Here is a 288,358-nt window from a genome sequence, read left to right on the forward strand (position 1 = left end):
ACGAAACGGAGCCGTTTGAGGCAAATGCAGAGACTGCTTGCTGAAAAATGTTCCCTGAAGGCAACACGCATCAGCTGTTTTGCATGAATTTACCTCTAAAACAACATTATTCTGTTATCATCATGGTGAATGTGCAGGTCACAACTTGTCCACCAGAGCATTTTGGAGTTGTTGGATTGTGTATTTGATGAGTTTAATGAGGGAAACCAAGAAATCCCATTAGCCTCCATAGTGTAACTCTGAGCAGCTCACGGCTCTGCTCCGCCGTTCTGAAAATAGCTTGCATCGACAATTAAAGGTAACGAACCTACTGCTATGACTATAGGGGTTATGGCAATGAGCCAACTTGCCAAAATGTTGAACTATCCCTTTAAAGAATATAGGATTCATTGGACAGCAGGATTCAGTTCTCATAGAGTATTATGTAATATGACTTCTGTGTCAGTATCGTAATGATCTGCTTAAGCTGTTTCACTCGATAACTGCTGCTGCCGCTAATGACAACGACGACGATGATGACCAACAAGCGGCTGTCACATCTGTCAACATCTGTTTGCAGCTCATCACTTTGTGCTGTCACTTCCTGTGAGAGATAGTTTGCAGTCAACGACGCTCAACAAAAACAAAAAACAGGTATTTTGATTCGAGTAACGACCAAACTAACATCTTGAAATCATTCATAACTGATATGAAATCACAGTGTGTCATCCAGTCACACACTCTCCGTGCTGCTGCAGCTGTATCTCTGCAGATGTGCGGCGCTGTCACTGAATAACAAGATGTTTTTGCTCCATTGATCTCGTGGCTGTGTACTTCCACTGTCAGACATGGCTGTGTTAAGCTCTGGCTGCAGTAATCCCCTGTATTTACAAAGTCTTTCTCATGTTGAGAGCTTTGCTCCGTTCAAGGCCACTGAGCTGTTGACTAAAGTCTGCTGTGTAATGTAAACCAACAAGAAACACTCTGAGATCAACATGTCAAAACAAATCGCGAGCTTCTACGAAAACTGGTCAATTATGAATTACATAACTTTACTTGCGAACAAAATGATGACACATAATTGGCCTCCGGGAGCTGTGGGAGGAAACAAAGCTGGGGGTCAGTGTATTTTATGTGGATCATGTCCATCACATTGAGAACAATAACCTTTTGTAACCTCACAAGAGATTTGAGCCCGAGAAGAAGAGGCTCATAATGAAAGATAGTAAACGGCCTTTTCTAGCAACTGCATTTTACGATTATTTCAAAAGCCTCTTTGTCTCAACTAGATATTAAAATATTCAAATTCAAAATCAAGCAGCTGAGAGATGAAGGGCGCAGCAGCTTTACATTCCAGTGAGGATTTCTCATTTCAAAAGGTCAAATTCAGACTTGAATTTCTGTTTAATTTCCCACAGGGAGAAATCTGAAGAACTGATACAGTTTCCTGAAGCGCATAAAAAACATGAACAAACTTCCCCGTCCGGCCGATGCGTTTGCTGTACTGTAGGTGCTTTTGATCCATGCACTTTTCATTAAATCCTTACTGCGGGTTTTTCTCTTTCTCTTTTTTAAAAGGACTAATGAGCAGGCTGAGAATAACCAGCTGGCTGACTCAGGTAGTGCATTTGCATGATTCTGTTTTGCACAACGGCAAAGTAAACTGTGTCTTGTTGTAGTGACACGTACCAGAGCAGCATCTGTAGACTCCTCAGCCTCACATCTGTACGGCCCATCTGGAGCAGAAAAGCCTGAACCGGCGCCGCTGAGGTTAGTTTCATAATGATGAACATGAACCTCATTGAACTTGTTTTCACTCACAACCTGCTTCCGTCTGAAGGGTAACACACAAAATGTTTGCGATGTAGAAGAGCCGGCTCTACAGAGGATCCGCTGCTCTGTAACTACAGAAAACTAACAAGTCAATTCATGGTGAAAATGTTGCTTTAGAGTCACAGTTATCCCACTGTGTGTGAATCACTTTGCGTTAATATTGCTCCTGGTAGGTAAAAGTGTCTTTACTGTAACCACTGTTCTCTAATTAAATATGGATGCATGACTCCTCATGTCTTATGCAGCTCCCACTGCAAAACACACATGCTGTAGCTGAGACTCCAAGTTGGTGATATCATTGTTATGTTCTTTTCCATTATATAAGAGCCTACTTTTCTCAGCCATGTGGGACTAAGCTGTTAAACCTCATTCACCCTCTGATATTTTCTCTTCCCCTTCCCACATCCCGCCCATTACATCCATTATCGCTATTTAAGTAAAATGTCACATGGTCAGATTCTCCTGTTATATCTCATCCCTCCAGCCGCAGAGAAGCTCCTTATTCTCAGCACTGAGTCACATTACATTTATTTCTTGGGGTGTCTGCAGACATGTGGCAGCAGATCTGAGAAATGTGATTTGACTCCTGCTGCAGGGGGGTGAGCAAAATAAGCAACAGAAAGCTCGATGCCAGCTGCTGTGTAAAAAAAAAGAGAGAGGGAGAGAAGAATGAGTGTGAGTGGAGAATCCAGTCACATCTCTCAGAGCAGCAGGACCACCACTGTAGGCCAACAAGCTTTGAATACAGTAGAAAATCTAATTTGAATATAATCAACATCGGTTTGAACATCTTTCTAGTAACTCATCTCTCTACCTCTCCCTCTCATGTGTCTTGTGCCAATAAACCAGGGGGTAACACTTTACTTGACGCCTTTCTCTATAACGCATTATAACCATACTTATAATGAGTTATAATGCAGTTATAGCACTGTATAACTATAGTTATAAACACTCATAATAATTATCAGAATGCTTTCTAACAATTATCATAACACACTATAAAGCATTTTATCATGACTTATAAGGTCAGGTATTATAATACATTATAATTATTAGTAACTGGCTGACAATGCCCACATCGATAATGCATTATAAATATAGTTATAATGTGTTATAATTGGCTTATATACATTATATACATTACATTACATTATTATATATCATTATAAATACTCATAAATTACCATAAGGCTTTATAACAATAAGCATAAGACATCATCATCATCATAGAGCATTTTATAATGGTTTATAAGGTCAAGTATTATAATAGAGTTATAATGCTCTGTAATATGTTAGGCTTATTGTTATAAAGCCTTAATTGTAAGTGTTTAAATTGATAGTTATATACGTTTATAAGCCAATTATAACTATATTTATAATGCATTATTGATGTGGGCATTGTCATCGAGTTAGGCTATAATGTATTATTATACCTGACTTTATAAGTCATGATAAAATGCTTATTGTTAGAAAGCATTATGATCATTCATGAGTGTCTATAACTATAGTTATACAGTGCTATAACTGCATTATAGCTCATTATAAGTTATAGAGCGTTATAGAGATTGGCGTCAAGTTAAGTGTTACCAAACAGGGCATCACCCTCATTCACAGTCTGCGGAATCAGTTTCTCTCAACTGAACAAGTGAGACAACCCGATGCATCTAAAATGTAGTCTAATTTTGAGCCGTAGACCACACATTAGTAGAAAAGTTGGGATTAGTTTCTTAAAGAGAGAAGTAGAAGATACAGGACTGGTGTAGAAAATAAATGAGGTTATGCAATTTGCTTTTAGTAGATTGGAAGAGCTGTGCTTCAGAGGAGTCTGTGCAAATTGAACTGCTCTCACCTTGTTGCCTTTAAGCTGGAATAAAGCCCCCACAGTGGATCAGACAGTATGTGCAAGTAAATTGGTGTGAGGTCTCAGTCAGATACAGCTGTTCATGGTAATGAATTTCTACATCAGACCAAAATAGTTCCTCAGGATGTTTTAGTAGCATTGACACTGGACTTGGTTTTCTGCCTTTAAAAGGACTGGTGTTCAGGCAGGAGGAGGAGGAAGAAGCAGTAGAGTGTGAATCCTTGTGCACATTCAACAGGGACACATTTGTTTTTTGACAATGTAAACCTGTTTCTTGTCAGCAGTTAAATGACAAGTGCTTCTACTGTCTAAAAAGACAGAGGCATGCTAACGCGCGTCGTCTCAGTGGAAGCGGTGTCTGAATCGGTTTAGCTCAGAGTGTCACTGCAGATGTTTGGGGATCGACATCCAGCTCATTATTTCTCTACTTCCTGAGTGATGGTGAAAAGGTAGTTATCGACTTTGTTGCTATGGAAAATAAAGGTAAATCTGAGCTTCACAGGCTTTATTTAAAGGTGTTGCACAAAAATAATAATGAAGGATTAATTTCTTAAGTAGAACACAATGAATATTTATTCGGTGACTGACACAATAGGCGTTTCTGAGAGCTGCGCAATCATACTGTGGAATAATCTTTTAACTTGATGGAAGAATCACAACAGATTAGAATCAATTCAGAGAGAAATGTTCTGGTTCAGTTCAACACGGGTAGGAAATCCTTAGCCTGAAATGTCACATTTGTGTTCTGAACATTTATCATTTTGTCGGTGAATTTATTTTAACTGTAATATGCTGCTTTTCAACAAATGGTGATTGAATTCCAGGTGTGATCCCTGTGTAGTCATGTCAAGGGAATGACGCTCTGCAGAATGACCTTTGACCTTAGAAAAGAAACAAGCCGGAGTCTCTGCAGCAGAAAGCTGAATTCCATCAGGTGCCTTCATTTCTTTCCAGCGGCCTTCGCTTCATTCGGGGTCTGCATAATGCAGGAACCGATTCATCACTATTTATACAGAGGAAAATACAGTGACCTTACGTGGAGGGGCATGACTGAACCACTGGACTTGGTGGTTTGATCAGTTTTATCACCATCATCATTGAAAGTACCTTTACCAACTAATAGTTCAATATGGGAGAAAAGAAAATACAGCGTTTAATCATCCAGTGGAGCTGATCCACATGCAGGAGGTACCTGAATATTTCCATAATGTCAGGTTTCGCTCACATCTCCCACTGAATCTTCCGGGCCCTGACTGACAGCTGAATGAGTAATAACCCAGAGTTTAGAACGGGAAGCTGGGGCGAACAGCTCCAGCGCTCCGCCGGGAGGAGAAGAGGAAATTATCCATAGCGTCGATAAAGACAGGATCACAGGTACAAGAGCAAAACATGAGATTAGGTGATGGTGGAATGGTGACGATGAAGAAGGAGGAAGGGGGGAGAAAAAAAGACAAACAGTGAGGGAGAGAGACGAGGATGACATTTTCTTCAGAGACAAGTTGTTAGAAGGAAAAGTCAGCGAGTGGTGTAGGCGCTGTGAGCAAACTCTGTAGGTGTGTGGTTGGCAGAGCCGTCACCTGTGTCACCCACACAGAATGAAACGGGGAAAAGTGACTTAAAAACAACACGAAGCAGCATGTGACTTCAGTCCTGGCAGGTGTCCCCCGTTCGACCAGCTCAAAAGCTGATAAATAGATTCTGCGGGGGACTTATTCCAATTACCAATCATATTTTTTCGTATTTTTAATTGATTATCAGAGCAATTACTGGCTCCCTCTCTGAGCACTTCGATTCAGTCATCATGATGAGACAGCGGTGCTGCAGTTTGAAGCCGATCAGTCGGAGCAGCCACATTGTAGCTGTTAGTCTCCATCACATGCAGCTGCACACAGAGACACACACAGACACAGACAGACAGAGGAGCTCGGCCTCTTGTAAAGTCACTGCGGTGTGAAACTCTGCTCTGACTCCATCTCTTCAGATGAGATGAAGCTGAACAGCGGCTCCTCCGCTTGCCTTTTCCTGTGAATCCGATGATGATAACCACCATCTGTGTGGTGTAGAGATTATGTATGTACATGTGCACAAACAGCTATTATAACCAAAAGTTAATGACGCATTTGCTGTGCACACTGCTTGTTGTTGGGGGAAATGCTAAACCCGGCTCTGCGATGGTTGTTTTTCGTGTTTTTTTTTCATTATTTTGCACTTGCACTGTAAATAGTCTGCAAAGTATTTCCTATCAAACAGGAACACATACATTACAGCTGTCAGACGTCTCAGGAAGGCTGTGCAACGATACGTCTTCTCATCGCATGAACATGATTCTATGACTTTTTTTTTTGGAGGGTGGAAGGACAGAAAAAGACAAATTATCAGATTAAACTGAAACAAGATTCGTAGCTATTTTTGGTCAGACGCTGTACATGCCAGCAAACTGCAACCAAAAACAGTGTAACTGAATGATGTAGGAAGCCTCTGGTGTCTGATGCTGAGAGTTGAGCTGTTGAGGAACGCACTGGCTCACGCTGAAGATGTATAATGAGGGTGATGATAAAAGCTGCATTATGTCATCTAAAGCTGATTTATTTACTGGCAGGTTGACAGATGAGTTTGATAATCCCAGGGTAACCTTTCCCTCACCCCCCGTGTACAGTGTCAGTACCTCAGTATTTCCCAGAAAGCCCCTTTAATACACTTTTTTTTTTAAGAAGCGGCTCTATCGTTTCAACTTCCCCACAGAACGAGCCAGACGCCCCCTCAGCTGGATCAAGGTGTGTCGCCTCCCTGTGTGTGTGTGTGTGTGTGTGTGTGAACTCCCCACTGTAGCAGGAGTGTGTTGCTCTGTGGGAGGTTCACAAAGCGAACACCATGTGAGAGAGAGAGACCGTGTGTGTGTGTGTGTTTGTGTGTCTGGGCAGACGTGGTGAGCGAGTGTGGTGAGATCAGTCCTTCAGGGAAAATGATGAATGGGATCAGCAGCAGTGTGGTGGTGTTGTTCTGCCTCACTGACACAGCGAGTCAACAGCTGCTTGTCTTGCTAAAAGCCTCTTATCGGGCTGACTGACCCCACGTATTCACACACGTGTGCACGCAAACGCACAAATCGAAGCTCCTCGCAGTCTGCCTGCAGGGGGGGGGGGGGGCAGCCTCTCTGCAGCGGAAGCTCTTGCTTCCTGCCTCACCCTTTGTGTTGTTACAACGGCGGATCCACTCACTTAAGTCTCATTACTGTTTCATATTTATCATAAAATATTCATTTGAAGTTCACAAGGCAGGACTGTGAGAGAGCTGATCTGTATGCCTGATCATGACAGTCGGTGTCGCAGTAATACTTAAGAGGCAATGACTTCATTGTCAGTCTCCACAGAACTGATCTCCTATATTAACCTGACAATCCACAGACTGAGTCAGAGACCTACAAATGTGTGTGTCATAAAATGACCGGTGATAAAAAAAACTAAAAAAAAACTCTGGGTTTATTCTCCAGTGAAGCAGCAACGCTCCAGAGGATGGAGGGGATTTGTTGAGTTTTACCTGATTTGAAAATTGTTTCCAGTTGTCTGCTAATGTTCAGTAGGCCTATAGGCTACCCATCCTTTATGGGGGAATTTGAAGGGATACGGCAGCATTTTTTTTTGTGTCTTGCCTCACTTCCGAGTCCATGACCAGCAGATAGACACCATCCTTTCGACTGTGCGTGCAGTAACAAGGGAGATACGGGCAGAGCTGGTGCACCGCTAATTAGCTTAGCTCAAACAATGGAAGTGTATAGGTAGTGTTAGCATGCCTCCTACCCGAGCCGAAGCTGATGTAATTGTAGCTCTAAACTCCGTAAATATATCACTTAATCAACATTTCAAACATTTTTAGGCGACAAAGTAGCCGTCTAGATCAGCAGTGTGTCGTTAATGTTTACAATTTTGCTCGGACGAATTTGGCGCTACTCAAGCTAGCCGTTGTGACCAACGCACTTCCGGTTACTTTCACAAAATAAAACACCCGTTGCCCTTGTATACAGAAAACCATGACGATATAATTTGTGCTTTTACTTTGAAATAGGAACTAACCTACCCTCAATGTAGCTAGCTTGAACCAAGATAAACCGTCTTTGCTTGAACTCTCTGTTTTGACCGATCTCGTCCCGTTACCGGCATTTGACCATTCAAGATGCCTTTCCGGAGAGTTTTGTCAGCTCTGAGACGAAGATCGGCCCGCCGGTTTCCGTTTAGAGTTGCTGAAGAGTTTCTCTGATGACTTTAGGTGGAGGCAGGCTAACAGTAGGGGAGAGCCGGGTCGATTGATACACTTTTCATTTAAACGTCTTTTTCAAAGATGACGTTATGTACACAAACATTTTTATCATGTGATCAACAACTCACATGTGTATTCTCTTAGTTACAAGTGTAATTTAACACATATGTTGGATGATCGCGCTGTTTTATAACTTTGAACGTAAGTTGACATTTGTCTCAAACGCCCCACCTATGCGGGTCGTTTGAGACACAGAGGAGGGACGGTTGAAACAGCATATTTTAAACAGAAACTACTGTCATTACTCTCGTTTTTATGCAGCATATCGGACAACATACTAGTGTACTCGTTATTGCCAAAATGTCACATAATTTCTCACAATATAAATAGGTCAAATAAATATGTTTGTCCCGTGCGCAATTGTCAAGATCCGCATTTCGATTAAACTCGCCTTTCTTCTTTTGTACGAGTTGTTGGACGACTGCATTTTCATTTCATTTACTTATTTCCCTGTCCTAAGACATGTTTATGGATACACAGTTGAACATATTGTCATTTTACCCTCGGCATTTTACCCTCACTTTGCTGAATATCTGTTGATTCATGTCATAAACACGAACATTAAAAATACGTGGTGTTTATTAAAAATAGCCTACATGTTGTTCATTCAAATCAGTTGTTGTTCATTGTAGAACAATAGGGTATTAATACGGTGATTTATATACAGATATTGATCGCGCAGTGTGACCACAATCACTACGCATGGAGGAGTGAGGGACATTTGAAACAGCTGTATCAATCGTCCCTGCAGGGACTACTGACACTTCAACCTGTTTTGCCTCTAAACTTCAAAACTATGACATTTCATAGTTTAGGACCTGTTTATGTACGAATTCATCTGTTGTTAGGTCATATTATTATTGCATGAAACACACAATACAACTTTTGATCACAAAAAAACTACCGCACGTAACATTTTACTTTCCGTAGTAAAAAACAGGTTCGCGCTAATAACTTTTGAATGGCGTGACGTAATTTCACGAGCTTTCCCAGGATTGGTCGGTGTTGAGTGCTGAACATAGTGGCAAAATCTGACGGCTCAAGCTTGTGTGGTTTTCGAGGAAATCGCTGTGTATCAATCGTCCCGTGTATCAGTCGACCCGGCGCTCCCCTACCTATACACTTCCAGCGTTTGAGCTAAGCTAATTAGCGGTGCGCCTACTCTGCCTTGTTACTGCACGCACAGTCGAAAGGATGGTGTCTATCTGCTTGTCAAAAAAAAATTTTTGTCGTATCCCTTTAAGTTGTGTGGAGCTACCTGACTGTCTTTCTGTCAGGACTAAGCGCCTCACTGACTCCAGCCTCACAAAACTAAAATATAAATAAGAAGGTCAGAACCCACACCACAAATCTGTCACAGCCAGTAAACTACACAAGTCAGTGTGTAGTTGAGTGTTCAGGGCGAAATGAACAGAAACCCAGAGTATAGTTCCTCTAGTCCCTCTAGTCCCTCTAGTCCACAGATCAATCAGTACATCACTCTGTATTTTATAGCCAACAGGTTAAACTATGGTGCTGCACCACACAGACACTTGTTTTCTACACAGATATCATGTTAGAGTCAGTGGAGGCAGGAGGGAGTTTAAAAGGTCTCATGAGGATTGTCTATATCCCACACTGCTGATGGAGCTCTCTCTCCTCCCCTCCCCTCTCCTCTCCTCTCCTCTCCTCTCCTCTCCTCTCCTCTCCTCTCCTCTCCTCTCCTCTACCCTCCTCCTCTCCTCTCCTCTCCTCTTGATGAAGACAAGCATGAAAATAAAAAAGTACAAACCTGATCGGCATCAGATTATCTTGGTATTAACTACTTTTTCTGCTTTTTTACTATCAAAAGATGGGGGGAAAAAATGCATATAGCCTACCCACCCACCCCCCACCCCCACCTCTCCTGCAGAGAAGTAGCGTTCGGGTGTGTGAAGGTTGTGCATGTGTCTGATAAGCAGCAGAGTGGAGTTTTGACACCCGTGCTGCAGCATATTTGACAAATTAACAGGCTGTTAAATCCAGTTATCAGATAAAGTGTGAAAGTACATGTTATCTTTCTCACTAAAGACAGTGGAGATAAGATGTTGGTTTTCGCTTCAGGCGGAATTTATTTTCAAAACATTTCAAACGCGCTCATACTTTTAATCATGTACCTTTTGCTTATACATCTGCTGTAAATCAGCTGTGATTATCTGTCAGGATACTAAATGAATCTTGTCCTGGACTGTGAGGACAAGGACCATGAATCACGTGTTACAGGTCAACAGAACAGCTGCTTATTAATGATATATTTCCAGTGACAGACTGATATTAAACGCATTTCTTCATCTTTTAATGAGCTGCAGAGTTTGTAGTCGAATTCACTGGTCGTGTCCCACATCACCGCTGCTCTTTACCCACAGGGATTATTTTCCTTCTCTTTTATCTGATAAGAAAAGAAGCAACAGTTGGTTTCGCTCCTCTCTTTTCTCATTATTTCGAATCTAAATCTCGCACAGTAATTATCCTGTCATCTGCACTTCCTGGTATATAATGCTTTTCAGCTCCACATAAAAATCACAACATCTTTCCGTCTTTAAATGAATGTAGCGCTCTTACTGTTCCTGCCTCGCAAATATTCTTTATTTTGCACGAGTGTGTGTCAGGCAGTGTTGAAATAGACCCATGGCACACACACCCCCCAAAAAAATGTACAATGTTAAAGGGATAGTTCAACATTTTGACAAATTGGCCCATTGCCATATTCCCTATAATAGTCAGAGCGGTAGGTTCGTTACCTTTAATTGTCGGTGCAAGCTGTTTTTAGAACAGCGGAGCAGAGCCATGAGCTGCTCAGAGCTACGCTACGGAGGCTCATGGAATTTCTTGGTTTCCCTCATCAAACTCATCAAATACACAATCCAACAACTTCAAAATGCTCTGGTGGACAAGTTGTGACCTGCACATTCACCACGCTAGATAATAACAGAATATTACTAGACAGAGTTGTTTTAGAGGCAAAATTCCATTATTATCTCATAGCGTGGTGAATGTGCAGGTCACAATTTGTCCACCAGAGCGTTTTGGAGTTGTTGGATTGTGTATTTGATGAGTTTGATGAGGGAAACCAAGAAATCCTATGAGCCTCCGTAGCGTGTAGCTCTGAGCAGCTCGCGGCTCTGCTCCACTGTTCTAAAAATAGCTTGCACCGACAATTAAAGGTAACAAACCTACTGCTATGACTATAGGGATTATGGCAATGGGCCAATTTGCCCAAATGTTGAACTATCCCTTTAAATAAAATATATTAAATGAGAAGATGCAGAAGCCAGGCAGATCTCACTGTGTTCACACACACAAAAGTAACCTGTGAAACCATCTGGAAACTTTATGTCACAAAACCACAACAAACTCAGCTGCAGAAATATCGTTGCGTGTTTCTGCCTGCTTGACTCTGACCTTTACTTAAAATGAAAACATACATATGTATGTATCTGCTCAGCTGTGAGTGTAATTTACAAAATGAAACGCATTAGCATATTCTCTCCTCACTGTTAAAGTGCTGATGCAAATCAGTTAAACACTCAGTGATTTCAGCTTTAACATATTCATGTTGTGATTTGTAAAAGCCCCACATGTGTTTGACGATCGGCTCGTACGAGTTCCTCTGCCACCGCCGCTGCGGTCCGGCCCACTCGAGACCCGGCGGCACTGGAAGTCAGTTGTTGTCGTGCAGAGGCTGAACTGGGGTCTCGTCTTTCTGTCTGAGCGAGGTGAAGAGGCTGCATGATGAGTGTTTGTCTCCTTGCTGCCTGCTGAAACATTTGTGAAGTGCCTGTTGCAATCCATTCAGCCCATAATAAGCCCTCTCACATTCACTAAAACCTCCACGAAGAACTCACAGCGGAGGACACACAGCTGAGTGAAACAAGCTTCAATCAACAAGAAATCCTGAAAGATAAAATGTTTCAAACCCACAAGCTTTTTGTGTGTGAGGGGAATTTTTAAAATCGTCCTCGTCTCAGGGTTCATGTGTAATGTCTAGACGGCAACATTCGCACACATTTACTGCATCGTATTGTGTTTGTATGTGTGTGTGTATGAGGTGCAAAAGTACTTTTCATCGCCTGGCTTTAACACTCTTTTCTGTCTGATGAATAATAACGAGCAGCCTCCATTAGCAGTGAATATTAGCACCCACACATAAGTCATCTCATCAAGCATATTAAATGGAAAAACCAGACCAATCATCACATAATTAGAACCTGAAATGTAAATGAACTTTGGGAACAGGTAGAAGGTGTTTTCGACTTCTCCCCTTCTCCCTCTTTGATCTCTCAGTCGTGTCGTGTTGTTTTTGTTTAAATATCAAATGTGACGACAGGGTTTAAATGGAACAGATGCTCTTTTACACACTTTGTGATTTTATCTTATGCAGATTGTCAGTTCCCATTAGAGATTACATTACATTTCTTAGTAAACAACCATTTTACACACAGCCTTGCGTGTTGCTTTCAAACCCTGCCGTGCTTGAGTGTCTAGAGCGAAGAGAAGGACGGTATTTGTGTGGTATTATTACAGTTTGAATGAACATGAGAAGGTAGAGCTCTTTGAGGGGAACCAAGGTCCTGGAGAATATTTGATATTTGGATATCGTCATGGCCCAGTGACCCGTGGAGAAGCTATAATCTAGTGAGAAATTGAAGGGGGAAATGGGCTTTCAGCAGATGTGCAAGTCTTCAAAATATTTCAACTGTAAAATATTAAAGAGAAAAAAGGACTATTAGCATCATTTATTCAAAGACTGCGGCTGTAATTATGCTGTATATGTGTAACTTAAATGGTGAGACAGTTCTGTTCTGCTGCTCTGATGCTGAAGATATAACTGGGAGTACAACACAATCCCCCTGTGGGTTTACACTAAGCTGAGCCTGAGCAGCAACGCCTGATGTGTAACTGCTTTAAAAGCTGCCACGGACTCGACGGAGTAAAACTAGCAGGCAGGAGGCCGGCGAGGCGGAAGGCAAAGCGTGTCTCGGCAGCCATGAGCAGCAGGAACAAGTGTAAAAGGTCATTTCAATAGACCGCCTTGTTATGAGGGTGGATTTTATTTGATGTGTGTAGTGATTGGTGTGTGATCTGGTGGCGCGTGCGACCCCCCCGAGTCCTGCTTGTACTAACACGCCTGTTCAGTCAGAAACACTCAGCGCTGAACCTCTGGCACAGAAGCTGAAAGCGGAGACGACCCGGTCTTAAATAGGATGCTGCAGTAGTACTGTAGCACCACTGGCACTATAGCAGAGAGATAAGAGGAAGTCATTCACTATTTCCTGGTGGGTTTTCTCTTTTATTACACTGAGAAGGAGCATCATAAAGGAAGAGGAGTGTTGGGTTTGTTTGGTTTAGCACACACAAGTGTGGAGATGTAACGCAACAGAACAGCACAGCAGTGACGGCTGGATCAATCACCAACGTTATCAGATACCTGGATCTGCACTCTGAGCTGAGGAGACACCAAGGCACTCTCTCTCTCCCAATTGTTTTCTATAAAGTATAAGAGCTCTCTGTATAATAACCGTTTGATGTACAGTACAACTCTCTATCTCTGCTCCTTACCATCAAGGGTTGTTTCTTTCTAAGGTTCTTACACTTTTTAGAGGAGGTTGAATACTCAACATTCAGAGCTTTAGATTCTCTCAGAATTTGTATCTTTTATTTTCTCTTTGTTAATCTCTGTGAGTCCCTCTCACCTTTCTGCCTTTTGTCCTCCCGCCGCATTCTCTCCTCTCCACCTCCTTAGCCATAACTCATTCACACGCCTCTCAAGTTGGCGTTCTCCTGAAAGAAGTGTGAGTGTGTGTATACTTTTCAGGCACATATTTCTGCCTCCATACAAAGGCTGCTTTTCTCTGCACAGTTTGACTTTCATTTGTCCAACTTCACTCACTCTTCTCCAGCTCTTTACACATTCAACATAATAGCAGTTGGACAATTTGTCCATCATGGCGTCGGCACAACGGTCCCTGACCTCTGAGCAGAGAGGCTGAGGACAAGTTTGACAGTAGGTTTCCTTCAGCATGCAAATCAAATCACTGCTAATACAAAAAGAGCAGAACAGTACGGCTCAGTGACACCACAGTATTGACCATGTACTAAAGGCTGGCACACATTACAGGATTATTCAAACCTTTACAGATTTGGAGATCACACACTTGATGATGACATCATCCGATGTCATAGTATCAGGTTCTTCACGCTCAATATTCCAAATCTCGCGTGGTCAAACGTGACTTCAGTGTAAACAAACATGGCGGACGAACAGGAAGATGTAATGGTGGATGTTTTTTAGGGGTGGGAATCTTTTACTATCTCACGATTAGATTTGATTCAGATTTTTGGGGCTACGATTCGATTCAAAATCGATTTTTAGATTCAAAACGATTTGATAATGATTTCTGCTTCAGTCTATCGGTGTGCAAAGGATCCTCATGATCTACTCCAGTCTGCTTTGCAAGACAGAATGACTCAAGTGTCTTTTTCACATTTATACATGTATCCATGCTTAGATGGAATTGTTGAAACTGTTGCATAAAATCAATATCACATATTGCTTAAGTAACAAAATTAAAAGTGCCTCTTTATTAAAAAAATAAATAAATAGTGCAGTTAAACACGCTGCCTTTTAAATTCTAAGGAAACGGAGGCCGACAGCCAGCAGATTTGTTTCATTTTTTGTATTTTTTAAAATCGATTTTGGGACATTTTATATCAATTCTGAATCGTATTAAATGAGAATTGCGATTCTTATGTGAATCGATTTTTTGGCACACCCCTCGTATGTAGACGCTGCACATTTATCTTTAAAAAATAGAATCTGTGTCAGAGCGGAAAAGATTAACTCTCAGTTTTAGTCCGTTTTGTCTGTTTTTACTTCTTCTTCCGTCAGTCAGCTGACTCAGCTCACGTCTTGATTGGCTGTTGGTCCGGTACACGTGACATTACACACTGTGCGTGCTCGGCTCCCCTCGGAACACTCCACACACTACATGATTTCTAGTCACATTAAACATTTACAATCTTCCGAGCAGATCGGACAGGACAAAATCACTCTTAACACACCTCACACCACTGGAAAACATCAGCCTTTGCTGGCTTTGACCTGAAGGGGGAGATCGGGACACAAATCGGCCCGATTATCCTGTAGTGTGTAGCTACCCCACATAAGGTAATGGATACAGAGGTTTCCTATGGTTTTACTGGTTCACCTCTATATGTAATGTCAACAACCTCTGGGTTCAGGGACTAAATGGTAAATGCACTTACATAGCACTGTTTTCTCGTCCTACTGACCACTTAAAGCTTTAACAATACTTGCCACATTCACCCATTTACTCACACACTCTACACTACACTAATGGAACATCCATTAGACAATTAGTAGATGAACCGCTCGACCTCCTTAGGCACAGACGCCCCCCGGCAAGAAAAGCTGAACACTGACCTGTTTGAACCCAAATCACTCAGAGGCCAAAGCTCTACAGTATGGCCACACATGGTCATGGCATCAAACAGGTTAATACAAATACTGCACTTATAGGTCTCCATATTGGTAGTGATCTAAGCTGGCCCACACGTACCGTAGTGTCTGTGTGAGAATCCATCAGCACCTCTACTTCCCTTGTTGATTTTCTATAGAGAAAATATATTTGTGTTAGGGTATTTGGAAACTTAACAGTCAGATCTCCAGTCGGGATGTCAGGGAAGATTATGGGAACGCCCTCAATCCCCTCACACCAGGATGTTTTTTAAGCAGTCCACCACTAGGCAAGGCAATATTATTTTATTCAACACATCTCATATTTTGAACTCTGAACATGAACTGATGAACACTGAGAAGAGGTAACAGAATCCTGCTGTGCAAACATCTCTCTGTTACTGAAACTCTTTAACAGAAAAGAAACAACTGTAGCTACCTGAGGTTATTTGGAATTTGCACAGTACAGTAGGCCTACAAGACACGAGCTAAACTGTGTTTTTTAATGTTTTTAATGGGTGTGGTTTGTGTGTTTTGTTGAGCCAGAAATCCCCTGTACTTAACAATTTTCTTTGAAATAGTAGCATTGGCCAAGTGAATGAGAGTCCCTGGGAGTGATACGTCAGCTCATTTCAATAAGTAAAGAATTGTTTGGCCTTAGACTTTTATTGCTATCACAGTCATAAGGTAGTTTGTCAGACGGAGACATAAACAGTAGCAGAGACAGTTGGACCACACAGGACAAGATGGTGCTGTGAAGTTTACGCTAAGTCTTTTAGTAATTCATGTTTATCTCAGTAGTGTATTTACAGTACTTTAAACAGACAGGTTTATTTGCACTGATTATGGTTGCAGGTAATTCTGTAATTCTTTCCAGCCTCCGTTTCCTCTGACACTCTGCATTATGGTTTTATGTGAAAGACAAGCTAAAGCATCAGGTTTTACGGCTTCACCATCGATTTAAAACACTTGAACAAGCTACAAAAACATAAGGAGATTTAAAGGACAATTCCGGGCAAATTCAACCTGGGGCTCTCGTTTCTGAACAAAAAAAAAAACATCCCACAAATGCGGTTTTGTGGGATGTGAACAGCCTAAACTGCGTAAGATCGGTCTGCTCCCATTATATGCTGCTGTGGCGATGCGGGGACAGGCAGAACTACTGCATAACAGGAGACAATAAGAGCAGTTTTCAAAATAATTATTTTAGACCTAAAATATTAGGAAACTAGAGCCCCAGATTGAATTTGCCCAGAATTGTCCTTTAAGAACATGTCTTTGAGGAACGTCCGTAATATTGAACAGTTTGGTAAGTGTATCATAGAAAAAAGTTGTTTTCAGACAAACTGCTGCACCAGATGTCGTGTGTTTCCAGTCTCTTATTCTTCACCAGCAGATATATTGATGTATCAGAAAGTCCTGGGTGTAATTAATAACATTAACCAAAGCTGTATCCTCTTCAGGTTCAGCCGTTCCAGGGCTCGGTTGATGTGTATGTTAGCTTACAAGACACTGCCGAGGGAAAAAAAAAAAAACATCCTTACTGCCTGTAATTACACCTGTGCCTTCTCTGCTATGACAAGTAGGCTAAAACTGTTTCTATGGTTACATCTGGAGAGTGGTTAAAGCAGTGCCAAACAAGTTGAGCTTTCTAACTAAAGCAGTTATTAGCTGAAAGCTGTGGAAATTGCTGCTCTGGATGCAAGCGTGTCGTCTGGAGTCGCTGCATGCGTTCAGGCCGACCGGGTTGTCCAGGGAACCGCTGGACGTCTGCAGTCACGGTCAGAAGAGGCAGAACAGACCATAATACACAGAAGCTTAGCAGTGTTTTTTAGTCTTTTTGTCTGACATCAGAGATCCATTCAATGCTGTTACACTGCAACAATACCTGGACTCATTTGTGTCGTGAGTTACAGTTTTTCCTCTGTTTCACCTTTTATTATTTAGTTCTCATTAATCCACATCCCCATGAAGGTTACGTTGTATATTTCAGCTGAGATAAAAGCTGTTTGTTTCATCACGGGGAAAAGACAGACAGAAAAAAAAAAAAAAACGTCTTGCGCTTGGTCAGTTCAGTTTAATGTGGATGTTTAGAGAAGTTTCCCGTTTGGTGTCACTGAGAAGTCGAAGTGTGGGAGGAGATGAGGTTGGCTTCTCATGCATTAGTGGTTTAATCTAATAGCTGAAATGTTTACTTGTTCTTTTTGCATTGCTGTTAAGCTGTCACAGTTTTAGTCCAGTTATGACACTGCATCTTATTTAAAATTAGTTTAGACAGTTTTAAATTAATGAGCGGTCAATTCAGTTGTTTTTTTTTGTTTTTTTTTCCTGAAGCTTTTGTTGTTCCAGACGACTGCACACTGACACAAACAGTATCTGGCTATTGATCATCTTCTCTCCTCCTCTCCCTCATTTATGAGGTGACACGGCAGCTGCTGGTTCACTCTCAGCAAAGACACATCACGCTGTTATTATGGGAAGGCGGTGGGAAAGAAGTGATTCCACTAATGCTCCTGTTTGTCAGGGATACCTGCCCTCATCTCATTAAGTCTGATAATCTAGTTGGTGGTCTGATGCTAACTCCTCACAATCAGCGGTGCCTTCACTTCTAATAGGGAAATTTAAACCTTCTACCCAAAACACTAATTCTCCACTTATCCAGTCTGTTCACATATGGTTAAGACCCAGTTAGGTAAATCATTAGAGCCTCTCAACGCTCTCTCCAAAGAGACACAGCATTGACTCCACTCTAATCAAGTTTGTTATCATTAGCAAACCTTAAAGGCAAATTCTTCATTTGGATCCCGGACAGAAAGAAATATTACGGGTGATAGTGAACCCCCATTCATTCAGAATACATCAATGGCCATAAGTCAAAGGCTGCATATAATTGATCTGCTTTTACACAGTTGGTGGTTTGTTCCAATAAACTTCACTGCTTCACACTATAAGGTGCTTCATTAGTAGGTGCTTCATTAGTGATGAAGTGCTGCATATGCACAGTGCCCAGTGCAATTACTGCTGTACTCTACTGTCTGAACTGCACTGAATCATCTCAGCACAGCATTTTTTTTTTAAGTCTTGAGAGCAAGTCAACTATGGAGCCCTGGAGTGATCATAGAGAGAAAAAGAATGTTAATAGTATATGATTTATATAGTGCCTTTCAGGAAACCCAAGGTCGCTTGACAACAATAACAGAGGACAAATGCAAGCAAGGCCAATATAAACACAATTAGCGGGCAAAGGCCTGCAGGAACAAGTGCCTCTTCAGCATATACAGTTTTAGAGTCCTGAGTGGGTGCTTCGCAAATTGTCAGTGGGAGCAAGTTCCACAGAGTGGGAGCTGCCCTGCACAGGCCTTGGACTGTTTGCCTGCTTGTGCGGGGAATGGGGACATGGTCCAGGTCAGCAGACAGCAGCTTCTGTGAGGGGCGGTCTGTCGAGTACTGAGGGGCAAGTGCATGAAGAGATTCATTTTATTATATTGACTGTTCAAAATGATGTTGTTAGATGTTGATGCTGCTGGTATCAATTTACCTATAGTTTGTCATCACCTGTGCTTTAAGCTGGTAATGATTATGTTGTTGTTGTTTTCGTTTTTTGTGTGTGTTCCAAACTGTCTCTTTGAAGAAGCTTGGTGTTGTGTTGTGAATATATGTGCATTGTGTTAGTCTGACCAAAGTTGGACTTTTAACATACATGTAAACATGTTAGTCTGTAATCATGCTAAATTGAATTTCTTAAAGGCTGGTTAACACACCCAGATAATGTGGCTGGAAGTCAAATTTCTCTCTTGTGTTTTCCTCAAACACACACAACACAGCCTAGGAGCTCTACACATGAGCCAGAGTTCCCGCCCAGGGCTTTAACATGGAAATTGAACCAAAAAGAAAAGAAGGCGGTAGTAAAAGCGTACATCATGCACAAAATGTACAGGGATGTAAATGTAGCCGATGTTATCTGGCCCTCTGTGTTGTGTTGCGTACAGACTGCCCCAGGTGGGTTTTGAATCCTGCTCTCCCGCACCGCGGGCGACGATGCAAACCGTTTTGCCAAGCGGTCATTGACCTCTTGGCAAAACGGTTTGCATCGTGTCTGGTTTGCACGTCCTTTAAGGGTGAGTGAGTGCACCACAGACCTTCCATTAGATAAAGTTATCAGTGTTTTCACCACTCCACATGCTACACTTTGCTGCCAGCTAACTTGTGTTGGATTGTTTGGGTCTGATGGTAAGCTCCAGTACTAACAAGCTGAAATGCAGCACATCACCACCTAACATAGGCAAGGCAGGGCAAGTTTATTTGTATAGCACATTTCCGCAACAAGACAACTCAAGGTGCTTTACATATTAGCAAAATGAGAACATAAAAAGCAAACATTATTTAAAAACAGAAAAAAGAAAGAATTAAAGCAGAAGTAAGCGATATTTTTGTGTTAATATAAGTCTTAAATAGTTATATCTTCCGACAGCAATCACTTACATAGAGTGTTTGGACCGAAACACGGGTCTCTCAGTCACTCTGCTCTGAGCCGAGGAGAAAACTTTCCTCGTATCCAACAAGTTTTATCCAATGAGGAGAGAGAACGGCATGAAGGGCTGTGTGTGCAGCCAAGGGATGCGCGTGAATGTGCACGTAGGGACGAGGACCAATAGATCCATGACGAGGGCGGGGGCTGCCAACTCCGTCGGCTGACAAGAAGTTATGGTGCGTTCAAGGCAGCCCGTAACTCGTGTTTTTCCGACCTGTGAAGTCGTACCAGTTCGATCTGGTACGAGTTCACGGATCGGAAGTTACGAGTGGCCGTTATAGTGACTTTCACAGGTAAAACAGGTGCAACAGGAAGGAAAAACACGAGTTACGGGTTGCCTGGAACGCTACAAAGTCGTAAGTCGTGACTTGAAGCTGTAACTTACGGTTTCAAAAGCCTGCCTGGAACGCAGCATTAGCCAAAATGACTGGATCGCTTACTTCTGCTTTAAAACAGGTATAAAAAGAAGTAAAACAGAAAGGTTGACAGACCAACTAAAGCATAGTAAAAAAAGATATAAAATAACAGAATAATGTTACAGTGCAGACAGTTAATGAAAGGTGTCAGCAAACATGAAAGTCTTCAATGTTGATTTAAAGGCACTGAGGGTTCTGGAGAGACCTGCAGGTTTCTGGGAGTTTGTTCCAGATAGTGGGTGCATAGAAACTAAATGCTGCCTCACCTTGTTTACCTATGACTCTAGGTATAGATAGAATAGATGATCTGAGAGGTCTGGACGGCTCATAGTTGAGTAGGAGGTCAGAGATGTATTTTGGCCCTAAACCATTTAATGCTTTGTAAACCATCAGCAGTATTTTTGAAATCTATTCTGTGAGAAACTGGAAGCCAGTGCAGAGATCTGAGGACTGGGGTGATATGGTCCACTTTCTTGGTGTTAGTGAGGACTCGAGCGGCAGCGTTTTGAATTAGCTGCAGCTGTCTAATGGACTTTTTAGTGAGACCTGTAAAGACACTGTTAGTCAAGCCTAGTAAAGATAAAAACATACTTCCCCTTTGGATGCCTCTTTATACTTGTATTGTGGGACAAGGACAGTTGTCTATAGACTTAGTTGAACCATAACCGTCCATGTAAACCTACTGACTGGTGTTGGTGCACTGTCGCTGTCCATGGTGCTGAAAATAAGCTCAGGCTCAACCGTCTGTCTGGAGTAGTATATTGATCCATAACAGTAGTTTGGTTGGTCAGTCACGGCAGAGAGGTCAGAGAGAGCAACAGGTTTCCTGGCTCACCCTTGTACTGGACGGCTTGTTAGCTGTAGCGATGCTTCACTCAGTGTGCAGCCTGTTCTACTCTCAGCTGTGGTTAGGTGTCACATGGGTGACATCGCCCCCTCACATTCATTACTTGAAGGCAGCAAGGTGCACGCGGCTCTACAAGTGTGAAATAGGCTTTTCCTCTTCGTAAATGCAATCATTTGCACCTCGTAGTCAACGTCTCCGTGAATCAGTCCCTCGGTGTTCAGAACCAGCAAATGCTTTCAGTCATTTGATACAGTTGAACTCTTCAGTCTTTCTGCTTTTCATTTCAAGTGTATCCTTTGCTCTGGTGCCTTTTCTTTGTCTATAAGTGCTCTTCACCCGCGGAGCATCATTGAAATCGCAAGGTGGCCGTTCCGCCTCCTCTGTCTTCCTCTAACAAGGCTGCTGCTTCATCACCACCGCCGTGTTCGGCACAGAGGCTTGATGAGACTCAACTAAGTGGAGCAGATTATTGAGAGAAACTTTCCTATTAAACATAAATCACTGTCACCATAAACAATGTCTCTCACTAAAAAAGAATACATATTTATATGAAGTAACAAATTAAGATGCCAGTTCTTCATGTAACATCTGGCTTTTATCTGAATCATCCTATGTGACTATCGATGATGTAATGATGTAACGTGGCGCCTGTTGAAATTACCCAGCTGGGCCGAAACCTTTAGCTGTTGCATATTTATCAGACCAGACTCTGGCTGGCAAAGTGTCTGCATACAAATTAGTGCCCATAGAGGAAAAGTAAAGTAGCAACAGTTCCCCTCAGAGATCAGCATCAGCTCCTTGGCAGTGAGGAGCTACAGTAAAGAAATTAGATAAATGTTTCGGCTTGTACATCCTTGGGTTGAGGATAGAGCGTATTTTTCACAGTTTTTCCTTTTGTTTCACTAGTAGTAATGTTAAAATGGTGAAGATTGTTCTGTAAGTCCTTAATCTGTCAGCCTCAGTAAGAAGAGTTATGTTCAATTCAGTGCGACATAACAAATCTCAGACCAACTGCTGAATATAAACTTGTGACTATAGGGTTGCAAAATTCCAGTAATTTTCAAAGTTGGAAACTTTCCATGGGAATTAATGGGAATATATGGGAATAAACGGGGAAAAAATACAAAATTTACAAAATTGAAGGTTGGCCCTCAACAGGGAACTTAAATATAGTTGGGGAATATTGTAGCATAATCTTGGTTAAAACAACCAGATTTAATCCAATATAGTAAGTAATATTTTACTCACCATTCATGTTTTTGTTGTTCAGTAAAATAATTGATTGTTCATACAAGAATTAAAACTTGATAAAGTTCTACTCACAAATAAATCTGTTGCAATGTCATGTTTTTTAATTGTATTATTTTGCATGGATGTCTGCTTATGACAAAACAAAATATTTACATTTATGTTTGCATATGATACAGTTTGTTTAAATTAGCCCCAATTTCCAGTTAATCCCCATAAATCCCCATAAATTCCCATAATTCCCATGGAAAGTTTCCAATTTGGAATATTTCCAAAATTCCGCAGTTTAATTTCCCCTGGAAAGTTTCTGGAAATTTACAGTAAATTTGCAACCCTTTGCAACCCTACTTGTGACTGACCAACAGAGTGACTCTATATTGTTTCTCTTCTCTTCTCTTTGCTTCTAGGTAAGACGGTGTGCGTTTGTGTGTGTGATGTGTGTCCATGTGTGCTTGTGTGTGTGTGTGGCCCTGTCAAGTCAACCCAGTTGGACAATAAAGACACAACCTCCTGCTCCATGCTGGTCTGCACAACTGACAGTAAGAACAACTCTGATATTTTCCTAGTGTCAAAATGTCAAACATGATGGTTCTGATCAGCAAATGTCGGCGTCTCTTCCGTCAGTCCTACCTGAGACCAGATGTTCCTACTTGTCCAGCTGTTCTCACAGTTTTCCACCAGACTCCATCACACCTACCTCTTAGTGTCGTCCAACTAGAGAGAGAAGCTGCAGAATTAGATTATGGCCCCCCTGATTGCTCTTTAATTGGACGGTTATGGCATCTTGATGCGATCCTCCCCCTGCTCTGGCTCAGTGTTTAATAGCAGAAACCTGTTTGGGGCAGAGCCGCTGTCTCTTCAGTCAGAGTTGGCTTTCATCTTGGTGGGTTTCCTGCTGTGCTCCATTTTGTTTGTGTCTGTGCCTCCAGTCCACCTCGCTGTCTGTTGCTGCCTCACATTTTCTGACACTGAGCTGAGGAACAGGCCAGGTCTGGCTGTTTGGTTTGATTGCAGAGATGACGGTTATGTGGACAGACACTGTTTATTCTTGCAGTGAACGTGAAGATGAAAGGAGCGTTGCTCGGCAGCAGCGCCGCTTGTATAACAAGCGTCAGGACTTCCTTCCAAATATCTCAATGGTGGATCATCTGCTGTGGGTTAGAGTCCACCTTCTCTGTGTATCCGTCCATCTGTCCATCCATCCAACCCAATCATCGGGATTAACATTCAGTTTACACAGAAACATTCAAATGTCCCTCGGAAACATCGGCTCTCTGGTGCTAATGCAGTTTTTAAATGTTGTTTTTGTCAGTGTGAATGACAATAATGTGAATGAGGCTGAACATCAAACACAATCATTTTGACACACACAACATTATATTTTCATTTTGTGTTCATGTGTTTATTTACTGTGATTATTCCTACATGTGTCTGCATTTGTAGAATTCTGTGTGTGTGTGTGTGTGTGTGTGTGTGTGTGTGTGTGTGTGTGTGTGTGTGTGTGTGTGTGTGTGTGTGTGTGTGTGTGTGTGTAATCCTTTGTTTGTATTGTGTCATGGATACACACAGGGTTCTGCTAATCTCTACTTTTGGTGCCAACTTGCCCTGAATTGTGTTTCCTTTGTTTGCATGGTGGCATGTTGCATGAGTGTGTGAGCGCACGTGTCAGAATTCTGTAGAATGTGATCTGTCATCATTCTAGAACCCGGTGTGACAGACTACAGTTAGTGAACACAAGCAGAGACACTTGAGTGAAGTGAAACAGTTGGAGAAGCAGTTGGACTGGACACGACTAGCAAACAGTGACTCAGGTTCTGCAGAATCGTTAACCAGGAGGGGCAGAGCATCTGTTGTGGCAACAGTAAGAACCTAATCCTGTTTGTAGTTGTAAGTAAATGTATTTAGTGGGATGATTTTCTTTCACTGGTACTTAAGGCCTGAAGGTTTGAGAGTATTTATCACATAGTCCATCAATAACTGGTCCTGAGTCTGTGAAAAACCTCTTTCTTTCTTTCTTTCTTTCTTTCTTTCTCTATCTATCTATCTAGTATCTATCTATCTGTCTGTCCGTCAGACGGCAATGGTTGTTTTGTTCCTCTATAAATCTATAAATGCTGAGTCATGCTAGAGACCCAGACACCAACCATTAGCCATCATTAGTAAATGTTTCACACTAAAAACAGTTGGGTTAAAAAATAACCCAATTTTAACCAATTAAATTCTAACCAATTTTGTACAACTATTGGGTTGTGTATAAGGCGCTTGCTCGATGTTGTAGTTAGCATAAAATGAATAGCCACAATAGCAAACAGTGACTCAGGTTCTGCAGAATCGTTAACCAGGAGGGGCAGAGCATCTGTTGTGGCAACAGTAAGAACCTAATCCTGTTTGTAGTTGTAAGTAAATGTATTTAGTGGGATGATTTTCTTTCACTGGTACTTAAAGCCTGAAGGTTTGAGAGTATTTATCACATCGTCCATCAATAACTGGTCCTGAGTCTGTGAAAAACCTCTTTCTTTCTTTCTTTCTTTCTTTCTTTCTTTCTTTCTTTCTTTCTTTCTTTCTTTCTTTCTTTCTTTCTTTCTTTCTCTATCTATCTAGTATCTAGTATCTATCTATCTGTCTGTCCGTCCAGCCGGATCACTGTTGTTGTGTTCCTCTTTAAATCTATAAATGCTGAGTCATGCTAGAGACCCAGACACCAACCATCAGCCATCATTAGTAAATGCTTCTTGGAAATAGGAGCTCTCATGAAGCACTGGACTTAAAGAGCAAAGAACATTTGCTGTCAGAAAGTCCATATTGTAACTCCTCCTCCTCCTCCTCCTCTCCTCCTCCTCCTCCTCCTCCTCCTCCTCTCCTCTTTGTGGAGGTCTCTGTCCTCTCATTAGCTTTCCCACCATGCACTGTGGATTAAATGGGCTCAGGAGCCAAGAGTCTACACACACAAACACACACTTCACACACATTGTTGTTGAAACATTTGACTGTAGCTGCTATAAAACACGTGTCAGAACCCTAACAAATGAATTTTCACATTTAGCTCTGCTTTGGATGGAAGATGATAGATCATTAAGATGCTGCTGAGCATCATGTTGTCTATTTAAACTAGCCAGGCCCCGTCTACTTGTTGCTACGCGTCGGGAGTCGGTGCATGTTGTGCACAACATGGTGGTTTGTTAATTGAATGTTGTCTTGTGCTCGGTTTTCTTGAGGTTTTTCACAATCTGTGATCTCTAATTCATCCATCCACAAAGCAGTTTGGATTTCTAATGAGATCACTGAGCAGCCACACTTTAATCTGTCATTAATTAGCTCCTAATTGGCCTGATGGCAGACTGTGACAAAATATTATGGGGAATGTTTTTGGTCTCTGGTGACATCAAACACATCGTCAGCAGCACACTTCACGCAGACGCTCTTCTTAGCTGCTGAAGCTCCTGTGGTGTTTCAGGGGAAAATGATTGCGTGTGTTAAAGATGAAGTCCAGCTCCTTCTCTGTTGTTCTTCCTGCTGCTCTGTGCTGTGTGATGGATGGAGCAATTACTCCATGAAATGGTTCAACATCACACACACACACACACACACACACACACACACACACACACACACACACACACACACACACACACACACACACACACACACACACACACACACACACACACACTCCACACACACACACTCCACACTCCACACACTCTGTCATGGTTCTTCAGTGACACATAGCTTTTTATGACTGTCGTTCTGCAACCCCACACTGATTGACTCATCAAACACACAATCAAACACAATGACTTTGTGTACATGTGGAGGTGTTTGGTAGAGGCACAGGTACTGACAGACGTCTGAGATGCCGATTTGATGACTTTATGATTTGTTCATTACTTCACCATTATATACAAACCTTCATTTTGCAGTGTTGATGATGTGTTTACTCAAAAAAACTGCCATCTGACTTTGATGACATACAAATATAGCTTCAAAATTCACCTCATGCGTGTGGATGTTAGGACGTGCAGGCATATGAATGCATATACCCACTGCACAAGGACATACATATACATTTCCCTCTCAGTCGAGCACAGCCTGGTGCTGGGGTGAGTTGTAGAACAGCACCCGTGGCGATCATGTGAGGCAGGAGCGTCTGGTCGTGTCACAGGCGTCAGGAAACAGCCGGGCTGTTTGCAGCGGAGCAGAGAGGGGAGGATGCTCTTTACTCCCTGCAGACTGACAGCTCCCACAGAGTCACACACACTTTGGCTTGGAGAGAGACTTCTGCAGGGAAGAGCAGCCTTTTTTTATTTTTTTTTTACTAAATATATTGAGGAGCACATGCAAAGAAGCAGATAGATAATCTGGCTGTGCTTGTGAATGTGAATGCTGCCATACTGCAGCCTCTTGGGATGGAGATATCTACAGAAATTACAGTAAACAATATTTTAATGTCTCAAGATCATGGGCGTGGTAGTGGGGGGAAAAGGGGACCTGACTACCCAGAAAATCCTGAAATTATTATTTTTTTATGTGATGTTTATATTTCGAATGAATTGGGCCCTCCAATTAATTGGTGTCGTAATTTATTTCAAATATATTGATAACAGAAAAGAACTCTGTGTCACAGTCCTCCCAACATATTGGACATTCTGGGGGCCCCCTCTTGGAGGCGCAAAATAGACAGCGGCCGGCGAAAAGTGTAACGTCAGTGAGCCCAGATTGAATGACCTGGAGGCTAGCTGTCATCAATGCAGCCCAAAAAACATAAATTGGGATATCAGAAAAAGGCAGAATTAGGAGAAGCAACTGTTAAAGGGATAGTTCAACATTTTGACAAATTGGCCCAATGCCATAATCCCTATCGTTTTAGGAGTAGGTTTGTTACCTTTAATTGTCGGTGCAAGCTATTTTTAGATCAGCAAGGCAGAGCCGCGAGCTGCTCAGAGCTACGCTACGGAGGCTCATGGGATTTCTTGGTTTCCCTCATCAAACTCATCAAATACACAATACAACAACTCCAAAACGCTGTTGTGGACAAGTTGTGACCTGCACATTCACCACGCTATGAGATAATAACAGAACGTTACCAGACAGAGTTGTTTTAGAGGCAAATGCAGAGCCATATAGTGCCGAAAAGAGACTGCTTGCCGAAAAACTGCTCCTGATGGGAACGCGCATCGGGAGCTTTGTATAAATCTACCTCGAAAACAACTTGGCATGGATAGGGGCCCACTGACATTAAAAGTGTACAGGGCCCAGAATTTTGTGCTACGCCCCTGCTCAAGATATTATATTTACTGGCTTTAGAAAATATCCTAACACCTTCACATATAGCACATTTTATTATTAGTACTCAGGGTGTGAAAACATTCTGAGGTCACTGCATGTGGGAAAAAAATATATTTGAGAAAAATACATTGAGGTTACCGTTCTTCACGTAAAGACTTAAATGTCATGGACTTTTGTCTTTCTTGGAGAGGACTTTAAATGAGTCACGCTTAATGCTTCATTTGGTTCTGAAGCCCTTTTAATCTTTTGGATTAATGTTAATTAGAGGGTGAATGAAGTGTGGCAGAGAGATTAGAGGAACCTCCTCCAGGTCTCACCACCTCCACAGAATCTCAGCAAATTCTGAGGTGAATATTCATTTGAATAATGCTATAGTCTGTTTCTTGCTCTTCATAATTATTATAATACCTCGTCAGGCTGTGTGTTGGATATTTATGTGTAAAGACCTCGGAATCAGCCGTGAGATAAGATGCTTTCTTTGCTTTTACCTAGTTAGCAGTGGATCTGTATACGTGGCAGACTTGTATTTTTTTTTTTTATTCAGGTAGACAGGATTATGTTTTAAGGGGAAAATCTTGAAGAGAGAATGGGAAATGACAGTAGTCAGTATGCTGCGGACAAAGGGTTGAGGGCTCAGCTCAGTCCACTTGACAGAGATTTATCTCTGTACTTCAGGGGGTCAAGTTCACAATTGATTTTCTTGACTCCATGTATCCAAAGAAACAAATCTCCGAAACACTAAATCATTTCCTCAAGTACAAGACACCACCGATGATCTAAGGCTGTGAGATCCTCTGCTTGCACCTGTGAACATTCTTATTTTTCTTATTGTTATGAGAAGAATCTCCCACAAGCTCCAGCTCATCTCTCATATGAGCTGCTGGGGGATTAAGTTAATCTTTTTCTCTCTCTCTCTCTCTCCTTCGTCAAAGATGAAATCTCAAATACAGTCCACTCATTTCAGAATTATAGGTGTATTTCACCATTTAAATGATACTGAATCGCTTTACTTTTAAATTTGGACCCCAAGAGTTTTAATTTAGATTTGTGTTAAGGGTCGGTGGATGAGTGATGTGTCATCAGTGAGTTAAAAATCATAATTCATTCACATTCATAAATCCTAATGACTGGGTTTGTTGACTGTTTTTGGAATGAGAATAATTATTTCCCTGATTAATTTCAAATTAACTCAAATGATCAGACATTCTCCAAATACTGCACGTTTAGATAAAAAAAAAAACATAAAAACTAATATATTTGTCGGCTTCAACCATTACCGTCTCTGTGTGAGCTGTTATTTTCAGGAATAAAAAAATACAAGGGTCAGTTCAGTTCTCTGTCACAGTTCAGCAGCTTTAACAGCCCCCTCCTCGCTGTCACATATCAGCTGGAATAGGTTCCATATATCTGCTGGAGGAAGCACTGCAGTGGATGAGACTGTGTGTTGGAGCAGGTCAGTGTGGCAGGGCAGATATAGCTGTCTGTGGAAATTATTTCCACATCAGAGTGTAATATTTCTTCAGGATGTTGTAATTCTTGGTTATAATTGTGTTAGCAGCTCTGACAGTGAGACTGATGCGAGGGGGCTGTTGGAGGCTAAAGCACTGTGTCCTGTTTCTCTCATGTTCTTTCAACAGCTACATTCACTCTGTCCAGCCGGCCGGCGGTGTAAAGGCTTGTTTCTGCAGCAGAAACGTCTTGTGACATGAAGGATGGTGTAGCTTACCTGTGTTTTTTACCTGCTGTCATCGTTTGCACAAAACAGGACGGTGTTGGGAGTAATTAAACTGCCGATCTGAGGAGACAATAGTAATTTACTTCGGGCTGCTTCAAGTGAAAGCCCTCATTAACTTCCTTCCTTTCATCAGTTCTGTGCTCATTATTTCTCACTGTTAGAATGCTGCTTGGTGTTTGTTGTTGTGTTGAAACAACGGTAAAGTTTTGTGTGTTGCTGCGATCTTCTTTATTAAATACGAGGATTATAACAGATAAACCAGAAGGCTTTGACAATTAGCAATGCTCATCTCTCAAATGGGAGATTATTACACTTTTCTGTTGCAGATGAATCATCCTCTGGAACATTTATGGTCATGACCTTTGACCTGCAGAGGCGGCAGCGTGGACAGACGGGATTTCATCACCACTTTGTGAAATCCAGGCATTTCTTTGGTCTTGGCTTTGCAGCCTGGTTAGGATCAGAAGGCCTTTCCTCAGGTTCTGTGAGTTCATCCTCCACACTGCTCCCTGCAGCTCCTACAGCCTCCCTGAGGTCTTCAGCAGGCAGCTGCGTGAACATGAAAGCAAAACTTCAAATCGCACAGCCAAGAACACTTCATAAACACATTCATAAAAAGACGACAAAGGAAAGAGTATTCCGCTCGTTTTACCACCAATTTCAATGTTCGAGCTGGGGTTTCTATTGGAGTGGCATCTTGAGGCAGCCCATAATTGTTCTAATCTGCTGATATTGAGCTGACACATGACTGCTCTTGTAAGTTTAACCAATAACTCTTGTGTTGTCATGAATTTATCACAAGATGGGAAACTTTTCATTCTGTTTCATCTCCATCAAATCCCAGACAACCAGCCACGACTGACAGACACATTAACACAGTCACTATATTTGTAGTGTAAATTCATGAGTATACTCTAATCTCTATATAATGTATAATCTGGGTGTGTAGTGTACATTTTTAGTCCATATTTGACCTGATTTTTGACTCATTTTAGCAGCCTTAAGTACAGTAGTCCATCGCACTTGGAGGAGTGAGGACCGTCTGGCAGTCGGATGGATTTCTAACATGTCAGAAATTCTGCTCGGCTGATGTCAGGCTCTTTGCACAGTTTAAGCAGAGCCACGAGCTGATTCCCCAATGTCAGTAGATTTTGTCTCACTCTGCCCGTGTGAAGTGGCAAAGAGAACATCTCGAAAATGCCACACGACACTGGAAGGAATATTCAGAGGCCAGGCTGGTCGACCTGTGGAAACGGCTGCTGCCTGTTTGATGTTTCCTCCTCCAACAGTCATAAGACTGATTTGATTGATGGACACAAGACTGCACAAAGGCTGCAGCTTCTTCTGCTTGTTACTGTAGCACTGTTGCTAAATAAAACAGCCTCAAACTTTCAAACAAATCTTTATTGACAATTGCTACTGGGCAAACTGTGCAGGGGCTGTTTTTACATGTGAAGTATATAAGCATTTAAGATGTGGCTGACGAGCGGGTTGTGTAGTATGAGGATCTAAAACGTGAGCTTTGGCTTTACAGTATATTGTCGACAATTTATTTTTACAGGGCTAGTTGGAATTGAATTCTAAAATTGTGCAGTGTTTGCTCATCTTAACCCTCCTGTTGTCCTTCTGGGTCAAATTGACCCAATCTCTTCCCTTCCTCCGTCTATCCGTCTTTCTTTCATCTCTCCCTTCCTTTTTTCCTCCCTTCTTTCCCTTCTTGCTTCCTCCTTCTTCCTTCCTTGAACAAATCTGTTCTCCACCTTTCTTTCCTTCCTTTTTCTTTTCCATCTTTCCACAGTAATTTTTCCCTCCCTCCCTTCCTTCCCTCTTCTCCCTTCCTTGAACAAATCTGTTCCCTCCCTCCATCTTTCTTTCCTTCCTTTTTCCCTTCCTTCTTTCCACAAGCCTTTTTTCCTTCCTTCCTTCCCTTCGTCTTTACTTCTTCCTTCCTTTTCAACCCAATTGACCCAATCTCTTCCTTCCCTCCTTCTAGCTTTCCTTCCTTTTTCCCTTCCTTCTTTCTTCCCATATTTCCCTTTGTCCTTCCTTCCTTCCTTCCTTCCTTCCTTCCTTCCTTCCTTCCTTCCTTCCTTCCTTCCTTCCTTCCTTCCTTCCTTCCTTCCTTCCTTCCTTCCTTCCTTCCTTCCTTCCTTCCTTCCTTTCTTTCTTTTTCCCTTCCTTCTTTCCACAAGCCTTTTTTCCTTCCTTCCTTAAATGAAGCTTGATAAGCAGTAGCGGTTATTTATATGGTAATTCTCCAAAGAAACACATCACATGCAGGATTCAGCAGAATGGAAATGAGATTTACTCTGTGACTCCAAGTGTGTGCGTGTGTGTGTGTGTGTGTGTGCCTCACCTATCGTCACATTACACTGATATCTTGGCCTCATTGGAGGATTTTAAGAAGTGCGACGATATCTCTCTGCGACACAGACTTGTCATGTAGCAGGAAATCAAATTTATGACCATAAAACATCAAAGATGAGGAAAGTGTTGAAATGGATTTGACTAAAGCTCTGCATCTGGAGACTTAATGTTCATCCTGAATAAACATGATGTGAAGAGACCGGAGGACGAGCGATCGGGGGGGATTGAACAGAACCTTGAATCGTGCCGTTAGCATTTTGACGGCGATTTTCAGGTTTTCATTTACACACCTGCAGGAATAATCACAAGGTTGTCACTGTAATAAATTAGCCCTTTCTTCTCACTCTTTATGCAAGGACAGCGCTAAATGGTTTTAATGTGACACCACTGGCTTCCAGAATCGTTCCTGTGATGGTGTTTGATACGGACAGGTGGATAAAGCTCAATGTTGAACCTGACATTTCAGACATCCTTCGTCTTGTCTTAGCTTTCTGCTACCATCTATCGGGTCAGTTTTGACCCGTGTTTTAAATCAGCTGTAAAATACACTAAAAACTTTTTTTTTCATCCAATCTGTTTTTCTTCTCTTGGTTACATTGTTAGGCTTCCTTATCCATGAAAATTTTGGTTTCAATATTTTTTGGTGTGGGTCCCTGGGCTTTTTTGTGAGTATACCCCTTGGCTTCAATTGAACCTTCCTATTGTCAGCTTTCTACTGCCATCTATGGTGTTGTGGTCAGTTTTGACCTGAGTCTTAAATCAGCTGTAAAACACACTAAAACAATTATTTATCATCCAATTTGTTTCTCATCTCTTGGTTACATTGTTAGGCTTCCTAAACCATGAAAAGGTTGGTTTTGCACTTATGATTTCAGTTTTAACTCTAATTATTGTTCTTATCGTTATAACCCCACAAACACCACAAATGTCATAATTTTAACCAGAGCTTTTTAGAATTTTGTGGAAAAAATGTGTTGGTTTTATTTTGTTGAAATAGAGGTTCCTGACAAAGTCAAAAATGATGCTACAGTATAAACAAATCTATGTGGTACTTTTATGCATTTAAAACCTGAAAACGGGTCACCAGTGACCCAAACACAAGAGAAGGGATATGTCTCATACTGATGGCAACAAGCTCTGTGCGTCCGACAGGTGACTCCTGTAAACCTCCATTTCTGTCAAGAGGATGTATGAACTGGATTCCTCCGTCCTGTGCTCCTTTTCTTTCCCCTTCACCTTCACGTAACTAGGACAACAAATAGGTCCCGTCACAACATTTCAAACACGCTTCGACAGTTGTTTCACATATAGTTTACCTCAGCACGGGATGTGAACAGGACCATTTTAGTCCTCCATTTCTTCCTCTGCTGCCTGGGAACTTGAACACAGCCTCTCTGTCACGGTATCTCCATGTTCACCAAATCCCTCATCACTCTGTGTGTGTGTGTGTATTGTAACTGTGCAGGAGGGAGCCTCTGTAGTGGTTGTAAAAAAGAAAGAAAAAAAGTGAGAGTAAAGAGCAGAGAGAAGGTACTTGTGATTCATGTTGTCATCTTTTCAAAGTGGAGCAGAGACTCTCAGCAGTCAGACCTTTAAGCGTCTTGTGTAGCAACCCCCCCCCCCCTTCTTCTCCTCTACCATCTCCCACTTTCCTTTTCACTATGGAGGACCTCTGACTATATTTTCTTTCTATTTCAACCTCACAACTCAAAAGGCCAGGTGCATATTCGACAGTTTAGATGGATGAGCTGTTCTAGCACTTATCCCTGAGATGCACAAACATCATTCTTCACGTTGGAGAGCGAGATAATTAAGGAGAGAGTGAGAGACTGACTGCTATGTGGATGATCCCAACAAATAAATAAGGATAGGAAAAAAAAACAACAACAAATAAGCAGTTTATTAGTAATGCAGAACCGACAGAGGCGGTGTCAGATGGGCTCGGTGAGAAGAGATCGTCCCTACAGGATGTGAATTGAATGGATGAACTTGACTGCACTGAATGAAAAGGTTCACTGAAGTTTGGTCCTTGTGTGGTCTGAGGTTTCCTCCTAATCCATATTCCATCACAGAGACGAACCGCTCACTACAGCCTCATTACTGTTTCATAACATCCACCATGAAATATTCACATTCAGAAGGTTTGGGAGGATCTCAAGGTAAAAAAAAAAACTGCTGGGAAATAATCAGTGTTCGCCATCATGACAGGAAAAATAAATACTGGCTTTTGTGTGATTTTTGCGGATTATCAGAGAATTAATTTCTTGATTTGAGAATAACTGGAAAATCCACAAAGGGGAACGTTCTCTAAACAGGATCAGCAACGCAGGTCCGGGCGTCCTCTGCACTGCGTTGCATCGATCTGGTTCCACATCTGTGACGTACAGCAGAGGCGCTTTATCCAACATGCCGTGTCTCCATGCGGTCAGTGGTCTCCATGCGCCGTGCAGCCTTGGTGTCAATCAATCTGCAGATTGTCTGCTCTGACCTGCCTCTCCTCAGTCTTCTCCCATCCCGCGGATTCAAAAGGGGGAAAAAAAAAAATCACTGAGATGGAGAAATTCACACATGATACAAACACAGTCTATAGCCTCGCACCTTGGGTGTGAAGAGTCAGAAGTCGTCTGCCGTGTCTGTGCATGCCTTAAAAAAACATCGACTCTCCCTGTGAACTGTTGCAGCCCAGCAGGCTGTGTTTGTGGAAGCGTGCATATGATGGAGATGTTTGTGTTGCTGAATCACACTTCATTTACACCTGATGTTGAAATGGCGCTCTTCATCTGCATATTCTCCTGCATTAGGACACAGCTGCTCATGCTTTTACAGTGACAGCCAGAATTTGCACCTCCCAATCAATTACATTACATTAATTACATCATATTTGTGTTTTTTTTTTAACAAGTCTGTTGTTGGAAAACAGTGACATGAGGTTTGATGAACTTAAAGCCCCAGTACTGTATGTAACTTATTTGGCTTTTTATTAGCAAAAATCAAACATGTCTTTCAGAAATACGTATTTCACTGAAGTCGAATCACACCCGCATACAAATGAAAGCTTTCTGGTACCTTAGAATAAGTTGTTACAAGTCGTTACAAATACATAAGTGGGCGATGCACCGAACCGAGGCGGCCATGTTGCATCGCCATTTTTTACGTTCAGTGGCAGTGTGACCGTAGGTAACCACGGAAACTCAACGGAGCTGTCGGCTCGGGGAGAAAGTTTTCCAGGTAGCGCCTGTTAAAACTGTCACCACTGTGTAGTGTGAGGAAGGACGGAGGCACTGATGTTGCATTCAGGTGCAGTCAGGCAGACGGCTGTCGGCAAAACAACCGGATGTCATTTTACTCGACGAGCGAAAGACGGTAAAACGTGGGTCAGGTAAACAATACGACATCACCATGACAACATTTGTCACGCCTGTATTGTTTTGCCTCGTGCTGGCGGACCACTTGTTTACATAGACGCTTGTTTATCCTGTTACATGCAGCGTCTGTTGTCTGTCTGACATCTGCCCGATTTCACGTGAATGCAACATCAAGAATACGTTCAGATATGCAACCGCACCGCTAGATGGAGGGAATTCCTACATATTATACCTTTCAATGATACACAAAATGTCCCAAGATGCACTGCAATAGAATGATATTAAGTGACATGTGTCATGTTAAAATCCAGTCCCGACTAGTCCTTGTATTTGCTTCCACTCTCTCTCTCACACACACACACAAACTCACACAAAAATCCAATTTAAATCTGGTTTGTTGACACGTGTGAGTCCAACAGCAACAACAGCCTCCTACACAGTTCAACACACTGACAAATGTGTCGCTCCACTGAGACACCAGATGAATGCTATTCGATTTCATGGTTCTGCAGATCTCAAGGTTATACCGACACACAGAGGGTGCGCGTGTAGGCTACAGCTTGATGTGTGTGTATGAGTTACTGCTTCTCAAAGTATTACCGAGTGAAATTCTCTGCTGCGACAGATTTCACTTTCGGAGCTGATGTGAAATAGACAGAAATATACCCAGGTGAGAAATTCATCTGTGGTTTCAGCCGCTGACTCTTCAGCTCAGAGATGAACAATTAGAATTTCACGTTGAGCTGAAACGCGGTCATGATGACTGTCTGTCTGCCCGCTGCTGCTCGAAACGACTGCATCCATCAGTCCACAATGGGCCCCACTGAAATCTCCAAATAGAAGTTTTTTTTTTCAGTCGCTTAACACACTGATTTTTTATGCATAATAATAACAAGCAGCCTCTACCAGCTGCTGTCAGTCTGTCAGTTGATATGCGTATCACTTTATGAGTCATATTGAACTGGAAAACAGCCAAATGGCTCAAAGAAAGAATCAATGAACAAGAAATGAAATGAGACAATCAGGGTTTTATTAGTCATAATCATTTTGTTTGCATCCTGAGAACAGATACAGTAGTAGAGAAACATGGAGACCAGATAAGTGCAGCATCGGTGCTTTGAAGGTCTCTAATATGTCTCTTTGCTGGTCACAGCTTCATTATGGATTTCACTAGGGTGTTTTCGCACTCTGATGATGAGGGTATTATGTGATTTCACCTGAACCTTATATTTTAACAGTCGGGTTCCTCAGTCAGACTGAGACTATAGTTTCATTGAGCCGGATTTCATCATCAGAGCCTCTGTACCGGTAGAGAAAAGAGAAAAAAAAAAAACTGGGGAGATCACATCCCTGAGAGGAAACCTTTTGAGATTGTATTTCCACTGTCTTCTATGCACATATTTCAGTTCCTCTGTGTGAATTATTCAAACTTAAAAAATCTGCTTCTAAGCTTCTTTCTCAGTGTTTTTTGTCCATGACAGCTGAAATGAGATTCACATTAGACTTCAAAGCTAACTAGCTGAGCCCTCACTTTGCAGGAGACATAAAACTTGAGGAGACAGAGACAGAGAGATCTCACACCCTGAGGATTTGACACCACAGGCACGGCGAGACTTAAGAGGATGAGGTTCACAAGCTGCCTGTGCGCTCGCGTCTCTCTGTGCAGGATGTTCGCGGGTGAAAATTAGTTGTTTAGTGTTGCGTCAGGTGAAGAAAAAAATGTTTGTTGTTGCACGTGCATGTGTCTACAACTGTCTGATCCTACAACATGTCAGCTGATTGATCACTCTTAATAGAAATGAGTTGGATGCTTACCTCTCTCCCTGGAATCTTGTACTGTATTTGCTGCGTTTATAAAGTTGTCCTATTCAAATGAGCTATATTAAAGGGATACGGCAACTTTTTTTTGTGTCTTGCCTCACTCCCGAGTCCATGACCAGCAGATAGACACCATCCTTTCGACTGTGCATGCAGTAACAAGGGTGATAGAGCCTGTATCGCCCGTAATTAGCTTAGCTCAAACACTGGATGTGTATAGGTAGTGTTAGCCTGCCTCCTACCCGAGCTGAAATCAGCAGTCAGAAGCTGATTTCATTTTAGCTCTAAACTCTGTAAATATATCACTTTATCGACATTTCAAACATTTTTAGGCGATAAAGTAGCCGTTTACATCAGCAGTGTTTCGTTAATTTGTCTAAATACCAGCTGTTCACAATTTTGTTCAGACGAATTTGGCGCTACTCAAGCTAGCCGTTGTGACCAACACACTTCCGGTTACTTCTGGTTACTTTCACAAAATAAAACACCCGTTGCCCTATACATACTGAAGTGCTTTTTCTTTGAAATAGGAAGCTAACCTACCCTTGATGTAGCTTGAACCAAAATAAACTGTCTTTGCTTGAACCCTCCGTTTTGACCGATCTCGTCCCGTTACCGGCATTTGACCGCTCAAGACGCCTTACCGGAGAGTTTTGTCAGCTCTGAGATGAAGATCAGCCCGCCGGTTTCCGTTTAGAGTTGCTGAAGAGTTTCTCTGATGACTTTAGGTGGAGGCAGGCTAACACTACCTATACACTTCCAGCGTTTGAGCTAAGCTAATTATGGGCGATATGGCTCTATCTCCCTTGTTACTGCACGCACAGTCGAAAGGATGGTGTCTATCTGCTGGTTATGGACTCGGGAGTGAGGCAAGACACGTAGAAAAAAATGTTGGTGTATCCCTTTTAATGCTGGTCAGGACCCTGCAGTTTCAATGAAGTCCACATCCTCATGTGAACCCGTGATGCTGTGAAGTCAGTGTTTGTTTCCTTCTTATTCCTCTCAATTTTCTTTCCTGAAGTAATTTCTAAGCACAAATCTAATTTACATGGAGACAGATCAATTGGGTAAAGTCTCATTTAAAAAACGGAATAATGCATTTTGATCAAAATCCTGCATCATTCATTAATTCATAATTGTTTTTTAAGTTCACTCAAGTTACTATTAGTAGTTAATTAGTGAAGTCACAACTGAATTCCTGATAAGGCAGAGATTATGTTTCGCACTAGTAGACCTCTGTTAATTAAAGTTTAGTAATTGTTCATCAACTCCTTTCCCAATCTTTTCTCCTTACACCTGCTACTCCAATTTTTCTTCTCCTTTTCTGAGTAAAAAGTGATAGCCGTGGTGTGAAGTGTAAATCACCGCGGTGTTGGTTTGACATGGAGAAAGTGTAGTAATGAGCTGATTAGAGGGAGCAAAGCCTCAGCAGGCTGCAGATTACAAGGCTGCTGCTTTCTTCTCCTTTTACCAGAGGAGATGTTAGGGAGGTAAAGTCCTGCATGGCTTCAAAATCTTAAACAAATATGTTCTTTTTGTTCTCTTTTTTTCATATTGTTCACTCTGATGTGCTCATTTCTTAAAGGTAACACGTTACTTGTGCTTGGTTTTTGTTTGATTTAATGATAATTATAAATTCACATGAATTTAATTTCTTGTACTAATGTGGCTGTTTGAGATAAATCGCCACCTTCAGGCAGATGTGGACAAAAGCTCCTGCAGCTAACAATAACAACAACAACAACAACTGGATGGCACATTTGTTTGACTTTGTTTTAAAGGCTCAACAGCTCCAAGTTATATTTCAAACTTTAGAGACTTTATAGTTCTGCTTTATCTTTTCCTTGCTCCTTGTTAAAAAGGTGACTGGATTTCTGCAGTCAGAGGACTTTACTTTGAAATGACCTGCCGGAGGAAATCATCCTTTAGTTCAATCCTTGTTTGATTATTTTCTTCTTTTATCACAGTTGGTTCATATTTTATTACCTTGTATAGAATTGTTTGGCTGTGGTGTTTCATCTGTGCTGTTTATTTTCTATGGACTTTCTTTAGTTTTATGCCGTGTTAACTTTACTTCCCCCCCCAAAAAAAGCTGAAGGACTGACTCAGTATTCAGTGACAGAGGATGTGTTTGATTCAGAGCCATCAGTCACTCACTTGCTCTGCTTCTCGTCACTGACGCTACGTGACCGCTGACTCTCCTCCTCTCAGTCAGTGTTCGCCACCAGCTCACACTTAAGATGCCTTCACACTTGCCAACTTATGCCTGGAGGTGACAGGCAGTCATAGCGGCACAGTCTGTATCACAGCTGTGATGGATGGTGACATATCGCTTCACAACCTGATCTGTACTTCAGTCCAAACCTCTTCCAGATTGTTGGCAGGGGCTGTTGATAAAACACAGACTGAGAAGGGTCTGAACTTCTGCAAATGTGGAGAGCTTTCAGTCTTAGCAGGTTTTCCTCTCCTCTCCTCTCCTTCCCTCTCCTCCACCCCCCCCCTGAGGAAAACCTAAATTGATTCATATTAAGCTCTCCCCCTGTTTATCAGCTCAGTTTTGATTTATTGTGGTTTTTATTACCACCAGCTCTTTAGAATATTACCAACATATCATCCTGCCTCTGGGAAATATATAAAAGGGTGAGGAGGCCAACCGAGCTTGTTAATAAGATGAGAGTGTGATCAGGTCTGAGATGTGAAAAAATACTAATGATTCCATTTTGTGGTCACATCTAATAGAGACTGGAAACCTAACAGGAATAATAAGCAGTGTAGGTTATTATAACAGGACTGTAATGTGTGTGTCTGTGTGTGTGCGCCACAAGACTACTTGTATTGTTGCCCTATTAGATTTGGCTCTAGCTTTGTCTGATCTCAGCAGTTAGCAGATGAATTTAAATGGTTTGACAGAAGTTAAAGGTTCTGTAAACCAGATAATGAAGGAACAAAAAAAATTATAATTTTTTGTAAAGAGCTATTGGGCTAATCGCATCCTGGCCAGAGAACAAAGTCACACCCCCTCTATGTGTGCTGTAATCTGAACTGCTTCTTTTTTTTTGTTGCAATGGCGGGTGGCACATGCATGTGAATCTGCTGCCACACGGGGACAGCGGCACGGCACAGTGCACCACATGTCGTCTGGCTGAAAGCAACCCTCCAGAAGTTCCTCCACTGAAGAAATTATGTTCCTGCCTTAAAAAAGGCTTCTGCCAAAGACAGAGATAAAACCAAGGACTGGCCGCAAGGACCACCGACGGAAATCCTTGTAGATTGATGGTCCGGTAAAACATCCAAAAAAGCTTTTTACTGGCTCCATCAGTGTCGTTCACACGGTTGGTCACAACAGATGAGTCCAAGGATGTATTCCTTTCCCAGTCCAAGTACTGGTCTGGCTTAAAGGGATAGTCCAGTATTTTTTCAATTGGGGTTGAATGAGGTACAAATGGCCACTAAGTATAATATCTGCAGTAGAAAGTAGATTATCTCTCATTCACAACAGTACTTGTGTCTCGGTTCTTAGTGTTATGCAGTATGGAGTCAGTGCATGGTATAGTTGTGTCTCAGTGTAACTTAAAGCTCAACTGGGGAGACTGCTAAGCATCTGCTCAAAGATTGTAGGCCAAACACTTTTAGAGCTTACCAATTTTTAGAGCTGCATAGACGAATGCTGTCTCTGGCAGACAATATTTTGTCCGACCGGGCACATGTTTTATTTGTAGAATATCAGTTGCTGCCATCCAACAGGAGATACAGTATAGACCCTTCTACTGCAGATATTATACTTAGTGGCCATTTATACCTTATACAACCCCACTTCACTATCCCTTTAAGAACCAGCTGCTGAAGGGCCCAATAGCTAACTTGATGGCTACATAATGTTACTAATGTTTGTTTGAGGAAAAGACAACTTAAATTGCAGTTAATCTGTGTACAGTAATTGTCAGTAATCCTGGTGGTCTGGTGCGATTTCTTATGGAACCTATCAGTGCTGGAGTGATGGGTACGTACTGTTCTGGCTCAATTATATAATCGTTTGATGGACACTGTCTCTTTGAATCTTTTTTAAAGCAGCACTAGACACTAGACTGCACAGCTGGTGTTTTTCTCATCGTGCTCATCTGACTTGACATCTGACTGTTCTGTCACCACCGAGAGGAGCGGAGATGTTTAAAGAAAATTATATACATAGGCATAAATACGAAGAGATCCAGCCCATCTGTTCCTTAATGAAACGATTCCTTCTTATGCATCTAATGCGTGTCATGCTTTAATTATGATGAGATGTAAAAATCCAAAATATACTGTATAGGGGTGCAACGGTACAGGTATAGCCCACGGTACGGTCTGTAGGCCTCCTGCTGTTTTCTGGCCATGGTTCTCGATATGTTTTAGATACAGTACGTGTGTTGTGCAGAGAACATTTTTTTCTCCCCAAAATAATTTTTATAATCGTATTTCCTTGTAGAGCTCTCCCTGCCTGTGGCCGCCACAGTCTCTCACAGAAAAAAACAAACAAAAAGAAGTTATTATGTTTTGTTTTTTTAACTGCCTTTAACCATCTCTCATCTCTGTCAGTCAGTCTGCCATTAGTCTTTGTTTAGGCTACTTTTTTCCACTTCTGTGTGTGAGCTGCACTTTCAACCGGCTCCACTTGCAACAGTGTGATACGTAGGAGGTTAGTCACATGAATGGGTGGAGGCACAACTCCGAATTTTGTCTGCATTCTGGTTCCTGTCTTCTAGCGGATACGGAAATCACTAAATTCACCAAAATAAAAGTGTTCACCAACATAAAAACTTATAAAATAGACATTAACTTGTAATACAATAAAAGCAAAAGGTTAACTCAATGGCTCGGGGACTTTCTTGTAAATTATATTCCTTAAATTAAAGAGTTTCACTGCATTTTATCAGCTTGGTGCTTTTATTTTGACGGAAAGGCCTGTCTCTCTCGCCCTGGATCCGGTTGCTTACCAAAACAGCGAGTTGCATCCATTCCCTATTGTACAGGCCAACTTTAGAGGTGTGAAAACAACACAACAACACAGCTGAAATAAATAACAATGTGTAGAGAAATACATTTACACTTTCTTTGACACTTGAGTCACAAAGTCAACACAGTTGAGGCTGTGTTATGAGAAACAATAAACCACTAAATCCTTCAACAACCTCACATCTGTTGTTTTGGAAGAAAAAAAAATCCCCCTCAGTGAAATAACATCTTTTTAATGAAAAACCATTTGGGGATAAAATCAAAGTGAAGTTCTGTGTCACACCCACCATCCTGTCTCCTCCATTATTGCATTTTAGCTCCCTTAAGGGGAGAAAACTTCAAAGTCCACCCGTCACATTAGACAACAGGAGTGAGGATGAAGCAGCGGCATATTGTTCAGTCAAACTCAGCGTCACTGTTATCTGTCGCTTTGCTGGTTTCTAGAAAACTCCGACTCTGTCAGTGTTTGTATCTCATTTATTAGACCAGGCAGTGTGAGGAATGGTGTCACTGTTTTTTTTTATTTCTTCTACAGGTGTGTGACATTATTCCCCATCATGCTTCATCTATTTTGTAGTTTTGGCAAATAGTTTCGTGATAAGTCCCGAATGCAGAAATGTGAACGCTGCAGTAATTTGAAGAAACATCTCTACACAGACATCAGAGCGGTCAGTCCTAACTCTGTATTTAGCTGTTTATGCACGAGATGTCAGATCACTAGGATCATTATCATCCAAAATGTAGTGGAAGGCCAGAAGCACTGTGGGCTGAAAATTAATTATGGATTAAAACACTCAGAGGTCAGAAGCTTTGAACCTGTTCGGTCTGAGACGAGTGGACTGGACCATGGAGGGTGAATTAAAATTCTGCTGCCTAAAAAGGGAGAATAATGAGTCAACTTTCTGCTTTTAGTTTGGGTAAAATAAAAAATAAAAAATCTCCTCTGGGGATGTTGATGATTTGTTTTTTTTCCAATACATTAAAGCTGCCATCTGCCCACAACAGAACTTCTCATTGTAAACAGTTGTCTGCAGACTTATGCAGTTTATTACAAGGAGCCGTGATTCAGAACAGACTGCTCCAACGCTATCTAAATGAATTAGATGTGTTTATGCTTTGACTCTTACTTACGCATGGCTGAGGGAATGTAAAAGTCTTTACAGAGAGTGTGTGATAATGTTAACGTGTTAAACTGAATGGCATGATCCCAGATGTACACAACATAATGAATAATGTATAGACACATGGAGTGTGTTTACTCTGCCTCCACTTGTCTTTGTGAAACAACAGCCTCAGACTGTGGCAGTGAACTTTATGTATATGGTGATTCCTCTGAAGCTTTGTGTTGTTTCTCTCTTTGTGCTGCTGCCGGCACATTTATAATGAGGACAGCACCCTCTCCTCTCGGTGTCGACACAAATGAACAGTTTGAAACAAGAGGAGAATGTGGTTAACACCCCGAACCCAGCCTCACCTGTGCCGTGGGGCGTCATGACGTGAAGCCCCCACAAACTGAGAGGAAAACAAATAATTGCGAACACAGAATATTATGGAAAATAAATGATCCACGCAAGCTGCTGTATCAAATTTAAAGCAGTGATTAACTGCTTTACCTACAGATGGTTTACAGCTTGTTTTAATGATTAACATCCCGTTTCCCTCTTTCCTGCTTACGAGTAAACATTCACCTCTGCCTCAGCATCAACACTGCTCTGCTTTCTTTTCACATAAAGCAGCTTCTCTTCGCTAATGAGCTGCTGCTCCAGTTGGCGGCCATAGTGGAGGAGAGAGAGAAGTTAGAGCTGATTAGTCGGTGTCAAGTCTACGGTCGAGTCGCCGCTGCAAAATCAGAGCGACACCAACAAGATGATGTTTGTCTATAGTTGGTGACACTGAGGAAATTACACAACTAATATAAACTGTCACCGCTGCACATATCAAGATGCTAACAAGAGCTGAGATATTTCTACATCCCAAGATAACCACACACTGACACACACACGCACTCTCTCTCTCTCTGTCTCACTCTTTAACACACACACTGCTCATTTCGTTCTTCCCGGAGAGATCTCTGTTCTTCCCCTCAAAGATGTTTCATCGTTGTGCCTGAGACAGACTGGATCCTTGGTTTGAGTCTTTCTGCTTTAATATTGACAGGTTCGGTACCAGCAGCTCACTTTCACACTTCCCATGTCAAAACCGGTTCTTCTCTTACTCATGGATCATTCATCACCTGTCAGAGAAGAAGGAAAAAAAAAGCATTAATGAATAGTTTTCAAAAAAAAAAAAAAGTTCTCCAGTCTGCACCCTTGTGTACTTTACAACTATACGACACATACGACGGATTTGATGATAGGTTTACTTTGTTTGAATGTTAGTTGTTGTTGCTTATCACTTTGTGTTTCATGTTGTTTCTTGTTGTTTTCATTAGATCTAGTTGTGAACATCCTTTTGTTTCCATTTGGAAACACGATAGGTGAAAGAAGGCTTTTAGTCAGGGTGAGTGTGATGGGACCATTCCCAAAAGAAGAAAAATCAACAGTTCAGTGCTTTCAAAAATGTATATACAGTATCTTACTTGTAATGATAAATATTTCAATATATCTTTACCATGATGTTATGTGCCTGCAAATTTCGGCCCCCATGCATTGTGCAGACTAACTATCTAGCTCGTCAAATAGTTGAATGCTAATGTTAGTTTCTAATTTTTGCCTATTGAAGTTACAGATTAGCTGACAAATGTATTTCCAATGGTGGCTCGACATTTCAATACCAGTGTAACATGTTGTATATTTTAGCAAACTAATTTTCATGGTAGTAAAACAGATCGTTTGGGCATCAATATCATGTTTATAGAGGGGGCCAGTACTAAAAATGGTGACTGACTGACTGACTGACTGACTGATCGTATTTCTACCATTGCTCAACCAAATGCCAATTGAGGGGAAATATTGTACTCACACTCAGGGCCGTTGTATAGGGGAGAAAGGTGATGATAATTCTAGGGGCACAAAAAACCCCAGTAGTCTAATCTTTAATTCTGCATAAGACCCTGACTAATACCAAGGGGGCAGTTGTCGGTCTGAGAAGTGAAGCTCACTTCTGCGTTCAAAAAGCTGCAATCCCCTCGGCTGTCGCTGGGGGCTGGCTCCAGAAGGGAGCAACTCCAATTGAGCCCCATGTTAAAATAGCCGATTTTACAGCTTAAAAAAACATATTTACAGCCTGGTACATTTTATTTTTTTGGTCTCAACCGATAGTTTCTACCCCCGCACACACTCTGAGGGGGGTGAATTTTTTTTAAACTCTACCGTTTTACTGTTATTAGGTTTAAAGTTCTGGCCAATTAGGGCCCAGAACCGTTGAGTGACAGGTCTGGGGACCGCTGCTTCGAGGCCAGTGGGCGGGCCCTCGGCCGGCCAACGGCCGCACCGCTCCAAATATGGCATGTAGAATCCAACATGGCGCGGCTCAAACCCCCGTAGTAGCGGCACAAAACAGACTCCCCCAAACCAATGGGTGTCGTCACGGTGCTACGTCCATTCTTTTTACAGTCTATGACTAATACTCATAGTAATGCTGCATTAGCATCAAAACAAAGTAGGCTGAATAAAAAATGATAATACTGAACATACGTAGTCTAAGAAAAAAAACTGGAAAAGTTAGTGGGTAGGGGCCCACTTTAGTATTCTTTAAGGGGGCCCAGAATTCCTAGCAACGGCCCTGCTCACACTCTCCTTGTAAACAAACAATGAACAGTTTCCACCACTTCTCTCCTCTCTTTTATCATTAAATGTCAGTGCTTAGTGATGATTGTCTGACTAAAGCAGAAGAGCGACATATCAGCTGTAGCTAAAGGTGAATTGGATGAAGAAATGAGTTTCGGAAAACCCCATCAGGTCTGCAGGGGCGAGAAAGTTGAATGCCTTTAAAATCAGACATTTAAAGGGATTTCTTTATGGATTGGGCCACGATGGTGCTCCCAACATATGAAACATGATTTTTAATATGGTGTGACACAGAGAGCAGAGAGGAAATGAAACAGAGCTGAGATATTAGGATTCCCATCACTGTGTGTGGTCATGTCCTTGTTCAATTACTTCACTTTTCCCTAACTTTCCACTCATTAGCTCACAGCCTGCTCCCACTCCTCTTTCTCTCTTTACTCTCATATCCTCGCTGCTTCCCTTTCCCTTTTGTATTTCAACTCTCTTATTCTCACTGTTTATGTTTGCTGGCTACAGTTCCAGCTTTCTCTTTTTATTTCATATCTTCTTACCTTGGAAATATTTTTGGCTGGAAAGCAACATAATAAAATGCAGAGCAGTGATTTAATGAGAAGCAGCGAGGTCAGCTCAGGTCGGCGGAGAGCAGACAGGAAAAGGAGACCTCTGTGTTTAGGTTAGTTTGACTGTTGAACTGACTTTAGAGTCATTTGATCCGACTCCTCACACTACATGGTGTAATTATTCCGACCCGTGAACAGCAGCTGACACCGAGAGGAGGCTTCTCTCTGTGCTGCGCCGCGGCTCCCCGAGCTGACTGAGGCTTGTAGTTTGGTATTTCACTGTTCACCAGGGGGAACATGGATTCTCTCTTCTAGAGGATTCATCCAATTAATTAAGACAAATTAAACTTTGTACTTTTTAATGAGTGATTTGTTTGCTTCTTGGGCTCACAGTGAGAGACACAGAGACAGGGAGACAGTGAGCTCTGTTTACGTTGGATTCTTAATCTCATCACATTTCCCTTAATGAATCTCACATTCCCAAAGCACTAATGAGATGATTTTACTTCTGTATTGGAAAGAAATCAGTTACTATCCTATTGTTTATATGATTTGGCCATAAGCTACCATCAAGTGAATATATACTCTGTACAGTACCTGCTCCCGAATCCAAATACGTCCTTGCTTATAGGCTAATGGAGTGTGTGCTGTTTAAAGCTGATACATTTGACACACTTAATAACAACTGTTGTTGTAGTATTATGATCAAACATGACTTAAACTGCTATTTGGCCTGTCTATTTGAAGGTATTCCAGCAGCGGTAGTTATTTGTAAGTTATGCTATTGCTTAGCCCGTCAGCATGAAAAGCTGGCAAGGCAGCTTTATTTATATAGCACATTTCATACCAAGGGGCAAGTCAATGTGCTTTACATAAAAACAAACCATTTAACAGTAAGAATTGGAAACGGAGGGGGGAAAAAAACATGTAATTAAAAAAAAAAATTAAATAAAACCCAAAACAGTAAAAATTGGAAACATTTAGCATTCAATTAAAAGCAAGAAAATAGAATAAAAGACTACGGGAAAACAAGAGAAAGAAGCAGCATGAAATTATGATTTTTATTAAAACAATTTAGAGGATTTACAGTGCAAATCCAAGATTAAGATTTAAAGTTCTTTAAAAGAACTCAGCCATCGAGTTTTGTTAATGCCATAGCAAGTGTTAGCTTTGAAAGCTGGCCAGTTGGCTGAATGAGCTATTTGTAGGTTTTGTAAATGCTACACAGCTGGTGTTAGCATTAACACCTGTTTACTTACCTGTAAGTTCTGCTAATGTTAAATAGCCAACATCAGCATTGGAAGCTGTTGACATACCAATTAAATTAGCTTTGTGTAAGTTCTGAAATGTAACTATTGCCAGATAGCCAGATAGCTATAGCCATAACAACTCAACATACCATACCAGTAACTGAAGGAGCAATTTTTAAGGGCGTATTCACACCAGGAAAGTCCGATAGTTCACTTGCTTTGGTGTGGACTACATTTTTTTTTACTTGGTGCGGTTTGTATTCACATTGCATTTTTTCACAAGCGGATCAACTTTGTAAACAAAAGCACGTGTGTCCCACAGTCGCTCAATCATTGGATAAAAATTATCAGAGTACTCAGACCAGGGTTTTTTCTGCATTATAAATTTTGAGGCGGCCGCCTGTCTGCGTTTGTACGGAGAGATCACGCTGATCCGCTGCTGTTTACTTTCTCTCTGAGCGTCCGCCTGCAGATGTTCAGATGAGGGAATACGCTCCTGGCGTCAGGAGCAAGTTGATAACCAGCTTCGTAGCACCGTGTTAACTCGGGCCAGGGCTTGAGGTTTTGTTAAGCTGGAACATGAACACAAAGCCTGGCTATGTTGAGCCTCCTTCTACAGGCCGGAGGAGTTGGTGTTTTTTTTTTCTTCCCCCGGCCTTTATTTTGAAAGGACAGCTGGAGAGAGACGGGTAGGCTACATGGAGATAAAGTGAGGGGGGATTGACACGCAGTCCATTATTATCTGAAGCTTTCAGGCAACGTTATCACCCCTAAAAATATAGCCTATATATTGGTGAGAAATGAACGTGGAGGAAGGGAAAAAAGACGTGTAAACGGCTATTGATTTTTCTAAACGGTTATGATTTGTTGTGTAGCTACCCGTTTACACGTATAGATGTTGACACCCCTAGTCTGGAGGATGGTGCGCTAAAAAGAAAAAAAGGACGGCACAGCAAAAAACATAATCATTCTCTCAGGATGCCGCGTGCAGATCGGCATTTAAGCCTAGTCACATTTATTTCTGTTAACGGTTATTAATCGGATAACGACTTTCTGTTAGGCTATCAGTTAAAAAAAATATTAAGAATGTGCATCCTTAACGGCGACGGGTGCGTCCGACTCCTCTCCAGCGTCTGATTATGAAGGAGGCAGCGTGTCTATCTGTGCTCCATGTTGACCCACGGCTCATTGTTGATAATTTCCACATTTTCTGACAACAACGGAAACCTGTTGAATCCAAAAAGGCGCTTGGATTTTGCATTTGGTTCGGGAAAGGTTCGGTTTGCATTCACACCGTACGCGAACCGCACCAGGGTTCGTTTGGGACTCTGGTCCGGACCAAACAAGTGAACCGAGTCCCAGCTGCAGAGGTGGTCTCGGTTCACTTGTTTGATCCGCACCAGAGTCCGCTGGTTTGTATTCACACCTCCCCAAAAAGTCCGCACCAGAGGAAAAGTCAGTTTTAAGCGGACCAAACGAGCCTGGTGTGAATACGCCCTAAGTTTCACTATTGACAGTACCAATGTTAGCTGTTTACTTGCCAGCCTTGAATCTGCCTTTGAGATTTAGCTCTGACGGAGCATTATAACCTCTTGCCTTGTAAAAGTAAAGATGGCTGAAGTGCTTGTCAATCACCACACACAATCACCACCACCCTCTCCTGGCAAGAAACCCAATTTGCCAGCAGTAAAAACTTACAAATAGCTCCTTGAAACATTCATTTTCTTTCCCTACTTATGCCACTGAAATCTACACATGCTGATTGCTTGTTTCTTTTTGAGAACATAACACACACAGAAGGAGTAGACACTAAAAAGCTGCATCTGTATCACTGCCCTCTAAATAAACACCGTCTTTCTGAAGCTTAGAATAATCAGCTTTTCTTTCACAGTGTAGACTTGCAAATTTGCTGCAGTTCGACTGCGTGGAGGAAATACTCATGTTTAACATCTCAGCCTCTTTTTAATGTAAATATACCAATCATGTTGAGTTAATAAGGATCAGTGTCACCATGTGATAAACATCAGACTCGCATATCAATATAGCCAACATAATGATGTGAAAACACTTGCACACACACAATTATTTCATTACAGATGTTATTAATTGTGTCTGATGACACCAGGAGATTGGGAGTAATCAGTCAATAATCAGTCATCTAATCAGGGCTGGTCACCCAAATGCATGCTGGGACATTACTCTGTTATCACAAATTACCTTGGTCATATGTGTATTGAATAACAAATATCTGGTGCATCAGGGCTCAGAGGAATCCAGCTGAGGCTCAGAGGAATTTGTTTCAATACTGCTCAACTAATGCATCAGTGGAATAACCAACAGCAGCTCTCATGTTGTACAGTAATATATACCTCACGGATGTTTTTCTTTGTACGTGCTCCAGGCACGACTGGCTGGTAGGAGACACTGAGGTGGAGCCAAGAGACTTCATCTCCCAGCTTCACCGGGAGAGTTTTCGCCGCACATCAGCTTTTAATTCCTCTTCATGTAAAACACTAAACTTACCCCTGCTGATTTAATGAGTTATACCAGTCGATTTCAATGTCATTTAAGATGCAGATTTTTTTTTTCCAACTTCACCTGCATAATTTACCTGCTCCAAGTTAAATCCCCTGCATATTTGCATGAATGTATTTACTTTTTTCAGTTTGATGATTATCAAAGTTTTTTGTGTCGAAGAAGGTCCCATGCTGCTGCCCTGCAGGCACAGCGCTGGGTGTTCATTGGTCGACCATGTAAATTGACTAGTGGGACTCTGGGTTAAATGAAGAAACAACACTGAATGTAGCTATGTGATCATTATCTCAATGCAAATCCACAGTCTACTGTATAATAAATGAATAATTTAATCTTCAGCAGGCCTTCAACACTTAAAGGGATAGTTCAACATTTTGGCAAATTGGCCCATTGCCATAATCCCTATAGTCATAGCAGTAGGTTCCTTACCTTTAATTGTCGGTGCAAGCTGTTTTTAGAACGGTGGAGCAGAGCCGCGAGCTGCTCAGAGCTACGCTACGGAGGCTAATGGGATTTGATTCCCTCATCAAATTCATCAAATACACAATCCAACAACTCCAAAACGCTTTGGTGGACAAGTTGTGACCTGCACATTCACCACGCTATGAGATAATAACAGAACGTTACCAGACAGAGTTGTTTTAGAGGCAAATTCATGCAAAACCGCTGAGTCTCTGCATTTTCCTTGGAAACAACTCTCTCGTAACGTTCTGTTATTATCTCATAGCGTGGTGAATGTGCAGGTCACAACTTGTCCACTAGAGCGTTTTGGAGTTGTTGGATTGTGTATTTGATGAGTTTGATGAGGGAAACCAAGAATTCCCATTAGCCTCCGTAGCGTAGCTCTGAGCAGCTCGCGGCTCTGCTCCGCCGTTCTAAAAATAGCTTGCACCAACAATTAAAAGTAACAAACCTACTTTTTTTATGACAATGGGCCAATTTGCCAAAATGTTTTTAACTATCCCTTTAATTTAAGGTCATCAGTATTTAAACCTTTTGCACAGATCATTACATCTCAGCTTCACTTCAAACATATCAGTCTCATCTCTTCTCAAAAATGGGTCATTTTTTAGTTTGTGAAATGTATTCATGTTTCTTTTCAATTGGCAAAGTTAATTAAAGTTTTTAAAAAAGTAGATTGAAACAGTAAATTAACATTATACCAACTAAAAAATTAAGATCAGAACCCAAGAGACTGAAGTTAAATCACTGTTATGGGCCGTCCTCTCATGCTTTATCTTAGTTATATTGTGTCTGAGTCACTTCAAGGTGATACAGTGTAATGGTAATGATACTGCAACTGTCTGGACTTATTCTTGTTGATGTGTGGAGAAGATTGAGGAGAGTTTGTTTTTGCTGTCACTGCCCCATGCTCACTGATCCAACATGAACTATCAGACTCCTAATATGTGTCTTATTTCCACCGGGAAATAACACGAGCTAAAAGTGTTAACAGTCTGGAAGTTATAACTCAAAGTGACATAGATCTTTCATAGACGTCACTTTCTCTTTCCTCAGTAGCCAGGACCTGTTCCTGCACAGTATACTACCCTGCCAGCTCTGCCACAGTACCTTCTCTCACTGGATGTTGAGAAATGTTCTTCCCCCATTGTTTACCCATACACAGCACAGCAGCATCACTGTCAGGAGCCAATTATTTTTTGGCATAATTAATTTTTAACGTTTGTCCTTCAAGGCTCAATAGACTCATTTTCATCCTGACAGGACTATTGTGAGGCCCTTTCTCCTCTTTGAAAAGCACCTGAAACAATGACAGACATTCATGTGTCACATATATAGAGAGCCAGAAAGAGATGTTACACTGCAGCGCTCCGTCTCTCTCATTGCTGTTCACCCCACTGACTAATTACCCAGAATGGCAGCCTAATGTTTCATGTTTTCTTTTACCTTTGCTCACAAAAGAAAGTGTGAATGCGGCGGAATTACTGTGACAAATGAGGCTCATCATTTGAGGGAGGGAGCGTCAGTAACACAGCCCCTCTGCACTGCAGTTCCTCTCACTGCTCACTTAACCGTCGGCCTCATTCAGTCTGCAGACAGTCATGTCCCTCGTGACCCCGAGGTCAGCAGCCCCATCTTTATACCTGCCATGAAAATGCACGAGCAACGAGCAGAGTCACCTCTTCACTGTACAGTAGGACTTCAGTGTTGTGGAGTTTTTAATAAGTGTCTTACTCATCTTAATTCTGCCTTTACTGTCAGCCAGTGATCCCTGCTCTTACGCCAGCTGTGAAGCAGATGTAATTTATTTACCCCACACTTTTAATAAGGTGACTGAACAGCCCCACTTAAATCTGGCAGTAATTACCTCCTAATTTTCCCGGATGACAGACTGTTTCAAAACATAATGTTGGGACTCCAGTGGCATCAATTCACACTTTCAGCTCACACAGGTTTCAGTACACACTTAAAACTGCTGGGTTAAAATTAAGTACATTTTGGCTTACTTTGGTAGTGTTGGATCAAAATGGGACTGAGCCTGGCTTTGGTTTATTTTAGATACTGGTTATACGGGAGATTTGATCCGTCATGTTGGGTTGTGTTCTTCACCCAAGATGGATAAAAATAACAATGCTGTTGAATTAAAGAAACCAAAAAGAAGGGAGAAAAAAAATTCCTGGGTTAGCACTGTCTCTAATAAAACAGGTATGAAGTGTCCCAGCCTTTCTTTATTGTTACAACTGTCACGATTGCTTGTTTTCACAATTAATCGCGGTATTAAACACCACAATTTATTAATCGCAAAGATTCCTAAATTCCCAAAAAAGATTATGTCGGAACCATATAGGTAGATGTGCGTCAAAATAAAGGTAAATTCTCAGATACTGGTCCATTTAACTAATGTAACATTGAATTGGTAGGAATTTAAATTTTAGTGTAAATTGTATTTTAAAAAAAAAAAGTCCTCGTCCCTACGTCACCACATTCACGGTGTCCCTTGGCTGCACACACAGCCCTGCATGCCGTTCTCTCTCCTCATTGGATAAAAACTGTAGGATACGAGAAATGTTTTCTCCTCGGCTCAGAGCAGAGCAGAGTGACTGACAGACCCGTGTTTCGGTCCAAACACTCTATGTAAGTGATTGCTGTCGGAAGATATAACTATTTAAGACTTATATTAACACAAATATATCACTTACTTCTGCTTTAATAATTGGTCATATATTAATAGATACTTGAAATATTTTGTGAAAACAATGAGTAATGTAATTATTTGTTGACTATTGATTTTACACATTTATAGTGTTGTGAAATTAATTAATGCATAATAATCGTGATAATGGTAACACCGTGATTATTTCTCTGACAATAATCGTACCAAGAAAATCTATAATTGTGACATCCCTAGTTACAACTAAAAAAAGTCAAGTTCCAATAGCTACATTTATTGAAAAATGTATTAAATAATTTTCAAAGTCATGTTTCTCACAGTTTTTTCCTTTGGTGGCCTAAGCTGCATAAATATGGCAGACTGTGAAAAATGATGCAGCCCACGATATTTGTCTTTTGGGCATCTTCAACATATCTTGCTGGGTCACTATGTAACCCAGTGGCAAGTTAAACTCACCCACTCAGCAGCCTCAACCCAGCATTTTTAGCGTGTAGAGCTCCTTAGGAAATGATGAAAGGCCTGTTTTGAACTTTTCTGAAAACCATCATCTTGAGCAGGCGGAGGTGTCAGGACACAACAGTTTGTGAGCCAGTGGAGGTTAATGTGAAAAGTGTGTCTGTGTGTATAGGCCCTGGAGTGTGCGTAGTGTTTGAAAGGTTAACAGTTGACCTTTGATTCGTCTTTAATATTGATAACAACAGCACAGCTGACATTAACTGAGACCAAATGACACTCCCTCTGTGATCTGACAGAGAAAGGTTCGCTATGACATCATCAGCTGGAGATTAAAGTTCACAAGTGTTTTACTGAATGATACATGGGAGGACGAGTAGACAGCAGTCAACACCAGAAGGTATCTTGTGGATTCAATCACGGCATTTGAAATTAAATGAACCACAGTACAGCAAAAACCATAAACCAGGTGAGAACAACCAGAAATTGCCTGACAATTATAATTATTGTCCCTAAAGACAGGCAATTATAAAGTAGATAATCAAGAGTGATACAAGAACAGGCTTGCAAAACTATATAATGAATCAGTAGCTAATGATTATTTGATAACTATAACTGAATCAACAAACTGAAAATCATAGGATGCCTCTGATAAAGTTACTATTGTGCACCCTCAGGCACAGTGATACAACAATGTGTTGTTGCTAAGTAGTCCCTCATCACCTTCAGTAAAACAAATGTTAGAGGTAAAAGCAATCAGAGAAAAACAGAAAGACAGAGTGAGAGCAGACAAAGTGAAAGTGATAAAGCAGAGGGAAACATTTGATTCAACTGATTCCCTCCTTTCCTGTCTCGGTCTGTAATTGAATGTCAGCAATAATGATGGTCCACAGACTGTAAGCAGCTCATCCCTCAAAGCTGCTGGTGATGGAGCGGTAACAAAGGAGCCACAGCGATCGATAAGCAGCCCCGTCGTGCTGTGATCAGGACACTTTTCACTGCAAATGTGACTCCTAAGGTCTGCAGTGAACAGTTTCATTGGCAAGAGGGCTTAAAGCCTCTCTTATCCAGTTTGGGGCCAAAAACAAACAATTGTTATGATGATCTACAAGAATATTGAATATATTGAGGAAGTTTGAGCACAGTGGAATTCATGGTCTTCATATGCTTTTCAGTAAACACATGGAAAGACTGTTGCTGTGTTGCCCTACTGTATGTATGTGTAACTTCACACTGTTTGATCATGTCATTGCTCAGTAGTTAGGTGCCAGGCGGATGTGAAGTGCTTCATAATGCGGGAGCTGATCTTTGTGAACAGCTGGTGTCACGCCAACAGTGATTTAACTGAGGACAATCTGTTCCCCTTATGTTTAACAGCAGAGGAGTGCACACACAACTGTAAATGCATTTTTGTGATAGTAGTTTTTACTTTTGGAGATGCTCACAGCTCTGTTTGGGTGAGGGTGAGGGGTGAGTCATCTGCTATCTGTTCCTATTTCCATACACATGTCAGTAGACAGAAAATATTCAGCCTTAAAACAAGGAGGTCAGCACAGAATGACTAGCAGTCTGTTATTCTGACTCACATTAACACCACAGCCCTGAAGGTAAAAGTTTTTTTTATTTTTAATGTCCTGTTTCGCCGTGAGCTGTTTAATTATGACTTTACCCACCAGACCTGCATGCAGATGTTGTGTGATGAGCTACATTATATAGCCTAAAGAAGATGATGCCATTCACAGAGCATTACCTCAGTCTTTTGTGAAATTGTAGGTATAATATTCCTTATGTTGTGTTTCCACCAAATGCAATGAACGCGATTTAATCGCACGAAAAACAAAAATGCATTGTTAGCATTTACATATCTTTACTAGTTAGAAGTTAGAACACCTATTTCTAAATTTCGTAATGTTATATACCTTATTTCATGTCCTTGTGGACTAGGTAAAACGACTAGACAAATAAGAACAAGGATTATTGAACACAAAAGTGCAATTAGGAGGACAGATGAGAAGTCCCCTATTGCTCGTCACTTTAAAGATGCTAACCATCCTATCTCCTCTCTCACCTTCTGTGTTATCCAGCAGATTAAAACACCTCGTAGGGGAGGTGACATGGAACGTCTTTTGTTACAGGCAGAGTGTAAATGGATATTTCATCTCCAATCTCTGCATCCAAAAGGTTTAAATTAAGAAATTATACTTAATTGCTTTATCTCTAGAGCCCCTGGACGTGTGTATGTGACCTGCCATGACCGGGGATGTGAAAAGTGTCTGGATACTGTATTTCTTGGAATGTTTCTCTGTATAGTCCTATATGTTTTCTCTTGTGTATTTCTTGTACTTGGTCTTGAATGTTTTGCATATCTAGTCGCTAAAAGTAACTAAATCAGGGTGTACCAGGTTTTATTATACTTTAATTGTTTCAATAGTCTCAGGTGTGGTACAAGATGTGGCCCTGGAACATGTATGACTGTTTGACTCTGTCTCAATCTACAAATAGAGAACAGGTGTGTGATTTGCCCCTTAAGACAGACTGAAGATGGCTGTGTTGGCCAAAACGTTTTTGTCTTAATTATTTTTGTTTCTTTATTTTGTTTTATCACCATGGTTGCACTTCTTTGTTGTTTGATGGACCATTAAATCTTTGTTGCATCCGTCAATCTCTGGTGGACATTGCCATTTTTGATCAGTGTGCGAGCCTTTTCCTCCTATTGCTCTCAAATGTTTGTTGGCCTACGCACCTGAAAAGAGGATTTTTTGGACAGTGAGCAAGAGCGCAAACACCTTTTCTCCTTTTTGTCGCTTTGCAAGTTGTGCTAATGCTACATTGCAAGCATTCACAATACCAGCTGTTTACTTACTAGTTCAGATTAAAACTTCCAGTCCAGCATAAAACTTGCATGCATACTAACCAGCTAGTCTTGTCACTTTCCTATAGCCACTTTGCGTAACCTCCAGTCTGCTCTGAATATGTAGCGCTTAGAGGTTGAATCTTAACATTTGGTCTTGTAAACACAACAGTAAGTGAAGCTCTGACTGTTTTAACTATGGAAATGTTGCTTGACTGTAGAAGGATGAAATTATATTATTGACATTTCATATTCTATATCAAAAATAAAGAAAATAGGCCTAACTGCAAATGAAAATCAATTAAACTGAAGCCTGCAAAGCTTTATCCCTCTTAATTCGACTTCCTCCTTTGGTTGGCTGGCAACTGTACAACTGTAGGTCTCTGAGCAGTCTGAACAGTCGATCACCTGTGTCCCATTCAGGATATTCCCTTTCATTTACAGTAACTAATGTGAGCAAATGACACAGCTCTAGTCCCAAAAATGGAGTTTCATCCAAGCTGTGTGGTTCACATGGTAATTACCCCAACAGCCATCACTTGCCTCTGAGGCCTCAGCTCAGCCCCAGTCTCTTTTGTGTGGATAATTCACCTGCTACTTATTTCACTCTTCATCATCTGCTCAGTGTCGTCGTAATCACACAGGTACAGTCATTTCCTGCTCCTCCCACTCTGTCATCATCTAACGAGGCCGGCTGAGGGGCTTTATGAAAGTCACCTCAGGGCAAATAAAAAGAAAATATTCTGCTCTTCAGGCAGCAAACATTATGGAGGCTTCAGTATCTCCACATTTCCAAGTTAATTGAAAAAAGATAAATGAAGAAGTCGTCTATTATTCTGCCTTGTGCTTCTGATACGTGAGTTTTCCTCCCTGCTTTTAAATCAGACTGAATTTATCTGCAGATGGTTTAATGGAGCCGTAATGAGGTTTGGGAAAAGGACACATCATCAGTCAGCTTCGCCTGTTTACTTAATGTTGAGGTGAGGGGATTGGAAATTGAACATAAGGTCCATTCACATGAGCCTGCCACATATTATGTTTTAATTACTTTATCTTTATGTGTTCGTTTGTGTAATTGGACAAATCTACATACAACCCAGGTGTTAAAAGCCTCTACATTATCTCTCGCCTTTGTTTCTGGATTTCATACTTTCAGCCTTCTTTCTCTGTTTACATTCACCTTGTAATGCAACCAGACAGCCATCTGCTCAGCTTTCTAGGAATAACCCAGCTGGGTTCAAACCTCTGATCTCTGTGATATGTTTCTGACTGTTGCATATTTCATAGGCCAGACTTGGACGACTAGAAATCGACACACACACACACACACACACACACACACACACACACACACACACACACACACACACACACACACACACACACACACACACACACATCCCAACACTGGAGGAAAGTGAAGTCACCTCGATGTCTCAGAGATCAGTGGATTTTAGCTGCTGAGATGAGGGGCACAGAGATATTTAGCTGGGATAAATGTGTCCTTGTCTGATTCTCCTGGCCTCAGCTTTAAATAGGTGAAGTGCTGTAAATGCTGTTAGTTTCACATGTTTTATCTGTCAATGATTCGGCCTCAGAAAATCTGCCCATGGTGTAAAAAAAACAGCCCCAGGTAATTACAACATCAGTCTCCTTGATGTTATGTGAGAATTTACTCTGCAGAGTTCAAGTGTTTAAAGGGATAGTAGCATTTTTTTTTTAAAGTGGGGTTGTATGATCTACAAATAGCCCCTAAGTACTTTAATTGCAGTAGAAGACTCTCTGCACTCCTCCCAGCAACGCCAGCCCATAGCCCTGCCCAGAGATTTACAACATACAGTGTTGTGAACCGACCCAAAGAAACGGCCTATTTTCGCGGCCTAAAATAGGTTTTACCTGGAAAAAAAAATACACAGTTTCATTGTTCGCTATAATATAATTTTTTCCAGCCCTTCAAAGTGCAGGAAAAACACAGTTTTTATTTGGACTTAAAATCTGTCCAGAGATCTCCTCAATCTCTGGGCAGGGCTATGGGCTGGCGTTGCTAACGGGAGGAGTACAGAGAGTCTTCTACTGCAATTAAAGTACTTAGGGGCTGTTTGTAGATCATACAACTCCACTTTTAAAAAATGCTACTATCCCTTTAATGTTATGATCACCGGGGGAAACAAGGGCTTCCCTTTCTGGAGGACTCATCCAATTAATGACAATTTTTTTTAAGTTTAAATGATTTTAAGTTTAGTGGAGAATAGGGATGATGAATAATCATAAGTGTGGATTCTTTGTGTTTTGGTTTCTTGTCATGAGTCACAGAGACTCCCAGAGTCACACCCAATGTTTTGACTGTTAGACAAGTAGGACATATTTCTTTAGATCTCCAGCCACTCTGAAGACAGAGACACTCACAAAGTGCAGAGGCTGACTTCATGGTTTTGTAACAGTTGTGTATTATGACAGAAGCAGACACAGAAACTCAGAACTCGTTTGAAAGATGTTTTTATAAGGAAAAATATTGCATGGCCGACTGCATAGGCTGTGTGGGCTGTGTTTCCACAGCTTGTCCTGTTGAAACTGTCTTCTGCCCCAAATCACATACCACATGGCTACAATACAGAGTGAAATTTTACTACTCTATGGACTAGGCATGTGCACGGTTACCCGGGTATAAGTACCCAAGTAGGCAATCTGCTAATCGGTTACAATTAGCCAGTTAACAATAGTAACAGTAACCATCACCATCCATGCTGATCCCTTTCTGGTTACCAACGTCAACCACTGTGCTCCTTCATGTACATGTACAGCTATTACAGCTACACAGCCTGCATCAATGTAGATGAAACAACAAATAACTACAGTATAACAAAATTAGACACAGAAAATGATTCCAAACAAGGTCGATACAACACAAAGTAATCACTACATTAAAGAGATAATTGGTTAACAAATGAACAAATAAAAGCAATAATAGCTGAATAAAATGCAAACAAATAAGAAGCACTGTTCTGTATTTACCCACAATAAAGACAACTTGCATCTCTCCACCATATAACCCATTACAGGAACCCTTTACATTTCTTTTTACGTATTTGCTCCACTTTGCTTCATATAGCTCCAATCTACCCAGTTGTTTGTATGACATTTTTTCAAATGCTGCAACTCGTGCCATCTCCATAGCCCACTGGTTAAACTAGGATTTAAAAAATGGCATGTTAGAGCACAGTCTAGCGTCGGATCAAACTACAGTACATACTGTAATCATGCCATGGTTTGGGTTTTTCGTTGTGTGAAACGGTTTTGGATCAAACAACATGTGTTTTCGCTGTGTAAAAGCATTTTTGGATCAAGCCTCAAACTTTCAAACCTTTTACAAGAATCTGTGGCGGTTCCCTTGGGGTAAGCCGTAGGGAGGGAGACAATAGGTATCATCAAGTCTGTTAGAAAACAGGCTTTCAGCCCACAAACATTCTGAAACTTTCCGAGTTATTTCCTCAGAAGATGTGAGGCAGAGGGGAGCATAGTTGCGTAGTGTGGACTAATAAATAAGCACCGCTGAAGACTGGGAAAAAAAGAGGCAGCAGAGCGCATTTATGCCCCCGGCATGTGCTCTGTCCATCAGCCATTTATGCCCCGCATTAAAGAGTCATTTTTCATTAAAGTAATCGGTTACTCGAGTAAGACCAGGTTAGGTTACACACACACTCACCTCCATTCACAATGGGCAATTTAGAGTGGCCAACCAACCGAGTGTGCATGTTTTTGGACTGTGGGAGGAAGCCGAAGTACCAAGGGAGAGCCCATGCAGCCAGCTCCGCCCCAGTTATGAACTTGTCTCCTGAAAATGTAAGAAGAATGTGTTGGGCAGTGCAAGTGCAAAAAAAGCTGCCTCAAGGTGCACAGCCCCCTGTTTCTGTCAAGTCATTGTGAAAAAAATTCTAATCGTCCTATTTCAAATTCTGCATCTAGAAAAATTTGAAAATGAAAAAATATATTCACAATGCTACAGTAAATTAATTTAACAGAGCATGCCCTCAATATCAGTAGCAATAACAGTTGATGCTGGCAGACATTTTGAAAAAATATTTTACCAAATATTGTGCCTTTATTACAAAGTGTACAATTCCTTCCACTGAGCAGCCAAGAGCGTTTCTACCACAATCTGGCAACGAGTGGGAGGAAGAGCCGACTACTTGAGCTGTGAGTGATGAGCTGATTGAGCATAGGTGTGGAGAGCTGTCAGAAGAAGCCAGGAGAGATTAGCCACACCCACTACACACACACACACACACACACACACACACACACACACACACACACACACACACACACACACACACACACACACACACACACACACACAAACAAACACATTCACACACACCATGCAGGGAGGCAGATGGAAAAAGAAAAACTGGCATGACCAGAACTGCGACAGGTCTCTGAATCTGCAAATGAGATTCCAGGAAGACCGACTGACAGCCAGCACGTTGTTTGGATTTTTTTAAATTTTAAATCAGCTCACCTTCATTAGCAGTTTATTGTGAGTGCAGCCCAACTTCCAAATATTCCCTCCCCCCACATTTCCCAGCTTCCTCTTGGGTTAGTCATTATTGTGTGGGATGAAGTTTCCCCGAAGTGTGAGTGTCACGGTGTCACTGTGAGCCTCCATATGCAAAGCAGGCTGGGTTAGAGCTGTACTAAACTATGCTGACTGTAACAGTGACTTGATACTTCCTATTGATACATTTACATACATTTAAAATTGACTCAGGGAAAACAGATGAAGCCAATAAACAACCCCCACCACCCCACCCCTTCCATATCTTTTTAAGTTTGTATTTCTGTCTTTCTTTTAATGAGGTGAAGCTCAAACAGGGGATGCAAATTTCCATCACTGATCAAAACTGGGACAATTAAAATTCTCACACAAAGGAAAAAAAACATCTAACGCCATCATCCGATCTCTGATGTGTCTAATGAGACTGGGTGTGTTTGTTTTCGTGTTTGGGTCAGATTTGGGTTCAAGGTTGCTGCAAATGGTGCCAGTTGTAGTCATGTATTATTCAAGAATTACTTGCCTTTTTTTTTCTTTCTTTTTTTTTAACTAAATACAGTGGGTACTAGTTTCATTTGGACGGTTTCACGCGAGATTCACGCGTGAGTCACGGGAGGCTCACGCGGATTTTTTGTGGAGGAGTAATTGTGTTTTCACCAGAAGCTGCAATGTGCCCAAACAACCACCAGGTGGCATCTGTGAGCAGCAGAGCGCCTCTATAAGAGAGCAGCACGGAGAAGTGAACACGAATGGGGAATGCAATATAATAATAACACAGTAGCCTATAGTTTTTCCATGAGAAAAATGTAACGACGGCAGCTATACGTCTCACTCTCTTTTATCGATCCTCTTGTCAGCTCCAAACACACCCATCTGCACCGCGATTACGGACCACAGCGTGGTTTTCTACACAGCAGTTAATTAACTCAGTGGGTGATGCTGCCGGTGTGTTTTTAAAATGAGCCAACTACTGTAGGCTACAGTAGTGTTCATTCCCCACCTTGTTTGACTGAGAGTGTAGCTGGATGATTTCTCATGAATGAACGGGCAATAGCCTACCGTAAAACACCAAATAAAGGCCCGGGCGTTTATTTGCTTAAATCGCTCAAATCAACAGGCGTTTATTAGGGACCTGCGTTTATTTGGGACCTGCGTTTATTAATTGTGTTCAACCTGGACCTCCTTCTGGGGAAAGAGGCTTCACTCTGTGGCGGCATGCGGCGGAATGATACGTGCGTTCCTCAAGGCATTACTACAGCCGGGGCGGACTTGTTCTCTGTCTCGCTGACCTCCGCGGTCCTGGCCCGCACAGGTATCAGGAGACTGAGACCCCCCGTCATGTCGGTCCTCCGCCCTTACTGATCCGCAAGTTGCAAAAACCCTGCGGACGCCCAGTCTCTCCACTCCTCTCCCCACTTCAGCAGCTGTGTTGGCTCGCTCCACCGTCCTTTTTTTTTTTGATTGAATGAAGTAGGCCTATAACTAATAATAATGCAACGTATAGCCTAACTAAATATGCGTATGAGTAATCAGAGAACAGTCAAAGTCATTTAAAACGAGGAGCGAGCCGAGCCGACACTGTGCAGCCCAGGACAGGTGCTGAAGTGAGGATGAGAGGAGTGTACAGACCGGGCAGGAGCAACCAGCCCAGAGGCGATCACTGATATAGCCTATATGTGCGGCTATATATACCGTATGTGTGTGTTTGTGTAATGCAGGGGTGCTTTAAAAAAACACAGTTGTCTGGACAGCAGGCATTTTTCTCACAACCAACCTCAAAAGCGAGGGCAGGTCCGCCGAAGCATCATTCCGCCCGTTGTCTTTGTTGTCACTTTGTTGTCGCTCCACAGAGCGCACATGGCTACTTAATTATGCACGTGCTGACCATATATGGTTGTGCTGATGCATTCTGGGGGTGGAATATGAGGTATGTTCATGTCCGCACCATTCTTGGGTCCGGTGTGATGTATCAATGGAATATTGCGGAGAGTTGTGCGTACGCACAGCTTGATCAGTGTTTCCCACAGAAAAAATAAATAAATAAATAAATGTGTCCACGGCACGTGTGTTTACGTGCGGGCACCGCACGCGAGAGAGACGGCAGGTTGAGAGGCTGACTGGCGGAGATGAGAGATGGTGCATGGTTATTAAAAAAAAAAACACCATCTCTGATCTCTGCCTGCACATAGACAGACACAGGTTCACATACAGACAGGGGCGCACGGCAAATGCAGCTGCAGCGCTACTAAACTAGAGCAACAGCAACTCTCATATTTAAATTGTGTTTTATATTGATTTCATATATTTCACTGATTGCAATTAGGCTATAGAATGCTAGTGTGTGTTTTATTGAAAGTGAGGCTATAGGTGAAAATCGCTACAGTGGGGTTTATATGCAGCGGTCTGTAGGACCATAGACACATCAGCGACACATTAGCACCTTCATTTATCTCTGATCAATAGGTGTGCTTGTGGATACTTCACTCAAGTAGGCTACAGCCCTGCCCCCCACAGAACTTCACACAGCTGTTCAGTCAGCTTAGAAAAACCGGTTCTTACAATAGCTACCTCTCCTCACACTTTTCATAAGCCGGAGGACAAAACTGTAGGCTTCATTGTTTCGTTTCATTTCGTTAAGTGAAAATCATCTCTGAATTATGGAACTAAAAATAAAATAGGCCTATCTTTAAAAAAAAAGATCCTATGATATTTAGCCTAATTGCATTATTTTTATTCAAATGTGACTGAGACCTTTATCTACCTAAACAGAGGGTAACATGAATAAATATCCTGTTTTGTATTTTTCTGGAAACTGTTACATTATGTAACGTGACCGCGGCACCCCCCCCCCCCTCTCCCTCCCGAATTGGGCATATTATGATAAATATAACTGTAGATGAAAACAATAATTGAAGAAAAAAATAAGCTATTGTCGGCCCGAGGTATAAATGCCCAGAAATCGAATGTTTCATTTGTGTAAGTTGTAGCTTCAGAAACCATCACACATGGAAAAGTCACGGACTGAGAGACCTGTAGTTTTAATGTAAACAAAGTCATTTACGTAAGAAAAACACAAACGTCTGTGTGAGACCATCTGGGTGGTTCTAGTGTTAACATTAGCCTAATGAAGAATGAAGAAAACACGTTACAAATGAACTATGACCGAATTGACAGCAGAAACAGTGTGCACTTATCTCAAGGAAATTTAAATCGAATGCAACTGTAACTTGTAATCCAAGATGCTTCAGCCTCTTGGATGAGAGGTGAAACCTAGACAAATAACCAAGTCCAGTTGCATTCGATTTAAATTTCCTTGAGATAACTATGACCGGGAGTCCGGGACAAATGAGAATATTCACAGGCTTAGTGCATGTGCACACGCCGGCCGGAGTCACTCGCAACAATGTAGCTTTCCCTCGATTAAAGTAGTTCTGTCATCTCCCACTTTGTACCGGATAAGAGACAGCACCCGACAGATATGCTAAATGTTTGGATGCAACAAAGTCACTGTTGACAAAATCAGCATCTAATCTGTCCCTTCAAGAGCAGCTGTTGACAGATGTGCATTATTGCTCCGCTCGTGAGTCCAGCAGCATCGGGTCCAGGCTGCTGGCACAGACGTAGCGCTCGTGGGCTATGAGTGGATTGTTACATTCACCAGAACTTGCAGAACTCAAACTACTCAAACTTGGAGCCCGACCAGGCTACAGGAGAGATCAAAAATATGCAGGGGACCCCCAAAAGGCTGAGAACCACTGATCCTGTTGAACGTAGGCTACTGTAACCACTGTGAAACAATAAAAAAACAACATTGATCTGATTGACCGGCGTAGCGGTCCCTCTCTCCATCCACTCTCTAGCTCTCTCGACCACAGCTGCAAATTAAGTACCTATGGCATATGAACAGCGCCACTCTCCATTGCAGCTACGTTGTGGTCAAACGTGGAATTACCCCCAAATCTTTTGAGCTGCATCTCAGTACGATGCTTCCACCTAGTGGCTACAGTGTGACCTACAATTTCACGCAACGCGTGAATCACGCTTTCCGTGAGGGAAACGTCCAAATGAAACTAGTACCCACTGTAAGACATAATTTTAGCCCCCTACCAAGCTTTTGGATCATATAATCTGCTTGATATCTATTTTATGTTTCTGTAAACTTTCTATTCCACAACTATTTCATACAGACCAGAAACAAGTGCTAAAATGCCATAAGTTACTTAAACAGTTACATTACTTAAACAGTGAGGTTGTTGATGGATATTTTGCTTTATACAATGCTCAAAGTACAGAAACGCGAACACATGGAGATGGTAGGTATAGATGTACTGCTGCTTCATCCCTCTGAATGCAGGTCGTAGCTAACTAATGCAGTCTAACATGTTTTAGAGAGGCATGATCATCTTTACTTTAAGACTATGTGAGTGAGCAGAGCAGAGGTTAGTGCGTCACTATCTGGCAACATGTGTACTCTCTGACTATTTATATTACTTTTCAAGTGTACTATTATGTTAATAAGAATGCATTTATTGTGAAGTAATATCACAATTTAAGCATTAAAAAGGTACTTCAATTGTAATATAATTCTACTATTATGTTACTATTATGTATGGTTTAGAAGTGTATTTGAAGTGCAATAGGTGTTGCTACTGTATGGTACTACACTGTGTTAGTGGTACAATGTCATCATGCACTTCAATCTACATAATTTCCAGTACCACTAGTACACTAAAAGTGTGCTACTCAGTTCTATGTAAGAAATCCACTTCCATTTATTGAAAAAAACAAAATCAAGTTTCATTATATTAAAACACAAAACCTCTCAACCGAGGTATCCAGGCAATTAAAGAATGCTGCACGAACATAACAGTTTGTAACAAAATAAAACAAAGAATGCAGTAAATTTACTGGAAAAACACACAGATTAACCTTGGCGTAGCCCTCATTATTGCACTTCCTTCGGAGCATAGCTCGGATCTCACTGACCTGGGAATTTTTCCATCACAGTGTCTGTGGAAAATGAAGCGGAGGAATTAATACTTGATTTAACATTAGGTGAAAAAATACTATAGGCTACTTGAATTATACTTTTGCAGACTAAGTACACATTTGGTATGCTGTATGCTTTTTTTGTCGCATTAATGTGTATTTAAGTGTGCTCAAATAGTCATTGAGTACTACTTGAGTACTACTTTAGCAAACTTTAAGTGTAAATATTATGTTAAATTGGAAGAACTTTTTACAAACTTTATGAGTACTAAAGTGCACCTGCACAAGTGGCATATAGAATGGGTGAAAATAAACTTTCTTCAGCAGCACTGCTTTCTAATTCAGTACATGTTTACACAGTGTTCAGAACTAATGATACTACTATTAGTTATTACTCACCAATCGATCGTAACCATGTGCAGTAGAATGGAGGCAGCAGTCCAGATGAAGTGGCAGCTGTGCAGGAAACCTCTGCTGCTCTGCTCTGCTACTCTCCTCGTCTTGTCTAACTAAAAGGAAGCTCTCTGTTATGCAGTACAGTATGTAGTAGGCTAAGTAGCGAGTGTGTTTTATAAAACTGTTACTATAGCTCATGTGCTAATGGAGGTTAGCTTTTCACGTTAACACTTGTTAATGAAACCATATACCTACCAGCTGAAATATCGTCCTCAGTCACCGGGGGTTAGAAGAAGAAGAAGGAAAAAAAAAAAAAACCCTCCATGTTAACGATTACCAACGGCGTTTCCAACCGAATCAGTCTCAAATTAAAGGAAATGTGAGAACATAGGGCGTAATTTTGAAAATAAATCTTAGAATGTGGGAACATAGAAATTAACCCAATTAGTATGTTTAATTTTAGTATATTGAAGATGAACCTAATCACATATTTTAAAATACACTTTAGTTGCTTTCTAAAAGTATATATTAAATATACTGCAAATTAAGCACAAAAAGTAAAAGTATATTGTTAATAACCTTTGTATGCTACAAATATATTTTTAATATAATTAAGCGTAATACTTTTTCAACAGTTCTTATTAAATGTGCCAGTATTAACCTGCAGACAAGAGTCAAACTTAGCTAAAGAGCTTGGAGTCAGGATTATTTGTGTAATCACAAACAGGGAGGTATACCGCTTATCAGTGCAGGCTGGAACCAATCCCAGCTGACAGGCTAAATCCTGGACAGGTCAGCGGTCCATCACGGGGCTGACACACAGAGACAAACAAGGCATTCCCAGGACAGGAGAAGAGGATGATGGGAGGAGAGCTGGTAAAAGCAACTGTGAACTTGTAAAGTTTTGTTTGCACGAGTTTCTAAAGTAAAAGTTTGGACTGTCATTAAAGCAGAAGTAAGCGGAATGTTTGTGTTAATATAAGTCTTAAATAGTTATATCTTCCGACAGCAATCACTTACATAGAGTGTTTGGTCTGAAACACGGGTCTGTCAGTCACTCTGCTCTGCTGTAAGCTGAGGAGAAAACTTTCCTTGTATCCTACAACCTTTATCCAATGAGGAGAGAGAACGGCATAAAGGGGCGGTCGGTCCTCTCTGTGTGTGCAGCCAAGGGATGCGCGTGAATGTGGTGACGTAGGGACGAGGGCGGGGACTGCTAACTCCATCGGCTGACAAGAAGTTAGCCAAAACCACCGGATTGCTTACTTCTGCTTTAAACTAAACTGTGCATAAACCCAGAGTGAAGACATTCACAGAGAAACAAGCTTTGGGAAAACCTCCCACTTCACAAGCTGCATCAAAAATCTAACTTTCATCCAGGGTGAAAACTTGTCCGGCTGTGACAAAGCGTCTGCTCTGAAAACAGTCCCACCCTGCTGAACGGGAAGCTGCGTTTTCCCCACGTCAGGACGATCAGGCGATAGGATCGAGTGCTGTAATTTCAGGTCAGGTGGACGAAAATGAACTTGATGTTTCTCAGTTTATATTTCAGGCAGTCAAGTTTAGTTTAATTCTCACACAATTCCCACTGGGAGAACTCTGCAAGACTCCAATATTTGTTACAAAAAGGATCAAATAAAATATGTTCATGTCCTTCGTGTCCCTGTTTAGGTGCAAAGCTGCATCTTATTAACATGTTTATAAAACACCCACAGTCCAACTGTGTTAATGAGCTTACGTACAGATGAGGATGGAGATTCCAGGTTTGATCATCATTACATTTTATTCATGCTGCGCTGAATTTTATCAAAGGAACATCTGTCAGCTCAGCAACAACACATCTGGAGAAGAACACAGCTGTGAGGAATGGGCTTGTTTTTGGGATCAGTGGCATGGACGTGAACTTGATTCAGACATGTAGGACCACTTGAGTCCATCTCAAGTATTTTCCATTCATATGTTGGCTGCGTATTCTGTCCGCCGTGATGTGCTCCGTCCTCCTCACTGTCAGTGTTTTTTTGACCTGTAGCAGGTCTCTTTATAGCTATGAATATCATTGAGATTGTCTCGCTGCTATGTGAAGTGACTACTGCTAAAATAGTGAAAAGAAAAATGTCAACAAGTCAACACTGTTGGGAGTTGACTGTCACGGATTAATGTGTATAAAAAAACACTGAACATTCCCAACGTGCTTCATCTTTCTTCACGTTTTGTCTGATTCTGCTCAAGGTTTCTGCCTCTTAAAGGGAATATTTCCCCTTGTTGTTGTTGCCGAGTGCTTGCTCTTGGTGAAAATACTTAGGTGTCTGTAAACACTATTATAAAGAGAAGGTCTAGACCGACTCCATCTCAGAGCACTTTTCAAATAATCATTTCTTTTGTGAATTGACCCTATACAAATTGACTTCCTATGTCCGTGCACTGCAACACAACAGACAGATGGATTATCTGCAGCGTTGGCAGGGAGGAACCAGACGTAGACGCACAGGACAGGAAGGTGCTGTGAAGAAACTAATGAAATAAAGTGAAGAAAACCAGGCTGATAAACAGACAGGCAGGCACAGGCGGTTGTACCAGTTACTACGCAGTTGTATCAGGCAACATACTGTAGGTAAATAGAGATAAGAGCAGGCAATCCAACAAGGAGCTGCTGTGATAGCGGATTTAAATATTGGCTGGTGTGTGATGAGTGGGCAGGGAGGCTCAAGTGATTGAAACAGATGAAGAGGTGGATGGAGACGGTGGGTGGAGAGGCCGGCTGAAATGAGAGAGAGCCAGAGAACAGAGTGGGGGGTGGAAGGTCCAGAGGGGGGAACAAGAGACATTATCCGAAATGATCAATACCGGTGTTTTCTGTGGGAATGTTTCTTTCTTCTTTCTTGTTCTCCTCTTGAGTTCCCTCCTCAAAGCTGCTCCCTTAAATATCTGCAGTTCGTGTTTTGCCCACTCCAAAGAAAGAAAGAAAGAAAGAAAGAGAGATGTTGTTTTTCACTTTTTCCTCGCTTAGGCCTTTCGGCGGGAGGCAGGAAATTGCTTGTCAGCTGCTCTCCTGGGAATTGGTTTCCCTCCATCTACAGGTGTTACTTTGTCCGTGACCGGCAACAGGCTCCGTCCTAATCACTTAATTTACTTCCACATTTAATGAGAACTTTGGAGCCAATCAATGAGCGTGCACTGTGAAACAGAGGGAGAACGGAAGACAAATACTGATGGAGAGAAAAGAGTAGAGTTCAACTTTTGTCTGCCTGGAGTTAAAAACACACAAAGCAGTCCTAGTTCACTGCTTTACGTTCATGTGTTACAGGGCATTTCTGTCACAAATCCGTGTCTGAACCACAAATAATTTGCATTTAAGTATATACAGTGCTTGTCTCAGGCTGCAAGGATAAAACTCTGACGCCATGTCCAACTATATAAATACAGTAAGCTATATGAAAGCATATCAGTTGCTGTAAGGAGTCATAAGGTGCTTCATGCCCCCTTAAAGATATAGTTCACCCAAAATTGAAATTTCTCAAATTATCTACTCACCCTCATGTGGACTAAGGGCTGGGAGAAGTTTCAGAGTCCTCCGTGGCTTCTCTGAGTTACAGGGGGTCTCGGCGTAGCAGTGCATGTCCATATAACGGTTGCAAATGGATACCAACTGTCTTCGTAACAAAAAGACACACCAAAAAACATCCAAATACCTCCATGCTGCTCGTATGTAATGTCCGTCTTGTATTGAAAATTAAATAGGTCTATATTTCAAGCTTGTTTTGTAGCGGAAGCTCCTCTTCCCGGTTCGTTCAAATAGGACAATTTTACATTGCGGGGCTTTAATACAAGACGGACATTACATACGAGCAGCATGGAGGTGTTTGGATGTTTTTTGGTGTGTCTTTTTGTTACGAAGACAATTAGTATCCATTTGCAACCGTTATATGGACATTCACTGCTATGCCGAGACCCCCTGTGATTTCAATTTTGGGTGAACTATCCCTTTAACAATCATTCTGTTTCATTCAGCCTCTCAGCTGACCTACAGTGTGTCAGTGTTTGTCCACAGTATCAACTGTGTTATTATTATTCCGGATGCAGCTGGTAACTTCCCGTGTCAGCGTAGAAGCTGCAGGAGTTTTCTGGCTGCAGATGGATGCAAATCCTGTCCCTGCAGCAAATAGTGGGGATTACATTGACATAGTATTATTTACATATCATCATATGCTAATCCACTGTTTCCACATATCCTCAAACACACACACACACAGTCTCTCTCTCTCACACACATACACGCAGAATCTGAATGAGACAGACATTTTTACTGGACATGTGTTAGAGTTGTTGCACAGAATGACAAGGAGACCAAAGGAATAGTTAAAATAAATAGACATGCTGCAGGCTGCAAACATTTCTGACCAATTACTGATGTCAACATCCATCAGATTGACCTGCACTGAGCAGCAGTCACATATTTCACGAGTTAGGAGTCAGACATTTCATTAAAAACAAGCAGTGGATTTCCATAATTGAAACCCACAGCAGTGAAAATCTGTCTTTCTGTCAAGAGTTTATAAATGAGAGACATGTGTATGGGCTGGAGGAGATTTTGAATGTTTGACATGAATGAATTTAACTCCAGTGTTTTACAGTGGTTTGGAGGAGGAGAAAAAAAAAAGTCCATTATGTAACACATGAGTCAACACAGCAGGACAAGTCCAAGTAAAGTCTCAGACTTTACATAAAAATCTGATGAATGACTGACTCTCTCATTCCTAGTCCAGTTCACTTCTTCATGATTGACATCATCTGACTGGCTGTCACTTCTCCATCCTCCAGCTGATCACAAACCAGTCTCATCCTGTCACTGAGTCTGGAGTGAGTGGTGTCTGTCGGTGTGATGTCTCGGAGCCAGCAGCACCGGACGCACGCTGCGCCCACTTTAACCCCGGTTCACCCCGTTACTAGAGCGATGTCCGTGTCTGCCGTTCAATAAGGTTTTAGCTGACAAGGAAACAGAGAGAAGAAAGTTAAACACCATTTATCGGCTTCACCGGCAACACTGGTCTGAGCCGCTCTGATAACTTCTCCACATGGACGGCGCAAAGACACTCGCACACTGACAGATAAACACACTATCTGCTGTTGAACACGAACAGAGGGAGTCCTTCATCACGGCCGTGTTGATTACAAGGACAACAGAAGCTGCTGAATGATATAGTACGTGCGATGTGAAAGACAGAAGGAGTCGGACGAGGCAGAGGAGAAAATGAGCAGTGATTCCACATATGTGGTGGAAGAGCAAAACGGTGGCAGGCTGCGCAAAGACGATCAATAAATGAGCTTTCTATGATTTATTCCTTATGTCTGCAGCTTTTTGCAAGGTTGTTAGTATCTCTGAGAGCAGAATATTAAATGAATGACTCCTACTTTGCATGTATGTTGTTGGGGCAAAAAGATCAATCTGAGATTTGAGCTCCGCAGTCTTTTTTTTTATTGAGGAATAATGAAAGATTATTTTCCTTCTGCAGTGGAATAGATTGAATATGGAGGCGCCATTGGACATAATAGCTGTTTATCAAAGCGCTGCTGGTGTCAATAATACGTTTAGATTATTCAAAACATTGGTTTAATAAGAATCCCTCAGCAAAGTGAAAACAGTTTAGTGGAAAGGGCTGAGTTACCTTGAAGCATTTGAATGCTTGGCAGCAGCAGCAGCAGCAGCAGGGCCAAAGCCTCTCTAATGATTTCTCACTTGTTTGATTTGACGAATAGTCAATCACAGTATTAATGATAGATCCAGCAATAATAAATAAACTATTTACACAGAAGTTAACTTTAGGAGGTTTCAGTGGTTCAAGTGCAAGTAAATGGTTAAATAGTTATTTAGATGTACATTTATGCTGCACTTGTAGATGCAATGGTTTAGACACATACTAATGGTTACTAAGTGTAATAGATGTTTCATAAACATGTATTCATACTACTTGTGAGTTAAATTCTGCATGAAACATCAGAGCTGGTATAATCCTTGCCCTGAATACTAACACTGTTATTAGAAATCATGTATTTAATTATACTCTGATACTCATAAAGTAAACAAAATGTACCCTGCTCTCTCTCTCTCATCCATTCAAGTCTTTTTTTTTTCATTTCATATTTGTTAGCAGTGTTACCAAAGCATTACATACTGTGTGATAATGATGTCAAGAAAAGGATGGATGCATTAACTCACAATCATCTAATGAGTGAAATAGAATGAATCAGAGAGAACAGTAAGTGCATGCTGTGTGTGTGTTTGTGTGTGTGTCTTGCCTCCCAGTGAAGTAATGATCTCTCTAGTGAGCGTCTCCAGGTCTGTAATGGTTTCATGAGTCTCTCATATTGAAGGGTCACTGCCCTCCACACTGACCCTTGACCTTCAACAAACAGCCGACCCTCCTCCTCCTCCTCTCATTTCTGCTCCTCCGTCCTGCCTCTCGCTTTATCTCCTCGGGAGCTGCTCAGGCTGCTGCTGCTGCCCCGGCTGTATACGGCCGTTCCCACTAACTGCTGCCGACCCTCTCGACTGCTAAATAAAGCTGTCTGACAGCTGATTTAAACACCATGTACTGTACAGTCCCAGCAGCTCTGAGCAGAGGGAGTGAATCAGTGTCCCCGACCCGGTGGTCAGGTAAATAGGAGCTTCACCTCTTTGTCTCTGTGTCGTCCGACGGCCAGAGGGGAAGTCTCTGTGAAAGATGGGAGTGAATGTGAATTGTCACAGACTACAATGCAAAGTGACTCACTCTAAATAAATGAGATTATTCAGCATCACACAATATCAAAACTGTGTCTTTTAGAGCAGCAGCCACGATTCATCTGACTGAACCAATGTCACCTAAATCAAATATGAAATTGATAACAATAACACTTCATAGTTACTACATAAGTAAGCATTATTAGTTATTTAATTTGTCATTTAATAAATGTAATTTATAAAAGTTTTTAATCTATATACAGTAGAACATCTATTAATGCACTCACAAACCATCATTTTTTGTAAAGATACCCGAATAAATGCACATATAAATAGTTTGTTAATCATTTACTTAACTTTACTCAACTTTATTTTAATGAATTACTGAAGAATAAGTAGCTGTTATGTGATTTATATGATACTTGATATATAAATGCTGAATCCATCATATATTAATGATAACAATACAATCATTAAACACATTATGGCGATGAGCTTAAGATTCTCAAGATTCTTTATTTGTCACATGCATAGTTAAAGTGTACACTTACAACAAGCAGTGAAATGAAATCCTGACTACACCCCCCAGACGGTGCTGTCCCTCGTATAAAAACATGTAGAAATTGTAAATATAAATAACATTAGATAACAACAACAAGATAAGGTTAGAAAATAATTTCATTAGTGCAGCAAGTAGGCATTTCAGTATAAAAACATCCAAGTTTAAAAAGCAGATCAAGTGCAAACCAAAGGGCATAAAGTGCAGAGGGCAAAAGGGTTAAAGAGATAGGGAGATGCTCATGGCATGTTCTGATTCAGGAGCCTAACAGTTGAGTCTGTTGCTATTATAAAGAATTACCATTACATCTTAAAGTCAATAAAACAAAAAAAAAACCTCCATACAACAGGATGTGTTGGTGATGGTGGGTGGTGTTATGACTGACTTTACATAAGCCATTTGTCTGTTTTCCTTTTCACTGCTTGAATTAATTAGATGAAAATCATCATCTCAAGGCTTTATTGATATATTATATGTCATGAAGTGTAAACAATGGCAACACTGATGCAGAGAAAATAAAAGTAGCGCTGAAAGCTTTCACTGAAGCCTTTTCCTGCAGCACTGATGGAGCTGCCTGTTCCCATTGTTGTTTCTTGCCTCTTTCCTGTCAGAGGTCCTGAATAATGCTCACACTTGAGTTGTACTGTAGTACTCTGCACTGAATGAAACTTTAATTAGACTCACACTGAGAACATAAACAACACCCACTCTCACTCTCCTTACTGTTCTCACACTCTCTCTCTCACACACACGCACACATACACACACACATACACCTACGTAATGCGCTGGCTGCTGTGGTGGCACAGATGTGGAGTCAGGAGAGGCTGCAGGAAGTGGATGTGACGCACTAAGAGGCAAAGAGAGTTGCAGCAGGCAGGAGGCCAGAGGAGGAAGTCAGAAGAACTTCCACTGCTCCAGATTCAACGAGACATTCCCCTCATTATGGAGTTGTATAAATGTGTTTTGTTAATGAGAGCTGCCTGAGAAAACGATGTAGATTGGCTCGTGATGAAAAGGATTCATACTCACAGCATGATATACACATGGCAGCACGAGGCAGTTCAGTAGGAGACGAAAAACCTAAAAATAATAGTTGTCGCGTTTGCCCAGTAACAGCTGTAATGGCTGTATTTATTTTGCCATTAAACCCATCAACTCCATGAGCAGCTAGAGGGATGAAACTTAATATTCTTTTATTTCCATGCGGCCGTTGACCTTTAAAGCTAAGTGAGATAAAATAGTGAAGACAGTTCTAAGGTTTGTGGCCTTTCCATCAGGACCAGTGTGCTCAGAGCGGGCGCTGTCCGTGGTGCTGAAGCTGTGTGAGCTCAGCAACAGGGAGGAAAACTCATGCTGCAGAGCCTCAAGTTACACATGTTGTGTAATAGCCAAGGTATTTTTTTCCCGACACAGTCTTTCCTGTTCAATATGAATGCTGATGACAGGTTGGAATCAACAGGCAGCCACTCACACAACCTGCCTTTATAGAGAGGGAAACCAATCTGCATAAACAACATGTCGCCTTGTCACTGAAACCATACACATCTCACAGTGTTGGTTACTCACTCTGGAACACGTTGGCCTGAGTCATTCAACTTCTTTCCAGGTCCATTGCTGATGTTTTTACATCAGCAACATTTTCCATTTAATAGTGGAGTTGAAATACCTGACTGGACCATGAATGATTGTTGTTATGAGTAAGATAACAGACATAGTAATTGGTATAGCTTTGCTGTCTGTGATTGTGCGCATGTTTATTTCCAGCTGCTGTTGTTATACTGTGTTATTTCTATCATCTGTTGAAGCATGTTTGAGACCAGACTGTGTTGTGTTCCCCTCTGTCTTTGAAGCTCAGGTCCTTGATGCCCATCTCCCACCATTTGTTTGGCAGCATTGTTGTAGCACAATGATTCTTCTGATTTTACTCAACACTCAAACGTTTCATCCCTAACTTTGAAGTCTGAAGGAGGAAAGATCAGATGTGTGATTTCTGTGGACACCTGAGTGTCCTAACTATCTTGCTCTTCTTCCCAAGTCTGTTGCTTGCTCTGTCTGTGGTTTGGTGTCATCTTGGCATCACCTTTATTGACACTAATGTGGGATTGATGCAGGTTTTCTCCTTTATTTGTTCACTGTTTGGCAACGGTCTGTTCAGTGTGCCACTGCCAAGGTTAGACACAGACAAAGCCACACACACAACCACACACACACACACACATACACACACACTGTGACGTTGCCAAAGGTTACTCTGCTTGGCTGGCATCAAGATTCCCCACCACTGTGGCAACTGACTATCATTAGCCATGGCAAAGGACAAGAGGCAGTCTGTCACAGCTGGAGAGGTCAGGATGGGAACAGTGGGAGAGCAGAGAGCCAGGGTCCGTCCCGAGAGAGAGAGACACAGAGAGAGAGACAGACAGAGAGAAAGAGAGAGAGAGGAGTGATCGTACACATCACCCCATGGCTGTTCTGCAACATTAATTTGGAGATGTTGTTTTGATATCACTTTGGTATCCTGCAAAGTGTTAGATCACATACAGCTCAACCTGTTGTGGAACTTTCACACACACACACACACACACACACACACACACACACACACACACACACACACACACACACACACACACACACACACACACTGCAAACCCGCTAGAAATAAATCCTCTCATCAAATACTGCCTCTGGAAAGTGGTTTTCAGTCACACTTAGGGCTTAGAAACACTAATTTGAGCCTGTTTACGTCTAAATCAAGCAGTGTTCATTTTCTTACATGCAGTAGTGTAAGTGCAGGTCTCTCAGTGGGAACAGTCGTTCCTTCCTTCAGCCTTTCAAGTGATAATTTTGACAAACAGACTGATTCATTGGCTACACGTGAATGATTTCTGTTTGGAAACAAACATCAGGGGAAAAGGGGGCTTCATTACAAAGAGCGGCGGCTACACTCGGTGTGTTTGGGAGGAACATAAAAACTGGGCATGGGAGGGAAATGTGTGATCCACTCAGAATTGAAGCCACACAGTCCCTTTCACTCATTACCATGGTGACAGCTGTGAAGGGAGATGTGCATGGGGACATCAATGAGGATTTGATCCACTTCAACAATTTCCCCCCTAATGTGATTATTATCATTATTCAATCCATTTTTATTCTGGGAGAGAATAATGACATTACATCTAATCAAATACTGGATGAAGTCACAGTGTGAGATTTTGTATAAAATCAGCAAGAAAATGAAACATTTTGTCAGAGAACATGAGAGGAGATTTCACAAAAGAAAAATAATGGAAACATTTATCTATGCTTCAGACAACTTAGAGTTTACCCATAATCCTGCTGGTACAGTGTCTGCACAGTGAACAGTCATTTTAAACGTTGTAATTTTAGGTGATATTGATTATTAAGCTCACCCACGCCCATCATAACCAACAGCCAGAGTCGGACGCAACAGCAACATTTTATTTCCAGAACCTCACTGGTACACTTTAACAGTGTTGCTCTCAGAAACTCGCAGCTGAATCCACCACTCTAACTGGCCAGAAGCAGAGAAGAGAGGAACAGGGAGGAAGGTCGGCGGTAAAATGTTGATTCATGCAGGTCATGACAGGGAACAGACATTTTCATTTTCATTCTGTCATTCTGACGATTCATCTTTCGCCTCCTGGAGCAAAACCAGTTTTTCACCAGAACTGTTGAAGCCTCAGGTGCAGTCAGACATTTTCAGCTCCTATAAATTAAAGTAATGTATTCACAGAAAATAACCTGATACCATTTCCCTCTCTTTCCATGTGTTTGTATTGATGTGGGGACCTTCAGTGCAAAGCCTTTTTTTTTTTTTGTGCAATCTGTCTGGACACAGGTTTTACTTCAGGAGGAACTTTGAGATTTTAACATGTTTGAATAAGGGCCGACAAAGTCAATGTTATGGTAACGCTCATATGCTTTCCTTATAATGCTGATATTTTTTCATGCATGATCAAGGCACACACTGTTGTACTGGCCTTTTTCTGGACATAAATCAGCTCCAGTCGCAAGCTAAACCATATCATGAAGAGTTACCCAAAGTGAAATGAAATACCACATTCCAAAATCATCCCTTCAAGACACATTTTGAAAAATAAAATATATGTAATTCAATATTTACGGAAGAGGATTAGGGCCGCTGTGGAAAAACAAAAAAGTGAGTTCTGACTGTTTTTTCAGAATTCCGACTTTAAACTCAGAATTCTGACTTTGATCTCAGAATTCTGAGAAAAAAGTCAGAATTCTTAGTTTAAAGTCAGAATACTGAGATTAAAGTCAGAATTCTTAGTTTAAAGTCAGAATTCTGAGTTTAAAGTCACAGTTCTGAGAATTTTTTTATCAACAACAAAAAAGTCAGAATTCTGGGAAAAAAACTCAGAACTCACTTTTTTTCCCCCACCCTAATCCTTTTCCGTAAATATTTTAGTCTATTCCAATCAATTGATATTAATCTGTTTGCAGGAACAACTCCCAAACACTGTACAAACTGTGCAAGTAAACATGAAACTGTTCATCATGACATCAAACATTTAAAACACAGTTCTCTAGTCAGCATTCACAGCATCACATAATGGAAATGAGATGAATTAGAAGACACTCAGAACTAATATGTAAATTAGATGGAGGGAATAGAATTATGTTTAATGGAATTTACTGCTAATGTGTCTTCAATCATCTCAACCTGCCTGAGATTACAGTATTAGTAACTCTGCTCTGTACAAATGTCCCACAGCCATGGTGCCTCCTCCGAGCTTTTCGGTAATGAATGCAGGCATCGGTGTTTCATTAAGTGTAGTCAGTTTTACGTGGACTCTTCATTCAGAGTGTGTTTTATCTCTAATGCTGCCACCCCAGGGCTCTGTAGGATTACATGTATTTACAGCCGCTCAATGAGCATTTACACTTCAGTTACACCAGGGAGGACGAGGCCTCCGGACTTCATCTCATATCCAATATTTAGACAGAGACTGAGAGACTCCCTGCATATTCATACAGTGGTGTATGAGTGGAAGTTTGTACAGGGTTTATTGATGTTAATGAGAGAAGGAGAGGCTCATGACTCTCAGCTATTTTACCTTGTGACTGTGTGTGTGTGTGTGCGCGTGTGTGTGTAAAAGTCTGTGTAACAGTAAAACTAAGTAGGAGGGAGGAGTGATTCGTGTATCGTATTATTGTCTTGAGGAGACTCAGTAGTCTGGCCACATAATAATCATCATCGCTTCTTTGTCTGCAATAAAACTGCTCTTCTGCCGGTTTTATTAACCATATTTTATTTGCAATCTGTGGAGGTTTGTTGACAGCGAAGGAGCTGTAAAAAAGGAGATCTGTGTTTTCCTGGAGCCAGCGAGGCTCCCTGAGGCCTCCAAGGAAAAAAAAAAAAAGACGATTTGATTGTTGGTCCAAAACTAAGCACCAGGCAGCTTGTCTGGCAACGACTGAGCACTGCCTGCATGGGGAATTGAACCTGCAACCATCTGAAGTCAGGATCCACTTGAACAAGCTGCCACTCCAATCTTCATCCCCCCCAGAGTAAGAATACATACAGTATTGTACTGTAGGCTCAATAATGCATTTTGTTTGCTCAGGCTGTCAAAGTGTTGTGATGGAGTATTTCTCGTGTGTTGCTACCATGCAGCTCTCCGATCCGCTTATATATATCAGCCTCTGTGTGACTTAAGAAATAACTTCCATCATTTGCTTGTTTGTTTACAAAGCGCTATATATCGGCTCCGCAACACCTCCGACACCCGCTCAGAGCTTATGAGCCCGACGGGTCTCTTGGGTCATCTCACACAGGTCTGTTTCAGGGATTAGAGTGAAGTGTTGGGAAGCTTCTTTTAGGTTTAGTGCTCCAGTCTGTGGAGCTGCAGCTTGCCAGATGACCTAAGATGTGCTCCAGCATGTACCTTGTTTAATAGAAAACGCTCAAAATGCAGCTTTTTCTCCTCGGCCTGTGGGCAGTTTCTTCTGTCCTATTTTATGCGTGTTGTTTGAGAAAGATTATATATATACTGTATCTGTGTATGCATGTGCGTGTGTGTGTGTGAGAGAGAGAGTGAGAGTTTTTCCAGGGTGAGTTAGGGATTGATGAACATTTAATGCTGGCTTGGTTTAATCCTCTTTGTTGTCTGCTGTTTTCATGTAAACCACACCGAGTCTGCCTCCGTGTACAATGCGAAAACAAGCAGAAGACATTTCCTCCGCCGCTTTCTCCAATCCTCCTCTTCCTCCAATCCTCCAATCCTCCTTTTCCTCGTCTTCGCTCTCTCGATCATGTAAAGGATGCTCTTGGCCAGACTGCAGCGTTGTGCAGCATAATCACCACAGTGATGACTGCACAGCAGAGAAGCGCAGGCCACCACTGGACTTATTCATGCATGGAGACATTATTTCCTCCTCCCTGCTGCGAGCGCCACAGTGCTGCTGGACACCTGGCGTGCCTCGCTGAATGCCAGCTCACTCCCTGTTGTGGGATTTGTTGTCAGTCTTGTATGCTTTCTAATTAGCAGTGTGTGTCCTGTTATGTAGATGAGGCTGCTGATGTGAACCATAGGCTGCGCAATTCTGGTAAATAATTATGCATGAAGGCTCTGGACTTCAAGCTTGTGAGAATAGATCACAGTGGATATTTATACAACCTCATTCCTCCTTTTTCTCTGTGTACACGGACAAGAATAACCACTGCATATTTATTCATATATATATTCATTCATATTCATATTTATGCTGCTGTTCTTTTTGTATCATGCCATGTTGTTGCTTAATGTGCAGCTGAAAGCCACAGATAATTCAAATTTTCCTGCATCATGGCTCGTTGTTGCCTAAAAGAGTATATGTGTGAATACAGTTGCACTTCACTGTTTGTATGCAGCTAACAGAGGAGTCTGTATTGTGCTGTGAGACAATGATGCAAATACAAGTAAGTTTACTTAATCATTTATTCATCTCGTGATAAGATTATTACTTTACATCCATCATTCCTGCTCTTCCTTGTGTGAATCTTCCTTCACTGCTTCATGCTTATTCAGAATCTTATAGATGTTAACTTATCCGACCAATTAGACTTAATCAAAAAGTCAACTGACGAAGGGAATCTGCCATTCATGATCTTCTTATTGTCAAAGAGGAATCAGTTTCCATCATCTCATGTCCTTAACATCCACAGGTTCTTTAATCCTGATTTATTTCATAAGCATTTGTTTTGTCAAGATGCTACTTCCTGGAGGAGTCTATGAGCAACTTTGTGTAACTCTCTGTGATTTACTAAGACCACTAAAGATAAACCTCTGGGTTCTAATTCGTCTCAAGGAGCGAGGGAAGGTAAGTAGTAAACACAAGTATATTTAGTCCCACAACATCAACATCAGTTGAGATCAATTGTGATTCAAAATCCCCAATGGTATGAAAATAATAAAAATAATAAACAAAAACAAAATAAATTGTCCTCTCAGCTCGTAGCTGATCTGATATCAAAGTTCAATGTGTTCAGTCAAAAGTCCGGATGAATCCGTATTCGTCTCAGTCCAAGTCTTTTAGTGTATGTGTGTGTATGCTACCCGGGTAGTATGTGTGTAATGAATGGTTACTGCGCTGCTCAGGCTCCAGGCGCATGCAACTCTCCAAGCAATGATGAAGATGGAGGATATGGCATCCCCTTCGACCTCGGCACGCCACGGACAGAAGACCCGGTTCACCGCAGATAACTCGACGCAGATCCAGCACTCAGCAACCAACAAAAAAAACCAATCTGCATAGACACAAAGTGACCAGCATCATGAATTTCTGTACAGAATTATATCTATCTTCTTCTTTTTACTCGAATGTACAGTGGGTACTAGTTTCATTTGGACGTTTCCCTCACGTAACGCGTGATTCACGCGTTGCGTGAAATTGTAGGTCACACTGTAGCCACTAGGTGGAAGCATCGTACTGAGATGCAGCTCAAAAGATTTTGGGATAATTCCACGTTTGACCACAACGTAGCTGCAATGGAGAGTGGCGCTGTTCATAGGCCATAGGTACTTCATTTGCAGCTGTGGTCGAGAGAGCTAGAGAGTGGATGGAGAGAGGGACCGCTACGCCGGTCAATCAGATCAATGTTGTTGTTTTATTGTTTCACAGTGGTTACAGTAGCCTACGTTCAACATGATCAGTGGTTCTCAGCCTTTTGGGGGTCCCCTGCATATTTTTGATCTCTCCCGTAGCCTGGCTGGGTGGCTCCAAGTTTGAGTAGTTTGAGTTAAGTTCTGGTGAATGTAACAATCCACTCACAGCCCACGATCGCTACGTCTGTGCCAGCGGCCTGGACCCGATGCTGCTGGACTCACGAGCGGAGCAATAATGCACATCTGTCAGCAGCTGCTCTTGAAGGGACAGATTAGATGCTGATTTTGTTAACAGTGACTTTGTTGCATCCAAACATTTAGCATATCTGTCGGGTGCTGTCTCTTATCCGGTAGGCTACAAAGTGGGAGATGACAGAACTACTTTAATCGAGGGAAAGCTACATTGTTGCGAATTGACTCCGACCGGCGTGTGTGAATATTCTCATTTGTCCCGGACTCCCGGTCATAGTTACCTCCTTTGAAATACTCAAGGAAATTTAAATCGAATGCAACTGGACTTGGTTATTCGTCTAGGAAGACGTTTCACCTCTTATCCAAGAGGCTGAAGCTCTTGGATTACAAGTTACAGTTGCATTCGATTTAAATTTCCTTGAGATAAGTGCACACTGTTTCTGCTGTCAATTCGGTCATAGTTCATTTGTAACGTGTTTTCTTCATTCTTCATTAGGCTAATGTTAACACTAGAACCACCCAGATGGTCTCACACAGACGTTTGTGTTTTTCTTACGTAAATGACTTTGTTTACATTAAAACTACAGGTCTCTCAGTCCGTGACTTTTCCATGTGTGATGGTTTCTGAAGCTTACAACTTACACAAATGAAACATTCGATTTCTGGGCATTTATACCTCGGGCCGTTATATTTATCATAATGTGCCCAATTCGGGAGGGAGAGAGGGGGGGGGGGGGGGGGGCTGGGGGGGAGTGCCGCGGTCACGTTACATAATGTAACAGTTTCCAGAAAAATACAAAACAGGATATTTATTCATGTTACCCTCTGTTTAGGTAGATAAAGGTCTCAGTCACATTTGAATAAAAATAATGCAACTGGGCTAAATATCATAGGATCTTTTTTTTAAAGATAGGCCTATTTTATTTTTAGTTCCATAATTCAGAGATGATTTTCACTTAACGAAATGAAACGAAACAATGAAGCCTACAGTTTTGTCCTCCGGCTTATGAAAAGTGTGAGGAGAGGTAGCTACTGTAAGAACCGGTTTTTCTGTTCAAAGCTGACTGAACAGCTGTGTGAAGTTCTGTGGGGGCAGGGCTGTAGCCTATAGTGAAGTATCCACAAGCACACCTATTGATCAGAGATGAAGGTGCTAATGTGTCGCTGATGTGTCTATAAGCTGGTCCTACAGACCGCTGCATATAAACCCCACTGTAGCGATTTTCACCTAGCCTCGCTTTCAATAAAACACACACTAGCATTCTATAGCCTAATTGCAATCAGTGAAATATATGAAATCAATATAAAACACAATTTAAATATGAGAGTTGCTGTTGCTCTAGTTTAATAGCGCTGCAGCTGCATTTGCCGTGCGCCCCTGTCTGTATGTGAACCTGTGTCTGTCTATGTGCAGGCAGAGATCAGAGATGGTGTTTTTTTAAAATCATGTTAGCGTTTCACCAGCTCTCATCTCCGCCAGTCAGCCTCTCAACCTGCCGCCTCTCTCGCGTGCGGGCGCACCGCACGTAAACACACGTGAGACGTGGACACATTTATTTATTTATTTTTTCTGTGGGAAACACTGCTGTGCGTGCGCACAACTCTCCGCAATATTCCATTGATAAATCACACCGGACCCAAGAATGGTGCGGACATGAACACACCTCATATTCCACCCCCAGAATGCATCAGCACAACCATATATGGTCAGCACGTGCATAATTAAGTAGCCATGTGCGCTCTGTGGAGCGGCAACAAAGACAACACCCGGAATGATGCTTCGGCGGACCTGGCCTGCCCTCGCTTTTGAGGTCGGTTGTGAGAAAATGCCTGCTGTCCAGACAACTGTGTTTTTTTTAAAGCACCCCTGCATTACACAAACACACACATACGGCACATACATACGGTACTGCACGTTGGCATCCCAGACTGAAATAAAATCTTTGCTTATAGTGAGAGCTGCTCTACTAACTATACCTTTCTTGCGTTACTAATGTTATTGTGTCTCGAGTGTTTCAGAGTCGGCCGGCTGTAAACCAGCTGACCCCGACTGACTTTTTTTTTTGCGGTCACATCAACACGGCTGCATCTTCGGTCGCGGCTGCTGTGGCATTTCTGGTTGTTTGTGTTGTCTGTCAAAACATGGATGAATGAAACCTATATCCACACATCTTGTAGCCTTCTATGGAGGGAAAGTTATTTCAGGATATCCTGTTTTATCGCCCAGCCCGAAAGTGACATATATTGCCCGTTCATTCATGAGAAATCATCCCGCTACACTCTCAGTCAAACAAGGTGGGGAATGAACACTACTGTACAGTAGTTGGCTCATTTTAAAAACACACCGGCAGCATCGCCCACTGAGTTAATTAACTGCTGTGTGGAAAACCACGCTGTGGTCCATAATCGCGGTGCAGATGGGTGTGTTTGGAGCTGACAAGAGGATCGATAAAAGAGAGTGAGACGTATAGCTGCCGTCTTTACATTTTTCTCATTGAAAAACTATACTGTATTGCATTCCCCATTCGTGTTCACTGCTCCGTGCTGCTGTCTTATAGAGGCGATCTGCTGCTCACAGATGCCACCTGGCGGTTGTTTGGGCACATTGCAGCTTCTGGTGAAAACACAATTACTCCTCCACAAAAAATCTGCGTGAGCCTCCCGTGACTCACGCGTGAATCTCGCGTGAAACCGTCCAAATGAAACTAGTACCCACTGTAACCAGCAATACTGTCCACAAAATAATAAGTAACTGTAGCATGAGATATTAAAACCTCGAGTCACCATTAGTGTGTATTTTTAACAGTACTGTATGAATCATGTTACACAAATAAATTCTAATCTCTTTTCAATCATGTTTCTCTTTTACATTACCAAAATACAGTTTTTATCATTTCAGAAATGAATTTAAACACTATTTACATTAGAAAAAATACAGCAAAAACCTGTGCGTGTAGATATCAGGCTGCGTTAGCACACACTGAACTCTTTTCTCACTCACTAACATTGAACATGGCGTCTGAGTGACGCAGGGAAAATTACCATTGCACTCGTAAATAAATGCACTTTTTCCCAACTCAAAACTTAGCTTGTGGACTCATTACAACATCTTAAAACATTTACAATCAACTCCGATTGGTTTTATGGCATTATCGTTTAACATTCTGCATTCATAAACAACTGAAAACTCACGTCTCCATTAGCTGTTAGCAACTTAGCATCGTAGCATATCACCATAACACAGTACAACAACTCACCGGTGTTCTTGGTTAGAAACACAAAACGAAGCGTCTGCTCCGGCTACAGTCGTGCGGGCACTCCCTCGGGATAACTCAAAAAGCTTAATAAAGTCGTACTGTGAAAATAAAACCGTATTCTTCCACAAAACATCCAACAATCTTGCTCGACAGTATCTCACGACAACATCCGTATCAAAGCAATTCTTGCCCGTCTTCTTCCCAGCATGCAACGCACGCATGACTAGACTTTTCCTCATTGAGCGTACCTAAAGCGCCCTCCTGTGGTCACATCAAGTAACTGCAACTATACTCTTTTCACAGATTTACACAAAAAATGAACTGTTTAACATTAATCCAACACAATTATATTTAGTAAACCCACTGTATTTTTATCAGGGTTACATTTGCATCTCAGAATCATAACAAATATTCTTCCACACCTTAAACTTGACGTGTCCAAGTTGTTCCTTTATCACCAGAACAATCACAGAGGCCCAAGCACAGCATTGATTATTATAAAGAGACATGTTCTGGTTGGTAGGAGAGTCCTGTTAGTTTAAATTAATCAGTAAATGTATCTTTTCCACAGCAGAGATTTCACATTCAAGTAGGAGAATCACAGGAATTCATACTTTTTGTTAAGGTGGTCATTTTTAATGAATGTGCAGGACCTGGCTGCAGTCATTATTAGTGTAACTTACTGATTCTTGCTCTAACATGGGGAAGGATTTTAAAAGCTGGAAATTGGTTCCTGCAAAAGTTCAGTTTTCAGGTGGCTCTGTGCCGTGGGTGTGTGAAACTTTTTAGTATCATACTGCCGTATCAACTACATGCTCATATTTTTTAGAGAAGCCTTCAGGTCGGGGGCTGGATGTTGTGTGTAGTCTGTTGTGCCTGTGTGATACACAGTGTTTACAGTGGAATAAAGTGCACAACTTAACAGCTTTCACATGTTATTGACTCACCAGTCAGTTTGTTGCCTTTGCCGTCTCTGCTCCTCATCTTTTCCTCAGTAATAATGAAGTAGCAGTGGAGTTCATCTCTAACGAGTGCTCATGCTGAGCTGGTGAATATTTCCAGCAGTAGAAGTCGAGCTAATTTGTATCTTCCAGCTCTTGCTGCTGTCAGCAGGGCAGATCTGCTGCTCCGAGTGCGAACTGGGGCCCAGTCTGCTGCGTGGTGACATCCTGTACTGCTGGGAGCTCCGTGAGGTTACAAGGTGCGTCTACAGCACTGTGTGACCCAGCGTGCAGCAGGACAGAACTGCAGAGACTGGTCAGAGTGAAGGAGTGCAAAGAGAGAAAGAAGAGGAGGAGGAGGAGAAGAAGAAGAAGAAGAAGAAGAAGAAGAAGAAGAAGAAGAAGAAGAAGAAGAAGAAGAAGAAGAAGAAGAAGAAGAAGAAGAAGAAGAAGAAGAAGGTTAAATTGTTTTAAAGGGATACGCCAACATTTTTTTTTCATGTCTTGCCTCACTCCTGAGTCCATGACAAGCAGATAGACACCATCCTTTCGACTGTGTGTGCAGTAACAAGGGAGATACGGACAGAGCTGGCGCACCGCTAATTTAGCTCAAACGCTGGAAGTGTATAGGAAGTGTTACTGCCTCCTACCCGAGCCGAAATCAGCAGTCAGAAGCAGATTTCATTTTAGCTCTAAACTCTGTCACTTTATCGACATTTCAAACATTTTTAGGTGAGAAAGTAGCCGTTTAGATCAGCAGTGTGTAGTTAATTTGTCTAAATACCAGCTGTTTACAATTTAGTTCGGACGAATCAATCAATCAATCAATCAATTTGTTTATTTCGGGCATGTCAATTTAAATCATCATCATCACACTTCATCTTAGTTCGAGTAATACAATACACATGGCCGAAAGGGAAAGCGGGAGAAGCAAAAGCTTATCTAGTCCCGCCCCCATTACCCACAGAATAAAATCTTTTTCATAATCAGATCATATCATAATCTTTTTCTTTTGTTTTTGCTTTTTTACATTTTGATATAACATTCTTTTACTTATGACATTTGACATAACATGTTACAGCAGTAGGTAGTGTGCAGATCATATCATAATATTTTCGTTTGTTTTTTCTTTTTTTACATTTTGATATAGCATTCTTTTACTTATGACATTTTGACATAACATGTACTCAAGCTAGCCGTTGTGACCAACGCACTTCCAGTTACTTTCACAAAATAAAACACCTGTTGCTCTTTACATACAGAAAACCATGACGATAGAATTTGTGCTTTTACTTTGAAATAGGAAGCTAACCTACCCTCGATGTAGCTAGCTTGAACCAAAATAAACCGTCTTTGCTTGAACCCTCCGTTTTGACCGTTCTCGTCCCGTTACCGACATTTGACCGCTCAAGATGCCTTACCGGAGAGTTTTGTCAGCTCTGAGACGAAGATCGCCCCATCAGTTTCCGTTTAGAGTTGCTGAAGAGTTTCTCTGATGACTTTAGGTGGAGGCAGGCTAACACTACCTACCTATACACTTCCAGTGTTTGAGCTAAGCTAATTAGTGGTGCGCCAGCTCTGCCCGTATCTCTTACTACACGCACAGTCGAAAGGATGGTGTCTATCTGCTGGTCATGGACTCGGGAGTGAGGCAAGACATAAAAAAAAAAAGTTGGTGTATCCCTTTAATGTTGGGAGTTGGTGCTGAGGTGAGCAGAGTTATCTGTGCTGGTATTATTTGCTGTCAATGAAGGCCCGGTGGGTCTAGTCTATAATTTTCAACCTGTAGCTGTGTCCCTGTCGGGCTTTTATCACAGGACATATGCTGACTGGTTGTAGCGGGGGAAAAAAATCACAGGTGGAACCCAAAACACTAACAGCAGCCATCATGTCTGTTGTTCATTCCAGCTGCTGTTTTTCCTGCTATGACCTCTCCCGTTTCAGAGGTTCCTCAATGTGTTACTAAAAATCGTCTCTCTGCAACAGAACTGGGAAAACAAAACAACATCTGCTGCAGCTCCCAATATCGCATACGCCGCTGTGTTCCTGTCATACGCGACCTGACAGTGATAGAGATGGGCAAGTTAACCATGTTTACAACTTGTGGATGTTCATGTTTTCAGACTATTCAGACGCAGTCGGTCGCAGTCACACACAGATTTATGTATTAATTACCGAGTAAGTGAATCCTTTCTGTAAATTTTAATTGCATTATTTCTCACTTAATTATAAAGCTGCCAGGGATATCTAAGTTATTAAAATTAATATGCATTATGAGCTTGATTCTTCCATATAAAATACTATATTCATACTATTTCACACCGGCTTGGCTCTGTGAGCAGACTTTATTGGCTCAGCCACTCATCCTGTCAGCTCAGCTCACTGCAATCTGCATAATGCTCAGCTACGACGAGCCCATTCAGCCATACAATACAGTGCTTTCCCTTGTAGGGTGTCAGGAGTAACACCACTTCTCCTCTGTGTGCGGGATGACTATACGTACAGCTGCGGATGGGCTCATCGCAACCTGAGTTAGCGGGGATGCTAAATGGCACACTCTCGAGAGCAAAAGAGAGTCACTCACTTCACCACTTCTTCAGGTTCGATTGGAGTAAAGTGACAATAGGCGGCTTGAGGAGATTCCCACCACCTGTTTAAAACGGGGATCATGTTACATAACCAACAATACAAGCACACACACATACACACGCACACAGACAAGGACCGATTCCAATCTGATTTTTATTTGTTACTCTAACATCTGTGACTCTACCAACAACAGCAACCTCCTACACATTTCAACACTTGATGTTCCACTGAGACGTCAGAGGGAGTTTCACAGTTCGATTTGTCACAGTGTGCAGAGGAGATCATTTCATGGTTTAGGTAACTGTGCGTGTGTGTGTGTGTGTGTGTGTGTGTGTGTGTGTGTGTGTGTGTGTGTGTGTGTGTGTAGATGAGACTTTGTACTGTCTTTGCCTGCAGTGATATGTGTATTCACTCTTATTCTGCTGCTGCAAACTGGGTAATATTCTCACCGTGGCTCCGATTCACCTTCAAAAAAAAAAAAAAAAAAGTCTCTAAAATGAGTCCACATCTCATCACCTGTCATCTCTGCTACTTTTACTGTTTGCTAATGAGAAACATTCATCTGGTTCTTCAGAGGTGTACCGAGGCTAAATTTGGCTGCACATCACAAAGTGATAAGAAGAGGCCTGATGATGATGAAGGTAGACATGACTGGGATGCAGGTGAATTTGTAGAAAATAAAATAAGTGAAACAAGCGTCATCGTTCCTGTTGCCCAGAGAGGATTGAACAATCAGAAACTGCTTCCTCACACCCCTCTTCACGCTGTTTGTCATAATGTGGACTGTTAACAGCTCTGGCCTCAGTAAATAGCTCTCTAACCTCCAACACTTTGCTATGAGGAGTTACTGACAGGCAGCTGAGAGGGAACAATCAGAGAGAAGTCGGTCTCTGCCTCCGCACTTCACACAGTCCTTATATGTCCACACAGCAGGCGGAGAATGTGACTATGTGTCCTTTCACGGATAAATCATTTCATAAAACAATTATACCGCTGTTATATTTGGAGGGATAAAGTGGCAGACACAGAGAGTTTGTCCAGTCTGCAGGAGGCTGTGAGTGTGTGTGTGTGTGTGTGCTTCTGTGTATAATATGTGCATGTGTTTGATTTCTAGAGCGTGTGGAGACGTGTTTTATCTTTAATGTGTATATCTTGGCTGAATGATGCATTTGCATCTGTAGTCTGTGTGTGTGTAGAGGAAGGCAGCATGAGAAATAAAGCTGAAGGAGAATGATGCAGGTGGAGAGTGAGAGCAAGAGAGAGAGAGAGAGAGAGAGAGAGAGAGACCTTGCAGGAAGCTGCACGTTAGTGTGGAAGGAGTGAGGCCACATACTGTAGATGGGGACAGATGAAAGGACGGGGACACTCAGGTGGGAGGAGAAGCTTGAAGTGGTGGATAACTGAATAATAAGTGTTTTGCCTCATATTTCATTATGTATAAATGTCCATCAGGACACGTGAATCCTGAAAGAGATTAGGCTACTGACAAAACATTTACTCTCAACTCAAGGTCCACTTATGTGTACCATTTACCATTTGGGAGTCGGTTACAAGCAAGGAAAGTGAACCTTTTCTTAGCCGATAACACAGTGGTTGCAGACCTTTTTTTGGCTCGTGACCCCACGTGACTCCACGAACATTACAGATTTGCTCTTGGATAACCAAACAATGCATTGAGTAATATAATTATCACTACTTATGAAAAGATAGATGTATGTATGTATGGTTGTATCTGCATGTGAATGTATAATATACATGTATGTGTGTAGGTGTACATATACGTAGGTATGTATATGCTCTTGTTTTGATTGATATGTAAGAAAAGGGGGGGCTATATATAAGCTGAGACTTCTGCCCCTTTGGTTGTGACCAGAGTTTATACTCTCTGAGTGACCAATAAATTTCGTTCATTCATTTATTTATTCATTCATTCATTCATTTATCTCTGAGTTTCCAAGTTTATTCTGACTTCAGGTATGTCTGGAAACACGGAAAATCCAACTTCCGAGTTGTAACGAAACACACCATTCACCAGAGGACAGATTTCACTTGTTTTTTATAGTGACAGATTTGTTAGCATCTTAGCTCAGCAGCTGTTTCAATTGCAGTTTTTTATCATCATCGAGTTCACGTGTTGTTTTCTATGATAAAGAAAGAACAACTTTTCTAAGACTTGAAAGTCAAGATGCATTTGTTTGTGTTGATGAAATCACAGCAGCAGGTGTCTGCATGTACCTGGAGCTCAGTTCCACTTCAGCTACGTTCGCTGGAACTGAGCTGTTTTTATCCTGCACGTGTCCACACCTGTCTGATCCCGTTAGATCACAACACGTCTGCTGAGCTGATCAACACCGTCGCATCCGCTAAGGATTGACTGACGACCGTTCATTACGAAGAAAATTAACATTTAATGACTTGTTAATGGAGATAAAATTGTTTTTTTTTACTTGTATCGAAGGAGCCTTATTCTGTGTTGTTTGGCGATGATTCAAAATTGGAACTGCTTCAGAACAATATAGCTTTCAGATGTCCTCTGTCTAGTCCTCAGTTTGAACGAGGACCACATGCTGTGCAGTCTGTGTTTGTTCTCCTGGTCTGCTGGAGGGAGGATCTGTGTCTCCCTCAGTGTGTCCAGTCCAGCTGATCCACAGCTGGACACCTGTCCTCCCTGCCAGTGTGTCTTGTGTGCAGAGCCGGAGGGCCGGAGCTGCTCTCTTGTGTCCTGTCAGTTTTTCTGTCCCTTGTCCAGCACACTCTGAGACAGCGCAGCGACACACAGACCGACCTCCATCTTCTGTCCTTCAAACCAGGACAAAGCTTCATGTCTCCTTCAGTCATTTGGTTATTAGTTTAGTTTAGTTACCTTTATTTAAACTCGTTAATACACTGAGGCCAGCCTCATTTACAGTGCAGACGAGAGTACAGAGCAAAACAAACAAAACAGAACAGATATACACAATAAAATACAGTAAAGGACAGTAGACATCAGAGGAAACAATTACAAACGGAAGACAGGGAATTATTAATTAATAATTTGAAGTGATTGAATGGGACAAATGAGTTTAACTTAAGAGTTAGTTGTAGATGATTCCAGATGTGTGGGGCATAAACTGAGAAGGCAGATTATTAAAGCAGAAGTAAGGGATCTGGTCGTTTTGGCTAACTTCCTGTCAGCCGATGAAGTTACTGTAGCAGTCCCCGCCCTCGTCCCTACTGTACGTCACCACATTCACGCGCATCCCTTGGCTGCACACACAGAGAGGACCGCCCCTTTATGCCGTTCTCTCTCCTCATTGGATAAAGGTTGTAGGATACAAGGAAAGTTTTCTCCTCGGCTTACAGCAGAGCAGAGTGACTGACAGACCCGTGTTTCAGACCAAACACTCTATATAAGTGATTGCTGTCAGAAGATATAACTATTAAAGACTTACAGTATATTAAAGCAGATATCAGCTTCACGGCCGTTTCGGCTAATGCTGCGTTCAAGGCAGGCTTTTGAAACCGTAAGTTACAGCTTCAAGTCACAACTACGACTTGGTAGCGTTCCAGGTAACCCGTAGCTCGTGTTTTTACCATCCTGTTGTCTGTGAAAGTTCCCTATAACGGCCACTCGTAACTTCCGAACTCGTACCAGATCGAACTGGTATGACTTCACAGGAAGGAAAAACACAAAGTACGAGTTTCTTTGAACGCACCATGAGTTAGCAGCCCCCGCCCTTGTCAGGCATCAATTGGTCCTCGTGCTACGTCACCACATTCACGCGCATCCCTTGGCTGCACACACAGCCCTTCATGCCGTTCTCTCTCCTCATTGGATAACACTTGTATCCCACAAGGAAAATTTTCTCCTCGGGTTACAGCAGAGCAGAGTGACGGAGAGACTCGTGTTTAGGCTGAAATACTTCATGTAAGTGATTGCTGACGGAAAATAGGACTATTTAGGACTTATATTAACAAAAACATTCCACTGATATCTGCTTTAACACAAATATTCCGCTTATGTCTGCTTTAAGCTGTTGTTGCTGCATTAGATGAACACAGATCTGTCTCAACTTTTTGTGATATTTTACCCAAACTATTCTGAGCCTTCATGGATTTGTTACATGTATTTAACGCCTCCAGATCATGTGATCATCTCTCTTCATCTTGAATCCGTTCATGCATTATTCATTTTATCTAGTTACTTTTCAAAAGTGTGTGCAGATGGGGTTTTGAGAGCAGACTAGCTGGTTTACATGTAGTATGTGCAGGATCTTTTCTTTGGCACTAACAGGCTTCCGTAGCAGGTAGAATAATTATCCATCTTTTCTCTCACCTTCCTCCGTTTCCTCCTCTTGTCTTCTCCCACCACCTGCTTCTTCTTTAGTCTTCCTAACCGGATATTATGCCACCAATCTGCAGCTGCTTGTGCAGGGAATGATGTTGTAATGAGTCTGATTATGCAGCAGGTATGAGTTCATTCAACAGAGACGTTTACTGGTTTGAATTCCATCAACAGGTCTTTTTTTTTTTACACTGGGTGTAGATTTCCTCCACACGGTGATTCAGCCATTGTTTGGTTACATGAAAGCAAATATGGGTTCATTTTCTACAGCTGCCATTTGTTTGTAGCCATGTAGAGAGTCACACACACATTTAATCTTTTTTCAAAAGCTTGTGGAAAAAATAACAATAGAAAAAAGCCCTTCACTGCTTGTTTTTAGTCTTTGAGTATCTCTACCATTGACATTTATTCCTTAGCGCCGCTGCAGCTGTTTGAGAACATGATGCTGCATTATATAAACCCAATCTGTCGGTTTTCCTCTTCCAGATCGTCCCACAGCAGGTCTGAGATCAGCTGTCCTCTCATTCAGCAAACACAATAACTTTAGGAGTTGGCTGGCGACCACTGAGCCACTGGCTGCAGAGAAGAAGAGACCCACTGCCAGTCAGGGGTTTGTGTTGTGTTTCAGATCAGACTTAAAGAGTAACTATGCAAGATGTGTACCTTAATTAAAAGGCTTCAGAGTAATTAAGATGCTTAAATGTTATGGAGGGAATGAAGGCTGCCTTCCAGTAGGGTCACTTGGCCGAAAACCAACCTTGCAAGATCAGCGCCTCCAACCCGGTGTCCCAGATCTCGTCTCACAAGAGGAATGCTTTACAATACTACAGTGTGTTGTAAAGTGGTAAGTTTTTGTGACAATGAGAATTTGCACTCTAAAACTGTTGGAGGAGCTTTGTAGAGAAAAACAAATGACCAAAAACCCTCCTCCCGGCCATGTGCATTTGTTTTCAACAAAGCTGGCGAGAAAGCAATCAATGGAGCGGTGGATAACTTAAGATGTGTATATTTGTGGCAGAAATAGGCAGAGAGCCTCCATTCTCCCTGTAACAAGTAATTTATTTAACCATCACTACTCCAAAGCTGTTTAAATAAATGTTTAATAAATTGTTGCAGAGTTAAGGTAAAAATCTTGCACAGTTCCCCTTTAAGTGGCCGTGTTGTTAATCACCTGAGCGTCGACCAAACTGACTGAAGAAGGAGGTTTGAACTAAGAAGCAACAGAGTGCATTAGAGTTATTGGAGATTTGATTGATTGTCCATCACTGTTTGATCACCCTGGGTTGACTGTGCATCGACTGTGTGACATTACAGATGTATTAACACACCGCAGCACTGGGTCTGCAGCAGAGCGGAGGTGTGCTGAGGCAGTGACATTACATTTCCTTCAGCCATTTTCTGAAGCTTTTATTTCTGACTGTGCTTGGCGCCGGTTCATTTCAATGACTTAATGGTGAAGTGTAGTTGTTTCAGATTTCACATTTCATATTTCAGTGACTTTTTTTCAGATGATTTGTCAAGCATCCAAAAAATGTCACTCAGTATTCAAACGTGATGAATGTGAGATGAAGAATCAGCTTTGCTTTCATGGTTTCTAGGTAGCGAGAAAGAGAAACCTCTTTCTTTGGCTGAACACTCAAGACAAGTATCTGGTCGTTTTCAGTAATCGTGATGAATTACTGTTGGATTGTGAAGTTTCTCTCCTGTGTTGCTCAATCTCAGCTCTGTCTCAGTGTTTTTCTCTGTCAGCGCTGAGTCACCAGTGTGATCAGGTTTGTAAGAGAATGTGCTCTTTTCTCTCCCCGTCCTCCCACTGTCTCTCCTCCCCTCGTTCTTTTCTTTGTCATTCAGAGATACTTTTATTTTTCCGTGTGAAGTGTTTCGTCTGCGTGTCTTCTTGAAGTGTCAGGTGATATTCAGCGTTTCTCCACCCACGCTCCTGTTGTTTCTCTCGCACTGGAGTCGCCTGGGAATAGGAGTGCGGTGTGGAGAGAGAGCCTCAGCCTTCAGCAGCAGGGATTGACTGGACGGCCTCTTGTCTCTTCACCCACATTTAACAGTGCTGCCGGATTTCTGACTTTTCTATCTATATTTGATATTGCTCCACTACCTGCTGTGAGAAATGATGCCCTTCATGTCTGCTGTTTGACTGTTTATCTCATGATTTCCTCCTCTGACTTCAGAGTGAAAGCAATTGAGGGATCATCATTCAGGGGGGGATGGATGGATTATTGACGATCAGAAAGTCCTCCAGGATGTGGATGAGACAGACAGGGGCGGGATCGGGGGGGAAGACGACTCCGTAGCTGCCTGAAGCAGTCCCGTTGCATGCTTCGATGCAGACGGAGCGATTGCTATACAGAGATAAATGCTCTGCTAGTTATGAGTCAGCAACATTAATTCAAAGGAAAGAAAGTGAAGCAATTAGTGCATACAAGTGTGAGAACAATTAGCCTGTAATTAACTTGGGCTGCTGCTCCTCCTTTACCTCCTCCTCTGCTGCCATAGTGGGGTGAGAAGGACCGTGAAGCTGCTGCACGTCACACTATAACAGCTGATCTATGTGCTGTGTGTTGCTCACGTGCTGCTTCTCGTCTCACCTTTACTAGCTCCGTATTCTAGTCTCCTTTTTAATTGTTTTTTCTTTTCTTTATGCATCTTTTATTATCTGTCTTCCTTCCCAGTGAGGGAAGACAGAGGTCACAATGAAGACTGTGCACAAAGGGCTCATTAAGAAACAATAGGGTCACTTATCGCCTTCATCTTGCTTGCTTTGTTAATTTGGTAATGTTTGCAGTGCAACACATGGATGCCTCTGTAGTGACCCGTTTCTATGGTAACAGTCCTGCCGCATGGAGCCCAGTGATGTTAGTGATGCACATGTGTGCGACTAAGTTATTTTACAAGCTGCTGGAAAACAGTCAAAGGGACATTGTGTAACTTCTCCTGTTATCTATTCACGAAAATGTATTATTTGGTTCAAAATTCAGTTTTTCATTAACCAGTAATCCCCCCATCAACAAAGTGAAGTGTTCCTTTCAGCTCTGAATTAGCCGTTCATATCATTCATATCTACATGGAGCGGGTAAGCTCGGTGCTGGCTGCCATGTCGTGTCTCCATGTTTTTACGTTCAGTGGCAGCGTGACGGTAGGAAACCACGGAAACTCAGCGGAGACACCGGAGCTGTCGGCTCAGGTCGAGGTGGCGTCTGTGAACAGTCACCGTGGTAACGCAGTGAGGAGGAATGGAGCGTTACACTGATGCTGCATTCACCTGCAGTCGGGCAGACGGCCGTCGGTAACAAACCAGGTGTCATTTTAGTCACAGAAGTCGAGAGAAAGCCGGTAAAACGTGGGTCAGGTCAACAATACGACATCGCCATGACAACATATTGCCACGTGTATTGTTTTGCCTCGTGCTGACGGACCACTTGTTTACATAGAGGCTTGTTTATGCCGTTACGTGCAGCGGCTGTCGTCCGTCTGCAGTCTGCCCAATTTCATGTGAATGCAGCATGGAAAATACAATTGAGTTGCTTGTGATCTACAACCGCAACGCTAGATGGGAGGAATTCCTACACAATGTACCTTTAAGCTTGTCATGCTGTTTTCATACATATTTGTATGCCACAATAACATAAAAGCTTCTGACTAATGTTATTCAAACCAAAGGAAAATAAAACATGCTATGAAAAAAAGAAAATAAAAGATTATATACCGTAGTTGCTATTGTTATTAATTGAGTTGATGTCAATGTTGTCAGAGTGAAATAAAGTAAAAAAACTACAAAAGTTACACATAAAAAAACAGATAGTCACACTCTTTCTTCACTACATCTACAGCTTTCTTCGAAGATAATGTCCGTGTTGTGCCCAAACTTGAGAAACTTCCTCCACCATTCAGTGTCAGATAGTCATGATGTCTCTTTGTCTGTATTTTGTGGTTTAGTGAGACTTTTCCTCCATTGTATTATGATAAAGCAATCTCAGTTTGTGATTTAAATGGAGAGCGAGAGAGAGAGAGAGAGAGAGAGAGAGAGAGAGAGAGAGAGAGAGAGAGAGAGACTATTGGGGAAGTCGACAGTGCAGTGATATTAATTTTGTCTCTTTTGATCACACAAATCAATGCGACTGACAGTTTTTATTGTAGCCACATTTCTTCCTAATTGCAGTTTTAGATTGATCATCCATCACCTCGGTGAATGTCTTTCATTCATTAGCTGTTGTTGTTGTTCCAGATGGCTGAACACTGACACCAGCGGTCCCCAAAAACGATCCAATTGTTCGGTTTGAACTGGCTGTCGATCATCTTTCCTTCCTTCCTTCCTCTGATTCCTCCATGAGCAGACATGGCAGCTGGTGGCTCTGTTCACAGCAGAGGAGCTGCTGCTGCAATAGAGAGGAAGTCAGGTGGAAAGAAGAATCTTCTTAATTGCCGTTTTGTGTCCATTCTTAATTAATTTTTAATAATTTTCATTTTATTTCCGTGGATCTCGGCTCTAGGCTGTCTCTGTTAACAATGAGATCGAGCTCCCTCTGCGGAATAAAGGCCCGGTGACACAGACCAACACACTTTTCATCTGCATCGGAGCCAGAAAGCGCTGCTCTGTTCTACAGTCATTTGACTCTGTCAGAGGCAACGTGTTGTTAAAACCAGGTCTTTAGAGAAGCTTTCACGGGTTCTGCGTGTCAGCGGAGAGCTGCAGCGCTGCAGCACAGGGCTGAAGAATAATAAGAGCAAAACAGTCATAAATCAATGCTCTCAGCACAGTCACAGGTAATCAGCTGGGGGTCTGCGGTGATGGAAACCACTGGGATGGAGTCACTAGAAATAGACAGAGGGAGCTGCTTTATTCAGGACAGAGACCAACAGCAGAGGAAACTAGAGCTCCAAGAGTCATTAGCATCGGAGAACAAGTATCACAGAGAGTCTGCAACTTTGCTGTAAATGATCCACTGCTGGAGGTCACAGCTCGGAGTGGAGGCAGAGCCGCGTAATGCGGTGTCATATTTAGACGTTCGGATCAATACACATCTTCTCTGAGCTGTATCCTGATACTTGATGGATGGGTGGGTGCCGCACTTTGAGACTTTCTTCTTGTTATAGTAACTGACAGGAGTCTGGGTCATCGCGATGCAAAAAAAGGAAGAATCTCTGTGACTTTGTTAACACGCTGACCTTCCCAACAGCAAATTTAATAATTCACTATGATGAAAAAAAAAATGCAGTGTGAATGTATTATACCTTCACTCTGAAGCCTCCCCCTCTGGCAGGTGGAGACAAGCAGCTGTTCTATAGCAAGGAGAAACACATCTGTCCACGCCCTGCGACAGTGGAGTCAGTGATGAGGAATGATGGATGAAAAAACCACAACTTTAAAAGATCGGTGTTGACCTCAACATCAGTGTGTGTAGATAGCAGTAGTTAGACAAGCCGCAGTTGTGTTCAAGGACCGTCTGTCAAACCCAATCCAGATTGACTCCTCACAATCTCAAAAGTTCTCACATCTTCTCCTCGCGGGCCCCCGAAATCACACCGACACCAGCCTGAGACGCCACTGACATCCAGAGGTTTACTGGAGGACAGAAGCACTGTGGGCTGCGTATTAATTATGAATCAAGACTCTCAGAGGTCAGGAGCTTTGAACTTTGTGTTCAGCAGAAGACACGAGTGGACTGCACTCTGTAACATGAATCAGAATTTTCTCTCTAATGAGGAAATGTAATGAGGAGGACGTGTGTTTAAAGTGGTGATTTCTCTGATTGCAGAAGTATGAAAGGCGGAGACAGGGTGAAATTATAGGCTGAAGTCACACATAGACACACACATGCAGCGTGCGAGCAGAAATCATTTACATTTCATCCACCTGCCCAGTGGCTTGCTGCTGTAGTTGGACTCCAACATGAAACAGATTTGACTTGTCTCTGGGAATCAGCGTCTCACTTCTCCAGCCTCCATCTCAAACTATATTTTCCATCAGATTGTTTTGATGGGATTCCATCTCACCTTTGCTTTGTTTCTCTTGCTGCTGCCATGTTATAATGAAAACAGTTTTCTCCTCCTCTGAGCCTAAAATACAAATGAGTGGTGTGATGGAAAACAGGTGGAGAATGTAAATAAACTCTGCAAACACGGTCCACCTGTGCCACAACTCGAGGTCTCGTGGGTGGAAGCCTCACAGATGGAAACAAAACTGACAACGTGAATAATGCAGAAAAAACACACACACACATATAATGATAGAGAACCAAACTCCAAGCAGCAGTGGCTTTGCACTGTGTGAGGGCAAAGATCCAAAAAACCCAAAGTTAAACCATCAGCGTGCAGGGATATTATGGAAACACCTGATGGATAAACATGTGCCCTTTTGTATCTGTCAAGTAGTTTGTACTTTCTGTTGCTTGAGTGAAAAGTTGCTATTCTGTTGATGCTCTCACTGGATATTCAAAAAAAAAAGAAATAAAACTAAAGCAGCAGCTCTGGCCGCTCTGAGAGAACTACATGTAATAAATCTGCTGTCAGGATTTCTCGGCTAAAACACCACACTTGTATGCACACAGATAACTGGCTCCCTCCAATGAGACCAACTAGACCGTCTTCACTTTGCACTCTGACATATATTGGTACACTACTGTACATATGGGACCAAGCAGCCCCTATAGTTACACTAGAAGCACTGTATACTCAGAAGACTTTCCTATTTTTTTTTTATGTTTAATTAGACGTCAGAGGGAGAGAGAAATATTCTTAACTTTTGCACATTTTTCCATATGAACTGTCATCTTCACCCTTTGTCCTCAATTTATGTTGTTATTCATTATAGAGAGAGCTACTTGAGTCTGGTTTGTTTTGTTTTCCTCCATGAATCACACATCATATAATAATATAATGTGGGAAAAAGTTGTTTCACTGCAAAACCGTGAAAAAGAAGAGGGACAAAGTGGCATCTCAGCAAATGCTTTTGTCTTGCTTGCTTCCCTCTCTCCTCCTCCTCCTCCTCCTCCTCCTCCTCCTCCTCCTCCTCCTCCTCCTCTTCACTCCTTTTACTGAGAGGCAGAAAAAGAGTCCGAGTCCGGATGAGACAATTTGTGGCTGTGGTGCTGAATGAAATGTGTTGGACTTTTTCACATGAGTCCTGCTGTCAGAGCTGAGGCGTGAGGACTGCTTTGGTAGAGACAAACACACACACACCAGAGAGAGAGAGAGAGAGGGAGAGAATGAGAGGGAGAGAGACTCGCACAGTCTCTTCCTCTGTGGATAACAGCGCCGCTAGGGGTCGCTGATGTCTGCGTGAACGCACCCAGAACAAGTAGCGACAGAGTCTCTCCACAGCTCTTGTGTTCACCAGCACCGTGCAGACTGGGATTTCTTCTCCTTCTTCCTCCGGCTCGGCTCCATCCATCTGCAGGCAGCGCTTTGCTTTTCTCTGCTGGAAATTAACCCGGAGACGGAGTTTCGTCGGGAAGAGAGCGCGGGGAGCTTTTGCACCTGGGTTAAAGGACACCATGCATTACTTCTGGATACACACCGTGTGGGTCCCCGGCGTCGCTTTGCTCTTTGGATTTCAAGGCAAGGGATCGTTTCCTATCCTTTTATTTTTATTTTTCATTTTTTATTTCATGTGCTGGCGTTTTTTCTTTTCTTTTTCTAGTAAATACCGGAGTTAAGAGGGATAAATTGCAGCTGCTGTGGGTGTTTATTGTGCATCTTGTTGTGAGTCGAGTTGTGAAGGTATGTGAAGTGAAGTGACGTCCCTCTTTCTGGATTCACCTGGCAGGACAGAGCCGCGCGCTGGTTCCTGTTCCAGCAGAGAGCAGCTCTGTTTGCTGCCACTGAAGTTACTCATGTGTGCGTGCGTGTATGCGTGCGTGTATGTGTGCGTGCTGAGCTGGCAGCAGTGTGCATGTACAGTAAGCAGCGTGTGACACGGAGCAGAGCAGCCGCAGAGTGTGATGGTGGTAAAGCTTGGAGCAAAGAGGAGTAGTAGAGTAGAGCAGGGGCATGTGGAGGCTGTTGGACTGTCAGCTGCTCTGGTGCAGTTATTTCAGCATGAAGTGTGTGTGTGTGTGTGTGTGTGTGTGTGTTTCACAGTATCACATGCAGAGATGGACAGAGTACTCAACCCCAGTACTTGAGTAAGAGTACAAATACTACTGGTCAAAATTGACTCTGTTACAAGTAAAAGTAGCTCAGTCGACATGTTACTCGAGTAAGAGTAAAAAAGTACTTGCTTTTAAAATTTAAGTATCTGAAAGTACATGCTTTTAAATTTACTTTAAGTAAAAGTAAGAGTAAGAGTACATTTCTTATTTTTCACATCAATGAATTACTAAAAAAAAATTCTAAATGAATTTAAGGACCTTTTAACTCTTGTTTCTGAGAATTAACTCTTTGAAACCACCTACACTGATGTGCTGCTTTTAGGGGTTAGGGTTTCCTTCTTTGACAAACACAGCTTGTGTTCAATAGTATTTTAGAAAAAAAAAAGAAAAAAAAAAGAGCAGACCTGAAAGTAACGAGTACTTTTCAGCTTTTTCGAGTAAAAGTAAAAATATTTGTCTTGGAAATGTATTCAAGAGTAATAAGTACCAAATAAATCTAATACTCAAGTAAAGTACAAATCCTCTGGATATGTACACTGTTAAGAATTTTCCTGTAAAATAACAGTAAAGAACTGGCAGCTGGGTTACCATTATGATACTGTAAAATTTACAGTTTTTTACTGTCATGGAAATTTACAGCTTTTTACTGTTAATGAAGAAAACAGTATGGGACTGTTTTTTTATCATAAAAACAGTAAACAACTGGCAGCTGGGTTACCATTATGCTACTGTAAAATTACATATTTGTTACTGTTACTAAAAACTACAGTTTTGTACTGTATTTGAAAATTACACTGTGTACTGTTTTTTAAGATTACTTTAACAATACTTTACAGTTAACTGATTTGTTTAAAAATACATTATCAGTCTTCACAAAATCTACAAACTACAACAAAATAGAAACAGAGCAGCATGTAATTGCAATGTGAAAAAAGCACAGCTTCTTAATACACTTTGACTTTTATTTCAACATGAATTTAGAATCTCCACATTCAGACCACATTCAGACACCTTCTTTAAAAAAAGACGTTACAGACAATTGAGCAAGTCATACATTTACAAAGCTCTCAGATGTGTCTGCCCTTTGTATCCTCTTGTAATCTGCTATTGTAATGTGGTCTATGAACATAAAAATCAAAGAAAAGCCACAAGTCCAGAAAAAAATATCCAAAGTCCTGACCTCAGACAGTCAAAAATATGCCAGAATGAAACATTCAAACAGTTGTATGTTCAGAAACAGACACAAATAACTTGGCAAGAATAACAGCAAGGGACTTTCAACTCTGTAAAGGAGAGAGAAAGAGGGTGAGATTGAGAGGGAGAAAGAATTAAAGCAATGAGACAAGATGGTCTGTGTGTGTTATGGGGTTGAATAATCTCACCTAAATGAAGTCCTGCTGAAATTCCATGAGTCTTTCAGCATGTGGATACAGTACATGTGGTTTGACTGCTGTCATCCTTTTGCTTGTGGTGCTGGTGCCCCATCCAGCCTTTGGTGCCTCTCAGGGTTTATGAAGCACCTGCAATTAATAGTGTCTCATCAGACAGTGGGAAAATCATTGCACATATTCATTAACAACACAATAAAAAGCAGCAAATGTTAATTTAGAATAGCATGCTATTGAAAAGATGAAAAAAACACATGTTATAGTGAAAATACCTGACGTTTGGGTGAATTCAAGGGCACAGGAGGCATCTTCCTGGTTGAAGATAGAAGGTGGAAAATAAGGTGGGTTGGATTCCCTCACATACGACATGGCCCTCGATGCTGACCATCCAGCGCTGAAGTTTCCTGTTGTTTACCTGAAACTTGACCAAGAATTGCCCTGGTAAATTAAGATGTGCTCACTGCTTTCACCTGCACATTTTTGCAATTTGCAATCAGGCAGACAACACTACAGGTCTAATATTGCTGTGACTTTTCATGTACCCCACATAGGCAACTGAGGTGCATATACCTGACAAAGAAAAGATTATTGCAAACTTGACCATGATTCAACAAACAGGAAGCACCGTGCAATATGAACAACAACTCACAAATACTTACTGTGATCAGTAGCGCAGCAGCAAATAGTCTTCAGTAGGCCTATGTGTAATGTCAAAGAAATATGTCAAAAACTGTACCGTAAATGACGCTCAAAGAACTCAGCAAACATCTTATGGATCATGAGCCCCCATAGATTCATTAATTAATGGCAAACATGGTAACAACAACAGCAACAACAGTGGTCTTATACTGACTAGAAAAAGTACTAAAGCACTAAATTTCTGAGCTAAAATTTAAAATCTGGAATACCTCAGAATGAACAGACCTCTTATGTTGTGGTGTGTTACACCATTAAGGCATTATATGAATGCTTCATGAATTCACTTCATCTATCATCTGTGAAAATTTAGCTAGCTACCGAATCATTCTGTCATGACATGCACATTTGCAATAGGCTGATGAAAACAAACTGAAAACACTGCCAATTTACTTTGTACCAATTTACAAATGAAATAAAACTGCTACTCACCAAATAATTTGCTAGATGGGGGTGGATGAAGGGTCGACAAAGAGAGGAACAGATCCGGCTTCACATGTGTAGTTTCGGTTAAATTTCCCACAATGCAAAAAATACAACATGATACCGTGACTTAGATGGTTTAGATGAAAGATTAGCGGTTAAGTGCTGTATATTAGGAAAACAGTATAGTTCCGTTAAAAGAACAGTAAATTACCTAAATTTAACAGTTTTTGTTTATTTTAACAGTAGAATGATGTATTTAAAAATAACAGGTTAATACTGTTGGAATTCTGCTGTAAATTCACAGCTTTTTCTTACAGTACTCAAGTAAATTTACTCCGTTGCTGTCCACCACTGATCACATGTCTTGGAACATTATACCAACTTGTCAACCACTTGAGTTCACTCTAATTCACCTGAAATATCTTCAGATCTTCACACACGTCTCTTCTGTCTTTAACCTTGGTGTTTGCATTGTAAGCTTGGATCAATCAGTCATGCCCTATTGGATTCTCTTTGGCACTGTCCTTATGCAGGTGATGAGTGTTGGATTAGTGTGTGTGTGTGTGTGTGGATGACAGAGGGCGTGTGTGTGATGATACAGGTGAAAGAAGCTGTTGTGTGGTGGGAAACTTAGGAGTTGTCAGCAGCAGTGAAAGAAAGAAAGGGAGGGATGGATGGATGGAGGAGGAGGAGGAGGAGGAGGAGGAGGAGGAGAGAGGATCGGTTTCCTCGTCTTCCCTCTTGTTTATTTTAGTAATTAAGTGTCAGCGGTAAGTAATGATGCTCTCCACACTGTATAAGTGCATCAGCTCTGAGAGGAAGTGTGAACGTTTGGTAATGGTGCGCTGACAGAGGCGACGTGGTGATGGATCGGCCGCTCGCTGTGGATTCAGGAGAGAGAGAAGCAGCTGAAGTGAGGAGAACACACAGCTGGGTCGTCATGCAGGGTCACCGATGGAAACGCAGAGGGTGAATCTGACAAAGTTGTGACACACATTTACACAAAGATGACACTTTTCTCTGAACACACAGACTTCATGATCTGCAGTGTGCCATCTCTACTTTTACTTTACCTTAGTAACCCGATGGGAAGTTGTGAAGTAGTAGTTTCTTCTTCAGATCCTGTGATTGTTGGCTGGCTCCACCCATCTGGTTACTATGCCGGTATGCAACCAGTTTTTGGCACATCTTTTGTATGGTAAATTGAAGCCCCTGTACAGACTTTTCATTTAGTGTTGATTTTGGCGGCCCCTGTGGATGAAAGTGGTGGTGTTTTGCCGGAATGAAGACTGCATTTCCCACTGTTGTGAAGACGTTTGTCTGGCCGGCACGTGTAGATTTGTTTTGGAAATGTCGGAAAGAAGACGGGACTTGCTTTGAAAACTTTTTTTTTTTTTTTACTCTAGCAGCTATCTGCAGCGTGCGTCGTAATGTATCTATTCGTATCGTTTCATCAGTGGTCCGACCCGACCATGCCTTCCAGAGGTATAGAATTAGACGACTTAGAAATAGCGTATCTTCACACTGATGGGCTCATTTGCTGTTGTAGGTAACAGAGACAAATCAGCAGAAACCAGAGACTTTTGCGTATCCAGTTAAAAGCTCCGTACCGTGGCTTTAACAATTAATTTGTTTTTAAAAAAATGTTAAAACTTCTGAGTTTTGAATATTTGTTGTTATGGTTCAGTGTAAACAAGCAAAGCCGGCATAATGAGGGGTCTTCCTTAACGGCAATATAGCGGTATGTCTTTTTAAAACGGACTTCAGAGTTTGCACTGAGAGGAGGGGCTGTTCACAAACAGAGTTTTCAATAAGCCTGAAAATAAAAACCCAACCTGTGTGTTCACGTCAGACACTCACACAGACACAAGGGTGTGTTCAGTTACCGAAATGTGGTACTGTTTGGTTTTATGTGAGTCAATACTTGGGATTACTGTAGGAATTTGGTCGGTAACAATAAAAGTACTACATTCTGTACTCATCCCGTGGGGAATCCCTTGAAAAATCCCCAATCACTTCTTTTACTGTCTTCACAACAGCTGTAAAAACTGACTCCTCCGTATCTCACTTTGTGTTTTGGGATTTTTTTCTTTTCTTTTTGGTACAAAATGATGATAGAAAACGGTTAGGCTGGTTACACACTGGACAATTTTCAAATCTTCACAATTTAAAAAATGTGGGAAATCACAGACATGAGGACAGTTTCATCTGATTGCCCACACTACACTAGATAATTGAGCCAGACCCCAAGACCACACACACCTGTCATTTGCGGTGACAATTTCACAGTGACAATTCCTCAGACACAAGATCTCACAGAAACTTATGAGATCCAACTTGACTAAAATGAAAAAAAGAAAAAAAATAAACTATATACCCGGCATTAGTGGTGACAGTTTGGTCTTACTGTCTATTTGTTTTATCAAACGGCCCATTTACATCATGACTGTTGTGGATAAATCAGACACTCTGTTTTAGCCGTTAGATTATAAACACACAGATCTCTGTTTGCTGATGAGCGCTTTCTTTGTTCGGTCTTTAAAAACACACTGTTGTGCTGTAGCTCTTGTGCTGTGGTGCTAAAACGCTGAAAGAACATCCAACTTTGTGGGAGATGTCGAGTCAGCTGCTGATTTGTTTTACTGGAAGAAGCTCCCACATTTTCCTTTTGATGGTGGCGTCCATGTTTGACGGTTTGCTTCAGAGGGAAGGTTTTCCTCACAGCAAAGTGAAAGCTGTTCAGCAACTGCATGTCACCACAGTAACTACACAGACATGGCCGTCAGTTGACAGGAATAGGTATGAGAATTTTTATTTTTTATTTTTTAATTAAAAGCTCAGGGACGCCATCAGTTGAACAGAGCTGAATTCCATATGCTGACTAAACTCCCTCGGCTGATTTTTGTGTATTTTTTCCTCACTCAGTACAAAATAAGAGTCTTTTATTCTCATCTGCTGGAAAAGTGAGTTGTTGGGGAGATAGGGAACACGAGACAGTTGAATAAACCATCTGTAGTTTAGATTCCCATCACTACTTCTCACACTTAATCTTTTGTGTGCGAGTTGTGAAAAGTCTTTTCACCTCCTCTAAGTTTCTTCTCATTAGTTCACACATACCCCTCCCTCTGCATCTCACACTGCTCCTCTCACTCTTTTACTAAGCGAAACTCCAGACTTTCCTCTTTTTTTCCCTTTTTCTTGAATCGCTTTACTTTCTTTACTTTGCCTCGCTTTTTTTTTTTTTAATCTACTGCATTGGACCCGTGTACGGCCCAAACTGCCTGCTCATGACAAATCTTTAAGCTGTGGCTGAACCATTGTTTCCTGTGAGGGGAGTGCTGATGGTCATCCCTCTGCAGAGCTACTTTAAACTTGTCGTCTGCTCAGACCGGAGTTGATCTGAATATTGACCGTGCTGCTGGCTTTTCAAACCGCAGCCAGTGGAGAGCATAGAGAGAAACAAAGTGGGCTGACCATACACAGACTGTGGGAAACACTGATTTGGCGTTGATTGTGAATATCTACCTTCTTCTTAAAGTCCATGATAAGCTCTGAAGCTTCTTTTTCATCTCACATGTTGATCACTGCTCCACCTTCTCTGTCCCTCTATCAGGAATAGCTGCTAAAGTCTGAGCCTTGGTTTACCATTAGAATCCAAATTAGAAATACTTTACTGATACCCGGGGAAAAAATATTTTGTTATAGAGCTCCCAATAGTTAAATGAAAATATGAAATGTCATGTACACAAGATGAAAAAACACTATCACATTTATTTTCCTCACTAAGTTGAGCAAGAAAATGAAAAGTAAACTTTCCTTGTGAAAAGTTTAAAACATTTAGTGTCTCCACGAACTGTAAACTAGTGGTGGATGAAATGATAAATGCACTCGATGTATTTCGGCTTCTTCCATGTGGGATGTAAACGACTACATCAAGAACATTAAATTGCAGTGTTTGGCTTTTCTTGCTCTCTCCTGTCGGCCTCTCACAGACAACACACTCCTACGCCCATCCAGAAAACTATTGTGTGTGTGTGTGTGGTGATGTAGGTGGAGTGTCTGTGTTTTTCTATGTGGGGTGAAGGGTTAGTACAGTAATTGAAGAAAGGGTAGAAAGATTGGTTCAGACAGGGACCGGCTCTGGCTTAAGGTTAAATATGTTTTCTTCTTCTTGATGAAGCACGTTTGTGTTGCTTTGGGTTCTGTCTTTTTTTGAAGGTCGTTTTTAACACGGTTGTGATTTTTTCCCCTTCTGTTTGCAGAGTTGCAATAGAAAACCATTAGAAGTCACAATGTTGCAGGGACAGAATGAATACAATGTATGATTTTTGAAGTGGTTAAATCAAACATTTTTAAAGGGACAATGAGGAGTTTCTCCGTCGGCAGAACGAAAAGTTCCGCGACAATAAAAAAGTCTCACGTTAATGTGGATGAATCTACGTGTTTACTGCATGATGTCTTTTCCGATTGTTCATGAGATTGGCAGCGTTGGTGCGCACTCCAAGGACTCCATGTTTATTTTTGTCTGTTTTATTTCTTTGTAAAGTTTCCGCAGCTTCCTCCCCTGGCTGCAAGTTTAAACACATCATTTGCTGTCAAAGTTTTGCTTCAGCGATTGTAATGCTTCAGCGATTTCAGCCTTGGCGAGGTGGAAATCCCCAACAATATAAACATGTAAAATAAGACTGTGTTAGTCAGGGTAAATAAAATCATCCATCATCTGTGCTTAAGAGGCTGTTTTCAAACACACACGTACAGTGTACGCTTATTCAGGTGTGGCAGTGAAGAATGAGACATCTGAGGGAATGTTTAGGCTTTGATGAATGTAATCATGTGTCTTTCCTGAAAGCCTCCATTTGTGCGTGGAGCAGCTATTATGACGCATTCCTCTGTGAAAGTGGATGTTTGAGTTGATTGTATGATGGAGATGCACATAGTCGTTCAAAACAATTTGAGCGTAATAATGAGATATTTTATTTAGCGTGTCTCTCGACTCCCACAAATTGCATAATTACAGGGCTGAGCCAGCTCATTAGGTGTTTTGTTTTCTTATTATTTAAAGGTGAACCTAAATGGAGACAGTTCACTGAGTCCAGGGGTCACACGCATCAGCTGACGGACAGACAGGAAGTAAGATGCAGACAGTCGATGCTAGGCCGCTGCTTGGTTTGATTTTTATTATTCTGACATCTTGATACCAAGGTTGCTCGAAGTTATTTTAGTTGTGCTCTTCATCCTGTGGTGTTTGTCCGCCCTGGTTCGTATTAAAGCTCTTTAAGAAGCAGCGACAGCAGCTGAAAGGCTCGTGCTGCCGGAGGTTTGTTTGGTGAAAGGATTTCACCCACTCTAGAGACATAAACATTGTCTGACTCGGGTTGAACAATGTCAATACGAAATTGACACAATAATCCTTACTGGTGTTGCTGCAGTGCATTTAACTTTACTTACTGACTGGCTGAGGATGAATACATGGATCATTTAAGACTCAGCTTACCAGAACAGCTGGAGTGTGTTTACATCTGGATGTGCTGAGGTTTTTATTGACACCTGCTTGTCAGTGCCCATCTGTACTCATTGATACTCCTTTTGTAGTACTTTAAAGGGATACGCCAACTTTTTTCTTTCGTGTCTTGCCTCACTCCCGAGTCCATGACCAGCAGATAGACACCATCCTTTCGACTGTGCGTGCAGTAACAAGGGAGAAAGAGCCTGTATCACCCGTAATTAGCTTAGCTCAAACACTGGAAGTGTATAGGTAGTGTTAGCCTGCCTCCTACCCGAGCCGAAATCAGCCGTCAGAAGCTGATTTCATTTTAGCTCTAAACTCTGTAAATATATCACTTGATCGACATTTCAAACATTTTTAGGTGAGAAAGTAGCCGTTCAGATCAGCAGTGTGCCGTTAAACCAGCACTAAGTAACTTTTCAACCTTCATAAAATATTTTCATAACTTTTGTGATGATACATCGACTTACAACAAGTTGAATGACACCTCTGTCGTGGTCTGAGGGGGTCTGTATCTCTTTCTCTGGCACTAAGCAGCTTTGAGGAGCATGGTAGGAACCCGGCTCTCACTTTACTTTCACTTTCACTTTTGCGAGTCACAACAAGGAGGGAACAGGCAAAACGGCACTTTAGCAATAGATTATGTTTGTGTTTTCACTTTGAAATGATCCACTGGAAACAGAAACTTAGTTTATGTCTTCTGTTAATTTTAATGCAGGATATTTACAGGGCTTCACGCTAGTGTTCATGGGAAATGGAGTCTTCCTTCAGGCAAAACACTACCGCTTTGGTCCACAGGCGCCGCCAAACTCAACCAAAGCTGAAAGTTCTTTAGTACTGCTTTAATTTGTCTAAATACCAGCTCTTTACAATTTTGTTCGGACGAATTCGGCGCTACTTAAGCTAGCCTTTGTGACCAACGCACTTCCGGTTACTTTCATAATATAAAACACCCGTTGCCCTTTACATACAGAAAACCATGACGATAGAATTTGTGCTTTTACTTTGAAATAGGAAGCTAACCTACCCTCGATGTAGCTAGCTTGAACCAAAATAAACCATCTTTGCTTGAACCCTCCGTTTTGACCGATCTCGTCCCGTTACCGGCATTTGACCGCTCAAGATGCCTTACCGGAGAGTTTTGTCAGCTCTGAGACGAAGATCGGCCCGCCGGTTTCCGTTTAGAGTTGCTGAAGAGTTTATCTGATGACTTTAGGTGGAGGCAGGCTAACACTACCTACATATAGCCTACACTTCCAGCATTTGAGCTAAGCTAATTACGGGCGATACGGGCTCTCCCTTGTTACTGCACGCACAGTCGAAAGGATGGTGTCTATCTGCTGGTCATGGACTCGGGAGTGAGGCATGACACATAAAAAAAAAAAAAATGTTGGCGTATCCCTTTAAATATAAGATGAGCATACTAAAGGAAATCCTGCTCAGTTAGGCTATTGATCAAATTTCGTGACATGTCATTTCATGTTTGGATTTTAAGTGTGTTTCCCTCACAGGAAACAGAAGCCATAATAACTGAGGCAGTAGCAGACTGTGCTGCAGTGGATGAATCGTGCTTCAGTCTGTACATGACAGTTAGACTGAGAGCAAGAGTGACGAGCTCCCTTCACATGTGATGTGTTCTCAGGTGTTTCTAACAACCACCTGCTGCCTGGAACAGACTCATGAAATGCTCCAGCAAAGAATAAATTTGCCGCTGCAGGAAAGTACAGTGTATCTACAGTATTGACATTATAACATCATCATGGTCTTTGTCAGCAAACAGTGGAGAGCTCAAAGTGTGAACCTCCCCGTAACAGTGAGCCAATAAATGACTGGATGTTTGTTTCTGTATTTAAGAGTCAATAAAAATCAGAGGTGAGGTTGTATTATAGGATTACAGGATTAAACCTATTTGCTTGGCTTAAGTGTTCACCCATTAAATACATTCACACATTCAGTTTCTATTAATCCTTCATTCAAACAGGTAATCCTGTTGAGGAAAACACCCTGATGCTCTGTCATGTTGGTGGGTTCCCAAATCAAAACTCTTTCTTTCTTTCTTTCTTTCTTTCTTTCTTTCTTTCTTTTTCTTTCTTTCTTTCTTTCTTTCTTTCTTTCTTTCTTTCTTTCTTTCGAGTGCGGGGCTTTGACAAGTAGAACTAACCTTCCGACAGGAGATGAAACAGCTCAGGAGTTGTCGTGGGAGAAATTGACAGAGCGGGGCGTCAATCCTCAAACATGCAAATTAAAAGAAAAATAAATAGATTAACCAAAAAAAAAAAAAATCTGAAATCTCAACACGATTATACTTGGTGATTTGCTTGTCTGCCTCTGCTCTGCAAGTGATCCCACTGTATAAACTGTGAATCTGTCAGAACAGCTCTGCAGTGTCTCTCAAGGTCAGTTAACAGTTAAATCCTGGTGTCAGAATATTTAAATCTTTAATTAAGGTGTCCACACTGTGCCAGCTGTGTGAAATGATACAGAGTAAGTGGAGCTAATTTACTGAAACCTGCAGGGTGCCTCTGCGTGTTGTTTTCATTTATTTATCTTTTTTTTAAACATTAATTTTGATCCTAGTTGTGCACACCTTCGGTTTTTACTGCCCAGCAGCAGCTCAGCATACGCAATTATATATTATATATTTTTTCTTGGACATCTGGTAAGGTCACGATTCTTACATTAACATGGACGACCAGGTTGGGTTAGGATTGATTTAAAGGTAATTGCAGGTAAGGGGTTGGTTCCACTGCTGAGCTTTACAGCATGTGAGTCAGCAAAGCCAGAAAAGTGCAGGAATCAAGAGAGAAGATGGAAAAATTCCTTTGCTTCTAAGCAAATTAAAACTATGACAAACATTCCAGTTATTTATTTAGTCCTACACATAGGGAGCACTCAGAGGAACTATGCAAGATTTGCATCTTAAAGGTACATTGTGTAGGAATTACTCCCATCTAGCGCTGCGGTTGTATATCGCTAGCAACTCAATCATATTTGTCATGCTGCATTCACGTGAAATTGGGCAGACGGCAGACGGACGACCGCCGCTGCACGTAACGGCATAAACAAGCCTCTATGTAAACAAGTGGTCCATCAGCACGAGGCAAACAATACACGTGACAATATGTTGTCATGGCGATGACGTATTGTTTTACGGTTTACCGGCTTTCTCTCGACTTCTGTGACTAAAATGACATCTGGTTTGTTAGCGACGGCCGTCTGCCTGACTGCAGGTGAATGCAGCATCAGTGTAACGCTCCATTCCTCCTCACTGCGTTACCGCGGTGACTTTTCACAGATGCCACCTTGACCTGAGCCGACAGCTCCGGTTTCTCCGCTGAGTTTCCGTGGTTTCCTACCGTCACGCTGCCACTGAACGTAAAAACATGGCGACACGACATGGCAGCCAGCACCGAGCTTACCCGCTCCATGTAGATATGAATGATATATACGGCAAATTCAGAGCTGAAAGGAACACTTCAGTTTGTTGATGGGGGGGATTACTGATTAATGAAAAACAGACTTTTGAACCAAATAATCGATTTTCGTGAATAGATAACAGGAGAAGTTACACAATGTCCCTTTAAACAGCTTCAGAATAATTGTGATGGTGAGAATGGAGTGAAAGTATGCACTATAGGGAGAGCTACATAGAGAATAAAAAGGCACCAAAACAGCAAAAAATCAAACGGCTTATGTCACAGAGAATATTTTTCACACATGATCTCATTTTCAAAAACCACTTAAGAGTTAACTTTGCTATATTATACATGAAAACAAACATGTGTTAAAGCAGTGATTTGCATACACCGCGTGCAGGAATGTGTTCATAAGCTGCACACACTCACTTTGATGCCTGATGTGACATAAACAAACAGAACACAGTGATGAAGTGGTTTGTCCCCCCTTTATTCAAACACTGAAATTTGAATCTGTGAATGCATTGAATCAGTTGCATGCTGGGCAACCCCAGGCAACTGTGCAATCGCACAATAAGAATTTGGCCTCATACGAATACTGATTATAGTCTAATGTTCAAAATAATTTTAATCAGGATTGACAAATCAATCATCAATTTTCAAAGAACTTGTGTTGTGAACGCTGTCCCGCGTTTGAAGAACAGGGCCATGGACATGAAACAGTCACGATGGTGAACAAGTCTGTGTGGAAAATTGCTACAAATTCATGTGGACAGTCTGTGCTCTCTGTGGTGAAGCCAAATGCAGTGATTAAGTTGAGGAGCAACGCTGCCAGTTTGCCTCTGCAGATGTGCCAGATTTGATCTTGTTTGGAGTCGGCTGCCGGCCGGATACGTGACGGGCAGACAGAGATGTTCCCTCAGCTCGCTCTGATTCTCGACGGCCAGAGTCGGAGCGGAGTTATAGACTCACACATTTGATGGGTTCTCTCTGGAGAACAGAGTCAGGTCTCAACCAATATATCAACAGAACTACCACAGACAGCTAATACTGTACTTTGTGGATGAGAGGGCGAAAAAAAAGGTGGAGTCGGGCTGTCTGTCAGCGGAGAGGAGGACAAGATGATGGGCTGAGTCACAGAGGAGTGTTTGTGTGTGTTTGTGTCTCTTTTTGTGGTGTGTGTGAGATAATAAATGTATTTTTTTTTAGCCCCTCATACATCCAGTGCGGGTGGCCTGGATCGATGCTGTCAGGCAGCTTCGTGTCGTTTTGGATCTCTCACACGCACACATGCACACAGTTGATTGTTTTAGCTTATTAGTTAATGTCTGAGTTCATATTTCTTTGTCTGCCACGGCTCACTTGTGTGATGATGTAATCAGTTCAGATATTGCTGGTTATGACTTGATGATGTTATTTGGGGAGATCAGGTGGCTGAGGCCCAAAATTCAAATTTCACTCATTATCTACTCACCCTCATGTCGACTAAGAGCTGGGAGAAGTTTCAGAGTCCTCCGTGCCTTCTCTGAGTTACGGGGGGGTCCGCGCAGCAGTATTTGTCCATATAATGGTTGTGAATGGGTACCACTTTTCTTCGTCCAAAAAGACACACCAAAAAACATCCAAATACCTCCATGCTGCTCGTCTGTAATGTCCCTCTTGTATTGAAGCCCCGACATGAGAAATTGTTCCGCCGGTCGTGATTTGCACTGACACAGGAAGAGCAGTGAACTGAGACACTGGGAGCTTCCGCTACAAACAAGCTTAAAATATAGACTTATTTAATTTTTTTCGGAACAATTTCTCATGTCGGGGCTTCAATACAAGAGGGTCATTACAGACGAGCACTATGGAGGTATTTGGATGTTTTTTGGCATGTCTTTTTGGACGAAGAAAGTTGGTATCCATTCACAACCATTATATGGACAAATACTGCTGCGCGGACCCCCCCCCGTAACTCTTAGTCGACATGAGGGTGAGTAGATAATGAGTGAAATTTGAATTTTGCAGTCTTCACTTGCTGTTGGTTCAGAGATCCTCTCTGACTAATTTGTGCGAAGTGAAGTGGGTTTGGGGGGAACAGCTCTCCTCTCATCTTCATCACAGCCAGTCTGAACGCAGCATCACATTTATTCTGTTATTCATTTAGCTTCTACCAGAGACCGAATCTGTGATCTTAAACATCTTCACACAGCGGCTCAGCTGGGGCGCCCGGCTTTATGAGATCTTTTCCCTCTCTACCCACAGAGCGAGTGGGAACAACGTCTTTTGTCTGAGCCAGAGAAGTCAGCAGGGCTTGTTGACTGGTCGGCTGGGGGGGTTTAACATCCCACATGTTTCTGAGGCAGAGGTGTGAAATAAAGGAGATTAGGGAGCGATGGACGGGAGTTTGACAGCAGACAGACACCCGGTTGTCTTCTCTTCTCATTTCCTCCCCCAAAAAATCCTGCAGCTGTAATGAAAGAGTGAAGCCTGGAGGCATCAACAAGCCTGTGTAGCCACACAGCCACAGGGAGGAGGACCTCCTCCTGCACACCTGTGCAGCTGTGCAGAGTCAAATACAGGTTTCGAGGATGTTTACTTCCTTTGCAGTCCAAACCTATCTCAACCATTATTGTTATCATCATTATTTATTTTTCTCCCCTTCAGGGTTATTGGTTTCCAAGATGGTGTTTGTCATGATCGCCTGCAGTTGCTTAGCTGCTGTTGACAGCTTTAATGAATGAATCATCTTCTACTATATAACAATTTCCACTGATATAGTTTGTAGCATCTTCTTTTCTAATTCTTTTATTACTGCAGTAAATCTCAGCTCAGTTCCATCATATTTTCAGTCGTATAGTAAATCAGTTTTACTTCTGCCTGACTTCTTTTGCTCTCCACTTGTAGATTTGTGTCTTGAGGTGAAGAGTTTAATGAGACTAATGCCTGCCAAGTTGAAGTCACACTCTCCACCTTAGGCTGTTAATCCCTGTGCGGATTGACTGTCAGCGATGCTGTAGATTATATTCACAGAAAGGTGCATTATGCAGTGAAAGATGGCACCCTAACATGGCAACAGTGTGACTGCTGCCTGCTTTATCTACAGAGCACATAAACAGTGACGTTGTTGTTTAATATTTCCCGGAATTGGTGGGATGTTTATTATTCGGAGGTGATAACTAATGAGGTACATCGCCGTGGTGATTCTTAATTTGTCTGTGGTGAGAGCACAATAGCTGCGTGTCACTTGACATGATGAGGTGATGGGATTGCGATGAACTCCATTTGGCCAAACGTTGATTATTTCCCGTCCTCCTGTCTTCTCTCATCAGGGGTTTTCTTGTTTATTAAAATGCATTATGGACCTTTCAGATCCCGTCACCTCTGTCCTTTAATGAGACACGTCTGGAGAATAAACCGCTGTGTCCTCACACCGCGAGAATAACACACGTTGATCATCGATCATCGTCACGGAGGTGGCAGATTGTTGTTGGTCAGAAACCTCATCAGCGGTCTTACATGATGTCTGCTGTGTGCTCTCGTGTGTGCACTGGTGGGTCCATAATAAGCTGTGTTTTAAAATGCATTCCCCTACAGATTAGTGATTACATGTCCTAAAATGTAATCTCTAATGTATCTGGATTACTCGAGTAAAGTAATGTAATCTGAATACTTTCTGGATTACTTTTAGATTACTTCAAAATTGCCTGCCTAGCGCCTTTAACTGGGACACTGAATTTGCTTTGAATGATCTTACACATAAACATAAAGGCTACTGTGGCTCCTTTAAAGACCCACTCCCGTGAAAATCGTGTTTTTTGAGCTTTTCACATGTTCCTGTGGCATTTTTCTTGTGTTAGAGCACATATCAGCAGAAAAGGAAGTGCAAAATTGCATTTCAGAGTTTTTCTGCCTTCAAACTGCTGTGAACCAATGGCAGACGCGAACTGGCAGTTTCAGGAAGACTGGAGTTGAGGGTGTCACAGCTCCAGGGGAGGGCACTAGTGCTACAAGCTCCCGCCCCGCTCTGCATCTGGCTCAGAGGTGAAAGGCTTCACAGCTCGGTGTAGCTGTCAAGGTATAGCTCACCTGGTAGAGCAGCTTGCACCATGAGCAAGGACTATGTTCCAGTCTGGGATCGAATCCCAGTGTGGAGTTTTACGCTAAACGCGCTGAATCTGTAATTGTACAATGTCCAGCTGTCAGCAAGCGGGGGGTTGGGGTGTGAGGAGGTGGCTGGGCGGGTGCAGAGCAGCGCAGTCTCCGCCCACCCCCCAGAGGTGCATTGCTAATGTGCATGGCTAATGAGCTGGTTTTAAAATGACCAAAAAGGGTCGCGGGAGTGGGACTTTAAACTAAAGCATTAATAAATATGTGTTTGAATTTGTCAAACCACATTTAAATTTGTTACTGATCATCCAGCCATTTTTTAATTATTTTTTATTAAATAGCCAATCACATTACATTAGTAGGCCTAGGCTATATTAAAACTGAGCAGCTTTCTCTGCTCTACAGTCCAGACTACAGCCCCTCAACCTCTCATACTTATGCAGAATACCTTCAAAAAAATACACCATTTAAAATAGGTTGTGTTTGTGAGTGTAGGGCAAGAAACATGATGATATTTTGAAAATAAAGTAATGATGACAGGAGCCACTGTAAAATCTGAAGGCTAACTAAAACCACTAAATCTGTACTTAAACTCACATCTCTGCTGAAGTCGTTTTGGAAACAGCGTGATGTTGCTGTTAAACCATGCTCATTATAAAATTTAAAAACGTGATCCTGTCGCAGTTCATTCATGTTGTTCACCAGAGACTGAACACGAGTTTAAAAAATTTTTTTTTTATGAAAGTAATTGTATTCAGATTACACCAATTTAAACTGTAACTATAACGGAATACAGTTACTCATATTTAGTATTTTAAATACGTAACACGATTACGTGTAATCCGTTACTCCCCAACCCTGATAATAAGTGATCTACCAGTACAGCGGCTGGTTTGAGCTCAGCTTTCCTGCTTCTTCTCCTCTCGTCCTCTTTAGATTTCCCCTGTGGCATTAAGGATGTACGGAGGCCTCTAAGGGTCAGCCGAGGAAAGAAAGAAAAAAAAGAGCCATGTGTAAATCTGTCCTCTTGGTTTGACCCAAGGGGGGGCTCTCCCTAAGGATGTGATAACGAGACCCAAAGTGAGCATGGTGGGAAGCAGAGAACCCAGAGAACTGCGCGTTCCGGCGAGGAGGAGTAACACTTGGCAGATTTTGCCTGAACGATCTCATTTGCTGAGGAAGATGTGAGCGCTGGATCGGCTCCTGCTTCTTTAGCCCAAACTGAGTTCTCCTCATTTTCATCTCTCCTGTGGTGTTTGCATCAGTAGCTTCTGTTCACGAGGACTCATCTGACAGTTCAGACACCCCTCACTGTGTTTGTGGCAGTAAATACATGTTGTCTTACTCTGCGCAGTCAGTGGCACTGTAAATTCAGGCAAGAGTCAAAAATACAATTGACTCCCCTGCAGAAGGCTGGCTGGCTGCGTTCTGTCGGGAGGAGCCTTCAGAGTTACACTGGTTACACTCGATGTATTAAGTGCTTGATGGTTTTATTGTACAATAATGACAATAAAAGTCTATCTATCTATCTATCTATCTATCTATCTATCTGTCTGTCTGTCTGTCTGTCTGTCTGTCTGTCTGTCTGTCTGTCTGTCTGTCTGTCTGTCTGTCTATCTATCTATCTATCTATCTATCTATCTATCTATCTATCTATCTATCTATCTATCTATCTATCTATCTATCTATCTATCTATCTATCTATCTATCTATCTATCTATCGCAGTAAACTAACTGCTTACTGCTGGATGTTTCCTGGATGTTCTGGCGCTACACTGATAAAACTCAACTGAATTGGTCTCAGGACTAAAAGGGACAGTGAGGCTTAACATCCAGCCAGTCACAGTGCAGCTCCATTGTGTGTGTCATCATTGTATACGGCAGCGTTGCCGTGTTAAAGACTGTTTTGTGTGCTGAGTCAAATCACCGAGGACTGACCTCCAGCATTTAAATCAGTCCAGAGATAAGTGTGTCACATGCAGCTCCATCATCTCTCAGTAGTTGTCAGAGCGCTTTGAATAGCTTTCTGTCGCAATGATATAATACACGCTGTTTTAAGAGGCAGACACCGGCGCCTCGCCTCAGCTGAAGTTCCTGAACATGCCGTTGTGTGCCTGAGTGATAAAATCCTAATTCCTGCTCTTCAGTCTTGAGCCAAACATTTTACATTTCTATTAGCGACACAGTGGCTGCCTCTCCCGAGCTGATCACACACACACACACACACACACGGATGGAGCCCTGAGGTTTAGAGTTTCTCCCTCTCACTGCATTTCCTCTCTCTTTCTCTTCCGTCATGGGTGTCCATCAGCCATCAACACAGCTCCCTCTTGATTTCAGTCCAATGAGAAACAGGCTTTAGAATTAGATCGGGGCTCCATTGATTGATCTGTAATTAGACAGTGAAGGGACTCTGATGTACGGAACTTGTTTGTCTGCTATGTCTCACATGGATTTCATCTTTGCTGTCTCATATTCCCCCGATGTGCTGTTGTTGCTTGTGCCTGACGTCCGGCTCTCTCTCTCTGTCCGCGTGCCGCTGCTTCACAGAGTGTAGCCTGGGCTTTCAGGGCTGAATGGTCGCATGGATGTGAGAGAACAGTCGGCTCCTAAATATACGACCTGCTGACATCACAGAGGTTCGGGGAGTGCAGGGTGGGTGAACCCCTTCACCTCGGAGTGTGCACACTCTCCGCAGTTTCCTTATCTGTTTTTCAAGTGAGTGCTGTCATAGCTGTCAATCATCGTGACAACAGAGAAAGTTCATCCAGCTGAGGTGAAGGAGGACAGAAGGAGTGGAGCTGTGACGTTGCCATGGTGATGAATTCATATGTCACCTCGGCCCACTATTCTTGTTTGTCATCTGGACGGTTTGGGGATTGGTATGCGTGCAGAACAGTTATGTGCTTTATTGTTGGTCATTAGCACGTTACATAATATAAACATGTTTTCTTCATCGATGGCCGCCATCGGGACAAGCTGTTAAAGCAAATGGACATCAATTAGGACGACACTGAAGTGGAAGCAGTGTCAGTCTGTACATCTGATTTCAGAACAGTGTTCTGTCCCATAATGGATCTGATTCTGGCCTTTTGCATTCATCAGTAACTGCCCTCCTGTGGTAACTATTGGTCCATGTCATTGGAAGCTAGCTCGACCACCAACTCTTCTATTAATAGTTTCTGTATTTTTTAAAGGGATAGTTCAACATTTTGGCAAATTGGCCCATTGCCATAATCCCTATAGTCATAACATTAGGTTCTTTACCTTTGTTTGTCGGTGCAAGCTATTTTTAGAATGGCGGAGCAGAGCTGCGAGCTGCTCAGAGCTACGCTACAGAGGCTCATGGGATTTCTTGGTTTCCCTCATCTAACTCATCAAATACACAATCTAACAACTTGAAAACGCTCTGGTGGACAAGTTGTGACCTGCACATTCACCACGCTATGAGATGATAACAGAACGTTACCAGACAGAGTTGTTTTCAAGGTAAATGCAGAGACTGCTTGATGAAAAACTGCCCTCGACAGGAACGCGCATCAGTGGTTTTGCATGAATTTACCTCGAAAACAACGTTCCGTCATTATCTCATACTGTAGCGTGGTGAATGTGCAGGTTACAACTTGTCCACCAGAGCATTTTGGAGTTGGAGTTGTTGGATTGTGTGTTTGATGAGTTTGATGAGGGAAACCAATAAATCCCATTAGCCCTCATAGCGTAGCTCTGAGCAGCTCACGGCTCTGCTCCAAATAGCTTGCACCGACAATTAAAGGTAACAAACCTACTGCTATGACTATAGGGATTAATGCAATGGGCCAATTTGCCAAAATGTTGAACTATCCCTTTAAGTTTATTAAATTTCATTTTACTTTATTTTAGAGGTTTGTGTGATAATTCTAGGATCTTTGATTATAATAGTAAACATGTGCTTGTCAAGCTAATCTAGTATGAAATTGTTAACCGTTAATAGCTCGCTTTGAACAACACCACAAAGACATTATGAATTGACCCTCAGCTGCTCTGTTTTGTTCCCAACACTGACATCATCCATGTAAAAACCTGTATCAGTGAACCGCTAGAATATTTCATGTTGCTCTTTCACAGCTGTTGTCTTCGAAACATGAAAAGCCAGAACAGGAGTGAACCTTGTTCAAGATGAAAATAGACGTTTGAGTCTTTGATCCCTCTTATTTTTGTAGCATTGCTCACATCAAACAGGCACAGTGTCGATGAAGAGGTGTGAAGTACTGCTCCCTGCCAGTCTTTTTTTTTCCAAATCAGAAGCAGTGTTTTAATCTGCATCTTTGATTTAGAAATATCGAATTCAAGAGGTAAAACTGTGCCATATTCCACCATTAGAATACCAATGTAAACATGACTTGAGCTTTATTATGAGCTAGTATTATGTGTGTGTGTGTGTGTGTGTGTGTGTGTGTGTGTGTGTGTGTGTGTGTGTGTGTGTGTGTGTGTGTGTGTGTGTGTGTGTGTGTGTGTGTGTGTGTGTGTGTGTGTGTGTGTGTGTGTGACACAGCAGTGCACATTGGCATGGATGCCATATCACCAAATCCCTACTGTTGCTGTTTATTGCTTTCTGTTACATTCTGCCCTTTCTGCTTATGATTTCTCTTTACCACACAATCCCCCTCAAATCATGGTTCATTATTGATTACACTTGCCGTAGCGCCTCTCGCTGTGCGCATTATGTTGATGTCACAGCTCAGTGATGTATGACTGGCCTGTTATGTTCTGTGGGGATGTGTTGCTCCCAGCAGAATCTGTAGCATGTTGCTCGGTTTAATTTAGAAACATTCACAGAGAGCAGAGCGTCATCAGTCAAACGGGACTCGGGAGCCCATCGCCGTCTCCGTTTATTTTCTGAACACAAACTGGAAATTCATTTTTATAGTAAATAATTGAATGTTTTAATGAACGGCAAATTCCGTCTGAATGCTGCGCAGCTGAATGACCGACAGAAACGACATTAATTAGATGCTGTTTAGCTCAATAACATAATGAATTAGTCCCTCACTGAGAGACAGAGAGAGAGAGAGAAGCCCAATATCCGGCCTTTTCTCTCACATGTGGACGATGAGAAAACAAACTAATAGGGGTCAGACGGTCCAGACAGTGGTGGGTTTGTTCTCTGAACTAAAGCACTGTGCTGATGCTGTTGTTAGCGATGACACACTCATCAGTTTATCTAATGTGTTGTGAAAGTCATCAGTGTAATATTAGAGCAGTGTCAGTGGCGGTCAGAGCGGCTATTTGCTAACATGATGTATCGCTGCTAACCGCAGTGATGCCGTTGTGTTGCACAGTAATGGATCCACTGTGCCATATAATGAACGGAGCGACTTCTCAATATCAGTTGAATGACGACGGCGTTTCTGCTTTTCACTGCAGCCGAGGATCTTTAATTGGTTTGGTCCGTGTTTTTTTTTTTTTTTTTGCTGCATTGGAAGGACTTTTGGTCTCTGTAGTCTCTTCTTAAACAGGTCGTCATATCAATTCCCAGCCAACAACCTGAGTCTCATCTGTCCGTTTCTGCAGCCTTCACGCTGTCAGCGCGCTCACACACACTTCCACCCATGAGGGCATTCAGCTGTCTAACACTTAGTGAATGAGTGACAGTTAGGAAATATACTGTAATCATAATATTAGCTGTCAGTCCGCTGACTGACTTACTGTTCAACCCCTGCACTGCACAACTGCTCTCTCCCTCTTCTCACCGATGAGCGGATTCGACTACCTCATTTACCCTGCATGAGAGGGACGGATTAGAAAGGCACAGTCATTATCACTTCTCCGGCAGAGGCCTGTTTTTATTGGAAATAAATGAATAAGAAATAAACACAACAATAGCAGGGGCAGCTCTTAACTGCACATCAGGTAAATTAGCTCTTACAGTTGATCTCCTCACACTTCACTTCCATAATGATACACTTGGTCCTCGTACCTGCGGCGTGTGCTCCTACACACTTCACACATCACACCTCCTCACTTGGGCTTTAGCTCTGGGAATACAGCAGCTAAATTAGTGCTATAAATTAATATCAAACGCAGCTTTTACCCAGCCTGCACGGCCTCACAGCTCCAGCGCTCTAACCAACTCGTCATTGTTAATGTGTCTCCTGCTAACAGCATTAGCACGGCTGACCACTGTGAGAACAACATGATTCATCTTAGAAGTGTTTTCTTCCCTAATTGAATGGGCTGTAGAGCAAAACAAAATAACACTGGTGGAGAGCTGCTGTTTGCCTTTTACTTTTAAAATGAGATTCTGTATCATGAAACACCATGCCCACTATGATGCGAGCAACCGGTTTCTATTAATTTCTTGTCATGGTTTACTTCTCGCTGCAAGTCAGTTCCTTATAAACAGATGGTTAACACCCACCGAGAGGATGGAAAACCCTCTGGAGGTTTAGCTGAGCTCCTCCACCCACATGAAGCCACTAAACTTTAGGCCAACAGCTGTTGAAAGTTTTTCCAAGCAGAGATCTGTCGCTGCTGTATTGACTACAGTTGTCTCATGCTGATGCACGATATTGCCATGTGACAGTGAGAACTGCGTCTCCTGCCCGGGAAGATCCGAAACACTTTTACAAAGCTTGAGTTACATTTTAGAAAACATTTTTACATATCATAAAACAAAATTACATTACCATAACACATTTACAAGTCCTGAAACAAATTTACATTTCAGAAAACAAATTAACAAGAAAAAAAAAACACTTTTCCAAACACAGAGACAAAATTACAATTTCCGGTACCGGCGGTCGCGTTGCAGATGTCATTGACCCCGGAAATGACCGCGGCGAAATCACATAGTCTACTGCGGGCGCTAATGCTACCGGCGGTCCCGTTGCCGCGGCCATTTCCGGTACCGGCGGTCCCCTTGCCAGTAATGACGGTTGTCCTGTTGCCGCCGTCATTGACGCGGAAATGACCGCGGCGAATTAACATGGTCTACTGCCGGCGATGGCACCGGTACCGGTAATGACCCCGGCAAATTCACATAGTCTACTGCCGGCGATGGCACTGATCGCTGTCCATCTTGGGTCACCATGAGCCCACACAACGACAACAACAACATTCCTAACCTGGTTGATGTTATTTGTACATTTGTTTTGGGACTTGTAATTTTGACTCTGTGTTTGTAAAAGTGTTTTTTTTTTTTTTTCTTGTTAATTTGTTTTCTGAAATTTAATTTGTTTCAAGACTTGTAAATGTGTTTAGGATTTTGTAATGTTGGTTTGCACCTCCAGGCCACCGTAGTACAGAGTCAGTGTTGAAAAAACAGGATATTAAATTGAGAATGAGACTTTAATGAGACTACATTTTCTATTAATGTCCTAATAGATTTCGATTAAAGCAGCATCTCACTAGGACTGGGCGATTAATCAATTTTATCAATTAATTTGAATTTGTAGTTTTGGTCGATTTGTTTTAATGAAAGTTGAGTTTATCTTCCACATCTGGCACTGACGCTCCCAGCTGGGCTCCCGTAGTTCAGAATGGGCTCATCCTCGGCTTGTGCCAATTGGCAATTGGCGATTGAGAGGATGATCGACAATGTTTGTTTGGTGTTATAATACACACACACACATGCCACTTTGCTACAGCTGTGCATAGTGTACAATGCCACACCCATTGTAATATTGTAATCAAGCTCCGATGGCGATCAAATCTTTAAATTTTGACCTCTGACAGCTCATCTGTGTGAGCTGCAGCTGACCACCATCCTCAGGTAAGTTTGTCATCTGACCGTCTTTCACGCAGACAACTCTTTTACAAAGTTTGCAAATCAGCTGCGTGGTATGCATAGTGCATTGCATTGTGTCACTGAAAAGTCCAGCCTTCCATCTCTTCTTTCTGGCTTGTTGTTTCTGATTGCATTCCCAGAAGGGAAAATCAAACAAAACAAAGTTAAAACTTGTTTTGAACAATTTCTTTGTCGTCTGCAGATTGATTTTAAGTAGTGTGAAAGAAAAATCAATTTAAATCGTAAATCGGATTTGTTGTGAAAAATCCATATTGTCCAGTCCTACATCTTACAATCTGGACCAAAGGACCAAAACCTGTTGTATAGATGAGGAGTTTGTCTTTCCGGAGACTTTGCTGTAAATACATGATGGGAAATGATTATTGCTGCTTTGAGGTTAATGGTCAGCTCCGTGATCCCTCTTTATGCCATTGATAGCAGTTTGTGTTATCTCAACACACACATTTCTCAGACCACAAAAAGGTCAAGTTCACAGTGAAAGCAGCCTGTTGTTAGTTCATGCAGGAAGCGTGCTGAACAATGAAAGAGCACACTTCAGGTCCTGCTCATTTTATTTATTTTTATTTATTTCAAGATGACAACACAGAAAAGTGCTTCTTTTTACTTGGAGGATTTTGACAACTCTGTACGTGTGGCATTTGTTGACCTTTCGCCTGTATGGAGAATAGCTGACGTGGTCAATAGGTTATTTGTGCGTATTTGTATTTCACTGGCAGAGAAGGCACTGACTTTCTACACAGAGACTGACGTCCACACAGTTGCCAGTGAATTGATGTTCTCCTTGGCCTCTGTGGATCATCCACTCCCAACCTGTCTGTTTCTGTGGAATAAACCAAGCGTTTCCCTGAAATAGTGACGAAAAGTCAACAAAGTCTTACAGTTAGGGATCAAATAGTGATTTAAATAAATAAGGGATATGGATTGTAATGACTTAACCATTGCAAAAATTGTAATTGTTGGTTGAGAATTAAAATTGTTGGACTAATTGACTGAATTTAAGCAAATGTTAAAGCAGAAGTAAGTGATATTTGTGTTAATAAAAGTCTTAAATAGTTATATCTTCCGACAGCAATCACTTACATAGAGTGTTTGGACCGAAACACGGGTCTCTCAGTCACTCTGCTCTGCTCTGAGCCCAGGAGAAAACATTTATCGTATCCTACAGTTTTTATCCAATGAGGAGAGAGAACGGCATGCAGGGCTGTGTGTGCAGCCAAGGGACGCCGTGAATGTGGTGACGTAGGGACGAGGACTGTTATGGTGCGTTCAAGGAAACTCGTATTTTTCCGACCGTGAAGTCGTACCAGTTCGATCTGGTACGAGTTCACCGGTCGGAAGTTACGAGTGGCCGTTATAGTGACTTTCACCGGTAAAACAGGTCGGAAAAACACGAGTGGGTTGCCTGGAACGCTACAAAGTCGTAAGTTGTGACTTGAAGCTGTAATTTGCGATTTCAAAAGCCTGCCTGGAACGCAGCATTAGCGAAAACGACCGGACCACTTACTTCTGCTTTAAGTTTCCTTCAAGACTGTGGATGTTGATATTTTATATATGGCGATAGACATCTGGAAAACACTGCATTTTAGTCACATACTGTACTAACACAACTTAAAACCAACAAGAGATAAGCTATCAATTGCAAAATTAATCCAACCAGATATCAGCATCTACTGCAACAATGTTGGTGTCCAGTGTCCACCAGTGAACCTGAAGGGACTGTGTGTCTCGGCTGTAGGGCTCTCACAGAAGCTTAAGGCACATTGATTGATAACTTAATAGTTTGCTGACATAGAAAGCTGATGCACTGTACAGTAAATCAACATGCTTTTATATACGGGGAGCTTCGAGGTCATTAAATACAGCATCATTCTGTGTCACATAAAGGAGTTTGTTCCTTGAGCGCTGTCGACTTTAGCTCTGAAGGTATTTTCTACTACAATCAGAAGCCCAGGTGTTGACTTCAATGTCTGTAATAAAGCGAATCTGGAGTAAATGATGTGTCTGATGTAACCCGGTTGGTCTGACATTTCTGCCCCGCTCATAACTGAGACCCTCCAAGCAGTCAGAGATTAATGAGCACATTAGCTGCATTTATTTTGAGAGCAGTCCCAGTAACCCACTCTGACATTTTAGATGTCAGTAAAGACTGAGTCCCTCTCAGTCTCCACACAAGACGGTGCGCTTGTAAGGGACATAATGAGAAGATGCTGCACCTGCTTGGTGTTATGCAGTACAGTGAAACGTTCAGCTCTCTCACTGGGAAGGCGATGATCAAAGAACGACTGAAAATGCAGAGGAATGATGCAAACCTGCCTGGAGAGGCTGAGAGGCAGGGGCAGAAGGGGGGATGCTGGGTAATTATGATGCTGGTCATCCATATAGCAACTGTGCCATAATCTTCCTTCTGGTTCCTCCACGGGGTTATTCACTTGTCTGTTGTCTTCAAACAGACAAGGTTCACAGCACACAGTGGGAAATCCACTTGAATTAGTAATCAGGGTTTCTCGCAGCCTCTCACCAGTCACCCCGCGCACAGTCACCTTGCTCTCCCACAGGCCGAGCGCTCTGGCTTGCATACGAAAAGCAGCAGGTGTGGTCGTTGTCGTGTCATTTCAGAGATGCTCAGGAAAGAAAACTCGGTGTTGCCGCTCTGCATTGCCCCTCTGAGGAAGCACAAACTATCACACCAGTGTAGACAGTGCTCTTTGTGCCCAGTATGTGGTGGGAGGGGCCGCTGCCCACTGTAACCCTAAACTATTAGTTTGACACTGTTTAGAGCAAAGCACAGTTTGACTCTTAAGATTATGAAATACTTGATGTATTAAATGTTAGGATTAATGGCAAGGCAAGGCAAGGTAATTTTATTTGTACAGCCCATTTTTACAAACAGTTTGTCTGAAAGGGCTTTACATCGCATCATAACAGCATCCCCTGACCTTAGACCCTCACATCGACTGATGGAGCATTCACCCTCAGAAAACTGGAGTGTTTGCCAGAGCAAAATCCTTCTAAATGTGCACTTCATGAAGAAGGGGAAATAATATTAGAATGTTGCATTATATTTCTCAACTGAACAACTATTGTGCTTTCTGATTCATTCAGCTGACCTCCATACAGTTCACTCCTTAGAAGCAGCACTTGTATGTAGGAATATGGTTCAGTGTAGTTCAGTGAATGAAGAAATGCAGTTCAAAAGAGAAGTACTTTTACTTACTTAGTACTTTTAGAGAGGAAAAACTGACAAACTGATTCTTCAGCGTACATCAAGATCGATATTGGATTGTTTCGATGGACATTTTTGAAAGTGTACACTTGAGCCACGTCAAAAAATCCAGACTATCCTGGGGTGATATGTCCTGTGCCAGTGCCTTAACTGCCGAATGTCATGACAACGTCTTAATCATTTTTGACCATCTCTACGTCTATCGATTTGTTCCACATGGGCTGTGCACATGGACTCTCGCGTCCAGATGCAGCGAGAGCAGCGATATCCTCGTCTGTGCTCTGATTGTGGAGAGGTTTTCAAATCTTACTACGTAAAGTGAAAAGTAAATACCTCTCCAACAGCTGCGAAGGTTACATTATTCAGCAAATGTTGCATTCACCACCAGAGAGGTGCACAGTGCACTTTTAAAGCTGCTGTAGTTAAATTTTAGAGTTATTAAACCACAGTTGCAACAGGCTTCATGCAATGAATGCTGTATTTACAGTTTAATAAAGCAAAATAAGCTGTCAGAATGACCTAACATGGTGGAACTAGATTGTTAGCACTATCAGATCAAGAGAGGTATAGGTCACAACAATGTATTATCGGATGAATAACGAGTTGTTTCGATAAATAAGGGAAAATAGTAACATAATGGAGCAGCACAATGCAAATAATTTGTCTAAAGATTTCCACTCAGTCTCAAAAAAAAACAAAACAGTGAAAGCAGAGGTCTCAGTGAAGCTCCCCACTGTGGTGGAAAGTGTTTACCACTGCAATTGCTCTCAAGCCACAGTGCTTGTGGCTTCTGGGGAGCTGTCAGTCAGAGGGCTAACTCAGTGTTCAGACTGGACTCGGAAGAAAAAAAAAAGAAAGTAGCAGTCAGAAAGACGCTGGGAGGGGAAGAGAGTGCAGACGGAGAGTGGTAGATATTGTATAGAGCTGTATATTTGATTTATCTGTGTAATGGGGGAAATTAAGTCTCTCTTTGTTCAATCAAAGCCACTTCATTACCTTCGGGAAGCTCTCTCGGTCAAGACCAGTAAATTAAAGCTGACTCTGAGATTCATTCTATAAAATAAAGGAGAGCTGGACTCAGTAATCCACTACTGCAATACAGGGCGTGCATGCAGACAATGCGAATGCTGACTTCTTCGAGAAACTTGGATGGAGGACACCGTGCTCAGTGTTAGTTTATTTATATGTCTGCACTGCTCTCCCACTTCCTCCATCTTTCCCTCCCTCCCTCCCCGCGGTGATCGATAGATGCATCAAGGCTTCATTACTTTCCCCGGTCGTGCCGCAGCTCTTTCTCGTTCGTCACACCCATATAATGCCTCGTTCAGATTGTCTTTTATAAGTAAACCTTAGTTAAAGCCAGAACAAAAGTGGGAGTCTGGTAATTTGTCCGGGGAGGAGAAAATTAAATAAAACATCAGAGTCAAGGAGAGAATAAGAAAAAAAAGAAAAGAAGAAAGGCCGGGCTATACTGTATGTTTCTTAGAATAAAATAAGATGAATTGTGCTGGATACCAGATGATGTAACGACATGTAATACACGTGTCTCTTTGAAAAACCCTTGTGAAGTCATTTGGTGTAAATATACAGTGTCCTCACGAACAGAGATTGATCGGGGGAACTGCTGGGCGTCTACTTCATAATTTCTTTCTTATTGTTGTTGCTGAACATTGCTTCATGAGGCCGTAAAAGTTTCTTATGTTTAAAATCACGTCGAAACACAATTTTTTATTGTTTGATATTGCTTGCGTCACACACTTACTGTAATGAGATCAGATCATTCAGCTCTTTTACATGTACCATTAAAAGACCCATGAGAACATTTTCTCTGTAGTTATAGTACAGTGGGAAGTGTAATTTTCACTTATGTTTCATACTGTTGTTATTCAGATATGTGAATGAGTTGGAATTGAAGGTTAAAACCATTTATGCAACAGACAGAACTGAATTCAACATCAAGGTTTTTGATGTTTTTTTTGTTTTTTTTACCTACCTGTTCTGTGAAAAAGAAAACTTACCATAGGATTTCAACATGTTCATTGTGTAAAAAAAAAGTAGTATTTTGATGATGGGGCAACAAATATTCCAAGCAAAAATGTCTTAAACAAACAGATGGATACAGGAAGCAGAGGCCATGCTCTAGCTTCTCCTCCATATCTGGTGAAACAGGAAGTTGTATTGTCTTCTGCTGAAGCCGTTGACTGTGCTGATGTGAGTTAAATCACTGATGTGAGTAAAAACTGCTTTGTCAGATATCAAGTAAATGTCTCCATTTAGATCTGAGAAGACGAAAATAGTCGGAGTCCAGAAGCGATTCTTCTGTGGGTTGTGACTGAGACTGTAGCCAGGCACATCTCATTGGGTTCGATCCCCTCACGTCACAAAGTGGTTGTGACAAATACTAAAGTATTGGTGCTTGATTGTAGCAGTCCACATGTTTCTGCCATCTTTGAGGAAATATGGTGCATTTAGGACACACCAGAGGTCGACCTATGTGCCTCAACCATCCTCCTCCTTTCATGGAAGATCAAGTCCAATGGGGAAAGACTCTCTGGCACACCAATCCCTCATGTCCTCTCTGCCTTTCCACTATGTCCTCAGATAATGGCAACACTACACAGGGATGCAGGAGAGCGACTACGGACTCCTGCTGGTTGGTTTATCCGTGGACATGGCTTCTGAAGCTCCACAGTGCCTGTTCAGGGGGGCAGTGCCTGCTCTTTTAACTGGAGGATGCATCTGGAACACATGCTAATACGGGTCTTGACCCACTCTCAGGGGCTCCAAACCATTATGGACTTGAGTACCCTCCACCAGGGCATAGGTGGGAGTGTCGTTCTTGAGTGATACAGGGCTAAAAAGAGGTTCCTGAGAATCCCTCTAGGCCGTTAATACCGTGCTGGAAAAGAAGCTCTCTGCTTTTGTTTCTTTTTTAGAGGAGCCCAGAGGCAAAACCTCCTACAGGTTGTCATGGTTTTCTCAAGGGACTTGGTGATGGAGATCCTTTGTCCTCCCAGAGTTCAGGCATCGTTCGGTCTGGGAGAAAATGGTTGTCGACAAAGGTTGCTATCCTTGTCACGATGGCATCAGCAATGTGTGTGAGTGACCTTATCAATTGTTATTGGGTGGAGCTTGCATTCATTGGAACTCAGGTGCTACAGATGTGGCCCTTTGTCCCTAACACACCATTTTTCTCACCCAGACCAGCCTTAATCATGTCTTACAGATCAGATCACCCCTTCATGAATTCTGGTCCAGAGGCGGTGTTTAAAACCTGCTTCTGGTGGTCATCCAGAATTCATAGACCTGCAAGTTAGCTATGCAACTCTCATTTTCATAACAGACATAAGACATTAAATAAACCAATCAAAATATTACACAAGGTTCTGAGGTCCTTCAAGTCCACAGATTAAGTGTTAATTAACGGAGCAAATGAAGTGTGGTGCAGAGATTAAAATGATCCTCCTCCAGGTTATGGCTGCTCCACCTCAGGCACACACACACACACACACACACACACACACACACACACACACACACACACACACACACACACACACACACACACACACACACACACACACACACACACACACACACTCACACTCTATCTGTTCATTCAACACTCGGCTGACGAACGGCATGTTGAATAATACACAGAGAAGTTGGAGTAGTTCTTCTATGTAGGAGTTTCAGTCTGGGAGTATGCAGGACTTTTTCCTTAGTAAATTCAATAAGTGAATGTTGAGTGTTGAACAGGAACAGACTGTGGGATGACGATGAAATAATGGTGACAGCTGGAAGGACAGTTGGTTGCTTAGAAAGACCAGACCAAGGGAAGACAGACCTGGCAAGTAGAGCCGATCTCTTACACAACTTCTTCCCACCATGGGTAAAGTTTGATGGATGGAGGGGTTACCTCTGGAGACACCTTACTGGGTGTAGGGGGGGATCGTCATCCTAACATAGCTCAAGGCTTTCTCTGAACAGAGCGGGGATGAATCTGTAGCATAAAGTTGTAGAAGAAAACAAGACCACAGACATTTGCTTGGTTATTTTCCAACAAGCTGTGTTGGTTATGAAAGATTTAACTAATGCAACCAAGATGGATCTTAAATGCCTAATTCCACTGTTGTTCTGGTGGAGCTCTTCTTTAAAAATCAAAAGTGTGCAGATGGAGCACTTGTACCTTAACTTTATCTTTCAGAGAGCTTAGAGATGATGCCATGTTTAAATTATTCTTAAATTATTGTCGTGATCACATCAAAATGCATTTTGGCAGTGCATCCCAATCTGTCTGCAGGTTGAAACATTAATAATCAAACTAGACCCAAAAAGTTAATATCCACAGAGGAGCAGTACCATTTTACTGACATACTTTCTCATACTCTGAATATTTCAGGTTATTTTAATGAATACATCATAAAGGTCGCAATATATTCGCTCCTGAAAATAATCTAGGTTAAGCCCACTGTGTTCCCAACACAACCATCGGCAGATCTGACTGCCATTGACTCCTACATGAGACATGTTCTGTTGCAAGAGATGATATTTACTGAAGCTTTACCATGCAAACATCAATATTTCTAACATCTTAGATTGCGCGATGACGATGCTGATGCTGATGATGCTGAAGATGATGATAATGATGGGAACCAGTACTCACCTTAAAGGTGACAAATGACAAATGGCCATTTGTCCTGTTTGTTGCGCCTCCTTCCACAAGTTTCCACGAGTAAGGAAAACAAATTTGATTGGTCGTTATCGAGCGGGCGGGATATTCAATGTTTGGGGCGAGACCGAGCTCGGTGTGTGTGCGATTGCGTTCAGCTAACGTAGCTAACTGTTAGCTAGCTTGTTACGTTATAGCTTGCTAACTTAGCTAGCTAGGCTAAGTGATGGACCGCAGGGATCTGGAGGAGGAGAGTGGAGTAGGGATGGAGAGAGTTTGTGTCGGTGGTGGTGGATGAGTCTCCTCATTTTTTTTCAGACGTTTGATTGATGGATGATGGATCCAATATCATTGGCTGATGAATTGTGAGCAACATGACGCATAATTTGTGCTCCTGCATTATCCAATGCGACAAAAAAACAAAAAACTACCCCTCTTTCACCCCAGATTTACTCAAAAATAGAATGTTGCACAAAGTATGGCCTACATCGTCTGATAGATGAGTTATTACACTAATGTTAAGACCCATAGTGGGCTCAAATTCAATTTTTTATTACTTACTTACTTATTACTTATTACCTTTATTACTGGAGGAAAAGGTGTTGGATGCAGAGTTAATAGGGGGATTTCAGTTTTTCCGCTAGGATTTTTTTAATGACCCCCCCCCACGATTGCAACATTATTGGGGTATGTCGTGTTAAACTTACAGTATATGGGCTACACTAATAATCATCAATGTTGTTTATTTATAAGCCCAGCGGCCTGAGACACTCAGTTTTTTTTTTTTTTTTTTGCTTTTCCAATAGGCCTAGCACTCGAGCGCGACGTCCAACGCGAGAATGAAACCCGCTAATTTTAAAAACACATCGGCAACAACGACCACTGATCTGTACTGAGACTGATGCTGCGGAAAACCACGCTGTGGTCCGTCATCGAGGTGCAAAGTAGTAGATCAGTAGATGACTGAGCAAGATAGTTATCTGTAGTTTACCTTAGTACTCACGAGTACCCGACCCAGTGCAGGACTCTCCTGTGAAGGTGGAGACATGCGGCGGTGGTGTATTTGAGAAAAGAAAAAAAAGAAATTTGAAGGAGTGGCGGCTAGGATTTAGGAATAGCAGCCAGCCACTCCTAAATGAATGTAGAGGAAACACTGGGATTTGGTGACGTGGCAGCATTTTGCCTGGAAGCAGGCTCAGGGTCTAAAATTATATGAAGTGTATCTCTGACATGCAGCACTTATCCATCAAGCTGCCATGTATGCATCAAAGCTGAATCATCCTGTTTACTCCTCAGCTGAACTGAGATTTATGTTTACAAATGTGGAACCATGAGAAAACATTCATGGTTAGGAGTCCTAATGAAAAGTGATCGGCCACAGAGAAAAACTTAATCTGCTGTGCTGAATTAGTGTCCCAGAGACACCAGACCTCACTGCCTCCACCTATAAATCAGGTACCAGGCGCTACACTAACAAATGCCTCATAAGGTCTGACAGTGTGTGGGGGGATGGCAGGATTTTCTCCTGTGTGTTGCCGTGTGTGAGAAGCTGCTTCTTGAGAAGTTGTGCCACTTCCACAACAACCACACTTTTCAAAGAACATGAAGCTCATTGTTGTTTTGCTTCATCGGCACTACTGTTGGAGTGTTTATTGGCAGCGAACAGCCAATGTTCGGTGTACTGGCTGACAGAGCACTACATGCGTGTGACACCTCCTACCGATTTAAAAGTGGAACGATCTCCTCTCGCTTTTGTCGCTGTGTGAGACGAGCAAAAGTCTCGACATCCTCTAATGCTTGGCTCAGGTTGAAGGTTTTTCAGCTTAAAACACACACACACACACAAAAAAAAAAAACAGCAAGTCGAAAACCCAGAGTTGTTGGCAGCTCTGATTCGTTTGAGCTCGGAGCAAAAGCCGCTGCCACTCGGCTCACACGCGCTCCTCAAGCGGCGCTAACAATCAGCTTCGGTGGCGTTCATCAGGAAATCACTTACAACCTTCATAGTGGCAGTTTCACCACCGACTCTTTGCTTTTTCTTTTTATTAGAAGGTGCTGACAGTTTGACCCTTTAGTGGCTCACAGCGGAAAACTTTGACATCCATAAACATTAGTTTTGCAGGAGGTCAAACAGTGTGCTCTCTGACTTGCTTCTTTTACTGAAGCTTCAAACCAAACATAGACTTTTAAACAGCTTAGTTAAGCCCTCTAATCACGACAGAGCCAATATACTGTCAGTGTGAGATTCTCCACAGCTTTGTTGAATAAATATTTCTTAATGGGCAAGGACGGGGGGTGAGGGTGGCGTGCTCTTGCGTTGAATTTAAATTAAATCACATCCAACCAAAGATACTGGGGGACACTTCGGGGTCTGAGAGCATGGAGACACGTCCGCCACAGGACTTCAGGTCCCATGTGATCGTCCCGCAGCCTCCCTCTGGTCATACTCTCTAATTATATTAATGCAGCTACTCTGAAAGAGAGTGCAGGAAAACAGAAGGTGGACTTTGACATGGAAAATGAGAAAGCGAATCACAGCGCTTCGGCAGATTACGTCTGTTTACCTTCAGTGTAACCAAGCCGAGGTCTGTCTAAGGATGCGTTCACTTGACGTGTTTGACAAGCAGAAAAGCTTTGAGAAGCACTGGCAACGCAAACCTGAAAAGAAACCTTCAGAGCTGAACAGAGAACCAAAGCACTCTTTCAACTCCCACTGCTTTACCGTGATTGGCTCATTTGTGAAAAGTGAAATTGACAAGCGAAGCACCCCCTCTGAGAGGTCGAGCTCATTTTCTTACGTATAGTGCGGCACTTGGAGGCATCTGCAGCTGTACTACAAAGAGAGAATAAAAAAAAAAAAGATACTTTGGTATTCATTCAGATCTGTACAGTACTTCTTCACAGTAAAGTGCACCAGGCCGCTGCACATTTGAATAAATAAATAAAGTGGTTCTGAAGTACTAATGTCCCTGTAATTATCCTGCACAGTCATATTTGGAAACGAAGACAGAGCTGTACAACATCCCAGAGGCTGTTTGTTTTATTCATCCCAGTAAAATGTTTCTGTGATGCTGACACAGCCTGCGACAACCATTTCCCTCAGAATATAAAACATTTAGTGTAATCATAGAGAGAGAGGTACACTAATTTTGTCTTCTTATTCTGAGTGGGTGGTTCAAAGAAGACTTGTCGTATGCTCTTGACCCTCTTTAATTTGGGGCATATCTTGCATTTGTGAGCTTTTTGTAGCCTTTACAACGGGTACTATAGTGTATATACATGTATCTCAAAGGTGTTTGCCTTTACTATGACATTAAAACCAGTTTCTGCCACAGATGGATAAGAGTCATAATGTTTGATACTTGATACTGCTGTTGACTTTGATCATGGTTCGAGTTTTGCATTTCACACGTGATGTTGTGGATACTCGTAATGAGATGAAGTTGGTAAATGAACAGCATCTGCTATGTGATGTTGGAAATCATTACTTTGTTGCTGTGCTGTGTCTAAAAAACTTGAACCGGTGAAGCTGCAGCAGTCAGTGGTTTAGACTTTATAAGTGTAGCCATAGAAAATCTACCGGACCGCGTTTCAGCGACTAAACTAATACTGTCGATTACGTCTGATCATTAAGCCGCTAAAGTGAATGGTGTGCTCCACTATTTCATTTGGGTTCAGTCGTTCAGGAGTGGCCCCATTGAACTGTCTGTATCCGGTCCTACTACTAAGAGCACCGACCTCCATTAGTGCAGGGACTGAAGCGCAAGAGGCTCATTTCACATGTTTAATCTACTGTTTTAGGTAAAAGTAGGGAAACTACTCCAAATTTTCAACTTACCAGGACTTATCGAAGCAGACGAGGCCTGGTTGGCTGGAAATGCAAAAAACAACATTTCAAATGGGCTCCACGGGAAAACACTTTAGCTGTGGCCTGTAATCTGTTGTGTTTCGGGAGCATTTAAACATCAATTTCCCGTGCGAATCAAACACATGCTTGTTACCAGCCATCGACATTCTCTCTGTCAGGATGCCCTTCAAGTGTTTTCACCGGGAGGGACGTCCACGCTCGCTTATCTTTACTGTCTGATGCTGACCCGTGTCGGTGCTGTCTGGCCCCGCCCCGAGCCCCGCTAAAGCCATTAGCTTCCTGCCATTTGATTAAATGTGACCATTGATTCCCACAGGAAATGAGTCAAGTAAAGCATCACCTGATCAGAGCTGCCAGCTCCCTAATGGGGAGAGAGAGAGAGAGAGAGACAGCAGGGGTGGAGAGGGGGATTGTGGGTGGTAGAAGTTCACATTAACAATAGAGGGATGAGAGGTGGGCGGAGATGAAACAGCTTATTGTGGAATACAAACACTCACACTGAGAAACATCCAGCACCCTATTGTTCCTGATTCATTGGCAGCTCCCGGCAGCCCGAGGGCTTCACATATTGTTACCAAAGCAATGAGGAGTGAAAATGTTCAAGCATAAAGGCCTCTGATTTTATGTCTGCCGTGACGATAAAGGTGCTGAAAATTCATAAACCGCAGCTTTTTTTCGGCTGTGTTTCATATACTGCATATGCAATCTGCTTCGTCTTTCCCTGTTTGAGATGCCACATTTACCAGCCGCCACCAGCCTGATGTGACAAAAGGTGTAGGGTATATACTGCCCGTCCAAAAAAAAGTCACCACTTGGATTTAACTAAGCTAATAGGTCAGAGCCTCCCATTGGATAATTACTGCATGGATGATGATGTTTCAGCTGGCAACAACTTATCTAACCCTAACTGATGCAGCCTCATTTCTTGAACAACCATGTTAGAAGACACATCCTGTGCTCGTGGAGAAGATGTTGATCTGTTTCAGAAGGGTTAAATTATTGGCATCAAGCAAATAAAACATCTAAGGAGATTACTGAGACTACTACAATTGTGTTAAGAACTGTCCAACACATTATTAAAGACTGGAAGGATAGTGGGGAACCATCATGCAGTCCAATGTGACCACAGAGTTTATATCTTAACCCCATTGAGAATCTTGAAAAATTAATTCAGAAGCTGATCGAAATGATGCCACAGCAAATGTGTGCCGTAATTAGGGATGCAAAATTCTGTGAATTTTCAAAGTTGGAAACTTTCCATGGGAATAAACGGGAATAAATCCAAAAATTACAAAATTGAAGGTAATATTTTACTCAACATTCATGTTTTTGTTGTTCAGTGAAATAATTAATAGTTCATACAACAATTAAAACTTATTGTTCTACTCAATAAATAAATCTGTTGAAATGTCATGTTTTTTGATTGTATTTTGCATGGATGTCTGCTTATGACAAAACTAAATATTTACATTTATGTTTGGATATGATACAGTTTGTTTAAATTACCAATTTCTTGTTAATTCCCATAAATTCCCATAATTCCCATGGAAAGTTTCCAGTTTGAAATATTCCCAAAATTCCCCATCTTAACTTCCCATGGGAAGTTTCTGGAAATTTATTGGAAATTTACTGGAAATGTTCCGCCCCTTTGCAACCCTAGCCATAATCAAAGCTAAAAGCAGTCCAACTAGTGTGTGTGACTGTATATGCATTTGGGAAAATGCACCTTTGTAGTCAGCTGCTGAGAACGAACAAACATCTGATGTGACACAGTGACAGGTCCGTGTGCACCACCCAACGCTTCACTTTCCACAGGTTGTCTGACATCAGGGTCTGTTGTTTTAATGTCATGAGTCGTGCTGGCAGAGTCAGGAGAGGCTCCGGGAGTGGATGTGACCCACAACGAGGTTAAGAGAGACACAGCAGGCAGGAGGCCAGGAGAGAGCAACACACAACACACAACACAATCCACTGCAAAAGATACACACTTACGCACGCGCACACACACACACACACACACACACACACACACACACACACACACACACACACACACACACACACACACACTGCCTTATTGCCAGAGGTTACTCATCTGGATGCCATAAAGCACCCTTGTATTGAAGCAGCCGACTGGCATTAACAGCCTCTGGTGCTGGCAAAGGACAAGGAGCAGCCTGTCACAGCAGGAGGGGCCGTGATGGGAACATTTGGGAAGCAGAGTGCCAGAATCTGTCCCAAAGGTGAGATACAAGACTGGCACAGGCTGTGATAGGGGTTTAAAATGACAGCCTGGCACTGTGGGTCTGACTGTCACCGAGAGGGTGAGTAGAGGAGGGAGAGAGCAAAAAAAAGACACACATGATGACATTTTTTCATCATTATTCATTCATACAATCTGCGGGTAGCTCAGTTGGGTCCAGGATTAAGCGCATTAACAGATACCGATGTTCTCTTTTCAAAGGACAAAGTCACGGTTGTTGTTACCGTGCGCGTCTCTTCGTTTGAGTCGTTGTAGCTTTCATGGTGCAGGGTTTCCATTTTCTATCTGTCTGACTTCAGTGTGCCTGCTGCAGTTATTCTGCCTCAGTCCTGTCCAGAAAATCCACTTAGACATACCGGCAGTGAGAGGAAAGTAGCAAGAGCATCCTCTATTTAGCCGAGGAGTGTGTCTTTTTCACAGTAGAAACAACCCCCCTCCCCAAACACACACACACACACACAGACACACACACACCCTTCTCCTGCAACAGCTCCATCATCCCCAAATGTAACCACTTTGTTACTTCCCAGTGTAAAGATGGCTGCTGTTGTGGTCCAGCGGGGAGCCATTTCTAAGTAATCAATACCAATCACTGATCCTCCACGTCCACTGCAGATTGAAATGGAAAATGAGACGCAGCAAGAGCAGTGCTGGAGAAGCTCAGCTAGGGCTGAAGGCCAGTGGACCATGTAATGAGGAAATGTACAGTCATCACTTATTTTTTTTTTTTCCTTTTCTATTGCACTTGGTGTCATTTCGCTTCCCTGTAAACAGACTCATAAGCCGTTTGTATCAGCAGCTCTGTCAGTGTGAATATAGTGTCAGTGGTGCTGTGGTGTAGTCAGTGGAGCTCATTTAACAAATAGGATTTTATATACATCTGGTATTTACTTTATGCAGAAACTAAATATGATGTTGTACCTACCAGTGTTCATTTTTATTTTGAAATGCTATAGGTTTGAAGTTAAAGGTACATTGTGTAGGAATTACTCCCATCTAGCGTTGCGGTTGTATATCGCAAGCAACTCAATCGTATTTTTCATGCTGCATTCATGTGAAATTGGGCAGACGGCAGACGGACAACAGCCGCTGCACGTAACGGCATAAACAAGCCTTTATGTAAACAAGTGGTCCGTCAGCACGAGGCAAAACAATACACGTGACAATATGTTGTCGGGCGATGTCGTATTGTTTACCTGATACGTTTCACCGGCTTTCTCTGGACTTCTGTGACTAAAATGACATCTGGTTTGTAACCGACGGCCGTCTGCCTGACTGCAGGTGAATGCAGCATCAGTGTAACGCTCCATTCCTCCTCACTGCGTTACCACGGTGACTTTTCACAGACGCCACCTTGACCTGAGCCGACAGCTCCGGTGTCTCCGCTGAGTTTCCGTGGTTTCCTGCCATCACGCTGCCACTGAATGTAAAAACATGGCGACACCACATGGCAGCCAGCACCGAGCTTACCCGCTCCATGTAGATATGAATGATATGAACGGCTAATTCAGAGCTACAAGGAACACTGCAGTTTGTTGATGGGGGGGATTACTGATTATTGAAAAACAGACTTTTGAACCAAATAATACATTTTCGTGAATAGATAACAAGAGAAGTTACACAATGGCCCTTTAATGCAAATGTGGGAAATTATTAATCCAATACAAATGACTGGATGATGGGATGTGAAAGAGCTGCTGAGGCTGAGTGTCTCACATATCTCACAGCTCAGTGTCTGAGTCTCATGGCTCCATCCAGTCACCTTGTCTATATAGTGTTTTCTGACAAATAGACTCCTGAGTATACCTGCCTGCCCAGCACTAAGCAGCAGCAGCAGCAGCAGCACAGCGGTAGGAAGGATATGTGGCTAGAAAAGAAAGTGGAACATAGAGGAATTAAGTAACTGAACCTGGACCAATAAAGCGTGATCATTAGCATGCAGCCCTCATGTGATCAGAAACACAGCTCCAACAGGACATACATGCTGCTCCGTGTCTGTTTGGCTATGGGAGGAAGCAGGTGCTTGTTAACAGATTTGCCGTAGGCGCTCAATGATGATGATGATGATGATGATGGTCGTGATGGTGAAGATGACGAAGAGTGTTTTCATTTGATTTTTTACTTTGTTGTTGTTGTTTCTTTCTGCACCAGAGCAATCAAATTTCAATTATTGTAATTTTCACTTTACCTCTAACCGAGGTTGGCGTGACACAAAACATTATGAAGGAAAGTCGGCCAAATGAATAGAGGGGTGGAAATGAACTTGTTAATTTCAGATGTCTAAGGGTGAACACCAGTCTATCTGAGGCTGGAGGAGCACTAAACTGTGCAACATAATGATGTTTCCCAGTCAGGATCAACACATTAGATGCAAGTTAAATCCAGAGACTTTGTCCTTCTGGGTGGAATAGAAGTGTAAACACATCTTTTTGTTTTTCTTTCTAACCTCAGGTGGCCGCTTTACAGAGAAAAATGAAACAGATGCTGAATAAAGAAGCTACATTCAACTGGCTGCACTTCACAAAACATGAATTAAATTTGCTCTAACTACACAGTGTTGTAATTCCCCTCCTATACATGATAGATTTATGTCATCTATTCAAACTACAATGACCAAAATGGTGTTTTTATTGTAACAGTTTGTGATGGAGCTGCAGCATTAGAAGTCCTTTAAGCACACTCCAGTCGATTTGGTGAGGTGAGATTAGGTTGTAGCACCCACTACCTCACCCCCCCACCACATTAACCCACCACTGCTGTCTCATCAATGGTTACAGCATTTGTTATTATTATCACTGGTGGGAGCTGCAATACTGGTTAGCCAAATCCCAGTTCCCTGTGTTCTTGGAAGGAGCAGTAGTTGATGATGATGATATGCTACTTTATTGTCCCCATAGGAAAATTTGTCTTGGACTCAGTGCTCTGTTTAAAAAAAAAAAGAAGCCTTCTCAGTTTGCACTTAAAAACATAACACAATGCACATATCCCATGCATAATAAAAATATATTTCATTGCATGTTGCTTAACACATTTGGCACAAGCCCAACTGCAGGACTATTGCACAGCTCCTACAGCCTCAAGCAGCATTGTCTAAAACTTTAACAGAGACTGGAATTAGGGCTGTCCCGATCCGATATTGATATCGGCCATATCGGTCCGATATCAGCCAAAAAACGAATATCGGATTATATTGGGCTGTATCTAAAATCGCCGATACAAATGCTCCGATGAAAGCTGTCCATTATTCCGCTCCAGCACTTCTGTCCCATATGAATAGGTGATTCTGGTTCACACTCCAACACAGTAGGTGGCGGTAATGCACCTTAATGTTGGTGCGCCAGCCGCCAGGGAAGAAGAGCGCCCGGCTCCAGCATGCACAACAACTACAGCGTGTGTGTGTCTGCAGGGCTGCCCGCGACCAAAGACCCCCGTCGGTCCCCCGTCGGACACGTTCTGCCATAGTAACTCACACACACAGCTTATGAACTCGATTAACAGTTAACTGTCTCAAAACCAGTGTTGCACTGGCTTTCTTTCTTTCTTTTTTTTTGCCCGCGGTCGGGTTGAGAATTAATGCTGGTGAGTCCGGCCGTGTTGGGTCCGAGATTCAACAAGCATGTCTGGTTTTACTATTATTACAGGCAGTATGCTTGTTTATCACCAATAAACACGGTTGATGAGGAGGGTAGTGACCGAGCTGAGGCTGTGTAAGACGGGTGGGGTGTGGGGTCCGCGCCGTGGACCGGTGCTCCGTGACACTATGAGACCGACGGTGAGCGCTTTGGGACACGCCCGCTGATCGTTGAAAACAGCAGTGATACGTGCTTTCACGTCAGAGTCTCCAAACCAGAAACACTTACGATTGTTTTCGTCCATGAACTCGCATTGTCCCATTTTAAAAATAAATTGAAATTGAATTGAATTGAATACAGTATGGAACAACATTGGGAAAAAAAGAGAGAGAGAGAGAGAAATGCCGTGCCTTGTAAAAAAAACAACAACAGAAAACTGACAGCGAGTGAGTGTCACGACTTCCTGTATCTGGCCTTTCAAATTAAAAGCCCTATAGCCTTTCATATACAGTTCAGTCATATTGATTTTGACTTAATTTTGACAAGACACAGCTCCAAATGTTTGTTTTTTTCCCCCTACGACCAATCGACGGCCGGCTAATGATTTTTTGGTCGACCAGTGCTTGGTCGACTATTTGGGGGCAGCGCTAAATAAATCAGTTTATCTCATACTGTTGCTGACTATTGTTCTCTGAGTAATATCACTTGACAAAGCTTTTTCTAACATTCCACACTACAAAATAAATAATTAAAGGATGCATGATTCGTGCTGATATAATATCGGAATAATATCGGATCAATATCAGTATCGGACGATATTCAAAGCTGCAATATCGGTATCATATCGGCAGTCAAAAAGTGGTATCGGCCATCGGGACAGCCCTAACTGGAATGGATAGTGAGCTAGTTTTGAAGTTGTAATTTATATTTGAGTTTTTCTTTTTATTTCCTAAAGGCTTGTGCTTTTTCATTATGAAATAATTAGAGCCAATAATAATCTGAAGCATCCCTCCAGCTGACCCAATCTAGCATTTTGCCATCAGTTAGTCACTGTAATGTCCCAGACTTTGCTGTAGCCTACTGCCCACCTCTAATGGGTATAGCTACAGTAGATAGATAAAGATAAATAGAGTATAGATGAAAAGAGACAGAGAGATCTGAGTGGATCAATATCAGATACTGTCATATTGCCCTGCTTTATTGCCCATAATCTCCCACTTTCAGCATGCAATACACACAGTACAAGTGCAGCGCTGGGGCACAGCAGCAGCGTCATGTTGTGATCTTATGACTGACAGTTCAGAGGCCACTGCGAGTTTATCATTATAATTAAAAGGCTGATTGTTGTTAATGGCGTTACTGTAATTGTAATTAATAGAATTATGGAAGTGGAGTTCCTGCGGCGCCCTCCCGCCCTAGCCAACTTTCTATATCGTCTATGCCAGAAGCAGGCTCTGCCTTTTTAGAAATCATTAAAAGTTGGCGGAGGTAGGGAGAGAGAGAGAGAGATCCAGTGTTTCTATTTTTCTCTTCTTGTCTCTGCACAGGATGAGTCATGTTGATGAAAGTTATCCTTTTCTCTCTCCTTGGGAATAACTAGTTCACACAAACTGTCAAAACTATTTTCTTCATCTAATTTACATTTCAGAGTCGTTCTGAGTTCTCTGAGTGTGAAATAAAGGTGGTGAGTGATGTAGAAATGTTACTGTTCTTCAGGTCGTGGTGACTCTTCATTTGGCCACATGAAAGCTTTGATTTGAACTTCCTTCTTTATTCTTCACCCGGATGTCTTTTATGATATGTTTCGAGGTTTAAAGTTGGTCACCTAAAGTCGTATCCACCACTTGTGTAACTTTGAGCAGAAATTGTGATTCTTTTTTTTTGTTTTGAATTGTTGTGAGTGGATGAAATGCAGCCAGTTTAAAATGACTGTGGATAAAAGCTCTCTGCAGCACTCCTCATATTTTTACAAAGTGCACACTTCCATTCTGCAGTGACCCTCGACCTCTCTCTTCACTCTTCCATTCTTGTCGAAAACCTCTTCATTCCTACATGTTACAAACTCTCTGCTTTGTTAATGACGTCTAATTGCACCGGAGTGTGAGGTGAAAGCCGATTCTTCCGCTTCGCCACAGTTGAGAGGCTTCTAATCACACCAGTCGTCCACGGCCGGCTGTCTGACATCCCACTGCAACTCTTTTCGAACCGACATCCTGCATCCAGGAGGAGAAAGGACGCCAAAGCTTTTAGTCGTTCCTTCCACCCTCACAAAGAAGTCGGCTTCAGCTGTCCTGTAAATGTCACATGAAATCGGTCCTTTGTGTCCTTCGCGCAGCAGAGATCAGACACGGAGGCCTGCTGGATGACATCTGTATTTCTTTTTGTTGCACCACTGTCAGAGCTGACACTGGCCCAGCTACAAACTAGACCATTTTGATATCTTAACCAATTTTGAAAACACCAGAAATCACAGACATAAGGACAGCTTCAACCGATGTTTAACCTTATCACCCTCAGAATGCACATACTACTGTGCAGCAACGCAGAGCTTAAGATAAGCACTCTGTGTGAAATCTTTGAAGTTTCAATTTGAACCCCGTAAACCTTTCTGACTTCTTTGTAAAGACTAAAGAAAGCTTGAATCTGCTGCTCCTCGTGTCCGCTGATCCGTGTAGCTCGGCCGGGTACAAACAGAAAACAAACTTGCTGTGTCACCATCTGTAAAGGGAAAATGTTCGTGTGTGGGACTGCAGGGCAAACTGCAGGGCTTGAGCTGATTAAAGCTTTTTGACCTTGACCATGAGAAAAAAAAATAAAAATCAGGTTTATTACATCTTTCCTTGCAGGTGATGGAGCAGAATGAGCTGATATGCTATGATGAGAGGTACAATTGGATAAAATGGGCAGATAGACCACTGTGCACACGTCTAAGGACAATTTTACCATTGTTCAGGTCATCGGGTCATTGGATGCATGTTATTTGCTCGGCTCTTTCGGTGAACGAATCCATCCCTGTCGATAGCACTGACTAGTGTTGGACCTCTGCCACCTGGAGGGCTGCAGTGTGGAAAGGTCAAATCATTCTGTGTCATTCTGTCTCTGGACTTTGCAGCCCCACGAGCCAGATTTCTACAAATACAGGAGAGAGAGAAAAAAAGGAGAAGATACTGTTGCTCTTTCAACTAAAAGCAGTTTCACAGTGCTGCGTCAAGTACCACGCTTAATGACAGACAAATAGAGCTGCAGGAGCTGCTCAGTGCAAGAGTGGAACATTGACAATAATTTGTTTTTTTTTTATTCTTTATTTTGGACTCGAGTCACTCATTTCATCTCCAGTGGAATCGATGGAAACCTGCTGTTTTTCTTTTACTCTCAGCTCCTCTGTGTTATCTCAAATTTCTCCTTCTTTTGTACAGTTGATCAGTGCAGTAAAGACTTACTCATGTGTAGTGTAGAACATGCACAAATGTTCGCATGTGACCTTTCAGGAAGTGATCTGTGTGGGTTAGGATACAGATTAGGAGAACTGAAGCAGGGCTCCAGACTAACTCTTTGCATTGGTTGCACTGGTGAGCCTATATTTTTATTTTAACGTGCAGCGGTGTGTGTTTACCGACAACATAACAGCTGTAGGGAGAATGTAAGTGCTGAAGGAGAGGAGATTATAAACAAAAAAAGGACACTTGGTGTTGTTATAACCATGTTGATGTTGTTTCTTAATAAACTGAACGCTGGCCAGCGGGTTGAGACACTTTAGGAGGTTTATTCCTATATAGGGCACAAACTAAAGTAATGGTAGCCTAACTGAAACTAAAACACAGAGTTTGGCTCTTTTTCTTCGCTCTTTTCCTCCTCAGCAGCTGCCCAGACATTTCCCAGCTTCCATTTCAGACATTTCGAAATAAACATGAAAATAGTCATTCCCTCTATGTTTGGCGTCATTGTTATTGTGCTTTTGCGCATGCGGGTCACTGGAATCTGATATAGGCCACATTTTACTGTAGATCGTAATGTGAACAGCCAAACAAAAAATTGGATCTGAGCAAAACAATCCGAATTGAGCATTAAGGCTTGCAGTGTGAACATATCCTTAGCCATGTTAGGAGCACATCAGAGATGTCGGAGAAGGCAAAAAGGCTGCTATAGCAACATTCATAACTTGTTTGCTTTGCCGTTTCCAGGGCACTAAAGCCTGTTTATCTGTATTGCAACAGCAAATTTTCCATTTAATTATTATTGGATATTTAATGGAAATCTCGAACTCATATTTATAATAAACCACTGACAATTAACTATAACTAGGTAAATAAATTCTCTCTCTAGCAGAAAGTACAGTTGTGGTGTGTACATGCTGCACTTGTTGAGAGCAGCTGTGTTTTAGATGCTTTGCCTTTGCTTGCCTCTTGAAATTGGGAAATGATAGTGATAGTGTTTGGTGTTTTCGTAGCTGTTCCTCCACTGTTTATTTTGGGCCTAGATATTATATATTGTGTCACATTCACTCACAGTTAAGAACTTGTAGAGTGTGTGTGTGAGACTGTAGCTGTTTTGTGTGTTTTCAGTATAAATTCAGTCACAGATTACTGCTGATCATACTGAAAACCCACCTCCTCCCATCAACAGCTAATCGTCCAGTGAACCTTTATTCCCACAATAATGCTTCAGCCCTTTATTTATCTGCGGTGGACGATATGTCTGTTCTGCTGTGTTATCTTTGAGTCTCCACTTTCCTATCTTACACTTTACTTTCTCAGTCTCCAGATCAGTAACACCCATTGAATCATCTGGCTCTCTGTGTGTGCTGTGTTTTTAGCCTTGGAATTAATTAAACGCTGAATCTCAGGTGGGAAAATAAAGCAGGATAGAAACAGATGAGTATGTTCAGATTAGACCAGTGTCCCTCTGCCCTGCAGTGCTGGTACACTATTATATTCTGTACATTAGTGCAAGTTGATGGATATAAAGGGCCACACATTCCCTGACAGATCACATATATGGTATAATATACTATAGAGTCCATTATATCATACACAAAAGGTTCAGGAGAGCAATGTCTGTTACAAAGGAATAGATGTTCTGTCAGTGGAGCAGAATCATTGTACAGTACAGAGTGAGTGTGCAGAGTGTAGCTACATGGTCCTCTTCCTGTTCAGCAACTGCTTCAGGTGATCCCGGGCTTGTTCTTTGGGGAAAATCCGACCCCGTCCTCGAGGACATGGTGTAAAACAGAAACCAAAGTTTATGTTGTCCATTATGCAGTCTGTCATGGAGTTGATGGCGTCTCCATGGGACTCACACTACATTCCAGTTCGTGGGAGAGTCTCATTAGTTTTCTGTGACCACCTCCGTGCAGCCACTGTGGTCACTGGCTGCTGCTGGACAATGTGGTGTGTAGGTGGAAGTGAGAAGCACTAGTTTATTTCAAGTTTTATTTTCTCCGGTGGGGCAGTCGAAGAATTTAGGTATTTTCTGTCTCCTTATAGTATCCATAGTCAGAGGCGTTGCAACAGAGCCGGCAGCCCATGCAATTGCCTAGGGCCCTGAGCTGGAAGGGGCCCCCAGGAACGGCTGACATTGGTCCATATCGGTGACCTGATGTTGTCACTGGCTGTGTACATTAACCCAGTATCATATATAAAAATGTAACCAGAAAACATTGCCATTTTGAATTATTCTGCTTAGATCTGAAAAAACAACAAGCAAGCGAATGATTATGTACATTCACTGAGCGAATATTATGAAAATAAAATATATATTTCTCCCTAAAAATGTAATCAAAAGGCATTTTTATGCAGAAACTACCTCAAAATATTGATTTTTCCACTAAAAATCGTAGAAATATTTGATATGTTTTTTGTTCTTGAGAGTCACGTGACTTGGACGCAAAAAAAATAGTCCGAAAAAATGTAACAGTCATACAATTTAAGAGCCGTTATTGTAATCCCTCTATGTTTTTGCACTTTGGACCAATGTAGCCAAGGTACGTTTTATATGAGACTGCGTTGGCATAGTATGCAGAATTGAATCATCAATAGTTCGGGATTTTTGGATTCATTAACAGTTAATGTTTGTGGTCCCGGTTGGGGTTGGGGGCCCTCCAAGTTACCTCTTGCCTGGGGCCTCCAGAGTGTCTAGAAACGGCCCTGTCCATAGTAGGATGAAAGAGCTGAGCAAATAGCGTTGAAAGGTTGATCAAACACGGATACAAACAGGCGCTGCGCTGCAGTACAATGTTGCATATTGAAACAGCCAACAGTGAGTGACAGCGTTGGTTTTTACTCCGAGAGTCAATCATACTCTGTTTATCATCCTGTCTCTCTCCTTGATTGGTTCTGTCATCTACTGGAGGGAGAAAAACACAAAACGGTTCTGTTTTGATTGATACTTACGAGATCAGATCAAAAGTCTGAGCAGAGAAAAACTAAACAAACATCATCTTGATCTGTCTCCTGTGCCAGATGTGTGCAGTGAGGAAGTTAAGTGGGTTAGGACTTTGAGTCTGGTGCTTGGTGGGGCTTTAGCTTGTTTTTGCATTATTTATAGATAAATCTTATGTACTCTATGGGGATATATAATAAGCAGTATCCAACTGAAGTGTAGGGCATTTCAACGCAACTAACCACTGCAACAAAATCAGTTCACCTTTGATATTTGCAATTCATTTGGCTTTCTGTCACATCTGCAATTTTTGATTAAAAATAATTGCATGAGTGATAAAGCCTGGGTTATTTCTAATGCAACATGGCTTCCCGCTGTCTGAAAAGCAAAAAAAACTGCAAGATTAATCCAAGACAAAGAAAAAGAACAGGCGCCTGTCGGAGGTTGGAGTGTGCTGCTACGGATCTGCACGAGTCAGAGATAACTCCCAGTCCCAGTCTCAAGAAACCTGGCAGGCGAGGTACTTCCACTCCATGACAGTGATCCCAAACGCACCGCAAAGAAAAAATCAAATGGCAGCCTTCAGAGAAGACCTGGCCACGTCCCTGCACTCGAATCCAACAAACCATCTTTTGGGTATTTTTAAGCAGGAGGTAGAAAAACAACACCCCTCCAGCAATGAACAGTTGAAAAGATTCTATCTGTGAAGAATAGCAGACGTCCAGATTCTCTCCACTCGCCCAGGAGGGTCAAATCTGTCAAGTAAAATAAAGGTAGAAATACAAGATGTGGATGTGAAACAAATGAAAAATCACAGATGAAGGGTGCACTGATTTTTCTTTTTCTTTTTTTGCAGTTGGTTGTTGTACATTGTCATAATTATTTTGGCCTTAATTGGCTGAATTCCTTACGGACTTTGCGCAAATGCTAAAATGTATTGAACAAACATGATATTTAATTATTAAGCAGCTTATTGATATTGATTTGTGTGGCTCAGTTTATGGATCATACACCGCATGGACCACATTGTTATCTTCTTCCAGAGTTCAATCAATATTCAACCAGGAATATGGTTGGGGTGTGGGCTGGACTTTTTCCTCAGTGGCTCATGTATTTAGCTGTTCTCCACTGAACAACACTGTGTATGTGTAAATGAAAATGAAGAGTATGATTCATGGAAATCAAAACTGCAAATGGCTCTGCAGCTGAGTTGGACCATTGTAATGGAAATTCTGGAAAATAACTCTGAATATTCATATTGGTTTTCACTTCCAAATGAGTGGGTTAGATAATCAAACTGGATGAGGCAAAAAAAAAAAAAAAAAGTGTGACTCTCACTTGATGAGAACATCGCATTGTGCAGGGATTGTGTTAGCTTTTACCCAGCCTCATAGCCATTACAGTGCATCCACATTAATACACACACATTATCCTCTAAAACATCATGAGTTTGATTATTTCTTCAAATAAATTCAATATCAGATGGATCTTTATCTGCTCCAGGCAGAAAAAAAAAATTAGACAGCAGAAGGGAGCCAGATATCTGCCGTATCCAAGGAGGAACAACAGACATCTCATCTCACATTATGGTCATCCCTCAGTCTATCACTCAATATAGGCATTGATCCAGATTAGATAGCAGTGACGGTACGATTAGTAGATCACATATTGGTCCGTGTCTGAAATGTCAGTGTCTGTGATGAGAAACAGGAGGAGGCTTTATGTCCACCCTGATCCTTTACAGCGACTTAGCATGATATGTTGGATTATGATGTTACCGTAGCTCAATGGCCCGTGAGAAGCTGTAATGTCGTGAGAAAATGAAAAGGAAACTGGCTTTCATCCACAGTATTCCTTATACGCCATTTAAACCCTCTCTACAAATATCTCCGTGAATACTCGAAACGTGGAACAAGGATGGATGTTGTAATGAAAAGCACCATGGGAAATCATATACCGGGCTGGCAGTTGTGCGAATCTTCACGTTCGTCGCAAGGACACAGTGTTGCTTAGAGATGATATTGTGCACACATATGCTCCTGGACATGAAAATGCAAAGTAAAAGGCAGAGATTTTGAGTTTTGAGTGTTTTTGGCCATGAAAAATAAGAAATGCATTAGACATCAAAGGGGACTGCAGATCACTTTGTCAGTAGAAGGACGTTGGAGACAGGAGAGTCCTTCTAACCCTGAAGTTTTCAAACTGAGCTCATCCAAAACCACTGTGCCTTTGCTCTTATTTTTCCACATTCATTCCTAAAATCTGTATTTTGCTTTCATTTAAAGAGGATCTGTGTCCGGAATTTAACATTTTCCTTTTCAAAAGCAACTTCATTCAGATCCACCGTCTGCAGAATGCAGGTTTATCAACGGAAGGGTTTGTTCGACTCGGTTGACAGGATGAGATCATGGAGTTCTGCATTTAGTTTTCCAACAGGTCTGACATTTGAAGGCAATAAAAACTTCCAGCGCTCACAGATGCCCACACAACCGCAGCGCTGCCGATGAAAAAGTTGTTTCATTATCAGCTTTGACATTTTCTGAGAGCTTCATTTGTCTTCACTGAGTTTAACCTGTTTACCATGATTTTGTTCTCATCTTCCTCTAGTCTCGTTTTACACCCTGGAATAATGAAACGCATAACACGACACGCTGATGTGAGGCGGACAATTTTGATATGTGATGGATTCACCATGTATGATGTTTTTCTGTTTGTTCTGGTTCAGCTGCTTGAGAACATACTGGACATATGATCACTATTCAGCTATACTACGTTTGACTTTCAAATTATGAACGTATTTACAGATAATAGCAGACTTGATAGTTAAATATTACACTTTTCATTATGAATTTTGATTATGTTTAATACTGTGGTCCAAATGAGTCCATAAAGGGCTTGACATTTCAGAGGATCAAAAGGTTGCATCCCATTCATAGGTTGTGGCATCTCGAGAACGTAATAGAGTTTACAGTAAAATTGGAGGAAGGAAAAAAACATGGGAAGGCGGAGAGAAGAAGATGAGAAAGGAAGTGCAAAAAGCTATGGTGACTAAACAAGCAACAGATGAAGAGAGAGAAGGCTCAGCGAGGGATTAAGAGATAGAACCAGCAGCAGAGACTCAACGCTGCGGCCTAAACACATGAACAACAGTCATATGGAAGTATGCACGTCACAGACACACACACACACACACACACACACACACACACACACACACACACACACACACACACACACACACACACACACACACACACACACACACACACACACACACACACACACACTAAACCACACAGACCCCCTCCTGTGCCAACAGAACAGTAGAGATAAACAGTTTCTTTCACACATTTTCTCTGCTGTGACGGTTTTCAAATGTTTTGTTGTTTTCTGCTTCTCGTTGATGCTGAGTCACAGGAGAGGTTTTATAACCCAGAGATGTGTGATGAGTTTTGGTTGGTTCAGCCACAGGACAGCGTTACATCCACAAATGGCTGAGTTACTTAGTGAGTGATGGATTGACACCATTGTTTGGCCAAGTGTTGCACTTTTATTAATTCACTATTGTTTTGTCTCTATTTCATCTCCATGGGGGAGTTACACCTCATCTTCTTCCTCAAATAGTGACAGAGGTCTTTATTTATCTTAGCATTAGGATGCTACACGCTAGGGCTGAGCGTGATATCAACATGCATGATAAACACATCACAAAAGGGTGGCTGAAATGCTGAAATGATGATTACGTTTTATTTACAGGCGTCATGCCTTCACACTCACTTCACACACGCACCTCATACCTGTAACCTGAGCTACACTGCTAGATGTGAAGTGAAGTGAATGAAGTGTGATGATGATGATTTAAATTGACATGCCCGAAATAAACAAATTGATAAACAAATTGATTATAAATGTCAGACATATATTTGTGATACAACACATTTCTTTGAAAATAATTTATATATATATATTTTTTTTCTATGTATTAAACATACACTTACATACTCAGACACACACCCACATGCATAAATACAATGTGACTGACTGCTTGTCAGACGTCTATGGTCAGAAACCCCGTCCCAAGATGGTGGCCCTATTGACGTACGCTAAGAAGCAGAAGGTGGCATCTAATCAGTACGGCCCAATTCCAGTCCGACCCCTCACGGACTCACTGACTTAGAGGCGCGTTCACAGGAAGTCCGTGAGTGTGTGAGGGCTGTTCCATTGTCAGATCATCAAGTCAGTGAGTCAGTGAATGAGCCCTTACTGCCCCCTTACCGTAAGTCAGCACCGATGCTGACTTTGGGTAGGGGAATTACCCACAGTTCATAGCGTTGTGAAGTCAAACCATAACACATGGGATGCCGTCGGAACGCAAGTGTTAAAAAAAAAGTAAATTAACACAAGTAGTCAGAGAGAGCTCCGCCGCTCTCTTTATTGTTAATGGACAGGAGCCAAAAAAAAAGGAATAAATAAAAAGAAAAGAAGAAGTTTACTGTCAGTGTTAACGTGCAGTTTGTGATTATTGATGATGATTTGATCAGATCTGGTCCAGGAATATTTTGTTTTGAGTCCGCCTCCCTCGCACACCTTGTGCGTATTGAAATTACAGTAAATTTATCGGTCCAAGGGCGGAGTTAAAAACATTTTGTTGTCAAGGAAACGTATCGTGAGAGTGGGTAAGTGCTGTTCCAGTCATGTTTACAGCATCTGGACCCTCACAGACTCTCACACTCTGTCACTTAGAGCTGACGTCACTTTAGTCAGTGAGGGTTCAGGGCTTGAGTCTTTAGGGGGCGGATTGGAATTGGGGGAGTGAATGAGCCCTTCCTGCCCCCTTACCGTAAGTCAGCACCGATGCTGACTTTGGGGTAAGCAAATTACCCACAGTTCATAGTGTTGTGATGTCAAATACATGGGATGCCGTCGGAATGCGAGTGTTAAAAAAAAAAAAAAGTAAATAAACACACGTTGTCAGAGAGAGCTCCGCCGGTCCCTTTTTGTTGTTAAGGGACAGGAGCAAAAAGAAAAAAAGAAGTTTATTGTCAGTATTAACATGTCCAGTTTGTGATTATTGATGATAATTTGATCAGATCTGATCCAGGAACATTTTGTTTTGAGTCCGTCCCCCTCACACACCATATGCGTATTGAAATTATGGTAAATTATCGGTCCAAGACCGGAGTCAACAATATTTTGTTGTTAAGGTAACGTGTCGTGAGAGTGGGTAAGTGCTGTTCCATTCATGTTTACAGCATCTGGACCCTCACACTCAGTCACTTACAGCTGATGTCACAGTGGACGTTCAGGGCTTGGATTGGAATTGGGCCTGTATCTATGACAGCGCACAAGCTTTCCACTCTTTGGTGTTTTTGTGTGGCAGTGTTACAGCACCACGTAACAGACCTGGCATATGAACTACAGCGCACTGAGTTGCATGTTGTCACAAACTGCAATTATTTCAAATTAAAAGAGTACAAACAGTTGTGATGTATTTTGCATCATGTCATAATGCTGCATTTTAAGATTATTTTGACATTTTTTGGTGAAGTGTTCTTTTGTACGCCTGGCTGAGTGTCGCTGTCCGTGGTGCTGAAAAGTCTGATTTCATTCTGTCATGTCAAATAAGCATTTAACCTTTTTTTGTTTTGTTGTCTATGGCCACATCCACCCATGTCTCTATGAGGAAAGGACAAGGCACATGGTCACACTGGGAAATTAATTATGGCCTGAACCCATACTCAGTCCAGTCGTATACTGAGTTTAAACTTAGTCTTGTGTGAAATATTCATCTTCCTGCCTTTAGACGTTTACAGAAACGATCAGTGGCTTCACACCTCCACGGTTTATTGGTTGTGCTTGGGGAAATCATTAATCTTGTAATGAAACGAGTCTGATTAAAACCTATCCTGAAATAAAATTTGACACACAATGTGATTACCTGAGACAACTGGCCACAATTAAATACAGTTCATCTGTCAAGTTAGAATTAAATTCAGAGTTAATTGATGAGGTCAAGTGTCTCTTCTTGTCAGTCATTCAAGGTTAAACTGAGTGTGTGTGTGGGTGTGTGTTTCCATTTATTCTAAAGGGTCTTACTGTGTGTTGATCTGCTCTCTGCCCTTCAAATGAAAAGATGATAGAATGAATCTATGTCAATCAGAGCAGAGTAATTCATCTTCCTAAGCTGAGGTTTTGGCTTCTGCTAATTTATTACCTTAAACAAGTGTATTTCTATGTGTTGCCTTTAAAGGTCGTTCGTTTAATGCTGGAGATTAATTACTAATTTTTTTCTCTTTCTGTCTCTGTTTTCTTTTTTTTCTGTGCTGTCTCCTGATCTGATCCATCCCGAACCTTCACCTGTGGATCTTGAAAAACAGGTAAAACACAACCAGTTTGTGTGTAAATGTACAGAGCAGGCTTTGTGTTTTTTCTTTGAGGGTTCACATATGTGTGTGTTTGTGTGCGCAGTGTGAAGTCAACCAGAGTTTCCGCTTGTCGTGGGCACAGTTGGCTCTGCTGCTTCACTTGCTGCTGTTTTGAAGGGTGAACAATGAATTAAAAAAAAAAAAGAAAAAGGTCATTTTCGGTTGCGTTTCAGTTCAGCTCCAGGCTCCCTCCTAAATTAGCCTCTGTTGAGTTTGACCAGTTGCTGCTTGTTTGTGTTATTTCACCACATGCAGTGACAGCCATATGGTTGTTTGTGTTTGTGTGATGAATCGCAATCGTCAGGTTCAGCCGCATTGGTGGCAGAACGGCTCACAGCTTTAAACCCACAGATCATCATAACGGCTGAGCACCAGGCCTCATTTGCAGCATGCTAAAAAGCTGTGTGTGTGTGTGTGTGTGTGTGTGTGTGTGTGTGTGTGTGTGTGTGTGCGGTTAAAGAGTCCAGTATTTTCCTGCAGGAGGTGGTCCAGAGTCAAAGGAGATGTAGGCAGCAGCACGGGAGCAGCTTGTCATTATTCATGAGAATTTGCCTCCACTATGACTTTATACATGTTGGTCAAGGTGCCTGTTTAATTCTGCACATCAGTGTAGCTCATGCATAACAAGCTTTAAACGCAGAGCAGTCTGTAGTGGAAAACAGGTGAGAGGACATAGTCTGAGTACAACGATCAGCCATAACATTAAATCAGGTGACTGGTTTTTATTATTTTGGCCCATTGGTTTATATGTGTGGTCTGTTCATTCTGAATCATTAGCTGTTTGATTTTAAACTTTATTTGTTGTTTAAAAAAAAATAGAATAAAATAGAGACCAATCACATGAAAACCAGTCACCTGCTTTAATGTTACATCTCTCACTGAGGCTCTGCTGTGCTGCTGCTAGAGGTGTAAAGTGATTTAAATACACCTCTGTGCTGTGTCACTGCCTGGCACATAGCTTTATTAGGGGCTACGTCCTTAGAGTTTAATCCTACCAACACATTATGGGGACACTTTTTGCTACATGTGAACTGTCGGTGATGTGGGATGTCGTTAGCCACCACGCTAAATGAGTAAGAGGTGTGATCATGCCCAGCAGTGATGATCTTCATCCTCTAAAATACGTTGTTTCTTTAAAGGGATAGTTCACCCAAAATTGAAATTTCACTCATTATCTACTCACCCTCATGTCGACTAAGGGCTGGGAGAAGTTTCAGAGTTATCCGTGGCTTCTCTGAGTTACAGGGGGTCTCAGCGTAGCAGTGCATGTCCATATAACGGTTGCAAATGGATACCAACTGTCTTCGTAACAAAAAGACACACCAAAAAACATCCAAATACCTCCATGCTGCTCGTATGTAATGTCCGTCTTGTATTGAAGCCCCAAAATGCGAAATTGTCCCGAAAAAAATTAAATAAGTCTATTTTTCAAGCTTGTTTGTAGCGGAAGCTCTTCTTCCCGTTTGGTCAAATTTGGACGAACCAGGGTCTGTCCTCTTCCCAGTTCGTCCAAATTTGACGAGAAGCTTCCGCTACAAAACAAGCTTGAAATATAGACTTATTTAATTTTTTTCAGGACAATTTCACATTTCGGGGCTTCAATACAAGACGGACATTACATACGAGCAGCATGAAGGTATTTGGATGTTTTTTGGTGTGTCTTTTTGTTACAAAGAAAAGCGGTATCCATTTGCAACCGTTATATGGACATGCACTGCTACGCCGAGACCCCCTGCAACTCAGAGAAGCCACGGAGGACTCTGAAACTTCTCCCAGCCCTTAGTCGACATGAGGGTGAGTAGAGATAATGAGTGAAATTTCAATTTTGGGTGAACTATCCCTTTAAGAGTATGCAGTGGACAGATACAGTCAAGGATTGTGGGGTTCTTCATGTTGTAGGGGGGGGGGGGATCAGTTTTACAGTTCCTTCATGGTTTGAGAGTGGAGATGATGGCGGTGTTTGACAGAGCAAGATAAAGTGGAGAAGTTAGCCATCAGAAACACAGCTAGACATAGTCAACATGGCCAGTGGTCTTAATCTGGAGGGAGGACCGGCTCTGACAGGAGATGTGGAAGTGAACAAACTAACAAGTCTGCAGGGACTCAAACCAGAGAATCCTCGGGAGAACAGCTGAGGTCTCTGCGTTCTCCGTTTAGTCAGAATCCAGCAGCTGGATGCAGCGCGGGGATCGGCCCAGTGAGCAGTGTGTGTGTGTGCGTGTGTGTGTGTGGGAGTCAGATTGTTCAAGGTTGAACTATATCTCTGTGAGTTGCTTTTATGTTGAATCTTCAGTAATCTCAACCTGATGGATCCACATTCACAGCAAACAGAATGTATGTCAGTGTCGTTGTTGAACTCACTTACGGATACTTTAAGGAAATCTCCAAAAAAGACAAAATGTCACATTTTCTCACACAAACATGTTGCTTCGATTGAATTCTCTCTCTCTCTCTCTCTCTCTCTCTCTCTCTCTCTCTCTCTCTCTCTCTCTCTCTCTCTCTCTCTCACTCTCTCTCTCACTCTGTGTGTGTTTTCTGCCCTAAAGAAGCAGTAGCCTTTCATGTCGGGTAGCCCAGGGATGTTGTAGTCTGTGGCATTAAAAACCACCTTATCAAAGGTTTGCACCCATGTTGCAAACATGCACACACCTGTATACACAAACACACACACACACCCGCTCACATCATAAAGACACTTTGAAATGTCAGTTGGCACGTTGACTGGATTATTGCTCTGGTCTCCACGTACATAAGAAAGAGTCAATATAGTCCACTCCAAATGTTTTTTTTCCCCTTCCACATTTGTAGCCTACTGTGAAGTGACAACAGTAATCACACCACTCAAACTATCTGCATGTTTTCCTCTCACAGTTAGTTGTCAATCTACTGAAAAAAAAAGTGCAAATATAAAAGTTCAACAGGCTACACAGTCTAAAATTCATAAAAATAATTATGCCAATCAGATATTTCATATAAAAACAATACAAATCTGACCACACAGTTTTGTGTTGACATTAAAGGATCATAAACTAATTTTAGATGAAAATGATTGATAGGGGAAAAAACGATCCTCCAGCTGTCCACATCATAGTTCACCCAATAACTAATTAACTTTAATGAAGACTCCTTAGACAACACCTTACACAACACAGCAGTTACTGATCTCCTGGTATACCTCGACCGGCTTGTTGTTTGATTCCAACTCACACTGTGTATGATTAAACCGTCTGCAATAAAAAGCCACAGGTCGAGATTTATGTGCACTTGAATTCCTGGCATGTCAGGAATTCATCTGACCGCCCAATGGCTGGTGACGATTGGTCCCCCTGTACACTGCATGGCAAATTAAAGATGACAAACATGAAATTTGTCCTGAGTCATGCAGCTTAAAAATCTGGTTAAAAAAAGGGCGGGTTAAAATCATGCAGTGTATGTCCAGCTTTACAATACATTAAATGTGAACATTAAATTAGGGGTGTTAACCCGTTAATGCATGTGATTCATCTGGAAACAATAACGAAAACAAAAGAAAAGAAAACAAGCCTGTCAAATGTACTGTAGGCTACTTCAGGAGGACAATATTCTCCATCCACAATGAAGCCTCTGATGTGATTTGTTGATAAGGGTTGAGGTGTGCAGTCAGGTAGGCATTTACACTGTCTGTTATAATTTCTGTAAAATTGCATCCTGTAGGAACATGATTGGCATCCTTCAGTACAGGAAAGAATAGAAGAAAATACAAGTAATATTAGTATATAGAATGTTCAGTAGTATTTCGTTTGACAGCCCTACCTTAAATCTTATGTTTTATGTCTTATGTTACTCTGGTATGTTTGTGGTTAGTTCATAAAATGTATTGCAGTTTGCTTCCCAGTCCTACCTGTGTTATAGCATTTGTGTGCATTGTGTAATGTATTGAGAAACCTTCAGTCTGTCTGGTGACGGGGTTGGAGAAGAACACAAACCTCTGTTGAGTAAAGATGATTGAGTTAAATTCAAGAGCCCCTGGACAGTATTTGAAACAGATTACTTTTAATTTTGTATTAAATTATTTTCAAATAGGGTATTTAAGGCCATCATGGTATTTAATACCAGCAATAACTTTTAACAGGCCACTTGAGAGAGATCGTGTGACACACAAAGGGAGACAAGGTGAACCAAACGAGGCAGGGAGATAGATTCAGTCCATGGTGCAGCCTCTTCCCATTCCCAGCCTCCATGTTAAAACCCTTGATGTCTGTGAGCTGCATGAAGAACGACGCTGTGACAGTTTAATAAAGCTAAAAGGTTTGTGCTGCAGAGCTTCAGATCTACACTTCAGGCTGTCATGGTCAGACATCTATTAGACCTATACAAGATGGAGAGGAGGAAGAGAAGAGTGTTAGAGAGTCGCACAGAGAGAAAGACATTTATTTTTTTTCTTTTAACCTTGAAACATGGTCAGTGAGGCAGAAGAAGCAGTGGAGAAATATCTACACACATACATTATATCATAATTACTATTGAATTATACTGTATAGGCTTTACTCTGTGCAAGTGACTTCACAAATCTACCTCCATCAAATCAGCTCCAAACAGTGTAGATATCATTTTTACAAAGTTTCTATTTAAAAAGTAAGATAAGATACATTTTAGGATGATAAGATACATTTTAGGATGATGAAAGAGCATAATAATTATTTGACTTTTTAATTGTCACTCTTGATTAGCCATCTCTTCAACTCAAGACAACAAGTAACTGAAGACAAGTAAATAGGTTCGTTTTTGATCTTGGACTTTCTATGTTTTAAAAACATCCTTTGCAAATTTATCAAAGCCAATTTGACTGTAAAAAGCTCCACAATGTGTTGTTCTTTTGAAAATCTGTGACAGAAATGTTATGGATGATATTTTGCAGGGCTGAAACGTAGGTCTTGCTCTAGTTTAAGATGTAATTTAATATGGTTCATTCAGCTCTATTCAAAAAAGAGGGAATAGAAAGAGGCATGTTCAAATGATATACAGTATGTAATGGGTAGCTCGCTGGTGGGATGGAGGAGAATATCCATGAACAACAAGAACAAAACAGCCATAAATCAAATGCTCTCGGCAGAGTCACAGGTAATCAGCTGGGGTTCTGGTATGATGGAGCCACTGGAGTGGAGTTACTAGAAATAGACAAAGGAGCTCTTTATTCAGGACAAAGAACAGCTGAAGAAACAAGAGCTCCAAGAGTCATTAGCATCAGAATGCAACTACAACAAAGAATCCGCAAATTTAATGTAAGTGATACAATTTGTGGTTAGAGCATCAAGAGGGAAGTCTGCTGTGTGTAGGCTGTGTATCACTATTGTAAAACCATTGTGTTCCACGCTGTAATTTATTCTGATTAAGTTACATGGCCACACGTCTGGCCATAAAAAAAAGAAAAGAAAATTGAATCCATTCATTCTTCTGCCAGAAACTACACCTGTGTTTGTGTAATCCCCGCTAAAAGCAAAGCTCGGCGCTAAAGTCACAGCTCAGTAATAAGTCAGAGATATGCATCTGTTTGCATGGAAATTAGGTCATGGACCCAATACCTGAGTCCTAATTGAGAATGGAGAATAGAAAGCTGTGCATCAGTGCGTAAGACAAGAGGCAGGAGGGCAGGAGAGCAATGAAGGAAGGATATGCACGTGATGTTGTCACATTCGCTCTCCCCCCAGTGTCAAACATTTAACAATCAACACGTGCCGTCGAATTCGGATCAGTTGTGAGTGTGGTATAAGATGCTCTGTTTCCACTAGGCTACTAAGTCTGAGTGCATGTGAAAGGAAACATTTTTCTGCTGTCAGATAAAATCATCATAATTGCAAACTCTTTTTTTCATCTCCTAGCATTAGAGTATCTAATGTTTCATAGGTAAGGAGCATGGTCAGTTTTATACGACATTCTCAGGTAGAGATGCAAAGCTGTAGCATATAGCTCAGACATTAGAAGCACCTAAGAGGAAGTCCTTTAAATCCACAAACTACATTACAACTGTGAATTATATGTGCAATGCATGGCATTAAATCAGAAGCCTAAGGGAAGATCCTTGATGGACACCTTCAAACTGGTCTTTGGCAACCAGCACAGTACACTGAAAGTTGGGTATGTTCTGATAGGTTTGGATATTTCCTCATTTTACCACTGTAGGTGATGAAACTTGCTCTCTTCTTGAACTCCACTGGACTTCTTGACAAATTTCAATCAGGCTTCCAACCTCACCACAATACAGAAACAGCTCTTATTAGAGTGTTAAATGGCATGAGGTTGAACACTAACTCAGGCAAGTCAGTTCTGATCCTGTTGGATCTCAGTGCTGCGTTTGACATTGTGGATCACAGTACTGTATACTGCTGAACAGGTTGGAAACCTAGGCAGGACTCAGCGGGACAGTCCTAAAATGGTTCAGGTCCTACTTGGAGGAGCAAAGATATTTTGTGACCATTGGAAGTTATCAATCCGATCGAGTGGCTATGACATGTGGCGTTCCTCAGGGGTCAGTTATTGGACCCCTTCTGTTCAACTTATACTATATGCTGCCTTTCGGTCAAATTATGCAGAATTCTAATGTCAACTTTATGCAGATGACTTACAGATATATCTTGCACTGTCTCCAGATGACTGCAGTCCAATAGAGTCATGTCATTGTTTAGAGCAAGTCAAACATTAGATTAACCAAAATGTCCTTCAGTTAAATCAAGAAAAAACTGAGGTCATTGTTTTTGGCAATAAAGAGAAGAGGGTTGCTGTCAGCAAACACCTTGAGTTACTGTCTCTAGAAACTAAAGACCAAGTCCGAAACCTTGGCATGCTGATGGGCTACATATCCAGAATTAAGGGTTTTATGTCCCAAACAGATCAGGAGAAGCTGATTCATGCTTCTATCTCCAATAGACTCGACTACTGTAACGGTCTTCTGACTGGACTCCCCCCAAAAAGTATCAAACAGCTGCAGCTCGAGTTTTAACCAGAACAAAGAGATCAGATCACATCACCCCAGTTCTTAAGACCTTACACTGGCTCCCAGTCAGCTACAGAATAGATTTTAAAGTTCTGCTACTGGTTTACAAATCACTAAATGGTTTAGGTCCAGAATACATGAATGCCATGTTAGTAGAGTATATACCCAGTAGAGCTCTGAGATCTACTGACTCAGGTCAGATTGTGGAGCTCAGAGTTCAGACCAAACATGGTGAAGCAGCATTTAGCTGTTATGTTGCACACAACTGGAACAAACTACCAGCAGAACTGAAATCAGCCCCAACTGTGAGCACTTTTAAATCCAGGTTAAAAACATTTCTCTTTTCATGTGCTTATAGCTGAGCTATTTTAAGGAACTTAATCTATTTTCTTTTCTTCTACTTTTTTATTCTTCTTTGCTCTTGCTTTAATTGCTTGTTTAATGTTTACATACCGTTTAAAAAACATGTTTATTTTTGTGCTGTTTATGCTGTTCTTTTTAAATGTTTTGTCTTTATGTAAAACGCATTGAGTTGCCTTGTATGAAATGCGCAACTGTATATAAATAAATATGCCTTGCCTCTCTTCTATATGAGATGATGGAATTTAATATTTTATAAAGAAGATGAGAGGTGGAAATTATTAGGAAGGCTGGCAGTTATTTAGCGTTGACAGGTTTTAACGGTACGATCAGACAGTAACTTATCAACCTTGCAATAACACACTGACACCTCAGCATAGGATTCATTCAACATTGGTTATCCTGTAAATGTGACTGAATGTTTGTGTCTAGGAAAACCTAATGAATAACACAGTACTCACCTCAAACAAATGGGAGGAGAAATAACACACACACACAAATTGTCGTGAAGAATAGATGTTTACATGTTGACATGCTAAAAATCACATACACAGCAACAGACTGCATCATTATCATATTAACAAAGGGCCGTATGCTCCGTTATATATGATTTTCATACCAGGAAACAGGGAGATCTAAATTGAGAGACTAGGAAGTTTATATTGGCAGAGGAGCAACAGCACACACACCTTGGACGTACACACACTTCTTCTCTGGTTTTACAGCAATCGCCCAGCTGCTGAAAGACTGTTAATTAGCACAATGCTGATAGTAAAGCAGTCCCCTTGTGAGTACCTGTGGGTACAAGACAGGATTGGTTACAGTCGTGTGGTGTGTTCAGGGGGTAATTGGACATCATGAAAGGGAAACTAGGAAAATGAGAGTGAACACACTAAAAGTTGGATGGAATAAACTTTGTCTGCTAACTGTAGGGAGTGTATTTCATCTAAATTTGGCTATTATTCAGTCAGAATCTGAGCTTCACCCTGTGGTGGGCCTCACACTATGCCTGCACGTTCTGACTATAGAGGGTTAACAGAACTGCTGATTTGAATATGAACATTTCTTGGATTTCTTGGATGTCAAACTAATATGCAGTAGCCATATTCATGAATATATAGGGGGTTTATATCATGATCAATCAGATCTTTTTGTTAGATGAGGAAAATGTAAACAGTGTGGAGCTGTAGAGCAGGTTGCAGGATAAATCTGGAATCACATCTATCAGAACGGATGCACACAAGAGGCAGGTTGATTTGTTTGTGGCACTTTGTCTCAATCATGAAATCAAGAGTCTAACACCACTCAATAGTGTTGTCAGCTGAGGTTTTATATGTTGTTAATGAGAGTAGCAAGACCACATCGTCTTCATATTTCAGAGTTTTCAAAGACAAATTGCAGGTCTCTACATCAGAAAGGTCGCAAGCGGTAATTAACACAGATGAGTCTGAGTTATGGAAAACAATGCTTAACAAACTCATAAATCAAATTTACCTTTTAAAGCCTTTCCATCTGTTGCAGTGGAAGAGAAAACTCAGCTCAGTAACAGCTTTTTAATGCAATCTATTTGGGGAAACATTTGTCTTGTCTCTTCTATTAGACAATGCAAGTTTCCAGGGGGAGGACGTCTTCAAAGTTGAAAACAGAGAGAGCAGAAGGAGGAATGGATGAGTGAATGGAAGACAGGACTGTATATCATCATACAGAAAGGAATCAGATGGTTGAGGCCTGCGTTGGCTCTAACTTTGTTTTATGCTTTATACTTTTTCAGCTTAGCCTAGCACAATTTTACAAAGTGACTACATATGTTGAGTGTGGATTTATTTCTGTCCTTTGATATTTGGCACGGAAAGCTGTGTGAGGGTTTGCCTGTAGAAAATACAAAAAATATTCTACTTATGATAAACGTATAATTACGTTTCCCTTCTTTTTTTTACTAAAACATACATTTCTAGCCATATACTGTATTTTTAACCCTGAATATGTGGCACCCTATAATTTGCAAGATTTTTCTCTGGTCTGCTTGCTACTATAAAGGTGATATTTGTAGGCACTCCCCTGCAACAGTGGTCAGCAGTTATGGGAGGATCTGTGGGGGCACAGAAGATGAATCAAATGTAGCTTTGACTTCATCAGCTCATGCTGCATACACTAGCGCACACAGCAGGAAGGAAAAGATGGCAATACAAATAATTGTTCATGTTCTGTTGTGAATAAAGCTGTGTTGTGCTGGTTTAAGTAACTGTGGTGAACCAAGCTCTGTGATCTGATACTGCCCTGCCTCTTTCCATGTTATTGCATAAGTTGATACAGTAATTATTACTGGAGCCACAGAGGCCATGTTCAGCTACCCTGTCCAAATTAATTATGGCAAACCAGAGTGGTTTCCCAAAGAGATCTCTGGTTAGTCTGTGTAGTTGGCAGAATTGTTTCTCTAAACAAGCCTCATGCAAACCTTTTTTTTTTTTTAGATGGTGAGACAGAAGGTGTGAGGAAGAGACACTAATTACCAGGACAACATATCTTTAACATGCTAGCAGCTGTATGAGACTTTTTTTTTTCAGGGAAAACTGTGTTAAATTAAGAAATAAGATTGCTAACAAGCTCACAATAACAATACGAGGTTTATTCTTAACAGTTATGTTTTTAGGTTAGGAATACTATGTTTTTAGGTGAGGAATACTTCCTCTGGGGGGCACTAGGGAAGGAACACTGTGAAAAACACACACACACACACACACACACACACACACACACACACACACACACAGAAAACCCCTGTAAACATGTGGTTAGCTAAAATCAGATATGCACAGACAGAACTGGATGGACTTAGTGTCTATTTTTAGAAAATAGAAGATGTCTGTCCCTGCATCGAAAAGAGGCTCTATACATACAGTACAGCTCAAAGCAGCACAGTTTCAGATCCTCTTTTTGTAGTCCAGTATCCAGCTAGTTCAGATAGAAGACAGACTTGTGCTGTGGTCTGAAGTAAGTGGTTCAGTGTTCCACTGGTATTTTAAGGGTACATTATCCAGAGAGTAACCATACCTAAATTAGCCGGTGCACAACAATCATACACCCTGTCGCTTGGTATGCACATGCAGTGAGCTTAAAAGGCTCCTCAGATGTTTAGATAAGTCAGATGGAACATCAGAATACAGCTGCAGAAGGTGGGACTATTCTTTGTGGTGTATTGTGTGTTGCACAATGTTAAGAGACATCCATGACGCACAGGGCTCTGTAGAGAAGCAGCCGCTCTTACTACCTGTTAGGCCTTAATCGAGATTTATTCCCACTTCTCCTCCTATAGACCTATGTCTAACACTGGGATCTGTGCCATTAATTCTTTGCAGAGTTGTCCTCGGTGCAGTGATTCACACAATCCGTCCTTGCCCCTGAGCCACATTAAATGTTAGGACATTTCTTTCAATACCTCAACCGTATGGTAACAATAGAGGAAAAGTCATGGAAATACCAACGTCCTTAGGATTCGTTTGATGGGAAAATGTATAGTCTGTACAGAATTTTGCACCAGTGCATTGAGTAGATATTGAGATATTTCTGGAGCAAAGTGTTGGACAGTTGCCATGCCAGTAACCACATCCTTATTATGTCTATAAACAAGGTTGATGGAGGTTGAGGATAATGCAACATGTATCAGTGTGATAATGACACATAAGGATTTTAGTGTGGATATTATACCCTCTGATCGGACGATCCTCCCACTGCAGGTTTTGTAATGGAGGATCCATAATGATCAGGTTAAGTGTGTGCCCTGCAATGTGTGTAGGACCATTAACAGCCTGTTTCAAGTGCAGACGTCCCGGGAGGCTCAACTCGGCTGCAAATTGTTTCGGAAGACAGAGACAATGTGGGAGGGTTGATCACACTTAGGCAGCCAGGATAAGGAGAGTGTCTACTGTTCATAGAGTGTATGAGTTTACATCTCAGAGCAAGTAAGCAGAACAGAAGTGAGCTGACAGGCATTTGAAGCAGCAACAAATGGGAAATCACAGCCAGCACCCCGGCTGCTGCTTGGCGATTCTGACTGCACTTGGCTGTTGAGCTCAGTTTTCCAGCCAAAATTTGGAAATCTGGCTGAGAATCAAATATTGGTCTTCTGCAAGGCAAGGGGAAAAAAATCTACCACTGAAGCATCAGCGCTGTGGTGTAATTAAATCGACAAGTGCCTTTATTCTCTTGAGATATCACTGAGATATGAAGCCTCTTGGATGATCAACCATTAAAGCCTACTGGTTTCCTATATTGCAGGAAAAAAACCACACAGCGTGGGCTATGGTTGAACAGGCTATATGTTATCAAGTCCACAGGAGGCTTATAGCCTATAGTATGCTTTCAGCTATCTGCAGTCTTATGCTGCTGGAGTCCAAGCCCAAAGAAAACAAGAAATCTAAGTCAGTGCCTTGTCTTAAATTTCATCTCGGAGCATACTGTTTTTTGAAAATGGAATCGAGTAGACTGATGGCAGCTATAGTGGGTGGTAGAGAGATGAAATGCCTGAAGCAGAGTAGAGGAAGAGTCTTGTCTTGGGATTTTCCATCAAACCACTCTGAGGAAGGGAAGTCAGAGTCTACAGTTGAAAGAGCTTGGCACAAGGTTATGGAGGTGTAGATGTGAACTTTTTTTTCCTTCTTTCTATTTTTTTTTAAACTGGTATTAAAGGATATTTCCTTGTACATTATATTTATATTGCCATATTGGAGAGACGGAATTTATTTTTCACCAATGTAGCCATCTGTTGAAGAGATTTACTAATTGTTTGTCATTGGCACTTGAACAAATGTATTCCAGATGATAAATACCACCAGGTGATGGTGTCATAATGTGTGGATGTTATACTTAGATATGTGGAATCCCGTGAGTGTAATGCCAGCCGTGGATGTGGATCATGGATCTTAAAAGGCACACTTGTCAATGTAGTGTCATGAATAATGTATGACAGCATGCTCTCTGCACGCCAAGACTGAAATCATTTACATTTCATTCGCGTAACTGATGGCCATTGTAGGTTCGACACCGACATGAAGCAGGACTTGACTTACCTCTGGTAATCAGCTCCCTCATCTTTTCTCACTTTGACAGCAAACTGCATTTTTCATCATATTTTTTTTCCTTTTTTTTTTGATTGAATTCTGTCAAACCTTTTGCTTTGTCTCTGCATTTGTATTGCTGTTGGCACATTATAATGAACACTTTGTTCTTTAGCTTTAGGCCCAAAATACAAATGAGCAATGCAATGGAAACAGGAGGCGAATGTGAATTAACTTTCCGAACACAGTCTACCTTGTAATAAGCTGAAAGGAGACGGAGGTGAAAACAAAATTGAGAATTGACAAGAAAACAAACCAAAGGCCCAAGAATTGAATTATAATGACACACACCAAGGTTGTTATATTGGAGAAGAAAAAAAACACATGTTGCTCTCTTTCGTCTCTTGTTACACAATGCATTTTTATTTCTTACCCAACATTTATACAGTTAGACATAATTGAGCATAATCTGCTGTGTGTTTTATTTATTTATTCATTTTATCACATTTTGGCCACAAAATAAGTTAAGCTATCAACATTGGATGTATTTCTGACATGTTACTGTAATGTCTCCACTAAAAAAAAATATTTAAAAAAAATATTTTTATAATTACTAACCTATTAATTATGATCACAAAATTGTTTTGCATAATGAGAACTCACTGCACATTCACTGACCTTGACTCTTCCAGATGTTAGTCGTACATTTGAAAAATCTTTCCTCCAGATAGGATCAAAGGATCTCGCCAAAGCTTTCTTCTCTATTCTGCTTTTTTCCTACTTTTTTTTTTTTTTTGCTTTGGCGGTATGGAAAAATCACATTCAATGACCTCTTCACATTTTATGCATGAAAATCTTGTCAGTTTGGCAATTGTTGCTATTCTTGTTTCTCCACAGAGAATAGTTTTCCATCTTCCAAATGTTTAGCCCAACGCTCCATGTGTTACATTGGAGATAGAGTGGGCAGAGATGGGCATCCCGGGGTCAGGAATCTCTGGAGGCCTCCAGCGTGGATCTCGGGGATGTTTGAAATGCAGTAAAGCTGCCTTTTTTTAATAGATCTTTATCTTCCTTCTGTTTTACTGTCCATGCTTTGAAAAAGGTGTTGGTTGTAGATGATTTGTATTTTTTTTTTTTCAGTAATTCAATCAAACTATACCTACATATATGGCAGTTCTGCAGCAGTAAGGAATTAATTATGCACTGTGGTCAATGTGGTACATGAACAAATCTATGTTGAATGTTACATGAATAAGAAATGAAACTGTCGTAGAAAGTCTTGTCAAAGTATATAGATACCAAGAATAGTATCCACTGGCTAACAAGCAGTAGATGTATTGCTTGACTCTGGAACATCAAATGCAGGGAATCCCAAAGCGCCTTGGTAGTCTGTTTAGTGTTCTTTGGACTACAGGCCATGGTTCAACATGTACAGGAAAATGTTGAGGGCAGTAAGTGTGCACAAGGGATGGTGTGTGGCAGTTGAGTTGAGTCAGGTCATGTCAATGTATGGTTTTATGGTGCTGAACAACCTCAGCAGTGCGTGCATAGAGCTACGGGAGGCCTGAAGGGGAAACATACACTTCCTTGACAGTTTTAGGTTCACCATAGCTGATCCTAATGCAGTCTAATAGAATGGTTCTGCAGCAAATCCTCCCTTCATGAAGGTTATAATGATTAGTTTTTATTGGGGCTGTTGCAGAGAGGTGCTGATAAAACTGCATGGTCATTTTTGAGACTGTATAGTAGTGTGCAGGGCTGTGGAACTGTATTACATTATGCTAACAGAGGTTTCTAATATTTCAGTTATCCATATTGATTCAAATAGGGCAAACAAAATAATAGAAACTGCAGTTTGTTAACATGCAAAAACCAAGTAGCAGGAGAAGATAAGAGCCTTTGCGGCTGTGACTATTTCCAGGAGTCATTACGTGCCATTGCAAACACAGAACATCCCCAACCCTCCAAAACGCCCCAGTACAAAGGATTATTCATGGCCACTGCTGTCACCCCATTTGTCGTCAGTTGTCCAGGGTCATGTTTGCTGGTGAGGGAGAAGAGCAAAGCAGATTTAGTATAGTTATCTTCAACAATGTTTTTTTCTTTTTTCTTTTTTAATATATATCACCGACACAATTCATCAAAGAAAGAGATTGCTAAATCCTACCCTCAGGGGAAGAAAACTTCCTGGTAGTAAAACCACAATATCTCCATTTGTGATGTTGGAATTTATCTTAGGTTGCTGGATATAACGTTAAATCATCCAGTATGCTGTGTTTCTGATGATTCCCAAACTCAGGAGCAAACACAGCCAGGGTTTAAAAGATGCCAGTGTTGTTTTGGAAAGAAGATAAAGAAATAAAAAATCTATTGCTGCCACTCATGAAGGTCACAACATGGGTTACGAGACAAACCACCTCTGACCTAATCAATAACTGAAGGGAAGGCGAGAAATTACTTAATTAATGTGAAGATGTGGGAAAATAACACTCAATAAGCACTGAATGCAGGAGAATAGCTGCTAATTAATGAAAAAAAATTATTGATTTCCCAGTTCCCCACTTCATAATCATAACAGCACACACACCCACACACACACACATTATAATTTCTATAATTTTAACTCTTAAGAACATGCTCATTTCCCTCACAGATGACCAATCTAAAGTGAACAATAAAAAGTAAAGCAAGAGCTTCTCTAGCTCTTCCAGTGATGTAATTAATCTGCTGTCAGGATTTCTTGGGGAACAAGCCACATTTGTATGCACACAGATAACTGGCTTTCTCCAGTGAGACCAGCCTTCCTCCTTTTTTCACTTTGAACTGCAACAGATAAAGTTATACCACATACCAAGCGCAGGAGCCTCCTTTAAATCCCCATAACAAAACATTGTATTGAGGAAATCAAGCATCAAGCATCCATTTGTCATATTCTAAAAACATGCCATGTGGCCAGTTGTGTTGTTGTGTAATAATTGCAGGAAATAATTCATATACATTGTCTTGAAGATAGTTTGCAGAATTTGTCATGGGTTAGTGTGAGGTAGTTATGAAACTATACCTCTTTAAGTTGTACAGAACTAAAAGTGAATTTTGCTCCTTTATATTTGTGTGGTGTCAATGTTAGGATTAGGTTATTAGGAGGCATCCTGATCAGATGCCCGTACCACCTCAACTGGCTCTTGTCAATCCAAAAGAGCAATGGCTCTACTCTAAGCCCCCTCTTGCTATCTATAAGGTTGTACCCAGCCACCGTACAGAGGGAACTCATTTAAGATTCATGTATTCATGATCCCATTCTTTCGTTCACCACCAAAATCTCATGCACATAGGTCAGAGTTGGAACATAGATCAGCTGGTAAATCAAAAGCTTAACCTTCAGACTCGGCTCCCTCTTCTACAAAATCTTCAGGTACAATGCTTTCATTACTGCTAATGCTATGTGAATCTGCTCAAGCTGGAGAAGGGACTTGTCTACTATTTACTGATAGAAAGCCATGCCCTTAAATTCTCCCTTCTTAAGACTTGGCTGCAAACTGTCAAAGTGCATGCTGAAGGTCATGATCTGATGAAGCCACTAGAACCACATCATATGATGAAAGGACATTTCCCTCCTCCTTGGAGATCCTGTTCATGAAAGTCATGAAATATAAACAATAGGCGCGTTTCCACTGCAGGAACTTTGGGGTAATTTTACGGGGTCATCCCCGTTGGTGCGTGTCTCCACTGCAGGAACCTCCCCCACAGGGCCGCTTACAGGAACTTTTACGGGGCCGAACGGAGTCCCTGCCTGGGGGTAGGTACTCAGATCGGCCCTGAAGAAGTCCCGGTGGGGCTTGATATTTACTCTGTGCTGATTGGTCAGACTCAAAGCAGGATGTGACGCTAAGAGAAAGCCCCGAAATAAGCGGCATTTTTAAAACCCAATGTTACTAAAAACGGCCGGAAAAAAGGGAGAATAACTCAGTAAAAGACGAGAGTAGCAGTAGGCCTGGTAAAAAAAAAAAAAGTGTGATAATACGTAGGGGTGTCACGATTCTCCAAATCCTCGATTCGATTTGATTTTCGATTTTAGGGTCACGATTCGATTCGATTCTCGATTTTTTTTCTTTTTCTTACAGCACAGACGCCTATGCTATTTTCAGACTAGTCTAGTCTACGATCATTGGTTTTATTCATCAAATTTTGTACAGTAAATCTTATTTCAAAAGATGGGATACATATAAGTGATGCAATTTCCATAATGTATCACATTAGGCACTAATGGTCACATTTAAATGATTTCTTTACAATATAAAGGTAACATGCCCCCAAAAATCATGATCCAGGGGCCAAAATTGCCCCCAAGGTTTTGAAACAAATATATTTATATCTGTACATTATCATAATTTTATTTTCATTAATTTACCGTTGTGTCTCATTATTCTCCTGATGTCGGCTTAATGTAATGTAAACGAGATTGCGCTGATACGGAGAGTCATGTGACAGCGGGGCGGTGCTGCAGCTGCTGTGCTGCCATGGACCTGATGATCAGGTCCTGATCAGACTGGTGGTGGTCCACAGTCAATCAGTCCCAGATCCTCCACCGTCACCAGATCCCCCGAAAGCCCCCGCAAATAATACATCGACAAAAAGTGGCAAGTTGCACCTTTTCGTCGGCTTATTATTTGCGGGGTTTTTCTTTTTTTTAATCTTATAACGTCTCTGCAACATGCGGCTCTCAGTGCTTGTCGGTGATGTGTAGTTAGAGCTGTGTCTCCCTCCTGTTTCCCAGGTAGGAGGGGGACAGTAGCCCACCAGGGCTGGGTGATAAAACGCTATAAATTGTGAAATAACTTTTCTTCGATAGAAATATGAGACGTGGTCGATAGTTTTCATTCATCCATGTTTTGGCAAATAGCCAATGATATTGAGAGTTCCGCTGCGCCGAACCAATCATGTGGCCGGAATAGAGCCAGTCAACATGTGCATTTGTTTGGGTTGCTGCAGACGTGCACATTAGCTGACACCGCCGGTTAAAAAAAGAAAGAAAAGAGAGAGCGAGAGAGAGAGAGAATCGTCGATCCTCTCTTTGACTTCGATGCTCGAGATCGTGACGTAATTTCGATCGATTTCGATAAAAAATCGAAATCGTGACACCCCTAATAATACACGATCACGGGATTACGTGATGATCGAGATGATTTTTTAGAAAGCGTCTATGCTGCCAGAAAACAACAACAACAAGAGCAATAAAAAATTTAAAAAAAATGCTGCACAACGACCTCGCGGATTGAAACTGTTGCATGTAGCCATACTAAGACCCTGGTGGGTCCTGTCTGCAGTGGAGACACGGCCACCGACAGGGCCGAGTGAGAGGACGGTTCCTGTAGAAGTTCCTACCCCCTCCTTTTACCAGGAACTCCTGCAGTGGAAACGCGGCTATTAAAGTGACAATGGACAGTCATGATTGAGGCCAACATCACTTGGATGCGTGCTTGACTTCCTGTCAAAAATACAGACATGTATCCAAAAAGGACTATACTGTGTAAGGTCTAGATGGCTAATAACAATGGCCGATGTATCCCATACTCCTGCAGTGTCCCTCAAAATTGCAGTGCTCAGTCAGGGACTCATGAGTATCCCCACACTTGCCCGGTGCCTCGCACTGTGGACAGCTAAGGGTCGCCCCAGGAGGTTGGTACCAAAATCACTGTTGTGTGAGGAGGTGACCTCAAGTATAACTAATTGGTAACAGTCCAACTCCCACTCTGGTGCCAGAGAGGTGACATTCCACATTTCAAGGACCGGTCTACAATGCCAAGTTCCCTGCCCTAGTCTACCACCTATCTTACATACTTTTGCACCTGACCCTGATGGCTATCTCTGCAGGTGACCCCAGGTAGTTTTTTGTTTTTGGGATTTGGTCCAACTATGCCTAATGGGTTAAAGCCCAGACCAGATGCCCATCTGCAAGTTTCTCTCCAAGTCTGGTCTTAAATGAATTGCTCTTACTCTGGCCTATCCCTTGGGACCAATTTTCCTTGAGAGACTTTGCCAAGGGCTGTTGCCCTCAACAACACAGCTCCATGGACACACATACCCTTCACAACCTTAAGGTTGTGATTCTGATAGGAGGTCAAGTGTCTCACAAATTAGAAATAAATATTACAAGTACTTCAAGGAAATATATTCAATGCTAATTTCAAACTCTTCAGTTAAAAGGGACCATAAGGGACTTCCCTTATACTATATGCATTCTCTTAATATTGTTAACCAATTACTAGAATCAGTTGTGCCAAAACATACTAACTGAACTTGGCATTTCAGTCACACAGGGAATTAAAACCTGGAGAGTGGGAACATGAGTTCCTGCGCACTTAGCTATAGTTTTGGACCACAAGACATTGAAGCGTGACAGAAGTGTTTGCCTCCATCCTTCCCCCCCTTCTCTCCCTCACCAGCAACCTTGTTAACCCAGCTACACTCCACTACCCTCAACAAAAACCAGGACCCACTTGCACTTACTGCTGACTCTTACATCAGCAGGGAGAATTCTCGTATGTTGATTGCTGAGTCTAGGGTTGGTTCAATGTGGTTGCAAAAAGTCTGGAAATAGATTGTTAGTTGATCAAGTCTTTACAGACATTTTCACTGTTTCAGAGACTGTTCTCCATTCCACTACCCAAGGTCCAGTGTGTAAAATAGGGGGAAGACCATGATATCTAGCGTTCAGATTCTAGATTGCAGCGTTCACTCGCTTGCCTGTTCAGGCTGCTGTATAAACATGGCGGTGCAAGATGGCCACTCTCTCTAAAGCAAGACAGACCGTAACACCCTTGCTACATAAAATAATAATCATAAGGCTACAAAAACCAAACAAATTTTATTTTAATGTGATTATACACTTATACAAATATATTCAGATTTTGCCAATAAACCGTGCTGATTATTCCACACTGGACCTTTAAGCTTCCATGGCCTCTCTTCATTTTTCTTTTTTCTTTTTTTTGGATTAAATTCTATCCTGATTCCTGGTTCAGTCTAAGCCATGCTCAGATTTTTCTGCCTGCAGATTTCAGACTGAGTCTCATGCTGCCAGCTCTCCAACACAGATTCATCAAACCGCAGGTGACTGCAGGCTAATTACAAACAACAGCCACAGCCAGTGAATTTAGCTTGTGTGTCGATGCTAGTCATCGCTGACAGATCCAAGATGACGATGACAAGCTGGGAATTCTCTGACTCAGAGCCTCACTGAACTGTTGTCTCTTTCCCTACATGTCTGGTATATCAGAGGTGGACAAATCAGAGTATCAGTGAGCCTGAGGCTTGCCTACACTTGTTTCCCAATATCAGGACATGATGAGGTGTCCTGAACTAGATGCCTCAGAGAGTATTAACACATTTAAATCACGGCCATATGGTACAATTACAACCTCTGCTGTCGTTTAGCATCTTCATGTCTACATAGAACAACCTCACAAAAATGTTACACTCCATTGGCCTCGACCACAGTTGGTGACTGAAATGTGGCTAAATCTCTAGAGAGTACAGCAGGTATTGAGCCATATGGATGAGTATGCTCATCCTAAAGTGTTGTGTGTATGTAAACATGCAGCAGCATACCAAGAAGTGGTCAGAGCAGCTGTAACTGTTCTGAAGACTCTGTTCTGGTTATTAAACTGGAGGAACCATGCATGACTGTCCATGTAGTGTCCAGTTCACATACTGGTGGTATAAAGTTTACAGCTGGGAAAAACATGTTCACAACAACGGCTTAAAAGAGAATGGAACTGATCTTATACAACTGCCAGAGTCTTGCTATTCTGTCATTGAGCCGACAGCTACTGTATAGGTGACTTTTCCCAGAATCTACTCAGTATATATGCAGTCTTATTTTTGTCCTCCCTCAAGGACATGATCATAAGGTTTAATCGCTTCAAGTTTTCTGTTCTTGTACATGCAATATCTCAGGTAAACAAAAAACAAAAAACAAAAAACAAAAAATATATATATATATATATATATATATATATATATATATATATATATATATATATATATATATATATATATATATATATATATATATATATATATATATATATATATATATATATATATATGGTTTGACACAAGCATGACTCATAAAGATGATCTGATATTTGGTGGTCAAAGGTCAAAGATCAATGTGTGATGTTACCATATGTTATATGAAAGGTTGGAACTCCACTCACCATGGCAAAAATACACCTGAACCTGACTAAAACATGAACCAGTTCAAATTTTGTCACCATAGATCAGATGTTAAGGACACTTTGACCTCACAAGTTCAGTTTTTGGTCATTACTCAAGAATCCACGTAGTAATCATGTCAAAATTTCACTCAAAAATGTAATAGGATAAAATGGTAGAGCCATTACATTTTAAATGTCCATAAGGTTAACTCTATGGTGACATCATAATGTCATGTCATGATGTAAATCCTGTCACACTTTTATATTAATCCCCTCACTCACCATAATCTATAATATATTATGTGAGCCTAAGCAGACATGGATATAGATTCCAACTTGACTGAGGTATGTAAGAGGCTGTATGTATTCTATTTCATTTATTTATTTGAAATACAATCATAAATCAGCAATAGCTTCTGTTGGTGCTCCATTAGTTGATGCTATGAATAATGTATAGAAAACTGTGTTTTGGACTGATTCATGAAACGCATCTGTGCTAAACTATAATTATATCTGTGGGAGCATACATCTGCCTTCTCATGAAATTGGATAATATACTGTTATTTCTTCCAGTCAGTACGTGTTCATTACCTACCTGTGTGATTGCAGTAATTCAATTGAAATGATGCAATGACACAGGTAGCAGTTCCACCTCCTCTGTCATCCTCTAACAGGGCCGGGTACTAATTCATCATCACTGTTGCATTTGGAAGGGCTTTTTAAGTGCAAACCAATTAGAGGGAAATAAATGAGAAACCCCTCTTTTTGAAAACATGAGTCAGTTTGTCTCCATAAACAATGCAACGCCATTACTACAGATGGTCTGTGAGGAAAGTAAGATAAATTAAGAAACGATCCATTAGAGTGCATTTATATCTTTTTTTTTATTCTCCACTGCCACTTTCTATTTCACACAAAAATAAATAAGTGGTGCATGTTGATTTTTGGACAGAATGAAGAGCAGCCAAAAGTTAAGAGAGGTTCAAAGCCCCAGGTGGTGTCTCACGCTTTATTTCTCATCCAGTCAGTCAGAAAATAGGCTCGAGATGAGTTTCATGTGTCCAACAATGGCTGAAAAGAAATTGGTCATTTCAGTATGCAAATGTTTACATAATTAGCATCTGCAGGAAGCTCAGCAGCGAGTTGAGCAGCACATCAGCCAAAATGGAGCAACAGTTGATCAATTCTTTTGTCTCTTGTAGTGAAGATTTTTCAAAGTGGTAACCCAGTGGGATTGAGACCTTTGACCCTGTGTCACATTTCTGAAAGATGCATATTTCAAAGTTGATACTTTCGTGCTGGCAGATTGCCTACAGGGGATTGCACATGTACAACTGCACACACACACATATGCACGCACACCCATCTGAAACCACGCTGAGGAAAAGTGAGGTAGCATCAGCGTGTCAGCCTGCACTTCTAACATTTAGCTCCTCTCAAAGGAGATGAGTGATATTCATAGTCACAGTTCACGGTCTTACAACAGAGACGTGGAAAGAAAAGCTCGCTGCTGTTACCTCCCCTGGCTGCATGAAAGTTGTTTTATTACCTGTCAAGGATTCTGCCTCACATTCTGCTCTTTCATCATATAGACCAATACAATACACACACCCACACTCTTTTTTCTTTACCTTCTTTTTTTTTTTTTTTTTTAGTATGTATCTGCAAATTAATCAGATTCAAATGCATATGTAAACACTAATATGAATGATTTCTAGGTGTGAGATGTACTTGCCTTGACCCTCCCCAAGGGTGAAGAAGGAGCGTATTGTCTAACTTAAATTACAAGAGGTTTGAACCCATTTGACTCATACATAAAACACTGGTGGCTCTACACACATCATAGTGATGTATGGGGTGGATGTCAAGTGTAGCAGTCTGCTTGTGATAGCAGCTCAGAGAGATTGGGGGGGAGCGATACTGGACATACCGAGGCATAGTATAGCTCTCAATACTGTGATATGAGAGGAGGTGACTTATGGCCACTGGCAGCAATACTGGTGGAATATAAAATCTAACTAAATAGACTGGGTATATTCAACAGCTCCTGGATGTCCCAGACCACCAGAATCAGCAAAGTGATGGCAATGTCAAGGTGGTTTGCCAGAAATCTCTTGTGGACACAGCAGTGCAGATTGTACCGCAACCATTTCAGGTGTCACGTTTTGAATTTAAACATGTATCTCACCAATAATTAAAGCATAAAGTAAAGAAATCAAAGTCTCATTTTATTGCGACAGATATTTTTTTTAATAACATTTAGGTTAATTAAAATCATTCGATTTGATAATAAATGTATTTAAATCAGGACTTAAATATCATCTACTGTAATAATATCTCTAGTTAACATTTTATGACGGCACAGAGTGGTCTGAAAACTCTGCGAACAGAGTAACTACACACGCTGCACTATAAAATGGGTCTCTCTGCAGGACTGAATGTCTCTGCCACAAGGTTATAGAAGGCTACGAAATCAGGATTTAGAAACTCACACTTTTGAAAGTCATCTTGGACAATTTGTGTTCCCAGATGTTTTGCTGCAGGATAATGATGTGATGATAATGACTTGAGATTTTCTTTCATGGGCCTCTGCTCTCTAAATCTTTATTTAAGCACTTGACCTGCACACTGCAGACACTACGGAGTGCATCCTGTCAAAGTCCAGTCGATTTAATTAGGAGTGATTATATGTTATAGAACAAGGACACCGGGCTTATGTTAGCCTTTCAATGCAATCAATCCAGTTGACATTCACAAATGTTTAAACACAAAATAAAATGCCTGAAAAGGATGCTTTATAGTCAAAACTGTTCTTCAGCTGCGGCTCAATTTGCTGGATCCAGTAATACATCACAGATAATCATTCAGAACTCGATGGTCCTGCATCAGGCCCGATTATTGGTTTACATGCTGTGCTTTTAGAAGAGTGACTCATCTGTTTATGTCCCTGAAACTACAATAGGAAATGTCACCGGCTAATGACTTTCCAAAGAAAAAATGGAACAGTCAGAAAAAAAATATGATGAACATCATAAGTGAAAGTGGTGCTTCCCTGGGGCGGTGCGTGGCGCAGTGGTTAAGGCGGCCGCCCCATGTAGAGGCTACAGTCCTCAACGCAGGCGTCCCCGGTTCGAAGCCCGCGTCGGGCAGACCTTTCCTGCATGTCATTCCCCCTCTCTCTGCCTCCCCCTTTCCTGTCTATATCACTGTCTATCAAATAAAGGCAAAAACATTAAAAAAAAAAGAAAAAAAAAAGAAAGTGGTGCTTCCCCACGGGAAGTCGTGGGTTGATCCAGTTCAGATTTTAGGTTTCATAGAAAGAGGAACCAACAAGCACATTAAGTAGATGATGCATTTTCGGTCTCTAAAAAGCTTTTTAAATGTTTTTGTGACACTGTGGTTTTAAAAAAGAATAAATTCCTCCCAGAAGGAGCCTACTTATTTTTGAATGTGGCGTTTCCGTGCTCTCGCTGGGCTCTTATTTAGATTATTGGTGGAGAGAAGCCTCCTCATGGGCACATGAACGCAGTGAGAATGTTAGACAAAAGGGTGATTTCAGTAAGCTTGTAATTTTCTTGAAAACACTATCATGTTAGATGTTTTGTAATCACAGTCCCAAAGCTTTAATGGTTTGACTGCAGCATTTTAGTAAAGTAGGACACACAGCCCACAGCCATGCTAAAGAATGAAACAATCACAATCTGCATTTGCCTTTTGATAAATGTAATTACGTGTCTGCTCCAAATGCCTTCGGGTCTGTGTGGTGCTGATGCATTTTGTTTATCGCTGTTTACTTTGAAACTGTGGATGTTTTTTAGCTGATTGGATGAATGAAACGCACAAAGCTGCACAAGGCAGTTTGTGCATACAGATCGGAGTAATGTTAATGTAGCTTTAGGCACAGACACACACACACAGATTCAAAAAAGCCACACTTAATTAGTTATTTATAGCTTTGTAGTATAACCAGTGTGAGCTACTTAAAGGGCCCATGTGTAGCTTTTAGGGGAGGGCGCTCTATTGGCAGAATATGCAGCATGATATTCAGAATTATGTTGTCATGAAACGCCTTTAACTAAGAATCATTGTGCTGTCATCAGCTTAGCACCAGACTGAAGCACGTCTAATTCTATGACTAGTCTCTACAGTAGCCCAAAATGGACAAACAAAATGATAGCCCTAAGCGAGCGTTTCGCTGCACACTTGGAAGGAGAGCGATGACAGGAGAGATATTCGGTTGATTGCAATGTGAAACCTCACCATGAGATGCCAGTAAATCCTGCGCAGTGGTCCTTTAAGTGTGGTGTCTGATAGATTCTGTCTGTGTAAATGTCATGATGTCATTCCCATATTTATGAGTCAGGCAGTAACCTTGCTGCAGTTCCCTTAGTGGCTAGTGATAAATAACTACACACTAGTATAGTATACTATGCAGCGCATTTTGTAGCCTACAGACCTCCATGTGCGTAAGTGGAAGCACAGAAGACCAAAAAAAAAGAAAAAAAAGAAAAAGAAAACAGGCTGAAGCTCGAGCTTGTTAGTCTTTAAAGCTTGTTAGAATAACACATTCAGGGAGAGTTTCGCAGCTGCAGCATGTTGCATTATCATATCTAGCCACATCTTTATAGCTCGATGGACTTTATCATTCACTTAATCTGCATGTACAAACTGATACTGATGTTTTTTTTAACCGCACAATCTGTTTTAAAGAAGAAAAAAACTGACAGCATCCCAGGGATTACATAACTAATGTGAGCGGGACTGTTATGTCTTAAGGATACAATGATTCTTCTTTGATACAGTAATTCTGTTACATAAAATCAATGGATTTTCCAACACCAATCAAACACCAATGCTATCTTTTTGCCACATTGAAATTATGTGGTATAAAAGTGTTATAGAACTGATACAGAAAATGATAAATGAAAAGACCATAATAATAATAAAAGACCAGCTTCTTATGTGCTCAGTGTTGCATGCAACAAATTCTCTTCTTCTTTTTTTCCTTTTTAATTTCTCACAGGCTCCTTTTAGGGGCTTTGTTAAAAACCTTTTTAAAGATGAAAATGACTTTCCAACTAAGAGTACCTATCGACTCTGAGAAAAATCACGAGTGAATTTTCGGTAAGCTGTGGCTTTTAAATGAACTAAAAGCCTGCCTTTTTCCTTCACATTAAAGTGCAATTACTGTGAGCCACATGCAGTAAGTGATGAGTATGGCGGCAGCTTAGTGCATCAAAATGATCTCAGCACAGAAAATGATTATAGCAGCATAGGAAGTATTAAAGTGTTAAATATGGATAGTTGTGTCTGACCAACACCCAGTCTGCTTATTAAGGTCTTCACAGAAGCCATTATTTTGATGGAGGCATTGTGTGTTTATGGAAAAAACAAAGGAGCAAAGCAGGCCTGTATTCTCAATCATTACCCAGTCCCCCACGCGTACGAGATTCATGTTTTTCATCTAAGAGAAACTCTTCAAAATCATTAATATGCTCAAACATGACTGATTAAACCTTTGATGTCTTCAAGATGTCCATTATGACTTTGCTAATAACTCCTTAAAACAATCTTCCAGATCTAAGGCTGTGCTGATTAACAAGTGACTTCCTGCTTCAGCTGTGAGGGAAAGAGAGTGAGAAAGAGAGAGAGAGAGATTGATTCACTAATTTCGTCAGAAGTAAAAAAAAAAAAAAAAATCTGATTGTGAGTTTAAATTAGATGATCACAGACTCTAATCTACTCAGTCTGCTGGCTCTTTTTCTTTTTTTTTCTCTTTTTCAATATCTCACGCTAAAATGACTCCCTGAGCTGCGTTTCTCATGGTGTTTTGGTATAATATAAGCTCGTGTCCTGATGCTGAATAATTCATCCACAGTAATGATGATGATTCTGCGGCTGTGATGACACCAGGACTGTCAAAACCTCTGGATCTAAAATGAGTTTTAAAGTAAAGTGAGTGAATTAATGTGACTCCTCTGTGGCCTTTGATCAACAGCTCATTCTCTCTGAACAGACTTAGCAACGACAACACTTTGTGGTTCAATAGGTTTATGTCACTCGTGTCTGCGACCTTGTGTTGTTACAAAGTTTGAGATAAATTCCATCACCGTAAAGTTAAGCACGCTCTTGTTAGAATGTTTAAACTCATCCACTTTAGTCTAGTTGATATTATAAATCTACCCTCTTCTGTTTATTCAGGGCAGCAGAGATTTAGACTGCCTGTTTGTCAGGAAACAGAGCGGGTCTTAACAATGGGCTTCAAATTCGAATAGGATTATTTCTTCTTCTTTTTTTGAGACTCTTATTCACACACGCACACACACATACACACACACACACACACACACACACACACACACACACACACACACACACACACCCACGCAGAGACCACAGTAAGGTGCCCTGGGGACGTGACAACACTGGGGCATGCATGTTCCACGGTGCCAAATGAGCACTCAGAGGCAGAAAGTGTGTCAGTCGTTGCTTGGCTCTGGAGGCTGTGGGCCCTGTAGAGCTTATTTTCAATCAAAGCAGAGCTGAGATCAGAAATTCCTTTCATTTAGAGAAGGCACATTCACTCGGATCTATAGAGCTACAAATTTAGTGTGGTAAGATGGCCTGCTCCATGTTTGATGTGAAGTTGTATTGAATTATTTTGGTCCAAAAATAAAATCCCCCCTCACAACAAAATGGGGAAGAAGAGAAGAAAATCTTTAATGAAGTTTTAGAAGTGATCTTACCAACTGACTCATTTCAAAAATCTGTAAGCAGATGGGATTCAGCCTCGTTGCAGCTTGAGGGAAGCATGACACAGACTATAGAAGAAAATTAATTGCGATACAAAGCAGAGGTTGGACTTCTACACTACTAAGCCTCTGCACTACTTTTTTTCCCCTATGGAACCTTTGAGGAACTAGGATTCGTTGAATTTATTGCATGGTAGATTTATTGTAGCATCAGTGTAGACACACACATACGCACTCTGGACTCTGGACGCACTCTGGACTCCATCGACACCTTCAAATCCCACCTCAAGACACACCTTTTTAAGTTATCCTACTCCCTATAACACTTTATATCTATCTATTTTTCTAGCCACACTGTAGTTTCTTTGTATGTATTAATTTATGTGCTATTGTATTTATACCTGTTTTGTTCTTGTTTCTGTCTCATTTCTTACATGTAAGGTGACCTTGGGTTTTTGAAAGGCGCCAACAAATAAAATGTATTATTATTATTATTATTATTAGATTTTCTATGGCAGTAGGCAATATACAACAGCCGTGTCACTAATTAAAAGGTGAGAAAGATATGACTTGTTTTTTCACTAGCATTTAATATATAGATGTTGCTGTCAGTCCCCTCACAAACCAACATAGAGAGAATTAGCACTTATTATCATTGCATTCCAGTCATGTATGATGCTTTTACATGGGTGAAAAATGCATTTCAACCTGTTCAAATTCCCATCTAATTATTTGTGTTCATGTGCTATTTCGTATTCCTCTGTTAATATTTCTAGATGCATGGTGTTTAACACGCCCTCCAAATTTTATACAGAGTAAACCTAGGTCCAATAATTGCGATGAGGCTGCATGGCAGTGCATCTCAGAGTGCACTTAATGCCTAAAAGATGCCAGAGTCCGTATTTGATAAAGTCAATGAATCTGAAGATGATGCCAGGGGGTGATGATGGTCTGATAACATGGATTGGTTCTAGCCCAAAAAACTGAGAGAGAGCGAGTATGTGAAGAGAGAAGATGCAAAAGGAGGAAAAAATAATCACTGTGCTTGAAAGTAGTAGACGACGGGAGTAAATACGCGGCGGCAACGAGGTGTAAAGTGACAAACGTGACAGATGGAAACACTCACAGCATGCCTGTACCCTAGCGACAGAGGAGAGGTGTCCTCATTAACCTTGTCATGAGAACCATGAATCATTATTATAGGACTGTAGTTTGCATAACTGCAATTAGTCACTCAGGTTTCCACATTGTGTGTAATTGTGCGAGCCGTATTTGTCCATCTCAGTAGCACTGATGTATCAATTGCTTATAATTTTGGGGACGCTAAATTGATATTCAGACATTTATGTACTGTCCACGAGCACATTAGGAGTTATTTCTGATCTTGCATCTTTCAATGTGGGTTATTTTTGTAATAGATAATAATTCACTTGCAGATATTTGCAGGAAATGAGCAGAATTTGAAGATGCATGTTACATAAAATGAACTATATTCTCCATTTACACTGACCATGTTACAGTGCAGTCAAAAAATCAGTTTCAGTGATGAAGAGAGGCTCTCTTTCTCCCGCACTCTCCATTCCTCTTTTACACTGATGTGCAGCTTTCTGTTCTCCATTCTCACGCCCAACTCCTGTAATGGGTTCACGACCCACTCCTCACCGAAACAGATGCACGTAGGTTGTTTCTGACCTGAGAGAGTTGTGCTTAGTTTTTTGGTATCTCTGTAGTTTCGTGTTGCGTATCATACATACTGTATAAATCTATGTATATTGCAGAGAAACTGGATGACAGTGGGCAAAAGTGAAGCCACTTACCCATGACACACAGGGATGGATTACAAGTTGAAGTTCCTAGCAGAAAGGAAAAAGGTTTACATTTACAGCAAATATGTAGATGCTGTGCAGCAGTTGCACTGGATGTTATTCACATTTGCAGATTTAATTTCCCATGTATCTTTGACTCTGGAGAACATGAAATACTTTATGATCTCTGATTTAATTGTCCACCTTTTGCACTTGTTCTCTTAACTTCGTACGCTTAACTCCGAATAGAATAAAAACTGTATTATAATAATAGAGTACAGGTTAAATAAATGAAGACGGTAGATATTCAGAAATGCTGATAATTTACCTTTCTGAAACAGAGTTAAATTCCAATGCTAATTAAGAAGACAGTAAGTTATTAAACTTTTACTCTGCAGGGTCAAATAAGTGTTGACGTTACACGCTGTTGATAATTGATTCTCATGCAGGTAAAAAAGATTCTCTAATAGAGTCAAATTCATTAGTAGACAAAGTTTAAATTTATGAAAATCTCTGTGGTGTTAATTTTACACCTAATTTACTCTTTTGTTCTGTCAAATTATATCTAACTAAATTAGTTTTTCATTCCGCTATGGTTCGAAATATACAAATATATGTGAGGGGGAAAAAAAAGAATAACCAAAAATAATCCAGTCAACAACTTTACTTAAAGCTTTCTACATATCAGGTTCAAATATCAAAACATCTCATTGAAAATACAAAAAACGCTTGAAAGCATTGACCTTAGGTCTGCATGAAATTGCATTATGTAACACAACACAAGGAGGAATCTGCCCATTTTCAACTTCAAACGTTTTGAAGTAACTCAGCTCATTTATGTGCAACACCTTTTAGAACCCTGTCTGGGTGCAGCATGACCTCAAAGGCACAGTAATGGTTTTCCACAGAGCAATACACGTCTTTCACAGCAATAGTCTTGAGCTGAACACAGCACAGGCACCTCAGTGCAGATGATGAAGTCATGGCGAGACTCTGCACCCCGGCAATTTATCCACTTGGCAGAATGTTTCTCTGCCAAGTGGTGATCAACGGTTGAATGCCTGAGGTAGATGGTCGTGCCCTTTGACAGGACTGGTGAAAATATTGGGTCAACAATCATTAAAGAGAAAGCAGCAGGTGCCAAGTACTTGTCATATGTTTGAATGAAATCAACAGATAGCAAAAGCACCTGAAGCGAGAGGTGTAAAATTCATCATCTAGTCTAAAACCTAGAAGAGGAGCAGTACAAAACAGAGATGCCCTGGTGCCGATGCCAGTATTGTGATATATTGTGGCATCTCCGCCGGTATGAATCCAATGAATTCAAGTCCTCTTTTTCTACAGGTGCCAAACCAGAGAGGCAGAATTGCATCAAAGTATAGAGCAGTGTCATGTGAGTTCTCTGTGAAAGATAATTACTGTGTGAAACCAATGGAGAGCATATGTTTAGAGCAGCATTACCATGCCTCTCGGGTCAGGCTACATCCAGATCTCTAATGTGCAGTTGCTCTGCTGCTTATGGGTGAGTGTCAGTTCCACCCCAAGTCACGGAGCGATAGAAAAAAGACAGTATGAGCAAGCAGAGACTATAGACCAGAAAGAGAGGTCACAAAAGAACAGATAAAGATAACATGATTAAACTCCATCATCTCTGATCCAGGTATTTTTTTTCTCTTTTCCTTTTTTTTTTCCTTCTCTCCACCGGTGCCCTCTGTTTCTCTGGTGGGTATAAAAGAGTGAGATTTGCTCAGAGCTCAGTGGACCAGAGCGACCAGCAGGCCTACATGTTTCTGGGTTGGAGGGCTTCCACAGGGACATGTTCCCAGCTATTAGATCAGTCTTTCTGGAGGACAGAGGAGTGAGGAGGGAGAGAGCCAATGGGAGGGAGCAAATGTGAAAGTAAAATCTGTCAGGCAGTCTGTCAATGAAGTGAAGGGAGGATGTGATTTTTCTTCCCCCCTCTTCTTTTAATGTGCATGCATGCATGTGGCTCGCCTCCATATGTTGCTTATACGCATCTCTTCCCCTTGCCTTGAGGTGACAACGAGTGCGTTTACATGCAGTCAATAACCCTTTCATAACAGGAATATTATAACTTGGTTGTGCATGGCCATGTAAACACCAATAACCCTTTTGAAAAACCCGAATATGCTCATATTCTGGTTTTTAAAAACCAGAAAAAGACCCCTGGGTTACTCCTTTTCTAACCCAAATATTTGGTCATGTATACGCCTATCGGGATATCCCCATTGAAAGGAATATTAATTTGTGTTCTGCGTGTGATGGAATCTAGGTATTTTGACCTACAGGAACTACCGTATTTGTAAATATTGAAGACAGGCGTAGGCTACAGGCGTTTAATCAGCAACTGGCGATGAGAGATTTTTTTTTTTTTTGCTTTTTTGCCTTTATTTGATAGCACGCAGTAGAGATAGACAGGAAAGGGGGAGGCAGAGAGAGGGGGAATGACATGCAGGAAAGGGCTCCCCGACGCGGGATTCAAACTGGGGCCGCCTGCGGTGAGGACTGTAGCCTCTACATGGGGCGGACGCTTTACCCACCGCGCCACGCACCGCACCGCGATGAGAGATTTTGTACATTCAAGAAAATAGAAATAGACCCGGCTTTTATTCTCTCGATCAGTGGAGGAGAGTGTGGTGAAAGACAATCTCGGGATGCGGGTTAACAATGAATGAATTTGTATAATTGTGTTTTTGTAATCAGGGCGTCATTGAAAAAGAGAGCTCGCTCTCAATTGACCTTCCCTGAATAAATAAAGGAGAAATGAAATGAAATTAACAACAAGCCTAAAAACCTGTGACTACCAAAATTTATAAGCGACTTCACAGAAAAACAAGCCTGAAGTCGCTTTTAATAAGCAGACTTGGCAACTGTGCCGCCCTGCTGCTGCTATTGTTGTTGTTGGATACAGGAAGAAGAAGTTGAAATAACGCGTATTGCGTCATGACGTTCTAGTGCGTCTCTGTTTTGATCAGGATATCCCAATTGATTACAATTACCATGTATACAGGAATTACTGTGTGTTTGCTCACACATATAAACGGGTTATTCCAAATGTTTCAGAAACCGGAATATTGACCGTATAACCCGAATATTGACTGCATGTACTGTAAACGTACTCAATGTGAGCTTCAGAGACAAGTCCGTGCACTGCAGTGGCACACGTTGGTGTATTGTGTGTTCCGGGAGTCTATTTTTAGCACTTTTCCATCATGTCATGGTGTACCATCATTCCAGATGGATACTGTCAAGCAGCTTAATGATGCCTGGTCTCCCTCACGGCTTGTGGCTACAGTGGCAGTTTATATGCAGAGCAACAGACAGACAAGCTGTAACACCCTCACACACACACATGTCCACCCCCAACAGCCGTATTTGTATTTGAGTGCTCTGAGTAAATATGCGCTCTCGACAGCACAAATTTACAATCCTATAATTTGTAATCAGAGCCAGGTGATACAAGAGGAGTTTATGTTGTTACATTTATAACGTCAGAGCCCTTGACGGTGATATTATATAGAAGGCCGCGGGGATGATGTATTTTTTTATAGTTACCCTTATTGTTCCCTTGACATAAAGCCAGTTGAGTTTTTTACACCAGCTTTTGGATTCCTGCAGAAAATATACTGTGACAAAGGTTTATCGTACTCACATATATTGTTCAGCACAAACACCCTTCACCAGTAAACACCACTTGAATTTTTCTTGAAGACTAAAAAATCTCCAAAAGTACGAACTCACTAACCTTCTGACCTCTTCTGTGAAAGCCTCCCCTCTTACAAATACTAGTTTGTCTTAGCCTTTAATGATTAGCCTACATTTAGAGTAGAGCAACAACCAGGGGACAGCTTTCTTCTGTTTTACTTGATCCACTTTAAAGTCCCTTTCCAACATAGGACAACTGAACACTGACAGCTGTGATACATCACATCACTTCCGCATTTTACAACACACCGTTGATCTTGAATGATGCATTATATCTTTTTATTAAACTAGTCTATGAGGAAAAAGCTTCGGAAATGAAAGTAGCTAAATTTTATCAGAATTGGGTCAGGAAAAATGAGTCCTGAGTGCAAACTGGCTCCAGTTTCCAAGATAAATTGCATCAAAATAATTTGATTATTATGTGATTATGCTCTGTAACTACAAAATGTGATATAAGATGCGATATAATATAACTTCCCATTCATTGACTGGAGGTTCCACTGTAGTAAACTGGAGCCCAGCAGCTCTGCCTTACTCTTACTCTCTTCCAAATCCCTGACCAAGTCATTTAGTTCACTCTGTGAAATTAGATGTGGTTCAGCAGGAGCATACGGCGACTGTTCCTTGGAAATTGTAGGCAATGACACTTTCACAAGCCACTAGATGTAACCGTATGATACGCAGATCTGGCCAAGACAAATGTACTTTGCAATAAAAGACCAATAAATTACAGTTAAGTTATAACCTTATTCTCAAAGTGAAGATACATTTATAATATTCCATGTAGTACATTTTCTACTGTACTTTGTCAATAAGTTACGAGGCACCATGATCATTACAGTAGACACCTCCCTCCCTTGTCGGCAAATACACTTGCCTGTGTATAAATCTTTATCGTTTCTAATTCATCTAATCAAAATATGTAAGAATTAGCAATTTCCCAAAATGTGTAGACCAGTGTTATAAGATGATATATTAAAGTAAATCATCAAACATCAGTAGTAGCTAACATACTGTGTGCATAAATACAGGTCACTCAATAGCAACCGGCCTTTTAAATAGACCTTAAAGCCAAAAGAAATCACAACTATGGTATTAACTAATGTATTTTATGTTCTAGAATAAAAAGTGGAAATGTCTTGTGTTTATCACAGACTTTACTTCAGTCATCAAGCAGAAAAATAATAAAAAAGACTTTGGTACAAGAGAACCATGAGTGCTAAAATGCTAACTAATTACCAGGTTTCAGGATTCATTCTTGCAGCATTCAATTATGTTGATGAAGTCAGAGTCACGCTGTAAAAAAGAAAATCACTCATCACACTTCACCAGCCCAAAGCCCTGAAAAACTGGATGCTCCAACTTACTTTTCTATTCTCAAATACCTTTTATTAAAAAAGTGTTGAAAAAAAAACAGTTGAATGAACATCTCTCTTACACTGTCAGCAAAAACAGAGCTTTATTCAGTAAGCTTCACAGTCATTGGATTTACTGCAAGGCAGATTTTTTTTTTCAATTGCATCTAATAAACGTGTGACTCAGAGAATCCACCACCTATGAATTTTTCTTATGATATATTAATGCCCCAACCTGACTGTCTTTATATACTGCATATGTCAGTGTATGTGTTTTGTTTTGCTCAGCAGAGCATCGGATTTTGTGATTTATGACGGTGTCAGCCCGTTTTCTTCCACCCTGTCATACCCCGTTTTCATGAATATTGTCCACGGCTGTACAGAGACGTACATCTTTGTGTGTCCACCACCACTTTTCCCCCCCTGTTTTCTTTTGCTTTTCCTAGTTGCGCAGTTACTTAAGTGACCTTATGACTCGCAGTAACAAAAGCGCAGGTGTAATCCATAACGTTAATGGTGCCTCTGCTCTGCTCAAATGTCCCTATGAGTCAGTGTGCTTAATGCCGGATCCCTGGAACTGGCACACCAAAATAGAAAGCAGACATTATTAATGTGATTAGCTAAACCAGTGTTTCACAAGTCTGGACGTCCTCTGAGCGTCGGCTCTATTTCCGAGAGGAAGTCCACAGGTGATTCAGGTGGGGTATCTGCAGCTGTTGAAGGAGACAAAGCTGTACAACTCATCCAGGGTGAGTTAGACAAAGACAAAGTATCCAGATGGCTTTAAGTTGTAATCTCTCACTATATAATGTATTTAAAGAAGTGTTTTGCCATCCTCATTTTTTTCAGTAGATACATGGGTTTGTCTTTGTCTGCGTGCCAGATATATAATTCATCCCCATGATTATCATTAGTTTGCAATTTCATGCATATGATTTGACCCAAGGCAAGCCCGCTATTTAACTTAAAGCAATAGTGGGATGGCACTCGTGTAATATATCCTCAACTTTGACGAAATAAAGGAAAGTATGAAAAATTGTGGCAGCATCGGTAGGAAAAAAGTAATGAGGTTATTCTGAGGTTGTTTTTCATCATATAATTTATTTTGGTGCCTTGACTCAGAAGAAAATCTGGCTGAATGTGGAGGGAGAGGAGATCAGCAGCCACCGACTTAATCATCTATGCAAATAACAACGCCAGGGAGGTGACATTTGTTGATCGCTCTGCAGTACACACTCAGTTGTTTTAGTTAGTGGATGGTTAATTGCTCCAGTTGTTGGACAAGGGGATTGTCTGTGATCTCTGTTTCATGGCATGAATATGGGACAAATATCACACACTGCATGTCCAATTTAAATTAACATTAACAATGGCTTCACTATCTAGGAAGACATTTACCTGATTTCAAAACCCAGAGCTACAGTAAATGGAGTCATGCATACTGTTGGTACTTGTAAACATCATATGGCTTGCAGACCACACGTATGATAATAGCCACGATACCTCACACCCGACAAGAAGCACTGCACAGATCACATGTAAGAATGTGGCTGCAAAACCACCATCTAAATAACACCCAGCACTTACCACAACACAATCAATTCAGCCTCTTTAAGGAACTGTTGGCTGCATGAGGCTGCATCTATATATGGCTTTCACCTCAAGCACATGTTTGCATCTCATTCCCTATACTTGCAGACAAATGGCAGTGTGTTGCACTGCAAGGTACCATAGCTCATGATGGGGTCTTGCCAACAAAACACTTCCACATGCAAACCAGCAACCCTCTGATTAGCAGAGAACCCACTCTGCTCACTGAGATCTGTAAGCATCTGCGTTGCTTTTACCATTAAAGATGGGAGAAAAATATAGCGCATTGATGACGTGGTTTTGGAATATGTTCATCTTGAAATCTGTGAAACATATGTAAATGTCCATGTGAAAACCATAGAAAAAAAAATCTTATTTAGCCTGAAACCCTCCTTAGATTGTATTCCTACCATATGATAAAGTAAACCGTCATGAATCTGTAGAAACCTGTAGATGTGGCTCAGAGCAAGGCAAGTAATAAATTATTCCAGAGCCAAAAGACATTAATTCTCCAAGTGAGTGTGTTAACATTGATAACCCATTGGTTATCAATAGCCACATATGTGAAAATCCTATACAACCCCCCATCATGCAAAGCACTGCAGCAGGTCTCTCTGAATCACCTGTCTCCATCTCCTTTTTCTGCAGCTGCCAACTGTCGCTTTCCTGACTTTAAGTGCAGCTGGCTTCGCTTTGGGGTTGAATGAGAAGAAATGGAGCCAGTTTAACGTTACTTTGTGGCCAACGCAAACACAAACAACTCATCACTCACAGTTTCATTAAGAGCTATTTATCACCGTTTAATGGAAGCGTTTCATTTGTCTTTGCCAGACAGGCCTTCACCTTAAACAAATTGAATGAGAGAATGTTTATGTGCATCAGTAGTTGATAGAGCTTAGGTGTATAACGCAATTTACACAAACCAAGTCTTTTAATCTGCAGTCAGAACTTGTTTTGTCTGACGCTCCACCATGGCCTCCTCAGGTGAGAACTTTTAGTTCTGAGGTAACTGTTAGTCATCACTGATTTGTATAAGTTTTTCTTATTTTCCAAGTGAAAAACAGAGGATGACTCTGAGGCTCATCAGCGTGTTGCTCACTTGCAGCATTTAGAGCAACCAGAGACGGATCCCTGACTTCAATTAACATGGTAGATACATGCGAGGCATACTGTAAACACCTGATTCTCACCGATACCATGTGTTAATGTGTATCTCTGGTTTAATGAGCAGGGCCACAGGTTTTACTGAGACTTTGTTCAGTGCTCTGCTGATGGATATAATTGCAGTAGTGCTGGGATTTGTGTGGGACTTGGTGGCAGCTGCCACATAGTTGTAATTAATTGTTAAACACATGGCAGATGTACAGATTTGCTTATAAAATGAATCATTTTGGCTTAATCAATCTGTATTTACTCCTGTGATAAATTGAGTGGTGAGAGTCGATCATGTTGTTCTCCTGCAAGCAGACGCGTAATAGAAACAAAAGGCTCTTATTATGACTGTCATTATGCGTAAAGCCAACTTATTGAGTTTTATTCTGAATTTTGGTTGGATGAATTTTCCTTTTTTAGCCAGTGATGGAAAATGCAGTTTTGGAGACTGAGGATGTCAGTCTTTCATATCCATGGAAACATGGATAATGGATATTGAGGTTTTCAGATTCTGTAGCTGTGCCAGCAAAGAGGCAGAGGCATCTGACTGGACTTGCAATGCCCTATACTGGTTGAATGGTGCTGAGGGTCTCTCTTTAATTCAACAGTGGCGCAGATAAGAGTGCAAAGTGTGTTGTAATGAGTAGGAAGTCATTCGTCACCAAACCTCCTACTCTTTTCTTATGCAATAGGAGGAAATTTACTGATTAGTAGTCTGTCAGCTGCATGTCCTATTATTTGATGTGTTTTGCATAACAAGATCTATTTATGTGTATCTATCTATCTATCTATCTATCTATCTATCTATCTATCTATCTATCTATCTATCTATCTATCTATCTATCTATCTATCTATCTATCTATCTATCTATCTATCTATCTATCTATCTATCTATCTATCTATCTATCTATCTATCTATCTATCGCCCTTCTTTATTCTTTCTTTTGTCCCTTGTGTCAGGAGTGCAGCGTAACCTTGGGTGTGTTTCCAGCGCAGGAGAAGGGGCTTCTTTCTTATTCAGAGTGTGTGTGCTGCAGTAATGTCTGTCACAGCCCATTTCCCTCTAGAATAGAAAATGCCAGCTGACACATAGCTGTGGATTAGCCAAGCTGAGAGTCCATGTGTGTTGACTGTGTGGGTACATGTGTGGGTGTTTATGTGTTCTCTCTACTGCACTCCACCCAGTCTCCACCTGTCTATGGATGGTGGCTTTTCTTCTCTTCCATAACCAGGTCACTAAGATTCATCACAAAGTCACCAGATTTGATGTTCAGTGCTTTATTAAAAAGAATATAAAAACAAGCAAACAAACAAAAACCAAACCAAACCAACAACAACAAAAAAGAAGGAAAAGATTTGATGCTCAGAGCTTTATTAAAAATTATAATATTATTAATAGTGTCAAAGTCAGTCAGTTGGCAACACTGGAGACACAAAGCTCCTGTGTGTCAGCTGCTATAACCAATCCAACATTAGATAGAGGAAGGACCGTCCACCTAATTAACATACTGACCAAAATGAATACATTGATAAATGTAGAAATAAATCAATAAATGCAGAAATATATAGACATTCAGAAAAATACTGAAACAGAATTTTACCACAACTTCTTCTTCTTTTTCTTCTTCCTCTCATTATTACTATTATTAAAACAGAAGTAAGTGACCCGGTCGTTTTGACTATAACTTCTTGTCAGCCGATGGAGTTAGCAGTCCCTGTCCTCGTCCCTACGTCACCACATTCACGGCGTCCCTTGGCTGCACACACAGAGAGGACCGCCCCTTCATGCCGTTCTCTCTCCTCATTGGATAAAGGTTGTAGGATACAAGGAAAGTTTTCTCCTCAGCTTACAGCAGAGCAGAGTGACTGACAGACCCGTGTTTTAGACCAAACACTCTATGTAAGTGATTGCTGTCGGAAGATATAATTATTTAAGACTTATATTAACACAAACATTATGCTTACTTCTGCTTTAATAAGGTCATCCGGACTGTTGGTGGCTAGTCCTGTCCTCTACCGTAACTCTGGTTGATAACGTCCTGCAGGGTCACAGCAGGTGCTGTCTAAGTCACTACAGTTAGATACCTGACTGCTGTGAGTATGCTAATCATTTTTAGACATTTACACCACCTGCAGTAACTCAAACCAATGTAGCTTATCAAGTTACCTATACCCAATTTTTACATTATAGGAAAAAAGTGATTTTTTTCTCCCCCTCTTTATTCGAACGATACTCAGTGTTAATCCTTTCAAATATTCATAAGGAGTTCCTTTTTCCCAAATGAGCACTGACAAAAATACAGCCAACCTCTTGCATATATAACAAAAGCCTTTAGTCTCATTCCTCACTTCATTGTACTTAACATGCGGTTTAGCTGAGTCTTCTAAAATACCATTTCAGGGGGCCAGTGGTCTATATTAGTCTGATAAATTTTGTCCATTAGGAACCATGTGTGAGAGGAGTGGATATGAAATCTCCCTAAAGCTCCAGATTCTGACACCTTGAATGTCATTTTAATCAGTCAGTCACAGTCTGTGCCTCCCCTCTTTAACCTCTCCTCGCCTCTTTTTCTCTTCTCCTTTATCAATGTGTCTTTCGCTTTAAATGCAAAACCCATTTAGAGATATATTGCTCTGCCAGACACCATATTAAACTGTCTTCATATTGAACAGTTTTAGCCTACAGTAATTTTCTTAGTCTAACTTTGCTCTCAGTGTGGCGTGGGCTTGGCGAGTTGTTACTTTGATCTTCAACTTGTATCGTGTAGTTATTTAAAAGAAAGACCCCGGGTCATTTAGCTTATATTCATTTAGTTACAAGGTCTCTTGTTAACTTGGTTCACATCTCCAGCAGCACCATATCATATTTTCAGAGGCATGTCACATTGTCCCACATAGCAGAAAGGGATGGGGCAGGATAGATGGAGAGAAAACACTTTGAAATAATCCAGTATGGCGGATGCACATTTAAATGCCTCCAGTCATGTCGTCCACATATCTACACAGGTGTGCATGGTTTTATTTTCCTCCGTAATTCACAGCGGCTCTTTTATCCAAATGGACTACATTTGTTGTTTTCTGCTATTGACTGTGTCCAGAGATTGCCGCAGACAGAAAATGAATACCTGTATTTCTAAACAGAGCAATGCTCAAAGCAATTTAAAGACGAATCCTCCTCTGCAGAAAGAATTATAGAGGAAATGCAAGCATATCTAGAGGTTTACAGACAAACATAAGACTCAATATGTACATGTTTTTTTATCATAGCTAAATGCGTTTTATTTATATTGGATTTTTCACAGACACAAAATGCTTTGGAGAGCCAAAAAAACGATGAGTCAAAATGCAAAAACATAATAAACAAACACACACAACACAGAGATACAATAACCTATTCAATAAAACACATAGGAAGGAGCATTAGCCATTTACAGTCAAAATACAAGCAAATACATAGAGAATACACAACACAGGGGTATAGAGGGTCCTTTAAAATATGCAGTTACAGTATGCTATCATAGTAACAGTATAACCTACATATTTTATAGGTAAGACAAGGCTTTTATTAAAGTTTCATTCATATGGATATACAGTTTTTATCCCGAGCTTTAATATATGCTCAAGTCACTGGTCACAAGAACTCATGGAATATAAATATAACATCAAAGCAACAAAGAAGTCTTAACCAAAAATAGGAGCAACAAAAGAAAACAACAGCAGTGAAAGACATAAAATCAAAACTGGGTGAAACTCTGTATATGAGGATGTTCTAAAACAGAAGTGCAGGTGGGATGTTGAGGACAAGTTTGGGATTATTAGTCACTGATGAGATAAAGAATTAAGATGTAATTCTGAATGAAAACACTAACCCCCAATCACCTCAATCACCTACACTTACAACCACAACCACACCCAACCATTTAAAATGGTCTGATGGAGGATGCGATCAAAATCAAAGCAGTGCGCGTCTGTCTGCTGGTAACACAGGAAGTGCAGTCTGCTGAGGTGAACAGAAAGCCCGGTCAGCCGTGGACTAACAGGCTCCCTTTGCCCCGCGGAGCCGAGCCCAGCATGGCCAAAACCAGTTCAGGGTAATGAAACACACAGCAGGCCCCCGTCGTTACCTGCTGTGGCTCAACACCCCGGAGATGCTGCGGGCAGGCAGAAGAATGTCCTCAGCATCCAAGTATGCCCACAAGCACAATAAGTGCTGCATAGAAACATTGGCAGACACATTAAGTCAGTGTACTTAGAATTTATTTTGTTTGCTTTGCAGTCAAAGCAGCTGTTGGCCTGATATTTATGTAGGGAACATGAAGGTCAGTTGTTTAAAGCAAACAGCCCCCCTCCCCCCTTACACACACACAATAAAATAAAATAAAATAAAATAAAATAAAAAGATTTTGTGACAAACAACAAAGCAGAGGAAGATTCTTCATATCTGCCCAAATGGCACAAAAACATCCAGAGGAGAAGCCAGAGGTTAAACGCTTACTGATGGACTTCTACTAATGAAGTCAATTTGGGACCTAGGAAATGAAAAGGAAATGAAAAGAGACATTCTGCTTTTATCACAAGAGAAATTATCAGTATAATATTAGAGAAAATTGGCCAATTTTTTTTTTCACTTTGTCGCATAATTTCTGCACATTGTTTGACCGTGTTCTATGCCTGAATGTGTCATCATACTGCAAGATTTATTAGAACAAAGCATCACAGCAGAGTGAGATTAGCCACGCAGGAGCAAAGAGCTGCGCGCCGAGTCCGTCGTAGAGTCATAGGTAGCATCCGTCTGTCACACGCTGCCTCCACCTGTAGTCGTGTATGTCCAAACATTTAGAGAGCTGGAGAGTCTGACCTTCAACAGATTGCGATGCATAATGTATGAACAATGGAAATCAGCACAGCTTTAGCTGAGTGATCCCGGACACAGAGAGAAAGATGGGCAGAGTAGTCCCAAAAAAAGAAAAAAAAGAAAAGCAATGCATTTTTAAGAAGCGTACTTAATGTTCAGTCGTTTTATTCACTGTGCAGTGACCTTTGGGAAACAGACAGAACATGTGCATCTTATGTGTGGGTGGGTGTGTGGATGTCTATATGCATACTGGAGATTTAGGTGACATTGTAGACGACAGTGAATAAGCATTAAACTTTAAAATGTGTGGAAATGAAGTCGCTAATGCCTAACATGTACCTGCAGCACACAGGTTTTTTTTTTTTTGTATCATTATCTGTGTTTGATGGAGGATTATTCAAGATATGAATTTTAATAAGTCAACACTCCTCTTCGACTCACTTTGAATTATGCCTAAAGTAATGTTTTATGTGAGGGGGGGAAAAAAACTCAACCTGAACTTTTAATTAACAGCCAAAAGGATATATCATTACAGAGTCATTTGAAGTAAAGTCACACCCAAATGTGTAAGCATATAACCTTACACTTAATCAAACATCATCCAGAAAATGAGGGTGAATGGAGCGCCTATTGGCATCCGTTCACTTTACCTTTAGAGGTGATGAAGTGTAATGGCCCTGAGCCCTGCCAGGTGGAAGCCTTAGCCAACACAGAAACAACTCATCTCATCTTGAGTGAGTCATCCTTGATGATGTATGGAGATGATTCAGCAGAGTTTATGGTGAGCTGATTTCCCCCCAGAGCCAAAATGCACCAGTGTAAAAAAAAAAAAAACACCATTTGTTATCGGGATCTACAAGAATTATGTGAAAACTCTTTGGTGCAAACTGAACCGCAGTGCAGTTCTGGTTTAAGACCAAGATGAGCTTTGGTGTGTTTGTCTGTGGCAAGAGGAAGAATCTCTGCAGCTGTTCAACTGCATTTAAGTGAATTATTCATTCTGACTTCATCTTTGTGTATGGGCTGTTTAAGGAATTACAAGAGTTGATTATGCTTAAGTGCCGGCCAAAACATGACCTCATCATGCCGGGTTTTAATGTCTTTTGCAGCAAGTGTAACATCTTTGAGACAAAAGCATTAGTAGTATTAAACTGCGTTGGAAGGGATTGCATTGACTCTTTTATAGCTCTGTGAACCCATTTACAGACCAATTAGAAATTTGTGCAGAATTAAATTTGTCCACTGGTCTTATTGCAGCACGCTGTCTCCCCTTTGCTTTCATAGCACAAGCAACTGGCTGACTTGCACGTATCAATTTCAAGTCACCCTTGTGTTGTGATGGGTAATCCATCACAGTTTTGCATGATGTATTTATTTTGTTGTTTGTCAGCGTTACATTGTCAGTGGACGGTAAAGCAGTTACTACTTGCAGGGGAAAATCTGATTCTTCAGATCCACGAGAGCTGACAGCCGAGATTCATGGTGTGTAGTGATGTCAACGTGGTGGCTTATTTTATTCAGGGAGGGATGTAGTGCTTGTGGTTGGAGTCAGACATGCACAGCACGGCGAGGTGCTGGATATTGGTTCTATTTTTCATACAACGCATTCAGTCATTCTTAAGCCACCTTAAGACAAAGCTCAGCAAAATGCTAAGTACTGGCACAAAAAAGGCACAGATCTGCGAAATAGAAAAGCAGTCTGAGCGCTGGGATCTTTTTCTCGGAAACGTATTACTTTAAGTGCTCCACGAGGCATGATCACAGGATGACACTGTTTGATTTTCTAAAACCAGATACTTTTATTTACTGTCTCTCTCCTTTTTTTTCTCCTCTGTATTTGCCTCAGCCAGACGGATGAAATGACAATATTGTTTTGTATTTCCTGGGTTTACTGGACTTCCTGTCATTGCCTCAAATGAGTCCGTTGGGAGAGTCAGTTTAGGTTATCTAATATGCCCTGGTCTGTAAAACAATAAAATACAATCTGACACATACAAAGCCCTGCTCTCAACTCCTCGCTCCCAATGCTTCACATTTCTATCGCTGCTATAGTGGCTGGCTTATCGGAGGCGATCACACACCATGGAGACACAAAGATGGAGCCCTGAGGTTTACAGAATCCCTCCTTCACATTTCCTTTTCTTTTTTTTCAATTTCTCTTCCTCTCTGTCTCCCTCGCCATCTCTATCTCTCTTTTTCTCTTATTTTTTTTTTTTTTACCTCGTATTGAGAGTCTGGTTGTGTGTTTCTGTCAGACAACGTCAGATCTACTTCCCAGTGCAGTCCAACCGGCTTCAGCATCAGATGAGGGTTGAGTGATTGCTGCAGACAGTGATGGTGTTCGACGATGGGTTGGATGGAGGCAAGCTAGTTGAATTGGTTTTTATCTTTCATGTTTTCTGAGGTGCTTTTTTTTTTGTCTGTGTCTGGAGTCCCTGCTTGGTACTCCCTCATGGTGCAGACACTCAGTCCACAAGCCAGACAGACTCGAAGGCTTGATGCGATATGCGGGCAGTGATTCACAGTCACAGAGACGCTGCTAAAATATTCTTGGGTTTGTTACAATAAAGGGTTAAAAGGGTGTGTGTGTGCCCAAAAACTATTTAGCTTTTCATACCTTCCATATCCCTTTATCCTCAGTGGGTGTAATTTATCTAAACCAGGCACACTGATTGATTCATATCAGTTCGGTAATTAGACTACACTCATTAATAAGCAGCAAGCTTCACCTAAGGTCAAACAGTAATTGCTCACTACGTTTGGCAGGGAGTGCATTCACATGCTGCTGTTTCTCCAGTGGGAGGATGAAAGGATTATTTTTCAGTCCACAATACAGTTAAACAGGGAGCTAACTTAAGCAGCACTGTTCTTATATTAATTGTGATGATATAAAAATACAACCATCCCTGCATTTATTTATTAGAGTTATCAGTTATTCAATTGCATATAAATGTGTATTACTTTTTTTCTGTTTCTCTGTATTTCTGTTGAATAAAATGTTGGTAGAAAGGTCGGTCAAAGCCACTAAAAATAAAAAACAAACCAACACAAAAAGACACCAGGTTCAGTAAAAACAAATTCCTCTTCATGTTCTGCGAAAGTCGGGAGGTGAGCAACACTAAATGTCAGTGGCTTCAGAGATTCCCAGTCAGACAGTGTGTCCTTGCAAAGCTGATGAAACAGAAATATATCTAAAAAAAAAAAGAAAGTAAAATACACTTCTTGAATTTTGTCGTAGCGGCCACCAAAACCAAGGTCTCAGTTCCGGCTCACTGTTTGTGAGTTGAAATGCAGCTGGAATATGCGACAAGGTGGAGATGAGAACAGGTGTATAGAAGCTGAAGGCTGAACAAGACACAGTGTGAATGTATAATTGGTTTGACTGACAGCAGCGCTAAATTAAATAAAACAAAATTTCAGTTTAATGTCAGCATTATCCTCTATACCTGATGTTTTGTGTTTTTTGTCGTCAGCAGCTGTGGTTGTTCTAACTATTTCCTTTTTTTCTTTTTTTTACTATAAAAACTGTAGGTTCCTACACTGTTTTGCAACAAGCAAGGATGATCTTAAAGATTTATGTAGTATACAAACTTTATACCACTTTCTAGCTCTTCAAGGTCAGAGAGTATCCTTTTTTTCTCTCTGTAACAACATTAAATCAGCCCACGACTGTAACCAGAAGTTAAGTAAGTGTTATTTCTCAGCTGGATGCTGAGATTCGGAGCAGAAGAAACACAGGGTGCCACTCCAAAGGCTACATTAATTATGGTATAGGTTCCAAGGCTTTGGCTTAAACCATCCTTAACTCAATCACTTTACTTAGGAAACGGTACTGAGTAGTAAGCCTGCAATCTGGCATATTGATCAGTTTGCGCTGCAGTGGAACCATTTCTCCTCTAAATCGAATCTCCAAAGGATCACAGTCTATATCCTTTAGACTGGAGAGTCTTGAAACAAATCTATGCAGCCTTAAAAGGCACATTATTCTAACAGAATCAGCCGTCAGATCCTCGCTCTGTCTCAGTGCTGCAGCCTCAACACAATATACTCATAGATCTGGTATATTTGAAGGTTAGAATTACACTCCAGACATGTTTCAAGCAAAAAAAAAAAAAAAAATCTGATATAGTTAGGATTTTATTTAACATGATTTTCTCTTTGAGGAAGTCTGGATCGGTTTTGGTGACCTTACCCCACCACTGCTGTTTGGGCTAGGTTGACTGATGAAATATCAGAAAGTGTGAAGATGGTTAGAGGATCCATCGAGAGACTCGGCCATGTGTGTGAGCATCAGTCAGACCCAACTCAGATGAGAAATCTGTTGTGCCAAAATTGGGACTAGCAGACGCACCAGAGCAGTTAGCGAAATTAGCATCTTTTTGTTTATGTTATCTTTTAGCTTGCGACTGGCAGTGACTGGGACGCAGAATTTTTTTTCCCATTATGGCCACGCCAAGGCCAAGGGGGCAGTTGTCGGTCTGAGAAGTGAAGCTCACTTCCGCGTTCAAAAAACTGCAATCCCCTCGGCTTCCTCTGGGGGCTGGTGTCAGAAAGCAGCATTCTCCATAGACCCCCATGTTAAAATCGCCGATTTTACATCCTCAATAAACATGATCAAAGCCTGGTGTCAGCACGTATTTTGGTCTCAATCGATAGTTTCTACCCCCGCACACACACTGAGGGGGGTGAATTTTTTACTATTATTAGGTTAAAATTCTCGCCAATTAGGGCGCGGAAACGTTTAGTGACAGGTCCGGAGACAGGCTGCTTCGAGGCCAGTGGGCGGGTTCTCGGCCGGCCAATCCAACATGGTGCTGTTCAGGTCCGCCATATTTGAGTCACAAAAATGACTCCCCAAAACCAATGGGTGACGTCACGGATGCTACGTCCATATTATTTACAGTCTATGGCCATGACCCGCCCCACTAGGCCTCCGATTGGCTTATCACAATGCCCTCTACTCTGCCGGTTGGGTTTAGGTATGAAGAAGGGAGTGGTTATGGTTAGGGTAAGATGCAGGTACAGGCTTAGCCCTGCAGCAGGGACGGACTGGCCATTGGGCAATGTGGGCAAATGCCACTGCGGCCGCCTGGCGATGCGGCCGCAGGTGGCTCCACCAAATAGATAAAGTGGAGCGGAGCGGCTGCATCAATAGGCGGCCGCAGCCGCAAATAAATAAATAAATGAATGAATAGGCTAAATAAATAAAGCGGAGCGGCTACGTTAATAGGCGGCCGCAAATTATGCCATAGACTAACACAAAACTAACTCTTAACATGTTTCAACATTAAAACGTATTCTAAGGGGCGGAGAGGGGGGGTTACTGTAGGTTGTCTCACTCTAAATCACGCACGCACGCACACACTGCTCTCAAGCAGGGACGTGCGGTCAGGGGACTCAATGAGTTTACCTCCGGCCAGGCAGCGGCCATTGAAGCCACTCGCCGTCTCGTTGTATTTCAGAGAGGCACAGAGCTGCTCTGTCTCTCCTGCTCGTACGGTGTGTATGCGCAGTATGTTCCCCCAGACTTGTACGCCGGGAGGCGACGTTGCCTCATTGCGTAACTCCAAGTGTGAGCGTCACGTACGTTCACGTTGCCTTCGTGAATTGTAAACAAACAGACGCCCCCTCGGATTTTGCGTCCAGCAGTTTAGCGGGTATTACAACTGCAGTGATGGATAACACTACCGGAGAGGCTCAACAACTTTTTTAACTGCATTTGAGGAATAAACGGCAGCTTTTACCTGACCGAGACCAACGCCTAAGCTACGGTAGCTAACAGTTAACTTAGCAGGTTTTACCTACTTTCTCTCTCTCTCCCCCTCTCTTTCTTACACGCACACGCACACACACACACACACACACACACACACACACACACACACACACACACACACACACACACACACACACACACACACACACACACACACACACGCACACACGAGGTTGCCTGTCATATCTGTTGTAGGCTATACCTTGTAATAATAGCTTGTTGAGTACAGTTAACATTATTGTTGCTTCGGTTTGAGTGTGGATTAATTGTTTGTTGTGTAATGTGAGTGGTGGTCTAATATCGTGATCCTGTTGTTGATGAGTTGGATATTAATAACAGCTGATCTGTGTAGGCTACTGTAGCCTAGATGGCGTGGATTGTGATGAGAAGGTGTTACACACATTTTAAGACTTATCTGTCTTAAAATGACCTGAGAAGGCAATGTGGCCTCTTTTTGGTGCCAGTCCGCCACTGCCCTGCAGTGGCAGCCAATCAGAGGCGGAGCAAGGCGGGTCTTGGCGTGGTCATACTGGGAAAAAAAGTATCACGACTGGGACAGTGTTAGCCTGCTTATGCAAACCTGTCCCCACAAGTTGACTGGATGGGCATCTTAGGTATGTGACATGAATTCCTTGCTGACTGAAGCCATTTTTATCATCATGCTTGCTTATGTCACTCAATATATACAGTATTATATTGGGTGAAAAAAACTACAGCAAATAAAAAATTAAATACGGACAATATGTGCTAGAAACTTTCTTTAGAGTTTGGCACTTTCACGTAAAAGATGCATGCAGGTTGGAGCTTATTACAGAATAATTAAGCAGCAACAGGTACAGTGTAAACAATTAGTAAGATCAGCAGTGTATAGCCTTCCTGTATTCTGAAATGCAGCACTGAAGCCCATTTCTTATTATCACCTTCCTGTCGCTTTCCAGCCTTAAAGATGGGAAAGTTCTTTTCTGATGTGTTTTTGAAGAACTGCAACTCATCAGCGAGTCACTATGTGAAAGCCGAAGATTTTGAATTCTCCAGCTTGTGGCTGGAGACTGTCAGTAGTCACATTTGGAACCACATGCTGCTTCCTCCAGAGCATTGGGGAGGAAGGTTTTAGAGGAGTTGGGGGGGGGGGGGAAATGTATTAGAGAAGCAGAAAAAGGAGCCGGTATAGCAGAGAGCTGAGTGAAGCTCCAGCATGGTTCACATTTACATATAGAATTAGAGGAAGGTTGGCTTCTTAATGTGTTTCATGAATATGTGTATGCTATTGATTTTCTGAGACCTTTAATGTGCTGATACTTTAGACGCTGACTCTCTGATGCACACATTTCTTGCACAAAAGACTGAAATGGACCCTGAAACAGTCTGTGCCACAGTATAGCCCGATAAGCTGTAGGCGTAGACCGGCCCAAGCTCTCGGGAGTGTACCCAGGCTCAGAGGGTTGAGCCTGGAATAGCTGAGAAGTTTGATACGCTCTATTGACTCCACTCGGGCTAAATGGAAGAAATTGATCTCCAAGGTGTCATCCAGAGATTGTGTGTGAACGGACCGATAGCACTGTCACTGTGGAACCATCTGGCCTTTGAGGACCCAGCAGGTAGCCTCTTGCAGACTGTACAGTATAGTGGAGCTGCTCAGACTTTTAATGTGGTAATCCCTCACACGGATGGAACATGGAGGCTTAAATGTTATAAAATTACAGTGCCCAGACAGGAAGCCAAGATTTGGAATTGTACTTGTCATCCTTTGAAGTCTTCTTTTGTTGATTTTTTTTTTTATTTCATCGCTCTGTGTCACAGCGACACAAACTCGCACAGTGGCAGTGTATCACTGAAGAAAAAACATACATTGCAGAGAATGTTTGACTGTGTGATAATATGTTTCAGCTCCTTTTTTCTATTAGATTTGGCTTGCTCTGTGGGTGACAGACAAACAAAAACACTCAGAGAGAATCCATAATGTATTGTTTTCTGTAATCTATTGAAGACCAGGTTTGTGGATTTGCAAGTGGGTGTGTCATTGTCAGTATAGTAGAGCGGTATAAATAAACATGGGAGGCTGAATTTTAAATTGTGGCACAGCAGTGGTCATATACTGTACTGTGTATAATGACTCTGGAGCCAGTGGTAGAAGAATAAACTAGTTCCCTCTTAGATCTTTTATTTAAAGGATCCATATTTCACACTTGGCCAGTCTTTTATTTGAAGTTTTGATATCCATAGGAAGATGTATAGTATTCATGTTTTATTTAGTTGTTATTGCTAGAACTCCAATCAGAAGTCAAGCTGAGCCCCTAAAGCATATTTCAGGTAAACACTCAAGGGTTACGCAAGGTTGGATGGTGGGTCCAGGTGGATGGGATTTGGGGCATGGCTGGCTGTACAGTTGTGACATCACAAAGTCACAGAGTTTCTGTCGGCTTGTTTCGTGGCCTAGATTCTTTGATACTTCCATAGTGTTAAAACTGAATCTAGACCTGCTGTATAATCAAAAAAGAAAAGGCATGGAAATCTATCTTTATACTGTACAACATGGGGCCTTAAAGTGAACACAGTGTTACAGCCCTGGCTCACAGAAAGCAACAAAGTGATTACAGGAAGCCTTAAAGAGGAACTAAGCAGGATTTCTCCCATGGCTATGTTACATTTTTACCTTAATTAAAAAGCTCTGGAGTAATTGTGATCGTTAACTACATGACTTGTGACTTGTTACGAGCGAGAACGGAGGCTCTCTGCCTTCACCTGGCATCTCACGGCTGAAAACCAACCTTACAACATCAGTGTAGTACCTGCAGGGCCGTTGTATAGGGGAGAAAGGTGATGATAATTCTAGGGGCCCAGTAGGGCCTACAAAAAACCCCAGTAGTCTAATCTTTGTATGACTCAATTATTCTGCATAAGACCCGGACTAATACTCATAGTAATGCTGCATTAGCATCAAAACAGAGTAGGCTAAATAAATTATAATACATACGTAGTCTAAGAAAAAAAAGTGGAAAAGTCAGGGGCCCACTTTAGTATTCTTTCAGGGGGCCCAGAATTCCTAGCAACGGCCCTGAGTACCTGGCCGCCGCCCCGGTGTCCCAGCTCTCGTCTCTGCGGCACCACGACACAAACGCCCCCCGTAACCCATAATCTTTTATTCATGACGGTTAAGACTACACAAACACACACGCCGTAACATCGTTTATGTTATGTGACGTTATATCCACCGCTTCATTTATTGATTTTTCAGCGGCTTTGTTGTAAACAAATGCACATGGGCGAGAGGAGCGTAACCAATATACATACTGTATAAACATTATTATAGGACGGGGGAGGATTGCCACCGTCAACGAGGAGAAGGAGAGTTTAAAACACTGTGTTCTTTTAAAATGTAATACGCGCTCTTCCTCTCTCCCTCGCACACTGCAATTCTCTGACTCAGCACCTGCGTCGCCAATTCCTCCTGTCTTCAAAATGGGTGTATATCACGGTATACGCCATGGTCAGAATGGGTGTAAATGTCTGCACTTTTTCCCGTCAGGTTTTGGTTTGATAAATCCCAAATTTTGCTCAAATTTGTACGCAAAAAATGGGGAAAAAAGGTGTATCCACAATGATAAATGAGGCCCCAGGTAGAGCTGGGAGAGCGAAAAATGCCTGGAATTGAACAGAAGGAGATACCAACAGAGGAAACAAAACCAACGGTACTTACAATCACAACAGTAATATCACAGTGTAGAAATCCAAAGGTGTTTATTTGTGAAAATTATTGACCTAAAAAGTACAATATTACCTCTGAAATGTGGTGGTGATGTAGTAGTTTGTACCACACAATGGGCCCAAAGTGGTTGAGTGGATTTCCAAAAAAAAAAAAAAATGATGGACCTCATGCAGGGACACTTCAGTGTACTGTAGGGTTTCAGTTGTTTAGGCCAAATTGTATTCATAGCTAGTTCACTGTACAGACAGGATGTGTGTTGTTGACAAGTTCAAAACCCCGCTGGCAGTTTTCGGCTACGTCTCTCTCTCTCTCTCTCTCTCTCTTCCTCCTTGTGTTTCAGTCTGTTGAATAGCGATACATGCTCATTGGCACTTCTCATTTCATGAAATGGGCCGTTCAAATCCCCCTTTACATAATACAACCCTCTGTGGTGACTGTTCTGCTCTTTGGGTGTGTGCCTGTATATTACACACTCACTCAGGAAGATAGTGTGGCCAAAAAAAATACAGTGCATTGTGGATACATTTACATTTTTAAGTAAGAGGAGAAGAGCGGTCTCAGCTAACGTTTTTTCAATGGTTACTGCTCAAAAGTGTAATTAGTGCTCATTTATGTCCTCTTAAAACAAGTGTCCTTAAGAGAACAAGCCTGTCATTAAAATGCTGGGGGCTTGGCTGGACCACTCCTGTTTTATGTTCTTTTATTTTCCTTTTGTTTCATGAATCCCGCTAAAGGCTTCTCTCAAGTTTAGGATCATGTATCGCTGTGTCTCTGTTTAAGCTAAAGTTAAAGCTCCACCACAGTTTGAAATCTTCTTTTAGGTAGACAAAAACTAGTGATGACTCTCAAATTAGTACTTTTATTACAATGTTCACTAAGTGAAGAGTAATTAATTTGTCTTTATTCATGCTTGCAAAAAGGAAGAACGAAAAAATCCAACTCAATACAAAAGCTCATTGTTTCGTTTTGTTCACAAAGTCTCCAAGGAGGACGTGCGCTTCAGCCTCTGGAGATATGCAGCACTGTCACTGAACAACAATGTTTTTGCTCCATTGATCTCAAGCTGTGCACTTCCACTGTCAGACATGGCTGTGTTAAGCTCTGGCTGCAGTAATCCCTGTATTTACAAAGTCATTCTCATGTTGAGAGCTTTGCTCTGTTCGAGGCCACTGAACTGTTGACTTCAGCCTGCAGTCACTCCTCAATTTAATGCAATGAAAGCAACGCAGCAACATTCAAGATCAACGATACCAATACTAATGAACATTTATTTGAATTACACTTTTAAAAAAGAAAGGAAAATAACAAGTTTACAAAGTGCTTCAGATGCATAACACAGAAAATCAAATGACCGTGCAGATAAAAGACAAAAGACAATAAAATATACAAAAGCAAAAACTCTATTAAGTCTTGTCCCTTTCACCAAATGAAACAATTAAATCAAGTTCCACAGATTATATCTGCATGGACAGTCACATGATTGTAATGTTGGTAGACACCAGAAAATGGTAAAAAAAAAAAAAAAAAAAGAGAGATATCCTGTATTTAAAGTTTCATAGCCCTGAGCTGTAAAACTCTGAATGGGAGCAATAGAGTGGAATAGCACAGAATAGGAAATACAGGCAAGCTGCAGATTCAATAAAGTGAGGAATATGAATCAAATCATAAATAAAAATAATAAAGAGTGCAGCGTCCCATATTGTACGGGAACCTTCCAAACCCTGTCATTCAGACTTTAACTACCCAAAGAAAGGAGCTATAGGTAAATAAGAAAAACACAAAAAGCTTCTTTCAACTCCACAATCTTTTCCTTCTCTCACTGCACTTTATCTCTAGTTTATACTGTATGGAATGTGGGTCATGTTGTGTGTCCTCACTCTCATTCTGCATATACTGTTGTTTGTTTGTCCTTAACACTATGTTGTGCAGCCAAATATAACTTTCCACTATGCGGACAATAACATAACATAACCTTGAACTAACTCGTAGCTCTTGCAGTATACTTTTTTTTTTTTATTAATTCAACACAAAAGCAAGCAAACAGAGCTCACTCTGTTCCTACTGACAGACTGACAGCTCTTTTCTCTACAAGCTGCTGTTATTAATATCATTATCCTTATTTGAAAATAAAAACATTACATTTACAGTGTCATGGGTGTGACACGATGCCATTCTCTTCCCTATGAACCAAAACATGATGACTAATTACTCCAAAATTGTTTTGGGTAATGACACATACATCACGATTAAATGTTGTTGTGAAAATCATCAGTGTAATATTAGCGCAATGTCAATGGCGGTCAAAGCGGCGATTTGCTAACATGATGTATCGCCGCCCAACTCCAGTGATGCTGTTGTTTCGCAGTAATGGATTCACTGTGTCACATAATGAACAGAGCGACTCTTCAATAACAGCTGAATGACGGTCGGCCACGTTTCTTCTGTTCACTGTGGCTGCTGCCAATTAGCTGATATGGTCCAGGGGTAGTGGCACGTTCAAGTGGAGCTCAGTGGACTGATGGTCTCTGTAGTCTCCTCTAGAGGACGGTTTCATATGAGCTGTCAGTCCACGGCGTGACTTTCATCTGTCCATTTCTGAAGCTTCTGGGCTCTCAGCCCTCTCTCTCTCTCTTTATATACATATATTTTTTTTCCCCCACTCTTTCACACTGTACATTGAACTACAGACACCCTGAGGTTATTCATCAACATGATACCAAATATTAATCCTTGGTCAGAAATAAGAACCTGCTCTGCTTCTCCCCCATGTAGGAATTTTATCTCTGATGAACAGTTTTAATGATGCCATCAGTTACATTAATGAATAACCCTGAATTGTGCATTTTTATTAGTATTATTATTATTAAACACTATGAATTCTAGACTCTGAATCTATTATTTCATAGAATTGGTTTCAAATATTTTCCCTTTCATGTATTTTTACCTTAGACTGTCATTCCATCTGTGCGCATACTAATCTCCACGAAACAGTAATTATCTGAAACATAATATTTTGCACCTCCAGGCACATTGTTTAATCCTAATGAAACTTTTTTCTTTCCCCGCACAAGGATTTACATCCTCATTAAAATTGCAATGAAAAATATCAGTAAGGTCATTAGACACTGAGCCAAACACACATACTGTACAGCACGCAGGCTTGCACACACACACACACACACACACAGATATGGACACAGTCTTATGCAAGCCCATACCAGGCGCACGCACACACTTGAGATCAAACCCCTCCTCCCAGCCCCCCACCTCCTCAGTTGGGCTTCAGCTATGGGAATACAGCAGCTAAATTAGCATAATGAATTGATATCAAACACAGCTTTATCCAGCCTTACAGCCTCGCTGCTCCAAAGCTCCAGCCAACTCTTTATCATTAATGTGTCCCCTGCTAACAGCATTAGCACAGCTGACCACTCTGAGCATGACGTGATTCATCTCGCCATTGTTTTCAACCCTAATTAACTGGGTTAAGATCCTGGTAACAATCCGTGGCACTCGCACAAAAACACTGGAAAGAAATAATTGAAAAATGACTTTGAATCCACACAAGTGACCCACACCATCCACGCCAAAACCTGTTGCAGAGGTTGGTGCTGTTACTGTAGGAAGCCATGTGACCACCACCACTCCTGTTTTTCTCGTTACAATTTGTCTGTTAAAGGCCTTTTGTGACACTTTAATATAGCAGTGACATTTACATTATTCACTACCTTGTAAACTGTAACTAGGCTGCGATTAGACTTTTATGATTAATTAATCTGTGGAGTCTGATCTGCGCTGTTGAAAGACTGGAAAATCAAAACATTGTTTGTCATTGTTAAATAATAACTTCATTCCCACAGCATTACCAGAAAAGTTTCATATAATAATTCTGTTGTCACTTTAACACATATTGTGTTTAAGATTAAGACGTTTTGACAGAAAACAAATTAAATATATTGTCAGTGTTCAGCTTTTTTGCCATCTTTATCTCCATGGCCAAATGCATTAATCTGCTTATTTTGTTTATAGTGAGCATTTTCTGGTCTTCATCCTTCACAACATATTTACTGTTGCCTTTTTTTTTATTATATATAGAATTGTGATTTCCAGGAGACAGTGTTGTTTCATTTGTATAACAGATAGACAGTGTACTGTAAATAGATGTATTGGAGTGTCAACTTTGTGTTCAAGGGTATTTTCACCTCATACAAACAGCAGTAGGAGCTAATTCTACGTTATTTATCTCGACAAAGTCAATGCATCAGCTTTTTCTCTGTTTTTTCCTCTTCTGATGCTTCTGATCTTATGTATTTTTCTATTTTCTTACTTCCAAAATAAAAGCACACATCCCCTTTCTGAGTCTGAACATATCTACAAGTCCAGTTTTCATTCATTTTGGTTTGCCCAAATTCACAAAGTATGTATTGTGTATTTTAACATAGCATCTTCTCTCTTTTGCTGTAACTGTCTGTCTTTAGTTTTCCATTGAAACAGATGGTAACAATCATACATTGTGTGAATGGAAAGCCCTCTAGAGGTTCAGGCCAACTCCTCCACCTACACAGAGCCAACTAAATGGAAGGCTAACAGCTGGTGAAAGTTGAAAAGTAAAAGCTGAAGACCCACTGTGCTGTAGCTGTTTTCACACGGGTACGGCAACCCTGAACACTGGGATATTACCCACAGCTGTATGTGGGAACCCAAAGGTGTTGAACCACATACAGACTCTACCCTGCTCACTTCCAGGTACACAGTGTGTGTAATAATATTGTATTGAGCCTGCAGTATGTGTGAATAGAGGAGGTCCTTGTCACAGCAAACAAATGGGAGTGTTGATGATGTCTTTTTGCTGCTTCCTGCACACCCAGACGCCACACATTATTTCAACCACAGAATATCTGTTATGTTGTATCAGAATAGAGAGTGAGTTTCTTTTCTTATTGGTTCACTAAAAGTACAAAGGGAAGCCTGAGAGAGGAGATAATACTATTAAAACTATAGTGAGATGATTTTTAGTATTTAAAAACACAAATATATGCATCAACACCTCTAGTGAAACAGAAAAGTTCCAATTACGGGACCTTTAAGACTCTCATGAGATGTTGACCGGAGCTGCATTGTAGCTGTAAAACAGACTTCACACCTTGTGTGTTGTGTGAACTTGGTTAGTGTATTCTTTCGGGTAAGCGCAATGCTGCTCCAATGGCACAGAGCACAACTTCACAGAGAAGCCATGAAATGACAGACCTCGGCCTCGTTCCAAGTGAACTGCAGGTGTGTTTTGTTCCTGGTCTGAACACCACAAAGACTTGGAGAGAGTGGACTCAGCTCTTTTGTCAAGATGTTCTTTATCTCTGCATAGCAGTGCAGCTCGTTGGGCATTATGACGTTCAGGAAAAGCTTGTTTCGTTCATTTTAGGCAATAACTAATTTTCTATAAATAGATTGCTGACGTACAGGGTTTGTTTCCATTTTATGCCATGTCTTACTTTTCCTCCACCACAATTCAGAGAAAAATATATATTTTAAAGCAGAAGTGAGTGATCCGGTCGTTTTCGCTAATGCTGCGTTCCAGGCAGGCTTTTGAAATCGTAAATTACAGCTTCAAGTCACAACTTACGACTTTGTAGCGTTCCAGGCAACCCACTCGTGTTTTTCCGACCTGTTTTACCGGTGAAAGTCACTATAACGGCCACGCGTAACTTCCGACCGGTGAACTCGTACCAGATCGAACTGGTACCACTTCACGGTCGGAAAAATACGAGTTTCCTTGAACGCACCATAACAGTCCTCGTCGCTACGTCACCACATTCACGGCGTCCCTTGGCTGCACACACAGCCCTGCATGCCGTTCTCTCTCCTCATTGGATAAAAACTGTAGGATACGATAAATGTTTTCTCTTCGGCTCAGAGCAGAGCAGAGGGACTGACAGACCCGTGTTTCAGTCCAAACACTCTATGTAAGTGATTGCTGTCGGAAGATATAACTATTTAAGACTTATATTAACACAAATATATCACTCACTTCTGCTTTAAACCACCAGTTTTTTCCCCCCAAGATATTTCATACAAAATATAATGAAAATATAAAACATTTTTATAAATCAGAATAGTCAGCATTAGTGGCATTAGTTAACATTATATGAAGTAGTTAAATTTATCTTTATTACAGATCCCACTTTTTCCTGGAAAGATGTATAGGCCTACCATTTGTTTAAAAAAAATAGAAAGTGATACATTTGTGTGTCATTGGTTTTGCTGAGTTTTTAAAGAATGATTCATTAAAACCCTGAAAGATGACAACACTGTTTGAATGTAGAAAGCTACAGTAATTAGTGATTGCATTACAACTACTTGTTGGGGTTTCTGTTCCATTCATAGTGTACATGTTTTTTATTGGCCATTTAGTCTCAACTTCTGAAACTACAAACAATTTTGTTCCATGAAAGAACATTTTTTGTACTCTTATGTATTTTTACCATTGCTGCTCTTAGCCCTGCTTCCCTTTTCGTTCCTGAGTGTTGTTAAGGACTGGCCCATGCAATGCTTTCATCAGGAAACCGCCATCACCTACAGCACTTGACCTTTGTTTAGAGCACGAGTAAAAGCTAAGTACCGGTGGTGCTGAGTGGTCACACATCAGCAACATTCTCCAATCAAAGCCACTTGTTTGGTTTCTGAATAACTTTTCTGGTGTTATAGTCATATTATTATCTTTTTTTTTTTTTTCTTTTTTTTTTTTTTTTACAAATGAGAAATACTTTTTCTATACTGTACGTCAACCTCTTCCACTGTAGAGTCATTGCCAAGTTTTTCTTTCAAAGTAACTTCTCCAGCACAATCTGACAGAAGCACATATTATAATTGGAGTCTTTGCTTTATCTCCGTTAGTTTGTTTTCTCGCTTTTCCCAATCGCCCTTTTCAATGCAGCGCTTACACAGTAGAAGTGAGTATTTTTTACACTGTGGCAGTGCCACTTATGTAAATCAAGAATACGATAGAGTACGAATGCCTCCGCCACTACTATGGTTATGATATGTATTTAACAGCTTCTGCTCTACAGCACATTCCTTATATGGATCCAATGCGTACACAGTTCTGCTCTTGTGTGATATAAAAAAAAACACAAGACAGCACATGTTTGGAATATATGAATTTATGATGCAAGGGTACAGTACGCCATCACAGTTCAGGATTATGCATCTGCAGCAAGCATCATAACAGGGAATCAGATGACAGGAGACAGGATCTGGGGGAAAGAAATTGGAATACATATCATATGTTTGGTGTGGGAATTTAATAAAATACAATAATGCACACAGTGCTTATCTTATATATTGTTTCCCTTTGGCATTATGGTAATATTGCATTCAGAAAGTGGCTTATAGGCTTCCCATTCAATTCTAGCACTCAAACTACAGAACACACCTTCAATCAGAGGTGGAAAAACTAATTAGTTTAATCGCCTGCTGCTTTTGACTAGAACAAAAAAAAGCTGCATTTCCCTCTATAGTATTCTTCGTGACACACAGATCACAAGGATACAAGTCTGTGTGTAGCATAGGTTTCAATTTACAGCCTTGTTGGAAATGTTTTCACCCGAACTAACAAGACAATCAATGTTTTTTTCCGTCCTTTGTTTCTCATTCTTTGTGCTTCCCAAACCATTCTGACAACATATACAAGTTTATATGTGATTTCTGTGAAATTATTCAGTGGGGAGAAACTAATTAGTTAAATTGCCTGCTGTTGTGTTTTCCTGAAAGAAAAACGCACACTTCTATAGTATTCTCAATGGCGCAGTGTTGGTTTCAATACAGCCTTGTTGGAAATGTTTTGCCTAACATAATGATTAATTAGTTTGTTCCTTTGTTCTCTTTACTCCTTTTCTTTGTCCTTTTCCACCATGCTGACTATATACACGTGTTCATTTCACTTTCATAAAATGAATTTATATTATGATGAGGCAGCTTCCGTAAACAAAATTAGTCTCTGCTAACTTTTTTTTTTTTTTTTCAGAGAGTGATGAAAGAGAGGGTGTGGAGAGGTGGTGAAAGTGATGAAATGTTCAGTGTATTGTTTTGGAGAGAAATAGACCACACTGCCAAATGAGACTTAGTCTTAAGTTTGCTTTAACGATCTTTTTTCCACCGTTCCGCTTTCTCCATCTTTAACAATTAACTTCAAAAAGACAATCTGAATGCAGCAGAATGTGATGAATGTGAATTTCGGGGAGTCTGAACAAAAATGATGAAGCCATGATGCATGTTTCTGTCGATGCACGGAGAGATGAAGGGTGGAGGGTAGGGAGGGGGTGAGAGAATGAGAAATGGAGGGTGAGACACATAACAAATTGATGCAAGTTTACCCTTTTCTATCATAGCTATCTAATTTATCATGAGCATAAATAGCCAAACAGATGATAATTTTGCTTGGAGAATTGGAGAATACAATTATGGTAATAATAATCACAAAAATAATAATTACGCCTCTCCTCCCGTTCTCTCCTCAATCACTTCTTGTTGATTATACTTAAAATACCAATCACAGTGGGGCAGCAGGGAGGCTCCTTAATTTATTCTGCTCTGAAGTAGTAAAAGCGCCTGGTTGCACGGCCCTCCTAGGACACGCATCATCACGGTAATGATAGCTTTTACATTGTGTGTAAATGTGTGTGTTTATGTGTGCACGAGGGTCGGCCGAGGTAATTCTGGAACTGCTGCTCCAGCAGATTGTAAATCGTGCTCTCCACCCCTGCGAACACCACCTGCAGTACACCGGGTCTTTATGTGTTTGGGGCTGTATGTGCATAGTATACCTCTGTGGGATTCATCTCAATAGTTTTCACGATGAGTATTCAAATGAAATAGGCTATGGATCCCAGACTCTCTCTCTCTCTCTCTCTCTCACACACACACACACACACACACACACACACACACACACACACACACACACACACACACACTTTGAGCCAAGTACAGCTTTCAGCTTCATGTGTGTCTGTCGTGCGATAAGGACCCTGCATGTCAAACAGATTGCAGCCTCTTCACCAGGTCCGTATTAATCCCCGGGGACGTGTGAGCGATAGTTGGAAGTAGTTTAGACAGTTAAGAGTGTCTATCTCAGAAAATATGAAGTAATTTATGATTAGATGTGCGGGGGGAAGCACAGATTAAAGAAAACTAAATCACGGTCATTAGCGCCGTGGCAGATCCAGTCAGTAAATGGATGATGGTAATAACAATCAATATATAATGGTGAGTTTTACCTGCGCTGCACGGCAGAGCAGCAGCAATGCTTCCGCTGTATAATGTTAGTTTAAGCGGAGCACTAAGTTTGTACAATGGCCAATTCATTTACTGAAGATTCTCCAACTTAAAGGGATAGTTCACCCAAAATTAAAATTTCACTTATTATCTACTCACCCTCATGTCGACTAAGGGCTGGGAGAAGTTTCAGAGTCCTCCGTGGCTTCTCTGAGTTACAGGGGGGCTCGGTGCAGCACTGCATGTCCATATAGCTCCTCTTCCCAGTTCATCCAAATTTGACGAACCGGGAAGAGGAGCTTTGTGAAGCTTCCGCTACAAAACAAGCTTGAAATATAGACTTATTTAATTTTTGTCGGGACAATTTCGCATTTCGGGGCTTCAATACAAGACGGACATTACATACGAGCAGCATGGAGGTATTTGGATGTTTTTTGGTGTGTCTTTTTGTTACGAAGACAGTTGGTATCCATTTGCAACCGTTATATGGACATGCACTGCTATGCCGAGACCCCCCGTAACTCAGAGAAGCCACGGAGGACTCTGAAACTTCAATTTTGGGTGAACTATCCCTTTAACTAGTTTGAGTTCACTATAGGGAAATGGACGGTGGCTCCGAGAGCTCAAAACACACGCAAATAGACAAAACACAAACACATTCCGAAAACATCCTCATCAATTTGACAACACATGAGCTGCAAATACTCACCAAGTAGATAAATGTGCTGCAAACAGCACAGGCACTCTCTATCTGACTGGTCAAATAGAAAATGCCAAACAAAGTGGGGTTTATTCTGAAACAACACAGCAACTCTATCTTAGTATCTGTGTCTGGCACATGCTTTAATATTTGAACTGCTTTGGTTTGATAAGCGCGAGGAACAAACAGGAATAAACTAGAGCTCAGCACACAGGCCAATGTACACCGCAGCTTTAGGAGCGCAAATCCTGAATACAGTTGGGAAAATTCCATCCAGTTGTGATGAAACGGTAATTGTCCTGTGTCTTTAAAAATGGAAGATGTGTGGGAAGGGAGATACAGCCCGAAGGCCTTCTATGGAAATAGCCAATTAAAATATAAAAAGCTGCAGGTATTGTGTGCCAAACGTTTCGGAAAATTAAAATGACTGGCTCCTGTATTTGAACCTCATGAATGATGTAAACCCTCCTCAGTGAATCTCCTGCTTGCAGTCGGGCCTGTGTGAGAAAAGCCTCCGCCGTTCCTCCATTCAGCACAGGCTGCGCTGAGCTCAATAGGCCTTTACCTCTTACCTACAGGCTGGCTGATATACACCTGACATTTACAGAGAGAAAGAAGGTCTTGTTCATTGATTTTGATGCTTTGCCAGCGAGTTTCCTGCAAGACAAGTAAAGGATGAGATTGACTGGTCTTTATTCTTCTAATCTCAGGTCATTTTTCTATTGAATGTCATTGGTTGCAGACTAATGGAAACTTGAGAGGAACTGAAGTGGGACTCAAAAAGAGTACATTTACATAGTTCAGTAAAAATTGTTCAGTTAGAATGAATTGACACATGCTGGGGGGAGATCCATCTACAAATGATGTGTATGCTGCGGCTGATGCTGTGCTTTTCTTAAACACCATTTGCTTTCTTCACGGTGGCTGAGTAAAAGAAAGACATGTCTCATGTTTTTATTTTTTCCCCCCCGAAACATCCTCTAAAGAAAGTAGATTGAAGCTCTTCCTGCCAGAGATCAATTCCTTGCCCCCAAAGGGTCAAATTCGGGATTGATTTCCCTCAGTCCATTTTCCCACACTGAGAACTCTCTGAAGCAGTAAAACGTTTCCTCGAGAACAATGGACAGAACAAATACCTTCATGAGGGAAGCTGTGTGCATGGAGGCACTTCACTGTCTGCCTCCCATGTGAACGTAATTTCCATTAACACTCTCAAACCTCTTTCCACTCAAGGAAATTACGCTCTACAGCTCTCAACGCACAACGATAATTATCATTATTATGGTAGCAACATGGTAGACACATTTTTATTGTCTGAGTCTTAGAATGTAAGTGTATCTGTTTGTGTTTTGTTGTCTTAATGTGTCATTGTTTTTTTTGTAGACTTGCTAATTCAGTTCACACATCGCACTTCTGAGCTTTAAAATATTGTGTAATGTGGACTCAGGGGTGTCCACTGTGAGTGTGGGTCCTTCAAAACCTGGCAACTCTCAGTCAACAGCTGTACTGTTTGGCATGACTTTATTCTGCATCATTTTGCCCTTATTTGTCGTAGAAGTGCAATAACCGAGGCAAAGCGCCGGCAACTAAATGTTACAACATGACTGATCTTTTCCGAATTGTGCGGCGTGAACCTGAGTTGAAAGCCTGAATTATTTTCCGAGTCTGGCCCTGATTACCGGGGATTTGGTTGTGTGCAGAGCCATGTTATTATTACATCTCTTTCATCATGACAAGGACTTACACATCTGCCAGGCTGAAGTGTGGAGGAGGCAGACTTAAACCTGATGAGGACATTTCTACAGGAATGATTCCTGTCATGACCTTTTGTATTAGTTTCAAATGAATCTGCATAAATGAACTTCTGAATTGTTCTGCTCAGTTTCGCAGTTGTTGGTAAGAGTTACATGTGATGGCTAATTCTACCATTGCTGTTTTGCAAAGAAACTGCTATTACAACAGAGCTGAATGATGCCACTTATGAATTTTCCCAATCAATGCAATGTGAGTTTCAAGGCCCCATGCATTTTATACAGTTAAAGCCACTTCAGTTCCAATATCATTTTTCTTGGATATTAATTTAATGCTGCCTGTAAGTCTTTATAATATAATAGATATTATGATAATAAGTGAATCTTACCTTATTGCACTTTTTTACTTAAGAAGTACTGCTTTTCTAATGTGCCCAGGTGCAGTGGCTCTAATATTGAGCAAAGCTGCTGCTTTTTTTCAACTTTTTCTCGCACATCTCGCATGCAGACGTTCCTTTGTCCATCGCCTCACTGTCTCCATAGTGATGACAGCGTCTGCCACGTTTTTGCCTCCCACATGATGAGCTCTTGTGTGAGACGAACGGGGTCGCAGGTTAACACATCCACAGGGGGGCTGTAAGAGCTTAAAAGCTTGATGTCAGGGTTTTTGAATCGGAATTTAATCATTCAAATGAAGATTGATTTGAATCGGAGAATCAATTTTCAGTTTCAACCCCGTCCTACACTGCATCGTTGGTTTAATTTGGGTTTCTAATGAAATAGATACTGGCTACATGTTTGTTTGTTTTTGTTTTTTAATTTAGATGAGCAACTGATGTACTGTATTGGATTCACTATTGTGTGTTGCTAAATGTTTACATAAAATGTTATCTTCTGCCTTTTGTGCCTGTACATTTACATTTGATCTCGCTTTGTGTTTTTCTAGGTAAGAGGGAAGCCTTTGAACCTTCGCCTACTGTGTGTGTGTGCGTGTATGTGTGTGTGAGAGTGGGCTGCTTATCTGCGTTCTTGTCAGCCCACGGGGGTAACGCCATCACCAACTTGGGAAGAACACGTAAGATTTCAACACGCACACACACACAAACGCACACAAGCTGCTTATTAAGGCTGCTTCCTGCCTGCTCATCTTTCTAACAAGACTTCCACCCTGATGGCTCTTTGATTTGGTTTCAGCTTCAGTTTGTGTCATTCCAAGCTGTTTGATTGGGGTTTCCAAATGAAATCAGCACGATGTGAAGGAAATCAAAGCTTTCACATATTGGGTTGAAATAATATATATATATATATTTTTTTTTAAAGAAGTCTCATGCACTAGCGGTGCATGCCAGTGGTGGAGGAGCACCTGTGCGACATAATACACTTCCTTAGAGCTGCCGTGCCTTGAATATTCTGTCTGTGCAAGATCGAGTCTTGATTGTTGTGTGAGATTGCTCTGAGCAGGGGGGACACAAAATAATTGAAATACAATGCATCACCATACAAGAACAAACATACCTGGTGTACTCTGCTGTGCATTGTTATGATGGGAAATGCAATGCAGGATGATTGTTGGCAGTTTGAAGACGGAGTTTAGACATATGATAGGAATCGCTGATGCGCTTAGATGAATATTTATCTAACGTAATGGTATCTGTCAAGGAATACAATATGTGGACAAAAAGGCACTAAAATGGAAATGTAGACAGGAGAAGTGACATTTGGAGGTTTTAAAAAAAAAAAAAAAAAAACTTTGTGGCACCTCTGTGCCGTGTATCTCAGCTTAGGTCCCGACCCACTTCGGTAAATCTGGACAATTTACCCAGTGGCAAGAGCAATTTAGAGTAACAGAGCATTAATGCAGTAAGAAAGAACATGCATATTTAGCAGAGTGTGCTGATTTTTTCATTTTATTTTATTCAGGAAGTAAACGACCACAGCATATTTAAAGAAGTGTGTGTGTGGGGTGGGGAGGGTGGGAGAGAGCTTCCCCAGCCGTAATCTTGAGTTACAGTTGTTCGTACATCATGCAATGCTCGGGGCTCAATTTGGTTGCTGACGCTCATCTACAGCTGTGATCTGCTTCACCGGAGGGGGAATCTCTGAGGGTCGACCATTCTTTGTCCTTTGATAGAGACATGCTGCTAAGCCGTGAGTGTTTCCATCTGTCACTTTGTCACTCGGCTCCTCATTTTCATCCTTTCCCTCTATCTGCCATGTTCCATCTTATTCTTTGTTGTCATTCATTCTGCCTTCTCTCCCTGTCTCTCTGCCTCTCTCCTGTCGTTGCTGAGCCAAATCCACAACCGAACTCCACTGTCTGTTATGAGTTTCCAGGCCCCCACTATGCCTTTAGTACACAGGGACAGACAGTTCCACCCAGTTTTGTCAATTCATCTCCATTTATGCGCAACAAAACAGGACACTCATGTCCTTTCGGGCCCCAGATAATGCTCTCATGAGAGTCCATGCTCTCACTTTCAGCCAGCTTTGAAGACGTTTCCAGTTCTGCCCTCCGTGCTAGTTTCCTTTTTTTCCACAAATCTCTGCTCTGACTCTAGAGCCTCATATCTTGGCTGGGAGCCTCTTCTCTGAGCTGCTAAGGACTTGTTTGATTGGCTATACAAAACCATTTCTATGTTAGAATTTCCAGCAGCAGCTGGGGAAGTGTACAGTATGAAAGGCACAAACACAAGTACTTAATATTGCTCTTGTACTTTTAATAATGTTAATAATAATAATAATAATATTAATAATAGCAACGTTGCAGTGATTACAGAACCCGAGGATAGATCATACAGTACAGTACGTACATGTCCGGACCTCAGTGAATTATATGGCCTTGGACAATTTTTGATTCTTCTTGAAGTGATGTGTCAGGTGGTGCAGGAATCAAACCAAAGCCCAATGAGTCTTGTAAAAGGCTTTCAGAATAAACTAGTTAAAGAAAAAAAGAAGCTTTGAGTCCATTATGTGGAAATTGATGATCAAAATTCCAGTTTAAGGACTTTAGGTTAGAAAGATGCCTCTCTCTTGAGGTATCACCTTCGGATCAAACAATGGATTAAACGCCTTCTGGTGGTTCCAAGTGGAATCATTCAATCAAGAAAGATCTCTTGATCAGACTTCTTGAGCCAGGCTTTTAAGCACTTATCTAATCCTCAACCATCATTTGTTTTGGGAAATTAAATTCAAAATCTTCAGGGCCATTTGAAAGGCCAAGAATATCTCTTGTGATTATACTGTTATAAACAAACAATGGAACTGGATCAAACAGACCCAAGCTGTGGCAAATAATCATATATTGATGTCTGCAACTTTAAACCGACTTTAAATTAGATTTAAACTTTAAACTTTGAATTATGTATGCGTGCACACAGGATTGATTTCATGGCCAGTACTCCATTAATAATTTGGAATTTTAAGTGGGTACTTTCTCAGTGCATCATCTCTCACTAAGTGATTGCTGATAAAATTACATGAAGTAGTAGAAGTAGAAGTCCAATAACAGCAGCCATAGTGGATATTTATGATGAGTAAAGGAAGGCCAGGAGAAATTATGCTGATGAGAAAACTGTGTCCAAACTGTTACTTTATTTCTAATAGATGTTTCTATCCTCTAAGTGAAAAAAAGAAGGAGAAAAAAAGAATCAGCATGGATGGACCCACAGTCTATTTATTTTTCTGCACTGTACACTGCACCTCCTATGGTGTTTTTGAATTATTCTGTCTCAATAGACTTCTTCTTAAGCACTGGTTGTAGCAATGCTGTAGAGCAGTGTCACATCCATTTAGGTATCCCAGATTCATTCCTGATGGGACCGTTCAACAGACTCCATCATTAACACTATTAGTTACACATCTCCTGTTCTGATATATATGTACAAATATGCCTGCATCTGTTGGTACTGTAACTACAATAATGACTCCCTGTGCTGTTGTTTTAGACACTATTTTCATGAATATCAAATACTTCTAAAGTTGCTTTTATTTTATTCTTTTAAAGTGTCCCTTCAGAGTCTTGTTTTGGTGAGAAAAACAGTTATTATCTCACAGCATGATTTGATAGTAGTTTGATATTAAGATTCTGCAATTACAACCTGTCAGTGCTAAACATACAGTGTAAAAAAGCTGGCATGATACAGCACTTCATTTAGCACTTAATTTGCATGCAATTATATGTAGATATTTTCAGCTCCAAATTAGTTTATGAGACTTGGGAGTGTTGCAAATCAAAGCTCCACTGTGAGATTTACCAAGGTGTAAGCTGCACCACCCAAACAGGTGCAGTTGAGCTAAATGTGCCGTTTTAACAGAGACACAAAAGGCACAATGGTGGTATCATGTGAACAATGATAAAGAACTTATATGTACAGATTGTTCTGACAGTCACTCATCTTGATGTTGTTCAAGCTCAGTGCTTCATCACATTTATCCATCGATTCCAGGGCCGGCCCAAGCCTCAATGGGGCACTAAGCACACAAATTATATTTTTGGGACCCTCTATTACTGCCAATAACACTCATTATTGATCATTTACACACCTACTACAAACTAATTTAATTTTTTCTAATCTGTCATTACGGATCATCATCATAGCCTGGAATGTTTTTACCCATCTATGGTTTTTAATCTGAAATGGTATCAGACTCAGCCAGAAGTGCAGCCTGGGGTTGAGTTACACTTAATATTCGAAGTGATGTAGTACTAAGTGGGATACTGAATGTCATATGGGCCTACTAAAAGTAACAAAATAAAACAATAGCTAATGCATTAGCTGTAAACACGTCATCACCTATTTTCTATTTTTGGTTTTAAATAAACTGCAACAGCAATGTGAAACAACAACTTAAAGGGCAACCACAACAATTACGAGTTTTTGTAAATACACAGGATTTATCTGGGGATCAACAGAAGTTTATTATAGATTTAATAAAGTTGATTGCTCTGCCTAAGCAGGTGCTTAGTTTGCTTATGTCTTGGGCTGGCTCTGATCGATTCATTGTTGATGCCATTTATCAGGAGCGGGAACACCCTATCACCATATCACCATATCACGTTCATCTAATTTGAGTGTTTTAACAGATACATGGCTGACACGGTGTCCAAAGTTAAGGGGTTTAGAAGTGACTGCACTATTTCAGGATTTCCATATGTCATATTTTGTGTAAAAATACTAAGTCCTCAACTTCCTTCACTATCTCAGTGGTGTCTCTCCCTGCTGATGTTCAGATGCACATTGGAGCTAGAAAACGACAAACATGGTTAACCAGGGAGTGCAAGTCTTGCATATCACTGGACAGTCATTTGTCCCTTAATGACTGCACAGCTGGCCCAGAAAGCTCCTCGGGATGCGGGCAGACATGTTTCCTTGTTAACGACCAAGCGAAGGCTTTCATTACCACGACCTCGCTCAGAGGATTCACTGCATGATTCAAATGCAGGAAGAAACCATCGAGTTTGGAAAGTCCAGTGGACTGATGAGACTGAAATGAACCTGTATCCAACTGATAGAAAGTAGAAAAAAGGAAAAATTCATGATCTGAAATAGCCACCTCATTTGTCCAAAAAAAAAGTGCTGGTTCTTTTATAGCATGACCACATTTGGTTATCAATGGAACTTGGATTAATGATTTCCTGCTGACAGAAGCAACAGGATGAATACAGGGGCCCACAGCGCCATTCAGTCTGCTAATAGTCAGACAAATTGAAAAACATTTCATCAACAATGTGTAATATGTATCATAAATATGTGGTTTTGTGTCATGGCGGAGACTTGCCACTGTCCACATTTTTTTTAGACTTTACAAGATGAGGCATGAGGCTCTATACCTCCTGCTTGGAAAAAGGAACTAAACAATAACAAAATGTTGCAAAACCTGCAATCCATTACTTTTATGCAAGCAAAACACTCAGCTGACCTCTGTGAGGTCTCCTGAAGTCTTACTTCATCTCCATTACTCCCATACATCATCCGTCTTTTAAATGGCACTCACACTCCTTTTGACACTTGCTATATTAACTGGCCTTACATCGCAACACAACTATGTTACTATCCTGCCATGCATGATCACACATGAATATATCAAGCAGCCGTGGTTCAGTTTACCACAGCAAAACATTCTCCATTCTCTGTAGACGTAAAGGCCAGTCGAATGCAAGATGCTTCTGGCAATCTGCTTTCTTCTTTCTTTTTCTTTTTTTTTCCCCTTTTCCCCCAATCCATCCCATCCCATGCCTTACCTGCTGTGTCCACAGGATAGAAAGAAATCCTGGCTTCACATAAATTCTATTTGAAGTCTTTATTATTGTTTTTTTTTCATGTGTTTATATATCGGTGTTGTTTTACAGTCAGTGTGTGCTCCTGTGTGGCCTACAGTATCTGGGAGGAGAAGGTGTAAAAGGACAGACAGGAGATGAAGCTAATTGCAGAACAACATGTGATGCTTAATAGCTGGTGGTTTCGCAGGCGCAATACCAAGTGCAGACATCAGCCTGAAAGACAGGGATGAATCACTAAGTCCATAATGTTCTTTGCTTTCATAAGGCATTTTGGAGAAATCTCTGATGCTTTGCATCAGGGGAATTTTGGATTACTCTCATGGCTTCTCTTCGCTGGCTGTCAGCTGTACTGTAGATGCTTTTGGCTGTTCATGACCCTAAATGCTGTATTTCTGCCAAAGTAGCCTATTCTGTCTGTACAGTGAAGGAGCTGTGATTCATCATGTTGCTGCTGCAGTCTTCAGCTCACAGAAAGGATGAACACATCTGACGCCCATGTTTCACAAAAAAAAATTCAATACAAAATAGAAAATTTCATTTAGGCTTCACAACAAATTGAACTGACATGTTTTGCATATTGGATATTTGTGACTTAATTGCTGCTTTTAACAGCAATATGATTTTTTTTATTTCCCTTCATTCCTTTATTTTTTATTTTTAAGACCCAGTCAGTCTTTTCTGAATTGCTTTTTATACTGCTATTAATCGGTGATTTACTAAACACAGAAGGTGGCATACTGATAGTATATGCGCTATACATTACCGCTCCCAGCAGCATCTGTCTGCAGCATGTAAATAGACCTTTCCCATAAAGGACACTTGGACTTGTCCAACAGGTGGTATTAATAACGGCTGCATTTAATTTAGATATATCACTACTTCCCCAGGGGGTCGTGATTGTCCTCGTGCCACCACCAACACAATGAGCTGCTGGGTTGACTGCCAACTGTGTGGTAAATGATCCTGTGTTGATTTGAAAAATTAATTTTCTGAAGGAATCAATTATTGAAGATGATATTTCATTTTCCTACGGCATAATTTAGCACTGCCCTTTTTATTATCTGGATATTCTCATTGCCAAACATTGTAAACAGAGGCAATATACAGCACGTATTTTAATTGGCACACAGTGAGGCCACTACAACAGCCGGGAGATGTTGTTTTGTGGGTTGTCCATCACTTTCTTGTGGACACGATATCTCATCAACGCCTTGACTGAACTTGGGAAATTTGGCACAAGCACTCACTAGGCCTCTTTTAATTTTGTGGGTCAAAGGTCAAGGGTGCGGTGGCCCCACACAACACAGTTTTGGCCTAGCCCACACAATATCTTAGTAACAGCTTGAGGGAGCCTCTTTAAATTTGGAACAAATGTCCACTTGCACTCATACTGGTCAAAGGGCAAAGTCATAGTGGCCCTGGAAAACACTTTCTTGCCAATATTTAAAGGCCCCATGGCATGAAAAATGTGATTTTGGTTATTTTTTCATGCTTGGGGAGGTCTCTGGGCCACGTATATACTGCCCCATGCATCAAACTGCTCATAAACGGAGAAACACACACCGCCCATTTGTAGGAACATTCTCTTTGAGACGAGCAGATAGTACTTCCTCCTTTCTATGATGTCACACACAATGTAACTCCGCCCACCGTGACTAGTTGTTTTTTTTTTCAATTTTTATGAATGCAGCTTAGGTTTCAGTTGCTTGCCTGTGATTGGCCCGACCACACGCCACTCAAAAACAGTGAGCCAATCAGAGGAGAGGTTCTCATTCTCTCTTCTGATTGGCCAAATGACCTGTGCCTGCTAGAGCTCCAGAAAGAGGCAACAGAAAGGGGCAGATCACAGGTACTAAAACCAATGATACATCTTGTTAGGGATATCAGCAGGTAATTAAACCCAGAGAAAAGTGCACAGCATGGGGCCTTTAAGATTCCATCCAACATTTATGACAGACTCTGTCTTATTCTACCCCATGCAACAAAATTACTAGCTTTCCGTGGAAAATGAAATTGCTAAATAACCCATCTGGCACATCCAGTCACGGTCTCCCTTGATCTGATCTCAGTTCATTTTAGTTGTCAATCACGTAGTCCTCATTGTACCAGGAAAAGTAATATAAAACTACTGTAAAACATCTGGGTCCTCACACACTTTTCTTTGTATCTTTTCATCCAGTTAAAGGCTAAAAGACTCCCATGGGCTCCACATTGGTTGAATGATGAAATCTCACACACTGCCAGTTGTTTTAGTGTGTGATGATTAAATGGGATTTGGACAAAGCAGATTACTGCAAATTGACCCTTTTTAGTTTGTAATTTCATTTTGGGATAGGTTTGACTGCACACCAGTGAACAGAACAAAACACTGGACACATACCAGGTATTAAGAATAAAAACATATACTGTATCGTAATAGGGCTTGTGTGATTGATGCTTGAGTATGGAACACAAAGTGGCCCACAGAGGTGATGCTGGATTTTTTTCAGTGCAGTAAATTGCCATTATACCACATCCACTGAAAATACGTGTGTCTAATTGGCTACCAGGGGTCCTTTAAAACACCAAAAGGAAAAGGAAAGGAAAGGAAAGGAAAGGACGGCCTTCTTATCAAGTGCAAAATAACTAAATACATGTTTGGATTTGTCTGCAGGAAAAAAAACAAAAGAAAAAAAAACAACAGCAGCATCCTGAATGTGAGTGCAGTTTCTGTTCAGTGTTAGAAGTTCATTTGTACTGAGGTAGTTTCGGTGACGTCCCCATCGCCTGTCAGATCATTAGCCTCTATATGAGCAGCCTGATACTCTGCACCTTTGTTGCCTTTGTTGGAATATCTCTCCGAGCACTGACAGATAATATGATTCTTATTCATACCAGCTGAATTGATAATCCCATTACACGATAGGAGGGTAAAGCTGTGCATCTTCAGCGGGGCGTCATTTTCAGCTAGCTGCAGGGTTATCTCTGTCTCTGAAGCATACTACTGAGCTGGAGCTCTATGGCTCTTTACTTCATATTGAATTCTGGGATTTGAGCAGCATTCTTTTCCCATCATCCTTAAGACTGTTACATCATTCTAGGAAGTACTTTTGTGCTTCTTTGCAGCCCTAGTGGGGGCCCTATGGATGATGATGTCTGTCAGCTGATTCATCCATCCCACACTTTGATCCACAGAATAATAAAGAAGATCCCTTTGATCCACGAGAGGGCATCTCAAAGACTAATGGGAGAATTCCACTATCGTGCAGTGGACATAATGGCCTTTATATACAGTATCTTGGGTTTGTGGTGACCCCATGACCACATGTCGACCTCAGCCCCATTACAAACAGTTGTGTAAACTGTATTTGTGCATATTCATGGTCCTTAAAACCTTAAGATAAACTTGCAGACAGTAAATCTTGTTCAGAGATTGTTGTGGATTTTACTGTGAAACACAAAAGATCTCAAGGAAATATTTGATTATGATTTCAATAACATTGTTCACCGTATGCAGGGGTTTTCAAAGTCCAGCAAATTGAGAAAACTAGACTCTTATATAATATCTTTTTTGCAAACTACTGTCATTAAAAAGATTCTGAAGTCCTTTTTTTTTTTTTTTTTTTTTGCAATGTACCGAGTCCATTAACAATTCTTGGGTTACTTTGACGGTGAAGAAAACCAAAAAAAGTGTGATTGTCAGGCAAATTCTAAAAGTTTAAGATTTTTTTTTTATCTCTGTAATTTCCAAGACGTTGTATTCACAATGGATATCAGACAATGACGTCCTTGGAAAGAGTGAGTCACAGTGGAACTAGTGTATGATTTCTGTGTGTTGTTGAGTTTTAAATGACCTCTGGAAAAAAAAGTTGAGATTTTGAACTCAATCTTACCTCATGCGGTATCTTTCCTTCATGTGTCTCCCCTTCCACTCTCTCATATCATGCACACTTGGGAAAACATCCCTCGTAATCTGAAAACCTTTGCTCCAGCGTTCCCTTCAGGTCAAACCCTTCTACACCTCACCACTTGTAAGATGTTGTAAGATTTAAGGAATTCAGTACGCCGTTTGATCCGAGACTTTGTGACGTATAATGAACAGCCGCCTCTATAGGGCCTGCAACAGGGCTTGATTTGCCCGTCTGTTGTTGAGTTTTTTGTTTTGTTATGTGAGTTCTCATCTTTATGAAAAATGTTAACATGTCTAATAGATCAAAGAGTTGGACTGTGTTCAAAATTAGAGCTCTATTTTAAACCCCCTGCAAATTTATACAGTAAATATACCCCTCGCAGCCCAATGCAGGATTATTTTTATCTCTCACTCTGCCCTTTTCATCTCATCTCTCATGTTCAACATCCCTTCCCCTCGTCGTTCTCCATCCTTTATGCCTCCACCCTACTACTTCTCTTAATCAAGAGTCAAGTAATGATATATGTCATCCCGCACAGAACCCAGATAAGCCCCCACCCCCCCACCCCGTCAAAAATCACCTTGGGTGTATATTGGCGAGAAATGTGTCAGGGCTTGCTGGAGCTTGAAGCTGCTCAGTTACAATGATCCACTCCACTGGGCTGTAGGAAGCTATTGTGAACTCCAGATTAATAGCAGTGACACAAACATGCCCTTCAGCCCCCTCAGATCTCATCAAGTCTACATTCAGTTACTCAGTAGAGTGAAGTAAAGACATTTTGTCCTGAAAAGGTGTGAATCGAGCGGTGAGCGAACAGGGGCAGGAGCATCGGCTGATGTGTGGCACCAGGTTTAAGCTTATTTGTGCGCCCACGTCAGCTCTTATATTATTAATCACTTTTCCTGCTTGGTGGCATGAAATAATTTTGTTGTTCTCCTCGGTGATGTTTATCTGCCCGGAGAATTTATCATCACGGCACATGGATTTACTGCTCATGTCTTTCCAGCTGAGGCTGGAGATTTAAACCTCATTGTGAATCACGTACAAATCTAAAATGCGTGGACTGTTTACTGCATTGTGCACACCTCAACTTTAATTCAGACATTCATGAATCTCCTCTGAACTGAGGCCCTTCATATTGTTGTGATGATGCATGTTATCTCCCACACAAAAGCCTGGAGATTCAATCACACACATAAAGAGGATCTCACTTCAAAGAGGGGGCCGAGGCAGAGGAGAGAAAAGAGACTTGGAGGAAAATGTCCAGAGTATTTTGATCTTAGCTACTGCAGAGATGTTTACATGTGCATCCGATCAATAATTTCCTAGCCCTGCTTGGTGCATAATGGCACTACTCTGTTTGATAGCCCGGCTACTAACAGGGTTTCCCCCAATGCACACTGCGTTGCCAAGCAACATAATTAAATAGCATGGGTGGGCATCACCTATTGGCATGTAGGTTAAGTAACTTGCCATTAGTCACTGATGCTGATAAACATATTTGTGTGGTTCCACTAAGTGTACAGTTGTTGATTAATATGGCCACTCCATAACAGTGATTGCAGGAAAAGGTTACTCACTTCATCAGTGTCAGGAGTTCAGTCTGTGCCACAATCACTTCTCAGCTGTCTGAGAGGGGCTCCACATCCAAGCAGCACACACAGGCAGATATATTTATCTGCCTGTCAGCGGGACTGATCCGACCGGGTTTGATGATCCTCTGACTTTTTTTTCTCTCGTGCCATCATGAGGTTGACATTTTTGACTTTGGTGTGAAATATCCCAACAACCGTTTGATTGATTGCCGTGCAGACTTTCGTGATCTGGTGGCATTACCCACCAGTGTCACCGTCTTTCGTTCCATCATCTTTCACTCATCCAGTCACATGCAAAAACTTGTACTTCATACATTGGAACAAAATGTTGTAGGCCTACTGAATGTGTAGCATGGCTTAAATGGGCTCTATAGCTTCACCACTTCCTGAATTTAAGGCAGGTCCTTCATTTCCTGTCTTACATTGGACAAACTGATTAATCCAGGTGTGTCTGACCATTGTGACTACTCAGACACACCTGGATTACTCAGTTTGTCCAATAATGTAAGACAGGAAATGAAGGACCTGCCTTAATTTCAGGAAGTGGTGGAGCTGTGCATAGAGCCCATGGTGGTTCATGTTTTGTGATTGTCACTTGAAAAGAGTTTTGGTCATTGCTGTGTTTACAACAAGAAGTTTTGTTCACCAACACAAAAAAACGTACTAATAGACCGAATTGCTTTGTTGTTAACTACTTCCAGGTAGAAAACCAGCAAGTAATTTGAATGAGAACAGTAGTAACAAACGTGAGTTTAGCTACCATATTTTTCACGCCCTATCACCGTTTAGTCAAATCTGAAATGATTGAAGAAGCAATACTATTTCTGTGTGTGTGTTTTGTGTTGCTAGTGTTGTATTTACTATTCAGTTTGGGGGAATCACGGTGTGATGACGGTGATAGCTAAGCTAACGGCGGTAGCTAACATCAGGACTTCAGCTGTTAAAACCCTCCCGTTGTCGGACCTGACATGAAACTACTCCAGTTAGCTCAATCATGTTGTAACTAAGTCACTGAGTTATTAAATTTAAACAGGTAGCTAACGGTTAGCCCGGCTAATCTATGATAACTATGACTAATTACAAAAATGTGCACACAGAAATAGTAATGTTTGTCCAATCCTTGGTTTTATAAACTTTACAAACATCAGATTAGTCTAAACTGTGATATAGTGACGTGAAAAATGAAACTCTCATCCGTCACTATTGTTCTCATGCTGGTTTTCTACCCGGAAATAGTTGTAAACAACAAGGCGATTCATTCTATAGGCCCCTCAAGGTCGGGGGAATCTTCAGCTTCATGTTTACAACAATGACAACCATGTGTTAAAGAAATGAAAAAGACAGTGACTAACAATAGGACATTATCAGAAGGAAGCATTGTAGTAATAGCAGTGGTAGTAGCTGCCACGGTCTGTAGCCTACGCTTATCCATTATATTACCAGGTTACAGGCAGAAGCATGTTCTCTGTCTGTTTATCAGTTCTTGGCCCCTCACATTGTAAAATTACTCATCACCACTGCATGCCAGAATTGTAAAATTGAGTGATCAACATTGGCAGCCATGGTGTCTGCAGTATTCACTTCTGCCCTTATCATGTCAGTGCACAGCAATAAATAAATAAGATTAATAAAGGCAAAGTGGAAAAAAAAAAGCAGCGATCTGATGTGCTTTGTTGCAGCAGTGTGCCTGGTTCATTTCCTTTTGTTACTGACCACGCTTTTAGCTCGATTATATCATTAGCAGGAGTTAATTGTTAAACACAGTAGTGTTGAAACACCAATAATTGAATGGTAACGGATGCTCTGGGAAAAATCAAAACATTGTGGGGAGTGATGACATGTATTCACCCGAGTGTGCTCATACTAATCAGAGACATAGCAAGGAAGAAAAAAAAGTTTCTCAGCGACGCTGTTCAACCAGTGATTTTTCCAATTCTCTTTAGAGGAGAGATCTTAAAACAAAAAACAGAAAAAAAGTCATGCATTTCAAACACAGTCGCAATTTTAAATACAAACTCTTTAGAGAGAGCAACTAATCTCAGCGCTGAGCCAGAGTGCATTCGTTTCTTGACTTATTGCAGATAGGCATCAGATCTAAGAGATGCTGTTTTACTGCTGCTGTTGCTGCAGGGGCTGAAGAGAGAGGATAAGAAACAATGAAACACTCTGGCTGTTGCTCTGTAGCTGTAAATATGTAGAGAGGAATGAGTTTCGCTGGAACCCGGTCACGTGCTACAGAACGGGGTCGGAGAGGGGAAGCAGCAGGACTACCACTGCAGGCCAGCCTCTCCTGAAGATACAGTACAGTGTTGTATTATAAATCATCAGTATGGGAGCACAGTACCTGAGCGTAGTTGATGTCATCAAAACCCAATAAAAGAAGAAATATCATGTCATGAGAAAAGAGCCTCAGCATTACAGCAATAGAGAGTTCACCCAGGGAGTGAGCGTGTGCGTGTGTTCTGGTTATTAATAAGGGTTTGAACCCAAGAAGTCTATTAGTCTTTCCATAGTCTGCGTTTCCCAATCTATTCTGGTTTCAGCTCTGCAATTAGATTAAAACAGCATGGTAGTTTCAGGCATGACAATACTTTTCATCCATCTGCAGTTTAGAACACATGGCCCATCATTTGTTATGAACTATGAATGTGAACTGTGTGTGGTGTGTGTGTGTGTGTGGTGTGTGTGTGTGTGTGTGTGTGTGTGTGTGTGTGTGTGTGTGTGTGTGTGTGTGTGTGTGTGTGTGTGTGTGTGTGTGTGTGTGTGTGTGTGTGTGTGTGTGTGTGTGTGTGTGTGTGTGTGTGTGTGTGTGTGTGTGTGTGTGCCGGTACATTCAAAGAAGAAACCATGTGCGAGTGTGTACACAGATGCCTGACCTGACTGACTAATCTGGCCATGGCTCCCCTTTATCTGAATTCTTCAGAGGAACAAGGCCACGCTTCTCTTCTACAGACAATTTCCCTGTAATGGCTCCTCCCGTTAAAAAAAAAGGAGAAGAGAAAAAGGACGAGAGCAGACATGATTACTAGTTATTTGTTTCTCTGAATGTAAGAGCAGCAGCAGACTATTGAGATTCAGCTCCCATTCTGATGCGCTCCGGCCAGATTGGACTCGCCAGCTGACTGGATGGAATACAGCTTTCGCTCTGCTATTGATTCTGCGGAAACAGCGTCTATCCTGAGCTGATTAAATGAGTACAGTGGGTACTGCAGGTCTGGTTAGAAAATAATTTGCGAGGAAATCAATTGTACATATGATTTCCATGTAGCGTATAGAGGCAGAAAAAAAAAAGAACAGACATACAAATAAAGAATCTGGCAACAATCAATATAGCTAATCATCTGTTTCAGATAATCAACTAATTATGTCGACAGTCATTTCTAGGATTAGCAGGACATGTAAAGGATGTGTCAGGGCAATGTAAATGTAATAATATGGTTATAGATAACAACGGTTGTATAGAAAAGCAATCATGGAATTGGCTTTTTGTGCAGGGAATTCCGTCATTGGTCAAATTAGATTGTGCTGTATTGTCCCATGAGGCCTACGTGACCTAAAGAGGCATCTGTGGTTTCGTATAATATGCAATTTTCCCTTAAAGGTTCATGACAAAAATCCAATCTCTTATTGAATTATTACTATATAGCATCAGTCTTTATGTCGTTAGCAGACGCTGCAGTGAATGCAAGGCAATGTTCCTGTTTACCGGATCCCTTTGTACCATGATTTGGTGCTGTAATAACTTGTGTTAGCAGAGTGCAGAGGGTACACAAGGGGTGATTAACTCAAAAGTTACCCACTTATTCTTAAAGGGATGTTTCAACATTTTGGCAAATTCACCCATTGCCATAATCCCTATAGTTTTAGGGGTAGGTTAGTTACCTTTAATTGTTGGTGCAAGCTATTTTGAGACCGGCAGGGCAGAGATGCGAGCTGCTCAGCTAACACCAAAGAGATGCTCATGGTATTTCCGGGCTTTCCCTCAAAACTCATTAAATACACTATCCGACAACTTTCACCACACCATGAAATAATAATGGAACGTTATGAGACAGAGTTGTTCTCGAGGCAATTGCATGAGTGTTAATGCAAAGCCGCCGATGCACTTTCGTGTCGGGGCAGTCATTTTTCCACAAGGAGTCTCTTTTCGGCACAGCACCAGCTTTGCATTTGGCTTGAAAACAACTCAGTCTCGCAACGCTCCATTATTATTTCATATAGTGGTGAATGTTCAGGTCCCATCTTGTCCATGAGAGCGTTTTGGAGTTGTTGTATTGTGTATTTGATGAGTTATGAGGGTAAGACCAGAAATGCCTCCGTGGCGTTAGCTGAGCATATACGCGCGTGAAACTTCTATCAGATACATAAACCTGAGCATAATCTCATGTCTTACCTATCTCGCGTTGAGGATCTTCCTTGACTTTTCTCTTCATGTGCTAACCTTGGTTTCTACAGCAACCATGAATGATAGTTGGAGCAGCTGCACGCCTAAGGCTAGATATAAACAATGAGATCTGATGCGATGCCCTGTGACTGACCTTAAGCATGCACACAAACTGGGAAAGAAAAGACTTTAAAGAAGAAATTCCTTTGCAACCTATATCACCTCTTTTACTTGTAGTCTATTGAAATAATATATCTAAAATTCTGCAGTGGAATCTTCTGTATCGGCCTTTATCGCCGCCATCAGGTATTTGAGACATTTGACATTCGCGATTTTGAAAGAAATGCCATAAATTTCCATGAGATGTTTTTGCAGATACTTCTGTCTATCCGGGGCGCATGGTTCCCCAGTTTTCTAGCGCCACCACTAGATTGACATTTTTGACTTTTACTGAAATGGCTTGAATGGCTCACCATGATTGTAAATACATGTCTATCAGTGTTACAACAAGATATACGTAGAGACTTTGGAGATCCAGATAAAGATGGCAGAAAATGTTTGTAGGCATTCATGGTTTTCAGGTGATGCACTGTGATCAGATTTCTATGTCTCTTTATTATTTAGTCAGTTGTCTCAACAGCAGCTGTTATGTGGACTACTATGAAATTTCAATTTCATCCACCCCCCCTCAGGATGTCTTTTAATCTTTTGGATGATACACTGCATGTTCATCTAGCTCCCAAATTAGGCCAAGTCAGACTCTATGTGGGTGCCCAGAAAATATGAGTCCATGTGGACTGTCTGACTGCACCACAAACATGCCCAGTGTGCACACATGGGACACACTAGATTTTTCTTTCATGGATCTGGTAGTGCACTTAACTCATTCATGTTGTTTAGCCAAGTGCAACAATCAAACACATTATGCCAGATATTGATAACAGTTCTAGCCTATATGCAGAAAATAAATTGATTCAGCTGGATTAAAGTTGGTGTAGATTTAAATGGATCATTCTGAAAGCACATCATCTGCATAGAATGAAATGTAACGTGTTCTGGCATTTGATTGATGCCCTTATCTTTTTTACTTGCGCTGCTCTTAAATGAAACAGTCAGAGCAAGTTAAAGATACAGGATGAGTCCTGTTCTCTGTATTTTGGGGGAATTACAGTGTTAAATTTAGATCAAGCAATTAAAACTTTGTAGAAGTTTTCCTCAGACAAAGTGCATTTCTGTTTTGATTCAACATCTCGCAGCTCTTGCTCAGGTCCTTTTTGTTCTTTAATTATGCATTAACCTCGATACAAGCCTCTTTCAGCTATTGTGGCGAGGCTTCTTGTCGAGGAATCTTCTTACAGTACTTCCATTGAAACCCATAACACATGTTTCAATCCCCACCCACTAAGAGCAGATCCTGTATTTAAATATATACCAGTCATGTTGGTAAAGATGTATAAATCAATGTCAAGAGCAGCATACACGTTTCTTATGTTTGTGTAGTTACGCTTTTACTGCTGTGTTAAATGAAGAGAAAGAATGCTTTTGAAGTTTCTTATCTTTTTTCCTGTTTAAAGTGTCTCTTGAAGCTTTGCAACATCATATTCTGTTCTTTGAAAAGGGACAATATCCAGCTCTGCTTTAGTGGATTTTCACAACCTTTCATTTGAAGGGAGGTCATTCTACACTGAGAATAGAACGTCATGCCGCATCCAACACTAATACTGAGACTATTAAAGCATGTCTACTATTCTAGCATAATATCATTTCAGATTCTAACTTAATAATTTAAGAAAATAAATCACATTATAAGTTCTTCTTTACATAGCACACAAGAGTCAGACAACTTCGCACTGGGAGTGAAAGACAGAAAAATACATGTAAGGCAGGGCCATCTATAATAACAAGTTAGCAAGCAAATATTAACTTTTTATTATACTATTTTTTGCCGTCCATAATTCTAATTTCCTGGTTTCTTCAGTCACAATAGCATTCATTTCAGAGAAGATTCTTCATTTACTTCACGGGAACTGACTGAGAAAGGGGCAATTGAAATTGCATTCTGGGACCTATGTATTCAAGATAAAGCATACAAGGAAAGTGCATTGTATACCTTTTTTTACCAGGGGAAACAATTTGCACCTCTTCTGAACAGCCACCCTGTGGTCAGGATGAACAAAGGTCCAACTGCTTTGTGATAACAAAGAGGAACCTTACTGTATGTTTCCAGTAAGAACAATCACCATGCTCAAACGCTTCTGGCTCGCCAAAAACGAGCTGTACTGTCGGCTTTTGTTTTCCAGGCACCAGAGGTTGCGCTAGACTTTTTCGTCCATCATTTTGATGGACAGGGTCATAAAAATCCTGTCACAACCTATTTTTACCTTTTCATTCTAATTTTTGTTATGATAAAGGCATATCCAATAGCATTTCATTTTCATTCATGCATTTCTAATTATTTTTCAACCTGAACAAGCTATAAACTGTGCTTTTCTAAGCACATGAAAGAAAAGATGAACAGAGACATCACTAACAGTACAGTGTGTTCACCATGGATATAGAAAGCCATTGAGCGCTTTACTACCAACTAGTCCCCACCTGGACAGTGGGAGCCAGTGTAGCTGATGATTGGCCCTCTGTGTTGTTTTCTCACGGCCTGCCCTAGGTGAGGTTCGAACCCTGATCTCCTGCACGGCAGGCGACGATGCTAACCGCTTCGCCAAAAAGTTGAGAACCACTTGGCAAGTTGGTTAGCCCGTCCTTTATGGTTGAGTGAGTGCACCTCTGTTACACCATTATCATGATGGATAGCTACTCCAGCTAAAAACAGAGATATGTATCTGTAAACACAGAGATACATGATCAACTCTTTCCTGTTAGTTTTGCAAAATTACATCATCTAAAAGGCACAAATATGACAGTGATGGCAGTGTTTATGCATAGATATCTACACTCACGGGCATTTAAGATGTTTATTATTGATGACAGTGGCTCAGAAGGGTGTGACTCCTGTGTTAGCACCAGCTAACGTAAGTTGAGAAGCAAAAGTTAAGATAAAACTTTTTTTTTTTTAATCCCCAAAGTTTAAAAAAATAAACTCCTCCCACCTGTAAACAGCTCCAGATTTGGATAGAAACTTGGTGTGGCTGGTGCGGTGGCCCAGTTTGTGTTTATTCCTCCAGTGGCGACATACTACCTGGCTCTCGGAGCTCGCCCGGCTTTCAGCAGCTGCACGCAGCAGCTCAATCCCTCGGTCCAGCCCTGGCGGGACCGAGGTCGTACATCAAGACTAAACAATAACCAATTCAGATTTTCCCATCACCGTTTTAAAAAACCCGGCAATGACGGGAAATAATTAGCGAACATGAACCCTGCCAGTTTTCTCTTCTATTTTGACCTGTGGTCTTCAATGCATTATCCTTGTGGCATTCACCCTGGTATGAACTTAAAGGGATAGTTCAACATTTTGGCAAATTGGCCCATTGCCATAATCGCTATAGTCATAGCAGTAGGTTCGTTACCTTACGTTACGAAACGGAGCCGTTTTCGAGGTAAATACATAGTCTGCTTGCTGAAAAACTGTCCCTGAACGCAACGCGCATCAGCGGTTTTGCATGAATTTACCTCTAAAACAACTCTGTCTCGTAACGTTCTATTATTATCTCATAGCGTGGTGATTGTGCAGCTCACAACTTGTCCACGAAAGCGTTTTGGAGTTTTGGGATTTTGTATTTGATGAGTTTGATGAGGGAAACCAAGAAATTCCATTAGCCTCCATAGTGTAGCTCTGAACAGCCTGCCGCTCCGCTCCTCCGTTCTAAAAATAGCTTACACCGACAAATAAAGGTAACGAACCTACTGCTATGACTATAGGGATTATGGCAATGGGCCAATTTGCCAAAATGTTGAACTATCCCTTTAAGCAATTTGTTCATTGAGCAGATTCATTGCTAAATGTGTAAGAGCGTATCTATATTCATGAATCTGAGCAATATATTTTATATCTAGTTACTTTTTCCCATGAAGTTTATAGAGTAATCTTGCACTCAAGCAATCGAATATTTTTTATGTTATCACACTGATGCTGCATATGTCTACGTCAGTAGTTGCCATCTTGAATTTGGTTTATATTTGTTTACTTGAGGAAGCGGTCTGACACAGCAGGTTGAATCTGTGGTGCGGCAGAAAACCGTTTCCACTCCATGCTGTTATTTCTTGGCTGTAAAAGTAATAAAAGTGCAAGTCTTGATGAAGGGCAGATTTCAAAGGACCAAGGACATGAAAGACTGGAGTCTGCAGGTCTTCTACCTGCCTTAAATGTCTTCTTTGACTAAAATGCAGGCTCTGTCCATGAAGTACACTAGTGACACAGAGCAGATGGATGCAGCATAATCCTGGACCACTACCAAGACGAGATATTCTCTGTTATTATCGGCTCTCAGCACAAAAGTGAAATTATTTGGAAAAATAACATAGCACTCGGAGGGAACTTTCATACAGAAAGCAGAGGCGTGCTCTAAAACATATGCTGTGGCACAGATGTGGACAGGGGTCTGCTGTTGTGATGATAAGGGTCATGCTGACTGTGTTGTGGGTTTGGCCACAGTGTCAGGAGAGGCTTCAGGAGTGGATGTGATGCACAAAGAGGTTAACAGAGACACAGCAGGCAGAGGGCCAGGGGAGAGAGACAGAACAACACTGAATGCCAAAGTAGCATACGTACACACACTGTTTGTGTTTGGGCTGCAGTGAACTGAGTCTGGCTCTGGTCTGGTCTGGTCATGAGGTAAGCAACAGCGGAGCCTACATGAGTTTCTAATGAGGTTTTTTGGCCCAAGTTTGTTACAGCTGGTGTCGTCATTTTTAAGCATGTGACTCAAATGTGCTACAGTCAGAAATTTTGGGGCGAAACTTTGAAATAGTTTGCAACTCTGTAGTTAAACAACACAATAATCTATCAGCCTAAGCATAAAACCAACTGTAGAACTAGCATGTGTTAGGAAAAAAGTAGAATTTATTGAAATGCAAAAAGTGCTAAATGTTCTTATCCTTAAAGGTATAATGTGTAGGAATTGCGGTTGCATATCGGAACATATTCTTGATGTTGCATTCACGTGAAATCGGGCAGACGTCAGACAGACAACAGACGCTGCATGTAACAGGATAAAGAAGCGTCTATGTAAACAAGTGGTCCGCCAGCACGAGGCAAAACAATACAGGCGTGACAATATGTTGTCATGGTGATGTCGTATTGTTTCTACCTGACCCACGTTTTACCGTCTTTCTCTGGTGGAGTAAAATGACATCCGGTTGGTTTGCCGACGGCCGTCTGCCTGACTGCACCTGAATGCAACACCAGTGCCTCCGTCCTTCCTCACACTACACAGTGGTGACAGTTTTAACAGGCGCTACCTGGAAAACTTTCTCCCCGAGCCGACAGCTCCAGTGAGTTTCCATGGTTACCTACGGTCACGCTGCCACTGAACGTAAAAAAAATGGCGATGCAACATGGCCGCCTCGGTTCGGTGCGTCACCCACTTATGTATTTGTAACGACTTGTAACAACTCATTCTAAGGTACCAGAAAGCTTTCATTTGTATGCGGGTGTGATTCCACTTAAGTGAAATACGTATTTATGAAAGCAATACTTGATTTTTGCTAATAAAAAGCCAAATAAGTTACACACTGGGGCTTTAAAACATTTTAAGTAAAACATCTAATCAGATTTAGAGGTCAGTGATGATGTGACTTTGCAGTTCTTTCACGTCAGAAAGTTGCACAGAGAGTGAGCACAAGTGGCTCAGCAAACATAAGAGACACTCGGCTGTGTCTATTGTTTTATTTTTAGCTATTTTATTGGTTTTATTATTACATTTTCATGATTTTTTTGTTATTTCTCATGTGAATTAGTCTCAATCTGTTTTGCTGCTGACATTTGTTCTGACTTTATTATTATCCACTTGTCAGTCATCTGCAAAGCACTTGTAGTTGCCCTTTCCTTCAGGGCAAGTGTGAGTATCTTTGTAGTTTGCTTTGTCTATTGCCTCGAGCATATTTGTGGCCCAGTTACCTTTAGTCTCCCGTCCACCTTTCTTCACTGGTTTGCTTTGAAACCCGTACAGCGATGCAGGTCTTTTAATAAATACACAGGCTGCTCTTTTAAAGGCTCACACTCATGGAAGAGGGCTAGTAGACCAATTTGGGGCAGGTTTTGCATCACTCTGTTCTCCCAGTTGCGATGCAAAAAAGTGTACAACCAGTAAACATGAATATGTTTATTGCCAGAACATGGGGAATTTCAAAATGCTGCAAAGCTGGGCTGTAATGGATTGAATTCCAATAACCAACAATAGTGCAGGTGATTGGTAGTAACTTCAAAGTTAAAGCTCTCTTTTCATTAAGTATTTATGTTATTTTTAGCAAGGTTTGTGTAAATGAGGGATCTAGGATGAGATGAAAGCCGAGTTCCATCCTTGCCCTGGCAATTCAGGGAAACAAGTTTAATATTTAGAAAGTGTTTTTATTTTTATTTATTTTTTAAGTAATCTTTGTTGTGTTTCCATAAAAAAAAACAGAATAATGTCGGGAAATAAAGTGAGCTTATCATTAAGAAATACTCAGATTTGGCGGATAACACAACTTCAAGATGCCACAAAACTAATTGGATGCAATGACACCAAACTTTCACCATACTGTAGGTTTGTGTGTGTGAGTGTGTGCGTGTCTGTGTCTGTGTATGTGTTGACACAGAGACCTTTATGCAGAGGAGAAGGAGGACAGACTCACTGCGAACCATCTGCTCATTCTAAATGTTAGTTGCTTTTGATAGGACAGCAGAAAGTCACACTCATCCAGGGGGAACAATGAAAGACACCGAGCAGCATGAGAGTAATCAGAGAGACAAAAGCACTTTTGCACAGAGAGAACCTGCAAGATGGTGTTTCTATATATATATAAAGGTGCTTTATTTGTCACATGTACAGCTTGTACAGTGAGATTTAACCCATCCCTGAGAAGCAGTGGGCAGCCACGGCCCGGCACCATGGGGACCAACTCCAGATCTTGAGCCAGTGCCTTTTGTCAGGGACGCTGACTGGAGGATTAACCCAACTGACATGTTTTTAGTGGTGGATATATACATATCTCATCTGTACATGTTTGCCATGAGGACAGATTCAGTCTGTTCCTTCATGATGTGACAGGTCCAAGCATGTTTAGCTTCTCTCTGGTTACAATGGGCAGCAGCAGCAGCAGCACTGCTGGAGGACAGCAGCAAAATGAAAAATCCGGCCACCGCAGGAGAAGCATTAGGATGAAGAAGACAAAGTGAGTGAGCATTTTCACTTCTCATTTAGGCCGTGGAAAATGATGGATTTTGAAAACTTGTTTTGCAGGCGAATGCCTTATTAACCCCAGCAGTTTCCAAAGCAGCTCAGCATTGTCTCATCGCTAATTACGTTTGACAGGGTGCAATGTTTGGGAATTCTGCTGCTTATCCTCCTTCACTCAGTCCAGTACCTCCCTCGTTTATAAGAAGAGGAGAGAGAGAGAAACATCAGCTTCAGACTTCAGAGGTATATTGTGACTGTCACTCTGTTCACACGAGTTCAGTTCTTATAATGATGGAGTTCAGGCAACAGTTGATGTGACATGATGTTAAAAGTGCTTTTTTATGCTTTGCATATTTGAATAAGACAGGAGCATGTGTGGTCTAGTGTTTATAGGTATATATAGAGTGAGGGTACTGATTAGGAAAGAATTAACCAGACAAAATGCACAATAGGTTGCTTTATATTTAAAAATGACCTCTCACTAGGCTGCCACAATAAAATCACTACACATACACTGTAGTATAACAGCACTGTAGTAAAAGAGTAGGTGAATGCAGTGTGGGAGTTTGACAAGGGAAATACACAAAAGGAGAATAAAGCAAGACATGATTGACACTGGAAGGAGCTGGTGAAAGTAGTAACTGTAGAATCGTGTTTGGAAACAGAAGCCCGTTGTTATTTCTGAATCCAGCTTGTTATAGGATGTGCTACCATCCGCTACTGTCTGTGGAACAGCTGATTCAGTGTGGCAGTGTTGAGATTAGTGGAACAACGCGGAGACAGGATGGGACATCGGTAACGAAGGAAAGTCCTAAAATGCAATGCAGTGAAGGAACTTGTATAGGGGCCAAGAGAAACCACCTCACACTTACTGTACATCCCCTCTGGTTACACTACACACTATGGGCTGTATGTCACATGTTGAATGGTCCTACTTTTGAGACGAGTTCCTAACAGTATTTTGTCAATAGATAATTACAATGAGCAAAGAGCATCCTGGTGCTCTGGTACTGTAATTAAAATGACATGAATCATCACATGTTTATATTCACAGATGTGTAGGGATGCAAAGGGGTGGAAAAAGTAGGGGAATTTTGGAAATATTCCAAATTGGAAACTTTCCATGGGAATTTTGGGAATTTATGGAAATTAACTGGAAATTGGTGGTAATTTAAACAAACTGTATCATATCCAAACATAAATTTACATATTTTGTTTTGTCATAAGCAGACATCCATGCAAAATAATACAATTAAAACACATTACATTTCAACAGATTTTTTGTGAATAGAACTTTATCAAGTTTTAATTGAACAACAAAAACATGAATGTTGAGTAAAATAGTAACCCCCCCCCCCCCACACACACTGCGTGCATGTGATTGAGGAATAGCCAGGATATTTTCCCCAACTATAAGTTCCCTGTTAAGGGCCAACCTTCAGTTTTGTAAATTTCGGATTTTTTCCTGTTTATTCATATATTCCCATTAATTCCCATATATTCCTGTTAAATTCCTCGAATTTTGCAGCCCTACAGATGTGCAACAGAAGCTAAAGTACAAAACAATACAAATGTATCATAAAAGTTTACACTTGTGTTTTTTTCTTGAGAAAGTCTCTGCATCAGAATTGAGGACAGGCAAACAGAGGTGGGGGTGGGGGTGGGGGGGACTTTGAGCTACCTGGGGGGAAAGTGTCTTGGCATGAGGCTGAGTGAATTTGTGTATTCAGGCACACATTGCAGTGTGCTGTGGGTCTGTCTATCCAACGGTGTAACCAAAGGCCAGAGCAGAACAGCAGCCCCCTGCTGCTGCTGCTGCTGCTGCTGCTGCTGGAGGGGGCTGTGGCTCTCCAAGGCCGGTAGCAGTTGCCTGTTAATACGTCTTATCTCTCCTACCCCCTCAAAAAAGGCTTTTGTTTGTCTGTGAATGTAAACACCGGGCCCAGTTTTGTACTTGGTCCCAGTTTAAATTGGCTTCAGAGCTAAATTACAGCAGTGGGGAAGTTTGGGATATTTAAAGGAAGGGGGTGTGGATCATAGAGCGGGATTCCCAGAAGGTGTCACACCTCAGGGAGGGGGTGTGTCTTTTCAGAGATGTTATACATTTGTTTATTATTATTTCTTTATATATATATATTGGTTTTTGTTAGCTTGTTTTTGTGTTTTATTCAAATGTTAAAGTGCATTAAATGGTATTAGATACGGTGCATTTGTTCGCTTCTAGTCTTCAAAAGCACAGGGTCAATCGGATCAGGTTTTGCTTAAGTAGCTGTAGGCAGGTATTAATAGAAATTCTATTTATACTCTTTTGTCAGCTTATTTGAAGCAAGGTAGTAATTTTCCAACCCTGTGGAAGCTTAACAGGCGGGCGCTGTTGCTTCGGTCACATGAGAGCTATATCAGAACAATTACAGGATTGCCGGACTGACGTTCATGTAAAATTGAGTCCCGCTCTTGTTCGCAGACTTTGATTTGTGAATTCTCCAGGCTCATTCAAGTGCACGTCTAGCAGCATCTGTTCACAAAAAATCCGAGAGGGATAAAGAAAGAGGTGGAACATTTACACATTAAGAGGAGCAAAACTAATTCAGAAGTACAGCCGGTGTGGCTCTTTAACTGCATTTCTACGGATTCTATTCACAAAGAGACTTTTGTATGATTGTAATTTCCAAGAGAACATGACTGCCTGGTGTCCTTCAGGACCATCTACTCTTTGAGACTGTGAAAGAAAAGCCTAGATCAAACAAGCAGAACGTCCATCGACTGTATAATTGATTGGATATTGCATGGCTCCCTCATGTTAAAGAGCAGCGGAGTTCATGGTTGAATGTTTCAGAATCTCATGCAGTTTCTGGTCTGAGGAGAAAAATCCATCATTCAGCTCCAGGCATGTAGTCTTCTGGGGAAATAGGGGGGAGGTTTCTTATCTGAAATGGATCTGGCTATAATGGTAGGGATGAAGGAATGTTTTTCTCCATGTCTGATACTGTATTCCAGAGGAGCTTTTGATGTTTTATTAAGAATAAAAGGGGATATTACTTACTTAGACAGATAGAGCCTGAGTATCTAATAAGCCAAGTTGGTTGAGTGAAAGGATCAGAGAATAAAGCACCGAAGAGAGGGCTGCTTTTGAACAGAGGGGAGATGAAGACAGGGTTGCACTTTTCCTCTTTGATTTGCTGGAACTGAAAACAACTACATCCAAATTGGGTAATCTTTAAGTTACCATGAACCCACTGATGTTCATATGGAGAGAGGGAAAAGGAAGAAGAATTGTGGTTTCAGGGTGAAGCTCAGTTCATCTCGCACCTTGTATGTGCGGTTCACTTAGGGATTTAGGATCAAAGGAAATGATAAATGGTCATTATGTTGCATTCTTTATATTTGACTTTCTTTATTATAGTGAAGTATGCGCATTGAATGTATTTTTTGTCAAAGTAATCCTTCATGATTCTCATGAGCATCACATTCACTTCACTTCAATTCAACTTAATTCAACTTGAGTAGCAGGAAATTATAACATATCGACAATCACACAATGAATTCCAACAGTTCCAGGGCCAGATTCAAGCACAGCACGCCAAGGGAAAGTAAATTACTTAATGATGACATGTTAAAGGTCATCTAGTGTCGTCAAGCTCACAGCTCACAGTGTGTGATTCATTCCTCGCTGCAAATGTTTAACACAGCTCCACTGACCAAACAATGCTGAATATGTCCATATTTATCCCCCAAAAAATGTCAACAAAGCTCAGCTAAATTATCACCAAATGCTGTGAAAGACAGTAAATACAGTAAAAGCCCCCCGCTCAGCAGCAGGCTTGCATTAGCAGTAACTGAGACAGCTCTGTATATACAGTATATAATTGAAAGCCATCAGTGGACATAAAATGAGGCTGACACCTGAACGTACAAACAGGCACACAAGAGAGAATTGAAACTGATTCAGATATTCGGATAGAAGCTATGAAAGAGCAGATAGAGCATCCAGGGTCTCCCATGGCTGAGGCACAGGGTCATGGTGGCACTTTTTCCAGATGCCCTTTGCTCCGAAGATGTGGCGGGAATGCATCTATCCATGACAGAGGGTCGTACTTAGTGATGAACATCCAGAGAATTATCACCCAAGTTTTCCAGCTTTCTTTGCTCACTAGTGTTTTGCAGCGAGTTTCAGCTCAGTAAAGCTGCCTGGTCTGCAACTTCACTATTTTTCCCTCATGCTCATTGCTTTAATTATAGTGTTATTTTCTGCCAGAACAGGAAATGGTTCTCTGAGAAAAATCTCAGAAAACCCATTTTACACAACCTGCTCTACACCAACCGGCAGAACGGGGCCTGATATTCCCCTAAGGAGAGGATACAGTCCAAAAACAAGCAAATATTGGACTTCTATTCATCTGGCAGACACAAACTTCTAATTTCCTGTTTGTTTACTTATTTAAGTCACAAAAATTATTGAGGTTTCCCTCACTGGCAACAAAGTTGACTTTTAAATACCAATGAATGATGATGTGTGTCCTCCTCCGCTACTGGATGTGTAAATAAAAATCTGCTTGTTAAACAGATCAGCTGTGTCCAAAAAAAAGTCAATTTAAAAGTCCAGAACTGAAGAAGCCATTTGGGTCAGAGTTGAAATAGTATAGTATAGTAGTAAAAGGTTCAGTTGCCTTAGATTTTAGCACTTGACAACTCCATCTAGCCCATGTATCCCTAACCTGGGATATGATCCATTGGATCCTCACTGAGGGCATGTGGGGTCCTCAGTGGAGGGCAGATACATTCCCTTCATAGCAAGCCCAGAGGAACTCCAAAGGGGAAAAACTACCTTTCCCATAAGGCCCAGGGAAGCTGACAGGTGTGGGGGATCCCCAATCAAAGGGGAGGGAACAGAAACAACGGCAGGCTGGATGACGAGGGAAAGGGGAAGAAAAAGAAAAGAGAAAAGGGACTGAGGAAGGCCGGTCGACGGAGACCTGGGAAGTTTGCGTTGAATTTGATTGAAAGAGACTTTGTAAAAAGCTGTAATAAAGGCAACTTTCCGTTGCATAGAAACACCCCCCTGTGGTGTTACAGGCAGGTACAACATTAGGCACAAAGTGATTAGGTCAGGAAACTTTGAGTACCATACACTCATCTAAGGCGCTGGTGACGTCATGCAATCAAACAATGGCTGCAATCAAACAGGAAACAAAAAGTGGTGCCCAGTGTAAAAGTCCTGTTTCTGACCCATTAATCATCTTCACCACTCTTTATACTTCATCACCTGACTTCTGGCTTGGCTCTTCCACGTCATAATTACTACAGTCGACAACAATGGTCTGAGTTGTACAGATCAAGTGGGTACATTCAAGACTTTGTGGGTTTCTATCTCTCAACCACAGCTCAGCAAAGAGGGGAGATTAGAAATGTGTCATAGTCCACATCAGGGGAAGTTTAGTTGGGGTGGATGGATGGGGTCGGTCAAACACAGGAGAGTGAGATTCAATTTCCATAGAAAAAAACATGTTTATGCAGGAGTGTTCGTTCAAATCATGATCTTTTTTCTAACCCAAAGCCAAAACATATATCCAAATAGTTTTAGTGCCTAAACCCAATGAAATAATTTTAATGGCAAATCTAACTTTAGTCAGTTTTGTGTTGATTATAACTGTTAACAATCAAGATACATTATGTGTGGTGCCACATGAAAGAGTCAAATAAATACATTTCAAAGAAAGAAAGAAAGAAAGAAAGAAAGAAAGAAAGAAAGAAAGAAAGAAAGAAAGAAAGGGGAGAAAAAATCCATGAAGCCACAATGCACTGTTGACCATGCAAATGTAAATCACTTCTGCACCATTTTAAAAGTCTCAGCACCCTGTGCCACGATACAGCATTACCATTACCACATTACCATCTTGCATACACACTAAGCATTATTTCCACCATCTTGTTGACTCTGAAATTCCTTGAACCGAGCGGGGATCCTACCGCCTGGAGGTATGTGTACAGCGAGCGTTTACTGTTCAGCTGTGTGCACCTCACTAAACAGTGACTGAATGCAGTGTCTGCCGGCGGAGCACTTTCCTGCAGTAACTCATCGGATGTTTTATGAATCAAAGTAAAGAAGTCAATCACCATGCCCCCCGGGGGATCCCTGTGTCTCTCTCAGGTTAAAAGGGTAAAGAAAGCCCTTTTAGACTGTCTATACTGAAGTTGAGGCCAGGCTTTGGCACAGGTAATCAATATGGGATGTTGATTCAACCCACTTTACTAAATGAGTGGTGTCCTGTAGATGGACATTATAATGAGGTTAGTTAAAAGTTTGAAAAAAACCCTACAGAGCTGTACTTCCTCCTACATTTTCTCATTCACAGCACAGTTTGTATCTTTTTATTTGATTTATTTGATATCAATTATATCTTGAGTTTATAGTCTATGTCATGAAGGACGTAGGAATCATGCAAAACTAAATATGCTGTTAACAAATTAAGCCTTTCTTCTGTGAAAATGGCTGCTTTTGTCCACTAGACCACACTAAGCTGGTTAGTTTCAATGAAAAATCAAAACACCTCTGATCCCTGTCAGTGTGTAGCGAGTGGAACTCAACCTTGCAGCACTTCTCTATGCAAATGAATTAAATTAAGCCTCCTGGTTGTTGATTAGCAGCGGTTTGTGATGGGTGTCGTAGACTGCTGAAGCGTTACGGCTTGTGATACTGACTTACATTATCAGATAATAAATAATGGTTTAGACTTGCGTGAATGTTGCGGGAATTGTGCATGTTTGCTTTTCTTGGTGGGTTTGTGTGTGTGTGTGTGTGTGTGAGAGAGAGAGAGACCTGCAGGTCAGATGAAAGATTTACTGCTTGATTGGACATGGAACATCATATTAAAGAAAAGCATGGGTTAAGCACCTGCCCTTTTACCGCCCTTCTCCTTTGTATCCCTCTTGACATTTGTGCTGAAGATATTGCTGCAAAATTAAGAAATGGATTTGTTGAGTGACAAAGACGGCCGTGTGTAAATGCAATTTCCACAAAAGGACGACCCCAGCCGGCCAGCAAGTTCAAATCCGGAGACGTCTTGCTGTGAGGTGACACCGCTGTACTGACGTGCCGTCAATGCAAAGACATGCAGGTTATATAGGTTAGAGTAGATAGGGCGACTCTAAAATACACATTGACGCCAGTGTGAGCATTAATTGACATTTGTCTTGTATCTCAGCTCTATGTTAGACTGGAAACTGTCCAGGGTGTACCGACCTTTTCCCCAGTGTCAGCTTGAACTGGCTCAGCCCCCACCCCCCCCCCCCCCCCCCCCCCCCCCCCCCCCGCCGCTTTGCAACTGTCAAAGTTTAAATGAATGAATGAGTGAATGAGTGAATCCAAATATCTACAGTTATATTGCACTTTCCCGCTGGCTGCTGGTATAGTCTGTCATGACATTTTGACATTAGCCTCAGTGCTGTGCTGGATAAGGACGCACATCAAAGTCTCTTCTTACATCAGCTCATTATTAACTGAGCCGACATTCTCCGAGATGATCGTCTGACGGATCCAATTGATACCGTAAGAGAATGTGAGTGATGCCAAAGAAACCTAAAACAGAGACAGAGAGAGAGAGAGAGAGAGACAGACAGAAAGCCTCGCCAGCAGTCATTCAAAGAGAGTGAACTCATGGACTCGGGCACAATTAACATTCGTTGTTTTTTTTATTTTGGTCCAAGGACAGTGAACTTGTTTGTCGATTAGCTGCACTGAGTTTTTACTGAATTAATGAGAGTAAGCAGAGCTGCTGGAGTTAAATATATCCTTTTGAGTATTTCTTTGCCTCTTTTTAATATATTGGTCCAGAGTGTTAATTTTTCCTCTCTTTCCAAGCTTTAATCTAAAATGAAAATCACTGCATCATTAAACTCACCTGAAGAGATTCATATTGGCCAGACCAGTTATAGTCAATGGATTCCTCAAAGGCAGCAGGGACAGAGTCATTATAGCCATGGACTGCTAAACATCCAAACTGTCTCTGGCAGCAGAATGACATGTAAAGCCTCCCAGGAAGCCAAGCGAGAGTAGTCGGCTGCCAGACTGCAAGAAAAAGTAAAAACACCAGACAGTACCGAAAGCCTGACAGAATGCAGAGCAATACCGGGTCAGCCTTGTAGACAGGATTTATACCTGACAGACGGCCTTTATGCACAGCTGTGCAGGGATAAAAAGAGTATCAGTGTGAAAATCCAACATCATTAACTGACCATTATGTTGCCATTTGCTGTATATCCACAGACAGTGCAATTAGCATTGACCGTTTTTCACATTCATTTGAACAAGAACAGGTCTGAAAATATTTTTGGTGGATTATAGGATGATTATTGAATGTACAAAGGTAGAAACACTGCACATTACTGCATATGCAGTAATTATTGCACTTACTTTTCTTACTTTTTTTCACAGACTTCTCTTCTTCAGACAGGTCTCATATAAACACAAGCCATTGTAATTATTAAACCTTGTTGGCACAACCTCCAGCTACACAGTCAATACACTGCACAGTGCTGTCTGTAGGCACAGGTAGTCAGTATTTCCTAATTAACAGTAGTAATTGGTAGGTAAGGGGCACTGCACATCCAAGTGTGGGAACTCATTGGCCCATTGGACAAGCATGAGAGGAAGGTTAAAAAGCACAACAGAAGTCTGCATCAGACTTTTAGCCTTGCAGCATTCCATGAAGCTAATTGGACTTTATACAGCATCGCAGCAAGGAAGACATAAATCTAACAAGTCACAACCTGACCTTCCGCTCAGGCACAATTCACACTGATGCAATACGTGAAGAGACAACCAACAAATGCTAAATCCAGGATATTCCATATTTACTCACATCCTGGGTGGGCTCTGTCCATGATCCTGAATCTTTTAGGGGCCTTAGGAAATATGACTGAAATACAACATAAGCTGCTTAATTCAGGCAAACGGGGGTTACACAGCCATCGGCAAAGGTCTGTCTCCCTCAAGGAAGTGGCCTCTTCACGTGTGCAACATGTGGGACCCGATCGTAGACAGATCAGAGGTTAATTAGAGCTGATCCAAAGATGCAGCTGGTTCAGCATTCGCATGCAAACAGTGTCTGGGGAGAAGCACAGCATGACATTTTCCCTGCACTTCTCAGTTGACACCATATGTCTGGAGAAAATGCATAATTGAATATTGAACAGGGCAAGACAGTCAAGTATTCATTCGCAGTCAGACATTTATCCGTCCAAACAGCCTCAAATAACCTATACAGACACTCGGTGTCAAGGCAGGGAGCAGTGTGGTGTTCTAATACTGCAGCAGAAACTTAAATACAATACAAACTTATAGTTCAGTAGGTTTAGCAGGCGTCCCATATACAGAGGCTGTAGTCCTGGCTGCAGCGGCCCCGATTCGATTCCCTCGATGGCCCTTTGCCGCATGTCATCCCCCTATCTCCGGAAAGAAAAAATGAATAAATAATAAAATAAAATCATTTACTAAATGTTCTTTTAAAGGACGGTAGTTGTGCTGTGATCACTGCAATTCATTTTTGCTTCACTGTTCTAATATCGAGCTGGCTTTGTGCCTAGAAGTAGAACACACACAAAGCAATGAGCTATTAGACGAATATTGATCTACTCAGAGGCAATGCCACTGAAGTCAGATGGATGATTCAAAAGCCACAGTATGTGGGCATAGCAGTCTATTATATGACTGAGACAGGAGCTATGATACAGTTATTGTCTGGCAGTGATGGGATTGAAGTATCAGACACTGCTCTGTTAAATTACACACACACATACAGTACGCAAAAAAAGAAAAAAGAAAAACAGCTTTAAAGGGAGATCAAAGCAGCCATTGCTCGGAGGGGGGGAAAAAAGCTATCTTTAATTGAAGTACTGTGATCTGAAAAATATATGATTATCTTTAAAATTTACACGGTGCAGGTGAAAGAGAAACCCAAATTTTCACTGTCATTTTCGCAGCAGGCTTATGAATGTTTAATGATGTTAAAATGGAACAAAAGAGCCGAACCTCCTGCAGGTTTCTGCCTCTGGTGACTTTGTTTCACTCTCTATTAGTTTCTTCTTCCCCGCTGAGAAACATCGACAACACAGGCGCGCTTCTACAGACGCCCGTTTATCTCCGGATCGGTACATCAAGCAGGGGTTTATTTTTAGTCGTAAGTGTAGGCCTCTCAGGTAGTACAACATTTGCCTCTCCAAGCCTTTCAGGAGGTTAATTCAAGCAAATGGTCTGATTCAGTGGTTCCACTCTGGCTAATTTCATGCAGCATTTCTGTTTGGAAACAACATCAAGGAAATGTAGAGATAGTCGGGAGGTACTCTCTCTGTGTGTGTGGGTGTTGGGTAGTGGAAACTGTTAGCAGTGATCCACTTAGATCACAACCACACACACACACTCCCATTAACATGGTTGCAGCTGTGAAAATGTGTGTAGGAAGATTAATGGGTATTTGACGCAGCAGAACTGTTTGTCCCTTACATGATTATTTTCATTATTTAATCAGCCGTGATTGCATTAATCTCTAATGAAATGATGACCAATTAACTGCAATTGATTTCTCTCTGATCCAGATGGTTAGTTTTTAGCTCTTAGACTGCTCATTCTGAGTTCTGAGCTGCTTCGTGGAATGGATGCAACTAATTCACAAAGATGTGATAAGGTGTGACTGTAATCCAAAGAAAAATCAGCATCAGCCATTAAAGGCAAATGGACGGTGATGAAATATTTAAGTTTAAATGAAAAAAGACATTAATTATGGCTACAGACTTCAGGAGCAGCGTGTTATCGTTTCACTTTTCATAATTTCAGCAAATTTCATCATATTTTGATCAATTATACTCCAGTAATTCTTCAGTGTGAAGAATATTTATAAATAAATAAAAAACACCTTTGCAGCAAACATCACCTGAAAATGCAGCTCCCTCAGGCTTTACAGAGATTTTAGGAGTACATTTAAGCTCAATGTTTACCTGTGACTGTCACCACACTCCTAGCGTTGTTTTCTGTGGCAGCTCTCTTAAGCGAAAAAAAAAAAAAAAGTCCAAACTCCCACCTGCTACAGCACCTGTTAATAGAATCGGTTAGAGACTAGTGAACGTGGCAGATTATTTAGCAGCTAAAGAGCTAAACGGTTTGCCACATTGCACCTAAAACCTGGTTTATGAACGTTGTCACAAATTATTTTTGATGCTTTGAGGTGTTCTTGTGCCAAAAGAAACCCCATATCTAATCAGAATACTGTCCACATCAAAGGGTTGAAAAATTGTTTGGAGGATTTCTTATTTTTTTGCTTTTTTGTTATTTCTAACAGAGTATTTAATGGGGCAGTTTTGAGCCGCCACCAACAGTTAAGCAGTTTGGGAACACCTTGTCTTTGGTTGTCAGCCTATTAGGTTGATAACCAGGGATTAATTAACCGTCATTCTTGATTAATATGAACATAATTCAGATCCCCTGCTTTGGAGAGATCAGACGGCTCATATTTAATTTTATCAAAATAACATTTGTGAGATTTTGAAAGATCTAAGTGTCTAAATGTCAACATGGCTCTTTATAAGACCTGCGACAATTCCAGATGTCACCACGGTAAATAAATCAGTCTCACTCCCCGTAAAAGAGCTGTAGTCACCGTGTCTGCGCTAACCGCCAACTGGAAGGCCGTGAGGACAAAGTGATGGATTGAGGACAACAGTCTGACAGCAGGAACATGTTTCCTGTATCAAAGCGCTTTCTATTCTGCACACAGCCATATACGATCATGAAATATAATCTGATGTAGATTCTGATCAAAGCCCTCCCTGCACTGTAGGAGCTGAACGGCTCTCCAGCACTGAATGTAAAGTTTTAGTATCATTTGTTACAGTACTTGTCTCCTGGCGGTGTTCTGCATTCATGTGCACCCGCTCACACGGATTCCGAGTTTTAACTGACTGCAACTAATTTTGGAGGCGAATTTGGATTTTGGGTTGGTAAATGTGGGCGAGTGCCAATTAAAACCCTCTGCTTCTGTGTCTCTCCCTGTCTCTATTGCTCTCTCTCATTTGCAGCAAATAATTGCTATTCAGATGTTGCATTGAATAATTTCCATGACCAGGGATGTGGGAGTAGAAAACCTCCACTGGCCTCCCTCATACTTCTCTCCTTCCTTCCCTATCTCAGAACTCACCATAAATATTTATGAAGGTATTTGAATAATGTGAATAGAAATGACAAAATATCATTTTGAAAAGAGAAGAGTGGAAGTAGCAGGAAGGTGAGGAATAGGAAACAGCAGAGGTGGAAGGAGCTCCCAGCCCTGACATGTGAGTCCTCTGGGGGTTAAGTCATTGAGACAAATGAAACATGAACCCTCTAGCGGTGCAAAATAAATAATGACATTATACTTTCTACCATCAAACAACGACTAAAATGTGGTGATATCGTTGTTAACACTATATCTTTGACATGGATAATGAGACATACATATAAGAGTAATTGGATTGATGTCATGCTGGCTATCTTTAGAGTGGTGGGGGGGCACGCAACACGCCAGGCTGCGGTGTGTGAAAGAAGAGATGACAAAGGATGTAAAACACTGTTGGTAAATGGGGTATCAAAGAGAGAGTATTGGGTGCCTGTACAAAGGTAAATGTTGGGTAGACAGCATTGAAGATGAGGGAGAAACAGGCACCGAGGGAGTTAGGTGAGGACGGGCGGCATCTCTCAGGAGGGAAAAATGTGAGTGCGGATGGGGACCTGTGTGGTTGTATGGTACTCTTGTGTTACTGCTGCAGCCTGTGTGCATCTGATAGACAATAGAAGTTTATTCTCTAGTTGTGCAGGTGATGGGGCTGCTTTGATGTCTCCCACAGGGAGAGACAGCTCATCTTCCCAGAGGAAGAAATACAGTCTTTTAGAGAGGAAAATACAGCAAATGCTGAATATTTGAACCACCACCTTAATTTTCAAGTTGTTTTCATATCTGTTGCCCGTTGCAATTGCCTTTTTGTACTGTAGTGTGGTATATATTGATGTGTTGATGAGAAGAAGTGATCACCGCTGACACGTCTTTTCTTGTGGTCAAAAAAGGGTTTATTACAAAAAAGAACTATGTCACAAAAATGTTGAATCTTGGAGCATCTCTGGTGCCAATGTGAGATCTCTCTCCTTGGCTCAAAGCCATAACCTTATGCTTTCTAACTCCAAAACTCCACCTTCTCCCAACAGAAAGATGTAGCTGACCAGAATAGTCATAGACAAAAACAGGAACTAAAGACAGGATCTAACCTATAGAATTTACAATCCTGCATTCAACCACTTGACAAGGCTAACATAAACATAAAATATTCTCAAAAATAACAAGAAACACATTTTCCCAGGGTACATTTCACAAGAGTCAGTCATTATCTCATCTATCTCAACTAAACACCTAATCCAACATCTCTCTTGTAACATCTGCATTTATTTATATTTATTCAATTTGAATATAAACTGTCACTCATCAAAAATGAAGTTTTTATCGTCCTTCAGATTTGAATTGACCTGAACTAACCTAAGTTGAGGATAGTATACCACAGTAGACATGCGCGCACAACCTGCCTTCCCTATAGTATGTAGTACCTGAAAAAAACCCACCAAACACTGAATGAGAAAAGTAATGCTCACTTTTTTGCTTTAAAGTTTGCTTTAGTGTTAGGTACTTATAATACAGTATTCACACTGTAGCCTCTAGTGCTGTGTGCATGCAGAGGCGGGTTGATAACTGTGGAGGAGCTAGAAGCCAGAAGGATCAGAAAGTATCCAAACCATGTGAGTTGTGAGGCTAATGTTTTTTTTTCTGGTTTACATTACTTTCAGAAGTGCTAGTTTGCTCTCTAATCTCAAGGTAAAGTTGCTCACCCATTAAAGCTTGTTAGCTGGCTGAACTACCTGTAGACGAACTGTGCAGTCTGGGACATTCAATATTCGTTTCATAATATTCTTAGTCGTCAATCTGTTGCTTGAATAATGTTGTTGTTGTTTTTTTACTGTACCACAAACTGCAAAAAAATTACTCGGCTTTGATGCTCAGAGTTTCCTGAGGGAGGACCCCCATATCCCTCAGTTCATACAGTATGTCCTTCCCAATGTAACCTTATAACAGTTGAGATGGGGAAAATGAAATATGTGCGTTATTTGCTTAGCAATAAATGGAGTGGAGAGTTTAAAAAGAATAGATCAATTTCGTCTGCTCTAGTTGATTTCCTGGGATCAGTGATTTGTGGCGCATTAGTTACGTCACAAAGACAAACGGGTCGAAATGTGAAACGAGAGGCGTGGTTTAACGGGTATACACAATCACTGCTAATAGGTCTCGGTCCTGTATAGACATCGTTAAATAAATGCCCGGCAGCTTCAGCAGAGTGCCTATTAAAGCATTTGCAGATACATTTCTGGTCAGTTAATACACTTATTACATTTGACATGTGTTTTCCATAGATTTCACTGCCCTCCTGGTTGTGACTACATGCAATGAAATAATTCAAAATAAGTTGATTTGATTTGACTTTCCTGACAGACCATGCTTTTATTTCCCACTTGCCTAAAAGCAAGTCAATGGGATGGGTCCCCTGAGGGTCTAACAAGAGACCATATATCTTTTTCCCCGCTCTTTTTTTCTCCTTTTTCTTCTTCTTTTTCCTCGCTTCAAACAGAGTTGAGGGTTCAAGGGAAAACCAAGGATTTGACCGGTCTTTTATGCTGAGCTTTTTGAAAGGTGCATGTTAATCCACAATCATAGGGAGGTTTCTTGTGAAATAATTGTAAAACGATTTCATCATCTGGGAATTCAGAGGTAAAGTTAATGTCACTGTGATGAAGGTCAGTTGAAAAATGTTCATTTCTTTGTTTTTAGGCCCTTCTTCCTCTTTTGACAACAGCAGTTCTTGATTTTGTTAGTGTTTAAAGGTGTTCAGAAATGGCAGTTTGTCCTGTTTGTCGCGCCGAGTTTCCACGAGTTGCCGCACGAGTTTACCCGAGTAAGGAAAACAAATTTGATTGGTCGTTATCGAGCGGGCGGGATATTCAATGCTTGGGGCGAGACCGAGCTCATTGTGTGTGTGTTGTCTCAGATGTTTGATTGACGGATGACAGATCCAATATCAGTGGCTGATGAATCGTGAGCAGCGTGATGTATAATTTGTGTGCCTGCATTATCCAATGCGAAAAAAACAAAACACACTTTCATCCCGGATTTACTCGAAAATAGAATTTTGCACAAAGTTTGGGCTACATCGTCTGATAGATGAATTATTACACTAATTTTAAGACTTAAAGTGGGCTCAAATTCAATTTTCTTTTCTGTACAGCTTTAAAAGTGTATCCCTAATGCAAGCAACTGAAGAGTGGTCACCTATTTCAAGGCTAAAAATATCAGTGGTAACAATACTTGTATTGCAGGGTAAGATATATAATATTAATCTGCTTTGTTTTGTTTTCAGACTGGACCTCAGTTGTTAAATATTCACATCTGAAGTCCTGCATGGACTGAGGTGTTGAGATGTGACAATAATAGATTTTTAAAAAGTTGAGGCATGGCATAATCTATATAAGTAATTACAGGAGTTTATTTTATGTTTATGCCCTGCAGGCAGTGTTGGTTTAGATTTTTTCTTTTTCTTTTTCATGCAAGCACTGAAAACAGTTGACGAGTTCCAGCTAAAAACAGATGAACTGTCAGGAGAGTAAGACGTTACAAAGAAATTGGACTGTAAACACTGACAGCGATTGGAAAGTCAATTGAAGCACCTGAAGTGGTTGAAGTTTCAGTTGGTCTTGAAGCAGTTACAACAATTAGAGGAGCCTGTTAAGATTTCTTTTCTAAAAACCCACAGCTGTAAAAACAGTCATTTCATAATTATTTATAAACATAACATCAATACTCTCTCTCTCTTCCACCTGCTGTGGTGTTTGTGTAATGTATAGGGTTGTTGTATTAATTCTTCAGATGAAGAAAAGACATTCAGCAGGAATTCTGACTCGGATGTCTCCAGCAGAGTGCTAGAAAATAAGAGTGAAGACGGGATGGGGAAGGGGGGTGGTATTGCTGTTTCATTATTATGAAAAGAAACAACCTCCATTGTCCATTATCAAACACAAAGTGATAAATGGAAATAACATACTGGAAAAGAACAATCCCAAAAGGAGGCAAATCCTAAAATCACCTAAAAGATACAGATTTTGTGAAGACCTCTGCTGCCTGAATATGAATCAGTCTCTATCTCTCTCTCTCTTTTTGTTTGCATCGAAGCATACTCCAACAACAGAATGCACTTTGCATAATGCGTTATTTAGATCCCCCCATCAGGTTGAGGACTTTGTTAGTCACAGAAACTTTGTCCTTGCTCCAGTCCTCTGAAAGGAGCTGAATCTATGTTCCTTATCACTCAGAGCAGAAAACAATGAGTTGAGAGGAAGAAAAGACGCGAATGAATGGAGGAGAGATTGTAAATTGTAAATTGTAGATAGAGGTGGAAATTGATTTTGAACAAGTGTTTTTATGCAACAAAAGCTTGGCATCTGAAGAGAAAACGGTCTCCCTGAATAAGTACTGTGGGGGGAAATGTGGTTTAGACCTGATAAAAGGACGCCAGAGACGGAGACGATGGGTTGAGAGAGGAAGATAACGAGTGATTAAAGAAAATGAGAAAAGAGGCAAAACAGACACGAGGAAAAAAAAAACATGGAAAACAAAAGTGAGCAAGGAAAGAGAGAGAAAGAGGAGATGTGGGTGGGAATAGAACGGGAACAATGGGTCTCCGTCCTTTGGGTTTAAATTGCCGACAAAGAGGAGACTCACCGATAAATCCTAGATGTCTCTCTTCTATTCTTAACATCCTTATTCATCACAGAGGGGTTGTTAGCTGAAAGTGAGTCAGCCAGAGGTTTTCAAGCATGTCCCGAGTCCCCACTCATTTATACAAGATGAATGAAACACAAGCTGAATTGGCAAATTAGCATTTTGAAGAGTTGAATGCCAAGAGATAAGAAGATCTGCATATGTGTCTGCTATTCGGGGCATTTATTTACTGGGATATTGTTTATTCATGTAGTGTATAGTAATGGATCTCCAGCTCTGTTCATTGTTGAGGGGAAGGTTTATACTGCAGTATACTTCAAAAGCAACATTGCAGTGATACTGAGTGTGCACTTACGTAATTCTGATCACATGTCTTTGTCTCATGATATATGAGAAGTGCCATCATGCATTTCCCAGAGAATCACAGCATTAGTCAACAACTAAACTGCATTAGATGAAGCAGATGAGGGGGAAATATTCAACAGAAAATCAACTAAAGCCCCACTCACTGTACATCCGCGGTGTCTCTCCTGGCATTCATGCTGTAAATTAGATTCAGTATCACACGCTGAGAACGATGACTGAAATGTAAATCTGATGATGGAGAGGAACATTATGTCAGCTTCTGAGGAGAAAAAAAAAAAAGGTTAAGTTTTATCAATATGACTCATACAGCGAGAGTGAAGAGGAGGGTGCTGCTACCGGATCTTTGTAAAGCTGTCTCCATTGGGTGCACTCAATTACTGGTCAGCATGTGAGTCTGATAAAAAATGACTACAAAGCAGCCTCATTCTGCTGGGGACACCACGGGAGATTGGTGGCTTGGCCTGTTGTCACTTAATACTTTTTGTTCAAACAGGCAAAAGCACAATACATCCCGATTTTATAACCAGCTACCAACCTAGATATACTGCAGTGTAGAAAACTAGCCGTATCTCAGCTCTCTGTTGCAGCTGACAACAGATAATGGCTTATTTTGGTGAAACATTGATTTAACAGTGACCTGAAACTGCACTGTCACTTGGTTTTAGTGGTGTTTTCAAACTAAAATGATCTAATAGTTTTAGATTTAGGCTAGTGGTTAGCTCTATATGTTGTGTGCGTGTATGCCCAGGCTGTGACAGTCTAGCAATCTGTCCAGGGCATACTCCTACAGTATGTCGTCTGTGATTGATTGGCTCAAGCAACCTTCCATGGATAAGTGGCTTAGCCAATGGATGGATGTTCAAAAATGGGTCCTCCAGTTACTTCTCCTGCAAAAGCAAAGTATTTATTATGGGAAGGGCTAAAACTGTCTGCAGATGTTTGCGTGGCGAAGTCATAAATTCATCTCATCTCACCAGTCCATCTTTCTTCCTCTGCCAACTTTATTTTGGTACATGCCGCTTTTTTTCTCTTTTTTTTTTTTCTTTTTCCAGCTGGGCTGACAAAGACAGACTGACTGGACTCTATGTATAGCCCACTGCAAACTGCAACGGACTCCCATGAAATTAATGATACTGTAATTTCATTTCAAAGTATTCTGCTGCACCTTACATGAGTTTGACCACTGGAAACAACAAAAATCCTTGCTGCCACTTAACGCCTGGCACACTGACTGCAAAGATTTATGTAACTTTATATTATTGTCCCCTTTTTACTATGTTTTCCCAAGGCTTTCATGTCACTGTAAATAGTGGCAGTATTGTGGCTCTTGTCTACACAAATTGTAAAAATGAAGTATTCTGTTAGCGAGTGATCAAAGATACAGTATAACTCTCTTTTTTTCTCCTTTTGTTGTTTATGGAGTGCAGCATGCTCTCTCTGTCACTTTAAATCTGTGTAAAATGCCCTATCACTCAGTGTCTGCAAGGAGGAGGGAGCCACTCTGACATTGTGGTCATTGTATTAAATGACAGTGAAGAGCAATGGAGAGGGGAACCATGCATCAGGTTATTGTCTTCCCCACGCAGAGAGGAGACTCTCAGCAGTCTGGCCACATAAAAGCCTCGTTACCCATTCCTCTTCTGCTTTACTTGTCATCTTCCATTTTGCTTTCACCTTGGAAGAGCAACATCTTTTTTCAGTCTGCCAACATTTCCTATATTGGCTCACGAAAGTATCTCCACTTGAATACCAATTTTGTTGGTCCTTTCTTTCGTGTGTGTGCCCCCCCATCTCGCTCTCTCTCTCTCTCTCCTTGCAATTCATTAAAAATACCATAAATCAAATGAGGAAGTTATGTTTCTCTTTTGTTCACCTGATTTGTAGTGCCACTTAGTGTTTCCTTTAGAAGAGGGTGTACATTATGCATGGTCATGCGCTTCAGTGTGTGCGTGCATTTCTACCAGCTGTGGCAATGTGTGGCTATTAATTCTTTTTTCTTTTTCTTTTTTACCTTGTGAGTCTTCATTTTTGTCAGTGTAATTTTACCACAAACATACAAAGTGCAAGTCTTGAAACTTTACAGGTGTGTAGTTGGGAGGTGAATGAAATGTGGGTGTGTTCTGACCCATGATTAGATAGATAGATAGATACAATAGATAGATAGATAGATAGATAGATAGATAGATAGATAGATAGATAGATAGATAGATAGATAGATAGATAGATAGATAGATAGATAGATAGATAGATAGATAATCTTTATTACGGACTCAGGTCCATTATAAATGAAAAATACTGAAGAAACTTTTAATAATCAAAGCATATTGTCACTGGCATCTTTACAGGTATTGCAAAGAGTGTGATACTATCACAAGATATTGTCTAGTTTTTAATGTTTGATGTTCTTATATGTGTCTTTGTATAATAATAATAATCATAATCATACTAATAATAATACAGATTTTATTGAATCGGTCCAACTACACAACCTCAGATTACATGGAGTCATTTTGATTAATGCTAACAACATAAACATTGCACACTCAAGTGTAAAGGGTTCTCACTTAACTACAGCTTCATTAGCAGCATCATTGACCTTCAGTGGTTTTAGATGAGGGCGTCTAAACTTTCACCAGTGAGTGGATACGTTAGCACTGCAGTCTGTAATTACAGTCATGTGGAGAAAAAAAAAGTTTGAAGGGTGTGTGTGCCCTGAGTTTAAGGTCATTACTTGAAGGGCTGCCAGCTGTCAGTGTCCTGCAAGCTTTGCATATTAACGGCTAAATATGGATCATTTCCTTTATGATAAAGAACATTTTTTGGTGGATACTTAATGTAAACGTTGCACAAATATCTAAATAAGCACTTTGTAACCCTGACTTTACACTCAATGACTTTCACATATAAATATATTTGAATAAAATGTGACAAAAACATTTGTTTTTAGTTCAGCCCCTGAATGCTTTGAAATAGAAACTGATTAGCCAAAAGCACATAATGTTTGTTCTCTCAAACTTTTGTTCTTTTTTTATTACTTTCTTTCTTCCCTCATCATCCGTTTCCATGGACACTATGCATTTCTGCGTCGAAACATTATTGAATAAAGAAATACAGCCCAACAGAGGCTGGTTAAAACAAGCAAATATGAGCTGCTAACAGAGTTAAGCCCCAGAAGATTCTATCAGACAGATTTTGACCACATCTGAGTTGAGTTTTTTTTTTATTTAATCAAGGTTTGTTATCTGTTGTCACACACAGAGGTGGCAGGTAGCCAGGTAGAGTGCTCACTCTTATTTCCATATATATACAGTATATATAAAGTGCTCTTTCAGTTAGATACTGTCAGTCAAGGTCATCACAGTACTTCTGGTGATTTAAATCAGCTCCAGCAGCACACACAGAGACGTAGGCCACAGCCTCCTGAGGAGATCCGTCAAATCGTGCCAGGCTATATTATATATCAAGCTGTCACTCACAAACCATTATTCTGAACCTGTGTAACCAACAATAACAATATCACGAGAGTAGGATGCAACATACAGTGCATATAACACAATGATACAAAGACAGTAACTGATTGACAAAGGCACAGAGTTGGGTGTTAGCCTTTCTCTGGTGTTCGGGTCACCGGTGACCCGTTTTCAGGTTTTAAATGCATACAAGTACCACAAAAATTAGTTTATAGCATCAAGACTTTTTGACTTTGTCAGGAACATCAATTTGAATAAAATAAAAAAAAAAATTCTAAACTGCTCTGGTTAAAATTATGACATTTGTGGTGTTAGGGTCAGTTTTGACCCAGTTATCACAATAAGAACAATAATTGCAGTTGAAACTGAAATCATAAGTGCACAACCAACCTTTTCATGGATAAGGAAGCCTAACAATGTAACCAAGAGATGAGAAACAAATGGGATGATAAATAATTGTTTTAGTGTGTTTTACAGCTGATTTAAGACTTGGGTCAAATCTGACCCTAACACCATAGATGGTAGCAGAAAGCTGACAAGAGGAAGGTTCAATTGAAGCCAAGGGGTATACTGACAAAAAAAGCCCAGGGGCCCACACCAAAAATATTAAAACCAATATTTCCATGGATAAGGAAGCCTAACAATGTAACTAAGAGAAGAAAAACAAATTGGATGAAAAAGAAAATGTTTTTAGTGTATATTACAGCGGATTTAAAACACGGGTCAAAACTAATCCGAACACCATAGATGGCAGCAGAAAGCTGACACAAGATGAAGGTTAGATATGCTCCCGCCATCAACTGTAAAACACGGCTCTGACAGTGGCTGCCTAGTGCTCTTAACTTGTTTTAATGAGTCACACATAGACAATTAATCTTTACCCACTGGGATTAGACAGCAGACGTTGAGTTGGACGTCAGTGCAGTGGTACAGTAGCTAATAGGGAAAGGATGGTTTCTGTAGGAAGAGGGAGTCACATCGCATGTATCACTTCACTTGTGAGGGTGCCCGTGGTAATTTGTGTATAATAGGGCCAGTGAAGCTCATATAAAGTGACATTAGTGAATAATTTAGCCAGAGCTCTTTCCTTCCTTGTTTTCTGGTGTTGTAATGAGAAACTATTTTCGATTAACTGTCAGTTTGTCCAGATCAAAACAGATTTTTCCAGGTCAGGTCCAGTCACAGCTTTCGAGGAAAGCCACAGGCTGTTGGTAAAAGCCGCCCCTTGGAGTCAGTAATGCTGTCATTTGTTGAATTGCTCAGCAGTTTTCAATGTTAAACTGATTTGATCTTTTATTTGATTGATAATGTGTTTTTGTTTGCCCTAATAACAGATGATTGCGGAGGACAAAGTATTTGAAACTAAGCAGAGTATCCCATCAGGAAAAAGCCTTATTTGACATGTTAGCATGCTAGCATTGGATGATTAAAGTAAATGGGAATGTTTGGGGGGTTTGGTATAATCATATTGAAGTGTGTGTTGTTTGATATCACTATCACTCTTTTGTATTTTGCCCTTGTGATATTTATTGTGTGGAAATTGATATTCAAAAATTTGTTGAGATGTTTCTACCAGGAACAAAGCGGTGGATTGATTGATCGAGAGAATGACATTACCATCACTGCTGTCACAGCCCGCACAGTCGATGACAACTTCCTATGAAGACCCATTTTAAGTCAATCAAAGGCCCTTTTTTTATTATCTTCTTTAACCTTGTCTTGCAATTTCATGCTTCAGCTGAATCTAAATTAAAGTCCAGACTTTGGTTACTTTGTGAGGCTAATATACATTTTTTTTTGTAATTGTCAATTAAAGGTTGGATTTGTGCCAAGTAGCCAAATTCAAAGGAAGCATCTATCTGCCTCTAGATGAAAAAAAAAAAAAAGAATCTTCCTGCTTTACCAAGTACAAAGTTACTGCAGCGTGCTTATCTGCGATGAACCTCGACCTTTATCTCGGCTCTTTCCCGCTTTGGCTGGCAACCTCCTTTCATTCCGACCTGTTTAAAGCCCTCTACCTCGTTAATGATGTGTAATTATCTTGGAGTGTGTGTGAGGTGAAAACTGATTTCTCCGTGTCAGGGCTGTTGACAGGCTTGACATGAGTTTAGTTGTCCGGGGCCGACCGTCTGTCATGCCGTCGAAAACCCTTCGGGTCGACATTCGCTCAGTGGGGGTGATGCTCAGTGACAGAGTTCAGGAAGTAAAATGACTTTGTGGCTTTTTCTCTCCTTCCATTCTCCAAAGGAAATCAGCCACAACTCTCTCTAAATGCAAATTGGAAGCCAGACTTTTATGTGCAGCGCTCACTGTACACTGGCACTCCACTGTGAGGCTGGCTGACTGGCTGGGTGGGTGGGCACAGTTGAAAATGCAGGTTCTGGGTGAATGACATCAACTTGTGTAGGTCCTCAATCATCCTTGGCATTGAACAGCTCTTGCAGCAGAATAGATGTCCTTGTTGAAAGTACAAGGCTGAAATTTTTATGTCTAAAGAGATACATGTTGTATGAGTGAAATTCTAGAAAGAAGACCCCTCCGTGAGCTCTGCAGAAAGATTAATGGCTTGTTAAAGTTAATTAAGTGATGCCACTATTGATCAGCGCCACAATAAATCATTTATTAAGAATTATAGAAGGATGGCGTTTTCACCTTTTTTCATCTTCTCTCTCTTTGAATAAAAAAAAAAATCTTCACCATCCCTTATTTATTGACTCCAGTGCTGTGTATAAACTATACAGCAGCGCTTGAATAGATCTCTCTGAAGTATTTTGATGACCAGATCAAAGTATCTCCACCAGTCTAACAGCTCTGTCTGTGTCTGATGAACCATTTCGAGTGATAAAAGGATATATGGAGTATGAACTGTGAAATTAATGCTTTGTCTGCCATTTTCTCTGTGCACTGGGCTAAAAAATTACATAAAATTACTCCGTTCAGATTATTGAGATTCACCAATTTCCTCACTGTGCCAGTGTCATTATATGAACTTTGGCTGAGCTAAATTATATCCTTATCTTTTCCCAACTTCCTGACAATGCTCTTAGATAGAGATCAGCAGCCATGATGAGATTAGATTTTCTCTGTCCCCCTGAGGGATTTTCGGCCTTTTAAAAACCATTGCCTCTGTCACTTGCTTTAGATGTCTGTTGGAGGATAGTCAAGCTGAGTCAAAAACACACAGATGTGGCTTTAGCCTTCAACGTGATAAGATATTCCATTGAGCAGGTTCTTTTAAAATTACCTCAGCGGCAGCAGTATCACTGATTCATGACCAGTGTTGCAAGGGATGTGTGGTCTGTGCATTGGTTGAAATAAAGAGAATAGACTGGAAAAGGCTTCACTGTCTAATCAATGCTTATTTTGAATGTTAGATGGCTGCACTCTCAATGATGCTCCAGCCTATAGATATATTGCAACACATGCCATGTGTAAAAAAAAATCAAATGTAAATATCTTAGTCTAAAGTTTCTTTTTTCTTTCTCTCTGACCATTATAGGTAAGTCATCAGGACACAGAGAGAGAGAGCCTCTACCATCCCATGCACCATCCATATATCAGTGGGTTTGCTGCCCTTTCTCTATACTCAATGGAAATAATTCAAACACAAGGGCCAATGGGGTTATGACAAATAACCAATGTGAATCCCAATGGATAAATAACACAAGTGCACTCTCCTCTTGGCTTTTGGTAGTGTACATACCTCAGAACTTGGATTTTGCACACAGTGCATGAAGTTTTTTTTTTTTTTTTTAAAGGGATAGTTAACCCAAAATTCAAATTACACTCATTATCTACTCACCCTCATGTTGACTAAAGGCTGGGAGAAGTTTCAGAGTCCTCCGTGGCTTCTCTGAGTTACAGGGGGTCTCGGCGTAGCAGTGCATGTCCATATAACGGTTGCAAATGGATACCACTTTCCTTTGTAACAAAAAGACACACCAAAAAACATCCAAAAACAGTACCTCCATGTTCATGCTCGTATGTAATGTCCGTCTTGTATTGAAGCCCCGAAATGTGAAATTGTTCCAAAAAAAATTAAATAAGTCTATATTTCAAGCTTGTTTGTAGCGGAAGCTCCTCTTCCTGGTTCGACCAAATTGGACTACATACGAGCAGCATGGAGGTATTTGGATGTTTTTTGGTGTGTCTTTTTGTTACGAAGAAAAGTGGTATCCATTTGCAACCGTTATATGGACATGCACTGCTACGCTGAGACCCCCTGACTCAGAGAAGGCACGGAGGACTCTGAAACTTCTCCCAGCCCTTAGTCGACATGAGGGTGAGTAGATAATGAGTGCAATTTGAATTTTGGGTGAACTATCCCTTTAAATCCCAAAACAAAGTAATCCTGATGTCAAGGGGAATACTATACAGTATTTATATGGCTTCTCATACATTGCTCCTCTCACCTGTCAATAAATAGTGAAGATGAAACCAGGTTTTGCTGAGATCAACATCTCAACAATATTCCAAATGCACATGCTGCTCTGGTACAGTATGTGTATCTGTTCTATGAAAGCCATCATATTATATCTCAGCCCAAATCTGTCATATAATGGGGTTTGTATATTTGAAAATTAACTATAGAAGTAAGAGACTGAAACTCCAAACCGCCACAGGCTGCAACGGTTTGACACATAAAGTATGCTGTATTCCGGCATTCGCTATCTCCTGAATTTCATGTCGAAACAGTCTGATATGGACGTAATGTCCCTCACTACTGAGGTCAAACCAAATTAACCTGGTCATCCATCACTGCCTTGGAAACATGTAATATTCAGGTTTGAGGTTCCAGTAATTCCGAACGAGTAAAGCCTAATTTCCCCTTTCTCCTCCGTGCTTCTATTATGAGGAATTTGAAAATACCATTTCATGGAGCTGTGTCATGACAGACATGGCTGTGCTCGTCAAAAAATGCATTAAAAGTGCTATTAGTTGTGGCACCTGTGCAAATTTTAAAGAGAAATGGTCTTTTAGCGAGTGTGTGTCTGCCTGTCTGTCTGTCTGGTTTCCAGCTTTACAAAGCAGAGATAACATCAGGGGTCCTGAGAGATGAATAGAAATGTGACACATCTTAACCACTATGGACAACAACCACAGCACATTTTGCAAAATCATTGTAGAGCAATAGCATTTATATATTTTATATTTTATACAGGGTGTGGTTGATTATAGATATAAAAAAACAAAGAAACAAAAAACTGTATTGAAACCAGATATTTTCAAATTGCCTGCAGTGTGTTCGTCACCTCACCACCATTTTTGTGAAGGATGTGAGTGACCTTGTGATTCCATTGTAATACCATCACATGAGGTAATTTGTTTCTCAGAAATATCCGCTCTTGCGATAGAGGCTGAACTGCGCTGCATCTCTTTGTCAGAGCGCGATGAGTGTTTCTCTGCTGGTCTGTCGGTGGGAAAATGACTGTTAAGTGTCTTTGCGTTCCTGTCGGTCCATAACAAGCCATCCCACATTCACTAAAACATGCGAATCGAACTTTCTGAAGGACTGATTCGAGTGGAAGAGAGCGTCAGCACTCAGGATGTGTTTAGCACAGAGAGCGGTGAAGAATCAGACAAATAACTCGCTGCTCTGCTCAGGCTGTTGACTCTTCTCCGTCTCCTGTTTACAGTTCACACTTGTTTGGCATAATTGTGACAATTAAAAACTCCAGCGTCACTAAACAGATGTGTAACCTCCAACACCTCGATATGAAATGTGTGTGTGTGTTGGCAACAGGGACATGTACCCAACTGAAACCCCAGCCGGTTACATCTACACAGCAGCTGTGAGTGGCCAGATTGTCATGTTTCCTGCTTGATGTTGGTTGTTTTTGACAGATAATATGAAAAACTGGGATATGGGGGATGCTCAACTATTATCTGGCAACCCTCATTGTCGATCAAAGGTAGTAGCAATAGTGAATTTGTTAATGAGTAGTGGTGAATCTGAAGCAGGAAGTATTTTTGGTTAAATGTTTCAAATCAAAGACATCATCATTGGGGAAAATTCAGCTTCAGTGGTTAAGAGTTTGCTAATTTGGGAAGCGAAAACATAAATAGGAGCTTATCTCAGCAAGCAAGATCAACCCAAACATCATATTTATGTAGCTGGAGAAATATTTACTTCTTAATGCCTCCCTCCTTATTCCCACAAGAGGATCAAGAGCAGAGTTCTTACTGCACATGGGTCATGAAGACATCAACATTATATAAATAATTCACAGCTTGCCGATCCGATTTGTTTAATAATGGAAGGCATTGTTTTCTTCTGAAAATCCCATCAGCAGTAGCCTGAACAATACACACACACAGGCAGGTGAGGCTGAGCTTATAGCAGCTGAATGAAAGAGAAAACACACAGTTTATTATATGTTAATAATCCAAGGATCAGTTTGAATATCCCTGTAACTTGTGTTGCTCAAACCACTAAAATGAAAGTTAATCTCAGATGAGATTTGAACATGATTTGCAGCAGATAGATAGTTGGTTCAAACAGTTATTTTTATATTGATTTGATTTTCTTGTAGCAATTCGCTGGAAAATGTATCAGATTTCTACTAATTAAAGGGCTGTGTGTAGGATTCGCTACTGCTACATTACTACTGTTTTCACACACCAGTGTGTAAGAAACGTAAGTTCAGCATCAAATATAATTTCTCTATTTGCCCAGATGTGTCTCCAGAGGTGGAAAGCAACACCAATCTCAGCCCCAGCTAATCCCAGCCCTTTTTTGTCAGTGTAGTTCAACAGGGGCCTGTATTATGAAGCAAGATCAACATCTTCAGGGTATCTTCCAGTTTCCCAGGTTATCAACTCAGTAGCCTAAATAAACCTTCCCAGTATGAGTACGTGCACATGAAAGGGGCAGTGTTCACAGCATCTGACCAGTCACAAACATGGACACGTCTGGCAGCAGCAGCAGCAGCAGCAGCAGCAGCAGCAGCAGCAGCAGCAGCAGCAGCAGCAGCAGAGTGGTGTATTTCACTAATACTGTAGTTCTCCAGCAATATGAAAAGCTGAAAGATCAAATCCAGGCAAAAAGCAACACAGTCGCTGCAGTAAAGTGCGGAAAGGAGTGAAAATCACTGCTCCATCATTATGGCATGGGTCTGACAGGAATCACATTTTTGTATTCTTCCAAACTGGCCTGTTGCCCACATGTAATTTTGTGGTACGTATGCAAAGAGGACCGTTCGTGGGACAGTGAGCGCACAACTCTGGCGTGTGTCACTGGCCACATGCAGTTCAATCACCTGACAGAGGTTTGTCAGTCCCTCCAACCCAAAAGAGATGTTCATCTGGGCGCTTTGATGGTCCTTCTTATACTCCTATGCTTCAGAGAGATCCTCTCAGGATCCACACTGCAATTTAAAAAAAAAATATGTTATTTGTTTATTTATTGATGCTCTGTGATGCCATTTTCCCAGACAATTAATTGGTCAGGGGGCGGTGCTTTTATACCCGGTGATCTCCATCTCAAACATAACCTGCTGTTAAAGGGATAGATAGATACGGGCAGAGCTGGCGCACCGCTAATTAGCTTAGCTCAAACGCTGGAAGTGCATCGGTAGTGTTAGCCTGCCTCCACCTAAAGTCATCAGAGAAACTCTTCAGCAACTCTAAGCGGAAACCAGCGGGCCGATCTTCGTCTCAGAGCTGACAAAACTCTCCGGTAAGGCATCTTGAGCGGTCAGATGCCGCTAACGGGACGAGATCAGTCAAAACGGAGGGTTCAAGGGTACTGCACGCACAGTTGAAAGGATGGTGTCTATCTGCTTGTCATGGACTCTGGAGTGAGGCAAGAAACGAAAAAAAAATGTTGGCGTATCTCTTTAACCCTGAAGTTACCTTGCTAAGTCAAACTCCTGCTTCGTAGTATAGGCTCCTGATGTAGCACTGCGCAAAGGCCATATTGTTAGTTGGTTGTGTTGTAAACACAACGTTAGCATGCAACAATCACCACCACTTGCTCCTTACAGGGAACCACCCTCGCTGCAGAGGAGACTTTCAAATAGGCCATTAAAAAAACATAAATAAGTAAAATATCCATTTAAATAGCAATGAAAAACCCTGATACCTGCCCACACATGTATTCAGTTCACATAAACTTCCTACAGTCGGGTTTTTGCATATGAATACGTGCGCGCACACATGTGCATATGAATGAGAAATGCATCTATTGTTTTAGCCATCTGACCAAAATAAAAAAAAATGAGCCCACCGTTGACAAAAGCAATCCTACGGCGTGATGAAGAGGCGCTGACAGTGGAAACCATGAGGAGAAGTCAATCACAGGGATGGTTGCTTCCACACTTCCACACTTCACACACAACCTTATAACGATGATCGTGTGACACGTGGCCCGTCGGCGAGATGATGAAAATGGGGGGAAACTGCTGATACTGAATCCTCAGCACACTGACTTAAAAAAGACACTTATCTCTAATCCTGCTCCCTACACCAGTGACCTTGCATGAGAATGAGCAACAGTCGCTGCTTTAAGTGTAATTTCCATGTGTGAGAAAAGTCAGAAGAAGCTGAGGAAGAGCCAGTTACTTAAACCCTGTGGTCTTATACTAACTATTTCCATTTGCTCATATGGATGTACATTATCAGACAGTTTCATGTCACATCGCATCTATCAAACAGAGCCTGATATGCCTATTGTCTGACAAATTGAGTTCATTATTGCATTTTGAAGTATTGTCATATTTGGTGTCTATTTTTAATACTGTCAATTGGATGACAGGTAATATTCTAATATGCTCCTCAGATCTTGATATGCATAAGAACAATCAGATATAATTATGAAAACTGACTTTCAAATGACATTTAATATGTTTTGATGAAATGGGGCCATTTCAAATTTTTTGACAGCAGCAAATTAAGATTGAGTGATGAAAGCACAAACATCCTGTTGAAAAAGTTCATAGTTTTTTTTATTTAATTTTTTAAAAATATATTTTGTTTCTTCTTTCTCACCCGGGTTTATTAATCCTGATACCAAGTTTCTGTTTTAATTTCTGTGAAAGTTATTTATCTGACAAATAATGATGATGAGCAGCCACCATCAGCGGCGAATCTTAATACCCATCAAGGCAGCGCACAGTTGGTTGATTATTGACAGCAGCCTGTCACTTGATATACACGTCAGTGAATTGCATTAAACAGCAAACCAGTCAAATGTGGCAAATCACGTCGTTAGAACCTGGAATTAAATGGGAAATGTTTATCAAGATTAAAGTCAGCTATAATTTCCCTCAAACAGCTTATTATTTTTCCACGTCTAATAGGAGTTTTGCATATCAGTCTTTCCAAAGGCACCACTGCTATTAATAACACTGTCAGTGACTCCAAATTCCCCACCCTTATCCTAAATGCCCACACACACACACACAGATATATATTCAAGGCATATACTATATATAAAAATATGTAGACTTCAAAGCTTACTTACATCAAAGCCAACCACCCTTTGTGAAATAAAACACCTCATGTAACTCAGGTACAAAGTGACCTCTTACAAAATAAAGAAGCTACTCCACTGAATCATCCTTCACATTTTGCAATCTAAAGTTCTGCAGTGAGAGAGAGATTACAATTTAGTCAAAATAAAATGTGTGCGGGTGCATTCATCACCAACAAGACTTTTTTTTGTGTTTTTTTTTTTGCTCTATTGTATTTCTCGGTCACGCTGTTTGTGAAGCAGCCTCCCTGTCATCAGCCACCTTCGCTGGAGCTAAGCTGTGTTCGTCGTGCGCCTCCACATGTCTGATCCTGTTAGATCACAACACGTCTGTTGTGCCGATCAACACTGTGTCGCCCAGCAGATGGTGAACTTATGACCCGTCATCACGACGAGAACGAACATTAAATCGCCCGGTGATAGGAGTTGTATTGGTTTTTTACTTCTGTGGCGGCGTGCCCCGTTATTAATGTGACTTGTAGATGTATATATATATATATTTCCCCCCTGAAGATATAGAAGAATGCTGCTGCTCTGCTCGGATTCGTTTCATAGGAACCAGTGGCCCCGCTCTGCAGTCGTCGTCAGTTTAAATGAAGGCCACATCCTCGTATGACGTGAACTCTGTGACACCGTGAAGTCAGTGTTTGTTCTCCTGGTCAGCCGGAGGGGGTGATGTGTGTCCCCGCGGTGTCCACAGTCCTTGCTCCTGTCCTCACACATCTCTGGTGTCCTGTCAGTGTTTGGACCTCAGTTCTCTCTCTCTCTCTCTTTCTCTATCTCTCTGTCTCTCTCTCTGTCTCTTCTCCACCAGACTCCCCAGACAGAGCAACCACATGCAGACTAGACCGACCTCCATCTTCCGTCCTTCAAACCGGGACAGAACTTCCCGTCCCCTTCGCTGTCACCGCTCAGCTGTCTTGCTTTGACTGATTAACGGAGCTTTAAATAGGATCCATCACAGCTGTGTGGCAGGATTTAACCAGTTTTCTGAACCATGATTCATTTAAAACATCTAATGCATTCAGTGCTTACAGACTTTCATTATTTTTTTTCCACATTCTGAACAAATTCCTGCATCATTTATTCCCTTTTTTTGTGTGTTCCTAATTGTGTGCACAGATGGTTTATTATGTTTAATCCATTCCATTAAAATAATTTATTTATCAATTTATTTATTTGACATTGCCAGGCATTTTGTCTTCAGGGCAACCCCCTTTCTCTCTTTTCCTAATCTTCCCTCATTTCTTCTACCACCTGCTCCTTCATTTCCCACTACACTCTTTTCAATGAATAATGGTAGACAGGATACCAAGCCTTAATCGATTCACTCAGGATAGAGTAGTAATGAACCTTGTACGCGGCCGACCAAGGCTAGCGGGGTTGATGCTGCAGGTAAACTCAATTCCAACTGAAAACTAGACATTGTCCTTCATGTCTTTCTCCCCAGAAAAAAACATGTCAACTAGTTCATCCATCTATTGACCTCTCCACTGAGCGTAGTCATGGTGAGAAGAAAATAGACAAAGAGGAGAAGAAGAGGGGAGGAGAAGAGGCGAGGCCGTGTCAGTTAAGGTTTTATCTACTATTGACTGTGGGTGAATTGGATTCAGCCAGGACTTAAGTGGCTGTGTCGTAAATCACCAAGAATGAACCGAGTGCAGCATTTGAACTGGGATGTCTCTGTGTGTGTGAGTGTTTGTGTTTGAAATGTATGGAGCTGTGGGAAGATAACACAATGACGTCCATTGCGATAAACTGCTGTACATTGACTATAAAATGTAATGTAGGGTGTGAAGTACAGGAGAAAAAAAAGGCAGGCGGTGGTGAGTGAGGATGTGGCAGAGAAACAGGGACTTAAACCAAGGGTAGCAGAGAAACAAGGCTCAGAGAGATAAAAACAGATTAGAGACAAACAGCGGGAGAGATGCCATGCTGCGCCGTCCCACCAGACAGAGGGGAGCACTGACTGTTAATCACATTGTGTTGTTTTTTTCATGGTCACTGTGCACATGTGTGTGCGTGCGTGTGTGTTTGTGTGTGCGACATCTGACCCAACTTGTGGAGGACACAAAAACCATTTTGCACTCTGTTTGTTTGCATGCTGGGATTTGAAGCCTCCTCTCCTAAGCATCATCTGCCTCTGCTTTTTAAGAGTCTGTTGGACTTTATATGCACCACAGACTAGGAATAAAAAAAAGTAGTCATCAGTAGGCTTGGGTGGTATCCAAATTTTGATACCTTCAAACTTCCTCCACATTTTACTGCGGTATACGGTACTGTATTACCGTGACTAATTGAAAATGATGACGTGACCCTCAAGTGGCATTACTAAACTGTTGGCTTGTGTCTTCACCGTTCAGAAACTGAATACTAGGGCTGCCCCCAAGTAGTGGACAAAAAAACATTAGCAGACCAAAATCTCATTGGTCGATTGGTCGCAGGAAAAAAAAACAACAACATTTGGAGCCGTGTCTTGTCAAAATAGGCTAAAACATATTAAACTAACTGAAAACTCAACCACACATAAGTGCTACTGGACATACGTATAATCAGTTTTAGGCATTAAATGACTTTTATTTAATATTTAATCCTTATCTTCTATATAAGTGCATTGCATTTTTCATTTTTTCATGACGGTATTGAAACTGATAGGCTACCGTTGCTATTTTGCACCTGCAGTATACGGTATTACTGTAATACCGCCCAAGCCTGGTCATCAGTTAGAAATATCCCAACGAATCCTTAAAGGGACAACAAGGAGTTTCTATTTGGTTATAAAAAAGTCTCACGTTAATGTGGATGAATCTCCGCTACCCACACTTGTTAATGGGCCCATTTTTGATAAATATATCGTTTTGTCTTTATCGTTATTTTGTTATTATTGGTGGTGGTGTAAACGCTGGTCGAGCCGACCAGCGTTTCCTTACTTTCGGTTTTGCGGCGAGTCATGAGAATAACGCAGCCGAATCGCCGTTTATGGTTGAAACTACGACCGTATGTGATCGTCTTCGAACCTCTGACTTTAATTATTGATGAATAAAAACATGAGTTTTAACAGGCGCTACCTGGAAAACTTTCTCCCCGAGCCGACAGCTCCGCTGAGTTTCCGTGGTTACCTACGGTCACGCTGCCGCTGAACGTAAAAAATGGCAATGCAACATGGCCGCCTCGGTTCGATGCGTCGCCCACTTATGTATTTGTAACGACTTGTAACAACTCATTGGAAAGCTTTCATTTGTATGCGGGTGTGATTCAACTAAAGTGAAATACGTATTTATGAAAGCAATATTTGATTTTTGCTAATAAAAAGCCAAATAATTTACATCCTGGGGATTTAAGAAAAGTAGTTTAAGTTTAAATTCCAGCTCAAATATAGAGTGGAGAAAGACCCCCCGCAGCTCTAAGTGGTCCCATATTTATAATAAACACACAGCACTGACATCACACTCTACACACAGACTACCACCTGCTATGACGTGAAGGAAAGAGGGGGAATTAAAGGCTTTCAGGAGAGAGTACTTTCTCTTCTCATGACAGGTTTCAAAGGAGCGATGTTTACCATTCAAGCTGAACTGCCAGCGGGTGTTTATAATTGTGCTCTGTCTTCTCCTCTACACCATTTCTGCCTCTAACTGTATTTTTTAACCCCCCCTCCCCCATCCATACTCCATAAATGCTAAGTCGCCGATGGGTTTAGCAGTATAGTATTCTCCCCTTTTTTTGTCTTTGTCCTCCTCTTCCTCCTACGGTCTCTCTTCACCACTTCAAAACAAAGTCATTGCGTCTCTAGAGTTCGCATTCACCTTCATGCTGGCAGACTTGTTTTGTGTATTTTTCAGTTGTTTCTCACACTCGTGAGAGATGAGCGAGGCGTCCCGGAGTAGAGCCTCACTTTCATTACTCGTTCCCCACTCGCAGACACACACACACACACAAGCAGCTGTTGGCGATGAACAACTCATTGACAAAATTGGCTTCAATTCAGTTCTCCTCCCTGACCTTTCAGTGCGCTTTTAACCATCCCTCAGCTGTGTCGTGTTTTTTACAATTCAGTCTAAAACAATTACTCCTGAAGTATTTTACGCCCTATATAATCAAGCACGAGGACGTCTATACTTTACTGCTATTTACAAGCTCATTTCACCTCATCTCAGGTCTGACCACAGGCCAGCCTCTCCCATGCTGCCGTGCCAGGCGGGAGCTGGCACACATGCTATCTCACCCTGGCATGGAGCAGATCCACTCGGCCTCTGTTCCTACAGGAGGAATCATCTAATTAGTTTGAAGCAGAAGAGACAGAGAGCTTCTGGACTGAAACAGAGCCAGCCTCTCTGTCCCCATCCTCCATCTATATGATGCACAGCTTTGTGCTTTCAGCCCAATGACATCTAATCTTATCAAGCTGTATTCAGTGTGCATGAGTTTTATTTTGTCCAAGTGCTAACTGTCTCTTTTTCTCTCTGTCCCCTCTCTTTTTTTTGATGCTGCCATCTGGTCTGCTCCACTCTGGACCTGCTGTGTCTGTGGATCTTGAAATGCAGGTAAAACTGATGATACCTACTTATTATACTCCATTAATGGGGGGTGGCAGTATAGGTGCACAAATGGACAGACAGATTATGGGTTCGTTGATAAGGAACGGCTCAACCTTATCTTGTAAAAAAAATGAAATTAAGGAAAAAACAAATCGTATGTGATATATCTAGTAGTCAACACTGTTTAGTTTCATACAATAGATGATACCTGGTATTCTTCTTCTGGCCACTGCGGTTGCCACATTCAAAAATATTCAAGAGGAAAATGATTCTGATGATTTTCGAGTGGACGATCCGAGTCCTATTTTTTCCCCTCATTTTCTGTCGTGCTATAATGTTTTCAGGCTGCTCATTCTCCATGAAATGGCTCAGCAGAATGCTGAATGTACATTTGGTCACATTTTTGTCAAAAACTGGTATGCATGTTAAATTTATGTTAAATTAAAATGCTGTATGTGTGCGTTTAGGTTGAACAACTGCGTGTTCCACTAGGGCCGGCCATTCCCCAGATTTTCAAATAAGTTTATAGGACACATGTCCCGTCCACAGTGGTCTGACTGGATAACTTATAATCCACACAGTGCTGTTGCTTGGAGGGAAGCACGAGGCAACTTCATCACTGCCTGGTTGTAGCTCCTGCAACAGTGCCTCCAAAATACTCCTGTCATGGCAGCAAAAACAGTCTGTTGAAGACTGATAGTTTGGCCTGTGTTCTACCTACAGCAGCAGCTGCTGCCTCGCTTTCAGGCTGATGTGGTGATAAGTTGGCAGCTTCCCACCCTCTCACCCTCTCCCTGCCTCTCTCTTCTCGAGTCAGCACCGGTTCCTTCTCTGTATATTCTGTCTGTACTCTGGCTGTTCAGGAGAGAGAGTGATCATCATCTCATCAGAGCTCCTCATCGTGACATCGTCCCACCAAAGCAGAGTTACATCTTTGCTAATTGACGAGTACGCAGGTCTTTCAGCTCCCATCATCCAATTATAGCACGTAACCGAGTTTGACGCGGAGTAATAGCATGTTTATTTGCTGCCACGTAGCCGAAGTTGTGTTAAATTCTGAAGTCTCTAAAGCAGCTTTCATGGACCGCTCAATATAACTCTCAAATTTTGATGAAGTTTTTTAGGCATTCAGAGAATTATTCCGATTCCCTGTTGAGTTTGTAAACATCATATCTTATGAATGTTGTTGAAATCTTGAAAACGTGACTCAGCCCTGACTTGATGGGTTTTATTTAAATACAACATTTGCAAATGGGCTCAATACTTGTACCCCTAGCCGGCAGTTTGTGGTTTCAGGCTGCACTGGCGGGTTTCTGTAAATTCTCAGTCGTAAACAAGAAATGCTGATGGGCAGATGAAGAAGTGCCTTTCGCGCCGTTAGCCTCAAAGTGGTTAAAATGAAGTTAAATAAGAACACAGATGTGATGGTATGAATTTATACTCTTGCAATCACACTAAAATGTTCTGCTACACTTAATACAATGCTTTGTGGGAGCTGAATCAGAGAAAACCAGTCTGGGTTGTTCAGTACAAATTATATAATAGGCATTGGGTTGAATTTTTGATAGTTGAATTAACCTATTACCAAGTCTGTCACAATGACTAGTATTAATATATTAATGTATCTATTACCACTTCTCTTTTATTTCTATCCTTACTGTGCAAGGTGCAGACAAGTGTGAGGGTCGCTGACTCAACTCCAACTCTCATTTACTTGTCTCAATGCTCACACCTTTTATTTCTAAGTTTTTTATTTTTTTTCTTCCCTGCACTCATCTACTCTAATAAACTCTCCAGCCAGCTCTAGACAGCTGATGTCAAACATGATGGTCAAAGACATCACCTAAGGCTCTTAGCAGTAATTCTGAAAAGGCTCATTGCTCCAGCTTTAAATTTTTAACAGTATAATAGATCTTCAGATCTGATTTATTGTCATTTAAGAAAGGTATTACACTTGAATATGTCCACCTTATCATGAAGACACAGATTCACATCTTCTCAGGTGAGCTGTCATGTGTTTGGTGAACTGCAGGATTACAGTTTGCCTACATAAGAACGATTTTGGCTATGATTTTCACCCATCCTTCCCACACTTGAAGCAGGGTCTCTGCTTTAATGCTATTTTCTAGAATTTTTATGTGCATAAAATGCTCTGAGTGCTCCCAAAATGCAGGTGACCCACAGCTCAATACTGCGCCTGAATGCCTTGCGTGTTGAAAGACATTGAGCCCCGAAGCTGCAGTCGCTGCCCTGCTAACCTGCGGCTCTCCTCGTGCTTTTTCCCGTGTAGATACAGCGCGAGTGTGTTGCCAAAAGTGGACTCGTACTACTCAATGGCGGCGATAAAAGGAGCTCAAGCACAGATCCCTGCTTAACTGACTTTAATTTCTTTTTTCCTCACTGACCATTATATACACTGATACAGTTTTATCTGCAATTACCGTATAGTGTGCAGATAAAATCATTCTGCCTACACATCAGTTAGGCTCTAATAATAATGATGACTATTATCTGCTCAGATCTTCCCCACAATAAATTCAGCTGTGAAATATAAAGTATCATCATCATCCCTACTTTGCATACCAACAGAAATAGAGGAAAGGAAATGGAGGTGCTTGCTCTTTCTGTGATAATCATCAGAAAATAGGGGGATAATAAGTAATGATGGTTGACAGGCGGGTAGTCAGAGTGTCTGATTGAACGGATCAAAGGAGGAAAATAAAGTCTAGACCGAGGTTTAGTGTTATTTGATGTGGCCGGACTGTGTCATGGATACTGAAACTGCACACTGGGCTGACTGCTGTGCGGAGGTGGATCAACATTATGCCTCATCAATAAAACCCTTCTTGCACTTGCAACTTTGACATTGCGGACACAGCACAGTAAATAACTGTAGGCGCGGTGAGGTCGGTGGAATCTTGCACACACGGGACGTTGTTGTTTTTTTTTGCACAACTCAATTAATCTGAGTTGACTTACATTCGCCTGACAGTGAATTGTGCTGCACATGATTGCGGTTTGTGTGGTTGCCAGTGTTTCTCCACCCCATGCAGTGACAGCCATATGGTTGAGTGTTTGTGTGATGAATAGTGTTTCACTTTCAGCTACATTGAGTTGGAGAGAGAGAGAGATCACCCTTTGTCCTATGTATCCAGTATAAGATCAGATTTTTTTTTCTCCAATTAATATGAAATGTATAGTATTATCCCTTAGGTGTTGTCTGTTCGGTTATATATCCTAAGTGAATTATTTTGATATTTGGTTGCTTTTTCCCCCCCTTGTATTTGGGGATACTGCCATCTGTCATGCACCTTTGTGGAAACATGACAAGTTGTGAAAAAAAAAAAAAAAAGTGTTGAGCAGATGGACATGTGGATGAGCTTGTGTTGGAGTATTTGCTGTAAATGAAATCAACAGTTCATTGTAGTGACCACTCAAAGCTAACATTTCGACTCGTCGGGACTTAACAGGAAATTCATCGATGCAGCTATTGTACGTAATGATGGGCTCCATTACATTTTGAGATAAAAAGCTTTTACTGATATTTCCAGCTACATCTAATCAAGCTGCACCACAAACACTGAGACTCGGATGCTTCAGTCATATAAACTATGGATTGTTAATACAGAAACAACCTGGATTTTTGCCAGTACTCCTTATTGATTTTTTGGTCTCTGATGTAAGACAACATTACTCTTCTCATTAGCATTATTTTAAAAGACAAACAATATGTTTTGCCCAGTTTGCATTCAGTCATGAATTATTTAGGCAAACAGGTGCAGGTTGGTGATTCTTTTTTATACTGTATGTTAAATGCTCTTTAGTAATTTATTTAAATGTTAGTGCACTCTCTGTTTGACATTGTTACAACAAAGTATTATTCTGAAGGACTCTGTAGGAGCCAGAATATGTTTTTGCTCTGTTTATATTTGTATGAGCTCCACTTATTACTTTATTGCGTTGATCTTATGACATCATTCTCTTTTTGCTTGCCTGTTGGCAAGGGTGTGAACAAATGGAATAGAGCAAGTAAGTTAAGCTTAGATATTTTTTTGTTAAAACTGAACATGAACTTCATCAGAGAACTGAGTTTAAGAATGAAGAATATGTAGATACTGTAAAGTAATTTTATTTTATAATCTTTTTTGGACAATATTTGTATCAAATCAGTAATGACCTCCAAGTCTGAGGCTCTACTTGGCTGGAAAAGGGCTTTTAGCAACCTTTTCCTTTTAGCTTGGATAGGATAGAGTATGAAAGCCGTAATCAGATATTCATTTGAAACTGTGAAGGCAGTGAAACATTAACCCCATGCCCATCACAAAGCATCAGCGAACTGGAGGGAGAAAGATGCAATAAAATGTCCCATATAACTGTTGAAAATGTTGGCTATACTCACAGTTGGAGCAATTTTCATGTGTATTTAAATATTTCCCACTTTGCAGTTATCGTAATTCTTTGGCAGTGAAAATGTGAAAAAAAAAAAAAAAAAAGTTAACAAAGGACAAGGAAGTTCAGGCTAATTGGAAGCTAAGTGCTCAGAGGGCTGACAAAGTCTCCAAACTGTCCACATGGTCTGGTAATGATTTCTCCTCTCGTGCCAAAAAAAGTGCCAGGCGGCTAAAGTTTTCTGGCACCCACTCTCAGTCTTCCTTAATCTCTTTGATGCCTTCATATCACATGCTTCTGTTCACACTGTTAACAATTTAATTTGAGTCTGGCTTCTATTCTTTTAGTCCGCTTGTTTATTTTAATTCTCTTTCTTGGCTGTGATTACAAGAGCCAGCTTCTGTCTCCCCCGTGAAATCAATTGATACGCACAGCAGTACTTACAGGACACGAGGGCAAAATAAAATGATGGGATAAGGTGTCTTGTTTACATGCACTGCAGTGAACAATCAGAATGAAGCGCTCTCACTTGCCTTATATACAACAAACCCTGCACTTTTTTAAAAAAAATCAATGGACCTGCATTAAAGGCTTGGCACCATTATTGGTTTACGACTTTGCTTTCTAGTAAGGCAATGTTTTTATTACACCATACTACAACAGCAGATATTGAACAGAGGAAGGTGAGCCTCCCACTGCACCCACTGCGATCCAGACTCCGTATCAAAGCAGTTAACTTGAAGGATAAAATGATTTTTGTACTGTATGATGTAAACATCACAATTGAAAGAGAGAATCTACTCAAGTTGACAGCACAAGACATTTTTCTTTTAAAGCTGAATTTTCCGATAACGTGTTGAAAACGTTGAGTGTAATTGCCTGTTGCCCTCAGCTGTTGTGTCTCCTGCTGAGACAATCATGAAGAGCAGCATAACACTAATCCTACTTTTGTGAGCTTTAAAACTGACTTAATTACACCATGTTACTACAATGTCAGTTTGTGCAAGTAAAGGTCTATAGTGTTTATTGTAATGGCTTTTTCTCCTCTTTATTCTAGAAATGATCAAATCACAGAGAAAAATAATCCTCAATCAAAAGCCATGTTTGCCCTTCAATACATTTTTGCATATGTCCTTTTGCATATAAAGTCTGCTATTGTTCCTTCCTCTTCTAACTTTCTAAAAGACAATTTTAATGATTGCATATCTCCTCAAAATGTCATTTGGAGTTATTTTTGTACTTCTCTGCGCCACCTTGACTCAGAAACAACCACCTGTGTAAAGTTTATGTTCTTGCCAGTTCTTTCTGTTGACAGCCATATGGACGGTGTGTTTATCATTGAGTTGCTTCTGTCGCGTATCTGAACTGTCTTCGGTGGGTTATTTTCTGAATTTCTGAGCGGGTAGAAGTGAAGCCATAGATGTGAGGGCAGAGTGCAGCACACATAAAGCCGATGTGTCACTCTGCTCGCTCTTGTTACAAACCTGCTAGGAGCTCTTTCTGCTTCTGTTTGTCCTACACGCTGTAAATAAAGATGGATGTAGCCTCTGTGACCCACAGTTTTCTGAGGAGCAGTAGTTTTTTAAAACTGAGAGTGGGCTGCTTCGCTATCACCATCTTGGCAGTGCCCAACTGTATACCTAAATCCCAGCTAATCCAAAAAAAATGGGCCCTGAGGTGGGGCATGGTGTGTGTCTGTGTGTGTTTGTGTGCCAAAGTTTTGGTGCATGACAGTTTGTGGCAAGCGTTCCCTCCCCCTCCTCTTCCTTAAAGCAGCACACCCTCAATTATGCAGAACTTTATAAGCTGTGCAGTTGTCATGGCGGTGGGTAATAAAGCATAGAGACCAGGAAGTTAGCATGTTTATTTCTGCTGTTAAATTTTTGCATTTTAATTTGGGAGTTCACGGGGATTTACTCACTTTTTCGGGGCAAACTCAAGAAGCCGTTTTAGGGACTGAAGATTTTTGCACTCCCATGTTGTTATTTTAGTCAGGGAGGCTGCTGCTTGAACTTGACACAGTGCTTGACAAGGGCATGTTTGGTCATGGCCCTGTATATCAACTACCACTGCTTATGTTTCCTTTAAAGGGACATTGTGTAACTTCTCCTGTTATCTATTCATGAAAATCGATTATTTCGTTCAAAAGTCTGTTTTTCATTAATCAGTAATCCCCTCCATCAACAAACTGAAGTGTTCCTTTCAGCTCTGAATTTGCTGTTCATATCATTCATATCTCCATGGAGCGGGTAAGCTCGGTGCTGGCTGCCATGTCGTGTCGCCATGTTTTTACGAAAAGTCGCCGCGGTAACGCAGTGAGGAGGAATGGAGCGTTACACTGATGCTGCATTCACCTGCAGTCGGGCAGACGGCCGTCGGTAACAAACCAGATGTCATGTTTACATAGAGGCTTGTTTATGCCGTTACGTGCAGCGGCTGTCGTCCGTCTGCCGTCTGCCCAATTTCACGTGAATGCAGCATGAAAAATACGATTGAGTTGCTTGCGACAACCGCAACGCTAGATGGGAGTAATTCCTACACAATGTACCTTTAAAATATATTGTTGGACACAGCATCTTCAAAGGACCACTGCACATTTATAGGGTCAGAATAAACCTCATGTTCTTGCTCATTCTCTTCCTCATTATTTACTATTGACATACATGTATCATGACTACCTGTCTAATTAGACCTGCACACATACACTGAAATCACACAGCTATATGCTTCCCATACATTCTTTCACCCTCATGCTCTATTAAATCTTCTACTCCAAGAACCTCAATAGCTTTCTTCAGTCTGTCACTTTCTCTGCCACTGCAGTCGGCTATATGTTGTATGAATTCAAGCTGTGTTCAGCCATGACAGCAAACACAGCCTCTTCTCCCAGCATGTCAGCGAGGTGCTGATGCAACAGAGTGGTTAGAAACCACGTATTCAAACTGTCCTCCGCAATGTGGCTTTTCCGGGCCGTGACAGAAGCTCATTCGCATTGCAAAATAACTCCCAGGGTGTTTCAATGTGTGTGTATGTGTGTGTAAGAGAAAGGAACACTAGAAATAAAAAATGCGAGCAGGTGTCTGGTGGGTGCACAATGTGTGTCCTGTGTTTGGGCATTTTACAGTACGGTACTGTACGGTGTGTCTGTGCGTCTCTGTTTCTTCTCCGTAAAACCTTTAATGTGTCTGTATGAGCTCTCCTCTCCCTCTCACTGGACAGGGAAGGTCATGTAACACCATATGTAGCCCGTTGTGTGTGTGGGTGTGCGTGGGAGGCTCATCTTGGTGACTGGAATCATTTAGTCAGCACCCAGCAGCACTCGGGTCTCATTCAATAACACAACTGGCCACTTTTCTTTCAGTGTTTAAGTGCATCTCATTAAACCTTGATGGGTTTTTGTTTAAATGAACGCGTACCTGATTGTTAAAAATGTTATTCATTCTAAGCCATATGTTGCAGGATGGCATTTGCAGCTTTTAAAGCTGTACAGACTGACAAGGAAGATGCATATCTATCCACCACTTATCTATTCATCTATGCACATTTCCCTGTCTGACAAATGTTCACAGTCGTCATTTGGCAGACATTTAGTCACACCGACGTTCACCTGTAAACCTTTACACCTGCTCATGCATATAATGTTCTCTCTGTATACTTATAGGGGTGGTTGTAAATGAAGTCCTTTTCTGTATAATGAAGGAGGCGGTCTGTGGAGCTGCACCTGTACATAGCAGGGAAAGGAAAGCATTCACAATGTGCACGCAAATCTCCCGTTGTTACACTGAAGTATGTAAATAAAGAAATGAATGAATTTGTTGCACTTTCATACGTTAAGCCTTTTGCTATAGATGGCAATGTCAGTCGATTTATTCTGTCACTTTGGTTCAGACTGAAATATCTTAGCAGATATATCAGAAATATCTTCTTTTAATTCATGCTCCACAGGCAGGTCACCATTTTGACTTTTAACCCTCCTGTTGTCCTTCTGGGTCAAATTAAACCAATCTGTTCACTTCCTCCATCTTTCCTTCTTTCCTTCCTTTCTCCCTTCCTTCTTTCCACAGTCATTTTTCCCTTCCTTCTTTCCTTCCTTCCTTCCCTTCGTCCTTACTTCTTCTTCCTTCCACTTTTGATCCAGTTGACCTGGTCTGTTCCCTTCCTCCGTCTTTCTTTCCTTCCCTTTCCCTTCCTTCTTTCCACAATCCTTTTTGCCTCCCTCCCTCCCTTCCTTCCTTCCCTTCGTCCTTACTTCTTCCTTCCTTTTTGACCCAGTCTGTTCCCTCCCTCCATCTATCTTTCCTTCCTTTTTCCCTTCCTTCTTTCCTCCCATCGCTCCCTTTGCCCTTCCTTCCTTCTTTCCCTTCATCCTTCCTGCCTTCCTTCCTTCTTTCCCTTTGTCCTTCCTTCCTAACTTCCTTCCTTTTGTCCTTCCTTCCTTGACCATGGAGGACAACGGGAGGGTTAAGTGCAAGAACTCAACAGTTTCAGGCTGGATTGTACTGAACCTTTTGTCCACAAATTCTTGACACCTCAAGATGAATTGTAATAACTTTGCTGATCCTGTACCTTTCTATCTAGTGCCATCATATGGTCAAACTTTGACATTTTATCCAATATTGTAAAGACTAATAGCTCATTTCTATTAATAATACAGCCTCTGGCCATGTAGTGTTTATTACATTTAGCAATTAACAATAACATTTAGGAATTCACACTGAACCAACATGGTGATCTTACAATGTGGAAATAGCATTTGGCAGTAGAGCCTTACAGATTTGCTACTAGCGTTGTCTTAGTTGCATTATTATTGCATGAGACCTTTCAAATCCATAATGCATGTTTTATTATGTCTTTGTAGCAGCAGATTAAACATTTGTCCTAGTTTTATTTTTAAATCCAAGTAACTTTTCTGACAAAAAAAAGCCTTGGTAAGAACCCATCATTTTTAAAAACTAAGTCACAGAAAAATAAGGGAAGAATGTGAACATCCAAATTCCCTGCAGATACTTGAGAAAGGACACATACCAAATGTCTACAAACGCAACATTTTGATCACATCCAATTATAAAAAATAAATTGGTTGTCCATATATATCTTTCAAGTTTTAAAATGTATCAGGAGTCCTATTTTGGACTAGTTGCTATCAGCCCATCTGATACTGAGTTTGTGGCTGATGTGAAGGTCGACCTCCCCTTTCCAATCAACCTTGAGAGCAAGGTTAGAATTGATCAATCCTCAGCCTCATTGGTTGTAAAGATACTTTGGTTTGACACGCATTCATGGGCGTGCACCGTGCAAAAAGCTCGCACACATCACTTCGATCAAATTCAGCACCATTATCAGCCCAGCCGAGAGGTGCACATTGTTTAATTTGCCCTTATCACAGCACTATTGCAGACGAGTGCTCTGGGCCATAGATTAAACGTCATTATTTAATGAGAGGAGAGCAGGATGGATGCAGCATGTAATTAGAACGACACATACACTGCTCTGATATATACATCAGCGCAGACTGAGGGTGGGCGTTCCACCGTGCCGTGCTGTGGGCGCTTTCAGTCACTGCTCAGATAAGTGTGAGTATGCAAACATTCAACACATTAGATGCTGCTCATCAGTCTTCTGTTAAATCTGTTTTTGTCATGCATGCACACACACAAACACATACACACAGAGAGAGACACACATGCACAGGCTTAGATTATCTGAATCTTATTTGGAATCCCACTCCTCAAGGCAATATATCAAGTCTCTGAGAGCAAGGATTCATGTAGCGGCACATAGAGTGGGCATGTGCAGCTCCCGGGGGGGTTGCTGGTAGAATATGTTAATGATCCTGAGGTTTGGTAATAAGGATGTCTTCCATGACTAATGGAGGGAGTCACTCTCTATTTATCTCTGTTTCCCCATCTATGTTTTTCCTTCTCTCCCACTCTCTCTCTCTCATTTTCCTTTACACTCACAAATGGAGACACACATTTGTAGGCAAGTTTGTGTGGATCATATTTATCAAGGTAAAATGTAGCATATTAGGTACACACACTCACACACACAGACACACACACACACATATTATTATAGTATAAACAGAGTGTGATCACAGTGAGCAGATGCTCAAAAACTGTACTATAAAGTCAACACATCAATTATGAAGATCTGCTGACATCTAGTGGTCATTATATTCCATTACAAATTCAGGTGGTTGTCAGAAATGATCCAGAAATTTGTATGATGTATTACATGGCAGTCAGTTGTAATAACTATGAACAGTGTAAGGTGAAACACATTTGAGGAAGCCTATGAATAGGACAAATAACAACACAAATGTCTGGTGTGCAGTGGAAAACATGGATCACAGTTAACAGCCTGTTGTTTGAATCCTGTTTGAAGTTGACAGCAAAGATTGTTATGTGATGTTCAAAACAGTGACTTGGTTTGATTACAGTATGTTGCATTGAAGAGGGTATAATGGCACATTCAAGCTTTATTTCATATAAAACAGGTCTATAGAATAAGTCTCTAAATCTCTAAAGTCACATTTGAAGCAGTTAGATGAGACACTATGGTACTGCACTTACTTTTTAATTAAAAACCTGCAACATCTCATCGCTCACTAAGTCATGATGACATCTGAGAGACGTTATGGCTCAGACTGCTTCAGCCAGCGGAGCGTTTGAATTGGCTTCGAATTGACTTTGCCGGAACAGTTGCCTCTCTGATTATTGGCACCGTGTTCAAATAACTTTTTTTTTTCAGCAGAGCACACAAGGCAGCTCAAATGGTTTATCGGCCCGCCTATTTGCTGTTGCTGGTTGTTTGAGGTCAGCTTGTGTATGTGTGTGTGTCCGTGTGTGTGTGTGTTGGTGGCCCTAAGATTTTACAGAAGATCTGAAGATGCAGCGCTAGTTTAAAAATCTTTAATGCATGCAGATTGCATCAGGAAATAATTTATAAATTTGCTTGTTTGAAATGTGAGTCTGCTGGAAAAAAGGAGGTCTCAAAGGCTTTGGATTGTAGAGTCAAAAGTTTGACTAACTTGAATAAATAATAGAAATACACACACCACAGGGTGACCCCGCAGCCTTCATTAAAAGGTATAAACATTTCCGCAGCAGAGACGTTCAGAGTCAGAAATGTTTTATGCACCGCTGGCGCACATTTTCCAGGTTCAGATGTGTATCTCTGCCTCGCCCTTTGTCAGATCTTTGTTGAATTGGGCATAAATCAGAAACATTCAGCATCTTCCGAGTCTCAGAAACTGGAAACAACCTTGAGTGATTACTGATGTGTGCGCAGCAGAGGGAGTTGTTATTCTAAAGGACTTTTAAGCTGTGATGTCTAGGCGGCTTGATCTAGCGCGTGCACACACACACACAAATGTCAAGTAAATCTGAAATGCAGATAATGGTGTCTGCGTGTGTTTCCTCCTCCTCCATCTCCTTCAGTGTCTCTGTGTGTGTGCGTGCGTGCGTGCCTGTGTGTGTATAAAGACTGATTTGGCGTGAACGACCTGAATCACCCTCCCTCAAGTCCTTGACAGTCTAATTGCAGCCTTGGTGTTGAGTGGATGTAACACAGCGACTCTGAGACCACATTATTAGCAAACCACTGTCATTAGACATGAGTCGTAAAAACACAGCAAAGCCTACCTGTTGTTTCTGCATTACGCTAACAGCTTGCTGCTGGTGAATCTAATAGGAGTGTGGGCTC

Source organism: Trachurus trachurus (assembly GCF_905171665.1).
Source record: "Trachurus trachurus genome assembly, chromosome: 13".
NCBI lineage: Eukaryota > Metazoa > Chordata > Actinopteri > Carangiformes > Carangidae > Trachurus > Trachurus trachurus.